Raw genomic sequence first — 262511 nt, forward strand, 5'->3', positions numbered from 1 at the left:
ATTTTTTATTAAGCCCCCTTTACTGTGATACACCCGGGGGAAAATCCACTGCAAAAACACCCCCAGAAATCATCTAACTTCAAAATACCCTCAACACACTGTGTTGTAAAACAGGGTGGTGGCAGTATTGTGCTGTGGGGATTCTTTAGGGAAAAAAGGAATGCCTAAAAGCTGATGTTCAGACTATCCAATCTGACTTAGACATTCAATTGGCAACAATTGAATATCTAATGAAAGTGGGTAGAGACAAAACCTCGGAGGTTTGCAGCAGTAATTGCAAGCAAGGTAGTTTACAAAGGAAAACAAATGTATGCCTCACTTTTCAGATTTTTATATGTATAAAATAAAAAGTTACATTTTTCTTGAACTTCACAATTATCCTTTGCTTTGTGTTGATTGATCACCAAACATTCAATTAATATTCAGTGACGTTTGTGGCTTCACAATGTGTGAGAACACTTTTGCCCACCTTTTGAAAGGCACTAAAATTATTCCCATTAAAGATGCACACAGAGAAATGAAGAAGGGTGTAAAACAGAACGAGAACCAATGAACTTAGAACTGAGCAACACAGCTAAATCACAAGGAGGATGAAGATTCTTTACCAGTTCTGTTTGAGTTGACTGATGATCAGGTCAGAAGAAGGGATTTATTTCTAGCGCCTGAGCCAGGGTGCTCCCAGCGGAGTCGTCAGCCTCTTGGAAACAACAGCAACCTTTTTATGAATGTGTTCGTGTCCTGAAGGAGGAAAGGTGTTCAGGGGACGTAATCTGCATCAGAAACAAAAACACATGGGGATCCACACATTTATAATAGAAAATGTGTTTTCTTATTTGTCCTAACTTCAGAATGTCTTCATTTTTCTCACATCCGGAAGGCTTCATGTCGTCACCAGTGAAAAGAGACATTTCAAAACTTGCAGATTTAGATAGGGAGTTATATATAAGGTGATACCTTCAGAATACGTCTCCTGCTGCTACAGGATCATATGCCCCATCCACAGGATCACTTAGGTTACCCTGGAGCTGCGCCACTAATCCCCTGAATTAAACTACAGGAGGCAGATTGTCCCCTTCAGGCTTTAATCTTATGGTCACTTTACGTAAACTCACCTCAGAGGGAAGGAGATGAGCGGTTACAGCATCAGCTGCACCCTAAGCGCGCCTTTTCCCAGAAACCATCTATAACATCCGCTTTCTCTTAGTTTCCAACATCCGATTTGAAGTCAGCAGCTAATCCGCTCTGAAACTCTTTATTCTGCAGCAGTGTAGCAGTTTCGATGAAAACCTACTCTCCTGTGCTGCTTCTCTGCATGGTGACAACCTGCACCAGCTTCTCTTACTCTTATCTGTTGCATTACTTGCTCATCAACTGGTTGGAGCGCCGTCTATTCTGCAGTTTGAAAACTGAGATTTGACCATTATTACTGGACATGAAGAAAGCAGTTACACATGTTTTAATGTCCCTTGAACTTTTTCATATTTTGTAACATCCCAGGCACATTTTTTTATGTATTTTATTGGGATTTAACATAGTAGATCAAGATGAAGTGGTGCATAATTTTTTATATTTTTTTACAAACAGAAACCTGCTCAGACCTAGTTTACTGCCGCAGCATGATGCTTCCACTACCATGTTTCATTGTGGGGATGGTGTATTCAGAATGGTGTGTCATCTGGGCCTAAAATGCATTCTGAACATCAGCTCCCTCTATTAAGAAGATTAATCCTTTCCTCATTTTGTAACATTTTAAATATGCATTGCGCAACTCATGCTGAGCACATTAAGACCATCTGTCTCGCTGTAAGATATTTGACGCTTTAATCCAATGTCAAGCTCAACTGTAAATCCTTAGAAAGCATAGGAGGACGACAAAATGAAAAGCCTTTCAAATGCTCTGTTATATATGTGTTTCCACATTATATTCATTTGTTTTTTGAAGGGGTTCAGGGTCTGTAAAGGAGGAAAAACTTGTGACCCACTTGATCCTTCAGATGAGGTACACAAAATGATTTGCAAAAAGGCATCCAACCTTCAACTTAAATCCAAAGATTTAAGTTGTATTTATTCGTATTTGTTCTTTCAATTATGTGGTCAGGCTTCACTCCTTGTCGTGCTGTTTCACTTTTAGCTCCCTGACTTCATGTTTTTCTCCATTTTAACCACTTCTCTGATCTTCTTGATCAGCCCAGTCTTCCTGGTTTAACACCTTGATGCAGGACCTCCTCCTAAGTCAGAGTGGCACTTTCACCAATGCAGCGTTGACAGTAAATGAAGAATCAAGAAGGCTTACTGTCATTATGAAGACATAATGTAATTTTTGTTGAGACACTCGGCTCAGAATGCACATATAGGACACAGACAAACATTTTAAACACTTCAGAGGAGACAAAAAACACCTTAAGTCCTAAGGAAATTCTTAAAGGGAAGAAAACACCCTGAGATGAAAATTTGAAAAAAAATAATTATAGCACTTATAGCAGCTAAAACACAAACAATACTTAAAGCAATAATTTTAGTATGATATTATTATAATACGAAATATGTGCATGGAAATATAGTTTGATGTATTTACATAAAGTGCAACTCATGCCAGAGCAGTCATGAATAAATGAAACAAGAAGAATTGAAACCCGGTTTTTCTTTTTTCCACTGAGATGCACACTCACCAGCTGGCTCTGAATAAACATTTTTACACACAAAGGAAACTTGGTTCAGTGACTCATCATGAAAATAAACCCTGGCAACCTGGCCTATATTAAAAACAGGTTGAACCTGTTATCTGATATATATATTTTTTTTATAACTTTATTGTTATATAGCTTTTTAAGTGATGAACTATACAGGAAAGAAATAGAGAGAAAAACAAAAAAGAGTACAGTATATGGCCCACACAACACATTTAAAAGTAGGTTCAAAAAATAGGTTCAACTTTTGGCAAATCAAAATCTCCAGGTAAGTCAGTAAAGATCGAAGTGTCCTTGACATATGAGTAATATGAATGCGTTCCCCAAAATGATGAAACCCATTTTCGAAGAGTTATCCACTCAAAGTGTATCTACAATGCAGCTGTCCGTTAAACGATGGAATGGGTTTTCTAAATCTTGTGCAAGGTCAGATCATTGCCATTAAAGGAGTGAGACATCCCACACATGCCCTTCTACTCCATCCTTCTGTCACAGAGTCAGCAGCACCTTAACATCTAGTTTCAGACATTACACATACTCTGTTATACTGCTCCCGTGTTCAATATAACTTTCCAATTTCTTCCAGCATTTCTTAACTGTTCCATTTTAAGGTTCAAGGAAAATGTTAAGTTCTCCATTTTATGTACAGGGGTTGGACAATGAACTGAAACACCTGTCATGTTAGTGTGGGAGGTTTCATGGCTAAATTGGACCAGCCTGGTAGCCAGTCTTCATTGATTGCACATTGCACCAGCAAGAGCAGAGTGTGAAGGTTCAATTAGCAGGGTAAGAGCACAGTTTTGCTCAAAATATTGAAATGCACACAACATTATGGGTGACATACCAGAGTTCAAAAGAGGATAAATTGTTGGTGTACGTCTTGCTGGTGCATCTGTGACCAAGACAACAAGTCTTTGTGATGTATCAAGAGCCACGGTATCCAGGGTAATGTCAGCATACCACCAAGAAGGACGAACCACATCCAACAGGATTAACTGTGGACGCAAGAGGAAGCTGTCTGAAAGGGATGTTCGGGTGCTAACCCGGATTGTATCCAAAAAACATAAAACCACGGCTGCCCAAATCACGGCAGAATTAAATGTGCACCTCAACTCTCCTGTTTCCACCAGAACTGTCCGTCAGGAGCTCCACAGGGTCAATATACACGGCCGGGCTGCTATAGCCAAATCTTTGGTCACTCATGCCAATGCCAAACGTCGGTTTCAATGGTGCAAGGAGCGCAAATCTTGGGCTGTGGACAATGTGAAACATGTATTGTTCTCTGATGAGTCCACCTTTACTGTTTTCCCCACATCCAGGAGAGTTATGGTGTGGAGAAGCCTCAAAGAAGCGTACCACCCAGACTGTTGCATGTCCATAGTGAAGCATGGGGGTGGATCAGTGATGGTTTGGGCTGCCATATCACGGCATTCTCTTGGCCCAATACTTGTGTTAGATGGACGCGTCACTGCCATGGACTACCGAACCATTCTTGAGGACCTTGTGCATCCAATGGTTCAAACATTGTATCCTGAAGGCGGTGCCGTGTATCAGGATGACAATGCACCAATACACACAGCAAGACTGGTGAAAGATTGGTTTGATGAACATGAAAGTGAAGTTGAACATCTCCCATGGCCTGCACAGTCACCAGATCTAAATATTATTGAGTCACTTTGGGGTGTTTTGGAGGAGCGAGTCAGGAAACGTTTTCCTCCACCAGTATCACGTAGTGACCTGGGCACTATCCTGCAAGAAGAATAGCTTAAAATCCCTCTGACCACTGTGCAGGACTTGTATATGTCATTCCCAAGACGAATTGATGCTGTATTGGCCGCAAAAGGAGGCCCTACACCATACTAATAAATTATTGTGGTCTACAACCAGGTGTTTCACTTTCATTGTCCAAATATTATTTAAATATCGGTTGCTGTAGGAAATGCATACAGGAACACAGGAATATAAGTAGATAGTACTAAAATCGTATTTCAATGCAAAACGTATCACAGTTTTGCTTTTCTGTGGTGTTTGGTTGCTTTGGTCTGCATTTCCCCATTGATCTTGTTCTGCACAGGTAAAATGGGGAAAAACATTACCTTTGCTGACACCAACGTCCTCTTTTGCCGCCATATCCGGAAGTCTCGTGCTACCTGATATTTCGTGTGCAAACATATGAAACCATGTTGATTATCTGGTTTACACCAGCTGCATTCCAGTGCTTTTAAAGTTGAACACTTAGTTTACTACACCGGCATTGTGTAATGGCAATTAAAATTTCCCAGCATCTCTTTCTACAACTACCTTTATCTGCTGACATTTCATGTTTGATTGAGAACTTTAATACTGAGGACTAAGAACAGGCTCCTCTCTCCCTCTATGTTGTTTTGTTTCAGCATGGAGATGGCTGCCTACAACTGAACAAAGTAAACCACGAGAGGCTGTAAGAAAAAGCATCTATTGTTTTTTAGAAAATGTAAAATGCCTGAGATCAAATGTGAACCTCAGTCTCTAGAAAGGAGACTCACTGATAAAAACATTAGGTCTTTTAATGGCAGAAAATAACAAGGTTTACCTTTGCAGTGGCGCTCTCTAGTGTTATAGTCTGGAATAGCTGCATTCAGTTTTTGAATAACCTTAATATTACAAAGATTTACTGCCACGCAAATCCCTTGAGGACCTTTGAATAATATTGTTGATGAGGACTGATGAATCTGAACTTTCTGTAGATGGTCTTAAAGCCTCGACCTTTCAGCTTAGGTGGACGGCCATTTGTTGGTAGGTTTGCAGTTGTTCTATTTTCATATGGTGGATTAAAAAGTGCTCAGTAAATTGTTCAAAGCAAGGGACATTGGCTTATATCCCAACACTGCTTTAAACATCTCCACAACTTTCTTCCTGACCTGTCTGCTGTGTTCCTTGTTCTCCCTGATGCTGTTTGTTCACTATTAAAGCTCAGACGCCTTGACTGGACATCTGGATGGATTACATTATACACAGGTGGGCTAATTGAGTGACTTCTGTTGGTAATTGGTTGTATCAAATTTTATTTAGCCATGTCAGAGTAAAAAGGGTGAATACAAAAAAAAAAACCTTTCAGATTTTCTCTGTAAATTGATTTTTTAAAACCACCATGTATTATTTGTTTCCACTTTACAATTACTTTCCACTTCTTTGTGCTGGCCTATCACATGAAATCTGACTAAAACTACATTGAATTTTGCAATTGTAACGTGACCAAACGTGAAAAGGTTTAAGAGATATGAACAGTTTTGCAAGGCAGAATATCTGAAATTAAGTAACAGAAGTGATGCGCCATTAGTGGAATTAGTTTAGTCACAAGTTGCTTTATCATCCATTTCATTTTAATCAGTTGGCTTGTTGAAGCACGCACAAAATTAAAATATGCAGTGTCAACCCAGTGGCCTCCTCAGGACTGGAGTTGAGGACCAGTACACCAGTATAAAGGTGTAAATTTTGCCAGTTTCTGGCAATAATATGCACAGCTGTTACTGTATCTGCTGTTGAAAGTTGCAGGTCTTTACAATGATCCAAAGATACAGTTTCTTCTTTGTTACTATATTATTCCTCTGATGTGTTGCATCATGTTGTCCTTAAAGATTTCACAACCTAAAAATGTACATAATATTTAAACATGTGATCGATCCTTTATCTTGTCAATTTGGTGTGTAAATTATAAACATTATTAACCACCAGGGGGCGATTTTGTCCTTTGTCTAAACTGAGCTTGAAAAGAAAAGTTTTTATTTATTTTTATTTAATTATTATTTTGGGCACATAAAATAGAACATTTCCTTCAGCAACTAGTAAGAGATACTAGATACCAAGGTTCAGCACTCTCACATGCTGCCCTCAACTATATCCAAATTACCGTCTACCAAGAAATTCAAGTTCATCTGCAATATCACAAGAAAAAAATTTGTTCAGTCTGATTTGTGATCAGAGCTTTAAATTCACTACTTTGTAGTAACATATATATGTGATTGCTATATAAAATTAGAGGAAGACTTTAAAAACATATTAGATTTCAACTTGAAAAGAAAATCAGGCTGGATATCCATACTGATTTGGAATAGGTAATATGTTTTAATGATGCCACATCATTAGATGACAATGAAAATTATCAATTCACAGAGGGTTTATTCTAAAGTAACCAAGAAATTTAAACTGAAATTTTAATCTGTCTGAAGCATGCTAGTCCAGTTTGCTCAAAAGTCATTGCACGACTGAAAATGGGAGTCAGTCGTTCATATGGCCTCCACATACTTCTATGCATGCCTGACAACATGGTGTTTATGAGATGATGGATGATGATCCTCCCAGATCCTGATCAGGGCATCATTGAGTTCCTGGACAGTCTGGGGTGCAACGTGATGCTGTTGGATTGACCTAAACATGATGTCTCAGAGATGTTCTATTGGATTTAGGTCTGGGGAGCATAAAGGTCAGTCAGTGCTATCAATTCCTTCATCCTCCAGGAACTGTCTGTATACTTTTGTCACATGAGGCCGGGCATTTTTAAGCAAAGGGAGAAACCCAGGACCCAGTGCACCAGTGAAGGGTCTAACAATGGGTCTATGTATTTCATCTTGATATCTAATGGCAGTCAGGGTGTCATCGTTTATCCTCTTGAGGTCTGTGCGTCTCTCCATGGATATGCTTGCTGAACAACGTTGCTGGTAGCATAACTTTCACTGCAGCTTATCAAGCCTCTTTCAAGTCTGTCGCATGAGCTCTCGCCTGCTCTCATCTGTGAAACCGGTCATGCAGAGCAGGTGAGTCTTTAGAGCACAGGAGTCAAACTCCAGTCAAAGGACCAGCAACGGATGTCAGAAGAGATCTGTCTCAGTAAAGTTTGTAGAAGGAATCCTATTGAACAAGGTACAGCGACTTCAACTCCACCAACAAAGTTGATCAAGAATGATCGTCCTACAGCTCCTTATTCCCCCAGCAGTCAGATGGGTGTAATTGCAGATAGATAGCCACATCCTTCTGCAGAGACCCTCTGTTCAGGAGAGAACTCACACATGCACAAACACCAGGATCATGACAATAGCTGCTATTAACCCACTGTTATTTAAGTTTGATTTAAGTTTCTGTTTTTTGCAGGGTTTTTCTTTGTTTGTGTGTTTGTGAATTCATCATCTGGCCATACAGTCTGTGTTTACCAGATGCTAGCAGCTCAACTGCAGATCATCTAAATTAATCACATTGTTCCTCAGACTGCTGCTGGAAAGCAGAGAGCTGCAACTCAATAAGTAACTTGTATCAAGTTTTATCAGAGGCAATGTTTTTTCAGCATTAGCGGCCACTCTGGAGCAGGTTCATAGATCATCCCGAGTGTCCCTGAATATAAAGTTTACCTTATTCAGAAACCTGCATGAATGTGGTAGTGTTCTGATTTCAGGTTGTATTTTCTGACATTTGTCCTGAACAACTCATCTACTCTGACTTTCCAGTGCTGATTTGTTTGAGTAAATAGCTCCATTAATTTGATATAACAGAAGGATGAATATTGAGGCCTCCTCTGGCCTGTTAGTGTGTGATATCACTGAAGGAACGTTAGTTGTTTCAGTCACTATTAAGACACACATTACTGATAAAATACCTTCTCAAGTTGTCATCATCCATGGGTTTTTGTCACTTTGGTTTTGTATTTGGTTCATGTCTGGCTGTTGTTATTTTTGGTTTCTTTTACTTCCAGTGTTCCACAGCTCACACCTATGTGATTGTTATTGCCTTCTTATGTTGTGTTCCTTGTAAACTGGTTTTAGAGTCCTACCTTAGTTTCAGTATTTATAGATTTTAGTTTAGCTATGTCCTGTAAAATGCCTCTGTGTTCACATCTCATATCCACGTTATTCCTCTGTTCTGATGCGACCCATCACTTCCCCGGCATCTAAAAGCGGTCAGTTTCATTTCCTCCTTGTCTGATCGTTCTGATATCAATTACCTGCTATGCCTGTTGCCTATCCTCCTGTTGTTTCTTCTGGGTTGCCAATGGCCTTCTTTTCCCAACATGTATTGGCTCAATACAACATAAATCCACCAAGGACAGGGTGAGGACTGGTCATTGGTTGAGTCAAAGCCCAGATCTTGATACCATTGAAGAAGTCCATCAAACGTCTTACAGCTGAATGTGAGGACTGGTAGATGGCTATAAAAAGGGTCTCACTGAACTTCAGTGTCTGTTAGGTGGTGGGGAGTCATAACCTTTCCTAATTTTGAAATCACATTTTGTTTATATCTCTTGTTTAGTGAGTAAAACAAAAAAAATGTTTTGGCATTTACCTGTAATTAAGTTACTTTCTTTTTTAGAGATAAATTAAAAAATGTGACACCTATATGTATATGTATTTTGTTTAAACAAATTAATATTTCATAGTGTCCTAATTCTTTCACATGACTAACTTTTCTTGAATGATTCAGTGAAAGATCCAAAGTCATTTCAAGATCTCTAATACATATTTTGATTCTTATGGTTCCTGTGTGCAATGTGTTGAGTCAGAGCTGTATACCTTTTGCTTTAGGGACAAAACTCATCTGGGGCAATTAGGAAACTACGAAATGAGATAAAATTACCCACACATTTTGAAATAAAGGCCTGTCTGGGGAATAGTACATGGACAGGTAAGACACTTAGTGGTCCATGTGTCATCTCAGGTGAGTAAAAGATTGAGGAATTTTCTGTGGAAGCATATGTTTGATATTTCTACCAGGCAATAAATTAGTCATCATTACTCATCATTAATCACCATTACAGGTTCTTATTGTTTGTAATTAACTTTAGCTCTGTAAAGAAGGCTGTGTTTCAGTTTGTCGCTTTGTCAGCAAGTTGACTGATGACTTCTTAGAAGGGAAACTGTACCAGAGGTAAGACATGGCCTAAATGCTCAAATTTGAAATGAAGTCTTGATCTAGAATAATTATTTAATGAGTGTTGGTTAAAGTATCCCATTTCAGATTGTACTGGTTATAAGTGGCTTGATCTCCTTTGCAAGGCCTAGCGTGACTGAAAAATAAATAACTTTTATGATTGCCAGACTTGGCTGTAGAAATCACTTCATGAATCCCTTCTGGAATGGAATAAAAAAACAAAACAAAATCAAATCTCCATGAGTAGTTTTGAACTCATAATAGATGTAGAAATCTGTAATAACCCAGAAATCATTGATGAATGCAATAAAATCTTCCTTATCCTTGCTGGTGCAGTCATATTCCATAAATTAGAATATGCGTTCAGATGAGGCTCATTTGTCAGATTAAAAGTACGTTTAGAAAATAACAACCTTTTAGTTTTTTTTTGGGAATGCCAGCAACCTAGCCACAAAGCACCAAGCTACGTAAAAGAACAGAGCGAGGTCAGAGAATGCTGAGACGAAGAGTGCTCAGCAGTGGCCTTCAGATTTGCTCATGGAATGGGTCTCCATGGCTGAACAGCTGCGTCCAAGTCTTACATCACCCAGTACAATGTATATTGTCAGATGTAGTGATGTAAAACATGTTACCACTTGACTCTAGAGGAGTGGAGATATGTTCTCGGGAGTGGCAAATCATTTATCTCTGTCTGGCAATCCAATGGACGAGTCTAGGTTTGGTAGCTGCCAGGAGAGCATCATTTGCAGGATTGTGCCAACTGTAACGTTTGATGCAGAGGCGGTTCTGGTATGAGACTGTTTTTCAGGAGTTGGGCTCATCCCCCTTAGTTAAGGAGATAGAAACTTAACGCATCTTTGTAGCAAAACATTTTAGGGAACTTCATGATCCCAACCTTGTAGGAACAGTTTAGCAATAGCTACTTCCTGTTTCAACACCAGTGCACAAAGCAAGGTCCATATGATATGGCAGAACTTTACTGCTCTGACCACAACCCAATAGAACACTTTTGAAATGAATTAAAACAGAGACCATTAGCAAGGCTTTTTGGTCCAACATCAGTGTCTGACCTCACAAATACCCTTAGCCAATAATGGTCGGAAATTTCCATAAACACTCTCCTAAACTTTGTGGAACACCTTCTCAGTGAGTTGAAGCTGTTTGTACCACCATAATCATAAACCCTATGGATTGGGAAAAATGTCACTCTACTTCAGAATCAGAATCAGCTTTATTCTAAGTTTGTGCACACAAACAAGGAATATGACTTCAGTTCCACTTTGCTCTCAATTAAGACATGTTAAATATAAACATAAAAAGGAAAATAAAAATAAAAACACTACTGGTCAAAAGTTTTAGAATGCTTTTCTTTATGTTTATGACTTTTTACATAGATTCTTTTTTTTTTTTAAAGATATTTTTTCAGCACTAGTGGCCTTTATTTTTCCATTTTTGGACAGTAGGTAGACAGGAAAGAGGGGGAGACATTTGGTAAATGTTGCCGGGTCCGGGACTTGAACCCGGGACAGCCGCCATTCGAGGACTGTAGCCTCTGTATATGGTCACACGCTTTCACCCCTACACCACCAGCGCCGCCCATTGTATGTAGTTTCTCACTGAAGCCATCAAAACAGTGAATGAACACATATGCAGTTATGTAGCAAACCAAAAATTGTAAAATAACTTTAAACATGTTATGTTTTAGATCTCTTAAAGTAGCCGCCCTTTGCAGTGATGACTGAAATATTAAAATGTGGCTGTTTCTCAATGAACTTCTGAGAAGTTCTTTCAAGACTCTTTGGAAAACCATTTCAGGTGACCACCCCATGAAGCTCTTGGAAAGAAGGCCAAGAGAGCAAAGCAGTGATCAAAGCAAAGGGTGGCTATTTTGTAAAAATCAAAAATGTAAAAATGTTTAGAGTTATTTCACACTTTTTGTTTACTACATAATTCCATGTGTGTTCATTCACAGTTTTGTTGTCTCTGGTGAGAATCTAAAATTTAAATAGTCATGAAAATAAAGAGACCTATTAAGTGAAAAAAGCATTGTAAAACTTTTGACTGGTAGTGTATTTTTTGTAAATATGTATATATATACACTGGTATATACAGTGTTTTTACAAAGGAGCAAGAAAAGGTTGAATTAGTGGAAATATGCGTAGAATGGGTCTGGTCACCCTGTTAAGTGTTCAGACAGCGTGGGGAAAGAAACTCTCTGTGGCGGCTTATTTTTGCAAAAAAAAAGTGTGAAATAAGTGTGTGAAGGTAGACGAGCTCATTCTTTGGCAAAGTACTAGTGTCAGTACCAGGAAAAGGCACAAGCAAATTGTAAACACTTTTTTTCAGGTTATATGAAATATATACTGGAATATAATGTTGAAGAAAGCTAATCTTGTTCCAAACTCATTTAAGGGTGTTAAACGTCCTACATTTGATGTTTTATATTTAGCAAAGCAGACTTTTAGTTGCTAAGTTTGTGTTCCATCAAGTCCTCTTTTCCATCCCTGTTCTTACCTTTGCATTTGGTTTCATTATTGAATAAGTGTCCACAATATTACATCATTGGGTTTAATTGGGAATCTATGACACAAAGAAAAACTGGCCTGAATTTGCAAATGGTGGGAAATCTGAGGTGTTGTAGCTGGGAAATGAGACGGGTACTACTGGAGCCAGTCTGTCATTCCAGGTGAGTATAAGACAAAGCTGACAATGCTGCTTAATAACAATTATTGTTTGTCTTCATTCAAAGACCAAGTTTAGCTTGAGAGCAGTTTCAGCATCTATAGGCAAGAAAATCACATAGATATGACATTCTCTATTGTTGGTTGGACTATGTTAAAAATGGCATTAATAAAGTAAAATGTATGTGGTTTATTTTCTCTTTTCTTATGTTTTACAAAAAAAATCTTTCATTTGAAAAAAATGCCACAATTTACATAGTATACATAGTTGAGTAGTATGTAGGTCTTCAGGGTAATGCAGTTGGTAGCACTGTTTCCATGCAGTAAGAATGTCCTATGTTCAAATCTTGGACCGGGGTTCTGCATGTGTCATGCCAGCTAATGTCTGAGTTTTGAGTTTGTGTTTTTGTTTGTTATACCTGGTCTGGTCCTTAGGTTACCCTTCGTCGAGTTAATTTATTTCACTCCCTGCACTCTAACCACACCTGTTCCTAGTTCCCCTGATTACCTGGTCCCTCTATTCGTTGGTTCATCCTGCTTTCCCTGTTTGTATTTAAGCTCTTTAGTTTCCATTGTTCCCTGCTGGTTCCTTGTTGTGCTAGTTCTGTCTTGCTGTTGAGTCGTGTCTGATGTTCGGGTCATGCAACCCTGCTGTCCGGACTCCGTATGAGCAAGAATTAAAACTTGACTTACCTCCATTCCGCTGGCTCCTAGCATCCTTCTCTGCACTTTGGTCTTACCACAAACTGCACATCATGACAGCATGTTCCCTTCATGTGTGTTCTCTTTGGACCTCTGGCTTCATCCCACAGTCTAAAAACATGACTGTTAGGTCAACTGATTACTCTAAATTGCCCTTAGGTGTGAATGTGTGTGCGTGTGCATGGTTGTCTGTCCTTTGTGTCTCTGTGTTGCCCTGTGATGGACTGGTGACCTCTCCAGGGTGTACTCCATTGCTTAACTTGAAATTTATTAGCATTAAGGAACTTGGTAAAATCCAATTGCTGCCCTGTGGCAAGGATGTAAAATAACGGAAAATTGCATGTTGCCGTGAGGAAGTTCTATTTGTTCTTCTATACCCCTATTAGGGGTATAAAATTACAAATATAGTGAATTTAGATAAGATGACCTGGAAGCAGTTATGAACAATACTTGCCAGGAGAAAAGAAGACAGGATTGGGATGAGAGCCAGAATCAGGAGGAGGATGGGGGTATTGAGGTTGAAAGTACACAGACAGGTGTCTCTAGTAGGCTACAGTAGATGGAAACAGAAGATAGTTGGGCAGTGGGATTTCCACTCTGTTCCTCCTTTAAGGTAATGCAGAATGAGACTGAATTTATTCACACAGAGGAGATTTTAGCCGTGCAGTTCTGTTTTCCATATGGTTTACATTTTTTAGCGTATTTTTCCACTGTGCTACTGATGGGGGATGTGGCTTCAACAATAAAACTGTTATTGAATTGTTAGCTTTTAGGAGTTATGCTGAAATTTATTGTATTAGCTTGTGTTCACTTATCTTGTCTGGAAAGATCTAAAGTAAATAGGATCTTCAATCTGAGACATTCCCTGATGTTTCAGAAGTAATATCTTGTCAGTGTCTTGTTAATAATGGGCAATCAGCCTCTCCAACCTTTATTGAAAGAGTGTCCTATTTTAGATCAAGCTAGAGGAGTTTTAATGAATCTTGTTTTTATTCTACATTTTAAGTCCTTCCAGATCATTTTGGTAATGTATCCTTCTTTACATGTTTCTACACAGCAGTCTTGATCAAAAAAATGGTACTCATCTCCAACTGTCAGGATCTGTCTGTGTGTTCTTTCCTGTAGTTTTTTTTTCCAGCAGGTTCAGTTGGAGGGTGTAGCTGCGTGCTGCCTCTCACACCTGTGAGCCATTAGGCTCATTATGGCAGCCTTTTAAGGAGAGGGTTGCTGAGCATTCGACGCCTGAGTGTCGTCCTTTGTGGTACCTCAAGCCCAGTATCCTGTCTCTGACTTGTAAATCCTCTGAGATATTGTTGTAATTTAAGCTCTGTTCCTTCTTTAAGGTGCCTCCCTGGATCCTTCTGGTGGTTCCTGTGTAACCTGATCTCGTTCACCTCCTGAGTTTCCCCGTTCGGATTACAGGCTCGCTGCCACCGGGTTCTAGACACTCAGTCACCTAAACCTGTCCGCCCTCCAACGAACTGCTTACCTCTGGAAAACACAGAACTGACCAAGAAATCCAAGAACTGACCTCCCCTCCCGGACTCCTATTTCCGCCTGCAACAGTAAGCCTTCATCACTCAAACTTCCCCTCCATACTCAGAAACTTTGCTCACCGTTTTGCTTTCCCTCCTCAGTGGATGTACCGCCGGAGCCGTACCAGAAATTCTCATTCATGTCATATCCCTTCTGAATAAATATCTTAAGCTTCTTTTGTCTCCTGAAAGTTTCTGCATGTGGGTCAAGAAGCTCAGTAAAACAATGACACCAACTTCCATTTCTTATGGGTGTGTGTGTGTCTTCCTCCTCTAATTGCAGGATGTGACCATGTGTGTCCTCACAGCTGGAGCTCATCACGCCCAGTCAGGAAGAGTTTAAAGAGGAGCAGATTCCCTGAGGCAGATGCCAGATAGTTTTGCTCATATGAGTGGTATTTAGGCCTATCTAATCTCAGCTTCTACCTTTCCTAGAAGTTCCTATGTTTACCTTTTTGTTCTCACTCAGGAAAACAGAGTCCCAGTTCATGTTCCGTTCCTGGATCTCGGCCAGTGCTCGGCCTCCTTGTTCTTAGTTTGCTGGAGAACTCGCCAACAAAGTCTTTGAAATGTATTTTTTGGTCTTTTAATATTGCTATATATGTTTTTATTGTAAAAAGTTCCATTTAGTTTGTTTTTACATTTAAGATGGCATGTATGTTGAAACTATTGACAGTTTTACACACCTTTATGAAATATATTATATTTAGACAAAAATACATTTACTTGTGCACCTTTGTGTTATGTTACAATGTTGCCTCTGGGCCACAAACTCCAAAAGCTTCAATAACATTTCTCAGTTAATGTGTTTTTAGAGATAAAAACACTTCTTTTTTTTCTAACTGGCATCATATTATATTCTATAGAGAGTTAGGGTTTAAAAATGTCTAAAAGAAAACATTTGAAAAAAATGGAACAATGAAGGAAAAAAAGAAAGATGTGATTTGATTTTTTTTCATTGGACTGTTTCCCATCTTGTCTGTTTCCTTGTTGAGAGAACAGATTAGGTTCCTTGCTAATGATCCACCTCCAGTTTCTCCATCAGCCCCCAGCCACTGTCTCTTGTTATGAAGCTTCAGTAATTTTGGACCCTCACTCCAGCCTGAATGTACAAGCCAAGGGGCCCCAACAAGTAGGAAACCAGCGCTCAGGGCCGGAGGGAGGATTTCCTTTTCAGTGAGTCTGGCTGGTAAGTGTGTCACCAGACTGGAAGCCGATCCTGTGAAAAGCAGGTGGACTGTTTTTAAAGCCACCAAAGGAGCATGAATGATGTGTCTTCCTTCACACACTCAAAGGTAAAGAGAGTCAATCCCCTGCCTGCAGAAGTGTTGTCTGCCTCTTGACAGACAACACCTCTGGAGGACTTTATCTGAGATCTGCCGATTAATCTTCTCAAATTGGATTCACTACATGGAGTATATCAGTACAACAAAAAGAGATTTATTTCACAAAACACCCCTAGGGTGATAACAAAAATGAAGCGACACTGACCTTTTAAATTGACTGAATTCATTGTGACAAGGTGTGTTGTTGCAAGGCACTATTGACTAACACCTAGCTTGTTATCACCAATCGCCTGGAGTAGGAAAAACCTGTTACTCATTCTTGTAATGAAGTTACAGAAAAACTCTCTAGGTTTAAATGCAAAAATAGATCAGCATATGAGGTAATGAACCAAATCTTTAACAATGAGTTTAGTTTTTTTGTTTAAAACTTGACATTGATTCATTCCTGTCAAGGTGACTTGGTGGTAGGGGTTGGTCCTGTAAGCCATCGTTCAAATCCCAACTCTCTGTCTCAGTCTTTTTGTCCTTGGGCAAGACACTTCACCCACCTTGGTTGCTGATGGTGGTCACAGGGCTCGGTGGTGCCAACTGTATGGCAGCCTCACTTCTGTCAGTCTGTCCAAGGGCAGATGTGGCTACATTGTAGCTCACCACTGTCCGTGTATGAATGGGTGAATGACTGATTCTAGTGTAAAGCATTTTGGGCTCTCTGGGGACTTGATGAAGTGCTATAAAAGTGCGGGCCATTTACCATTCCAAGCTTATAATATGCATGGGCTGGCATGAGATTCTCACTCCATGATGACATTAAGTGGAAATGGCACAGTTTCAAAGTATGGTAGTATTTAATGTAATTTTAAAACTAAAATATTCGACATGATCTAAATGATAGCAGTTTACACTTGCTCATAGTAAGGAATATGTTGTCCTTCTCAGTGGTGGATCTTTCTTAAATGGGGCCCTGGTCAAACCCCTTCTTGTGCAAGCAACAACAGTCTAAGGTGATCACAATGCCAGAAAAAGCATGAAAATATTTTTTTGTATGTATGTACCATTGAACTTGTAGATGCAAGGCAGTAAAGCAACTTAAGACAGTAGCAGTGCAGATGCCAGTCCCTGTGGCCATTAACAGGACATGTAAAGCAGTAATAGAAAATGTGTTTGGGCTACAACTGAGCACTTGGAAAAAGCAAAACTACCCTACCCTGAGGGCTGGCAAAACCACCACTGGTTTCACCTTATTCTTTGAACCTATGATGCTTTGGATGAATTTTTTTGTGGCTTTATGACTGGCATTCTTGCAAAGAAACAAATGGCCATAAAACGTGGAAATACTGGTCCTTCTCAAAATATTAGCATATTGTGATAAAGTTCATTATTTTCCATAATGTCATGATGAAAATTTAACATTCATATATTTTAGATTCATTGCACACTAACTGAAATATTTCAAGTCTTTTATTGTCTTAATACGGATGATTGTGGCATACAGCTCATGAAAACCCAAAATTCCTATCTCACAAAATTAGCATATTTCATCCGACCAATAAAAGAAAAGTGTTTTTAATACAAAAAACGTCAACCTTCAAATAATCATGTACAGTTATGCACTCAATACTTGGTTGGGAATCCTTTTGCAGAAATGACTGCTTCAATGTGGCGTGGCATGGAGGCAATCAGCCTGTGGCACTGCTGAGGTCTTATGGAGGCCCAGGATGCTTCGATAGCAGCCTTTAGCTCATCCAGAGTGTTGGGTCTTGAGTCTCTCAACGTTCTCTTCACAATATCCCACAGATTCTCTATGGGGTTCAGGTCAGGAGAGTTGGCAGGCCAATTGAGCACAGTGATACCATGGTCAGTAAACCATTTACCAGTGGTTTTGGCACTGTGAGCAGGTGCCAGGTCGTGCTGAAAAATGAAATCTTCATCTCCATAAAGCTTTTCAGCAGATGGAAGCATGAAGTGCTCCAAAATCTCCTGATAGCTAGCTGCATTGACCCTGCCCTTGATAAAACACAGTGGACCAACACCAGCAGCTGACACGGCACCCCAGACCATCGCTAACTGTGGGTACTTGACACTGGACTTTTGGCATTTCCTTCTCCCCAGTCTTCCTCCAGACTCTGGCACCTTGATTTCCGAATGACATGCAGAATTTGCTTTCATCCGAAAAAAGTACTTTGGACCACTGAGCAACAGTCCAGTGCTGTTTCTCTGTAGCCCAGGTCGGGCGCTTCTGCCGCTGTTTCTGGTTCAAAAGTGGCTTGACCTGGGGAATGCGGCACCTGTAGCCCATTTCCTGCACACGCCTGTGCACGGTGGCTCTGGATGTTTCTACTCCAGACTCAGTCCACTGCTTCCGCAGGTCCCCCAAGGTCTGGAATCGGCCCTTCTCCACAATCTTCCTCAGGGTCCGGTCACCTCTTCTCGTTGTGCAGCGTTTTCTGTCACACTTTTTCCTTCCCACAGACTTCCCACTGAGGTGCCTTGATACAGCACTCTGGGAACAGCCTATTGGTTCAGAAATGTCTTTCTGTGTCTTACCCTCTTGCTTGAGGGTGTCAATAGTGGCCTTCTGGACAGCAGTCAGGTCGGCAGTCTTACCCATGATTGGGGTTTTGAGTGATGAACCAGGCTGGGAGTTTTAAAGGCCTCAGGAATCTTTTGCAGGTGTTTAGAGTTAACTCGTTGATTCAGATGATTAGGTTCATAGCTCGTTTAGAGACCCTTTTAATGATATGCTAATTTTGTGAGATAGGAATTTTGGGTTTTTGTGAGCTGTATGCCAAAATCATCCGTATTAAGACAATAAAAGACCTGAAATATTTCAGTTAGTGTGCAATGAATCTAAAATATATGAATGTTAAATTTTCATCATGACATTATGGAAAATAATGAACTTTATCACAATATGCAAATTTTTTGAGAAGGACCTGTATTAGCCTCCATTTATCAATCTATTGCCTGCTAATCTTTGCAGGGTCACAGGGCGACTGGTTCAACAGCCATTGGGTGAGAGGGAGGGTGCACCCTGGACAGGTCACCTGTTCCTCACAGGGTAACACAGAGTCATAAAGGACAGACACACACACACACACACACACACACTTCTAAAGGCAATTTAGTGTAAATAAGTATTTTAACTTGTACTATATTTTTTAACAGTGGAAGGAACCTTCATGGAGGAAGATCAGAAGAAACTGCATATGACAGTTTTGAATACTACCACATCTAACTCCATTAACTTTATTGCTACGTACAGAGAACAGAGGTACAAATCCAAAGCATTTTGAGATCGTTCAGACATTTGCTATGTTTTTAAATTGCTGAGAGCACATTAATTTTGTAGTTGCATATTTCTAAGAGACAATTTTCAGTTGTTAATTTGGTCAGGGACAAAGTCATTCACTGATGAATTATTACTGAGCATAAAAAATAACTACATTAACGGTTATCCTTAAAACTAAAATCAGATCTGGGCCAGTATTCACAAAGATCCTCAGAGTCCTCTCAGAGAGCTTCTATTTTAGCCTATAAATTCCTGGCAAAAACTCCTAGCTTCAGCGTGATTCAACTCGCTGCTGAGAGCATCTGAGCTAGAAGACGGCAGAGATTCCTATCTTAGTGAGGTGAGGCTGACCCCGTTGCTAGGTGTGATGCTGTATTCTAAGAGCTGTGCGGTCCTAGTAATCAAAATGATCTATATCATATTATCTATATCATATTAAATAATTTAAAATTAATAATAAAATTCAGCATTTATTATGATCTGCTTCTTATATAATGAGGCTCATTTTGGTAAAATGACCAAAACAAAACTGAAAACAAAAGATGGAGAAAACCGAACTGAACAGAGGAGCGGAGCCTGCTGGTGGAGGAGAAGAGAGGAGTGTTAAAAAGTAGATTGGTCCTGGGATCATGGTGGGAACAAAAAGGCATTCCTAAGCAGATAAATGCGCCGTTCCCTCTGCTTTCAGCACCAGCCTGCATTGCGAGCAGCTCTGGTTCCTGTTGTGATTACAAGCTAGAGAGGAGATAGCAGCACACATGAGAACTTCTCCACAGATAGGAAATGTAGATGACCACTTTTTTATTTATATATATATGTAAACATTTAAATAATTTTGTAAGATAGTGTTTGTAATTTTGTTCACTTTTATTCATGATTATTTTTATTTTTTATTAATCCTTCCTAATATTACCTTACTATAGGTGCCCCTTTAATCTGTCCTGCTGCTTAAACTACTTACATTCCCCTTAGGGGGATGATAAGGTTTATATTAATAATGTTTATGTGCTCATTTACTTGACTATTAAGGGGGTGGATCCCTACGCGGTCGAGGCGATAGCGTTTTATTAATTAATTGTTGGGAGAATATCTCTCCTTTCTCCTGGTCTTTCCACAATCTTCTATTCTCAAGACACTCTTAAGCTCACTGAAACTCCTCCTCACTATTTTTTATATTTCCTCACGTTAGGAGCTCTCTGAAGGCCTAAGATGCTTCATAAATAACTTTCATCTTACCGAGAGGAAATTCTATGAAAAATCTTAGACTTCAAGGAAGTTTAAGATTTTTTTTAGAATGACATCACTAGGAGCTACTTTTAGTCCCAGGGTTCTTTATTAATAGGGTCCCTGATCTGCTCTCAGCAGGTCTGTGAAGCCTTAACAGAAGCCAACATTTCTTCTCTGGAGGACGATTACAGCCAACCACAGTGAGGATTATCCTCTATGGCCTTTTTGTTGACAAAGGGACCAAGCAAACAGTTTTCAGTGGTTGCTCTAAATATAGATACCACATTCAACTTGATTTCTTGTCTGTTTGTAACCGATGGAAAATAATAAATGGACTACAAGGATAACCCCTTTTTGATTTTGTTGCATGTTAAGGCCACAAGCTATGCTCTGATTGTTACGTTCTGAGTTTGGATCGGACCAAAGTGCAGACAAGAGCTGGGCAGCTGCATGTTGTAAAAAGTCTTCAGTATTTATTCCAGAGGTTTTTACAAAAAACATAGCAAAAATCACTGCCGGTACTAACAAGAGTCGAGACCAAAACTTACATAAGTATTCTCTGCAGGAACGTAGCAAAACAGAATCAGGGGTAGTAACGGAGAGGAACCAGCAAAGCACAATGAAACAAAACCAACTAATATAAAGAGGGAGACAAAGGCAGGTAATCAAAGGAACTAAGAACAGGTGTGACAAGGAGGCAGGAAGGCAGAAGGAACAGGTGAAACAAATACAAAAACTGAGAAAGGGCGACGTGACTGAAAAACAATAAAGAGAAACTTGGCCGTGGCCCCCTCTAGCCAAGACCTACAGCATGCTCTGGGGCGGTTCGCAGCCGAGTGTGAAGCAGCTGGGAGGAAGATCAGCTCCTCCAAGTCCGAGGCCATGGTTCTTGACCGGAAAAGGGTGGTTGTCCTCTTCAGGTTGGAGGGGAGTTCCTCCCTCAAGTGGAGGAGTTTAAGTATCTCGGGGTCTTGTTCACAAGTGAGGGAAGAATGGAGCGGGAGATCGACAGACGGATCGGTGCGGCAGTAATGGGGGCGCTGTGCCGGTCCGTTGTGGTGAAGAGAGAGCTGAGCTGAAAGCAAAGCTCTCAATTTACCGGTCGGTCTACGTTCCTACCCTCACCTATGGCCATGAACTTTGGGTCATGACTGAAAGAACGAGATCCCGGATATAAGCGGCGAAATGTGCTTCCTCCGTAGGGTGGCCGGGCACTCCCTTAGAGATAGGGTGAGGAGCTCGGCCATCCGGGAAGGACTCGGAATAGAGCCGCTGCTCCTCCACATCGAGAGGAGCCAGTTGAGGTGGCTCGGGCATCTATACCAGATGCCTAGTGGACGCCTTCCTCGGGAGGTGTTCCAGGCACGTCCCACCGGGAGGAGGCTCAGGGGACGGCACTGGAGGGACTATGTCTTTCGGCTGGCCTGGGAACGCCTTGGGCTCCCCCCGGAGGAGCTGGAGGAGGTGTCTGGGGAGAGGGACGTCTGGGCGTCTCTGCTGAGTCTGCTGCCCCCGCGACCCGGTCCCGGATAAGCGGAAGATGACGAGTACGAGTACATACCAAGCAAACCCATAAACAAAGATAAATAATCAAATGAAGCATAAGAAAAGTAGAATAACCATGAACTAAAGTAAACAGGGAAACTTGAGGGAACTTAGGAACACCAACAACAACCTAAGAACAAACAAAGAACCCTTAAAGAGAACTTGATAACAAAAGTAAACAAAACTAACTGAATTGACAGGAAAGGAAACAGAACGAGAGAACCAGAATATGTACAAACAAAACATAAACGATAACTAAAGCTAACCTATAAGGAAGAGCTGGAAAGAGAACAAATGTAACATCAAATTGACTGGAGAAATAAACAAAAGTGCTGAGGCCAAAGAATAAAGATACCTAACTGAAAAGCAGAGTCCAAAGCCAAACAGAGTCCAAAATGTCAAACCCTGACACTGATTATAGATACAGCAACAGAAAGAACAATAATTTGTCACATCCAAGCTTCACATCCACATGTCCTTAAATGTGTGTTCATGAAAACAGACGAAAAAGAAGAAATTTAGCTATATTGGAGAGCAGGTACTTCAGCGTCAAGATGTGCTTCCCCAACTGTTCCTGCTGCGCTGTCAGGCAACCGCGGACATGTTCATTGTCTTCTCTTTAAAAGTACTTTAAACCGTAAAACAGTAAGGCAGAAACATGTTTGTGGTTTTAATACCAGAACTTTTTAGAAGCCTGGTATGCAGTTAAACCCAAACCTATTCAAACCACTGTCAGATTTAGATCAGATTTATTTTTCATTCGCCCAGGAATTTCAGATCTGTAAGAAAATGACGTAGGCATCTCTCAAAACATAATAAAATAATGTTCAGCTGCATCTTTTTTAAATAACAAAATTATCTGCTTTTATTTATATTTAATCAAAAATTGTCATTTTGGCAGCATAGTAAAGTCCTTGACTTTATTTAGCCCCCAAATATACTTTGAAATCTTACCTTGTTTAACCCAGACATCCTGTCAAACTTTAGCCTGAACAAAAACATTAAAAGTCAGCCTTGGTTATCCTATATGATCTACCTTAGCAGCTTTTCAACCAATTCAGGAATACGTAGACATATTTATGTTGACATCTTTCACTTTTCAACTGCATTTTCACATTGTTTAGACAAAAGGCAATTTTATCTTTTCTATTTCTTTTTAACAGAATGTTTCTTGGGAAGAAGAGGAGGTTGTTTAGGTTTACCCCTAAGAATATAAGAAATACAAGTATTGTGTCACATCAGAGAACAATATATGTGGCCTTCAAACGAGAATGTCTTGCCAAAAGACTCACTTATGCAAGAAATGTCCTTCTGGTATGACTCCTGATCACTGATGAACAGAAGCCAAACTAGACTAAAAGGGGAAAAGGAACCATATGAATAATTTCCCTGAAAAAATGTCCCTGAGTTTTCTTTGTATAAATCTTTTTTCAACCTGCTTGATACTCGCCTCACTCTCAGGTCTTGTTGTGGAAAATCGCCCTAGACTTATGAGGATATCTCTGGTCATAATGGTGTTCAGAGTCACCAGGAATTTGTAAGAGTACTTCCTGACCACCTCCTTTGGATGTATTCCCAGGCTACACAACCATTACCAAGTGGTCATGGTTTAACAGCAGCTGTAGTGTAGAGAAACCAACTTTGATGGAAACGGTAAAGCCTGTGTTAAACTCTAACAGTTTGTTTAATCATCCATCCATCCATCCATCCATCCATCCATCCACTCTGTGCTCAGCTGTTACTACTTTTTGACTGTGGTATTTATATTTGGAGTGGAGAACGACCCTATAATCACCACATATAATGTAATTCAACAGTTCTCCAGACATTCCAGTTAGATTTTTAAAATGTCAACCTCATGGTGGCAGTAGCCAAACATCCCAATAGAGAAAAATATTTCTGGATTCATAGTTCCTCTGATGTTCTGATCTAGTGCCTGAAGCAAAATGCCTGTTATATGACTATAACTGACAACCACAGCCCAAAGGCAACACATCAGAGATGTTACAGAAACATTCCTGAGAGATATTCCTGTAATGTGGCATTGTATATGAACATAAATAAATCTATTGCTGACACCTCAGACAACAGTAGCAATTAAACACACAATTCAGCACAGCTGTTTTTGTCAATGATTTCACTGTTTGATGCCAGTGCTGGTTGGATAATGATTGAAGGATTTGGTGAAGTGGGTCAGTTTTGGCTGAAACTTAAAGGGCTATGTCTGGTGTTGGAGACTTAAGGTAAACACCTGGTTCTAGTTCTGCGCTGTCAACTGTGCTGCTACTGTACCATATTTGGTCAGTTCTTCTGTCCAATAACTTGAGGTAGTTGAGGTAGTTATCAAAACAATTTATGAATGCATATTCCACACTTATATGAAAGCTATTTAATAAATCAGGGGTTTTGAATCATAAAATATGCTGCATTGCATCCCTCATGTAAACTATTTCTGGTTCTGACTTATCTTAACAATACATTTAATTCATTCTTTCTTTCTTTTTTTCAATACAATAGGTATATAAATTAGGAAATGTTGAGAAATATAGCCTTACAGTACAATAATTGGAGTCAGGGGCAAAGGCAAACTGAGACCCATCTTAGGCTCATCAGGCCAGCAGGGGCCCCCCAAGAGCGCTGGAGATCTCACAACAGAATATAGAAAAAACGTCTAGTCAATTTAACAAAGAATGAGCCTACTTTTGAGTAGTTCTGACAGTGTTTGAAAAACTCTTTTGAAAGAATTCAAGATTATGTCAAAGATAACTTCAAACTGTATCTGACATTTAATGAATTTACTGAAATAATTAGATAAATCTTCTTTGATCATCTTCGGGGGTTATGTTCAAGATTTGTCATGGCTGCTCCTTGTTTCTTTGCTGCAGTAGACATCTTATGGCTACTTGCAATGCTTTTGAGACTATTTCTACCAAATATGTATGATTTTCTGTAGTTGCTTGTAAGCCCAATCTCTTAAAAAAAAACAAAAAACAATACCTGTAATGGGGCCAATTTAGTGAATTGAATGTTGATCCTGCAGTTATATATCATGTGTACAAACAAGGTGCAAACAATCAAGCTTGGATCATTTAGGAGCTTGTGTTGCTGTGAGTCTCTTTAGTCCATTCAACCATCAAGCTCTGAGCTTTGGTAGAAATTCTCTCAAAAAAATATCTTGGTGTTCATGTAACACTTGCACATAATAGATTCCTCTGAAATTGAATGCTTTATAGCCTGCCAACGTATGTTACAACTGAAACAATATATTGTCAAATGCAGTCTAGATTCCTTAAAAACAGCCCTTTGGTTTAGTGTTGAATTAGTAAGAGATACCACCTACAGTGTCATTAGCTAGCCACAGTGCATGGCCATATCTTCTTACACTACCTGTGGTCTCCAAACTTTGTCATTTGGGCCAACAATGTAAAGTCAAATGTACCAGCAGGCCAAAAAAAAATATATAACTTTTTTTTAAACTAAAACCACAAAAAATTATATTGTGATTGTGAATATTTCTGAGCTTTTCAACAATAAACTACGAATGCAATATGTTTCTTAAACAAATCAAGAACAAATGTTCTTGTAGAAAAGGATGTAGAAACTAATGAGTTTTGCATGTTTCGCATGTTTGCCTTATTGAAAAAAATGCTTCCTCTTTTAAAATTCTTTTGGGCTCGATTGAACAGGATTTGACTCTTCTTTTCAAGTTTAATAAATTGTCTAATAGTAGATTTGCACCAAAGTATGTTTGAGTAAAACTCACTGGATAGCTGTGGTCCTACCTACTATGAAATTAAAGCAAATGCAAAAAGCTCGGTAACTGAAATACAAATATTTTTTATCTAACATTTTCCATTGTATGACAATTTTAATATCTCAAACAATTTTATTTAACAATAATAAAAAATAAAAGTCCCCATCTGCATTAAGCACCTGTTCTGGTCAAATTTGTGTTATTCTTGGAATGCAGTTGGGGGCCACACAAAATCAGTCCAGTGGGCCACAAATGGCCCCTGGGCCGCACTTTGGACACCCCTAGCCTACCCTGACACTGCTGACACAGGGAGGCCCCCACTCCTTATTGCCTGGACATGCAAATAGGCAATACAAAAGAAAATCTGTTTAGAGTGCAGGTGGCATAACCTTTCCTGTTGGTTTTGTTTTTCTCTGGAGCAATGCCCCCCTCCCTGACAGGATGGCACCCAGGGCAATGAGCCTCATTATTTCTATATATATATGTATATATATGTATACACACACAGCTAAGAAGCTACTGGCCACACCTCTTACCCAGGTGACTGAGTGACTGAGTGACACGGGCTCTTATCAGATCCAACGTATTCGTTCTGAGCAGAGAACCAAACGAAATCCAGAGTAAAGAGGCCATTCTGCGCTTGACAACAATTACGTACTGCAACTGGAGGGTTGTCCCCGATCACACCCATCCACCCACCCACACGTATCACATAAATCTTCTACCCTGTGCCGTGCGTGGACGGGCGTCGCGAGAGCCGAGACTGTAGTGTCAGCGGTCGTGGAAGTGAAAGAAAAAAAAGCAGAGAGCAGAGCGAGAGGAGCAGCAGCAGCAGCAGGAGGAAGAGGAGGACACGAACAGGACTACAACACATACAAAGAGAGAAAACAGAAGCTGGATGATTTCTGCAGCAGATCTGGAACGCTGAGCTTTTCCACCGGAGAGGCGACGTGGTGCGGGTCGTTCATCGGGATAATCGTTTTTTTTTCTCCCCCCTCTGCGGTGAAATTAGCCAGAGCTTGAGGTCCGGAGGCGCAGGCTCGCCTACTCTTCCTCGTCAGAAAAGAGGAAGGTTTACGGAGCCGCGGACTGAAGGCGCAGCGAAGGAGGTAAGGCTTCGTTTTCACGTAGCTTCACGGTGTGTTTGTGCTGTCAGTGAAACGGAATGTCAAAACGTCCTGCAGTCTGCGTGCTGTCACTGTCAGTCGGTCCATCGGCTGCAGCCTCCTCCTCTCCACTGAGATCCAGCAGCAGGATGTTTGACGCCAATATAGACTTGGATCGAGGTGGTCAGTAGAAACCCAGGTCTTCAGGGCTCGCCTCCACCACCACCGAATGGAGAAATGTCATGCTGTTTGCTTACATAATGCGTAAATTACAGATGTTGCAGTGTGTGTGTGTGTGTGTGTGTGTGTGTGTGTGTGCGCTGGAGCCCGATGCAGTGGAGCTGCAGCTGTAATCTGCCATAGATCTGTGATGCTGACATCCTGTGGAGCTCGATCCATTCAGGGCCAGTCCTGCTGGCTTCATTGTCGCAGTGAGATCTGAATGATTATGTGCGCTGCTGGCGGCGTAAAGGCTGCAGAGCTTTGTTTATGTGCCGCTTACTTCCCTTTTTGCAGGGCTGAGAGCTGGGACCAAGCCCCCCCCCCCAGCCCCTATATGTGCTGCTCCCATCAGCCTGCTGCTGAGTGATGAGGCCTGGAAGCTTTTTATAGTTGGACGCAAGGACGTTCGGATGCACCTCTTTTAAAGGAGAGCTAGTATACTGACGTGGAAGAGGCTGAGCAGACTGTAGAGCTGCTGAGGACAGCTACTGACAAACAACCTCCTATCAAAACTGCTACAGCTTCATATTTAGCTACCTTCATCAGCCAATGAATTGGTTCAAATAGAATCAGCAAACAAGCTGATAATAGAGAAGCATTAAACTCAGGCATAAACGCTTTGCAAAATAAGTTAATAAATCTGAGTAAATATCAGCAATGTTTATGGGTTTGAAATATGCTGTGCAGCAAGAGATAATCTGGCCCTCAAAGTCTGTTGGAAACAGAACAAAATTGACAAAAGTAAAGATTTGAGTGAGTTTGACAAGAGCCAGATTTTGATGGATTAGACCACAGGGTCAGAACATCTCCAAAACTGCTGCTCTTATGTGGTGTTCCTGGTCTGCACTGGTCAGCATCTAGCAAGGAGGGAACAGCAACAAGGACACTGGCTGCCATGATTTGCAGATGCATGTGAGGAGCAAAGACTGGACCTTGTGGTCTGATTCAAGAGGCAAACCACTGTTGCAAAAATACCTGAAAAAGTTGATTCTGGTTCTGAGAGAACGGCTTTGAAATACAGAGTGAATCACAGTTCATTGCATATAGGCCTGCATACATAACTGCAGACCAGTCAGGGTGGAAACAGTATTCCTTGTGGTTCGGTCTTTTTCAGGAGGATAAGGCGCCTGCCAGAAAGCAAAAATGCTTCAGGAATAGTTTGGGGAGGGACGTTTGAGGTTTTGACTTGGTCTCCATATTCCCCAGATCACAATCCTATCGAGCATCTGTGGGGTGTGCTGGACAAACAAGTCTGATCCTTAGAAGCCCTACCTTGCAGCCTACAGGACTTAAAGGATATGCCTCCAATATCTTGATGCCTGAGGGGTCTAGTGGAGTCCATACCTTAATGGGTCAGGACTGCTGTGGCAGCAAAAGGGCGAACAACACATTATTAGGGAGGTGGTCATAATGCTATGCCTCATCTGTGTATAAGCAAACTTCTTCATAAATAACACAGAGAGCAGTTGCTGTAAAACAGAATTTTATTATTCTAAAAGCTGAAATGGTTACCGTTTATACTGGCTGCAGCATCTTATATAAGCATAGCTTGGCTAGCACACATGTAGCATTCACTAAAACAAATAAAGATCCTTAACCTTAACTTAAGTTGCTAAAACACTGGAGGATGAAAGTAACTTTGACTCCTCTTCACTCAATAGCAGCCTTAACACCAAAGCATTTTGTTGTCAGGGTGACATGATGGGACTTGCTATTGATATGTGATTACTGATCAGAAAAAGATGTTTCAGTTTCTCTCGGCCAGTCGCCAGTCCAGGATGATCAAGCTGAAAAATGATGGATTCAGGTCAACAGCCACTTTCCCGTTGCATCTCTACACCAAAGTAATGTAAGACATGGAACAGAAGAACCAGAATATCTGACCATTTCAGGGAAATCTAATCATATGGTAAAGTTTACACTTGCAAGCCAACCTCTCAATTAAATGGACGTTGCTATCTAAGCTTTGAGTTTAGATCTCAAATAATGATTCTTAGAAACAATTTTGCATATCAAAACAGGCTTACATTACCTCATTCCAGATCAGATAACCAGTGCCCCTGATTTCACTGTCCATGAGTCTGCAAATCTAAGTGGTCTTCTCCATCAGCCCTGTGGTGGTTTGCATGAAATTCCACATAGACGGTGCTTTCAGGCAACAAGATAAAGCTTTTGCATGCTTGTTATTTTCATATTCTGAGACCGTCAACTGGTTTTCACCACTTTTGCGATCCGCACTCAAGTTGTCTGTCTTATTCTCGGTCACTGGTGAATTCCAGTGTTGCGACGTCAACTTGCTGACATTAACATTTCATTCAGGTTATTATGTAAGTGGCAAAGCCCTTGAGAATGGAGCTGAAAACATTGCTGTGACAACTCCAGCTGCCCAAGCGAGTGCACTTGTGAGCATGAAGGAGATGCTCAAATGCAGCTCAAAGCTGCTTGGTTTTAGCTGGACAGGGGTGGTATATCTACTGTGATTACTGAGTCCAGTCACAGGCAGTAATAATACAACCGTGGCAATCAGAATTAGGGTTAAGGGAAATGAAAGGGACATTTTAATGCTCAGCTTCTCTTCTGTTGAGATTGCTCAAATTAAGGTATATCCAGTGAGCAGCACTTGTGTGGACAACAATCCCTTCTTGGTGTCAGAGGTCAGAGAGGAATGCGTAGACTGGTTTGAGATGTTAGAAAAGCGGGTGGGAGTGAAATGCTGCGGGGGATATTTTCTTGGCACACATTGGGCCACTTGGTACCAAGTGAGCATAATTTAAAACCAACAACCTACCCGACTATTGCTGTTAACCACGTCCATCTCTTTATAACCACTGTCTACCCAGCTTCTGATAACTACTTCCTGCAGGATAATGAACAATGTTACAAAGTTCAGATAATCTTAGACTGGTTTCTTCAACGTGGCAGAAACGTTTTCTGTACTCCAGTGGTCTCAATCGTCACCACCACATAATCCAGTAGAACACATTTGTAATGTGGCATAATGGGAGATGTGCATCACAGATATAAATAAACCAAATGTTTGATTCTGTCATATCAATATGGCTCAACATCTCCTAATGTCCCAGATTTGACACTGTAATTTTCGGGCTAAACCCTAAGAGGTGGGATTTTGACCCAAATGCCCTTGTCTGTGTCTTACATTTCTGACTACATTTCTTTTTTGCTTATTTCTTCGAAGTGTTGTGACTCAAGGAAGCAGTCAAGATAAGGAAAACACCCGATACCTCTGTCTCAGTGACAAATGAGGCAAACTCCCCATCGAGCCTTCAGTCTAAACTGCTGAGCAGAATTTGTACTCAGCTCTATTTCACTTCTAGTCACCACCTTGAGAAAATGTTTGTTGCATGAAACTGGTTGCTTCTTTATTGATCCAAGTGTCCTTGCCTTCACATCCAGTCTTTGTTGCTTGAACCTGCTGCTGCTACATCCATTTCTTCATGTAAGGGAACACCACCGGCATGAGGTCAGTGCTTCACATACCATGTCCGGTGGCAATGTGCTTCCTAAGCAGGTGTATTTATAGAGCCTTCCACAGTGGCGGTGGTCTCGGCGCGTGTTTTTGAGATCTTAAATAGCATCCGTCTTTGTCCCATTGCTGACGAGAAGACAGGGACACGCCAGCACAGTCATCGGGTTACCATTGTTAATGCTGAAGTTAGTCAGAGGATTGTCAGAACTGTCAGATATATTTTCCCCAAAAGGATCAAAATGCTTTTTTGGGACTGTTTGGTTTTGGCAAACCTTCAGCTTTCGGAATGTCTAGTGTTGGAAAATCACCATCAATACCTCACATTTCCTAGCGTGTGCTATATTTAAAAAAAAGAAATTACTCAGGTTTCACATGTTGCAGTGTTGATCTGTAGTTTTTAATGTATTTCAATGCTACATTCATTATTTCTACCCATTGACCTCCAGCTGTCATTATCTGCAGTGAGAAATTTGTCATAACCCTATTCAACTGACAAAGACCCAGCTTGTGTTTCTTGAGGAATCTGTGTGGTGTTGATGCTTATGACAAAGAAGACGTATTTTAAAGCTGCAGTGGCTTCTGGACATATGAAAGGTGTCAGTGGAGATGTTTGGCTTCTTTTCTTGTTCTTTGATGATTTGTTAGAAAATGCCAGCTGCACATCCATGCAAACTTAACAGGGTTTGCCTCTACTCTGTGAGTTTTTAAAACTTGTAAAAGAGACCCTGATTGTTTCCCTGATACGGTTTTCTGCTTTTTGTAGAGTATTTGTAGAGTAGCGCAAGGATAAAAAGCTGATATTAGCTCCAGAATAATTAGGCTATGTGCTTTGGTAGCCAGCCTGCCATCAGTTGCCTAGCAGATATGCTGCTCTTATCTTGCCAACAGTAGTTTTAGTACAGCATTACCTTAACAAGGGTGACGGTGACATTCCTTTGACTAAAGTTACTACTCTAGAGTGTGAAATATAGAGGGTGAGTTGGTTTCCCATCTGCTGCCTGTTGCCTAGTGACAAGTTGACCTTTTTAAAGTTTAACTTGTACAAAGTGATTTGTAGCAAATTCACTTATGCACTTAAAGGCCTCAGTTACATATGGTAAAGCTTCCATAGAAACATTTTGTTTGAGACTTCCTTTAATATTTATGCCAAAAGCTCTTTCTTTCTAAGTTTGTGAAATAAAGTGCCTGAGAAATTCAGGTTTGTGTGGCTGTAGAAAACATTTGTGTTTATGATTTACTTTTGTGCATTTGTGAACATCTGGTTATAGACACTGAGGAGAAATCTTGTTGTAAAACTCATCTGCCCTCTGCATGGGGCTGTTGAGTTACAAGTGCAGTTTTGGGCGCAATCTTTACACCTAAAAGTGATCGGACAGTGACTAACCAAATTGGGCAAATTAGAAGAGATGATTAAAGTCTCTGGTAAATGAAGTTTGTATAAGTTTTATTCCCATTGTGCTCATCTAGAAATGACATCAGCTCAGAAAAATAACTTGTTAGTCTTTACATGTTGTTTAAAGGAGACCACTGAACCGAAAAAATATTGAAAACAAAAAGACAGAAGTTCTTTTTTGATACTACAACAGAGTTCCCTCACTCTAACATGTATTACAGGTGCAGGTTATTACCATGGTGGCAGACATCCTTTTGATTCCAACAAGGCTCAGTTTGCGACGCAGCGCTGCTGTTTTTCTTTTAGCTGTTCAAAGCAGGGCCCTCTGTGAATTTCTGAATCTATTATCACCTTTCACAAGTCTTTAATGTCTCCATTTAACCACGTACCATGGCTGTATCTGCTTTAGGCACCATTTACAAAGTTATCCGCTTGTGCAAATAAGCAGGCTTGATTTATTAATGGGCTTATTTTGACACACAGAATTGGAGCTGTTGATGGTGTTTCTTGCAACAGGCAGGCAGCTGGGGATGGCTTGGATCAGTCTCCTGGCATTGCCCAGGGGAAGCATAACAGCGCTCTCCAATAATCTGTTGGACTGGTGTTAGATTAGGAGACGGGATACGATGCAGACAGGAAAACGACATAATTAAGTGGAAGCGTGTAGGAAAGGAGACATGCTGCGGGGTCCCATCAGATCAACCAGCCAATGGTCAGGCACCTTTCTGTAGCTTCGGACAGAACCTCCAGGTTATTTTTCCCTACCCTTTCAACACTGAAAAATCAACCACACAGCTGACATTGCTCGTCTGCTTCCGTTAAACACCCCACAGTCCTGTGCTGCATGACTATCCCTGTCACATGCCCAGACAAATGCCACATGGCCAACCCCCTTCACTCCTAAAACGCGCACACAAATGGCAACAAAATTGGACCTAAACGTCAGTTATTAATATCAACCGATATGTCAAAAAAATGACTAACATCGGCTCATACCGATGTTAATGCAGATATATCGTGCAGCCCCATAAGAAATAGGCAAAATAAGTGGGGTTTCCTCTTTTAATTTTTTTTCTCCAACATAAACATTTTCATCAATCAAATTTGGAAGTAAAATATCAATAAAGGTTTCCATCGATTATTTTAACCTAAAATATTTTAATTTGTGACGATTTGTTTTTTTTGTGGAATATTTTGATCGGGAGGCAAACCAAAACCACTGTGCCACTTACTATGTATATTACAATAAACATCTTGACATGTTTTTTCTTTTGCATGTGCAAAAAAACTCTAGCTTTGCTTGGTCCAGAACTTACATCCTAAAGCTAGTCTTTACTTTAGTGGGGTTTACCACTACTATATTTCACTCTCTACAGGTGGAGTTCCAGTTGTCAGTCCATCACAGCAGCTGTTCCCACGAAGGTTTAAAAAAAAAAAAGTTTGGCATTTAAAATGTAATTATCTTAAAAATGCAGCTAAATCCGGGCTTGTGTAATGGCATTGTATACATTAGATTGGGTCAGTACAGTATGTGTGGGTACCACTGTGAATTGGTTTCAACTATAATTATGAACAGCATAAAAAAACTATTTTTCAAGCTTTTCTGCTGTGAATGATCATTAATTTTTTATACCTAGAGCAGCAGTGTCGTCACATTGTGTGTCCCTGTAAAAGATTGTTTTAGACTGTATGTGTTTTGGGTGGAACTCAGTATAAATGGATCTGAATCTGTTACTAAATTTAATATTTTGGATTAAAACTAAATTAACAGAATTGGATTTGAATTGGACCTATTTGTCTTCTAAAGAACCTTGCAATGATTTTTTTCTATTGTAAATAGGCACAAATCAAATACATTGAATTTATTTTCATTACACTGTTTTTAAACCATCTGTGTAAACACTTTTTGAAACCCTAAGCTTGGACTGAGTGTGTTTTTTCGTGTTTTTTTGACTGCATCGGTTGGTTTCCGAGCAAAACAGAGATGGGAAACAGGAAGAATTCACCTTGGTTAATTTATGGATTTACTACGGAGTAGTAAGTGAGAAGTTTTTACTGCCACAAACCTGACAAAATATCCACAAACAAAGACTGAGTAAGAAACTTTAAACGTTCCCATTTGTCCATCAGCCCATTTGACTGAGCAAATAGTTGCCATTTCATGGTCACAATCCTGGCTGAGGGCTGACATGCCAGAAATCACTGTTCTTACTCCAGCGTGGTATGCAGACACCAAATCCAGATCCAAGTTTTGCATTTAACATTGAATCTTTATTTTTTATTTTTTTATAACAGGATACATATGCTTTTTACTTTCTAACCGGGGTTTTTGTTGCTCTGCAAACCTACAACTCAACACTTGTGATAGATTTAACACATTTTGAAAAACAAGAACTGCTTAAACCAATCAAAAATTATGTAAGGACTGAGGTAATAACATTGTAATCAAAAGAATTTGCATGGACTCAAATTCAGAGGTGATGGAGCTGCTGTATACGTTAGAGTCCTGGATGGACAACAAGCCATCTGATGCTGCGTTTTACAGAATGGAGAAGAGACTGCAACAAGTAGTGTAGATTACATTTGTAATTTAAACAGTACTGCTAATGGGTTTTGTACATCAATATATTGCTTGTTAATAAAGTGTCATTTTTTTTACTTGCTAATTGTAATCCATGATGTTTCACAATTAGTTCTAAATGTTTATTTTAATTTGTTCTTTCAGTTTGCATTAAAACAGATAATTAGAAACTGGTCTGTTCATTTGAAACAACATGGTGAAAATTGTCAAAACTGTTCAATACAGAAAAACAATGTTGTGATGATTTTTTTGTCCATGTCGCCCTGCTTTATAAGAAAGTCTGCTAAAGTCAGAGTTTCACCTTAAAAAGTCAAGGGCCTTTGAGCAACACAGAGTCCAGTCTCCAGCACAGTGGCCAAAAAGTCAAAATTTGCAGGTATGAATGATTTATTAGCACTTCTGATGGTCAGTGGTATATGTGAAAATGCTCCTTTGGTGTTTGAATACATATAAAATGGAGAGAAAAACATTTCTGTAATAGTTAGTGGTTCCCACTTGTTTTCCGGCCTGTACCTACAAGTACTGCAGCAGATGTCCTTTCCAGATCCAAGCACCAAGTTCTTAGACCAATTGAACACAGCGTAGAACCTGATAACCTGCAAGAAATTCAGAACAGATGAAACCAGGCGTTGACATCAGAATGACTCTAGGGCAAAATGTATTATTTAGACTATAAACGTATTGTTTGGAAATTATGCAGAAGATGAATGCATTCAACATGCGGCCTTGATAATTGACCTTGCATGAAAAACTGCTACCGTGCAAAGCTGCTGTAGGTCAAAGCTGAGTGTTGGTCTGTGATCTGTGTGACGACGACAGGCAGTTGGAGTCAGAATACTAGCTTTTGCTTTTGTTTCCTGTGCCAAATAATCCCAACAAGTTTGGTCAAAGCCCTTATGATAATTTGATTGTACATCCTTCTTGACTCATCACACAGCTTTTTACCAGTGATTAACAGCAGGATTTACGATAAGTGGTCGAGATGATGGCCAAAAAAGACAAAAAGACCCTTATTGTATTTCACTGGAGTTCCCCCTCACTCTTTCCAGTTTTTCTCCTTCTGCTTGTCCACTTCTGGGTGGTTTATAAAGAAAGGTCCCATCCACATGATCCACATGACCCCTATCTAAGCATTAGTGAGCAGTAATCTTCCCTGTTAAAGTGTCTTTGATCAGTACCCAGAATCCCTAAAAGCCTCTAGGTCACTGGGTTACAGCTGCCTTCACTCTTCAGACTACTCACCAAAGTCAAGCAGAGAAGCTTTCCGTGCAGTGATCAGTGAGAAAGCAGTTAAAGCCTTTCATTTATCTACTCAACACAAATTTTTAAAGAAACTTTCTCTTCATTAGACTTGGGCAGCTGAACAGAACTAGTGGCCAAACCATAACAATCTGTCACAGCTGGATGCTGGTTTAGGGAACCCACAGAAAACAATTGCAGGTTGCAGACATATATTGTACAAACCTTTCAGCTTCTCAAAATGTGATGATGCTGCAGTCAGCTGTATCTCCTGTTGGCCAGTTAGAAACCAGTCCAGAGGTCTGAACGTCCACTGAACACTGCTGAGTTTGTTCAGGTGGTGAATTAGCCCTCAGTCTGCTGATGCTTGTGTTGTTTGTCTCACTATGTTAGCGGCAGATTGATGGAGCCGTTGCTCAGGTTGACAGATCTAGCTCAGCAGTCCGCTCTACTATAAAGCCAACCATGCTTCTCTCTGTGTGAACTGCCAGCAAGGGTAAACCAACTGTAAGAAACACTCTTGTTCCTCTGCAGTTAGCACTGCACATGGAGGAATCTGGATCCAGTCGATAATCTCACATCTATTGAGTTCATGGTTCACTTCATAAACTTTTTTAGCAGACTTTTACTTTTTAGTTTTTTTTGCAGCACTTTATTTTTTCATTTTTCAGACAGCACGTAGACAGTAAAGGGGGGCAAAGAGAGAGGGAGGCATTCGGCAAAGGTCACCCGGGCTCCGCTTGTTTTTTTGTGTTAGATTTAGGGATGCCTCAGTCAAACGAACTATCTATGATTTGAAAATATGTTCCCTAGCCACCCTGCTGTAAGCCATCGTCAGCACTTTATATTGGGAGCAGAGGCAAAGTCACACTGTGTGGGTAAGAGAAAAATTGCTGAAAAAACAGGGTTTTACTCTTATATTAAAACGAGGATAGAATTATTATGGATTTGTTAAACTCCTTTTAGCATCTTATATAGCATCTTTAGCATATTATATTAGTAATTAGCATGGCTTATCTCTAATATAACAACAGTGTCTGTGTGTATTTGATTTGGAGTTGAGATCCTTACTTTAATAAGTTAATGGTTCAAGGGGATAAACGGAAGCAACTTTAGCCTTGCTGTTATCTGCTAAAGCTCTTTCCTCTCTCTCCAAAAAAAAAACACGAAGCCAGTTTTTACATGTCGTAGAAAATACTTTGAAATGGCGTCTTACATCTCTGTACCTCCTTTAAAGTCCTTTCTAAACATCTCACTTATTAGTGAAAATAGCTCATTTTGAGTCATCTTTCACCAGTAAAATCAGCCACAAAGAAATTTGTTGTCAGCAAAACCTGATAATGCTTAGGTATGGTACATTCACGGACCAGAAAAAGAACCGATTCTTGGGTTTACCACAAGTAGCTGAACATGGTCAATCAAGCTGAAAATCGATTCCTGTCACCAGCCGATCTCTAAGTGCATCTTCACCTGAAGAACTGTTGTTTCACTTACTGTAAGTATCCCTCCTCTTAGAGCTTAAATGCTCTTTTAATAAGTGCTTTTCAGGGATGAGTTGGTTTAAAAACATTCTCCTGTATGGGCTGAGAGTCGTGGCCAAATGACGTCCTGCTGAAGAGTGCTGGCAGCACCTAAAGGAATTTGAATACTTTAACAGTGCGACAGGCAGGCGAGGTGAGCATGTGACCTACAGTCCGCCACCGCTCTGATGCAGTATGCTGTTGGCTGTGTGTGTGTGTTTGTGTGAGACAATAGCGGCTAGAACAAAGCAGTCTGCAACCAGAGGACTTGGGTGTGGCACGTTTAGCTTGATCAAGCGCCAGACGAAATCCGATCATCCATCTTAACCTTTAGGATGTTTTAGAAAGCGTTGCAGCATAACTGGCCATAGGTACCAGTCAAGGACGGTCTGTCAGGTTATTGATCTCTTTAATTTTGGAAATTTAAGGCTTTCTGTGTTTTTATCACCAGAACTTCTGTTTGGAATATTAGCAAATATTTTCTTCCAAATAAATGCTTCTTTATACCTTTTTAAAGCTTTTCTGTCCCAGATTACATTTCAGTCACAGTTTCTTGCCTCTCTGCTCTCCTTCCAGCGACTATAAAAGCTTTGTCATTCTGCCAAGGTTGTCTGAAAGTTGCTCTGTCCTGCAGTCTGTCCTACTTTTGGGTGTAACTCTGAACTGGGACACCACAATATGAATATAGCAGGTAGGGGTTGGTTGTTTCTGAAGCTCAAAGTCAAATAATGAGTAGGCCAGGCAATGTAGCTTGCAGGACATTCCCTGCAACAGCGGCTGAGTGCAGAGCAACAATGAAAACACTGATGTCATTCTTTTATATTTTGAGGTGAAGAATAAATCTTTGAAGTCTGTTTCATGTCAAAAGACTTTGCAGTTGTTGGGAATTCATTGGCCATTTTTCTATCTGTTGCTAACATTTGTCTTTGGTGACCTGATTGTTCTGGGATGTCGGTAAGTAAAGCTGTGAATGTCCCTGCCAGAGCGACCTGTGCTGCTTGTCTTCCCCTCTCTTCACCCTATTTTCTGTCTGCCTACTTTTAAAAAAATGAAAAAATGAAGGCAACTAATGCTTAAAAAAAGAAAAAAAAAAGTTTCAAAGCGGAATGGTTTGTCCAGATCGCCTGCAGATGTGGAACACCTTCTGCACTGGATCCGTAGCCTGATTGCTGTTTGTCCTAGCCCATGCTTGAGGACCACCCCCTAATCTCGTGACTTCCCTTAAGGAGCAGTTTTCACCTGGACATCTGTTGGTATCCTTGTTGACATGAATATCGTTCTGTTGTCTATGTGTGAATGGGTTTTCTTTTTACAGTAGCTAAGTGTTTATTCAGGTTGCTTTTAGTACATTGAAACCACTTTGGCTACTAACCCTACTGTAAAATATTCTCACTTAACACTTGAATTTAAGCTTTCATGCAGTAGCTTATGTCACATGTTCACCTACTTACAGTTCCTAAGATCTTATTCATATTTGTGGAGAAATTGGCTGATAGTTGTTATGCTGTTTACATGGTTAAATAATTTTTGTATTTAACATGGAAACTGATCTCTGAAGAGTAGCAGCTAATTTAATGGGTATTTACTTTTTTGTTTTAAGATCTGTGTTGTAAACCTGCAAACAAATCTGGGTCAGTCTGGACCCAATTAATTTGGTAATCACATAGTTCAGGTAAATAAACTGAAACCTCAGTAGGGCTTTTGTGTTCCTGTTTGTTACTTTGTGGCTTGGTACTTTCTTTATGTGTTTCTTTGTTGGTTTGTTCTGTTTTTGTTATTTTAGGAGGGGTTGGGGGTTGCATGTAGAACAGTAGTGTCCAAACGTGGGGCAAAATCATCAAGTCCAAAAGACTCGTAACCAAAAAGATATAATAATACAAAAAATAAACCAAGATCATAAAAAATTATAACATAGTGATTTTTTTTTCCTGCACAACAAAAACCTAAGCATGCAGTTTTTTAAACTAATGAAATAATCAGATTTGTTTTGTGTAAATCATTCTAGATTAAACCTAAAAAGCATTTTGCTTGTTTACCTTATAAAAAGAAAGTCATCCAGATTGCTAATTCTTTTGGGCTGAATAGAAAAACAAAAACTCTGTTATCCGCATTAGGCATTTGGATTCGGGTCCCTCGCCCTTTAAAAACCCTTGATGTATTTAGCCAAGTTCAATACATTTATTATAATCACAATTTCTTTTGTGTAAAAGTACACTTTGCCCTAATTAAAAATAAAAAGTTAAAATCACCATCAACCACCTGTACTGCGGGCCACGTTTGTGTCACTCTTTAGCTGCCATTGGGATGGCTGCACAAAAGCAGTCCAGGAGTCTCAAATGGCCCCCGGGCTGCACTGTGGACACCCTTGATGTAGAGCATGTAGCTAAGATCTGATCATTTGGGACAGATATTACTGTCAGGTGTGAACACTCACACTTATAGCTGTCCACTTGTAGCTGACATGTCAATTCCCATGTTTCGGCCATGTCTGAACAGGGCCATTGACTCTAGATAGGATTAGCTGTGTTGAAAATTGGGAACCATGCTACTTGTACAGTTTTTTTTTAAACCTATAAGAGCCCACAGGTAAAAGATGTTTATTTTTCTTTCCAAACCTACAAAACAGTTTTACTTGGAAATTTGTAAACAAAAATGTCTAGTTTACCTCCCAATCATGTAATTGTGGTATACTACAGACCAATTTACAAACTTACGCTGCAGTAAAAACAATAAGGTGTTCCGCTTTTAGACGAAGGAGGTCCGAACCTTCAAGGAGAGGGATGTGGCATTTTGATGTGTGACCAATCATTACAAATCTGCACCTATACTACAGGTACGGATTTTCCCTCCTGGTCACTTGGCTTAGAGTACAGTGAGACTGCATGAACTTTGTAGCTTTGCTCTCACTTGCTGTTTGGTTCGGTTAAGACTCCAAAATGACATGATTGTGTTTTATTGAATTACTGAAAACTAGATGTTGTTAACAGTGTCTGGTTACTAGAATTGGACACGGGTGGAATAGCTATCTATTTGGATTTCTGCAAAATCTCTAAATTGTTTATTGGTAAAAACTATGTATGTTGGAAGATATTGAAGGAGCTTATAGAGGCTGTCTTTTACCTTTTCTATTTAAACTACATGTCTCATTGTATCACTTTTGTCCTGTTGGACTCACACAAAGAACCGCAGGCGTCGTGTTTTCACCATCGTCCATTTCACATTTTCACATTTTTCTTAAAGTAATATTTGTGTGTTTTTAATATAAATAATTTGGCTGTCATCTGGGAGGGGGATGTGAAAAGCTTGGTCGTTTATCCTCCTCCTCCTCCTCACTCAGCTGCAGACCATGTGCTCGTGTAGGCTTATGGTCCCTGTGACAACCTAACCTCTTCAACCTTCCCTGTCAGGCAGCAGTTGCTAGGAGGCAGACTCACTTACTCGTTCCCAAGTAAGAGCAGTTAGTTGGCAACAAAAACGAGCTCTGCTGATGAGCCTCACAGAGATGTTCCTGTGTTTGTTAACCTAAAAGCGGCGTCAGGTAAGATGCATTTCTGCCTTCATCTCATATCTTTGGCATTCCAAACGCTTTAATTCATTAAAAATGAGCCTACTGCTGAGGTGCGTGCTGTTGCTTCAGTGAGATGTCTTCACATTGTCCCGAGGAAATGTGGCATCTCTATCTGGGTCATCATTGTTTTTTTCTTGTCTTTTTGTGCAGTGTAAATATCTGGATATAGTTTATCAAAATTGTGTACTTGTTGTTTTCTTTTGTAATTTTGCACTGTTCACAATGTATCTGTGCCAGCTCAGTAGATTGATCCAATAGGAAACACAATATTAGTGTTGTAGCTGAAGTTGGCATTTCTTAACGACAGAGGTAGGTGAAGATGGATGATGGGACGTGTAGTCCATCCAGTCCACTTTACAGCTGTGTCTTTTATGAAAAGCTCTCAGGCAGCGGACGCTCTGCAGGATAATGAGCAGAGCCAAGTAGCTCCACTACAGACTCATCCAGAACAACAAAGAGAGCTGCCGAAGGAGCGCCCCCTCATTGGCTGGGGACGAATGAAGGCAGGCGAGCGATTGGCTTGTGGTTGCGGAGTAGCTGCAATGTGACTGGCTGTTGTCACGGCGAAACAAAAGTCCCAGCAGAGAGATGGCGTGGATGTGTAATTGCGTACAAAGTGGGTGGAGGGGTAGGTATGTTACAGTGGCAGTACAGCGTGTGTGTTGTAGATTGAAAAAGCTTGAGTCATATTGAGCACTGTTGGGTTTCATTTAGTTGGAGCAGGGTGCGAAAGCTGGCCTGCTGTGGCTACATGAGTGTAAATGAAGTTGTTGGTACACACATGCACACACATGCATGCACACACACACACACACATACATGGACACACAACCACTAAGAACAGATATTCATGATCATGTCTCATCCCTTTTGGCGTTCAGCAGAAATAATTTGTTTGGAATAAAGTACTAATACCTAATTTCAGTCCTGCTCGTTCTGATGTTGAACTCTTACGTTGACTCATGTCTTTATGCATTCTTTATTTGCTAAAGCGACAGCCTGTTTGCTTCATTGCTAAATATTAGATTATCTTCTACTTTAGTAGTTATTAGAGGTACAGCAACACATTCAGCTCACAAGACAAGGCAATATTGGTTCATGAGAAATTAATATCAGTATTATAAAATGGACCTGATGCTCCACCTAATATAGGGTCAACTAGGCTTTTTCTTCTTTAGAGACTTCCTGTCCCTGCCTGATTCTTTCCAGGGTTGTTTACCTCTTGTATACCTCTGCTTCTGATGGCTCCTACACTTTGATAAACTGTTTGCAAGGTAATAAAACCAATGCCATGTTGTTCAGATAGCTTGCGTTCTCTCATTAAAGATACTTTTAAATGTTTTTATCTGGCTAGCGGCTGTAGTTTAGCCATGGCGGCGTGGCTGTTTTCACCTTTCGCCATTATTCTTTTGAACAGTTGGTGTCGCTGTGGAGAAAATATAGCAAGTGGGTTCTTGATGATGTATGATATTCGTTGCCATTTTTGTAACCCCAGCATACCTTCTTTCCAAGTTACCACCTTATCCTGCTGTACTCCGTTATAATGTTCCCAATTTTAAATGTTGCATTCAGAACTTTGGGTCTTCATGTGAGTGGGCATTTGGGTTCTGGTATGAGATCTTCGAGTTCTTGCTTTACCATGACATAGTAACTTTTCCATGCCTGATTACGAGTGTTTCACCCTCCGAGCCTTAAAGGATCATTTGTCTTGTCACATCATTTGAAACAAATTTTAGTCCCAGCTTTTTAAATGTTAATGCAGTGGTGTAAAACCATCCCTTTGTTGCTATAGATGTGCCTGTTACCTGTGTACGTGGGGTGTTGCCCTTGTTTCTCTTTTAAGAACGCATGAGGTAATGCAGCCAAAGCCTGACACACCTGTCCAGAATAATGTGTCTCTGTGAAGTCTTCTCCTCCCCAGGCTTTACACTGAGATACGAGAGAGCCTGGATATGTTCATCAGAGAAGGAATAATTTAAATTTCCTGACCCCTTCTGTCCCTTTGCGTGCCCGCTGACAGCTGATTAGGTTCTGCAGCCACAGAAAGGAGGCAGAGCATCTGCTGCTGGTGAGAAAACAATCAGCAAGTGGCACAGTGGCCTCTAACTGGATTTGGTGGCTGGATGGGGGGGCAGACCCAAGGAGGGCAGCCAACGTGAAAGGGGGGGTGGGGAGACTGTGTCTGTGCTGCTTGTCTGGATTGCCTTGTGTGTGTGTGTGTGTTTGTGATTAGACATGCCTTTTGTTTTCATGATATTTGGTGAAGGGATAAAATCTTTAACGCGCCTGAATGTTCATTAGCCTGATAGATATCTGTAAAAGGTGACTGTCCTTTAACCGTTATACCCTAAAACAGTTTATATTTTGACTACCTTGCATCTCTATTGCACTCCTTCATAAAAGTATTTCTACGGCTGGAGCTTTTAATATTTTGTCTTGTTTTATCCACTGACCTTAATGTTTTTATTGGCAATTTATGCAAAAGACCAGCACAGAGATTGATCTAATTTATTTACAAATAAAAACCGGAGGCTTGCAAAAACATTCAGCCCTCTTTAATATGAAAGCCCTCAATAAAATCTAGTGCAACCAGTTGCACCATTCCATGTGTGTGTAGTTTGTTTTTGTTTTTTTTTTTATCAGAAAAAGCAGCTAAGAGGCCTATGGCAACTCTAGAGGAGCTGTGGAGATTCACAGCTTAGGTGGAAGAATCTGTTGACTGAAGGACTATCAGTCAGGGTCTCTCCAAACCTGGCCTTTGTAGAAGAGTATCAAGAAGAACTGTTGAGAGAAAGTCATCAAAATCTTGTTTACAATTTGCCACAAGCCATGAAGCCAACCTCTGAACACAACATCCCCACATGGAAACATGGTGAGTGGCTGCATTATGCTGAGGAAATACTTCTGTTTTGCAGGGATTGCAGTTATTATTGCAAATAAATTGAAATTCAGGCTATGCTTTCCTAATTTGTCTTTAAAAAAATGTTGAAAATTACGTTACATTGCACTTCCATTTAACAGTCATACACACTTTGTGTTGGTCTGTCACACATAATCTCCAAGGTACTGTATTCAAAACCAATTGTATTAGAGGTAAATTGCTGATGTAACTGTCATAAAAAGGAAGTGGTGCAATTGTAAGGAATCTAAAGATGAAACTGACTACTTGCAGAGTTTTTGTTGATGCCTCTGAGATGTTTGCAGTTGTGTGTGTGTGTATGTGTTTTTACCGAGCAGTGTGTGTAATGTCAATTTGAACATAATCACCAGTTTGCAAAGGTAAAAACTGATCTTGATGGTCTGCTGCAGGTTTGATGTTTTCTTTAGCAGCTCTCCCAGCTGCCTAAGATGACGCACTATGTGCTCTATTTACCTGAATTGTGTGTTTGTGTGTGTGTGAGTTTGTCTGTGGTCAGAGTTTGTGGTAGAGCTTAAAAGGAAGTTTAAAGAGCTTAGCATCTCTGTTACTACTGCTACTTTCCAGAGGTAGGTGCGGAAAATAAACCCACTCAGAAGGGGCAAACAGGTGAATATTTAGCCGACCACATCTGATTGTCTATTTTCTAAAGCTGTGTCTCTGGTTGTTGGAGGAGCATGCAGTAAAGCGGATGCAGTGGATACGATGGCACCTTTTCGCCATGTCTCTGCTGCATCGCTCGGTAAAACAGACTTGCTCTCAATTTCATACCCCATGCAAACATCATGTATTGATGAGGGTGTTATTATAGGAGAATTACCTGTGTCTTTTGTACTAGTCATCTTAACATGTTTGCATTAAACCGGACAGAATGTAGTCACCTCTCTGCTAAAGCACGGCTGTGAAAGCTGTAATGATGACGGTGGTGTGTGTGTCCGTCTCTTGTTTCTTGTCTCGTGCCTTCAGGCTTATCCTCTTTGGGAGATGCGTTCGGCCTAGTGGAGACATTCTTGGTACTAAATGAAGTGTACCTAATCCAGTGTCATTGATATCTCCACCAACGCACACACAAACATAGACACTCAAACAGCGCTCCTGTCCTCCCTCGGGGCCTGTGCGTAGACTGGTGCACATTTCTAGAGGTCTTTAAAATGTCATCATGCATGCATCTAAATATTAAAAGTCTTGGTCAGTAGACAACGTTTAGGATAAAAAAAACCTAAAGGAAAACATCGATTGAGTTGTTTGGAAGGTCGACTTCAGCCTGGATCCTGAGCTGAGAGTTTCACAGTTTCTGTTACGGAGATATAATCGTTGGAGGATTCAGCTCTTTCTGTTTGATGGTCTTATCTAATCTGTGCAGGATTGGACTCGGAGGGCAGAGAGGATGACTGAGCCAGGACTGTTGCCATGGTAACATGCAGACCAGGGATAATCATTGGAAATCTGCTTTCAGGAAAAGAAAATTGTGTTGGAAGTGTTTCCCAGTAAAAGAAAATTTAATTTTTGTGGTTGAGACTTGATGCTGTAGTGCTAGATCTCTACATTGTTTATAATGGTACAAATATTCTTAATGTGACTCTAAAGAAGCTTTTTTTAAATTTGGGAAATACCCTTTTTTCTAAAACTGAGAAAACACAAAGGAAAACTTTATTTATTAGTTTGGAGAATGGAAGAAGTCCAAATTACTGACTGTGGGCGTTGAACCAGATATTTGTGGCTTCCTCATCTAGGTTTTAATCTAAATCTACCAATGTAAATCTTGTTTTTGCAGTGTTTCAATAACTGTAACTGTTAACACTAATCTTGTTAAGGTGAGATCCTAGACCCTAATCGAAGCTTTCTTCACGCTTCCTTTTGTGTTCCCTCCTTAGCCTCCGAGGTTACATCAGAGGGCCATCTCTGCAGTCATTTCCTGGGTACATCACTCAGTTTTCAGTAAGAAACCCTAATGCCAAAGGTCTGATGGCATCAGATGATGTAAATGTCGCTTGGCCACAAAGAGGGAGAAATGTTAGGAGTTTGGCCTCTGGTGATATACTCTAAGTGAAGGTTAGACATTTGCAGACACTTTCAGTTTGATACTGTTCTTGCTTTGAGGTGCGTTTCATTAGTATTACAAACTGTTTTGTATTGTGATGGTGTCCAACTTAACTCACTTACCTATGATGTTCAGGACATTGCAGTCCTGTTTGTTTGGACAGAGAGCTATACTTTGTCCTAGCAGGGTTTTTTTTTTTTGCAGCTTGACTGACCTACTCCACCACAGGTAAACTCGGTGGAGGAAGTTACCACAATGTTCTGTCAAAGCATCCCCAGAAACATTCCTAATCTGATTTTTTTGTTTCTAAAAATATATCTGGTTTGACACATAGCTATATTTTTCAATAAACTCACGTATTGCTTCTCCAGATAATGTTTTAATGCAGTAAAATTGGCTAAAATACTAGACTAAGGTTATCCTGTTTTTATATGACCAACTGATAAACATCGTGGGAGGATGAAAAAAACGTAGCATTTTTCTTTGAATGACTCCAGATTTGCTGCTTTCATTAAAGTTTGTCTCTCACATGGACCAGCTGTCTGAAGATATCTGAGCACAGCTCACAGAGCAGGCGATGTGCCACAAACTAAAGGCAGCTACAAGTACCAGTATGGCCATGATTTTCATTGTGGGTTCAACTGGGTTATAACAGATTGTAAGGGGAAAACCCAGAGGCCCTAGATCAACAAAATCATGTGCACAATCCATAATACAGCTGTGTATACACTGCAAATCATGCTGTCTAACATTGCTTCTTGTAAACCCCAAAACAACTGAACCAAGGAGTTTCAGTTTTAACGGGTTTTCAATTAATTGAAATGCCTTGTTAGAATGTGAATATGTCGAAACAGGGGAGTGGTGGGTGCAGTCTGTGTCCTGGGGAAAAGCTTTTCAGGATCACTGGTCTGTCTGTTTGCCACATGATTAGTTCTAACTCTGTTACTCTTGTTCCAAGTATCTCTTTGTGACTCTCTGAGTTGATTTTTTTGTGTGTGTGTTTATGTTAAAAAAGCCTTTTAGGATGAAATGTAAAGGTTAGTAATTTGCAGAATATTGAGACTTCATGTTGATCGTTGTCCTCTGTTGGACTTGCCCTCTGCAGAACAGCTTAGATCTGCAGACGTTTCTAAGATCCTCGTGCCATAATGGAGAATTAATCAAGCCTTCAGAGCTGTTTATCTATTTTCACTTTACTTGAATCTGTTCCTGACATTTGTCTTCTCTGCTTGTTTCCATCCACGTCTGCATGACCTGCTCGGTGCACTGCGCTATCTCAGGAAAGAACCCAGCCTCTCTCGGTTCAGGCTCTCAGGTTTCTAGGGATTTAATGTTCAGTGCACAGGAACACAGTGATGTTTAAGTAGAGGCTGTGCGATCCTTGTGCTACTCTGCATGTGTTAACATACCGAAGGATGTGTAATGATTGAGGAGGAAAAAGCGACACTTGCAGCTCTGCAGCTGAAATCCCTAAGGTGGAAGTGAAAGTGACCACACTGTGGTGTTTCACCCTTTGTCTCCTACGGTTTCATATTTCGCCATAATAAAAAGAGGACCTAGAAATCATCTTCTGCTTTCTCTAATTGGAGGGTCATTTCCTCTTGGATTTCAGGCTGAAAGGGAGCCATGCTAATGTGGCTAACTGAAAATGAGAAGTGAGATAAACTTCCACTACAAAGAGAGAAATGACAAGCACAAAAATGATGTGAGCAGCCCATTGGAGCCCACTTATTGTCTCAAAATATGTTGGATTTGTTTGTTTGGGTCAGCTTATGCAGCAGTGGAGGAAACAATACAGGTATCCCTGAAAGGTCTCAGAAACTGATGCACAACTTAACCATGTGCAATGATTAGCCAAATGGAACACCTCATTCTCCTAGGATTGTTTTAAGGGTGGTCACTGAACCTACTGTTGCCTGGTGTTTGTCTCCTGGACAGTGTTAAGACTCCATGCTGAGATTTATTCCACCTGGAGAGTTTACAGGCCTGTGAGCAGGGTTGGTCAAAGCTCCACCATCTTGTGGAGGTTCAGGGAAGGTGAGTGAGGGTCCGGACATTTTATCCCTGAAATGTTTGGGACCCCACCCTCTTTCCCTCCTTTTACAAACATGAACTCTGCCTTAGGGTTAATTAAGGTCCAGACAACAATAATGTTAAACACAGGATGTAGGAATTCCTCCAGTCTCTGGACGTAGTTCTTTCACCAGACATACAGTACAGACCAAACGTTTGGACACACCTTCTCATTCAAAGATTTTTCTTTATTTTCATGACTATGAATATTGTAGCTTCACACTGAAGGCATCAAAACTATGAATTAACACATGTGGAATTATATACTGAACAAAAAAGTGTGAAACAACTGAAAATATGTCTTATATTCTAGGTTCTTCAAAGTAGCCACCTTTTACTTTGATTACTGCTCTGCACACTCTTGGTATTCTGTTGATGAGCTTCAAGAGGTAGTCACCTGAAATGGTTTTCCAACAGTCTTGAAGGAGTTCCCAGAGATGCTTAGCATTTGTTGGCCCTTTTGCCTTCACTCTGCAGTCCAGCTCACCCCAAACCATCTCGATTGGGTTCAGGTCCGGTGACTGTGGAGGCCAGGTCATCTGGCGCAGCACCCCATCACTCTCCTTCTTGGTCAAATAGCCCTTACACAGCCTGGAGGTGTGTTTGGGGTCATTGTCCTGTTGAAAAATAAATGATGGTCCAACTAAACGCAAACCGGATGGAATAGCATGCCGCTGCAAGATGCTGTGGTAGCCATGCTGGTTCAGTATGACTTCAATTTTGAATAAATCCCCAACAGTGTCACCAGCAAAGCACCATCACACCATCACACCTCCTCCTCCATGCTTCACGGTGGGAACCAGGCATGTAGAGTCCATCCGTTCACCTCTTCTGCGCCGCACAAAGACACGGTGGTTGGAACCAAAGATCTCAAACTTGGACTCATCAGACCAAAGCACAGATTTCCACTGGTCTAATGTCCATTCCTTGTGTTCTTCAGCCCAAACAAGTCTCTTCTGCTTGTTGCGTGTCCTCAGCAGTGGTTTCCTAGTAGCTATTTTACCATGAAGGCCTGATTCACACAGTCTCCTCTTAACAGTTGTTCTAGAGATGTGTTTGCTGCTAGAACTCTGTGTGGCATTGACCTGTTCTCTAATCTGAGCTGCTGTTAACCTGCGATTTCTGAGGCTGGTGACTCGGATGAACTTATCGTCCGCAGCAGAGGTGACTCTTGGTCTTCCTTTCCTGGGGCGGTCCTCATGTGAGCCAGTTTCTTTGTAGCGCTTGATGGTTTTTGCGACTGCACTTGGGGACACTTTCAAAGTTTTTCCAATTGTTCAGACTGACTGACCTTCATTCTTAAAGTAATGATGGCCACTTGTTTTTCTTTACTTAGCTGCTTTTTTCTTGCCATAATACAAATTCTAACAGTCTATTCAGTAGGACTATCAGCTGTGTACTGTATCCACCTCCTGCACAACACAACTGATGGTCCCAACCCCATTTATAAGGCTTGAAATCCCACTTATTAAACCTGACAGGGCACACCTGTGAAGTGAAAACCATTTCAGGTGACTACCTCTTGAAGCTCATCAACAGAATACCAAGAGTGTGTGGAGCAGTAATCAAAGCAAAAGGTGGCTACTTTGAAGAACCTAGAATATAAGACATATTTTCAGTTGTTTCATACTTTTTTGTTCAGTATATAATTCCACATGTTAATTCATAGTTTTGATGCCTTCAGTGTGTAGCTACAATATTCATAGTCATGAAAATAAAGAAAACTCTCTGAATGAGAAGGTGTGTCCAAACCTTTGGTCTGTACTGTATATTGACTTTGTAAACGTTCAGGATTTCTTAACTGGAGCCGTGGTTTGCAGATTGGTGCAATTTGTTTTGTGTTGATCCTTGATCGCTGTGAGAGCATGACTGTTCTTCTTCAGGGCAGATGAACGACTTTACTCCTCCATCACGCTCGAAACTCATGATCCATTTTGAGAGGAATCAGCCCCAGAGCTTGTATTTATCTGTTGCATCTCTGTAAGTCTTCAATGGCCCTGCATCTCACAACCTCCCTATGACTTTGTCTTACACACCAGCATGTCAGTTTCCAAGATTTTTCTCTTTATTGGATTATTTGGATTTTTCTTAAGTGTGCTTAGTAAAGTTATAGCATTTTAGCTGATTTAGCTGCAAAATTCAATTTTGGTCTCTCCTGACATGCACCCTCTTCCACGTTTGCTGTGTCTTATATGGTTTGTGTCAGACTCCAAATGTGACTTGTCATAGCGTTCTTTCATCAACGTCTTTCTTTGTTCCAGTCTTTCATAAAGACAGATTTGGGCAGTGCATGAGTAATAGGTGTCGTGTCATTGCAATTCCTCCAGAGTTACCTTGGCTGTCTTCGCTGTTTCTCTTTTAAAGCTCTCTCTGCTCAGCCTGTCAGTTTAGGTGGTACAGCTGGTGGGTTTGCAGCCATTCTGTACATGTTCCATTTTTGGATGATGAGTCAAACAGTTCTCGATGCTGACTGCTGCAAGATCCAGCTCTTCTCATCATTGTTTGACTACTTCTGCAACTTTATTAGTTTAGCATGCTTTGTTGAAAAACAAAATTAAGCTTTGCCCCTTCTACTGGATGGATAATTATAACCAGTCTTAACCTTCTTGGGTTCATTAGTGATAAAACCAATAATAGCATTGAACATTTAGGGGGAAGTTTGTAGCTCTGAAACGAGACAGGTCCTTTTATAGCACTTCCATGGATGTTAATTTATTATTTTCAAATGAGCACTGCATGAAATACAACATCCCTTTTAGTTATAGTCAAATTCTAGCCGCCTCATTGTTTAAAAGACATTCAACAAGTTGTTTCGTCCTTCGTTTCCTTTAGCGGCCTTGTGCAGTTTGTCAGATAATCTGTGTCATCTTTCAACCCAACCTTATTGAATCATCTTTTCATTTCAAAGTCATTTTGCACTAGCTATAACCACTTAAATTTATTTTTACACATCAACAAACCTACATGCACGTGTGTGCACATTCTGACCAACCCTTGCATTAGACGATGACCTAATTTGTTGTAAGGCGTGGCGGGAGGTTGACCTGGAGCCGTAATGGCAGCCCTGCAGAGTGGAAGCGTTCAGGCCGAACAATTGCTTCACTCGCCGTGTTGTATGCTGCATGTGCACTCAGGCCTGACGTACTCCGGTTTTAAAGAAATAACTCTGCAGACGTCACAAACGTCCGGATTGCAAGGGTTGCATTCTACGACCATGTCATGACACGCTCCGTTCTTTGCTGTCCATGCTGATATTACTGTAAAGCAAAGGAAGGGAAAATAATGTCGTTTGTTGTAGTTTCTTTGGTCAGTCATATTAAAACATCATGAAGTCAGTAGTAAAGAGAAAAATCCAGTTTTCTTTTACTTGTAAATTATCTCCTTATGATTTTAGCTGTTTATGGGAAATTAGAAGTTATGTGAGCATCGATTTATTGGAAAATACAAAAATATGGACACCAAATGTGCACATCCGTCAGACTTTTATTGATTGTGGTTTGGCAGATGCGGGGCCATGCATAGAGTTGCAAAGCAAACGGGAAGTAGGGTTGAAAAGGGGAGAATCAATGTGGATGATGGAGCTATTAGTGACGTTGTGACCCTGATGAAGTTAAATGGGTTTTTGTTGCATTGCTTGAAAAGTGGGACTGTCGATTTCTGCACATCTGATGGTGTATTTTGTGTTCCTTTTACATGTCCGCTGTTTGTGTGTACCTCCTGTTCCTTGCTGCATTAATAAATTATATTTTGTCCGCAGTTCTTTTTTAGTTCTTTTTTTTAGTTTTTTACCAGATACTTTGGTGCAGCTGAACCTGTGCAAGAGCATTTCTAGTTCTGGTGCTTGTCTAAAACTAATCTGCAATAATGCCAACACTCTCAGGGGGTCTTGTTGTCCTCTCTAAAACTATATTGTCAGGTGGTGTGGAATGTGCCATTTCTCACAAGAACATCATCCTCTGACTTCAAGAGTGTTTTTGTTGGTGCAAGCTGTTCCTGTTTCGGTATGGTGTTTTCACTCCTTAGAAGACGTTTAGAGTTTTGAGCATCCGACCAGGCCGTTATAGATTTGGTGAGTGGAAAACTGACCCATTTTTGGTAAGCAGAAAATTATGCTATTTCTTTCTCTAAATCCAATATTGCTTTAAATATTGACTGTGAGTCAAAGAAGATTTCAAGAAGCGGGACTTATAATCAGTCATATGGTGTCAAAGAAATCATGCAAGGATCCTAACAACAATTTATTGTTAAATCTCGAGTAGAACAACAGTTGCCTTTTCCAAGAATCAATAGTGGTTTCTCATGTTCCCATGTTTCTCAGTATCTTTCTGTTGGTCATGTTAGCACTGAATCTGAAGTTGGCTCTTTCTCTTTGCTCACACACACAGGCTCAGATCAATAACATCTCACTGCTCATCTTCAGAGTCCTCTGTGTCTCCTGAGGATTGGTTAGCTGCATCCTAGGAAAAAAAACAATCAGCAAATACTAACCAAAATGTTTCCGTTTACAATTCAGTAACAATATGAGTGCTGCTTTAACGGCTTCTCGATCTAAATCTGCTCATGCAAATCACATGAAGGGAATAAGAGATGGAAATGCAAAGACATATCACATTTAATTCAAATTCAAAAATTATCGTTCTACTAATGGATTCCACTTAGCCTGTAACTATGGCAACAGAGATGCTCAGTTGATTTCTGGTTGCACTGAGCAGGAGGAGAGGGGTGTGTGTTTTCAATCAATATCTGTGCTGGATAGTTCAGATGCTCCTGTAATCAAAGTGCGTGTGTGTGTGCGTGTGGGTATGCGCAGGCGTGTGGGCGCACGTGTGTGTTGTGCCAGAGTGGCAGTGAAAAGGGTTGAAGTGATGTCAACCCTCTGGAGTAGTGGGGATGACGTCAGTGCAAAGGGTGGAGGTGCCGCAACCCTCACACACACACACACACACACACAGATCTTTGGGGATTTCCTCTTTATGGGTACACTGTTTTGCATTTGGTGATTTTTGTGATTATTTTTGAAGGTAATAAAGTCCAGAAACTCTGCTTCATATCTAGAGATGGTCAGTTAGCCAGTTTTTTCCTGATTGGCTAGGATCGGTGACGAGGTAAAACACAGAAAAATCTGTTTATCCCTATGTTCCTCAAACCATTGTCAGCAGATCCAAGGTTTACAGACTGGCCACAACACTCTCATCATCCTATTTGTTACATTTATTTCTTGAATAAAAACTAAAGTAATACCGATTTTGTATCTACTACAGTCTAGAGTCGTGTGTGAAACTATTGGCATCATCCAGTAAAAGCCAGATCGGTGAATTTCTGTAATTATTCCAAGACAAATGTTAGTTGCCCTTTTCCTCTCCTGTAAGATTTCTTTATGTTGGCTGTGATGATAGTGAGACTATTTAGCTAACTCAGTGCCTGTAAAAATGGCGTTTTTTAAAACCCAAGCGTCATGCTTGTACCTGGTACAACTGTGTGAGTAGCATTCACATGAATTTATCCTCTCCAGTGTCTACAATAAATTGTGTAAACGTAACTTGGTACTTTCTAAAGTTCTAGAGAAACGTGGCCCCAAAATTTGAAAGCTGGCAAAAAAAAAATGTACCTCAAATGATCTTGTATGGACGGTCTGAATTTGACATTCCCCAGAAAGTGGTTCTTGATTGTTTATCTGACTTAATGTTTATGTGGAGAAAATACAAAAAAAGAACTTGTTGAATCCTTGTCTTTTTTAAACACCACTCAAGCCAATATTTAATTTGTGTGCCTCAGCCGGTCAGGGAAAATGTTATGTCATGTGAGATTGTTGCTTTTTTCCCCCATTTTTAGTTACATAAAAGCAAAAATAAATGCTATGTTGATGTTTCAAGTTCTGACTGAAATCTTCACTCAGGCTACTGGGTTCATACTCCAGACCAAAGGGTGGCGATAACGTGCATTTTTTTCTACTGAAAACAAAATAAGAAAATAAGTCGTTATGATTTCTCATCAGGACGACACAATTTTCGACACAGTTTTTTCCCCTCAAAATGAGCGTCATTATTTTCCTTCCTCACTTGGTGGTTTGACTCACGTGCTTCCTGTCTTTGGGGAGCTTTACTTTATCAGTCAGTGTCACAGAAATCTGGGCTGCATGGGATTGTCGGATAGAAAACCCATTGGAACCGATGTCAAGCAGGCTTTCTGGTGAAGCTAACTGGAAACCATGATGTGGACGTTGGTCTTTACACTATTCCCCCCCCCCCTCTTCTTGTTCTCATCTTCTTCTACCGGTTTCTATTTATCTCAACGGTTTAGATGTAGCAACAGTGCTGACTACAAGCTGGCGAGGAGGGAGCAGTATGCTGGGAGGAAAGGAAGTCTTGAATTGTCAAGAAATTGATTTTGTTCCAAAAGACGATGTTATTGTGGCTGGACAGAGATCCTTTTTGGAACGAGATGCAAAAAACTAAAGACCATCCAGTCCTGAATGTGTGTGTTTTTTTTTTCCCCTCTGCATTTTTTTTGCAAAAACATGCATCTTACACATACCTTTGCCTGCTGGACTCTATGACTTGACACTTTGTGTGTACACGGCTTTTTGGCAGAAGTTTGTGTCAGTATGGGTGCAGTTCGTGTGAGCTGTGGTGCCCCGCTGGAATTCAGACACACACACACACACACACACACACACACACACACACACACGTGTAGACACAAGGAATTTATTATAGAGCTTGTCCATTTTAACTTTTGAAGGAAACTTGGCTAAATTCTTTCTTATTCAGTCGGGTCTGAAGGCTTAATCTTTAGGTCTAGCTCTTTAAGGTGGGGTGACAAACAGTAGATATTGCTGACTTTCTCAGTTTGGCTTCCACTGATGCCTTCAACGTAAAGTTGGCATTAAGCTTCCGTTGTCTGCTCTGCAGGGGCAAAAATGAAGACTTGAGATGTAGATTTATGTTTAAAACACACTGACAGGGTCTAGAAAGAGGGAGAAGAAATAATTGGGGGAAGAACTTTCCAACATTCCAGCATAGGAAATGCTTCTCCTGTCAAATGCTGCACAATGACTCGCTCTAACTGGCGTTCTGAGGCTTTGGGTTAAATGCAAAGGGGCACATCAGCTGCCGGTGCAAAAAAGAGGAGAACAATGCCGCAGATTTGTTTCCTCCGTCCGACATTTACCTCAAACTGTGGGGGGAATCTGAAATGGTCGCTCTGTGGTAGCACAAACACATTCCTGACCTTCAAAATGTCACAGTTTCAGGAACTGAGAACGAGAATCATTTTTAGCATGACAAGAATGAATCTGTTGCTATTTACAGCAGACTGGAAAATGTGTTGCACGGCCTGTTTACTGGGCCTTGCAAAAGTTTTCACACCCCTTAAATTTTTAACTTTTTGTGATGCTACAACCAAAAACTGCATTATTATTTAAAAACTCAACACAAACATGGCTTATGGGAAACCTTGAAATCAGCCTTTTCATGCCATAACTGGGAAGGGAAAGGTAAACGATTACCTGGTGTGTATTTCTATTTAGTCTCCCTGAGTCAACGCTTTATAGAAACACGTTTTGCTGCAGCTGCAAGTTCAGTCAGATTCGATAAAAAGCTTCTGTCAACATTAGTTTTAAAGTCTTGCTACAGATTCTCAATTGGATTTATGCATAGACTTTGACTGGGCCATTTTAATATATGAATATGCATTGTTCAAAACCAGGGATCTCCAGGGTGTGGCTCTTTCGGCTCTTCAGTGACAACTAAATAATTTTTAGAATGATTTAGAAATCAGCAGTGTTTTTAAATATAAAGGTAATAACAATGATAGGTTTTCTATGGATTGTGATGCAATATCTATGTAGAAGTTCTGCTAGAGGAGCAAGGAATACTTTTTCTTTTTAATCTATTGTTTTTGCAACGTTCAAATAAAAAGAAATTAATTCTCTTTTTGCAGGCTCTGTTTTCTTTGATTGAAAATAAGAGACTTATGTAAATTTACCTTTCTTGTTTATTGTTTTCCTTATTTTATGGGTCATTTAGGTTTTGGTACTCTAGACAAAGTTTCTTCAGTAAGAGCAAAATTAAAAATGGTTCTTGGGATTGGAAAGGCTTCAGTGCCCTGATCAAAACCTCTCAGTTGTAGCTCTGGCTGCATGTTTAAAGTTTTACTTTTCCTCCCCTATTCTTCCGCAGGCTGTAAAAGGTTTTCTTCCAGGATAGTTCTTCATTTACCTGCATCCAGCTTACTATCAACTCTAACCATCTTGCCTGTCTCTGCTTAAAAGTATTCCCACAGCATGATGCTCTCATCACCATTTTTCACCAGATTTTCCTTGTAGGCCAGCCAGCAAATTCAAACATTTGTTCTTTTCTGACCAGAGCTGCTTATTTCTCATGTTTGCTGGATCCCCTCCATGGCTTGTGGCAAATGTATTTCTCTCTGCTGTATTTTAAATAGGTTCAGAAGTCTGATCTCATATTTTTAAAGAAGGAATTAATCCAAACTTAGAGGGATATCCTACTCAAAATTCAGCATCCATGACAGATTTGCATTTCTGGGTCAAGGTGTGTGTGGAGGCAGAAAAGTGTCTTTTTGTACAGTACATTTATCACTCAAGGTGTAAAGTAACAATGTAGTTCCAGTTCTACCACTTGAACCATGCTTAGTGTAGCACACACATTACCGCCGTCAGCTCTGAGCATTCAGAAGACGGCACACCCCCTGGCTGTAATGAATGTGTGCGTATATATAATTGCGTGTGTGTTTGAAGAATCCAGAAATGCTGAGGTTTGGTGTTTACCGCTGTTTTGCTGGTGAGAACAGACTGTGAGAGAGGAGGTGGGTGTCCCTGTTTGCCTGCCAGACCCAGGACATGCAGGACAAGTTGAGTTTCTCATGTGCATTTAATATCTTGGACACATGCCTGCTGTCCCTGGCAGATTATTTTGACTTTTTTTTTTAAAGGTGCCGACTCCTGTTTTGTGTTTTGTTTCATTAGCTGTTTGCTTCAGTAGGATTGCAAAATTCCAGTTTGTAATTGTCCTTTGCAAAGGAATGGTCTGGGGATTTATTTGGTTTAGAGATGAGGTACTGCTGGAATCTGTCTGCAGCAGTGTAGCTCTGATCAGATGCTTTATGAAGGCAAATCTTTGTTTTGCATGGTTAAAGACGAATGCACGAATTTAATTCAACATGGAGATGGCTGTGAGTGAGCTTTTTAGTATATATTATTTAATATGCAAAAATAATTGATGCTTTCAATTTAAATGCAACAATGCAAATAAAATTGCACCTTTATGAAAGTAAACCATTATATTTTATTATATAGGACCTATTTTAAAGTGGGTTCCCCATTTTCTCACGATATAGCATTACTACTCTCTCACCTCTGTAGTCACCCTCTAAAGATCACCTGGGCCCAGTGTGAGGCGTCTCTTGGCCAGCTGAGATACACTGTCTATGTGTTCTCAGCAAACAGTTGGGAGGGAATCTCTCAACATAAGCCGAAGAGAAAAGTTCACCTTTAGTCTGCAGGTAAAATAGCTATAAATGTTAAGGGGTTAAGAAATTAACTCAGTTACAGTAAAATTAAACAACACAACATACAGCTTTGCTGTGGAATTCCCCTTTTGCCTCTATCTCTGTATCTCTCCAACCCCCACCTCTCGACCTGTCAATCAGCTGCAGAGACGTTGGCCCAATCTCCTATCTACTGTATTGCAGATGAGCTACTGCGCGTTTACAACTTATAATGAAAGTCTATGGACAAAGACTTCCACGGCCTCAGAGTGGAAATACGTCACCAATCAGACAACATCCATGAACGAAACAAATGTTTACTCATTATTAACTATAAAATGTTTATCTTACACATCTAAAAATATATGCATTTTATTTCAGTGCCTTCTATTGGCCAGCCACCACTAGAAATCAGTTGGATTTTTGTTTGTCACACTACTGAGTATTGTGTCTTCTGACATCTTTGATACAAATCACCTTTCAGCACATTTATAACTATAGGATACGCAATTTGAATTTTAATTACCCCATCATGATGCAGCAGAACACAGTGAATTACACTCCATCGATCCTAGATGATCTCCTATTTAGAATAGAAGCACATTAGAAACAGCACACATACTCAGAAGACATGACAGGATATGATATTCCACAGGATCTTCTTCATTTTCTTACAATTTCACACATGCAATATAACTTTTTGAATATTTCAGCAACCATGGCAAGATAGGAAACGCAGTGACGGAAGCTTTGGCAAGGGTCGGCGTTTTTTGGGTCTAAATTTCAATGGTCTGACAACAACATACCTGCTTGTAAGGGAGTGGAATATGTAGTAGCCGGCTGAACAGCAGTGCACATTAACAGGTGAGGAAGGGGCAGCCCTGTACTTCCATGTGCTATATATAAACTCAACCTTTTTACATCCCTGTTGTATCATGATAGTGGTAAACAGTCCATGCTTAGCCAGGCTGCTCCTTCCAAATTAAACTTGTTCTTACAGTGTATTGTAGACTGGATATTTCTCCAACAGCTCTGGCATCCTCTATTTTAAAGGCTCTCTGATGGCTCTTATTGCCACTTAGAAACAAATAAATGAGTGTTTTATTACTGTGATTCAGCTCCTAATGGATATTTGCAACCACGTTGCAGAATAATGCATCATTAAGGAGATGGCATTGTGGTTTTCTGGCACAATGATGGAAAAGTTTGACGCAAAACTCTTTAAAAGGACAGCAGACAGGCTGTTTTATGCTGTCTACGTAGGATAAGTTTGGGCATCTCTCTCGTTAGCCTTGAACTTTTCTCTCTCTTGCTTTCACAGGCAGTACCCCTTTTTATAAATTGTAGTCAGTGTTAGAAAATAGTTCTATTTTCTGACTTCTTTACTTTTCTTCCACCTGACTGACATCTGTAAATATCCGAGACCAAGAGCTGAACCTGTCTACCAGTCAGCTAATTCGCATTCCCCTTATTAAGATCTCCTCTGAGCTTTAATTTTCACCTCACTTTAAAAGGATGAGCTCATTGTGTCACAACGTTAGCTTAAAGCCTTACCTCAACGCACTGTTAGCACTTTAAAATTGACTGTCAAAACAAAGCGATACAGACACTTTGCATCCCACACCCTCGTCTCTTCTCCTTCTGTCTCGTTCATACCTGGCCTACATCCATTCACAGTTGAATCCATCATTGTCAAAACTTTCTCTGCAATACATTCTGGAATGAGGCATTATTATTACAATCATCTGCATTATTTTGCACCTATGATAGCCATGCAGTTTATTTCAGAAATCTTTATGGACTTCCCAAAACATTAACATTGGAATTGCATTTTTTCTTGACCGAATAATGTTGTTGAAGAGTTTTTCTTTAGGTGGGGGGTTCCATATGTTCACTAGAAGACTTTGGCAAACCAGAACATAAGCACACATGCCTTCGGTTTTTGTTTATATAAATTACATAACACCAGACATAACAAAATTTACTAGAGAATAAATCAGTATACCAATAGTAAAAACTCAATAGTAAAAACATAGTTGCACATATTGTCTAAACACCACCGACTCACCAACTTGTTATACAGATAAAAATACCCATACACACCAATGTGTGCATCTGTCTGTAATGCCTTACTCCAGAAACTCAATCAAACATGTGGTGACTAGAAGAAAATGTTTCCTTTTTATCGTATCTCTGACATTTATCTACAGTAGAGACCAAAAGTTTGGACACACCTTCTCATTCAAAGAGTTTTCTTTATTTTCATGACTATGAATATTGTAGCTTCACACTGAAGGCATCAAAACTATGAATTAACACATGTGGAATTATATACTGAACAAAAAAGTGTGAAACAACTGAAAATATGTCTTATATTCTAGGTTCTTCAAAGTAGCCACCTTTTGCTTTGATTACTGCTCCACACACTCTTGGTATTCTGTTGATGAACTTCAAGAGGTAGTCACCTGAAATGGTTTTCACTTCACAGGTGTACCCTGTCAGGTTTAATAAGTGGGATTTCAAGCCTTATAAATGGGGTTGGGACCATCAGTTGTGTTGTGCAGGAGGTGGATACAGTACACAGCTGATAGTCCTACTGAATAGACTGTTAGAATTTGTATTATGGCAAGAAAAAAGCAGCTAAGTAAAGAAAAACGAGTGGCCATCATTACTTTAAGAAATGAAGGTCAGTCAGTCCGAACAATTGGGAAAACTTTGAAAGTGTCCCCAAGTGCAGTCGCAAAAACCAAGCGCTACAAAGAAACTGGCTCACATGAGGACCGCCCCAGGAATGGAAGACCAAGAGTCACCTCTGCTGCGGACGATAAGTTCATCCGAGTCACCAGCCTCAGAAATTGCAGGTTAACAGCAGCTCAGATTAGAGAACAGGTCAATGCCACACAGAGTTCTAGCAGCAGACACATCTCTAGAACAACTGTTAAGAGGAGACTGTGTGAATCAGGCCTTCATGGTAAAATAGCTGCTAGGAAACCACTGCTGAGGACAGGCAACAAGCAGAAGAGACTTGTTTGGGCTGAAGAACACAAGGAATGGACATTAGACCAGTGGAAATCTGTGCTTTGGTCTGATGAGTCCAAGTTTGAGATCTTTGGTTCCAACCACCGTGTCTTTGTGCGGCGCAGAAGAGGTGAACGGATGGACTCTACATGCCTGGTTCCCACCGTGAAGCATGGAGGGGTAGGTGTGATGGTTTGGGGGTGCTTTGCTGGTGACACTGTTGGGGATTTATTCAAAATTGAAGGCATACTGAACCAGCATGGCTACCACAGCATCTTGCAGCAGCATGCTATTCCATCCGGTTTGCGTTTAGTTGGACCATCATTTATTTTTCAACAGGACAATGACCCCAAACACACCTCCAGGCTGTGTAAGGGCTATTTGACCAAGAAGGAGAGTGATGGGGTGCTGCGCCAGATGACCTGGCCTCCACAGTCACCAGACCTAAACCCAATCGAGATGGTTTGGGGTGAGCTGGACTGCAGAGTGAAGGCAAAAGGGCCAACAAGTACTAAGCATTTCTGGGAACTCCTTCAAGACTGTTGGAAAACCATTTCAGGTGACTACCTCTTGAAGCTCATCAACAGAATGCCAGGAGTGTGCGGAGCTGTAATAAAAGCAAAAGGTGGCTACTTTGAAGAACCTAGAATATAAGACATATTTTCAGTTGTTTCACACTTTTTTGTTCAGTATATAATTCCACATGTGTTAATTCATAGTTTTGATGCCTTCAGTGTGAAGCTACAATATTCATAGTCATGAAAATAAAGGAAACTCTTTGAATGAGAAGGTGTGTCCAAACTTTTGGTTTGTACTGTATTTCTTCACTAAGAAGTGCATGGCAGATTACTGTTAGCACTTACTCACTGCCAACCACAGCTGTTTCACCACCGTATGTGTCTGTCATCCATTTTTATCAGGAAAACAGCATCATTTGCTTTCAGCAGCTGGTGACAGGAAGACATGAGACCAGCAGTCATAAGGAGCAGTTTTCCAGCATAATGACTCGCTTGGTTAGAGTGATGGCAGAACTCAGCAAGACCTCAGAAATCTGAAGAGGAACCAAATGAAGAGGCTGGAGCAGCTTACCTCTGGAACTGAACAGTTAAAATGCTGTTCGGGATATAAATATTATATAAATTATCTCATTTAATTGAGCCCCCAAAATCTCACCCCTTATATTGTAGGAGGACATCAATTTGTAGGATGTAGAAGTAATTCCAAGTTCCCTGTTTACATCTCACTTTCTAACTTTAAATGGGGTTAGAAAAACTGCTCACCTACATATGGTCTGCCTCCGATTTACAGCAAAGGTTTTACTGACTTTCTGGCAAAAAAGATTTTGTTCTAAAGTAGTGATTAAATAGCTTTAAATTCACAGTATATGAAATGTAGATCAAAATGAAATATAACAGTTATAAAATTCTTGATTTTAATTTTACAACTTTAGAATTTATAGGTGGAATTTTACTAAATCTGATCATTTTAATTTGGATTGTCTTGTTTGTTAACATAGTGCACTTGTACCATTTTTAAAGTCAACCACTCGAGCCATCTTTAGCAGGTATGGGCTTACATGATGAAGCCGGCGTAAAGGAAGATGGCTCTGTTCGGATAGGTCACTTCACACCTACTCACCATCTTGACTCTGATTACCCCCCTTAGGCGCTCAATAACTTAACTCAATAGCAACTCAATAGCAGCAGGTCAAGCGACCTTTCCGCATTAACCGTTGCATGTCTTGTCAAAGATCTTTTTGTTGCCATTCAACAGGACACATACAACAGCCTTACTTCGACTTTTCCACGGTGCCCAAACCAGCCCCCCCCCCCCCCCCCCCCGTTTTTCTTTCATTTTACTGTAATTACAATGATACTAAATGTGTAATCTAAACATGTTCAGGCAAAAACTGCTAAAGTATAAATGACAGAACGTATTCTACAAGAAAGCCGTTGATTTGTAAAGTCCGCTTTTGATGGTTCGTGCAGGGTTGCCAAATCTCACTCTTATTAGTGTGACGCTGACACTTTTTCTCTCCTTCTGACACTTTCAATTTGCCTGGGCAAATCTCACCCCATATTACAGAAACACTTTTTTATTCACAGCTGTCTGCCATCGGTCATTCTAAACACAAGGGCAGTTTTAAGCAGCTCTTTGTTTTATAGGCAGGTCTCTCCACCAATAAATTCATATATCTGAAACTACGGGAGGGACCGAGGCCTCTGCAGCTGCAAACTGGGAACAGAAATAGCAGTTGGCTAATAGCTATGCTTATTAGCTTTACATAGCTAATTAAACATGATGAACACTGTTTTTTATTTTAACTGGTAATTACTATTACTTTGATCAGAAGCCTTATTTTTATTTGATCTATATTTAAATATGTGTTTTATTGTGCAAACTCCACATTTTCCCATCACAGTCACCTTGATGTTAGCTTTTTTTTTTATCAGTTTGATTTTAAAAACCTTTAAATTGATTAGTCCATTCTATTAGCATGGGTTATAATTACAATAGCTAAACTGGAAGCCTTTGGTATTTACTGTTTAGTAAAAAGAAAGAAAAGAAATCTAGATCTGCACTAAAGGAAATCTCCACGCAGTTCAACTGCTGACCCTATTACCCTTTCTCCCTCGAAACTCTATTTTCATAGCTCATTAGCGCCCCAAAGAGTGATTGCGTTTGTTATTTTGAGCCTTGTTCTCTTCTAACATCGATCTTTCTCTGCTCAGCTGTCTGTTTCAGCCTTCACATTTTACCTCTTTTTTTTTCCCATCTCTCCATCCCAGTCTGGTGGTGGTGGGCTGCTGCAGACTGCTGTAGATGGTCATGATTACTCCAGACATCAGGAGGGGGAGGAGGGTCTGTCTGGAGCACTCAAAGGGCAACTGGATGCCTCATCCTTTCCTTTTGCACTCTTTCTTTCTTGCTTTCTTACTTTCTTTTTCTTTCTTTCTAGAACTGCCAAGTACTGTCTATTTAGATGACAATTATTGAAATAGCCAACTGTTCATTAACACTTTAAAGGAAGAAAAAATCTGAGAGAGAAATAGTTGGAATGAAATAGTTTAGACAGAGACTAATGCTATTGCCGCCTTCTTAGAGCAAATAGTTGCATCAAAACAATGAAATGAAGCATGTGCTTATGATTTTTTCCAAGCATAAAGTGCTGGCTAGATCTAATGGAGCACCTTGTAAAGATGTGTAGAAAGCCTTGAAATATATTCATGTTTTATTGCTTTACCATGTCACACCAACAGAAGTAGCAGTATAGTAGGAGATAACTGAGGCATGCCAAATGGACAACAACTAATGGTCTACTGTAGCGTTCCACAAGGTTGGAGCATACCAAGAAAGGAATCTTTGACTGTTCCTCTTTGCATAATCTCTCCAGATGAGCCAGTCCTGTTATGCTCACTTGCCGCACATACCTCTTCTTGCACGTCTTTAACAATAAAATCACTGTAAATATTAGTGACACTGAAAAGTTTGATGTGTCTCTCTGTAGCCAGCCGACCAACACTTTCCTCCCACTCTGTTCACCAGAGTGACATTATGAGCAGTTCAGTCAGTGTAACTGGACTGTATGTCTGAGTGTGTGAGAAAAAGAGTGACAGAATAAAGTGCTGTTTCACCTATCAGTGGGGAAGAAGGGAATTAAACCATTGTCCCCTAATTACAGCATCTCTTGTGTTGAAGGTGGCAGATGTTAATCTTGGCACACTTTTACAGCCCCTGGATTATTGCATGGATGTACAGGTCCTTCTCAAAATATTAGCATATTGTGATAAAGTTCATTATTTTCCATAATGTCATGATGAAAATTTAACATTCATATATTTTAGATTCATTGCACACTAACTGAAATATTTCAGGTCTTTTATTGTCTTAATACGGATGATTTTGGCATACAGCTCATGAAAACCCAAAATTCCTATCTCACAAAATTAGCATATTTCATCCCACCAATAAAAAAAAGTGTTTTTAATACAAAAAACATCAACCTTCAAATAATCATGTACAGTTATGCACTCAATACTTGGTCGGGAATCCTTTTGCAGAAATGACTGCTTCAGTGCGGCGTGGCATGGAGGCAATCAGCCTGTGGCACTGCTGAGGTCTTATGGAGGCCCAGGATGCTTCGATAGCGGCCTTTAGCTCATCCAGAGTGTTGGGTCTTGAGTCTCTCAACGTTCTCTTCACAATATCCCACAGATTCTCTATGGGGTTCAGGTCAGGAGAGTTGGCAGGCCAATTGAGCACAGTGATACCATGGTCAGTAAACCATTTACCAGTGGTTTTGGCACTGTGAGCAGGTGCCAGGTCGTGCTGAAAAATGAAATCTTCATCTCCATAAAGCTTTTCAGCAGATGGAAGCATGAAGTGCTCCAAAATCTCCTGATAGCTAGCTGCATTGACCCTGCCCTTGATAAAACACAGTGGACCAACACCAGCAGCTGACACGGCACCCCAGACCATCACTGACTGTGGGTACTTGACACTGGACTTCTGGCATTTTGGCATTTCCTTCTCCCCAGTCTTCCTCCAGACTCTGGCACCTTGATTTCCGAATGACATGCAGAATTTGCTTTCTTCCGAAAAAAGTACTTTGGACCACTGAGCAACAGTCCAGTGCTGCTTCTCTGTAGCCCAGGTCAGGCGCTTCTGCCGCTGTTTCTGGTTCAAAAGTGGCTTGACCTGGGGAATGCGGCACCCGTAGCCCATTTCCTGCACACGCCTGTGCACGGTGGCTCTGGATGTTTCTACTCCAGACTCAGTCCACTGCTTCCGCAGGTCCCCCAAGGTCTGGAATCGGCCCTTCTCCACAATCTTCCTCAGGGTCCGGTCACCTCTTCTCGTTGTGCAGCGTTTTCTGCCACACTTTTTCCTTCCCACAGACTTCCCACTGAGGTGCCTTGATACAGCACTCTGGGAACAGCGTATTCGTTCAGAAATGTCTTTCTGTGTCTTACCCTCTTGCTTGAGGGTGTCAATAGTGGCCTTCTGGACAGCAGTCAGGTCCACAGTCTTACCCATGATTGGGGTTTTGAGTGATGAACCAGGCTGGGAGTTTTAAAGGCCTCAGGAATCTTTTGCAGGTGTTTAGAGTTAACTCGTTGATTCAGATGATTAGGTTCATAGCTCGTTTAGAGACCCTTTTAATGATATGCTAATTTTGTGCATAACTGTACATGATTATTTGAAGGTTGACGTTTTTTGTATTAAAAACACTTTTCTTTTATTAGTCGGATGAAATATGCTAATTTTGTGCATAACTGTACATGATTATTTGAAGGTTGACGTTTTTTGTATTAAAAACACTTTTCTTTTATTGGTCGGATGAAATATGCTAATTTTGTGAGATATTAATTTTGGGTTTTCATGAGCTGTATGCCAAAATCATCCGTATTAAGACAATAAAAGACCTGAAATATTTCAGTTAGTGTGCAATGAATCTAAAATATATGAATGTTAAATTTTCATCATGACATTATGGAAAATAATGAACTTTATCACAATATGCTAATATTTTGAGAAGGACCTGTATATACACACCACACACACACACACTGCTGGTGAGTCCATGAGTCTGATAAAATGTGGTCATTAACCTTTAAATTCATTTAACGGCTACTGCTTCTGGTTGTTTTGAATAGCTATCAGCTCTCTGTCTTTGTCTCTGTCCCGTGCATCTCTTGTGCGGTGTTAGTGATAGTAGTTTCCTTTACTATAGGAAACAAAATGCCCATTCAGTCGGCCTGCTCTGTAGCAGGATTCATGAAAATGCTATGACATTACTGACTGTGTTGTGACTCAAAGTAATGGAAAAGCTGAAAAGCTGTCAGGATTTGTATGGGTGTATGACAAGCCTGCCTTTGTTCTCTTGTTTGTAGCGTGATTGAGACAAGTTTAACTATTTCGGTGAATATTAGATTTGAAAAATCAACAAAATCTATTAATGAATTAAATCAAGCATTAATTCAATTCAATTCAGTTTATTTATATAGCGCCAATTCACAACACATGTCGTCTCAAGGTTCTTCACAACAGTCAGGTTCATACATTCCAATTAATCGTAATCATTGAACAGTTCAGTCAGATTCAGTTTTTTATTCAAATTGGATAAAAAGTTTTTCTGTCTAAGGAAACCCAGCAGATTGCATCCAGTCAGTGACTTGCAGCATTCACTCCTCCTGGATGAGCATGTAGAGACAGTGGACAGTCACTGGTGTTGACTTTGCAGCAATCCCTCATACTGAGCATGCATGTAGCGACAGTGGAGAGGAAAAACTCCCTTTTAACAGGAAGAAACCTCCAGCAGAACCAGAACCAGGCTCAGTGTGAGCGGCCATCTGCCACGACTGACTGGAGGTTTGAGAGAACAGAGCAGAGACACAAAGAGAACAAAGAAGCACTGATCCAGGAGTACTTTCTATGGGAAGGAAAAGTAAATGTTAATGGATGTAGCTCCTTTAGTCGTTTCATCTAGAAAGAAAGAACAGATAAACTCTGAGCCAGTTTTCAAGGTTAGAGTCTGAAAGAGAGAACATAGAGTTAGTCACAGTAGAAGCTCAGTCAGTAGCTATGTCTAGGAGAGAAAGGGTTAAATACTGAAAGACAGGGCTATGTGGATCATTGGTGGCAGATCAGCATTACTGTTATTAATCAGCATAATGTAAACACACCATTGATTATACTGAACAAAAAACACACAAAGACAAAACCTTGTTGCTACACTAGTTCTGCTGTATTACTACAGATTACAGACATTTTCAGACTAGGATAGAACATTACAAAACATGATCTAAACTCATTAAAATTAAAGGTCTCTCAGTAACCTATAGAATGTTTTTTATTGGCCTATTCTGAAATCCAACCCATCTGAAACATTTAACACCAACACCACCACTACAGGAAGAACTAAATGCCTTACTGTTGTCCAAAATTGGACTGTTCTTCTGCTCATCTGTTCCCAATTTGCCTGTCTCTCAGCTGACGTAGAAATTTCTTCACAAACATCACAAATTTAGCATAAATGGTGCTCTGAGACCGGAAGGCTGTCTGTGTTGGCTTTGTGGTTAGATTTTATGGTGGTTCCACAAAAATAGATAAATGCAACGAAGTTTAGGCCTACAATGCAAACAAAAATATTTTTATCGCAATCAAATCTTTGATTAGTCCTCTCTGACCCGGTCAGGTAAGGCTTCTTGATAGATTCTCTGGTTCTGTTTGAGAGCAAACACGGCTGTTTATTGGGCATCCATGACTTTCGGGGAGATGTCAGGAGGAACTGAACAGGCATAGATAAAAAAACTTTATTTGCACTTAAAAAAAAGACATATATTTGCTTCATATTTTTATGGTCTCGGAATACATTAAAAGTTATTTTGACTGAATCTATGGTACAGCATGAGCATTTTAAAAAGAACTGAAGAAAAGCAGGTCTTGTAGGTGAAAGGTTAAATGTGATTTATTTGCCTGCATTACCTTATACTTCCTTTTTTTAACCTTGTTCTATTTCTCCTTCTTTTCCCCATCTGTCTTCTCTAGTTGGGATGTCCTGAGTCAATCCTCCGGTCCCAGAGAGCAGTTTGCCGATGGGACCTGCTGCTCCACCATGAGCTTACAAGATGGCGGCTGCAGCTACGCCAGCAGCGCCAATCTGGCCACCATTACAGGCAGCATGCGGCGTCGCCTGGAGGACCAGGAGTTTTCCCTGCGCGTCTATCCGGGCTCACTGGCTGAGGGTACAATTTACTGCCCCGTCAGTGCCCGCAAAAACACCACCGCTGCTGAAGCCATCGAGTGCCTCATTGAGCGGTTGCACCTGGATCGCACCAAATGCTATGTGTTGGCTGAGGTAAAGGAGTTTGGCGGGGAGGAATGGATCCTCAACCCTGGGGACTGCCCAGTTCAGCGCATGATGCTGTGGCCAAGAACGGCCCTGGAGAATCGCAGTGGCTTGGGCAGCGGTGAAGACTATCGCTTTCTGCTGCGAGAGAAAAATCTAGATGGATCTATTCATTATGGTGGCAGCTTGCAGATGTGGCTGCGGGTGACCGAGGAACGGCGGCGGATGGTGGAACGGGGTTTCCTACCTCAGCCTGCAGGGAACGATCCGCCATCTGATCTGTGCGCTCTTCCAGAGCTGACGGAGCGCGCCCTTCTGGAAAGCCTGCGCGCTCGTTTCAGGCAGGAGAAGATCTACACTTACGTTGGGAGTATTCTTATTGTGATTAACCCTTTCCAATTCTTGCCCATCTATAATCCTAAATACGTCAAACTATACGACAACCATACGCTTGGAAAGCTAGAGCCGCACATCTATGCTGTGGCAGACGTGGCATACCATGCTATGTTGCAGCGACGGAAAAACCAGTGCATCGTGATTTCTGGCGAAAGTGGATCGGGGAAAACTCAGAGCACCAACTTCCTTATTCATCACCTGACAGCTCTAAGCCAAAAGGGTTTTGCCAGTGGTGTGGAGCAGATTATCCTGGGAGCAGGACCAGTTTTAGAGGTAAGGATCTTAATCTAAACATCTGCATGACCAAATCAATCATTGTTTCTCCCAGGTTTGTTCTCAAGAAATCTATCATTTTATGGCAGTATTTGTTATCTGTCTAGATTACTTTTTTTTTTTTGCTGCTTATTCTTTGGTTCTTTTTCATTGTTCATAATTTCACCTTTCGTCACTGTTTGAACTAACTTTAAAGTGGTAACTGCTGCATATGCCTTACTGATAACAGTGTCACCAAATTTAAAGTAACATTTAAACCATTGGTGTCCAATTTCCTTGCTTGAGGGCCTGTGTCTTGAATATTTTAGCAAGGTGCTTCCTCCAGCACTGCTGATTTAAATGTCTGCATTACTTCACTATTTCTTCAAAGTCTGCACAGGCCTGGTAATAACCCATAAATTTGATTCAGGTGCTCTGAACCAGAAAAACATCTGAAACATGCAGGAAATAGGTCCTCAAAGACGGAAATTAGAAATCACTGGGGGTGTAATGATGCATCCAACTTCATAGATGAAAGGATACACAATATTAGTTTCACAAGAACTAGACGAGATATTAGCAATATTTTTGACAAATGGAAGTAAGTTTTGTGTGTTTTTAAATAATTTGTATATAATGTAAAATATATCCATAACTTGCATTTTGTTTTTCCCTAATTCTAAGTTGCTCCTCCTGCAATTTAATTCTATGTCAGGTGTTCTCTATAGGTGTAACGAGCTTTGACCGCCCAATCACATCACAGCAGGTTGTTAGCACAACGGAACTGACATCTCCAAAAACGTTGGAGGAATTTCGTAATTAAGCCATATCTTGATAAACCAAGCAGATATTTCAAGTTTACACAGCTACATTCTCGCCTAAAACTTCAAGCGACAATAATTCGTAGGATAGGGTGGGCATTACTCACTAGGCAATTGAGGCTATACTGCCCTCTGCAGTCCCCTTAGTGAACTGTATGTGATATATAGTGCTTACCACTGAGACTGAAATATTCAGCCAGTTAGCATTGTTGGTTAAATTTTTTTAAAACGATGCTTCGATGCAGGAAATTTTGCGTCAAAGTTTAATTGTTGCAGCCCAAATACATCGATTTGTGGAAAGAAAAAGAAATTCTGAAAGAAATCTTATGAGAAGTCAGTGCTTTTTTTAGCTCATGTGACCAGGCATGGCATGGATTATAGAAATGTCTGGTCAAAACTGAAATGCCTTTATAGTAAAACCTACAGTTGGCCCCAGCTTTACCACATATAACTGGTTTATTTATATTACATGACCTAGAAATGCTTTCCAGATTCTGCATTGAGAAAAAAACAAAACAAATGGTATGCTCCCTAATCCCCTCAGGATTATAAATCAACAATGGATTATGGATTATGGATTTTCATTTGGAATTTCATGTTTTGGTGAAGGTCTGTTGAAGGACTAAATGTTCTCTTCATCCCAGCGGCTGTGAGTCTTTGTGGACCTCCTACGTACAGCTATATCCCTCTGCAGCTGTCAGGGTGTATGGTCATGTCATGTCAACATAACTTGACATGACATGTTGGCACCATGTGCATCCTATGTGAAGGCTACAGTTTTATTTGCCTCATATAGAGATGTATAAATTGGATGAATGAAATATACATTTCTGAGAGGAACCTCTTGCACAATAACAGATGGTTTGTTTTACACAAGTGTGAAATAAGCTGTCAGAAGTTAAATGCCAGGGGTGACAGACAGAGAGGCTTGTTTTGATAAAAGCACAGATACAGGAACATTACAGTACTCTCTGAGGAACTGGGCTCTGCTTAGACACTTGTGGAGAGCTGTGGGTGGGAGCATGACTGTGTCCCATGTAATCACGTCTCCATCAATCACCTGTCTGACCAAGGTGTGAAAAGCAAGGTGCACTGGGGAAGAGTTACATGCCTAAAAAACGGCAAAGGGAGGTTTTGTGACACTGCAATTTATTTCTGGTTGTAGTTTGGTAATATGACCCTATCGGGGCACCTAATACAAAAAATCAATCTACATCCTCCTAAAAGAAGTGTTTGCACTTTCTAGTTTAGAGATAAAGGAAATTGGTTTTTGTGTCTTCGAGCTTTTCTGTAAGGACACCATGGCTAGTTTAGACTTGTCTATGAAACTATGTCTGAGTCACTTAGAATAAAAATAAAACAAATCCAATTTTCAGAGCTTCAAAAACTGTGAGATGATGATAGGTCAGATTCAGAGAGTATAAAAATAATCAAAGAGCCTGACACAGCACTGTTTGTCAGTTTTTGTTAAGCAGCCTAATTTAAGTGTCAGTCTGTAATAAAAATTTACAGTGCCTTTTAAATTTTTTCACAGCCAGGTATACTGAGCAGCAGAGAGACTGAGAGAAAGGTTTAAATGCAAAGAAATTAGCGACCACTAAAGTAGGAGTAGAGTCTAGCTATATTTCAGTGATATGGGAAATGGCAAATGTTAAACAACTCTGAACTTTAGGAACCATAAATATATAAAAATGATGCTTACCAACACAGAAACCATTAATAATTGCTAAATTAGGTCAAAAATTAAGACTCAGAGTGACACTAAATGAAGAGTCATTTGGGAGCGCTCCAGGGGAGCTGTGCCAAAAGAGCAAAATTTTCGAAAAGAACTGGACCTCCCATCACTACTTGAAGGAGAACTGCAGCAAAAACTGGCATCTTGAACTCATCTTGGACCAGCTTTCCATTAAAAACCAATAGCCACCATTTACATTCCAACCAGTTGTCTTGAAGGCATATCACAGACGTAAAAGTGTGAAGTTTCTCTGATGTCTAGTGGGGCTTTAACTAGACTCGTGTGGTTTAGTTAAATGAGACCAAGACTGCTTTTTGCATCTCTTCATGTGGGGTTAGAATGAAACAAGGAATAAACATAAAGAAAACCTCCTGACGCCCACTGTTGGGTATGGCGGAACATGTGGTATGCTGTGGGCTTTTTCTCTTCCAAAGGCCCTGGGAATCTTGAGCACATGACATCACAGACACATTGAACCACCAGAAAGGTTTAATTTAAAATTGTGTCGTCTTTGCCATATAACTGAAAATAGGTCTTTCAGCTTGAATGCTCCAAGTTAAATGTATGCTCATTGTGTAGTCAAAGCAGCCCTGACCAGTCATGACAAGGGCTAGGAAAAAGATCATCTGAGGATGTTTAATACCAAGAGGTAAGTACAGATGCTTCTGGCTCTTCGGTTTATAAATAAGGATCCCCGTGGATTTGTCTTATTTCCTGAACATGTTATGAGATTTCATTAGACAGGTATGTGGCTAATTGGAAGGCAGGTTTTAGAGGTTTTTAATATTTAACTGTGCTGTTTCGTGCTGTAACCATTCAAAAATAAATGGGAAGGATGGAACTCGCATAAATCCACAATCCCCTGTGTAAAACAGCTGCGTGCAGAGATAAATACGAGGTGGTGTGAATGTCTAGGAGCCCAACATGGTTCTCGAAGAATCGTATAACTGGGGTAAACAAATGACATTTAGCACAAGCACATGACTGGTGAAGTGAACCAGCTGAATTCTCGGATTTCCGCAAGTTGTAATGGCAATTGCTGAATCGTGCTTCGGTCAGATGCTGCTGCTCCGCCGAAGCTCTGTGGGAGTTTGCTTCTCAGCCTGAGGCAATCAGGCTGAAAATATGAGGTCACCAAGCCTTATTAAATCCAATTCAAATGAATCCATGATGAAGTAATAAAACTCTGGGCACTTTGGTAGCTCCAATATGGAGAATAATAGTTTTAGCTTCTTTCAGTTGAACAGTTTAAAGCTACTGTATGTGATACAGATCTCAATATAATTTTTTATACGGCTATCAAACTATTTATGTTGTGTATACAGGTCCTTCTCAAAATATTAGCATATTGTGATAAAGTTCATTATTTTCCATAATGTAACGATGAAAATTTAACATTCATATATTTTAGATTCATTGCACACTAACTGAAATATTTCAGGTCTTTTATTGTCTTAATACGGATGATTTTGGCATACAGCTCATGAAAACCCAAAATTCCTATCTCACAAAATTAGCATATCATTAAAAGGGTCTCTAAACGAGCTATGGACCTAATCATCTGAATCAGAATCAGAATCAGAATCAGAAAAGCTTTATTGCCAAGTACGTTTTTGGACATACAAGGAATTTGTTTTGGCGTAGTCGGTGCAATACAATACAAATTAAACAGTACAAACATATCTACAATATAATATAAATATAAGTGCACAGTTTTAAGTGAGTGAGAGTAAATATAGAGCAGTATAAGATGCAAGAGCAATACAACAGTGCAGGTGATCATTGTGCAAGTATGGCAGTGCAAGTAAGCAGGAGTCCAAGCTGAGCGTTAATGTAACGCATAGAGTTACAGGTTACAGGTGTCCTGTCAGCAAAAAAAGGGGGGGTGTGGGGGAAAGGGGGAATGTCAGGGTGGTTTCCGGGCTTTGTTAACCAGGCTGGTGGCAGATGGGAAAAAACTGTTCTTGTGGCGTGAGGTTTTGGTCTGGATGGACCGCAGCCTCCTGCCAGAGGGGAGAGTCTCAAAGAGTCTGTGACCGGGGTGGGAGGGATCAGCCAGAATCTTCCCTGCCCGCTTCAGGGTCCTGGAGGTGTACAGTTCCTGGAGCGACAGTAGACTGCAGCCAATCACCTTCTCAGCAGACCGAATGACACGCTGCAGCCTGCCCTTATCCTTGGCTGTAGCAGCGGCGTACCAGATGGTGATGGAGGAGGTGAGGATGGACTCAATGATGGCTGTGTAGAAGTGCACCATCATAGTCTTTGGCAGGTTGAATTTCTTCAGCTGCCGCAGGAAGAACATCCTCTGCTGGGCTTTCTTGATGAGGGAGCTGATGTTTGGCTCCCACTTGAGATCCTGGGAGATGATGGTTCCCAGGAAGCGGAAAGATTCCACAGTGTCAATTGTGGAGTCACAGAGGGTGATGGGGGCAGGTGGGGCTGGGTTCTGCCTGAAGTTCACAACCATCTCCACTGTCTTTAGAGCGTTGAGCTCAAGGTTGTTCTGGCTGCACCAGTCCAACAGATGGTCCACCTCCCATCTGTATGCGGACTCGTCACCATCAGAGATGAGTCCGATCAGGGTGGTGTCGTCCGCAAACTTCAGAAGCTTGACAGACTGGTGACTGGAGGTGCAGCTGTTGGTGTACAGGGAGAAGAGCAGAGGAGAGAGAACACAGCCTTGGGGGGAACCGGTGCTGATGGTCAGGGAGTCAGAGACGTGCTTCCCCAGCCTCACGCGCTGCTTCCTGTCAGACAGGAAGTCAGTGATCCACCTGCAGGTGGAGTCGGGCACACTCAGCTGGGAGAGCTTCTCTGAATCAACGAGTTAACTCTAAACACCTGCAAAAGATTCCTGAGGCCTTTAAAACTCCCAGCCTGGTTCATCACTCAAAACCCCAATCATGGGTAAGACTGCCGACCTGACTGCTGTCCAGAAGGCCACTATTGACACCCTCAAGCAAGAGGGTAAGACACAGAAAGAAATTTCTGAATGAATAGGCTGTTCCCAGAGTGCTGTATCAAGGCACCTCAGTGGGAAGTCTGTGGGAAGGAAAAAGTGTGGCAGAAAACGCTGCACAACGAGAAGAGTTGACCGGACCCTGAGGAAGATTGTGGAGAAGGGCCGATTCCAGACCTTGGGGGACCTGAGGAAGCAGTGGACTGAGTCTGGAGTAGAAACATCCAGAGCCACCGTGCACAGGCGTGTGCAGGAAATGGGCTACAGGTGCCGCATTCCCCAGGTCAAGCCACTTTTGAACCAGAAACAGCGGCAGAAACGCCTGACCTGGGCTACAGAGAAGCAGCACTGGACTGTTGCTCAGTGGTCCAAAGTACTTTTTTCAGATGAAAGCAAATTCTGCATGTCATTCGGAAATCAAGGTGCCAGAGTATGGAGGAAGACTGGGGAGAAGGAAATGCCAAAATGCCAGAAGTCCAGTGTCAAGTACCCACAGTCAGTGATGGTCTGGGGTGCCGTGTCAGCTGCTGGTGTTGGTCCACTGTGTTTTATCAAGGGCAGGGTCAATGCAGCTAGCTATCAGGAGATTTTGGAGCACTTCATGCTTCCATCTGCTGAAAAGCTTTATGGAGATGAAGATTTCATTTTTCAGCACAACCTGGCACCTGCTCACAGTGCCAAAACCACTGGTAAATGGTTTACTGACCATGGTATCACTGTGCTCAATTGGCCTGCCAACTCTCCTGACCTGAACCCCATAGAGAATCTGTGGGATATTGTGAAGAGAACGTTGAGAGACTCAAGACCCAACACTCTGGATGAGCTAAAGGCCGCTATCGAAGCATCCTGGGCCTCCATAAGACCTCAGCAGTGCCACAGGCTGATTGCCTCCATGCCACGCCGCATTGAAGCAGTCATTTCTGCAAAAGGATTCCCGACCAAGTATTGAGTGCATAACTGTACATGATTATTTGAAGGTTGACGTTTTTTGTATTAAAAACACTTTTCTTTTATTGGTCGGATGAAATATGCTAATTTTGTGAGATAGGAATTTTGGGTTTTCATGAGCTGTATGCCAAAATCATCCGTATTAAGACAATAAAAGACCTGAAATATTTCAGTTAGTGTGCAATGAATCTAAAATATATGAATGTTAAATTTTCATCATTACATTATGGAAAATAATGAACTTTATCACAATATGCTAATATTTTGAGAAGGACCTGTATAACTGCATTTACCATACATGTTACCTAATTTTTCAGATCAGTTATAGACTTTGCTGCAGACTAAAGGAGCATCTTCTTGGAGCTTTGCTGAGCAAACAAATGGATAAGCTCATCTGAACAAACCCACAGGGTGTAAAGTAATTTTTCAGTAGTTGAAAATGGTAGCAGATGTTAAGACAGACATTTTAACCGTTCTTTTATCAGGAAAGGGGTCTCTGTAGAAAAAGAAAACATATTTCAGGAGGAAGTATGTCTCACTGGCAGCAGAGGCTGTGGTCGGGCTCTGGGTTGGGAACATTTGTATAGGAGCCTGTAAACTCAGATAAGTCATTCTTTTCGGTTTCACTTTAGAAGCTTACTGCCAAATGGATAAATCGCGGGAGGGAGGTGGATCCAGCACATGAGTGAAATATTATTTTTTTCAACCATGCACTTTAGAAATGCCTTTTAAATCAGAGCTTGCACGCCTTCCTTGTTGGATTGACATAATTAAAAAGTGAATTAAGTGGCACCAAGGGGTGCGCTGTTAGGCATCCAGTTAGGACTACTTTTCTCTGTTCAAAGCCTTAAAATTAATATTTCTTCATGTTCAAAGGGAAATAAAACCAGAAAAAAACAGGTCTTTGGAGAATGTGAATGGAAGGAAATTTAACCATTGTATGTATTGGGAATTTATTGCTTTTAGCTGTAGGTTGCAAATATGATGCAGAACTCTTCTTTAAACTTACAGTCTTTTCCTCTCTGCAATTTGGCTTTGGTGTTTTCAGCCTGCCTTAGTCCATCTAATTTAATCTCAGTATAAATCCAACAGTTCTGTGAAGACCTTAGACATTCATTAGAGAACATTAATGAACAAACAGCATCATGAAGACCAAGGAACGCACCAGACAGGTTAGGGGGAAAGTTGTGGAGAAGTTTAAGGCAGGGTTGGGTTATAAAACAATTTCCCAAGCTTGAGCATTTCATGGAGCACTGTGTGAGCATTAATCAGAGAAGCAGAACTCTGAACATACAGGGGTTGGACAATGAAACTGAAACAGCTGTCATTTTAGTGTGGGAGGTTTCATGGCTAAATTGGACCAGCCTGGTAGCCAGTCTTCATTGATTGCACATTGCACCAGTAAGAGCAGAGTGTGAAGGTTCAATTAGCAGGGTAAGAGCACAGTTTTGCTCAAAATATTGAAATGCACACAACATTATGGGTGACATACCAGAGTTCAAAAGAGGACAAACTGTTGGTGCACGTCTTGCTGGCGCATCTGTGACCAAGACAGCAAGTCTTTGTGATGTATCAAGAGCCACGGTATCCAGGGTAATGTCAGCATACCACCAAGAAGGATGAACCACATCCAACAGGATTAACTGTGGACGCAAGAGGAAGCTGTCTGAAAGGGATGTTCGGGTGCTAACCTGGATTGTATCTAAAAAACATAAAACCACGGCTGCCCAAATCACGGCAGTGTTGTGATTATTAATCTGAGAATATTATTTAATATTAATATTTTATCAAATAATATTTCGGTCTGTTAAGGGTTGTCCTGTGAATACCAGCCCAGTAAGGCGATGGTATTAGAATCATAATCAGAATCAGCTTTATTGCTAAGTTCGTACATACAAACAAGGAATTTGACTCCGGTACACTTTGCTCTTTTGTTCTGTTTTTGCATTACAGAATATACAAATTTACAATTTACAATGTACAATATACACATATCTAATAGAACAGAATAGGACAAAATAGAAAGGTGTGAGACGAGCTCTGACATTATTGAACAGCTTAAACTCTGCACATATATGGAATGAATTCACACAATTTCTTAAAATACAAGAATTTATTAACAAAAGTAAGTCAACTCAAAGTCAAACATATTTCAATCAACAAACTCTTTACTTTGCTAAAACAATCCAACTAAACTACCAAGCAGAATTAAAGAATAATGAAGACTAATGAACTATGTACAATATTAACAAGTTGATTAAAGATGATTGAAAATTATGACCAAAAGAGTGATGCAACATTACCATGAAATGTTTATGTTTGAGAACCAAGGATTATCTTGAAGAATCTGGAAATGAAGTTAAGTTTGTCTTGGCAACTTAGGCAATAATCAGCAAACCTTTAGACAACCATTCACAATGAAAGATCAGATAAAATATTATTTTAATGAAATTATATTTTAAATAATGATCTGCTGAATAAAACCAACCTTCTGGATGACCATTTCTCAACGGTGTTTAATTAGCTTCCTTCATTTATTCAAATAACATTTGAAGAAAAATTATTAAGGGGATATTTTGGAAACGAGCCAAATCTTTCTGGAGAAATGGGCTTAATGGTGTTTACTTAGTTATCAAATTTAGTAAATGATGTTTAGGGACTAAACAACCTTTCTGTTAAATACTCTTTAGTAGCAAGCACGTGTTCTTACCGGTTAGCAGTTGAGTTAACAAAGAAGCAGATAACAGCACCAGAAACAAACACATACCTTTAAAATACATTGGTTAATATAAGGGTTAAATGCATAAGCGCGGACGGCGCGTTATGAGCAATCTTCTGTGTTTAAAATCACCCTTCAAGTAAAGTTTGACTAAACAAACAGGGCACTTGTGCTGCAGATAGCCTGCTAACACTAAGATAGCCGAGTTTCACAAAAACAAATTTCATAAATGAAAATGTTCAGATTATTTCATCCTAACTGTTAATCTGCCCAAACCTAACCTCTGACCATGGTGAGGAAATGTTGTCCAAGGGGCGATGAAGTTTGAAGAAGGTATCCACAGTGAACAAAGGGTTAGCTTCCCGTTAACTTCCTCAGCTTCTCACGATCAGAAGGTGCGTTCATTCTGTGAACAAAAGGGTTAGCTCCGGAGCTGCCCGTCCTGTCCGCTGCGGTCTCTGCTGTCTTCCTTCCGGGCTGGGAGACCACGTCTTTGCAGGGACTTCTCTCGAACACCGTTTGCGTCTGCGGGGGCTCGGAGAGACAGTCAAGCAATGCTTGTACCTTAATTACCCCCGTTCATGAATGAAAATACCGGATACACAGACAGTATTTCATTGCATATGTTCGATGATCGTATGACATCCTTGGATCCAGTTGAAGAGTTAAAGGATAAATGGACTGAACTTATATAGCGTTTTTCCAGTCATACAGACCGCTCAAAGCGCTTTACACTAGAGCCACATTCACCCAATCGCACTCACTAACGTTCACACATTCATACACCGATATGCAGATCGGTAGGCAACTTGAGGTTAAGTGCCTTGCCCAGGGGCACATCGACATATGGCAGGAGGAACCTGGAATCGAACCCACAACCTTCTGATTGCAAGACGACTACTCTTCCTACTGAGCCACAGTCGCCTATCAGCACGCTTTCCTCCCCTATCCGGTCCCTCTGGACGGCCGTGTGGAAGAGGGCGGATGTAGCAACAGCTGTGTTTTTATCTGGGTAGTGACGTCACAGGAAGTCCGCAGATATCCCGTTTCCTGGCTGTGCCGGAAGAAGGTTAATGCACTTTATTTTGAAAGTTCAGAAAAGTCCGTACCGGAGTTTAATGTTGAAATCCATGGCTGTGGGTCCCAACAGCAGAATTAAATGTGCACCTCAACTCTCCTGTTTCCACCAGAACTGTCCGTCGGGAGCTCCACAGGGTCAATATACACGGCCGGGCTGCGATAGCCAAACCTTTGGTCACTCATGCCAATGCCATATGTCGGTTTCAATGGTGCAAGGAGCTCAAATCTTGGGCTGTGGACAATGTGAAACATGTATTGTTCTCTGATGAGTCCACCTTTACTGTTTTCCCCACATCCGGGAGAGTTACGGTGTGGAGAAGCCCCAAAGAAGCGTACCACCCAGACTGTTGCATGCCCAGAGTGAAGCATGGGGGTGGATCAGTGATGGTTTGGGCTGCCATATCATGGCATTCCCTTGGCCCAATACTTGTGCTAGATGGGCGCGTCACTGCCAAGGACTACCGAACCATTCTTGAGGACCATGTGCATCCAATGGTTCAAACATTGTATCCTGAAGGCGGTGCCGTGTATCAGGATGACAATGCACCAATACACACAGCAAGACTGGTGAAAGATTGGTTTGATGAACATGAAAGTGAAGTTGAACATCTCCCATGGCCTGCACAGTCACCATATCTAAATATTATTGAACCACTTTGTGGTGTTTTGGGGGAGCGAGTCAGGAAACGTTTTCCTCCACCAGTATCACGTAGTGACCTGGCCACTATCCTGCAAGAAGAATGGCTTAAAATCCCTCTGACCACTGTGCAGGACTTGTATATGTCATTCCCAAGACAAATTGTTGCTGTATTGGCTGCAAAAGGAGGCCCTACACCATACTAATAAATTATTGTGGTCTAAAACCAGGTGTTTCAGTTTCATTGTCCAACCCCTGTACCATCTCAATGGAAATGGGTGATGGGAGCATCATGCTATGTGGGTGTTTTTCTTTTGCAGGAATAGAGAAGCTGGTCAGAGTTATTTGGCAGGTGGGTGGAACACAGGATCATACTCAGAGGAACATTGTTAGAGGCTGCAGATAACTAGAGACTGGGACGGAGGTTCCAGTAGGACCATGACCCTAAAAATACAACCACAGCTATAATAGAATTTTGAATAACAACCCATATTCATGGGTTAAAATGGTCCCGTCAAAGTCTAGAACTGAATCAAATTTAAAATCCATGGTGAGACCTGCAAGCGGATGTCCACAGACACTCCTAATCCAATCTGACTGTGTTTGAGGTATTTTGTAAAGAATAATGGGCAAACATTTCAGTCTCTAGATGTGCAAAGCTGGTAGAAACAAAGCCCAAATGGTGTGCAACTGTCATTGTTGTGAAATGTGATTGTACAGAGAAATGACTCAGAAATGGCCATGTATTGTTTTCTTTCCACTTCACAGTTCTGTGCTGCTTTATGTTGATTAGCTACATAAAATCTTAACAAAAAAAGTTAGTAGCTGTAAACATGAAAAAGTATAAGGGTGTGAATACTTTAGCAAGGCACTGTGTTCTGAGAAACAGTACATTTTAGTGTCACTACTTTGGCTTGTATACACAGCCACATACCTCATAACTTTCCATCTGGCGAAAGCGACCTGATTGTGCACCTTTGCTAAAGATCCAGTTCACTGCTGGATGGAAACACTCTCTTGATATGTCTGTCTCTATCAAGGACAGAGTTGCGTGTGTGTGTGTGTATGCATGTCCACGTATGTAGTTTTAAAGAGACGCCTCACTATCTTTACCTTTAGCTGAGTGTGCGCTGCTATGCTCACAGATACCCACTGTTCTAATTAGCCTCTGCTCCAGGCTGCTGCAGGGTTCAGTGTGATGACCTTTAGCTGCGGTGCAGCAGCCCCAACACGTCTCAGAAATGCAGCAGTGCACCCATTCTGCTTACTGTCTCTATTACATTATGGCAGTGGTATCATCTAACCTTTCTCAAAATGCTCTAATCACACTTTCATAATTTCTTGTCGTGTAAAAGCCTTTAATATCCCGCTGCAAATAGCTAGAGACTGCAGTCATGTGTGAGCTGAGTTGAGAGCAAGGCGACACAGATATGAGCGTGCAGCAGGGTAGGGCTCATGGGAAGTCACCTGGCAGACTGTTGGGAAGGACTTGGCTTCCTTGCCCATTTGTGTCTGGCAGGCAAGGGATGTCGGATCAGATCCCTGAACAATAAAGCCAAATGGGTTTCATACAGTTAAATTGTTATAAATTTTATCCTACAGAACTTGAACCGTCGTACCCTGATTCAGAAAAAAATCCTTGCTTAAACAGCAGTGATCTACATACAGAAATTTCATAACATTGTCAAACTGAAGCCAGAGATGGGACTTGGGCACAGTAACTGCGTTTTGGATCACTTGCACTGCCCTATGAGATGCACTGATCAGATATTAAACAACATTAGTTACAATAAACCTATTAACTGGAATTTACATTTGGGATCGGGATTTTCTTGTTCAAGATCAAGTAATTTAAGATTAGGCATATTCTCATACCAATTACATTTGGATAAGTCATTAACTACGTACAGCTAAGCCCAAAATTATTCATGCCCTTGGCAGATTAATCTTCATCCAACCACGTTTGTTTCTGATTGAAAATGACGCACTTGTCTCCCACAAGATAAGACGATGTGTCAGTTTAGAAAAAAGTGTTTATTTACATTTTAACAAAAAAAAAAAAATTTATGTCGTAAATCATTTCTAACCCTCTCAATAATCAATGAAAAGACTTCATTGGCATTACATCTCACTGGCTCTTGTTTTGTTGACAAGCTTTTTGCACGCCTCCACTGGTAGGCCTCCTTGCCATCACCCTAATCTTTAGCTCCCTCCACAGTGTCTCTATTGGATTCATGTTGTTAAAATGGCTGAGCTTCTCCAAAACGGTTATATTACTTCCAGTTAGAGGAAACAAATCAAAATTAAAACATTGCATCAACCCTAAATCTGCCAGGTGTATGAATAATTTAAGGCTCAACCATATATGCCTTAAGAGTCAGTGACTTCAAACTACAGTAAAATGAAACACGACATTTCAAAGGTCCCGACCAGAGTTTCTTCAAGTCAGTCTTTCTTACATAATTTAACTTGGTTAAGAAACTTGCTAGCTCACTCTTAATTAGAAAGTCTACAATCTTTCATAAACTCACGTGTTGCTCCTACAAACAATGTTTTCCAAGCTGAGCTGTTTGCTAGGCTAACATTAGCACATTTTTTTCCCTATTTTGATGACACTTGTTAATATATTAACTTGTAACATATTTTGGTGCAGTTCCAGTTAATGGTGTAGCAGATCTTATGGAAAAGGTTTTCCTGCTTTATAAACTTTGCACTTTGCTTTAACCCTTGTAATCGTTATTGCTGAGTGTTTCAGCTCCTCTCGGCGCATATCTCTCTCCTATTCTGAGAGCCGTCTTGGGATATTTAAACACATATTAGAGCACATCACATGATGCAAACAGATAGGTAGGTGCAGCAGCCAGCCTCTTTTTAACTGGATTAGGATAGATTGTTGGGAATAAGCCACATTTGTTAGATCAACCAAATTATGTACAAAATACAGTTTTGCAAGCAACGTACACAGCATAGGCTGTGATTGTTAAATAGTAGCTCACAGAATCATTGGACAGACAGAATTTTATCAGTGACTGATATTGGAATTGTGGAATTTTATCAGGGCACACCTAAAGATTAGCAAATAATAGATTATAGAAATATCAGAATTATCAAAACAAGAGGCTTTGATAAAACTTAAAATAAAGAAAATTAAGACTTACAACCAGCTGGAGCACAAAGGGCATGACTGGTAACTGAGAATTGTTATGTAGTCCCAGGCAGTGATGAAGCAACTCTAAGAACGTACCTTTCAAATGATGCTAATCTTGGAAATTGTGGTATTCAAGACTATTTTTTGCTTCTGTGCATTGGCGTAAATATTAATGCATAATTTAATTGCATTAAAGCTTTTTTTTCAGTTGCAGTGACCACATAAAATCAAAAGAAAGAAACGCATGACATTTTTATATTGTAGCTATAACCCATTAAACCGAAGAATACGTCTAATCTGTGGCTAAGAAGTTATTAAAGATTTTTAAAGGGAACTTTCCTAACAAGTGTGCACCCATACCTTAAACTTCCTGAAGCCCAACTGAGGGTTTTTGACTGTTTTCATCTGTGAGGTGCTGTATCTTTACACAGACAGACTAAAGGCTCCTCAGGGGCATCAGGGGTCAGATTAAAGCCGGTCTTTGTTGAATCTGTGTGGTTAGCGGTCTTTCTTAATGTAGCCGTAGCCAAAGAGACACCGCTTCACCAGATGGTTCCCATCCAGATGGCTCCCCTTGCTCTCTACCAAGCCCTCAGGGACAGGAGCTGTGTCCTGTGCCTGATGGATGACTCTAGGTAGTACTGCAGCACTCTGCTAATAGAAAAAATTTGTTCAAAGAAGAGGGTATCATTAGGGGTAAGTTTGAAAGGGCTCCAGAGGCTGGCTACCACTATTCAGGAACCACCAAGGCTGGGATCGAAGACTGCTACTCACTTTTAAAGCTCTAAATCCCGCATAGCCTGGGCATATGGACACAGTTACTGTGGAGAAAGAGGTGCATGGTTGCTGAGGGTGAACCCACTGAACCCGAAAGGCCAGATGAAAACCATAATACCTGTGAGGAGGTCTGCAGAGGATGCCTGCGTGTTACGGCACCTTCGCTGAAGGCATGCATTTATTGCAGGGGGAGTTGCATCTGCTCGCTCTTGAATGAGGGCACTACTGCTCTGGTTTCCACTGCTCAACATGTATCATTATGTGTGTTTGTGTGTGTGTGGGTTTACAGAGGAGAGGTGCCTGTCAGAACATGTTAGTGGCCAGTTCTCCAGCCAGCAGTCCAACACGAGACTTTTACCCATGACTGAGTTTGCCCTTAGTTTTTAAACTGCAATGAGACATTGAAAAGCTCTCAGCTATCAAGCCAGGGCGTTGCATGCTGGTTTTATTGCTCATCATTTCATTTACAATGACTGGTCACATTTGCTTCAACTCATCCTACGCATTTAATGGAGTTTTAAGGAATATTGGACTGAAGGTACTCCTGTTTTTTAATGTAACCAAACACACTAGGCATTTTAAGCTCAGTCTTACTTATTTGTAAAAGTTAACACCTTTATCGTCATAATTAAAGATGCACAGAGGAATCTGATGTGTTTGATAAAGCACAAATATGTAAGAATCAGTTTAAAAAGAAACTGCATTTTCTACAACATGTTAGCATGCCATTCAGACTGCAAGAGAGTGATAGAGAGAGCAAGACTTTCAGCAGTAAATAGGAAGGATGAATGGAGTAGAGCTCAGATCCTCAGTTCTTTGTTCTTGTAGCTTTACAATCTTTGTCTGACATGGAACAAGCTGGATTAAGAAAAATCCAGGTCCGAGCTTTATAAAAACTGCATATCAGAAATCGGTCTTAAAATTCTGACTAGTGAATCATACTGTTAATGCTTCCCTCTGGTTTTTTCTACAACTAGGTGGAGATGCAATTATTCAATTTAATTCCTGCACTTACTGTGGCAATACCAGAAGGATTCAGTCTTCAAGACAAAGAAGAATTTCTTTACTTAAGAGGTTTGTGCCTTAGCTGGATGAGTGTTGCCCAATCAGTTAGTCCACCTCACCCACATTTGTTCTTGTTGGCACCTCTGTCCCTGTAATCGGTGTCCTGTTGGCTCCAAACACTTTGCAATGTACTCCTTAAAATCTGTTTACAGGATTCTTCCCTTATGTTGTCTTTCCCTGGAGCGTTCCCACTCTCCTTTCCCAGGAAGCTCAGCCTGGTGTGCATTTATCCCTGCAGACAGATTCACTGTGTTCACACATGCCGTCTGGCCGTATAGTTGACCTAGCCTGGTTTTCTGTTTTTTGCTCAGTTTAGTCCTTCTCCTGATGCTGCTTGTATGTTTGAAGTGCCCTGCCTAAAAAAGGTCTGCCTCTGTAGTATTTTTCACATTTTTCCAACATGTAGTGCCCACCAGGATGCCCACTTGTAAAAGTAAAGTCCTTTTGCTGCCCTAGTACTCCAAACTACTGCACATTGCAGTGGTAATTCAGTGTGAGCAGGCTGTATTAGAGGAGTTTCTTTCCCTCCCTTCTCTCTCTCGAGGACTCTCCTCATCTCCTCCCAGCAGATTTAGTGAAAGGTTCAGGACAGGAAATTGATAGAACAAATGGGTCTGATTCAATTTGAGCCTGTTTGCGTGGTGTCACAGCAATCAGACAAGATTATGGCCATGAGGAATCTTATCTGGACAAAAGACCATCTGGGGTCATGGAGGCAGTTGCAGTTGAGAAAACTGGTGTTCGTGGTCTTGAACATTTGAAACTGTTAACTAGGCTTCTCCATTGAACTGGCTCAAATCAAAAAGCCTTTGCCTCCTTTAATCTGTGTTCCTTTTCAACATTGTTGTTTTAGAGATTGTCATTAAATTATTTATTTCTGGAACGTTTCTGGAAATATCCCGTTTTCAGATACACTTGAGCGAGCTTGTTTTTCAGTTCTTCTCTTTGTGCCCTGCGGTTTAGCTTCAGTCTTTGAAAAGTTATTTTGAATCCTGTAAGGAAAACAAATTCTGCCTTTGTTTGGAAGTTTATGGAGAAGGTTCACCTCGAACAAATTGGCAGCCCTGGTGCATAACAACACGGGATAAACTTCAAGAGCAATGGCGCACAGTCAGGTTTGCATGACACCAGGAGGTCAAATCAGGGTCAATTCTCTTACAGTTTCCATAATTACAGTGCTGGGCACACTTGGTTTAGTGCTATTAAAGATGTTCAAATGTCTTAAAATAGGATCATCCCACTTCCTCTACTATGTTCTCTTCAAGTTACCCCACTAATCTACGACGGGATGTAGGTCTGAGGATTGAAATGGATTATTATCTTATTGAAAGACCTAATAATGACCCATTTTTCTCTTTTCTTTACAGCTTTTTTCTTAAAAAAGCTCATGATGCTATACATGCTAGCAAAGTTCCAGAAGCATACTGAAGAGAAACAGGTCCACATCATCACTGATCCTCCACCATGCCTAACAATTTTGGGATTTTATAATGTTGAGGGCCCCTAATGAAATCCTATTTTGCTCTTAACGATTTAATTGTATGATGGCTTAAACAAGTCTCAGCTGAGAAGACTACCTTGTCTCTCAAAAGGAACTCAAACTAAAATAGCTCAAAGCAACTTCCCTTCGGTAGATATTATTATTGGACTTCTTACAGTTGACAGTGATGAAAACAAATGACTGTAAATCACCGGTTGTCAAAGAAGGAAACTTCCTCATACCGGGTAAGAACTTGGCGCATGTTCAGTATAAAACATCCTGCAGCAGTCAGCTTCATTTCCTGCCCAAAAACTTGAGTACACAAGCAAAACTTCAAAGGTTTCTGATGTCATATTTTTACTCAGGAGAAACAGGAAGTCAACAATAAATAATTAGAAGTATCCAGAAAACTGATAAATCAAAAAAAGTAGAATAGAACAAAAAGATACATGAGGTATTGCTATTTTAAATTAATTGTGGGTACCCACAATCTGTGCAGCTACTGATATATAACATTACTTTATATTAAGGCTTTTTACACATATTTACCAGGACTGCCAATAAACCTGGTTGACAGCGTAGCAAACATGTTTTAACAGATTCCACGGTGGTGTGATGGGGTATATAATACCATCAGTCTGTTGCATTACTCATCAGGATAAACCGTCATTACATTAGTCTCAGGGTTTGTCTTGCATTTTTTTTTTCTGTTTTCTTCTAGTCTGGAGCCTGTGAGCTTTGGATCGCAGACTGTTTATTCCTACTAGCTAAGTTTGGGATGTGTTTGTGGAAGATTTAGGTCAGTGGGTGAGCAGCTCTGATCTTAATTCTAACACAAGCAACCCATTTTTTTTTAGTCAGTCTCTTATGAGCGTAAAGAGAAGTCTGTTTACTCTGGGCGTTTATGCTTTGCTAATTTGTGCTGAACACTAAATGACCTGCTGTAAAATAGTTTTGTTTTTTTTTATCAGAGGACACATTTAAATAAAACTTGACAAATGGAGCAAATAACCAGTAAAGAGACTACTGCAGTCACTGTGCTACGATCCAGAATTTTCTCTCCGCTTCGCTTTTGACTCAGCCGGTGTCCAAACTGACCTACAGTAGCTCCAGCATGACATCATCTGTGGTTTAAATAAATAAATAATAAATAAATAATAATGGTTTGTGTGCAGCTGGCAGTCAGTAGCATTTGTCTTTGTGAAGAGTGCTGGATTAAAAATTTTCAGACAACAGCGCTCCTAATCGGGTCTCCTGAAGCTCTCAGAAAAACATAGCTTCTACACTCGAAGCACCCGAGCATGAAGCCTCCTCCGTCAGGTTGCAACAGGTTCTTCTCTCCCAAACAAGCAAACGAAGCGCCGTCACTCTGGCCTGGCTGGCTGTGGAAAACAGAGCGGGAATACTGCGGAGCAATGAGAGACTGATGGGATGAATGGTGCAGATGTGCCATTGTGAGTGTCCCATGGTGTGTTTGAGTGGGTGGGAGAATGAAAAGGTGAGGAGTGGCTTGTGGAAGTTTGAACATGTTCCCAATGGAGCGGCTGTTTCCATGCAGATCCTGACAGATGACAGGGATTGTATGTTCCTTGTATTGGTGCTCTGTACATATAAAACATGCACAGGGGCCACCTGACTGTCGAATGTATATCTGGTTCAGCCTGGGTCTAAGGTCTGGCCCAATTCGCAAAATGAAAAACGTTTAGCTTACCTATAATGTTTTTACTAATGTAATGGTATATGAAGTATACAATGCACGTAGGGGTTGTAGAGTGACACAAATGTTTGTATTTCTTTAACATGATTCTGTTGTATATGACACAACTATAAGAATAATTCACTTAGATCAGATTTATGCAAAGATTCAATATTGTGTGTCCTTCTGTAAAGCTCCTGCAATTCCTTCTGGCATCCTGGGTATCAATCTGTGCCCAATTGGGAACGACAGTGTCCCATTCTTGCTTTATTGTTGTTGATTACAATTTCTTAGCTTTGGTTTATCCTAATTCTTTTTAAGAACTGATACATTCTCTGTGATGGTAATGTCTGTAATTGTTCACTTAGCCACATGTCCAAAATGTCAATCTTCTGATCTTTGAGCCACTTCATCCTTTTTGCCTGCTGACATGGTGCTCCATCAAGCCAGAAAGTACGCTGATCAACACCAAACTGTGTTGTTGATTGAGGCTGCTTTTGGGGGACATTTTGAATCCAGTCTTTACCCGTGTGCAGAAGTGTGAGTGTGACCCTCGATTTGGATAAGAAGCAATCAGGTCAACCAATACAGGATTTTCTGTTGCCGATTTGATTTTTTAAAATTCAGGGTGGACAATTGGCAATATTTTAAGCTGTTACAGTTTATTTAATTTTGCCTGTATGGTTCTTTTTCTTTTGTTATTGACAGTGTTTTTGAATATTTGTATTAGGCTGAAGTGAGCTGGTTGAAGCTTATTTTTTCTTTTGTAATTCTATTTATCAAATGATGGAGACATTATGATGGCCACCAGTTATTGCGAGCAAAGCTTTTGCTATCTAAGAGATGTCCTCCCTATGAAGCTTAAGATTATGTAAATTTTCCCCCTAAAAATAACAACTTATGTTTAAGTATAAATATAAATTGTTCTGAAAATGAACCATAAGATGTTTCACTGTTTTTCACTGGTCGTCATGACGGTTTTCAGATGTTGGCACACTTTTCCTGGCAGACGAAGATTAAAAAGAAAACAGTATACAGGTCCTTCTCAAAATATTAGCATATTGTGATAAAGTTCATTATTTTTCATAATGTAATGATGAAAATTTAACATTCATATATTTTAGATTCATTGCACACTAACTGAAATATTTCAGGTCTTTTATTGTCTTAATACGGATGATTTTGGCATACAGCTCATGAAAACCCAAAATTACTATCTCACAAAATTAGCATATTTCATCCGACCGATAAAAGAAAAGTGTTTTTAATACAAAAAACGTCAACCCTCAAATAATCATGTACAGTTATGCACTCAATACTTGGTCGGGAATCCTTTTGCAGAAATGACTGCTTCAATGCGGCGTGGCATGGAGGCAATCAGCCTGTGGCACTGCTGAGGTCTTATGGAGGCCCAGGATGCTTCGATAGCGGCCTTTAGCTCATCCAGAGTGTTGGGTCTTGAGTCTCTCAACGTTCTCTTCACAATATCCCACAGATTCTCTATGGGGTTCAGGTCAGGAGAGTTGGCAGGCCAATTGAGCACAGTGATACCATGGTCAGTAAACCATTTACCAGTGGTTTTGGCACTGTGAGCAGGTGCCAGGTCGTGCTGAAAAATGAAATCTTCATCTCCATAAAGCTTTTCAGCAGATGGAAGCATGAAGTGCTCCAAAATCTCCTGATAGCTAGCTGCATTGACCCTGCCCTTGATAAAACACAGTGGACCAACACCAGCAGCTGACACGGCACCCCAGACCATCACTGACTGTGGGTACTTGACACTGAACTTCTGGCATTTTGGCATTTCCTTCTCCCCAGTCTTCCTCCAGACTCTGGCACCTTGATTTCTGAATGACATGCAGAATTTGCTTTCATCTGAAAAAAGTACTTTGGACCACTGAGCAACAGTCCAGTGCTGCTTCTCTGTAGCCCAGGTCAGGCGCTTCTGCCGCTGTTTCTGGTTCAAAAGTGGCTTGACCTGGGGAATGCGGCACCTGTAGCCCATTTCCTGCACACGCCTGTGCACGGTGGCTCTGGATGTTTCTACTCCAGACTCAGTCCACTGCTTCTGCAGGTCCCCCAAGGTCTGGAATCGGCCCTTCTCCACAATCTTCCTCAGGGTCCGGTCACCTCTTCTCGTTGTACAGCGTTTTCTGCCACACTTTTTCCTTCCCACAGACTTCCCACTGAGGTGCCTTGATACAGCACTCTGGGAACAGCCTATTCGTTCAGAAATGCCTTTCTGTGTCTTACCCTCTTGCTTGAGGGTGTCAATAGTGGCCTTCTGGACAGCAGTCAGGTCGGCAGTCTTACCCATGATTGGGGTTTTGAGTGATGAACCAGGCTGGGAGTTTTAAAGGCCTCAGGAATCTTTTGCAGGTGTTTAGAGTTAACTCGTTGATTCAGATGATTAGGTTCATAGCTCGTTTAGAGACCCTTTTAATGATATGCTAATTTTGTGAGATAGGAATTTTGGGTTTTCATGAGCTGTATGCCAAAATCATCCATATTAAGACAATAAAAGACCTGAAATATTTCAGTTAGTGTGCAATGAATCTAAAATATATGAATGTTACATTTTCATCATGACATTATGGAAAATAATGAACTTTATCACAATATGCTAATATTTTGAGAAGGACCTGTACAGCAGGACCTAATTGCTTAACTAATTAATCATAATAAATTAGAATTACTATCTTTTTGTAATTAATATAACTCTGATCATTGCTGTGAAGTTTGCCAGACAAATTTTGTCACACTTATAACCATTACATCTTGAAAGTGTCTTTAATGTCCTTGAATGACCCTAAAGTATTTCAGAGCACGTAGTTTTCCACTGGGCTGACAGTATGCTATATTAGTAAACCCAGAGTTGGCCCAGCAGGGCAGCAACTTACTGCTATGTTAAGGTGGACACTCTTTCAATCTCAGCTTCTATAAGACATTTCACTGAATTCATGATTATTGTATTTTTGAGAGTTTGATGCAACACATTAACTAAAGCATTGCTGCTATGTTAAACGTGGTGCAATGACCTAATGGTGATTAAAGCTTAATTTAATTGCCAAGAACATATTCTGTTTGCTGAATGTTGCTTGTTTGGTTATATATGCTTGTAATGTGGATTGTGTTTATATTCAGTTTTCAGTCAATCACACCAACATAAGTGTAAAAAGGGCCCAAAATAAAGCCCTGTGGAAACTTGGCAACAGATTTAAATAAATTACTGCATGAATAGGTTTGAAACTGTCTTACCGTTAGGAAAATACATCCTTTATGCCTACTAGGTATTGTTCTCCACAGTGATGCCTACTGCTTTAAGAGGAATAGGAAGGAGTGTAGTGCTTGACAAGATACAAACAGTAATTCTGCCATGCTCAATGCACCACCCAGCTGTTTATTTACCTATGCACTAGTACATTCTGACAATAGACTGTTCATTTTTTTGTATGATAAAATCCCAATAAAAACAAGAACAGTTGTTGTTACTTTCATTATACTCACAATATTATGCCACCGGAACTACCAGTTCTTCCTGCCACTGCCACAAATTGAGCTCGACCCTGCTGCAATTCAATCAATTTCTCGGCACGTTTGCAATGTAATGCAATGGAGACGTGCACAGCGCCCCCTACCGAACAAGATGGGTAGCTCAGTCAGCAGGGAGCTGAGGAAGAGCGGCTGCTGACGTCACTCTGCTGCACCCGCCGCTCGGAACGCTTTTTCGTTTTCGAGTTCTGGGCAGTACTTTGCGGGCAGACCACCAAAATGAAAAAGCAATGTCTTTTTTTTTTTTCATTTTAATTTAGTGAAGGAATGTGCAGTCTTGAAGAAGAAAATTAAAATGCAAATAGGATGATTGATTACTAATTTTATTTATGGGTCAAATAATGCAGCCACATTCTTAAAATGAAAAAGCATTTCTGAAAATTTTTCATTTGAAATATGGTAACGATTTGCTTCCATACTGTAGTGTGTTTGGTGTGAAAATGAGTTTGATTTTTGCAAAAAGGGGAAAAAAAAAAACATGAAAAAAATGTAAACAAAATTAAGCAAAGGGAAAGAAAGAAAGGAGAGGAAAAAATTGAAAAAATTATTGTTTGTTGCCTTCTTAATTTCCAAAAATGAGTTAAATTAAAAATGTATTAGAAAACCCTTATTTGGCCCGAGTTACGTGCAGTAATAAGACACCCACATAGCCCCTCTCTGCGAACCGTGATACCACTGTACTGCAGTAAATACATAGGAAAGCCTGTTGGCATTACATTGAATACCCCTCATCTGCTACCCTGCTAAAGTCATTCAGTAACTTGGGAATGAAGGCTTCCAGTTTATAAAATTCTGTGTGGTGTACGGCCATCATGACCCGGTTCTGCTGTATCACTGCAGCCACTTGCTGTGGTTTCTAACAGCCCTGCAGAGCAGAGATGAAAGCGCTTTGATGCAGTGCCGTGACTCCCTGCCTTCATCCTTCCCACCCGTTTGCAGCACAAGCAGCGAGGGGGGAGGATAGGAAAGCTGGGGCAGAGTGAAGATGGAGGGAGATGAGAGAAAAATCCAAGTTTGAATAATAGAGAGCGAGAAAGGCAATTTTAATCAATTGCCCCAGTTTTAGGGGTTTCAGTGAAATTGAGAAGAGCCTCTTTGCACAGATAGATTTTACTTCTCCTGAGTGCTATCTTTGCATTCTTTAGGCTGGTAGTAGTAGCTTTTTGTCGTAGGCGAAACAATCTCCCTTCCATCAAAATTTGACCTTCTCCTTGTAAACAAGCAGCATGTGTGTGTCTGAGAGTCCTTAAAACCTCCAACTTCCATAAAGATCCTTTTTAAAGAGTTCATTAAGTGGTTCTACTGAATTTTAAGCTGTTCATCACTTCCTGCTTGTGAATACGAAAGAAGTTGCCTTTTATTGCAACGAATGAGGCGCTCCACAGGGAAGAGGTCAAGAAAAATGGCAAAGCAGGTTGAAGAGCTCAGCTATCAGCCGTCCAAAGCTGATCAGAAACACTGCTCTGAATTTTCTTAATTTCCAGAGGTACACTCTTCAACCTCAAGCATATCACTCTGCTAGTTTAGCATGTAAAGACTGACTTGAGATAAGGCGTTGCGTGGTGTAGCGGTGGACGAGACGCCCCAGTTAAAGATGCTATGGTCCTTAACGCAGCCACCCCGGGTTTGATTCCCGACCTTGAAACCTTTGCTGTATGTCTCCTCCCTTCTCTCTGTGCCCATTTCCTGTCTGGTTGCTGTCAATTAAGGCCACTAGTGCAAAAAAGCCTTTTAAAAAACAAAAAAAAAGATTGACTTGAGATGCGATGCTGTTATCATCATACCATCTTGTCATGGATGTTCCGCAGTGGTTAGCAAGTACAGGCAGGAGTTTTTCACTTTATAATAGAACATAGTTTTACACCAAGAAGCACGTAAGGTTTTGTTTTTATCCATCTGGGATTCATCTCTTATTATGCCGTGTTAAAATGCACCAATCTAAGATATTCACACCAATGCTCTAAACAGCCGATTCCAACTTAATCTAAATCCGACTTTTCTTTAAGAACTGTAAACAACAACAAAATACTTTTTGTGTGGATAAATTTAAACTTGAACTGTCTTGTAACAGTTTTATACCATTTCTTTACTGACTACCAATAGACTGATATTAATTAAATTATTTTGTATTGCCATATCACAACATGTTCTTTTTTTGCCTACAGGATCCATAAAATTAAATAACAGTGATGTCTTACTCATATTTGCTTAAATATGTTAGATTGTTGAATCATTAATTCATTTATTTTGACTATACAGGAGCATTAAAAGTGTTTTTTTATGTTCTCTGAAACTGGAAATGGCACACTTTTAGTGATGTTCACTCAGCAACAGCTTCCACGCTGAAGAGTGTCATTAGTGCGACCTGGCAGGTATTACTGAACACCAGCTGATCTCTCAGTGGATCTTTGCTCCATGCGTGTTGTGAGTCCATCTGGTGATGCAGATTTTAATTGTGACTTTGGCACAGAGCGCAGTCTGCAGTATTTATATTTCTGTTTTTATTGCGGAGACAAAAATCAACAACACTGGATTAGGAAAGAAGACATCTGTAGAGGAGAGCTAAATGGCTTAAAAGACAGTCAAGTTTATGAGAAGGCAAGATGGAGGTAACAATGAAGGTTCCCAAAATAAACAAAGGAAAAAGACAGAAAGCGCGACATACTATTTGGAAGTGAGAAGCTGAGAAGGATGAATGGCCTCTCAGTTCTAATTTTCAGATGGATAAAAAGGAAATAGAGCAGTCTTACAGGATGTCAAGTGTCTCTCGCTTTATGTGGCTTCACCTCCTGCAGATATTTCCTTCCCCCCCGACAGACACAGATAAGACAGGAAATGCCTTTTATTGAATTAGTTTACCAAATCCACAGTTCATACAGAGAACTAATTCAACTTTCCCCACTCCTTCCTGCCTTGACTGGTGAATAAAACGGCTTCATTGAGGAGCAAAATGATGGGCCGATAATCCCATAGGACCGACTGTTTTTATCTCCCACCCTGACAATCAGTGACTCTGCTAAAGCTGGACACATTAGTTCTCCAACACTGTGTACATCTGTTAAAAAATCTTTTAAAACTACCTCCTCCTTTAGCTGGCACTGACTTTAAATTTGTCTCTCTACTTACAACTCAAGTAAAATTGTATTGTTTTTTTCTAAATATCTTAATAGCTGAAAGTATTGATTGATTAATTAAGTATCACAGTCACAATAACAACAAATAAATCTGAGTAAACAGTATGTCCTTTTATTTTGGTTGCATCAATCTGATAATTGTGCTTTTTTATTTGAACTAAAATCAGTTAGATCACATCGTAGATATTTGTTTTAAATACTTGTGACAACACCATTGTGCTATGATTTCAGTTTTCCTTTTGATTATAGGATGGCTCTGAAGAACGTGAAGACCATGATTAACTGACTTATTTGTGTCATTGTCCATTTGTCTAAGCCTGCCTCACAAACATGAAATCCTAGGGGCTCCTGCAGCCAGCTGATGGGATGTACTCAGCAGCAGATGGGGGAGGGGCCGCAATGCGTTACCATATGCATACAGCCACAGAAATCTCTGGTCATGTCGAACCTTTCTCTGAGATCTCATTTAAAGGGCTTTAAACCTTTGGAACTGCAGGACAATTAGATCACCAGTAATCAGAATTTTGCCATCTCTATCTATTGACCGCTACATATGTCTTGTGAACGTAGACATTTCTCCCTATTTAATCCAAATGAGAAAATGGGTTTAAAGGTAATCTGATGAAACCCAAAGTGCTCTTATTGGAAACCTTGTGCCCATGCAGTTTGTACTTCAACCAGTTTAAACATGGCGGGGTTCAATCACACATGTGTGTTTATGGCTAAAATACATCAATATTTAATTGTTTAACTGGCATGTACACAGAGCATAACACTTGTTGTTTTCTTGTCATTTCAAAAAGCCTTGTATTTTGTTTGCAACCAGAAGTATTAGCCCATTTGAGCAGTATTTACTTTCATCAGTCCTGTTTAACTACGCCCACTGGGATTGCAAGGGTGGAACAAAAGTGCTACTGAACTTCCCTATTACTGAATTTATGTGGAAAACTGATTCTGCCAGGACTAACAAAGCTGTATGAAGCCACAGATCCAAATGCAGTTCTGTGCCGGTCGACTTTAATCGCATCACCTGCAACCACAGAGACATAAATGTAAACCTGAGCATGTGTCTGGTGTGAAAGTCTCGTGCTGAATAGAGAAGATACAGTGCTGCCGCAACTAAAGGTGGCAGACCACAGAGCCGTAAGAATGCAATCTTTGCTCTGTTTCTCTATAGAAAAATAGAAGGATTTGGATTTTGTATCTCATAACTAAGATCTTATTTTATAAATTAGAGAGGGCGGTGCTATTTTTATGTTAAAGGCCTGTGTTCAGAGGTTTACCTGAAAGAGAGGAAACATTCTCAGAATTGTCTGAAATATTAAGTAAATGCTTAAGTAAATATTTAATATAATTGTGGTGGGTTGGTAAGCGTTTGTTTTTTTTGTTTTTTTACTTGCACAATTTGCACTGGCATGCACACTAACATACAAAACTGATGGAAGAAGGATTAAATTGACAGTTCCTCCCTCTACTTACATCTACAGTTCAACCAGGAAAAGATGGTAATAATTCCTCTTCAGGACTCAAGCCTGTTGTGAGTTATTTATTGAACCGGCCCATGTTAGGAAAACCACTGAAGGGATGTAGCAGCCAGCCAGCATGTAATTGATGTTTTGAAAAATAACAGCGTAATTCATTTGTCACATATAAGCTCAATAAATCTTGGACTGCATTGTGGTCCATTTTCTCTGTTTTAGGTGATTTCCTTGAATGATGGCTGTTTGAAAAACTGCAGTTATAAATCGATAGTAAAGCATCAAGGGCTCATTTCATGAGGAATTTGTTGTTAACAGCATAACAAAAAAGAAAGAAGTAGAAAGGCTTTCATCTTCGTTTTGGACTAATGAATGCTGTGTGGTTCTAGATAAAAAACAAATGTGATGGAAATTAGTCTCTAAACCTGAGAGGCTCTCTAAGCAAACCTGGATGAAGTTCGGTGGAGCCCGACAATATCTCGGATTGCGGTCATTATTGTATCAATTTTCATTGTATCAATTTTTGCAATATAGCAATTACAAAGGACTGCTTGGATGCTATATTATTTTAGGTGCCATGCATTAAAATTCTGTTCTCCAATAACATATTTGACTGTTTGGGTGAACTTTCACTGCCCTATATCAAAACACCTGATCTAGATGTTTGTGACAAAGATTGGAAAATACTCGGTAATAGTGTTGGATCCACAGCGATCATAGGAAAGAGAGTAGTGAGTAAAATAGGGGTTGATTGCAAATAATCTCCTCTTTGCATTGTGTAACAATAATGTCACCACGCCATGTCTGCCTAATATTGTGCAGCCCTAAAGTTGGGATCATCTAAGGGTTTTGTCAAAACATACTGATCCTAAAGAGAAAAACCTAAACTGACACAGATAATAGACCCATTGACATTATCCGTTCTCTCCGAGTGGGTTTCTGACACAAAGAGAGTCCAACAGTGTTAAATATCACAATGATCCCCTCAGGAGAGAGCTGCAGTGGTGACGTGGAACGTCACGCTCTAACTTAATTTGTGGCCAGCTTATTTTGACCACAGGCCTGAATCTAACAGAATCTAATTCCAAACCCAAAGGGAACAGCTTTACCCAGACAGTCCATCGCTATAGAGCAGTAGAGATGAAAAATGGAAGTGGCTTCATTACGAAATTTTGTGACCCTCTTGTTAGTTCTCTGGTTGGTCCGTGTGTTAAGACGTTGAAATGAAAGAAACATCTAACTCGCACGTTATCTTCTTCACCATAAATGGCTGCTGTCTCCAGTGTGCAGGGCCACATCTGGATCTTATTGACTCCAGAACAGACTGAGCACACAGACCCCATACAAACCCCCACCCTCTGCAGCGGACTGTCAACAGGCTCACCACTACTGTCAGTGTGGAGATGTGGAGGGAAGAAAGAGATTAGGAGAGAAAAAAAGTCAGAGTGGAGAGAACGGCCTCACAGAAATCCAAGGAAGCATAAGCAGTAGGGAAAAAAGCTGAGGAGTGGGTCGAGCTAAAATGTTGTGCGGGTCTCTCAATTTAAATACTGCTCAAATGAAATGTAAGGAGTTGTACAACAAATGCTTTTCGGTAGAGCTGCACAATATATCTGATTGCAGTCATCATTGCAATACAAGTGTTTGCAATATCCCAATCACAGGGGACTGCTTGTACACAATATCTGGTGGGACTGTTAGACTGTCACACTCTTACTGATTATATATTCAGGCAGTTGGATGCACTCAATGAGCAAATCTTCTGTTTCTGCTTTATTGGCACACTTTAATGTTTCAGATTATAAAAGTAATTTTTTTCTTCAGACTGAGATAACCACAGTAAAATGACTGCTGACCCAAAAGAACATAAATTTCCGTCTCACGTTTCAAAATGTAAAACTCAGCTGGATGGAAGCCTGCAGAGGCACACAGACAGATACAGGTCTGCATTTAATTGATTCTAATGAAATGTTTATTACCCCACTACCTATTCACAACTGGCTCTAAAACAGCATGTGTGTGTGTGTGTGTGTGTGTGTTTGTGCATGTGTGTGTGTGTGTAGACCACGTCTCATAAATCCCAAAGCTTTGTTGTCTGTGTCTCTAGAACAAGGCCTCAAAATAAAACAAAAACTGGGAGATGTAGACCTTTCCACAACCCCCTTCCGTTTTGCTTTTATTCTGCGCTCTAACACACCACAGCTCCTCCATTTTTGGCAAATCTGGACAGGAGCTGGGAGTGTGTGTTTGCAGCTGGCGGTGGGCCCATAACGCAGTGCAGCGTGACTGACCGAGAGCGCAGCTCGGCCTGCAAGGTGGTGTGGGAAAATCCCACGACTCGGTGTGTTGAAATGTTATTCCCTCGAGAGCTGGACTGCTGTGTGAAAGTGTGTATGGTGCATTGAGATGATTAATTTGGGTCAGATTAGTGGGAGTATGTGTGTAGTGTGTTTATATATTTGACTTTTGTAATGCTCTATGGAGTTACATCTGCAATTCTAATGCAAATGGTTCATGTTGGGCCTTTTAATGTTTTGGTTTACCTATTATCTTCTAATTTACCTGCATTTTGGCCCAAGTAACAAAGCAAGAAAATGAACAGAAGATGTATAACTTAGTAACTATTTAATTGAAATATCAGTTAAACAAAGGATTTTGGGTTGATATTCTGTCTTGCTGTTTTAAAATAAAACATGCATAGCATTTGGAGTCTGTTCAGTTATGTGTAGATGAGGAAGTGCAGAGGAGCGGTGGAAGGTCAAATATTTCCCCAAATGTTTAAATTCCACTTTTAACAAGATTACGGTGCTATGAAAAAGTTATTTTCCCTTTTAGAGATTTTTTAGTTTCACTTTATTGTCCCACTTGACTGTTTGAGTTTATTAAAGTAATTCTGTTCTCAGACCAAGATAACCTGAGTAATTAAAAAAAGCAGCTTTCAAATGATGGTTTCATTCATTAAAGGGAAAAAAGTCCCAGGCCTGAGAACCCACAGACCTGTAGATTCAAGAAAGCACCTAAACAGAACCTGTCTGGCAACATGAAGTAGGTTATACAATCTCAAAAACAACACACCGTGCCCTGATTTGAAGTAAATTTAAGAAAAGATGCTAAACAAAGCCATTGACATTTAACAGTCTGGAAAGAGTTACAAAATAATTTCTAAGCCATTTGGACTCCTGTGAACCACAGTGAGAGCCATTATCCACAGAAAACATAGAAAAGTGGTTAACCTACCAATGAGTGACCGGTCTTCCAACATACCTCTAAGAAAGCATTAAGGACTGATCCTAGAGGTCACAAATGAACCCAGAACAACATCTAAAGTACTGCAGACCTGACCTGCACCAGTTAAAACCAGTCTTCAAAATATAACAATAAGAAAGAGAGTTTAGGCAAACTCAGAGCGTTCCAAGGCCAAAAACCACTGCTGATTAAAAAGAACACAAAGGCCCGCCTGACATTTGCCCCAAAACATGGTAGTGTGATGGTCTGGGGTTGCTTTCCTGCTTCAGGATCTGGATGACTTGCATGGAGCCAAGAATTATGCTCTCTACCAGAAAACCCTGAAGAAAAAGATTCAACCATCAGTTCTTGACCTTAAGCATAAGCACAGTTAGATTAAATGAACGTTTTGGAGCAGCCAAGTCCAAATCTCGAATTAAATCCTACTGAGATACTGTGGCATGATCTAACAGGCCACTCATGCTCAGAAAGCCTGCAATGTGGCTTCTTTAAAAATATTTTGCAAAGACTGGTTCAAAATCCCTCCACAGAGATGTGAATGACTCTTGGGCAGTTTCTGCAAACGTTTGATGGCAGTTGTGGTTCACAAGGGTGGCACAACCGCGTTCTAGATTAGGTGGCAATTACTCTTTCACATGGGGCAAGTTGGTGAGGTTAGTTTTAAATGAAATCATTATACTGGAACCTGCTGACTGTATTCACTTAGGTTTGTTTAGTCTGAAATTCAAATTTGCTTGATGATCCAAAATATTAAAGTGTGTAAAGCAAAAACAGAAATCTGCGAGGCATCGTTGTAAATGTTTTTTGTGACTTTCAAATGTGTGTAATCAAGATCATTTTATTTTCTATTGTGTTATTCGCTACAGAAAGAACCAGCAATACTGCCTGACGATGTGAACTTGCTGTGTTGTCAGACTTTTTATTATAGAGATCTCTAGCAAAGGTGCAGCTTTTTAGAACTTACTGCCTCAACAATTTTACAATTTATTGTATTGCTGATCCAGAACACTGAACATAAACTACTCTGGTTAGGTTAGGAGTTCAGCGTGGTGATTTTACTCAAAGCCAACTTCATGGTGCAAAAAAGATATCTGGTTACACCTTTTGATCTTGTTACAAGCAGCATCTGTTTCAGGGCTCATTCTGTATCTTTACTGCTGACTGTTGAATAAAAGCAAAAAACAACAACATTGTAGACAAACTGAAACATGTATTTCCTCAGGTTTTATGAAAATAATTTTTAGCTCTTGAACTCTTTTTACATTTTGTTAGACTACATTTTTTTTGTAGTCTAACAAAAAAGGAGGTCCCCTCCTTGGCGGTTCAAGGAGGGCGGTTTATGGACAGGATGAGATCCGCCCTGAGTACCTCAAGTCTTTGGATGTTGTGGGGCTGTCATGGTTGACATGCCTCTTCAACATTGCATGGCAGTCGGGGACAGTGCCTTTGGATTGGCAGACTGGGGTGGTGGTCCCCCTACATAAGAAGGGTGACTGGAGGGTGTGTTCCAACTACAGGGGGATCACACTCCTCAGCCTCCCTGGTAAGGCCTACGCCAGGGTATTGGAGAGGAGAGTCCGGCCGATAGTCGAACCTCGGCTTCAGGAGGAGCAGTGTGGTTTTCGTCCCGGCCGTGAAACACTGGACCAGCTCTATACCCTCTACAGGGTGCTCGAGGGTTCATGGGAGTTTGCCCAACCGGTTTTGTGGACCTGGAGAAGGCATTCAACTGTGTCCCTCATGATGCCCTGTGGGGGGAGTTTGGAGCAGGAGTTTGGTTCGCATTGCCGGCACTACGTCAGACCTGTTCCCGGTGCATGTTGGACTCCCGCAGGGCTGCCCTTTGTCACCGGTCCTGTTCATAACTTTTATGGACAGGATTTCACTGTCAGCATGCACTGGGGCGGTTCACAGCCGAGTGTGAAGCGGCTGGGATGAAGATAAGCTCCTCCAAGTCCGAGGCCATGGTTCTCGACCAAAAAAAAGGGTGGCTTGTCCTCTTCAGGTTGGAGGGGAGTTCCTGCCTCAAGTGGAGGAGTTTAAGTATCTCGGGGTCTTGTTCACAAGTGAGGAAAAAATGGAGCGGGAGATCGACAGACGGATCGGTGTGGCTGCCACAATAATGGGGGCGCTCAATTTACCGGTCGGTCTACGTTCCTACCCTCACCTATGGCCATGAACTTTGGGTCATGACCGAAAGAACGAGATCCTGGATACAAGCGGCGGAAATGAGCTTCCTCCGTAGGGTGGCCGGGCTCTCCCTTAGAGATAGGGTGAGGAGCTTGGCCATCCGGGAGGGGCTCGGAGTAGAGCCGCTGGTCCTCCACATCGAGAGGAGCCAGTTGAGGTGGCTCGGGCATCTATACCGGATGGCTCTTGGACGCCTTCCTCGGGAGGTGTTCCAGGCACATCCCACCAGGAGGAGGCCCAGGGGACGGCCCAGGACACGCTGGAGGGACTATGTCTCTCGGCTGGCCTGGGAACGCCTTGGGCTCCCCCCGGAGGAGCTGGAGGAGGTGTCTGGGGAGAGGGACGTCTGGGCGTCTCTGCTGAGTCTGCTGCCCCCGCGACCCGGTCCCGGATAAAGCGGAAGACGACGAGTACGAGTACAATTACGACCTATTTTGTGTTGGTCTCTATAAATCCCTGAAAAAGCAAATTTGTAGCAACGTCGCACAATATTAAGCAGTTAAATGGGTGTGAAAACTTTTGCAAGGCACTGTGCTTAAAGTGATTTACATTGTAGGCTGTCCAGATGCATTTGTGGACCATAAGTTTACTGACCTCTGAGTTGGTTACTTGGAGACACACTATCAGGTCAATGAAGGCAGCACATCATAGCCAATTTGACTCTTCATTCTCCATTTTCTTGGAAAATCATCTACTGAATCAGCGTTTCTAAGAAGCAGAAGCGTTGAGAGATAATAAGTTGATGAGCACAGAGGAAAATTCAAGTTTTTCAGACAGGGTTTATCCTGCTTCTTTGGTATTTCACTCTTCTGAGTTCAAATTAACAACCACAGCTTGTATGTTTGTGCTACCAATTTTACTTAATATGCAGCAAAAAATTCTCAATGCAGATAGTGTTTTCAGAGGAACTCTGACGTCTTCCATAAAACATATAGTTAATGGTCTTGTTCACAATTGGTTCATAAAGAGAGCTTTTAGAAGTTAAAATGGACAGTTTGTGGGGATAAAATGAAATTTTGAAATGAACTATCAAAGTTGTTCCAGTATGCATGCATTGAAGCCAGCTTCCTGTTTGCTGGCTCCAACATACGTTCAGCATTTCAACACTGTACTAAGCTGATTTAACTCCTTACATTTTTGCTGTTGCATTACTTGGCAGAAACGGCGTATACGGAGAGGGACTTCAGCCTCTGAGAAGTGCAATACTGTGCAAAAAGCATTCTAGCTGACATACATTACTTTCTCTAAATCAGTGTGGGAAAAAAATTTAACAATATTAAATCCTAATAAAAGACACAAAACAGTCACTCATTCCCACAGTTTTTTGGTGTTCATTAATGCTGTCTGAGCACCTGCAGAGCCCAGAGCTGAGTGTGTGCAGCTTAAGTAAGACTATCAAGTTAGCGTTACCCATCTCTCTTCTGATGCCTGTGGTGACAGAAAAGGACCAGACGGTCCAGTCCACATTAGCGGAAACACGCGCTCCTGAAGCCAGCATGTAAAACTCCCTGGTGATTCAAACCTCACCACATACCAATTTGTAGAGTCACTGGAATACACAGCTGGTGCTGAAACCATAAATGCTTCTTGCACCTGCTGAAAGGGTTATCTGATAGAGTTGATGTACAGGTCCTTCTCAAAAAATTAGCATATTGTGATAAAGTTCATTATTTTCCATAATGTCATGATGAAAATTTAACATTCATATATTTTAGATTCATTGCACACTAACTGAAATATTTCAGGTCTTTTATTGTCTTAATACGGATGATTTTGGCATACAGCTCATGAAAACCCAAAATTCCTATCTCACAAAATTAGCATATCATTAAAAGGGTCTCTAAACGAGCTATGAACCTAATCATCTGAATCAACGAGTTAACTCTAAACACCTGCAAAAGATTCCTGAGGCCTTTAAAACTCCCAGCCTGGTTCATCACTCAAAACCCCAATCATGGGTAAGACTGCCGACCTGACTGCTGTCCAGAAGGCCACTATTGACACCCTCAAGCAAGAGGGTAAGACACAGAAAGAAATTTCTGAACGAATAGGCTGTTCCCAGAGTGCTGTATCAAGGCACCTCAGTGGGAAGTCTGTGGGAAAGAAAAAGTGTGGCAGAAAACGCTGCACGAGAAGAGGTGACCGGACCCTGAGGAAGATTGTGGAGAAGGGCCGATTCCAGACCTTGGGGGACCTGCGGAAGCAGTGGACTGAGTCTGGAGTAGAAACATCCAGAGCCACCGTGCACAGGCGTGTGCAGGAAATGGGCTACAGGTGCCGCATTCCCCAGGTCAAGCCACTTTTGAACCAGAAACAGCAGCAGAAGCGCCTGACCTGGGCTACAGAGAAGCAGCACTGGACTGTTGCTCAGTGGTCCAAAGTACTTTTTTCGGATGAAAGCAAATTCTGCATGTCTTTCGGAAATCAAGGTGCCAGAGTCTGGAGGAAGACTGGGGAGAAGGAAATGCCAAAATGCCAGAAGTCCAGTGTCAAGTACCCACAGTCAGTGATGGTCTGGGGTGCCGTGTCAGCTGCTGGTGTTGGTCCACTGTGTTTTATCAAGGGCAGGGTCAATGCAGCTAGCTATCAGGAGATTTTGGAGCACTTCATGCTTCCATCTGCTGAAAAGCTTTATGGAGATGAAGATTTCATTTTTCAGCACGACCTGGCACCTGCTCACAGTGCCAAAACCACTGGTAAATGGTTTACTGACCATGGTATCACTGTGCTCAATTGGCCTGCCAACTCTCCTGACCTGAACCCCATAGAGAATCTGTGGGATATTGTGAAGAGAACGTTGAGAGACTCAAGACCCAACACTCTGGATGAGCTAAAGGCCGCTATCGAAGCATCCTGGGCCTCCATAAGACCTCAGCAGTGCCACAGGCTGATTGCCTCCATGCCACGCCGCATTGAAGCAGTCATTTCTGCCAAAGGATTCCCGACCAAGTATTGAGTGCATAACTGTACATGATTATTTGAAGGTTGATGTTTTTTGTATTAAAAACACTTTTCTTTTATTGGTTGGATGAAATATGCTAATTTTGTGAGATACGAATTTTGGGTTTTCATGAGCTGTATGACAAAATCATCCGTATTAAGACAATAAAAGACCTGAAATATTTCAGTTAGTGTGCAATGAATCTAAAATATATGAATGTTAAATGTTCATCATTACATTATGGAAAATAATGAACTTTATCACAATATGCACATTTTTTGAGAAGGACCTGTAGATAGTGATGCTGCTGACAGTGATTTCTGCTCAGTAGAAAACCTACTGTACAGGAGTTGGACAATGAAACTGAAACAGCTGTCATTTTAGTGTGGGAGGTTTCATGGCTAAATTGGACCAGCCTGGTAGCCAGTCTTCATTGATTGCACATTGCACCAGTAAGAGCAGAGTGTGAAGGTTCAATTAGCAGGGTAAGAGCACAGTTTTGCTCAAAATATTGAAATGCACACAACATTATGGGTGACATACCAGAGTTCAAAAGAGGACACATTGTTGGTGCACGTCTTGCTGGCGCATCTGTGACCAAGACAGCAAGTCTTTGTGATGTATCAAGAGCCACGGTATCCAGGGTAATGTCAGCATATCACCAAGAAGAACGAACCACATCCAACAGGATTAACTGTGGACGCAAGAGGAAGCTGTCTGAAAGGGATGTTCGGGTGCTAACCCGGATTGTGTCCAAAAAACATAAAACCATGGCTGCCCAAATCATGGCAGAATTAAATGTGCACCTCAACTGTCCTGTTTCCACCAGAACTGTCCGTCAGGAGCTCCACAGGGTCAATATACACGGCCGGGCTGCTATAGCCAAACCTTTGGTCACTCATGCCAATGACAAATGTTGGTTTCAATGGTGCAAGGAGCGCAAATCTTGGGCTGTGGACAATGTGAAACATGTATTGTTCTCTGATGAGTCCATCTTTACTGTTTTCCCCACATCTGGGAGAGTTACGGTGTGGAGAAGCCCCAAAGAAGCGTACCACCCAGACTGTTGCATGCCCAGAGTGAAGCATGGGGGTGGATCAGTGATGGTTTGGGCTGCCATATCATGGCATTCTCTTGGCCCAATACTTGTGCTAGATGGGCGCGTCACTGCCAAGGACTACTGAACCATTCTTAAGGACCATGTGCATCCAATGGTTCAAACATTGTATCCTGAAGGCGGTGCCGTGTATCAGGATGACAATGCACCAATACACACAGCAAGACTGGTGAAAGATTGGTTTGATGAACATGAAAGTGAAGTTGAACATCTCCCATGGCCTGCACAGTCACCAGATCTAAATATTATTGAGCCACTTTGGGGTGTTTTGGAGGAGCGAGTCAGGAAACGTTTTCCTCCACCAGTATCACATAGTGACCTGGCCACTATCCTGCAAGAAGAATGGCTTAAAATCCCTCTGACCACTGTGCAGGACTTGTATATGTCATTCCCAAGATGAATTGATGCTGTATTGGCTGCAAAAGGAGGCCCTACACCATACTAATAAATTATTGTGGTCTAAAACGAGGTGTTTCAGTTTCATCGTCCAACCTCTGTATGTCAGAGGGGCTGACATCTAGAAGGAAATAATGCAAATTAAGTTTTTCTTAACTCTGTTTACATTTTAGGCAATTTTTACTTTAAGAAATTTTAAAATGACAAGTAGTTAGGCTTATTTTTACTGGTTGGTTTCATGGCATTGACCTAGCTTTAAGCACAGTCCTTAAATTTTTTATATAGTTAAGTTTGGGACTATCGCATCAATAAAATGTTAGCCTGTTCTATCCGTTTCCAAACAGCTTTTGTTAAATGTTTGTGATCTTGGTAGCTTTTCATTTAAGGTTAGGTGGAAGAATTTGGAGGTTGTTCTTCACCTATATTATTGTGGAATAAAGAGTCAGGCCTTTAAAGAACCCTGTAACAGGTATTTAGCATGGTGGTGGAAGGATCATGCTGCGAGGCTCTTTCTCTGATGGAGTTACTGCTGCATACACCGTTCCTCAGCTGTTTCACACTAGAAGAAAAATCCATCCGGAATTATGCCAGAACTTTGTTGATAGCTACACAGTGTTTGGTCATTTAACCCAATGTTACCACGATGCATGTATACATCTGACCCTGTCTGTATTATTTTGACCCTGTGTGTTTTAGTGAAAGCCAACCTTGTCCACCCATTTATTGTTTTAAAAACTTCTCAGTTGTACATTTTGTTCTGATTCCATACTGGAAAAACATTGTTTTAAACGCATGACTAAAAGCTTAAAATTAATATGACTTTGAAGGCCATGATAGGCTATGAGAGAAACAGTAAATACACATCATGGTCAGGTACTTGCATATTGTTCTTTAGGCTTAACGATTCATTGCGAATGGTTAATGCATGTAACCTTTGATGGGCATCTTTAAAAAAGAACTCCTTCCAATATTTTTCTAATTTAGCCTGCTTCTTACATACTGACATCCTTTGTTGCTCTACTTCTCTCCACGAAGTGATCGTTGTTTTAGTAAAGCCCACTCTAATGCAAAAGCATACTATTAGAATACGGCAATTTACAGGCATATGGGTGGCATCCTTTCGTGGATCCATGAGCCAATATCAGCATGCTGTTTGGTTTTAAGCTAACTTGTGGTTAAATTAGGCAATAAATACTGGGCACTCTTTCAGCTGGACAGTACTGAGCTCACAGAGCAGGATTTTTATGTCCAGCACAAGTCATTAGGCCCTGACGTTAAGTGCTCATGCTTACCACATGAAGCCCACCTCTTATGCAGCGTGTTACCTAATGGCATGCTAAAAAGCTTTCTCAGCCGCTAAGTAAAAGCACATGTAGAATCCTGAAGAAACCAGTTCTGCAGAAAGCTGAAACCAAACAGGGTTAGATTTTGTTGTTGATTAAACTTGGTATGATGATATTGTAGTGGATTAAAGTCATGCTTGGCATGCAGGAAACAGAAGATCCATTCTTTATTTGTGATCGGCATTAAATGGCTGTGAAGGATGGATCTAGATGCATGTAAGCCTCAGAAGAGAAGTCAGGTTTAAAAGCATTAGATTGTACAATGTAATTCCAAAATTTGCATAAAACACTGGTGGTTCAAACATACCATCCAGTGGTGTTTTTTTTTCTTTAACACATGCGGACGGCTTTCCAATAAAGGATTTCACAAATCCTAAGATTTTAAAAAGCACACTGAAAAAAAAAAAACTTGCAAATTCTGCTTTGTGTTTTGCGTAATTTGGTCCATGACATCATGGGAGCCACAACAATTTAGCTGATCAGCTGGGATTGTTGAACATCATTGTGGATGAGCAACTTTCCACAGATATTGGATTAGATTCTGAGTTGTTCCTCAGCCTTACAGCCAGAGATTTGACTCAAACAACCCCAAAGCCATGATGCTGCCAAGTGGAAGCAGATGGTGATGATGACCATAATCATTTTCAGAATATCAACTGGTACAAATCTGTTTGCATTCATGTTTGAACCATGTAAAGATGCCAGTTGAGAAGTTGCCAACAGAATTCATGAAATTTACCAAATGATTTGAGAATAAAGTGGATATTTTTGTGTAAATACTGTGGTATTTACACAGAAATATGGTACATGGTGGTGTTTTTACTGGTGGTTATTATCCTAAGTCTTATACCAGCCAACTGCATAGTTCTGGGTTTACAGAACTTCAGTTAACACTGCATGTCAAGAGCAACGTAGTGCAAATTGAGAGAGAACTTGAGCTGAGTTCATGCCCCTCTCTTTGCACAGCGGGTTTGTTTGTTACATTTTTATCACTAGAAATGACAGACCTCTTCATAAGCACCTGTTATGCTGAGCGTTTCCAAATCTGACTCCATACCTAGAGGTCATGCTTGGCAACCCACCACCCCACATTCCTGCTCTGTTTTTCCCAGCATACCCTGAAGTCTAACTACACCTGCTATCATGGAATGTGCTGTGATATCATCTCACTACATGCCAATGTGGAAGAAGTGAAGGAAAGCAAACATCCATGGCAACATAAGGACAGCACTCGCTGGAAAGTCACACATTTGTTCTGAAAAGTCTGTCATCTGGAACAGCCATTCCTGTGGCTCCAGATGCTGATCAACAGGACACGTGGAGAATGGATAAAATAGTGGAGTGGATGGGCCCAAAGTGAGCAAGTTAATGTCAGATATAACATCCACCCAATAATTGTACTAAGTGCTATTTTAGTTATCCGTTCTGATTCAGCAACAACCGACATATTAAATAAAGTTGCAATGTAATGTCATGCAGCATTCCGTTTGCTTCGAAAGTCGGCACTCCAGTCTGGAATCACCCATCCATGTTCCAGTAAGAAGCTGGAATACCTGTGGGATTTCCTAACTCAATGAAGCTAACTACACTTAAGAAGACAAGCTGTAACAATGTATTTTACACTGTTATGTTTATGTTTCCTTGTTAAACAGGGCTGTGTTAATGATTTTTGAACAGTTTATTTCAGCATCACTTGCTTTACTTCATCTGCACAGCAGCCATAGTGGATTTGAGGTTGTTGTTGCATGGGGACCTCCAACTTTCCAAGGTACAATTCCGACCTCAGGGGGCAATCCAACTGATTCTTTTTTTCTTGATTTGGAAATTGCAGATTTTGACTTCAGGGTACAAATGGACTCAACTGCTTACCACCTAATGTGCTTTTGACGGGTACATTTGTTTACATAAAACTGCTAACAGTTTTCATAAAGATTAAATGTACTCGTACACATACTCGTCGTCTTCCGCTTATCCGGGACCGGGTCGCGGGGTCAGCAGACTCAGCAGAGACGCCCAGACACCTCCTCCAGCTTCTCCTGGTGGAGCCCAAGGCGTTCCCAGGCCAGCCGAGAGACATAGTCCCTCCAGCGTGTCCTGGGCCGTCCCCTGAGCCTCCTTCCGGTGGGACGTGTCTGGAACACCTCCCGAGGAAGGCGTCCAGGAGGCATCCAGTATACAGGTCCTTCTCAAAATATTAGCATATTGTGATAAAGTTCATTATTTTCCATAATGTCATGATGAAAATTTAACATTCATATATTTAGATTCATTGCACACTAACTGAAATATTTCAGGTCTTTTATTGTCTTAATACGGATGATTTTGGCATACAGCTCATGAAAACCCAAAATTACTATCTCACAAAATTAGCATATTTCATCCGACCAATAAAAGAAAAGTGTTTTTAATACAAAAAACGTCAACCTTCAAATAATCATGTACAGTTATGCACTCAATACTTGGTCAGGAATCCTTTTGCAGAAATGACTGCTTCAATGCGGCGTGGCATGGAGGCAATCAGCCTGTGGCACTGCTGAGGTCTTATGGAGGCCCAGGATGCTTCGATGGCGGCCTTTAGCTCATCCAGAGTGTTGGGTCTTGAGTCTCTCAACGTTCTCTTCACAATATCCCACAGATTCTCTATGGGGTTCAGGTCAGGAGAGTTGGCAGGCCAATTGAGCACAGTGATACCATGGTCAGTAAACCATTTACCAGTGGTTTTGGCACTGTGAGCAGGTGCCAGGTCGTGCTGAAAAATGAAATCTTCATCTCCATAAAGCTTTTCAGCAGATGGAAGCATGAAGTGCTCCAAAATCTCCTGATAGCTAGCTGCATTGACCCTGCCCTTGATAAAACACAGTGGACCAACACCAGCAGCTGACACGGCACCCCAGACCATCACTGACTGTGGGTACTTGACACTGGACTTCTGGCATTTTGGCATTTCCTTCTCCCCAGTCTTCCTCCAGACTCTGGCACCTTGATTTCCGAATGACATGCAGAATTTGCTTTCATCCGAAAAAAGTACTTTGGACCACTGAGCAACAGTCCAGTGCTGCTTCTCTGTAGCCCAGGTCAGGCGCTTCTGCTGTTTCTGGTTCAAAAGTGGCTTGACCTGGGGAATGCGGCACCTGTAGCCCATTTCCTGCACACGCCTGTGCACGGTGGCTCTGGATGTTTCTACTCCAGACTCAGTCCACTGCTTCTGCAGGTCCCCCAAGGTCTGGAATCGGCCCTTCTCCACAATCTTCCTCAGGGTCCGGTCACCTCTTCTCGTTGTGCAGCGTTTTCTGCCACACTTTTTCCTTCCCACAGACTTCCCACTGAGGTGCCTTGATACAGAACTCTGGGAACAGCCTATTTGTTCAGAAATTTCTTTCTGTGACTTACCCTCTTGCTTGAGGGTGTCAATAGTGGCCTTCTGGACAGCAGTCAGGTCGGCAGTCTTACCCATGATTGGGGTTTTGAGTGATGAACCAGGCTGGGAGTTTTAAAGGCCTCAGGAATCTTTTGCAGGTGTTTAGAGTTAACTCGTTGATTCAGATGATTAGGTTCATAGCTCGTTTAGAGACCCTTTTAATGATATGCTAATTTTGTGAGATAGGAATTTTGGGTTTTCATGAGCTGTATGCCAAAATCATCCGTATTAAGATAATAAAAGACCTGAAATATTTCAGTTAGTGTGCAATGAATCTAAAATATATGAATGTTAAATTTTCATCATGACATTATGGAAAATAAGGAACTTAATCACAATATGCTAATATTTTGAGAAGGACCTGTAGACCGTAAAAAGTGACAGTGCTTAGATCTCTCATTTTTTCGGACAGTAAGCTGACTAGAAAGGGATGGAGAGAGGGGGAAGACATGCAGCAAAGGTCACCTGGGCCAGGAGTAGAACCCGCAACTGGCTGTGTTGAGGACTGGAGCGTCCGAACATGGGCCATGCGCTCTTCCCCAGCTCCACCATCACATCCTGGCAGTGCTTAGTGACGCTAAATTGGTTTTGAATAGGGAAAAGCAACATTTCGACATGTCAGGTTTTGACCTGCCAGTCACCGATCAGAACTGATTGAGAGAAATCTGATGAGAAATGCAGACTTTTTTTTCTTACTGAATAAAAGATGAATGGGGAGAACCATATGTTGTGTTTTGTGTTGAACAAATAGAACTCCTATGTCCTTATATACAGGGGTTGGACAATGAAAGTGAAACACCTGTCATTTTAGTGTGGGAGGTTTCATGGCTAAATTGGACCAGCCTGGTAGCCAGTCTTCATTGATTGCACATTGCACCAGTAAGAGCAGAGTGTGAAGGTTCAATTAGCAGGGTAAGAGCACAGTTTTGCTCAAAATATTGAAATGCACACAACATTATGGGTGACATACCAGAGTTCAAAAGAGGACAAATTGTTGGTGCACGTCTTGCTGGCGCATCTGTGACCAAGACAGCAAGTCTTTGTGATGTATCAAGAGCCACGGTATCCAGGGTAATGTCAGCATACCACCAAGAAGGACGAACCACATCCAACAGGATTAACTGTGGACGCAAGAGGAAGCTGTCTGAAAGGGATGTTCGGGTGCTAACCTGGATTGTATCCAAAAAACATAAAACCACGGCTGCCCAAATCACGGCAGAATTAAATGTGCACCTCAACTCTCCTGTTTCCACCAGAACTGTCCGTCAGGAGGTCCACAGGGTCAATATACACGGCCGGGCTGTTATAGCCAAACCTTTGGTCACTCATGCCAATGCCAAACGTTGGTTTCAATGGTGCAAGGAGCGCAAATCTTGGGCTGTGGACAATGTGAAACATGTATTGTTCTCTGATGAGTCCACCTTTACTGTTTTCCCCACATCTGGGAGAGTTACGGTGTGGAGAAGCCCCAAAGGAGCGTACCACCCAGACTGTTGCATGCCCAGAGTGAAGCATGGGGGTGGATCAGTGATGGTTTGGGCTGCCACATCATGGCATTCCCTTGGCCCAATACTTGTGCTAGATGGGCACATCACTGCCAAGGAGTACCAAACCATTCTTGAGGACCATGTGCATCTAATGGTTCAAACATTGTATCCTGAAGGCGGTGCCGTGTATCAGGATGACAATGCACCAATACACACAGCAAGACTGGTGAAAGATTGGTTTGATGAACATGAAAGTGAAGTTGAACATTGCCCATGGCCTGCACAGTCACCAGATCTAAATATTATTGAGCCACTTTGGGGTGTTTTGGAGGAGCGAGTCAGGAAACGTTTTCCTCCACCAGTATCACGTAGTGACCTGGCCACTATCCTGCAAGAAGAATGGCTTAAAATCCCTCTGACCACTGTGCAGGACTTGTAGATGTCATTCCCAAGATGAATTGACGCTCTATTGGCTGCAAAAGGAGGCCCTACACCATACTAATAAATTATTGTGGTCTAAAACGAGGTGTTTCAGTTTCATTGTCCAACCCCTGTATATAGCATGAGCGTGTCATTGCAGAAACTAAATATAGCTAGGAATGTAACACCCCCAAGGTTTCCTCACTAATTGTGTGTCTTTATTTGTATACCACTTATCTACGCCTGGGGCAGGCAAACGCTGAGCAGCGGAAAGTATTGACCCAGCGGATTAATATGGGTCAATGTAGAGTAAGCTGTCACAACATCTTTGTTTAGCCATAATCCCTTGAACACGTTTTTCAGTGAATTTCTGAAAAATCTTCAGTTCAACTTCACTTGTTCTCATTTGCTGCGATTAAAAGGTTTTTATTGTGCTGTGAATGATTTTCTTGTTTTTTTTCATGAACGCCAGCAATTAAGCTGTCAGAGGTTAAGCTTTGTGTGTCTATCTAATCCATATAAACAGTTTCCCTTTGCAGCTGACTGCAGTCATGCTATAGCTGTTAAATGAGGCAGCAGATGTTCTTATTGTTTCCTTGCAAGACTATTAAATACACAGTACAAGTCTATGTAAGTAAAGCTTTTTATTGCCTGTGCTATATAATCCATGCATGGAGCCTGACTTGTCTAAAGACAGGATGGCTGTTCTGCTGTGCAATGAGCTACATGCAAAGTGTTGGGTTGTTAGCTTGGTTAGCAAATAATGGATAGCTCATTCATTTCAGCAACTCTATTGAAGTAAAACACAATATATAGATTAATTACACACATACTTATGTTTTCTAGCCTTTATTTCTGTTAATTCTGAGGAGTGTTCTGGTTACAGCTAATGAAAACACAACATTTTAGATATTACATCAAAAACATTTTTCAAACAGAAATGTAGCCTTAATGAAAAGTATCTTTAATACCTGCTTAAAGGTTGTTATTTTCGGAAGGTCCTTTTAATCTGAGGAACGAGCCCCATTGGATTAGTATTCTATTTAATTGAATATGACTGTTTACATTTTGACATTCTTCTCCCTATAGAGTAACAATCTAATATTAGCTGGTTATTTGCTCAGGTAGTCAATTTTGCAGTTTGTGGTTTAACTGAAATAAGCATAACTTTCAGACAGTAAAGATGTTAAACACCTTCTGTTACAAGCGGTCTCGCATATCACATTTTAGTTTTCACTATGATGCTCTAAAAAAAGGACGGAAATGTGATAAATATTAATATTGAAGCCAATTTTAGCCAATTCTTTGAAAAACATCTTAACATGCTGATAAAAAGGCCTGTTTTCCATCTGGGCCCTCTGTCCTCTAACACAGTAAAGCCTTTACCACTGCTCGCTTCCTGTGAGGATGTTGACCTGGGGTTTCTGCAGCTGTGGAGGAAACAACAGGCTAACGTAACGTGACAGCTTGGAAGAGCCCACAGGGCCAGACCAGTGCAAAAGCTGCATACATTAGGATGATGTTGGTGTGAAGTTTAAATGCAAATATTAGGACACATCCTCATTTTCTTTACACGATAAAGCCTTCAGGTCAGCCTATCTGTGTGATACGCTGACCTACGCTACATAGGAGCTGTAATGAATTGTTTTTAACACGTGGAAATGCTTATGTTTGGATTCTTTTTAAATAAAATTTTATTTTAAACATCAAAAAATTAACTATTCATTCTTTTAAGGGTAAGTCTTCTATGGAAAAAATGTAATGCACCCCTCAGGCATTGCCTGTTCCTGATTGTTTAGTCAAGTCAAGGGAGCAAACACAAATCTCACTTTCTTTGGAAGAGGTTTAATTTATGTTTGCAAGTTTCTACATGTCATATACATATAATACTTAAGCTCGACAATCTACTTTTAAAGTGGTGCCATCTGCAGTTTCTGGGCTGTACAATAAGTTTTATACACTACTTTAACCACAGAAAATAACACGGTTAAAGAGAGAAGATGCCATCATTTCACACATTTTCTTTTTAGTTGTCTTAGCCCGTAGCTCTGGGTAGTTATATTCCTTTCCATCCCTGAAGGTGATAGACATGTAAATAATGTAGTGATATGTAATGGCTTGCAATGACACAGATGAATGTTTGCCAGAGAAAACTATGGCTTCAATGTGATTCTGGTACAACACATCCAAAACGTAGGAAGTGCAGTAAAGAGCTATGGTTACAGTAACGTAACGGGGAAGCACACGTTTGTTTTTTTAATGACACTTTGCTGCACCATTTGATACATGGAGAAGGACAGTGAGAAGGACATTAGTACTGCCAAGATTTGTAGTTTTTTGTGTTTTCCACAAGCTAATTAATTTATTTGCTACTCAGTTGTTTGTGTTTTTTATAAATCCTGGTTCTGTTGACCCAATTATTACCAAACAGAAGATGACCAGGTCATTGCATTTATTATGAAACAATAAATTGAATTATTACTGTTCCTTTTTACTAACTGTCCTTTAGGTTCTGGAGGTTTTTATCAGAACAAATCCTCAAAAATAAAATCAAGATGTGGCCTTGTAGGGTAACACAAACATATTTTATGAGTTGATACCTCTGGAAAGCATTTTAAGTCAGTGTTTAGCATTTAATCCATCTTGTAATTTGACAACTCTGTGGTTAGGTTGGTGACATTTCTGCTGACATTGGTACTTTTTAAGTGTTGGATCACAAGGTTTGGAGTTTATGGTAAAAATAACTACTGTTAAGGTAAATGTATCACTATGGATTTTTTCTTTTTTAATTGAAGGCTCATTGTCAGGGAGCATGCTGCTCGGTTGTCCAGTGGTTTGTCCTGTTGCCTAGCAGCAAAGAGTTTGTCCACGCTTGTGCATTTCTGTGTGGAGCACTAGTGCATGGTTTGGTTTTCTCAGGATACTCTGTTGACCCTCTGATGGACTACTGATCTATCCGCCTCTTACCCATTGGCTTCTGGAGATAGGAATAAGCAGGTCTAGGCGATGGATGGATGCTCAGAGAAAACACAAGTTTTAAAATAATCCCTTTTGGTTTGGAACAGAAAATGGACAGCAATTTCTTTTGCTAAAACCTAATATTAACTATGTTTCTTTTGTCAGGGGTAATCATGCTTTTAAAGGTCCTTGGAATAAACTTGGCAAACAATGAGTTTTTTAAGAATGACAGAACACATCAAAGTCCCGATCTCCAAACTCCTAAATGTGCAGAGCCAGAATGCTTCTGAGCCCTGATATCACATGCCCGTGCCTGCACACACATGCAGAGTCCATCACGGTTTGTGTTTTTCTGTGCTGTGGTCACAGCAAGCGTTGACCACAAAGCTCAGTTCAACTCGAACTCCTCCAGGCACTGCTCACCTCTTCATTATTCTCATTCAGACTCACAGAGAATGCACACAGACAAACACCATGCAGCACACGTGCATAACGGAGCACTCATATTAAAGATGCATGTTGGTATGTAGGGGCACACACAAAGTCACCAGTGGTTTGATCAATTTAGGAAGTGGATTTTCCCCTGAAACTCAAAACACAAAATATTTAGCCACAGAAGGGCTTCTATATCTAGTTTAGATTTACATTTTAGATAGAGGGAATCAGTCTACTCTGTCTATCTCAGTTGCTCTTGATGGCCCTATGTTTGTGGTTGTTTTTGTCTATTTGAGGTCAGCCTGGGCAGGTATGACATTCTGATTAAAAAAAGAAAAACATATATAAGAACCTCGAAGCTTTACGATCTCACAGTATTTCCACAAAATTAGTGACATGATCTTATTGCTTTTATAAAAAAAGAGAAATAATTAATTATTTAATATTTTCTGACTGCTGAATTTGTCTTCTTTATAAGAGAGGGACAGGTTACCCCCGTTCAGCCAGATGAACAGTATCATGCAGCAACAGGTAAAGGAGGAGGCTGTGAGCTTTATTTTGCAGATATGCATTTTTACTTGCATGTCAAGGCGGCTATTACTAGATGTTCTCATTGACAAAAATGATACAGCAGTACAAAAAATATTCCCTCTGTGTTATAGGGAAGATGCATCAGCCTCAGGACATGAAATGTCAGTCAGTCAGTCATTTTCTGTACCGCTTATTCCATAGTGGGTCGCAGGGGAGCTGGTGCCTATCTCCAGCAGTCTATGGGCGAGAGGCGGGGTACACCCTGGACAGGTCACCAGTCCATCGCAGGGCAACACATGAAACAACCATGCACACACTCATTCATACAATTTAGAGAGACCAATTAACCTAACAGGCATGTCTTTGGACTGTGGGAGGAAACCGGAGTACCCAGTGAGAACCCACGCATGCATGGGGAGAACATGCAAACTCCATGCAGAAAGACCCCTGGATGGGAATCGAACCCAGGACCTTCTTGCTGCAAGGCAACAGTGCTACCAACTGCGCCACCGTGCAGCCCGACATGAAATATCTAAAAAAAAAAAAAATTTCTGCAAGAATTTCTAGAATATGAAAAAGTAAATGAAAAATGTTTCAGTTTGTTATAAATAAAGTTATAAATACTCTGAAAAGAAAAATCTTAACTTGAAAACCAATTGGCGCTGTGCATACAGTAATTTTGGAAACCCAGAGGGAAACACTAGGAATTTCAAATATTTACACATTTAGTACAAGAAATATTAATTTTATAGATATTTTACTTTAGTATCATGCAGCAACAGGTAAAGGAGGAGGCAGAAATGTGGTACTCTATTCTCCATACAGACAGAAAACTTCAGCTGCTTTGCTGCTTTCCCGGCATCTCATTAAATGGAGTTTAAACTAGTGATAAACGATACATCTGCATCGGTATAAGCTAATGTTAGTACATTTTTTAACAAATTGTTATTGGCCCCACTAGTAAAACGGGCTCAATATTAATAAACAATGTTTATTTCCATCTTGTTGTCATTTGTGTATGTGTTTCAGGAGGGGGAGGGGATTGGCCGTGTGGTGTTTCTCTGGGCATGTGACAGTTAAAGTGATGCAGCACAGGATTGTGGGTGGGGTGTTTAACTGAAGCAGAGAAGCAATGTCAGTGGCTGTTTTTTCTCAGTGTTGAAAGAGTAGAGAAATGCATATAATATGTAGAACATTGGTAAATATTAGTTATCGGTCAAATATCGGTATCTTCCAAATGTTCATATCGGTGCATCCCTACATTAAACCAGAGAAACAATGTGGCAGAAAACCTTGGCGTTTTTGAAACAGCAGCTTTTGGTGTACCTAGATGATGGTAACTTGCCCGTCCCTGGTTTCTTTCCTACATACATTGACAGGTTATCTGTGCATTCAAGTCTGATGGAGGGTTGTTTGATAAAAGAATGACTGGCTTTTAGGGAAACAGCCTCACTGTTTTCTTGTTTCTGTCTCATGTTGGCCATTTTGTCCCTTTAAGTGAACTGAATATGTGTCAGGTTGTGTTTCTCCAGGAGTTTTTTATTAATTTAGATCAAAGCTGGATTCAGTAGCAGTATTTTGCGTTTATTAATAGTGTTATTACAGAGCTGTAATAGCTGTAGTAGCCATGGTTGTCTATCTGATGTCCACTTCTCTCTGTCTTTCTACTGCTTCTTATTTAGTCAGATAACCACATGCTTTGTACTGCTGCACCTTGTGTGTGTGTACGTTGACAATAAAGATTTATCTTTATCACAGATTCACACAATTCATCTTCACTGGTGAAGATGAATTGTATTGCCCCCCCCTTGTGGAGACCCCTTTCATACCTGAAGATATTTTTTCCTCACCATTTTTTTTCTGCCTCTGTTTCCTCTTCTCTTTCTTCTTGTCATGATCTCTTCTCTTTCTATCTAACCAAGTCACCCCAGCGGGCCCCATCGTGCTCCTAATGAGAACACGAATAAGCCCCCCACGGGGCCTCTAATAATGAGCCCCCTTCTGTAAGTCTGCATTGCAGCAGAAATGCACACGGGCTCCCATAAGTAACAACTGTGTCTGTTTTCATCCCTGCTCCATTTGCCTTCACAGGAATTTGGCAGTTTAGCTCATGGATGGGCTGTTTGAGTGTGAGCCTGACTGAATATGTATGTGTGTGTGTGCGCTCAGGCCCCTTCCAGCGCCTCCTGACCTCTGATAGAGTACAGTGATTAGTATCCTTTCCCTCCTGTCCTGACACATTTTTTTCTCACTTCGTTTTCTAGTAAATCTGCAGAATTCCTGATTTTGAGGACTGACATATCTCAGTATCACAGTTTAAAGATAATTTATCTTGTTTCTCGTATTGGTTGAGTGTAACAAGAACAGTGCTGGTACCTGGAGCTCGTTACCTGTATTATATAAAGTACTTTTTTATTTCTCTGCAGGCGTTTGGGAATGCCAAGACAGCTCACAACAACAACTCCAGCCGCTTTGGGAAGTTCATCCAGGTCAACTACCAGGAGAGTGGGACCGTCAGGGGGTAAGAGTGAAAAAACACATGTACAAAAACCCTAATGCATTTCATTGGGATTTTGTGTGATTGACCAACACAAACCAGTGCATGATTATAAGGTCGAGAGAGATGCATGGTTTTCATTTTTTTTAAATAAAAATCTGGAAAGTGTGGCCTGCATTTTGTGTCCGACACAACAAACGTGAAAGAACGTGCTTTGCTCTGCTCAGATGAATAAGATCAGATGCAAAACCCGATGTGTGTCTGAAAACTAATGCTGCATATCACCCCTAACACACAATTACCATAGCCTCTTTCACAATAATTCTGTCATTTAAACGCAAAGACAAGTTGAGACAGACAGGCAAACCCCGTCTAATAATCCTGTTGTTGGCTGAGTAAATGCTTTAAATTTAAATTATTGCTCTCACCTTCCTACTTTTCTTGTCTGAATTGATTTTTGAGTGTTGTTTACTCTCGCTGGTCACACAGACCATGTCATCACTACATCCCTCTCACACCGCCAGACCTGCTTTCCCGTTCACAAATCAGCTGAGGCTTGGCGAGTCAGGGGCATACAGGGCAGACCTTTCGGATTATTTCACAAAACGCTAAAAGGCGCCTTCATCCTGCCCCTGAAGTGTTTGTGCAAGGGACTTTTGTGGGTTAACAGAATCAGAATTATGATCAGCGTGCTGCCCATCTTTCTTTGAAAGTATAACTCCATTTAAAGGCTTAGGATAAACTGTTTTGCAATTGTGGGTAACAGCTTGTGTTGACCATTGTAAAAAATATGTAATAAACTTGTAACAACTGTACCTTAGACTTTCCCTATCTCCTGCTTTTATGGATCAGTACTAATGATCGCAGTACGGACACACCTGGCATCTGTAAACAATGTTGATCTGTTCTTTCATCAACAGCTGAATTTCTCATCAGATGATCAGCAGCTTTATCCAAAGTCTCTGTTAACCATGTTTTTGTTTATATTCAGTGCGTATGTGGAGAAGTATCTGTTGGAGAAATCCCGCCTGGTGTACCAGGAGCACAATGAGAGGTGAGCGAATTCAACATCCCTCCTCTTTTTTTAATCAAGTTCAGATCATCAGTTAACACGTTGGACCTTTACCCACTTTTCTGACTAGTTTTTGTGAGCACTGAGCTTTATTTTGCAGATATGCATTTTTACTTGCATGTCAAGGCAGCTATTACTAGATGTTCTCACTGACAAAAATGATACAGCAGTACAAAAAATATTCCCTCTGTGTTATAGGGAAGATGCATCAGCCTCAGGACATGAAATGTCAGTCAGTCAGTCATTTTCTGTACCGCTTATTCCATAGTGGGTCGCAGGGAAGCTGGTGCCTATCTCCAGCAGTCTATGGGCGAGAGGCGGGGTACACCCTGGACAGGTCGCCAGTCCATCGCAGGGCAACACACGAAACAACCACGCACACACTCATTCATACAATTTAGAGAGACCAATTAACCTAACAGGCATGTCTTTGGACTGTGGGAGGAAACCGGAGTACCCGGTGAGAACCCACGCATGCATGGGGAGAACATGCAAACTCCATGCAGAAAGACCCCTGGATGGGAATTGAACCCAAGACCTTCTTGCTGCAAGGCAACAATGCTACCAACTGCGCCACCGTGCAGCCCGACATGAAATATCTAAAAAAAAAAAAAAAAAAAGTTCTGCAAGAATTTCTATAATATGAAAAAGTAAATGAAAAACGTTTCAGTTTGTTATAAATAAAGTTATAAATACTCTGAAAAGAAAAATCTTAACTTGAAAACCAATTGGCGCTGTGCATACAGTAATTTTGGAAACCCAGAGGGAAACACTAGGAATTTCAAATATTTACACATTTAGTACAAGAAATATTAATTTTATAGATATTTTACTTTAGTATCAGCTACACTGCTCTTAATATTTTGTCCCTCAGTTTAAAAAAACAAATCTTAGGCCTTTGGGATGCCAGTCACAAAAACTGGAATACCTATTTGGCACCAGTAGGCAACGAGAGTGGTGTCACTGACCAAGAAGACTGTGAGCATGGCTGCACTAGTGTGAAGATTTGAAAAGTTGTAACTTGTTCTTTTGACATAGTTTACCCTTTAGTTTCAGTCATGATTCTTTTTCTGCTGACATTTGAAGAAAAAAAGCAAGTATTTGTGGAACTTTTTAAAAATCTCTGAGCTATGTTTGCAAGTAGATGAGAGACTAATTAAGAGGAAAAAAAAACGTTTTTGTTAAATCTCTGTTAGCATAAGTGAAACAACAGAATACTGTATTTCTATTCTTTTTAATGGTTTTTCATTTACTTTGGTCAACACTCAAACATAAACTTGCCTTGGTGTAAATCACTCACCTCCTACGCTGTGAGCACATACACACCTAGACTCCACCAGTGCTCGCATCCCTAAAGTAATTTTTCTTTCAAGTAACACAATGACACAACCTCTGCATCACCTGTTTCTCTCAGCTGTCCAGAAATAAAAAATTAAAGTAAGATGTCCTTTGGGAAATTTAGTTTCATGTCCGTGTTTCAGTACCGGTCAACAAATCCCTATAACCCGATTAAGCTAGTTTCTTTTTCACCCTGATGACAGGCCCCGGTAGCCACGTTGATAGGGTAGAAACTGGAGACGGGACCTCCCAGACTTCTCAGACCTGTAACAGAGAGGTGGTGGGGAAGCAAGCAATTTGATGATAAACTGCAAACTGTCTTAAATCTTCAGTTTATGACAGGTTGCCTCTGAGTGACCCCAGTGTACAGAAAAAAAAAATACCCAGGAGGATAGCATCAGAGTGAAGGCTAAGCTCTAGGGCTGCTGTCAGAAACTGGTCCAAGTACATCATAATATTTAAAGATAACGATTATGTCTACAGTCAGCACATCAGCATATACAGGTCCTTCTCAAAATATTAACATATTGTGATAAAGTTCATTATTTTCCATAATGTCATGATGAAAATTTAACATTCATATATTTTAGATTCATTGCACACTAACTGAAATATTTTAGGTCTTTTATTGTCTTAATACGGATGATTTTGGCATACAGCTCATGAAAACCCAAAATTCCTATCTCACAAAATTAGCATATTTCATCCGACCAATAAAAGAAAAGTGTTTTTAATACAAAAAACGTCAACCTTCAAATAATCATGTACAGTTATGCACTCAATACTTGGTCAGGAATCCTTTTGCAGAAATGACTGCTTCAATGCGGCGTGGCATGGAGGCAATCAGCCTGTGGCACTGCTGAGGTCTTATGGAGGCCCAGGATGCTTCGATAGCGGCCTTTAGCTCATCCAGAGTGTTGGGTCTTGAGTCTCTCAACGTTCTCTTCACAATATCCCACAGATTCTCTATGGGGTTCAGGTCAGGAGAGTTGGCAGGCCAATTGAGCACAGTGATACCATGGTCAGTAAACCATTTACCAGTGGTTTTGGCACTGTGAGCAGGTGCCAGGTCGTGCTGAAAAATGAAATCTTCATCTCCATAAAGCTTTTCAGCAGATGGAAGCATGAAGTGCTCCAAAATCTCCTGATAGCTAGCTGCAATGACCCTGCCCTTGATAAAACACAGTGGACCAACACCAGCAGCTGACACGGCACCCCAGACCATCACTGACTGTGGGTACTTGACACTGGACTTCTGGCATTTTGGCATTTCCTTCTCCCCAGTCTTCCTCCAGACTCTGGCACCTTGATTTCTGAATGACATGCAGAATTTGCTTTCATCCGAAAAAAGTACTTTGGACCACTGAGCAACAGTCCAGTGCTGCTTCTCTGTAGCCCAGGTCAGGCGCTTCTGCCGCTGTTTCTGGTTCAAAAGTGGCTTGACTTGGGGAATGCGGCACCTGTAGCCCATTTCCTGCACACGCCTGTGCACGGTGGCTCTGGATGTTTCTACTCCAGACTCAGTCCACTGCTTCCGCAGGTCCCCCAAGGTCTGGAATCGGCCCTTCTCCACAATCTTCCTCAGGGTCCGGTCACCTCTTCTCGTTGTGCAGCGTTTCCTGCCACACTTTTTCCTTCCCACAGACTTCCCACTGAGGTGCCTTGATACAGCACTCTGGGAACAGCCTATTTGTTCAGAAATGTCTTTCTGTGTCTTACCCTCTTGCTTGAGGGTGTCAATAGTGGCCTTCTGGACAGCAGTCAGGTCGGCAGTCTTACCCATGATTGGGGTTTTGAGTGATGAACCAGGCTGGGAGTTTTAAAGGCCTCAGGAATCTTTTGCAGGTGTTTAGAGTTAACTCGTTGATTCAGATGATTAGGTTCATAGCTCGTTTAGAGACCCTTTTAATGATATGCTAATTTTGTGAGATAGGAATTTTGGGTTTTCATGAGCTGTATGCCAAAATCCTCCGTATTAAGACAATAAAAGACCTGAAATATTTCAGTTAGTGTGCAATGAATCTAAAATATATGAATGTTAAATTTTCATCATGACATTATGGAAAATAATGAACTTTATCACAATATGCTAATATTTTGAGAAGGACCTGTACATTATTGAAAATATGGATAAACTGGCTGTAGAGAAAGAATTTTTACTAGTAAACAAAAATAAATATTGATGGCAAGAACTATGGGAGCCATATTGTGGAATGTGAATCTAAGGCCAAGTCTGCTAAGATTTAAATAAGCATGAACAGTGCTGTGAAAAAGTGATTTCCCCCCCTTGCAGAATTGTTTTTCTGACAATTTTTATATCTGACAGAAGTAATCTAAGTAGATAAAAAAACTATCATGTGTTTGTGATAAATGACAATAACCTTTTTAACATTGCTGTATTTGCAACCACCCTTCTTTGCAGAATTGTTTTAATGTAGTCACAAGTCCGGACTGTTATTTATTTACATTTACATTTATTTTACTGTCCTTTTGTTTCTTAGACACTGATATATTTTCCTCTCTAATGTAAATGACCAGCATCACCGCCTCATTTGCTCTCCTATTGGCTGAGGTTAAGCCTCTAGGAAGTAGCAGCTGAGCCTTATTAAGGCTGCATGGTTCTGAAAAGGAGCCTGTATTTAGTTTCAACGTTTAATGCTGATCAGCACTTTATTTTAAAGAGATGGTTCATTCTTCATCTTTTTTTTAATTAGATGCGTATGAAGTGGTTTTTAGTAGTTACCAAGGTGATGGGAAAGAAAGAAGGATACATTTTAAAGAGTTTAGCTAGCAACTTCCCAGGACAGCTCCCATTTCTGCTGTCAAAAACACTTTATCTATTGTAAGTTAAGATACTGTTTACTCACACCAACAAAACAGCTGAACTGTCATTTTACATAAAGGACATAGCTTTACATGCAGATTTTACCCACTTGAATCCAAAGCAGAATAATGTGGTGATCTTTTAGCTGTATATACACTAAGTTATACACTTTCATTTGAGACCAGCTTCAACAATTACAGATATAAAGGTCACTTTTATTTTAGTATTTTACTGCTGCTAGTATCTTTATAGATTTCTACGTTTAAGGGTACTGGTGCATCTTGTATGCCATTTTGTGTGTTTCTTGATCACTACCCCAGGATCACCTAAGAAAAAACTAGAACCTTCCCTATCTCAAGGAACGAGATAGGGAAGATGCAGGTGTAAAATATGCTTCTTAGTCTGAAGCTTAGGTTTCTTTTATGTCTTTCGTGAGTTTTAGAACTTCTCATCACTTCACTGAACATGAACCATCATTCTGCAGTGACGTGAATCTCAAACCCGCTGTAATAGAATTACATCTTAGTACACTCATTACTACACTCAGTGGCTCATTACCTCCAACCTGCACACTCTGCACACTTGTTTGATTTGACATGTGATACTGCAAAGTCAAAAAGTGTAACTGATACATGACATGTTGCAGGTTAATTTGCAAGAAAAGAATGGAGGATTTCCCCCACTACTCTAAATCTTACCGCTGCTAATTTATTTTAAAAATCATCAGCGTAACAAGTCATTTTAATGTAATGTTCTCCAACCTTTGTGTGCCTGCAGGAACTATCATGTGTTTTACTACCTGCTGGCTGGAGCCAGTGAAGACGAGAGGAAGGCTTTCCACCTGCTCAAACCAGAGGAATACCACTACCTTAACCAGGTCAGCCCTGAACAAACTTACAAAAACACATCACAAAATACGCAAGAAAGAATATCAAGGAGCACGTTCATATTAATGAAGCTTAGATGATTTATACAACAGTCATAAAAATGTTGAAAATTAAACTGAGCAAACTTTCTTTCTGCTGTCTCCTGTTTACTCATTTATCAAAACTGGAGCATGTCTCATCACCCACAAGTCCTGGTTTCCAGCCTCCCATAACTGAGTCTGTGTGTGTGTGTGTGTGTGTGTGTGTGTGTGCGCTCGCCCGTATTTGTGTGTGTGTTCATACATACATTCTTGCGCATGTGCCCGAAGCTTACATACGTGTTCACATTTTGCGGTACATCTGTGCATGATGTCAGCTGATGCGTGGGGATTTATAACCCCCACCCCCTACAGTACAGCATCACACTGAGGAGGCAACAAATAGATGAAAACAGTTTTCTTCTCTGTTTATGTCCCTCTGTTTCTTTAAAAACATATTTTGTCCCCCTCAGTTCTCCTTTAATCCCCACAACAACAACACCCCCCCCTTCTCTACGCATTCACGCAGCCCTGTTTCCATGGCGACTGCAAAACTGTGAAGTCAGTCTGGTACGGATTTGGTTGTGTGTAGAGTGTGCCAGAAGTCACATGGTTTTGCAAGCTCACTGTTCACAAAACCAACCTATAAGGCGTAAAATAAATTTTCATACTGAGTGCTCTCCCCTCTGAGATAGCTGTCTGTTTGTGTGGGCACGTGTTCCTCACTGCTAGATTAAATTGAGTCAGTTTAGTGAATTACAAATAATCTAGTTGTAATCCGACCCAAGCACCTTTTGTACCTCATTAGCTAGAGCATGTTAACTCACAGATACTCTGTGAAATGATAGACATATCGTCCTTGATATGTAGTTAAAAGCTCCAATTTCTCAATGCATTGTGGTGAATTTTACTCCAGAGATAGACAATTGAGATAACAGTAGTGATAATCAGTGTTTTTATTCGCTGTGTTAAAAATGGAGATGCGGCGATCAGAGAGTTTTGAGGCCGATTATAATTTACCAACTTTGTGCAACTCTAACAGATCCTATTTCTCTTTTGGAACTGACAATACACAAAAAAAAACCCACTTCTGTATTTAATTTCTGGATAAACTGAATATCAGACTGTAAGAACAATAAAACGATTATTGTAACATAAAACAATGACTTCTCATAAATAGTCCAAAGTTTCAGTGAAAGAGAGCAGTTGGTGTTACATAGCTCTGCACTGATACAGGTTTTTAATGATGTTTCAAAAAACAAAAACAAAATGATTCCAGTGACTTATTTAAATTTAAACTCTTAGCAGTTAGAATGATTAGCATAGTTAGCAATGCTAACAGCAGTCTGCGTTTGTATTCGACGGACATTTAATCAATCTTTTCCTTAACTTCAAGAGTTCCCAAGGCCATAAATATTTCCTAAACCAGCATCATCCAACATAGCTCTTCTAACATGATAAAATGGAGCAACTTTTATGTAAAAGGTTCAGCTACTGTTGTTTGCTGAAGTCTCATCCACTAAAAAGTAGTAGCTTAAAGAAAAAGCCTGTATTTTTCTAATAAAGATAGAATTGATTTTCAATAATTCTGACTTCATTTTTTCACACTCACTGATACTGAAAATACAAAACTTTAGGTGTTTTCGCTCAGTCACAGTACTAACACTGAAGAGTGTTGCCACAGGCATAGTACTTCCACTAAACTGAAAAAAGACTGAACTTTTAGTTTCCAATCAAGCACAATATCAGCAGATTCGGGTCCCCAGCTGATTTCTCAGTCTATCCTCAGCGGAGTTGACCAACGTGTTACACCTGTGCACAGATATTCCACCCCTGGATAATTTGGCAACATTCCACAGTTTCTCTGCTTTTCTTGGTTTTGCCTCAGAAACAGCATTTTTGATGTCGCCCCACAAGTTTTCAATCAGATTGGTCAGATCCAAGGGACTGGGCTGACCAAGCCATAACTTTGATTTTGTTGGAGAAATCCCCATGTCGTGATGTTTGAACCACCATACTTCACTATCATCAGAGTATATTGTGGTTTCATCTTGGTGTTTGTGGGTCGTCTGACAAACTGCTTTCAGGTATTGGACCCAAAAAGAACAATCCTACTATCATCAGTCCACAAAATGTTTCTCCGTTTCTTTTTAGGCCAGTTGATGTGTTCTTTGGCAAATGTTATCCTCTTCGGCACGTCATTTTTTTAACAGTGAATATGATGCCCATGATGAGTGTTTGTAAACGTCTGGCAGAAACTGTGTGCACTGCACTGTAAGTAGTAGGAAATGAGCCTGTCCCTCTCCATCAGTCCTGATGTAATTATTGCTGCTCTAGGAATGTTTGTCTGTCTGTCTGAGACGTTCAATCATTTTTTTTTTCTTGATACAATTACATTTTTCTTTAAATAATATTTTGTAGCATTTGTTAGTATTTTGCTTTTGTTTTAACCCGCTTTCCTTACTTCCAGATGACAAAGAGACCACACAAACTCCCCTGGAACAATTGCTATGAGAGTGAGCTGGTCAGTATGCTGCCAGTTTGTTTGTGTATGTCTGTGTTCATGGGTGTGTCATGCTTCAGTAGGAGTTTGGTGCCAGTCCTGGTCTTGGTGTCTCCTGGCTGTCCACACCCGCCTGCTTTCAGTGATTCAGACTGAAGTTAGAAGCAACCTGGCCTTGGCGCTGTTGAATGTGCTCTATGAGCCTATAAGATGTTTGAAAGGATACCTTATAATGTAGTCATGTTGTTGGGTCCAAAGGAACATAAAGAGACATCAGTGTCCCTGTTGGTTAGAGATGCACCGATCCGAATTTGTGGTTGATTTCCGATCTCTGTTTTTTGTAAAGCTTTGACATGCTAATAACAAATTTAGCCAATTTTGAAGAACTGTGGTCTGAGAGGATATAAGAACAAGATCACATTTTTTCTAGCTTTTCTGACATAAGAGATTAATCATTATTTATTAGGAGCAAAGATGATGAATGAGCAATTGATGATTAGTATGTTTAGCGCAGTTAGTATTACTTAAAAATATTGTAGTCAATGTAGATTTTTAGCTTAAGTGTGCGATTTCTAGAAGAACATGTCTCAATCCAGCATGAGGTAGAAAGCTCAGAAGAATAAAAGACCTTTCCTTGTTCAGCCTTCCAGTTATCCTCAGTAGTCTTGCTCTCTTGCCAACCACAGACATGATATGGAAAAGAGTTTTTATTTGGAAAAAATAGCTTACATCACTTTACTGTGTTGAACTTAATTTAGAACACCACACTGATGCTGAAAAAAGCTAACAGTGAGTCTTCCTTCCTCAGTAACTGCTCCTCACCAAAGAGTGTGGATGGTAGCATGACTTGGTAGCTCTTAGTGTGAATATGGTTTGTTTACTGATCGGAAATGTATTGGGGTTTTTCCCTGCCCTGTCACAATCAAGGCCGATCATGCTGAAGATCATCTATTTCATTCACCAGCTGATTTCACGGTGCATCTCTACTATAATGAATTAAAATGTAAATTAAAAGGAATCCCTTCAAACAAAGCATTTGGATGACTCACTGCTGGTCAATGATGCCATAGCTAGAAACTGCCATCTTTATAGGGAAGCTTCAGGCACCAAACTTTAACACTTGATACTATTAAACAAAAGGAGCATTGATTTTATGAGCTCTCTCTGAACACCAACAGACAAATAAAGTAAAAGCACTGAGGGAAATGGTTGTGCACTAAGTAGGCAAAACTGACTAAACAAGACACCGTATTATAATTGAAACTCTTTAAAATTACAATTTGATGCAGATATTTAGACAGATAAAGTTTGAAATGGCTTCTGTTTAGATGATGACATTACGGTCATAACATGATTGATCTGCAAGTCCAGAAACTTCCCTACAATTTGTGTGGTCTTGGGCCATTCTGTGTGTGTGTTTTCATCAATCAGCCAGTCTTTGCCACTATCCTGTGAGCCTCAAGATGAAGTGTGTAATGTTTGGTCAGTGGGATTTGTTGTGTGTGTTTAAGGGATTTGGTATCACCTAATAGGAGATTATGTTCGTCCAACTGTGCGGGTGAACAAACACATGAGCCATGAGAAATGGTCCGTACAAATATGACTCCCGATTTCACCACATTTCATTCTTGACTTTGGCGTTGCATCTGCTGTTTTGAAACTGCTCTTTTATCCAAGGCTTTACCCAATCCCAAAAAGAATAACTTGAATATTAAAATGTAATGAAGTTCTCTTTAAAGTGGGCTCCAAGAAAGCTGTCGTCAGCTCAAAATGAAACTAGTTACAGACTTTACATTGTGTCAGGACATTTCCTACTGCAAAACAGCCATTTATGTTTCTCAATCACTGATGTAGAATATTCTCCACCTCACATTCGAGCTGGAGGGAGGAAATTCAGCAGTTGTTTGGCATAATGGAAGACACACTGAGCATGTTTTGCTCCGAGAGTGGTTAGAGAAGTTTCTGTGAAAGCACTTTTCCCTTTGAATCAGGATTTTTCTATAATGTATTGTAGTGTTACATAATGCTGACCATATTTTAATAGAATGTTACCATGAACACACTCCTTGTGTTTTTTACAGTGCTAATTCAATCAGCACGATCTACTTTTAAAAGAACGAGCAGTTTTGCTTTCAAAAGTGAAAATAACTGTCTCAATTACAGAGTTCATTGATGAATGGAGTGATTTCATCTGACAGTATAACAAGGTCGTTGAGCAAAAATCCAAATCATTATCCTTCTTGACATATAAAAACATTCAACCTTGCATGGCTCAATGCAAAACAACATCTCAGCCTTCGTACTCGTACTTGTCGTCTTCCGCTTTATCCGGGACCGGGTCGCGGGGGCAGCAGACTCAGCAGAGATGCCCAGACGTCCCTCTCCCCAGACACCTCCTCCAGCTCCTCCAGGGGGAGCCCAAGGCGTTCCCAGGCCAGCCGAGAGGCATAGTCCCTCCAGCGTGTCCTGGGCCGTCCCCTGGGCCTCCTCCCGGTGGGACGTGCCTGGAACACCTCCCGAGGAAGGCGTCCAGAAGTCATCCGGTATAGATGCCCGAGCCACCTCAACTGGCTCCTCCCGATGTGGAGGAGCAGCGGCTCTACTCCGAGCTCCTCCTGGATGGCCGAGCTCCTCACCCTATCTCTAAGGGAGTGCCCGGCCACCCTACGGAGGAAGCTCATTTCAGCCGCTTGTATCTGGGATCTCGTTCTTTCGGTCAAGACCCAAAGTTCATGGCCATAGGTGAGGGTAGGAACGTAGACCGACCGGTAAATTGAGAGCTTTGCTTTTCGGCTCAGCTCTCTCTTCACCACAACGGACCGGCACAGTGCCCCCATTACTGCGGCAGCTGCACCGATCCGTCTGTCGATCTCCCACTCCATTCTTCCCTCACTCGTGAACAAGACCCCGAGATACTTAAACTCCTCCACTTGAGACAGGAACTCCCCACCAACCTGAAGAGGACAAGCCACCCTTTTCCGGTCAAGAACCATGGCCTTGGATTTGGAGGAGCTGATCTTCATCCCAGCTGCTTCACACTCGGCTGCTAACCGCCCCAGTGCGTGCTGTAGGTCTTGGCTAGAGGGGGCCAGCAAGACCACGTCATCTGCAAAAAGAAGAGACGAAGTCCTCTGGTCCCCAAACCAGACCCCCTCTGGCCCTTGGCTGCGTCTAGAAATCTTGTCCATAAAAGTTATGAACAGGACCGGTGACAAAGGGCAGTCCTGCCGGAGTCCAACATGCACCGGGAACAGTTCCGACTTAGTGCCGGCAATGCAGACTAAACTCCTGCTCCACTTGTACAAAGATCGGATGGCCCCTAGTAAAGGGCCCCCGATTCCATACTCCTGGAGCACCCCCCACAGGGCATCACGAGGGACACAGTCAAATGCCTTCTCCAGGTCCACAAAACACATGTGGACCGGTTGGGCAAACTCCCATGAACCCTCGAGTACCCTGTAGAGGGTATAGAGCTGGTCCAGTGTTCCACGGCTGGGACGAAAACCACACTGCTCCTCTCCGGACTCTCCTCTCCAATACCCTGGCGTAGGCCTTACCAGGTAGGCTGAGGAGTGTGATCCCCCTATAGTTGGAACACATCCTTCTGATATTTAACTATAAATTAAGTATGTACCTGGTATAGTACTTTAATCTTGCCCAAAAGTGCAGGGCCAAAACTGTAAAATTTAAGAACTGCTGGGTAAAAACACAACTCAATTTGGCTTAATATGCTAACCCAGCTCTGTCAGGTATGGATCCAACCAGGTGTGGGTATATTTATTATTACTTAGCACAACAGAGCTGGGTAATGCATTTGACCTAGCAAACTGAATTAGTTTTTTTCTTGAAAGTATGGGTTAAATTGGCTAATGTGTAATGTTAAGGCTTCCAGAGACTTGGTTGCAAACAATGCAGAACCTGGATTACTAAACAACTAGTATTTAGATATAAATTAACTCTTTTCAGATCCTTACAGGGTCACGGGGCAGCTGGCTTCCATGCTAATCTGTCAATAGGTGAGGAGGGGGATACACATTGGACAGGTCGCATCACAGGGCAACACAGAGACACACAGGACAACCAACCATGCATGCACACACTCCTACATAAGGTCAATCTAGAGTAATAAATTAACCTAACTCATATTTTTGGACTGTGGGAGGAAGATGGAGTACCTGGTGAGAACCCACGTGTGCACAAGGAGGACATGCAAACTACATGCAGGAAGACCCCAAGCTGGGATTCGATTTCTTTTTATTTGACTTCTTTTTAACCCTATTACCATTCAATACATTGAAGCCTTATTTCTGTAGTTACCCTCTTTAACAAAGTCATGTTATTAATACATGCACCTCAGTCTTAGTCAGAACACAGTGGAATAAGCTTCTATCTCTGTTGCTTCTATTCCATCTCTCTACAAACTTCCCATCAAGCTGTTTGTTGTTTCTTTTCCTCATTCTGTCTGGGACCCCCGCTGTTCATGGAGATGATGTCATCGTTTTTTACAGAAGTCCCTATAAAGACCTGCAGAGAAAGTTTGTCAGACTCAGACCACCTGTCTGATCATCTGACAACCCCCCTCCCCCCAAAGGCCCTATTTAACCTCTGACCTGTCCCACTGGTGAGCGTTTGCAGAATCCACTGCATGGAGCTGGCCAGCTCCTTGAACAGCTACAGGCGTACAAAAAATTTGACAGATCTGAAAGTAAAAATAGAAAATAAACATTCAGGAATTAAACAAAAAAAGGTAGTTTTGCCCAAAGATCCCAAAGACTAAACATTTTGTGTTTGTTTGCAAAACAGACGGGTGTTTGGTGGCTGCGGTAACTCAGGACTGTTTGAGCGTCTCTGGCCTGGTGGTGTGGAATGTCTGGTTGATGCGTTGGCATGCTGTGTTTGCCACAAAACAGATTTGGTTCTTTAACTAATCGGTAGCCTAATCATAAGTAACATCATTAGTAACATCTACACTGCCTGATAAAAGTCTTCATATCCCTTGATCGTTCTCACATTGTTGCAACCATAAACGTCAGTGTTTTTAATGGGATTTTATGGATTGGATCAACACAAAATCATGCGTAAATGTGAAGTAGAATGAAACTGATACATGATTTTTAAAATGGTTTGCAAATAATAGTCTGATTATAGTGGTGTGCATATGTATACACCCCCTTTATAATGATACCCCTTAATAATCAATTGTTTCAGAAGTCATTTCATTACTAAACAGTCTACTTGTGTATAATTTAGTCTTAGTATAAATCCAGCTGTTCTATGAAGACCACAGAGGTTTGTTAGAGGACATTAGTGAACAAACTGCATCATGAAGACCAGTACAAGGAGAAAGTTCTGGAGAAATTGAAATCAGGGTTTGGTTATAAAACAACATTTTAAACTTGTAGTTATCTTGGAAGCATGGATAGGATTTGGCCCAAATTCAAACATACCAAAACAGGGCTGAGGGTAAGAAGGGCATTAATAAGAGAAGCAGCCTAGAGGCTCATGGTTACTCTGGAGGAGCCGTGGGGGTTGACAGCTCAAATGAGGGAACACTGGTCATGAGAGACCAAAACTGAAGCTTTTTAGCATATGTGCTAAGTGCTCTTTGACAGAAAACCAATGCTGTGAGGAGGCTTTTGTTTTTTTAGTAGGAAAAGGGAAACTGGTAAGCATTGATAGGTGGATGGATGGAGCAACACAGGACAATCCTGGAAGAAAACCTGTGTGAGGCTGCAAAAGACTAGAGACCAGGACACAGGTCCACTTCCCAGCAGGACAAAGATGCTAATCATAGAGCCAGAGCTACAATGCCATTTTCAGATCCAATTGGGCGTTTGTGGCAAGACCTGAAAACTGACGTTAACAGGTGTTCTCCATCCAAGAGAGATATACTGTTCGGCCTTAACTGCAGCCAACAGTGGTGTTACAATGTATTGACTCGGGGGATGAATACAAATGCACAGCAAACTTACCAGACTTTGTTTTGATGAAAACTTATTAAACCATGTTTTATTTTCCTTGCACTTTACCAGAAATCACTACTTTGTGTTGCTCTATCACATACAATCCCAATCAAATGTACATACTGTCTGGAAATGTAATATGAAAAAATGTGAAAAAGTTTGAGGGGTGTGAATATTGTGGCAGAACACTGTGGATGATGTAGACCTGATGTTCATACCTGTTGACATGATCTCAGTTTGATCCATTAATAAGCAGTGAATGAGCAGTAAATTGGGCTCCTTGCCTTAAACTTGCAACACAAATGTTGTAACTGACATTAAAGTGCACCATACTTTCATTTATAAAAAACCAGAATAACAGACTCTGTCTTTTTGTTTAACTCAAGAATCTCTTGTATTTTTCAGCCTCTTTTTTTTAACCCCAAATAGCTAAAGTTTTGGTTTTCAACCAAAGTATTCCCTTGAGGCTGCCAAAAATGATCTCTGTATTTTCTCAACTTCCATCAATGTATCACATTGTGCCGTTTTGGGGGCTGAGGTCGAAAATAACCGGCAGCTATAAAACTAATCTTTCCTGGGTTCTGCTGTAGCACCAGAAGCCTCAGCAGTCCTTTGTTGCAATTGGAGAAGCTAACCAGAGAACATTCCCGAGTTGTTATAGGCCAAAGGACAACAATGGAGAGGGAGCGTGTTGGGGAGTAAAGTGTAGAAAAGGCCCTTCCCGAGTGTGGATTATAGGTTCCTGTATCTTCCATCGCCGGCCGGTTGCTGTGGTATGTGCTAATTACAGCCTGAGAGAGGCTCGCTGTTGTGAGCAGAGAGAAGCTGGCCGAGCAGAGTGCCTGAATAGACGCACTGTATAAGGACACTTCCTGAATTCTTACACCACCCAGTCAACATTATTTAGTGATGGCACCACTCCTCCATCTCAACCTTAGTAACAAAGACTGTATAATAAAGAGAGTCTCATGATTGCCCGGGGAATGTGCTCGTGTTCACCATCCAGGGTTTCCCCCTCTGTGGAGCTGTGGCTTGCTGCTCCTCTGCTGAAATGAACTATGGAAATTACATGTTTTGCTTGACATCATGACATGCTGGTTCAGCCATGTGCTGTCAGGCTCCACAGTCTGATCGATTCATTGCTGATAGTAGTAAATGTTAAACAGGATTGCTTGTCTAACACTACCGGTGTTGATTTTTGTCTTTTTCTGCCTCTGCTCTTCTGTCTTTCCATTGTCTCGACACCAGCAGGACTGTTTCACTGTAGAGGGAGAAGACCTGAAGCATGACTTCGAACGGCTGCAGCTGGCCATGGAGATGGTCGGATTCCTACCTGCCACACGCAAACAGTAAGACAGCCCAGACAGAGATGAAGTGTAACCTTGACCCTGCAGCCTGTTAGAATAATAAATCAACCTGTAAACCTCCTGCATGCTTGTGTCACTTTATTTATGGCCTCCCCTCGGCATAAGCTGATAACTCAGCAGACTGGTGGCTGGGAAGGATCTGCACATGAAAGCGATAACAAAAGGCGTATTTCTTGTCAGGATTTTCTCCCTGCTGTCTGCCATCCTGCACCTGGGGAACATCCGTTACAAGAAGAAGACCTACAGGGATGACTCCATCGACATCTGTAACCCGGAGGTGCTGCCCATCGTCTCCGAGCTGCTGGAGGTGAGCTAACTTATGTTCAGCAAAAACATTACTTCATGACATCAGAAAGTCCAGAAAAGATGTTTCTAAAACATTCGAGATGCACAAGACATTTAACACCCCATAGTGTTGGTAGCATTCAGTTAACTGAAAAGGTTTTACCTCTGCCTTGCTGCTTGAATGTGATTTCACCACTTAAAGTTTAGTAAAATTAAAAAAGAAGGCTGATCAGAGCTTGTGTAGACAGCAGAGATGAGGAGGTACTTCAGGTTCCGAAGAGCCATCCAACCATCATGAGCTTTCACCAAAAGCTGTTTGTGTTCAGGATATTTTCAGACGCTACTGCAAGACGTGTGGTCTATCACAGCGAACATCTAGCGGATCTTGGTGTTGCCTTGTTTAAAAGATCAGGTGTTTATTTAAGTTTTTAAAAGGTCATGTTTTTCTGTGCTTTGCAGAAGTAAATTACAGATTACTTTAAAAGAAAGTTATTTCTCTTTAAGTCAAAACCTGTGTTGAATTTCTCCACCTTTTGTCTTGTTACATCTATGAACTACAATCTGTTTTATTAGGATCTCATAGGATAAACCACACACAATGTACTGCATAATTGTGAAGTGGAAGGAAATTAACATATGGTGTTCAAAAACGAAAGAAGGAAACATGTGCTGTGTGTATCTATTCACCCCTCTGATTTATTCATTTGTAGAGTCGTCCTTGGGATCTCACAGCTGCAAGTGTTTTTGCCTATATGGGCATCTAGAGACTGAATTTTTTTGCCTATTTCTATTTGCAAAACAGTTTAAGATGAGTCAGACTGGAAGGAGAGCATCTGAGAATATCAGTTTTTACATTTTGCCAAATATTGTCGACTGGATTTATGTTTGGACTTTGATTAGGCCATTCTAACACAAAATTGGTGTCAATCTCACCTCTTCCATTGTAGCTCTGTCTGTACGTTTAGGGTATTTTTCCAAGTGGAAGGTGAACATCGGCCCAGGTCCCAAGTCTTTTGCAACCTCTAACAGGTTTTCTTCCAGGTTTACTTAGCTCCAACCATCTTCCATCAGTGCTGAACAATGCTAAAGAAAAGCAGCCCCAGAGCATCATGCTGCCACCACCATGTGTAACCACTGACATATGTTCAGGGTGATGTGCAGTATTAGTTTTCTACCAAACATAGCATTTTGCATATATGACAAAAATATTCAGTTTTAGTCTCTAGTGATCTTCTTCCACATATTTGATGTGTCCCTTATGTGGCAAACTGCAAACAGGACTTCTTATGGTTTCTTGTTGCCATTCTTCAATATAGGCAACAATGTGTGGAGTGCACCACAAATCTTGGCAGTCAGCAATGTCTCTGACTTGAGCTGTGGATCTCTACAGGTCCTCCAGAGTTACCAAGAGCCTCATGGCTGCCTCTCTTAGTAAAGCTCTCCCTGCCCACCCTGGCAGTTTAGGTGGCAGACATGTCTTGGCAGGTTTTCAGTTGTCCCATACCCTGGACTGAACAGTGCATTTTAAGATGTTCAAAGCTTGGGTGTTTGTTTTATAACCTAGCCCTGCTTGAACATTAAAATTATTGGCTACATTAACTTAAAATATCAAAGATGTCTGGCGAAAAATATTCTGGTACTTGCAGTTATTCATCACATACCTACTAATTGCTTTATATTCACTTTCAGTTGCCACAAACAGATAACGGAAAGTCCCAAAGTGCCGGACCAAAATCAGACTGTGTTTAAAGGGGAAACCCACTGTAACTGGTTAGCTTAGCTCATTTTAGCAGATAGAGCGGTATGTAAGCAGAGCTCTGCTGCTCCAAAAATTACAAAAGCACATTTTAAATCTTAATCTTAATGAAGTTTAGAGGTCCAATTTCTCGCTTAAAAACATCTTAAAACTATGACAAATTAATGGTATAAAAATGATAACTTTCTACAATCCACTCCATTACCGCTGCTAGTGGCATAATTCCTTGCTGCACAAAACCCCTTGAACAATCCCAGGGAGACCTACCCCATACCAAGACCTCTTACCTGTGAAAATAAAGCCCTGGGAAAGTGAAATTACCTGGGTAAATTTGCATCGTAAAGTGCCCTGGGCTTTCAACAAGCAATAGAAAAGGAGGTAAAGTAAGGGGGCCCCGAATACAAATGCTTGGCACACTTTCTACATTTTCATTTCACCTTACATCATTTTCTTTCTATTTTGCTATTGTGAAACACTGCTTTGAGTTTATCAGTTACATTGAATCCCATTAAAATACTTTAAAGCTCATGGTTGTAATGGGACAAACAGTTTAAATACTGTTATAGAGCATGACATTCTTGGCAAAGAACAACCAGCTCTTCTGATTTCAAAGCATAATCATTTTCTTAGCATGAGATTTTTTTTCTACTTAACAAAGTTCATGTGAAGTTCCCTTTTTCTCTCACCTCATAGTTTGATTGTAGAAGTAAAACTAACTCTGACTATTAAAAGGTTTTAGTCCTGCTGTATCTAATAAAGTCTGAGGTCTGTTCCTCTTTTTCTCTACTTGATTTATCCACTACCTTGCATCCCCTAATTTCTTTTTGTCTCCATTTTCTTTGACAAATCGCAACACAAATCACAAACATGAGGGGCTGAGTTTCAGTTTAGTAACCATGTGAAGCTCTTTTCATGAGCTAATCAGTCTGCTGTGAAGGTTTAGTCTGCTGCAAACCTGTTATCTGTCCACAGGACGGAAAAAACAGCTCCTGCCCTGGCCCAGTGGGCCACTCAGTGTTTACAAGTCTATGTGGCGGCAGAGACACTGAGATCAGACTGCACACAGACACACACATGCAGAGACTCTTCAGTGTGCACAAGGGGCCACCTCAGAAATTCACATACTGCTCTGATTTACGTTTAGATCGAGTGATGCTGTCACCTTCCAGTCCCTGTCACAAACTGCAGCCATTAGGCAGACGAACCTAATGTTTAAGCCACAAACAAAGCAACGTCCCAAGTGTGCCAGAGACTCCTGTCAACATCACCGCAGGGATGTTATGACTCTGGAGAGCATGCCAGGGTTCCCCCCCAGCACCCAGACTGGATTCTCTGACCCCCTCCTGAGATCCAGAGTGGCACTGACGTAAGCCAAGCCACATGTCGGGCAGATGCTCAGCAGTCAGTGTTTCAATTTCTAGCTTATTTAGATGTCTGTTAGACTGCAAGAAAGCAAGGACTGCATGTCCCTCAAGACATGTGGAGCTCACTTCAAGCAACAATCAAGAAGATAACGTTTATAGATGCGGTATAAATCCTTAGAGTTGGGAGGGATCTATTTTCAGGTGTTTTGGCAATAGTGGCTTTTATTCCTTAGTAGCTGGACAAGAAGTTGGGCAGAGAGAGAAGGGGAAGACATGCATAGAAAGGCTTTGGGCTGGGGATTGAACCCGGGACAGCTGTGTCGAGGACTTCAGCCTTGGCATATGGTGCTCCTGCTCTACCACTGATTCACATGATGTCCCGAGATGACGCCCAGAGAGGGGTGTTTTTAAGGCAATGTTTGCCTGCAGTTTAGCACAAGTTCTGTTGAGATCCAGCTCTGCAGAAATGAAATTTTGTGTCATCAATTATAGCGAAGTTTCTCAAGGTTACATTTAACATTCCCTACAACAACATAAATGTAAAGGTTTCAGATATTTTGCATTAAAAGATATCTTGCTTTTAAATGTCTGTCTCTACAGTGATTACAGTTATTGGATTTGATTGCGATGACAATAGAAGGAAGCGTTAATTAAGACTTATTGCAAAACTCATCGGTCTTTTTAGCTATTTCTCACTGTCAGTTTCACAAATATATATTCTGCTCTACAATAATAAAACTCATTGCAAACACCAATTAGTTTAGTGTTGTTGTATCAATAGATGGCATTTCTTTTCTGTTGCTGTGATTTTTGTTTGTCACAGTAACATTGGAACTGTATTTTTAGCTCAGAATATTCTTGGTAAAAGGTTCCTTTTCATAAAATTACCCAAAAGTAAAACCCAATGCCAACAAGGAGGAAGGATCCTGAAAAGAAACAGCTTTTTTTCTTTAAAGATATTTTTTCTAAATGTATGTTTGGGCGGTTATTGATTTGATCAGCTTGTAGAGTGCTAGTTCTATTTTTTTCCAAAAAATCTTTAATTGCGGTCAAATTTAGGTACATATTTTCTTGGATAATTTGTTCTACATCATGTGGGTTTGGATTATGCTTTTTCAGCAAAACCAATTTTGGGTTATTTGGAGGTCTGAGCAGCCAATTCTGTCTTTCTTTCTCTGGACTATAAGACATGCAAACTGTCATGTGTAATGTTTACTTTAATTGAACAAGCAGACAGTCAGGACATTAACAATCTGCCATAATTGATGGAACTATGGTCCAAACTACACCAAGTCCACCTATGAATGGTTAAAAAAGTGGCCTAATAAAAATAAATTGGCCAATGTGGCTGAATTAAAACAGTTCTGCAACAAAAGCCAAATTCTCCAAAGTGCAAGTTATCAGAAATGCTCAGTGGCAGCTGTTGCCACCAAAGGTAGCACAACCAGGTAAAAGTAAGGATTGATGGAAACAGAACTGACTGGGACTTCCTGTTTCCTGTGGAGATGTATCAGGAAGAGGAAGTGTGGCACGTAGTGGCTGATGGATGGCTGTCATACTAGATCTGAGGTTTGAAGTTGACTGATTGGCAAAAGAGTTTCAGTGCAGACTAAAAATCAGGCCAGTGAAATTTAACATATGTTAAACATAAGGTCGCTCTAATTCAAATCTCATTCAGGGGCTTCAAATAGTTTTGGAGTGAATTGAAACAGAACTGCTGACCCCAAACCTGCTCCTGCAAAACTCCGGAGTGTTTGGCTATAAGAGCGGTAATGATGGCAGAACAGTAAGCCTGTTACCAAGCAACAAATACAGGGAAACGTAGCGCCTAAAGACCAATCACCAGGCTGCAGAATAGGCTTTGATCCTAGTCGAGGGATTACCAGGGAGTGTGAAATGAAGTCTGATTACACCACCCCCAGTGATCTACTCACCATACACATGCGCACACACACACAAACACAGTCCTCCAGCTGTCCTCAACCCACTACTGTTTATATCAAAGCCTTACACCAAAATGGACCCATAATGGTGTTAACTATATTATTAACAAGCTCAGCTTTGTACATGAAGTCATCAGGCAGTCGCTCAGAGATGTGTCCACACAAATGTGTAGAGGGTAAGCAGCAGCAGCAGCAACAGCTGTTGAGCCCACTCCCATAATCCCTGTAGACAGAGATGCGTGGGGTGACATCTGCTGCTCCCGGTGTGGCCCTGTCACCAGGGGTTCGGCCGAGGCCAAGTTTGCTGCAGGCCCTCTACAGTTGTCCTATGTGCACACAGCGCTCAGAGGCTAATCTTGATCAGCTGCGTTAGATGGAAGCTGTAGGGCTTGGGTTTGGAGCTTCAGAAAAACGGGGGGTAAGGGTCACGGTGATGACTGATGGAAAAGGAATTGTCCTTTGTTGTGCCAGGCGCATTTTGATATCAAAATCAACATGAGGGAGACATGTGACAGCCTAAAACTAAATGAAAATTACTATTTTGCCTACTGACAGCCAGCATTGTCAACATATGATTAAAAACTCTCAACTTTGGAAAAAGATAGATAAGATGTGTGTATTGTGAGTTTTTAGACCATAAGTTGTAAATTGGAAAAAAATCATACATTTAAAAAAATCTAAATAAAAAAAATGTATGAGGTAATTTGTATTCAGGCCCCTGTTCTCTGCTGCTCATAAAAAACAACATAAATAATTAGTAAACGGAGTCAACCTGCATGTGACGGAATCCCAGGATAAATACAGCTGCTCTGTAAAGGCCAGGCCAGTGAATATAGTTGTGGAGAATGTGGAACAAGGTTATGTTCTAAAACAGTAAACCAAGCTTTGAACATTTGATGAAGGACTGAACAATCCATTATCTGAAAAGGGAAAGAATGTGAAACAGCTGCAAGCCTAGAAAAACATGGCCATCTACCTAAACTGAAACACTGACCAAGGAGAGCATTTAACAGAGCAGCACCCAAGAGATTCAAGGTAAGTTCGTAGGAGCTGCAGAGATCCACAGCTCAGATAGAAGAATCTGTTGACATGATTATTAATCGTGCACACTGCAAATATGGCCAGTATGGAACTGTATCGAGAAGAAGCCATTGTGGAAAAAAAAGCCGTAAGAAATCCCGCTGGCATATTGTCACACGCCATGTAAGGGACATGGTAAATATGTTGCAGAAGATGAACCCGCCATCCTCAAGGTGTAACATGTTGACCGCATCATCATGCGGTGGGGATGATTTTCTTCAGCACAGACAGGGAAACTGAATTGGAGCAATTGCAGGCCAATCATGGGAGAAACAATTTTCCACCTTCCAGCAGGTCAACAACTTTCATCAAACAGCCAGAAGCTGCAATGGCTTAGCTTGGGGTTGAGCTGCTCCAGTCATTAAGGGCCACTGGCTTCTTTACTTCTAGATTTTATCAAAGCATATTCATCTGTTAAAATGGCTCAGTCAAAGCACAGGCTCAAATCCTGTTTAGAAGCTTGAATATTAATGTGAATAATACTGTTCAGAGATGATTTATTTCCATTTCTTTTGCAGGTGAAAGAGGAAATGCTGCTTGAAGCCTTGACAACCAGGAAGACGGTCACTGTCGGAGAGAGGCTCATCGTGCCCTACAAACTAGCAGAGGTGACTCTTCTGTGATTGCACCAGCATCCCATTAAAACATTCCACATCTTAAACCTTACCTCCAAAACCTGAAAGACATTCAAAACGAGAAGATTTCTATATATTTACATCTTTTAAAGTAACAGTAAAAAGTGCCTTTTTGGTGTGCAGGCATTTTTTGGCACAATCCTAAAAGATTTTAGTCCTTTGTGAATTAAAATATTTTGTTATAATCTGTGGGCCAGCTGCAAGGGAGATGATTAGTTTGTGTGTGAAAGCCTTGGAGCTTGTCTGAGGAGTTTGTTGTGGCATTCCCCCTACCCCCTGCCACTTCTCAGTCTCTTTGATGGGGGTCTCTTCCTCTGCAACTTCCTGTTTCCTGAGGAGTAAAGCAGCAGTGGTGTTCCTTAACACCAGTCCATGCAGCCCTGTGGAGCTACAGTCTGTAGGGTTATTATACCTCCTGGGTGCCTCGGTTGACCCATATAGGTTCTGGTAAAAAGTATCTTAGTGAACCTGAATATTATCTTTCAGCTGTCCCTGTTTATCCCTTTGCTTCTAAAGGGTTTAGGACAGATTTTGTCAAAGAACTGATTTTGTGGTTGCGCCAGTGGGCTCTTTTGTCTAGGGAAGGAAACATTACATGTAGATTGCCTGTTAGCCATACCAGCATCAATTTAGCTCAACAATAGTTTCCCTACCATCACACACACACACACACACCTCACTCCAGTCATGTGCTCTTTTCTTAGGAATGTGCAACCTCCACTGGAATATACAGCACAGAAGCCAGAAACCAGATTCTTGTTCAGTCTGTTTGTCTCTGTCTCCTTCGCATTCGGTCGCACACAAATTCACTTTTTCCAAAGCAGCGCGTAGCAGATCCTCAGACGATGTGATCAGCAATCTAACCTTGTGTACATTGTGTGTGCGTTGCCGCAGTGATGAACCTCTGCCCCGAGCCCTCTGTTTTCAGAAACATTGTCATGGTAGAGGTGTTCATATCGAGAAGGCAAAGCAAGGTGTACAGAACAACTTTAACAGAGCGAGACAGACAAGCAAAGTTCGAAAACTACGACTCTGAACAGTGGTCTGTTATGTATTTTTGACTGCTGCTCACATTCTTTGGCAACCCTAGGAAAGAAGGGTAATAAGGCCTGCTATAAAATATTTTATGGCAGTAACAAAATGTAGTAAATTCCAAAATCCTTTTAATGTTAGGTTTTGTTTTTAGTAGAATTGTTTTTCACGTTAGCGGCACATTTATTGGCACTCCTTTTGAAATGTAAATGAAGCTATTTTTAAATGTATAATTTGCTTTTTTATGAGATTGGAGTCTCTGGGAATTTCTGATTAGTAGTATGTGACATTTCTGTTTCCCTGGGGTATAGATAGGATGGAACACAGAGGCCAATTTCATTTAGCCAGCCGCAGCTGGGCTGGATGGGGAACCACATTTATCTTGTCAACATGCTTAGCGAGGATAATGGTGAGGGGGGTAAAAAAAAAAAAAACAGTAGCAAAGAATGATAGCTTAGGGTCTCCAAGTCTCCACGACAACTATTGGATGCTCTTTACATGCCAACAGGTTGTTTGGGAGGCATGCCAGGAAAATGCCTTTCTTGTCATACCATTGCATGGAGTTTGCTCTACTCTACTGGGATTTTAACTGTACCGATGTGCTGTGGTCAGTTGAGACTAAGATCAAGCTTTTTAGCAACAAACACTCTAGGTGAGGTTTGGTATTAAGCATCGGATGAATATGTGAACAAAAACACATTGTGTCCACTGTTTAATATGGTGGAAGATCAATGATGCTCTGGGCCTGTTTCTTCTTAAAGGCCTATACTCCAGTTACCGGAAAATAAGTCTTTACTCGGTCTTTCAACAGGATAATAATCCATAAGATATTGCCAAATTCACACAGAAATGGTTCAGTGGGACTTAAAATCATAACTTCTCTATGGACATCTCAGTCCACAGGCCTGGATCCTATAGGAAACGTGTGGGCTGAGCTGAGGAGAGAATATGAAAGCAATCAGGATGATCTAGAGAGAGTGTGCAAAGAGGAAACTACATGTATTTGTGGATAATACGGTTATTGTGTTTAAAATCCCCAATAAATGGAAAGAGGCTGACTGCCACGAATCTGTACAGATAACACAAAAAAATACAGAGCCAAGTCTGGAACCGGGTTCAAATGTTTTTACATTTAAGGTTTGTTATGCCTCTTAAGATCTAACATACAAACTGGTCCTATCTAAGAGATTAAACTCATTCCGGGAGCAGCGAAAGTACAATTTTCCCCGATGTGACCGAAGGCCGTGGGAGCGAGTAGAGGCCACCTGTGGAATCCGTAACACGCCTGTTTTTACACAAAGGAAATGTGGGGGAAAAAGGAACCTGGCAAATGTTGCGGTCTCTTCTGAGAAATAATTTCTTCCTACTTGGATAAGAATGTTTGAGAAAGTGTGTTAGGCAGCTGGCCCATCCACCCACATTTGTCTCAAGGAGATTTGGATGAGGTGTCTCGGTTTGTGAGCAGATGAACCTCAGCACAGCTCTGCATTTCCCGAACTTTAGCCAAGAAGCTCTAAAATGACTGAAAAGATCAGATGGTCTGTTGTTGACTCAGGAGTTTTATGTTTCAAAATGTCCTGGGTTCTATCCCACAGTAATGTACAGTGTGCTCAACATTTACCAGTGTTCCACAAATGTTCTTCAACTTCAAATAAATGCATCTTTACTCTAGATGCAAAACTTCAGGCTAAAATGATTATCATAGTTTTCTAACAGTAAACTCTGGAGATCATTTGGTTCACCACCCTTATAATCCTGATCACTTTTGTAGGGTGGGAAGATGGACCTAGCTTCTCATTCAGCCTTGTTTTTCAGTTTAAGTTGTTTAAAACTGTTTTATTATGGTTCTGAGTGTAAATAGGGGCAAGTTTAGTCGAGTTGCTTTTTTCTTGTGTCACGGGATGTTGTTACACTCCTGGTAGACTATAACTGAACTGCAGAGGGCAAAATGCAGTGTAGTCACTTTGACAACTAATTGCTAACTGTATGGCTGCAAAAAATGACTCTAGAATAAAAACCTGTTTAGTTGTGAGATTGTTTCATATTCTGCATACCTGAATATCTCAACAGATGTTCCTCAGAGGCAGTGCAGTAGTTGTCCTGCAAAGAGGTTTCTCTAAACTATCACTGACGGGCCAAAGTACACAGCAGTTAATCTGATGTACACTTTACAGTGACTTTGTGGATGCATTAAAATGCACGTGATAGTGATGTCAGTGCAAGATAAGCTTTCAAGGAGGCTCACTGACCATATTAGAGTTCCTGTAAAGAAAAGAAGGTGATTACAACCACAGGCTTTTTTTCATAGCTTCCTGCCTCTTCCTGTGCGCCTTACTCTAGGTTCCTCCTTCATATTTTTACCTGCAAAGAGCTTAAGGTCTGTAAGAAGTGCATGAGTGGGCAGTTAATTTAGAGCAAATGCTGTGAAAACAAGATAATAGAGACATTTTGTGCTTTGGTTTGTAAAATTGGCGATTGATAGAATTCATAGAATAGATTACAAGAGCACATGATTAGGTTTTTGCTCCAAGCATATTTACACACCCTCCTACATGCCTAAAGTTATCAGACAATCAATGATCATGAGTAGGGTTGAAAAAACTAAACTAAACTTGGTTTAACCTTTTCACTGGGGTTAAACAATGGTGTGTGGCACTGGAACCAAAATCATACAAAAGGCAGCCTAGAATGCAGGTGAATGTTGCCGAACGGTAACCATGTCCTGTGTGTATCGACAAACTTAGCCATCAATGCCTAACATAATAGGCACCTGAGACAGAAATAGCGATCGCAGTGTCGAGTAGCATGGAGACCAAAAAAATCTGCATTTTGTTTTTAGTTTAAAAGCAATCTCTGGTGAGCCCACTCTCTGTAATTTACCACAGTGGTTGCTTGTGACCAAACTGTCTGATCTCCACAAAGCAAAGCGATGTTTCCTGAATATTCGGCCTTTGCAGCAAAAGTCTCAATATGTTTTTTATGCTGCAAATTAGCAGCAACACATCTCTTCATATTTCCATTAGAAGTCTTTGTTTTTAAATTGTCTTCAACCATGGAGGGTGGCAAGATTCAAGCTGGGACTGTCATGGACATGACATCACCATCCATATATAGAAGTACTTCCTGTTTTTAGCAGACATGACTTAAAAGACTCTTTTTGTTTCAAAAAAGTGGGTTTTAAATATATGAATCCTTTTTTAAATAACAATGAAAAGGTTGGTTGAGAGTTATGTTTCATTTTTTACACAATTTTAGGTTTTCTGATGGACTGTCAGCATGGTTGACCTTTATTGCATTTATGATATATGAAGGGCAACAAAAATCACAAGCTTTGCATAATTTAGAACAAGTTTAAGCTTGAAAAAGTCTGACTTGGATATCACCAAGTATTCATTTTAGAGGTCATGATTGCATGATTTGTACTGCATAACATCTGTAAAGATAAAGCAAGCATTTTGAAGCATTCAGTTGGAGCCCAAATAATGTAACTAATTGTTTCATTTTTCCTGTTTAATAACAGAACTAGATAATTGTGCATTTTGAGTGTGCATTCAAGCTCTTACTCAAAGACGTTTCACATTGTTTTGAAGCCTGATAGTGAGAGCATAAAGCTACCCACAGAATGCCAAGCAGACCGTTAAATGTTTGCAAATTGACACACATAGTGATATGGCTATTGACATAAACAAGAGGTACTTAAATGCTAATTGAAAACATGGTGATTGTGGCGAAACGCACACAAACCATCCTGCAGCGAGGAAGCTTTCAGGCCACGTGCAGCGGCAACTCATGCTGGTGCTTAACACCACCTTCAAACAGAGGAGAAAGAAGGAGGTGGAAACATAGAGACAAATGGCTTCCCCTCCCAGAGACATATAATTACAAATACCACCAGGAGCTGGTTTACCAGCCACAACTGCTGCAGTTTACAGTCGCCTCTTACAGAGTTCTATTTTCTGTTCTGTACATTTCTTAGGTGGCCCTCTAGCAAAATGTTTAGACCTGTTTGTTTGCAGCCTTGTTACTTCCTAGTTCTAAGATGTTCCTATTGTGTTGAATAATTAAATTACGTAGCAGAACACAGAGACAGTACATGCTCAGTAAGCATGCCAGATCCGATCTACCAACCCTGGAGTCCCACTATGGAATTTAAAATGTGCTTCTTTCAAAGTATTAAATAATTTATAATGATCTTGCATAACTGTTGGTTTCTAGACATCACAGACCTTTCTGCTAAAAATATCTGAAGCAATCAATAATGCATGAGTGAAGAGACGGCTTTTAAAATTTCAGTTTTACTTCATCATGACAGCTGGCTGCTCTTGGCCTCAGCGGGCTGAGTTTCTGTGAGTCATTCAAAATTGGTGTGCCTCCACTGTTTTATTAATGTTATTGAAGAAATGTATTTGTTAAAAGAGCAGTCTTGATTTTTCTCCTCCACATCGAGAGGAGCCAGTTGAGGTGGCTCGGGCATCTATACCGTATGTCTCCTGGACACCTTCCTCAGGAGGTGTTCCAGGCACGTCCCACCGGGAGGAGGCCCAGGGGACGGCCCAGGACACGCTGGAGGGACAATGTCTCTCGGCTGGCCTGGGAACGCCTTGGGCTCCCCCCGGAGGAGCTGGAGGAGGTGTCTGGGGAGAGGGACGTCTGGGTGTCACTACTGAGTCTGCTGACCCGGTCCCGGATAAAGCGGAAGACGACGAGTACGAGTTGTTTTTTATTTTTAAACAACACATTTTACAACCATGCATGTAAATCTGAACAAAACAGGCCTTAGAATTGGTCCTTGAGGGGCACCATATTTAACTCGTCCTAGTGCTAATGCTAACCACAGAATGATTTATGCTATATGCTATGCAGATAATATAGCATAGTTTTATAGCATAGGTTTACAAATTTATATACAATCTTATGTCAAGGTTTAGAAATGAGCACTGCTAGCTTTCTCATATCTGTAAAGTTTTGGTAAATAAAGAATGTATCTTTCATTTTAGTTATGACTCAGTATTTTATATAATCTTAGATTATACCGGGGCGGTGGCACAGGAGTAAAACACACGACCCATATTCTGAGGCTTCAGTTGTTGCGAGTCCATTGGGGGTTCAACTCCCAGCCCAGGTAACCTTTGCTGCATTTCTCCCCCCTCTCTCCACCCCTAAGGGATGGGATAAATGCAGAGTACGATTTCTCCATTGTGGGATCAATAAAGTTTATATTATTATTATTACTAATATTATTATTAATTGCATAAACTGTAATCATATATATTTTTAGATTTCCTGTTGCATTACTTGTCTTGTTACTTGGGGAATCACCAGCATTGTTTTACCTGGAAATATTTTACCTTTCAGAAAATCAGACTAAGCTTTCATGTTTTAATTAGATTTAGTATTTTAACAAATGTTGGCTCTTTTTTGCATGAAATAAACAGTGTTGCTTTTTTTTTTTTACTGTGTTTAATGGGGAACATGTAAATCAAGAAAAAAGTAAATGTGCCAGAGTTAGCCAAAAGGCTTTTTTACTACCCATTAAATAATGGCCACTGGTATTGATGTGCACTTGATATGGCTTCTTTTTTCTCAAACTGGTCTTTCCATCTTTCAGTCCCATTAGATGACTCAGCTGCTGTAGACCTTTTTTCTGCCCTCCTTCCACAGCTAATACGCCGCAGATTCACTTCCAAAGAAGAGAGAAAACAATAGTGGTTGGAACTGATACATTTCTTTCCTTCTTCAACGCTATGAACAGTAACTAGTATAGGACTACTGTTTGGGCTCAGTCCCTGAAGAAAATTTGCACAGTTCAGTATAAAATGACAATGTGTTTTCTTGGTTGCACAGCTGGCCTGTGTGTCATTAATAGCAGCACAGTAACACTGTGGAAACTTACCTCCCAAAAGGGATGAAAAGGTTAGTCAATTCATCATGTAAAAAAACATTACATTCAAGTGACAATGGTTTGTGGTGGCTGTGGGAACTGGGATGGTATGTCTGGAGTTGGGTAGCCGGGTAAACCCCTGTTCAATGCTACTGCAAAAAATGTTCTCATTTATTAACCTCTGAAGCCCCAAGATGTTTTTGTGAAGTTTGGGATCAAAATAAAATGCCCAACTCTTAACTGAGTTCCTAATAATCCATATATTAATAATTGTGTTTTTCAAATGCGAGTGATAGTTTGCTGCTGGTTGAGTAAATCCTGGGTGGATTGTGACAATATTCTTTGGAATCTGTGAGATGTCTCCTTTCAGCAGACATGCTGGTTGTGTGTGTAGAAGCCATGTGGTGGACAGCTGAGATCGAGTTTTGCAGTGATGCTATTTTGTGGAGTTAGATTACTTTCTGATACAACTGGTTGTAGTTTTAACTGTGTTTGGTGTTCGTAGAAATGGTTTACATTAGCTTTTAGCAAAGATTCTAACGTTTCTGTGGATACTACACATGCCTATGTTTAACTAAGGGAACTTGTGGTATTGAAAGAGGAACTATAAATTAAATTCTTCCTCGAGTACTGGGGGTAGGGACTTAAGTGGGTAAGGAAGGGCATATTCTCTTCCTGCAGTTTTACAGATGTCTTATTGTATCTAACATTAACCCTAAAGGACTGCATATTACATCTGAAAGTCATTGCTTTTTAATCTGATATTTAGAACTCCAAATCTTTCAAGCAAAACTGATTTCATGTATTCTGTTTGATCACATTTAATGCTAAGCAATGCTTATGTTTGAATCTATTTTTAGGCCAACACAGTGAGAGACTCGATGGCCAAGTCTCTGTACAGCGCCCTCTTTGACTGGATTGTGTTCAGGACAAACCACGCCCTGCTCAACAACAAGGACCTGGAGGACAACTCAAAGGTAGGGTCATAAACACACTCGTTCAGGCATAAAGACGTCTTCTGATGTTATATGGATAGATGCCAACAGTATCGGACTTGTAACAAAGTTCTCAGAAAGTGAAACCATGAAGTTACCTTTTCACTCACTTTAATGCAGATTAAGTGCTTCTGATTATTCACTGGCACGTGAATATTTGATGCAGGAAACAGAGATAAACCCACTGGACTTTTACTGTGAACCTTATGAAGCTGGCAACACATGACCAAAACAGTACTTCCAATGCGTATTGTATCATTTGTGTGCTTTTTCATATGATAAAACACAAGTTGGCATGTTATGGGTGAAAATACATCTAAACTATATCTAAGTGGTCCATAGATATCTAGGCTAAAACAGAAAGTTGTTTACCAGAACACCAAATCAAGATGGGTTTTAATCTAGATTGAAGGCATAAGAAAAACTAAGTGGAATTAATTGGGCTCAAACTCAGGACCTCTCATCTGCTAACACAATATCTTTACCAGATGAGCTACTTGTCAACAGATCTTTTTTACAAATGCAAATTAATCTCCACTCATGAGCTGCCTCTGAGATGTCTGGTGAACAACTGTTGTCATCACTGGTGAGAAACAGTGTCGTCTGTGTACATCCAGGTCAGCTTGGATGTTTTGTTTCCCCCCACCAGTGCAGCTCACACGTGTAAATTTGTCTTTTTGTAAATGTTCTTTTTTATGTAAAGATTTTTTTTTTGCTGCAATTTTTTCTGAAAGTAAGCAGACAGGAAGCGGGGCGGAAAGAGGGGGAAGACATGCAGTACAGGTCACTGAGGTCGGGACAGCTGCGTTGACGATTGAAGCCTTCATAAATGGGTCATGCACACAACCGCTATGCCATGCGCTGCGCCCGTATTTACCAGTATTTTTTAAAATTCAAATGAACAATCTTTTTCCATAAATTCATTTTATTACTGCAATATCACAACTGATATAAAAGATGGAATTAGTTAATTTAGATGAAGCTGTCTCGTCAGTTTATGCTTTCTGCCAGTATTTCACAACAGTTTTTGTGTCGTAGCTTTTCAGACCGGGGTATTGTGCTTGGTCTAAACCAAGACCGAATCAGCGCTATGTACTCAACATTACCTCGTGTCTTAAATGAGATCTTTGTGTAGCTTTAGGGTTGAAATCAGATCAATTGCTCAGTGGGATTCAGTAAATTATTTGTTAAATAAATTGTACATATACTCTAAACTTATTTCAAAAGGTTCTGAAAACTAATTTCTTTGAAAGTTACCGAAATGTAGTTCAGAGTTTCGGATTTAAAAACAGATTTACAATTTTAGGCAGTTCATAAACACTTTACTAGGGCATAGCTGTTGAAAGGACCTGATTATACCACTTGTGTAAAGGAGAGCCATATTTTGTGCTGTAAAATGAGTCTTATACATTGTTGGAGAAGCATTTAGACGTACCACCAGCCTGGCCCCATCCCCTTGTGTATTGTTATATTGTTCTGGTCTTTCATCATCCTCTTTGGTATGTGAGTGTGTCGGATTGGCAGCTGGCAAAATGTGTCCAATGGGAATGTCTACCAAATTTGAAACTCTGTGTGTGTGTGCGTGTGTGTGTGTGTGCGCGCGTGTGTGTGTGTGTGTGTGTGTGTGTGTGTGTGTGTGTGTGTGTGTGTGTGTGTGTGCATTCATCAGTCTGTGCCAGGAGCATTTGGGCAGATGGCATCAAGTTCCCCTCAGCTCATTTTACTCCCTACAGTCGTCTCATGTCCCAGTGTACTGTGTATTTGTGTGGGTGGGTGTGCCTGCCTGCCTCATCCCTGACATCATGTGCGTGTGTGTGTGTGTTTATCTGGGCCCAGTGAGGTTGCTCTTTGTGTCAAGGTCATTGTTCTCATGCTGTTTATATGTTCCACCTGTGTTCTTGTGTGTTCTCTGCTTAAAGCAAACTGGCCTTCAGAGAGAAATAAAACATAGACAGACAGAATTAAAGTAAGTGAAATGAAATTGGAAAGAGCTTATGTAGTCCATTTCATAATTAAAGGCATTCTCCAAGTGACTGCCTCCCAGTGGTATGAATCTAACTGACATCCAGAGAGCAAACTGGAGAGCTGGGGCTATAAAAAAAGAAACACACTATTAAAACATATCCAAATAAAAATGGACCAGAGGATCATAAAGTACCATACGTTTTTCTGATGTTTACAGTGTTGCTGGAGCGTCATTTTTTAATATTGGATTTTTCTACCACATTTCCAGTTAAAGCAGACGTTACAAGCTGGAACATGTATGATTTGTTTGTGTTTTCCTCCAGATCCTCTCCATAGGAGTGCTGGACATCTTTGGCTTTGAGGACTACGAGAACAACAGCTTTGAGCAGTTCTGCATTAACTTTGCTAACGAGCGACTCCAACACTACTTCAACCAACACATCTTCAAGCTGGAACAGGTAGAGGATTAGCTTTCCTATTTTATTAGCTCTTTTTGGTCTACTTTCCTTTAATTACTTTATTTTATCTTTTCTTGCTGTTCCTTATTTTCTATCTTTCTTGTTTGACTTTGGTTTCCTATACTTGTTTTTCCCTTCTTTTCTTCATTTTCCTCGTTGTTTTCTTTTCTTTTGATTAGTTTTTGATTTTCCTAAATATTACTTTTATTGTGTATCTGTCTCTATGCTGTTTGCCCCCCTAGCACCATGATATGCACTGTCAGTTGATGCATTGCTATCACATCACTGTACTGTTAGGGTTAGGGTCAGAAATGCTTTTGTGTTTGTGATAAATTAGGCGGGTGGACTAAAGGACCGACCCCCTTTCTTGTCTCCTTTTCAAAGAAAAGGTCTCTGGATCTGGGCCTCATGTGTCCCTCTTGTTAAAATGAATGACTTCCTGAATAGCGAGAAGCTCTGAATCCACTGCGGTGCAATCAGAAACAGATATGAGCACCTTCGAACTTACTTTGATGAGTGAAGTCAGGGTAGGTGTCCTTCTGGTGGCACAGTGATAAAACAGGGTAAGCCAAGGTGACAGAGGAAGAATAACTCAACAGTAATCTATGGGAAAAAGGAAGCTGTTGTTCTGTTGACATAAAATAGTGTCTGCTCCTGTTGTCATCTGTGCTTTCCTGAAAGCATGTGCTAGCATTGCTATGCGAGCAAAAGAAAAGCTCCTAAGCAAACATCTTCCTGTTCTTAGTAGTAAAACTAATCCTGTTTGATATCTTCCAAGTTCTGAGTTGAATATCCTTTCAATTGGCGCCACAGTTCTGACCTTACAACTTTAAATATGCAGCAACGTTAGATTAGCAGCCTTAAAGGTGAAAAGTTCAAGTTGAAAGGGTGGCAGGTTGTTACTGCTCCACAGTCAAGCAGAGCATTTGTCCCACTCTAACAGTCTGGTCTTTATGGAAGAGTGGAAAAAAGGAAAGCCATGGGAGCAAAAGCCATATAAAGCCCTTTTTACAGTTTTCCACAAGCCATTTAAGAAATGCAGCAAACAAATGAAAGAAGGTGCTACGGTCAGAGTAGACCATAACTGATATTTTAAGCCTGCATACATAAGATTGTATGCCTGATGGAAACTGACACTGTACCCTGATTCAATTCAATTCAATTCAGTTTTATTTTTATAGGCCAATTCACAACACGTCGTCTCAAGGCTCTTCACAACAGTCAGGTTCATACATTCCAATTAATCCTAACAATTGAACAGTGCAGTCGGAGTTAGCTTTTTATTCAAATTGGATAAAAAGTTTTTCTATCTAAGGAAACCCAGCAGATTGCATCCAGTCAGTGACTTGCAGCATTCACTCCTCCTGGATGAGCATGATCACACCGTCCCCATGGGAGCTTCCGCTTCAGCAGGACAACAACCCTGAACATACAGCTACAATGAAATGGTGTAGAGAAATGTACAGGGGTTGGACACTGCACATGGTCCTCAAGAATGGTTCGGTAGTCCTTGGCAGTGACTATCTAGCACAAGTATTGGGCCAAGGGAATGCCATGATATGGCAGCCCAAACCATCACTGATCCACCCCCATGCTTCACTCTGGGCATGCAACAGTCTGGGTGGTACGCTTCTTTGGGGCTTCTCCACACCGTAACTCTCCCGGATGTTGGGAAAACAGTAAAGGTGGACTCATCAGAGAACAATACATGTTTCACATTGTCCACAGCCAAGATTTGTGCTCCTTGCACCATTGAAACCGACGTTTGGCATTGGCATGAGTGACCAAAGGTTTGGCTATAGCAGCCCGGCCGTGTATATTGACCTGTGGAGCTCCAGACGGACAGTTCTGGTGGAAACAGGAGAGTTGAGGTGCACATTTAATTCTGCCATGATTTGGGCAGCCGTGGTTTTATGCTTTTTGGATACAATCCAGGTTAGCACCCGAACATCCCTTTCAGACAGCTTCCTCTTGCGTCCACAGTTAATCCTGTTGGATGTGGTTCGTCCTTCTTGGTAGTATGCTGACATTACCCTGGATACCGTGGCTCTTGATACATCACAAAGACTTGCTGTCTTGGTCACAGATGCACCAGCAAGACGTGCACCAACAATTTGTCCTCTTTTGAACTCTGGTATGTCACCCATAATGTTGTGTGCATTTCAATATTTTGAGCAAAACTGTGCTCTTACCCTGCTAATTGAACCTTCACACTCTGCTCTTACTGGTGCAATGTGCAATCAATGAAGACTGGCTACCAGGCTGGTCCAATTTAGCCATGAAACCTCCCACACTAAAATGACAGGTGTTTCACTTTCATTGTCCAAGCCCTGTATGTTCACATGTTAAAATAGCCCAGTTAAAGTCCAGACTTATGTCTAACTGAGCATCCATGACAAGACTTGAAAACTGTGTTCACAGATGTTCTCCATATAGTCTGACAAAACTGGATTTGTTTTGGAAAGAAAAATGGACCAAGATTTCAGATGTGCAAGCCTCTACTTTGGCTTGCAGCTGTAATTGCAGCGAAAGGTGGTTCTACAAATTAACTCAGGGCACCAAATATAATTACACATCACACTTTCAGATTTTAATTTGTAAAAATAAATTTAAAATCATGAATCTTTTTCGATCCACTACACAAATACTGTATGTTATCCTTTAGTGAGTCTATCACATAAAATCCCAAATAAATGCACTGTATTACGTGGTTGTATGGTGACAAAACGTGAAAGATTTGCAAGGAACTGTAAGTTTTATATTTCTGTCTGTGTGCTTATTAAGTGCCCATTTAGTATCACTTAATATACTTAATATGTGTGCGTGAGTTGTTCAGAAGCACGTCTGATTGTTGATCAGCTGGACTGTATCTCTGAAGCTGACAGATCGTGAAACTGATGTGCTCTGACAAGTTGCTGTTAGCTAAATCCTGAGTGGGAAGTAGCAAAAAGAGCAGTAAATGAGCATGTAAACTGTCATTGTAGATCACAAACTGCCAATCTGTGCGTGCTGATGGCATGTTTGTCTGTTTCTGACTGTTGGCCCTTCGGCACCACAAGCATCTGTGCTCACACATATACGTAAACAGCAACGTTATGGAGTTTCAGCCAATCTGGTTAGGCTAGAATAAATGAGTTAATTAGAAATAATTAATAGTTTGCTCTACTGCATTCTTTATATTTGTAACAGTAACTGTGCTGTATGTTTTGATCTGAGGCAGCACATGAGCCCTTGTTTTATGTATTTTCAGTTATGTTACATACCGCATGCAAAGCAGAAACCAAGTATTACCTGTTCTGCATTAAAAATGTTGTTCTGTTGCTCTGTGACGCTTCCTGATGATTATCTGCTTTTAATGTACCTTTCACATAACGGTTGATTCCTCTTGCTACATTCAGATAATAAGTGTCAAAGTGCTGCAGAAACACTTGGTGTCACAAGATGGTGCCCAGTATTGTTTCAGCAGAGTTCATCGCTGGAAGGGGTGGGGTGACTCCAAACCTTTGGCCAGCTGCTGTTGGTGATGTTACTTTACAGGATGACAGTTGAGACAGAGTGGTGCTCAGGACTGAGACGGGATGGTCTAGCCTTCTTATCAAGCAGGCCCAGATCTCAAGTGATTTGTGTTTGTTTAAATAAAGTTGTGCTTATGTCATCTGGTCAGGAATGAACCCACACCTTAATCTGGTGGGTTGAATGGCTCCAGCAGCTGCCACCTGTGGTTCAAGTGGAGCCTGTTGACAATGGTTGAATTTTTCTGGGTTCTGATTTTCATAAACCTAACTATTGGAGATTTGCCATATCCAGTTGATGGGTTAAGGTTTTCTTAGATTATTTTCTGTTTGTCAGACACTTTAGTCGGTTGCAACAGAGATGGTGCTGTGAAACAGATAAAACTGAACCTCAGAACCTGTAATCAGCCTGTCTGCAGACCCCTTGCTGTTTCTTTGTTTATTCTTTTTTTGATTGGCAGGTTTACTGAATGCATTGAGGTGGCAATGCTAAACATCTGCGGTCGCCACACAGCCTGGAGCGGCCCGAAGTGCTGCCTGCAGCTTTTATTAATTTTGGGATTTTATTCAACAATTGCAGTGTACCCACATTTTATAACGCCACAAGAATAAATTTCAATGTACTTTATTGGGATTTTGAGAGATAGAGCACCACAATATAAAGTAAAATTGTGAAGTAAAAGAAAGTTATTTTTACCGATGTAAATCTTAAACGTATGACTTGCTTGTCTGTCTGGTATGTCTCTACCAGCCTTGCATGTCTAGAAACACAAATGTTTACCAATTCCTTTTTGAGGAATTGTCATTGTTCTGCTGAAAGGGGAACCTCTGCCCCAGTCTGAAGTCTTTGCAGGAGAAAAGCATCTGTTCATTTTCTTTCATAAATAGTGTTTTGCTTACAAGCCAAAAATGTTTGTTTTACGCTGATCAAATCAGAGAACCCTCTTCCACATGGTTGCTTTGTCCCGTATATCTGGGCCTCTCATGGCTTTCTTTCATCAGTGCATTTTTTTCCCATCTGCTATAAAGTCCGGAGTTGTAGAGTGTACAACAATCGGGCTGTCAATAGATTCTTTAACCTGAGCCACAGCTCCTCCAGAGTTACCACGAGCTTTTTGGGTGCCTTTCTTATTAAAGTTCTCTTTGGCCATCCTGTAAGTTTAGGTGGGCGGGGATGTCTTGATAGGTCCTCCGTTGTGCCATACTTTCCATTTTAGGATGATGCATTGAACAGTGCTCTGTGTAATGTTCAAAGCATGGGATAGTGTTTTATCACTTAATGTGTTTGGTTTTTGGGCTTCATGATGTTTGTTCACTTATGTTCTCTAACAAACCACTGAGGTCTTCACTGAACATCTTGATTTGTTCAGAAAAATTACTCACAGGTGGACTATTTATGACGAAGGTAACGGCTCAAGTCAACTGGTTGTAATGGATTTGTTGAGGAGTAATAAAAATCTTAAAAATCATAAAATCATAAAAATCTTAAAAACATGCTCTTTTACTTCTGCGATGCTTCTCTGTTTAAATAAATCCCAATTAAAAACATTGAGGTGTGTGGGTAACATGGCCATATTTGAAAAACTTTTATGGAAGTTCAAACCTTTCAAGGGTCAGTAGAAGCTTTATATGGATAGCTTTTGCATTCAGTCTCCCACAGTTGGGATTTGTTGTGCTGATTTGTAGCTGTCTCAAGAACATCTTCTGTTAACAAAGTGTCCGTAATATATTTAGTGGGAAATATTTGCTTTCTTTCAGCATGCTCTCCTGATTCGGGAAAAACGATTTTGAGGATCCATCTAGGATATTTTTCCTTCTTCTCCTCCCTCTGGGCCCAGCACCCCTCCAGCCAAATGGTTTTCCTTATCAGCAGTGAGTGTTTACTTTTGGAACAGCAGCCAAAGTTAACAGCACCTGACCAACCTTGGCGCTCGGCTGGATGGAAGGGGGGGTGTCGGGAGCCTCCGGCCCCATGTTTACACTCGACATGCCAATCAGGGCCTGATTACTTTTCTTTATTTTGGTGATATATCAGTTTTAAAAAAACACATGTTGGCTGCCTCCTAAGGCAAATACAGTGTTGTGTTTAACTTGTGAGATATCACACTGAAATACGAACCATGTGGGTGTTAGCTGCTTCTGACAGAGGCTCCTGCTGCCCAGTTTATGCAATAATGAGCATATCTTTGGGAGTTTTCTAGTGTTTTTCAACACCTTGCTAACTTTTCAGTCTAATAATTAATAAGAGAACAGTTTGTGCAGCTCCTATAAACCTTCGAAGAACCTAAATAGAGCGTTTTTCAGCACCACCGTATTCCTTTGAACTTATTTGCCTTTTCTTTAGTTTTCCTGTAGCCAGACCATCCCACTGTTCCCACCTTTTCTCCAGTCTGCCCAGGGAAAACACACTTCTGTCATAATGAAATAGGCTGGCATTAACAGAGATAATGAAAAGATGAAGAGATCAGACACAAGCCCACTCGACCTTCCTCAGCTCCACACCAGGATGTTGAGCCAAGCGCAATTCATCCCATCTGAGAGCTGCACTGTGTTACGCAGCATAGAACACATCCACAAAGCCAACTAATGGATGGAGGGATGGCTGTAAATCCAAACCCTGACCAACCTCATTGACCACAACACAACTCCCTGCTTTCTTCAGCGCAGCGGGAGGTTAAAGGGATTTTTTATTACTTGCAGATTGGATTTGCTCTAGGATTTCTGTGCCCATTTTAACGGCTGTCATGTCCATTAAGTCTCTCTGTTCAGAACGTGTTGCAGACATTTTGATTGCACATCTAATTCATTCCATATTTTTAAGGAACAGGCAGAGCAATGTGCTGAATACATAAATAGATAACAGATAGTGATGATAGGTTATCATTTACAGCTCAATCTTGGTTTCATGTTTGTATTTTACAATAATCTGGATAAACTCTGTCTTTTCTCTCTGTTGGCGGCTGATATCCTGTTTCGCTGAATTCACCCTGAACCAGAGATTCTAGACCTGCTAGGTGTCTACATAAAGTTATTTCTTCACGTTTGGTGCAAGTAGAGGAGTGCAAGGATCCTGTATCATCAGATGCCACAGCTAGATAACTCATCCAGCTTGTCATAATCACCATCAGTCCATCTGTTAGTACCAATTTGTAAACATTTATAAAAAAGACCATATTTAAAATGGTCTCTGCACAGGATGGTGTAGAAGATACTTAGCTGTGGTTGATTTTGGCTGTTTACAATCCTCTAAACAATAATATAGGCTTCAGTAGGGATGCACACAGAATATTGCACAATTGCCAATCTCCAGTTTCTATAAACCTCTGACCTGCTGAAACAATTGATACTAATGCTAATTTCTCTGTCTAGAAGATATAGGACAAAAAAGAAAAAACATTCTCAATTTTTTTTTCTAGCCTTCTCACTTTGAGCAACCATTATCAGGGATAATGTTGACCAATGTGTCACTTTCTCCAAAACTGGGTTTCACTATGTGGAAAGAAAGACTGAGTTGGCATTTAAAACTATCTTTAGCACTCTATTTTCGCACTGTTAGTCACCTTGAGTATTCCATAAGGAAAATAGATCTTTCTCTGGCATTTCAGGAAGGCTGTCGTCCAGTAAGTTCTATATAACAGAGGTAGATACCTCCAAAGAATAAAACGGAGCGACTTTGCTGTATTATAGCCTTCTTGTTAGCTGCTGAAAGTCTCGCTCTCACACAGCTGTCAAAAATAGATTATTCTGTGCATCTATAGGCTCCAGTTAAAGATATGGAATTTTTTTACAATCAGGAACTTTGGTGGTGGCAGGTGGAGCAGCAGTTCTGGAGGTCCCTGCATCATCTAAGCTTTCCCACTTTTTAACTGAATACATCTACCTGGTCAAATAGTTTTCTCTCTCTTCAGGAAAAAGGAAGCCAATTTTTCTTGCTGCCAAATTAACCAGAAACCCATGCGAGATAGTTACAACAACTGCAGCTGTACAGATTACAAGTAAACACTGCTTTATCTGCATATTTAGATGTTCCACGTTTACTTTAGCCTTTGTTTTGAGAAGCCCTGAGATTCAGACAGAAAATGCTGTTTGTGTTTTCTTTTGAGGATAATGGTTGGAAATTTGTCCAGCGGCTGCTATTCTCCATCTGCTCTGTTCTTCCATTGACCATTTGTTCTTCTGTGGTTGTCTGTGGATCAGTATTTTTGTTTTCATCAGACTTCCGGTTTTTGTGACCTGCTTCATTGAGTTTATCTCAGCGGAGTGAAGTAAAACCCACTCTTGAGTTTGAAAAGGCTAAGAAAGAACATGGTTAAAAATAAGCAGCTTGTTTGAGCTGCATCCTCTACGCAGTAAAAGATGACACTCAACATTCTCTGTGAGCAACCACCAGACCATGGTTCCTTTTTTATTTCTGCAAGTCTTTGTTAAAATTCATTGTGCATATTCTGAGTTTGGTAAGGGCAGGTTAGTTTTGAAAAGGTTATGATTTCAAAACTGCAAAAAAAAAAAAAAGAAAATCGTGTGTTTGACTCTCAGATGTCAAGAGTAAGATGTTTTTGAAGGGCTTTATTCAGACCTGGAAGGAATATTAGAATGAGAACTGTGGGGAACAATATTAAAGTTTATATGTGACAAACTCCCAGGGAACCTTGCTAGTATTCAGGGGGGAAACAGTTCAGGACAAAGGTTTTACACATACTGTCGTATTCATAGTTCTGGGCACCAGCTGTTTCCCTGCTTTTCAAAGGTCCATTTACCTTCCAGCCGCATCTCGACACAGGACAGCTCTACTTCTGTCGACCACTGAGGTCTCTTTTACAGATGACGGCAATGTGGTCTCCTGTGCTCCGGATTGGGATGTCCTTTGCTTTGGATTTATATCTGGGTTGTTAAGAAGAAGAGAGTGCTCCAAACTCACATCCAGGACACGAAAGACAACATTGAAGTCCAGCAAAGGTTTACTCTAACAAGACAAAGCCACAAACGCACATCCAACAGACTGTCCAGGTCCTGGTCAGCCACTTGGATCCTGTTTCTTATTTGAATGGAGTCTTTATTTTGAGCCCCTCAAATAATCATAAAACAAAGTTTCTCATGGGAGACCGACCTGCGCACTGTGACGCTAAACCACTGTGAGCTAAAGCATGAAAAGAAATTACAAATTCAAATGTTCTTCCTATGTGATGCTGGAGAGTTTCAGATGTGAGACTATCATGAATATTTCCTACACAAGTTATTACACAGAATAAAAGCAGTCATCAGTCAGTCATCTTCTATACCACTTCTTCCACAGTGGGTCGCAGGGAAGCTGGTGTCTATCTCCAGCAGTCTATGGACGGGAGGCGGAGTTCACCCTGGACAGGTCGCCAGTCCATCGGAGGGCAATAAATGAAAGCATAAAAGAATAAAATAAAACAATAAAAGCAGATCTGCACTTAATAAATGTATTAAAAATTCAGCATTATATGATTATTAGAAATATCAGCATTTGTTTTGAAATAATCAAGTCTATATTTTCTGCAGATGGATTGATGATACATCAGTTTTGTTATTTTGAATCTATTGAGACTTAATCATAAACTTTAGCTGCTCAGCCAAAGTAGAATAACAAAAAGCTTAAAAATCCAAATAAAAGATCAGTTCAAGCCTGTGATGTTTTAAATGCAGCCGTTCGGTGCTCGTTGGGCTTATTGGAAGTTGGTAATAAAATGCCAGTCATTCTGCTGTTGACTCGAAGCGTAACTGAACCACCATCTCTGCATGCCACACATACAGGCTTATAGCTCTGCAGGTCTCTGTCGGCCGGGTCGGCCTGTTTACATTAGTGTGCTGCATGCTCCGCAATAAAACGGATGCATGTGTTTATCTCTTCATCAGCATGCCTGCAGTTATTTCTCTCTCTCTCTCTTGGAATCAACACATGTGTAGAAGGAGCGTCTACCAGACACAACAAATTTTGCCGGCTGAATTCTTTAAGGCATCGCAGAGCTTTCACCTTGATGTGGTTTAAAAAAAGCACACGCATGCAGCTTTTTTATGGTTCTGTTTTTACTGAGCATGATCTACTGCAATCTCTATAAAAAACAAACTAACAGAAAAAACTCCATATATTCTGAACAGTCAGTTATTCATTAAGAGATAAAAAAAACAAAAACGGGCAGATGCGTCTCATATGTAAGAGCGGGTCTTTAAATATACCCCTGCTGTTTCAGTTTAATTATTAGGTGGCACATGTTGCGGATGATTGTCATAGTTTCTTTTACTCCCCTAAAACCGGTTCAGCTCGTATTTCAAGCTGAAACAAACTCTCACACAAGGTCATATCTGCGTCTGTTCTGTTCCTGTGTAAGCTTGTTTTTTTTTTCAGACTGCAGCACTGATTAGTTATTCTTCCTTGTGAGCTGAATAGTGTAATCTCTGCATTCCTGAAGAGACAGAAATACCCCAAGAAAATGCACTGCTGAATGCACTGAGCAGGTTCATGTTTTGCTGCATTTATTTTCTCCCTGCATGCAAGCTGGATGATGTACTATAGTACAATCTATAATTATTTGTAAAAAATGTACACAAAAACCTACACAGAAAAGATCAAAGAAACCATGTCCTGATGTCACTTAAAAATGTCCAGCTAACTGAGGGGTCCTGGGATAAACATCACCCTTGCTCAGCTTTCTTTTCTTCTTCTTAACATTTGAATTAATTCAATTCAATTCAGTTTATTTATATAGCGCCAATTCACATGTCGTCTCAATGTTCTTCACAACAGTCAGATTCATACATTCTAATTAATCCTAATCATTGAACAGTTCAGTCAGATTCAGTTATTTATTCAAATTGTATAAAAAGTTTTTCTATCTAAGGAAACCCAGCAGATTGCATCCAGTCAGTGACTTGCAGCATTCACTCCTGGATGAGCATGTAGAGACAGTGGACAGTCACTGGCGTTGACTTTGCAGCAATCCCTCATACTGAGCATGCATGTAGCGACAGTGGAGAGGAAAAACTCCCTTTTAACAGGAAGAAACCTCCAGCAGAACCAGAACCAGGCTCAGTGTGAGCGGCCATCTGCCACGACCGACTGGAGGTTTGAGAGAACAGAGCAGAGACACAAAGAGAACAAAGAAGCACTGATCCAGGAGTACTTTCTACGGGAAGGAAAAGTAAATGTTAATGGATGTAGCTCCTTTAGTCGTTTCATCTAGAAAGAAAGAACAGATAAACTCTGAGCCAGTTTTCAAGGTTAGAGTCTGAAAGAGAGAACATAGAGTTAGTTACAGTAGAAGCTCAGTCAGTAGCCATGTCTAGGAGAGAGAAAGGGTTAAACACTGAAAGACAGGGCCATGTGGATCATCTGTAGAAGGTGAGCATTAAGTTGTTGCCAGCAGAAGCTTGGACGATGCCCCTCTCCAGAAAGGTGTCACAGGTAGACACAGAGCCAGGCCAGGTGTAGCTTCTAGGAAGAGAAAAGAGAGAACAAAGTTAAAAGCTGAAATAACAGCAAATAATGCAAAATTGGAGAGTAGTGTGAGAATGTAGCGAAGAGGGTGAAAGTGGTCATTATGTCCTCCAGCAGTCTAAGCCTATAGCAGCATAACTACAGAGATAGTTTCAGTTCAGATTATTTAGTTAAACGGCGCTTATTTACAACAATGTCGTCTCAAGGAACCTCACAAAGGGTCCCACTGATGGTCATTGTTATACTAAAAACCACAACGATTGGGATACCTCTCTCTGTCAGACTGATTATAACCTCCAGTAAACCTGCAGTCTGAGAACAAAGTGCTCTGTTAGGAACATATGGACCAATCAGATCTCTGATGTATGATGGAGCTAGATCATTAAGGGCTTTATATGTGAGGAGGAGAATTTTAAATTCTATTTTGGATTTAACAGGATGCCAATGAAGGGAAGCTAAAGTAGGAGAAATATGATCTCTCTTTTTAATTTTCATCAGAACTCTTGCTGCAGCATTTTGAATCAGCTGAAGGCTTTTAACTGCATTTTGTGGACATCCTGATAGTAAAGAATTACAATAGTCCAGCCTTGAAGTAACAAATGCATGGACTAGTTTTTCAGCGTCACTCCTGGACAGGATGTTTCTAATTTTGGCAATGTTCCGGAGGTGAAAGAAGGAAATCCTAGAAACCTGTTTAATATGGGATTTAAATAACATGTCCTGGTCAAAAATAACACCAAGGTTTTTTACTTTATTATCAGAGGTCAATTTAATGCCATCCAGGTTAAGTGATTAACTAAGCAGTTTCTTTTTTAAAGACTACGGTCCAAAGACGACAACTTCTGTCTTGTCTGAATTTAGAAGCAGAAAATTTAACGTCATCCAAGTTTTTATATCTTCAAGACATGCCTGTAGTCTATCTAACTGGTTGGGCTCATCAGGATTTATGGATAAATAAAGCTGAGTATCATCAGCGTAACAGTGAAAATTTATTCTATGCTGCCTGATAATTTGACCTATTGGAAGCATATATATAGTAAAGAAAATTGGCCCAAGTACTGAACCCTGTGGTACTCCACAATTAACCCTGGAGTTTAAAGATGATTTATCATTTACATGAACAAACTGGAATCTGTCAGACAGATAAGATTTAAACCAACCTAGCGCTGTTCCCCTGATCCCTACAGCATATTCCAGCCTTTCTAAGATAATATTATAGTCGACTGGATCAAATTAGTGAATTGGTGTTCTGTCTGTAGAGATTGGCAAATTTAGCCAAATAGCCATTTTCTTTTAGCCATGTCCGTGTTTATGAAGAAAACTCAAACACATCTGCCTTTCTTCAGTGACATGTTCACATGTCTTTCCCTCTGTGTAGAGTGTCTATTCGAAATGGGCCAGTGTGTCATATCTAGGTATGTGCTGGTATGAGATTTTCACTCTATAACTTTGAGTGACAATGCTACTGCCTCAGGGTCACCCTGTGGCACCAGTGGTTTTAGTAAAAAAAACAACAAAACACAATTCTTTAGTTGTACTTTTCACATTACTATTATTTGGGCCACTTTCAATGTTTAAGATCAATAATTTGTGTATAAAAGGACAAAGAACAAATTTTACTCCAATTAAAGGTTTGATTTTTCTACACTTTTCAGTGTGAGTTAGTGCAATTGCTATAGAACATTAATTCATTTTAAGTTTTTCATTCTGGGTGCAGTGTGATTGGCAGCTTTCTGAGGATGCTGTTAGATTTAAAAATGAGCAAATAGATGTTTTGTCTTTTCCATTTATCATCCTGAAACTAGTTCCTTCCTCATCTCGCTGCCGCTGATTATTTTGAGTTTGCCTGGTCTTGGTTTCTATCAGCCGTCCACTAGTGTGCTGCAGGAGCAAGTATTGTTTACATGCCTTTCTCAAATGTGCCTGAACACCATCCTCACTTGCAGAGGGGAATGTAACACACACACCCAGCCCTCACATTTTCTTCTACTTCAGATTCAAGCTGAAAGAGTCGGTGTCTCTCTTCTCCCCTTGGGACAATATCAGGACATGAGCTGGTCTCGAGAGGCAAATGGCTCTCTGAGGGTGCTTTCACTGATGGTCAATATGCTGCAGGGCCTTTTAATGGTTCTGATTCGGGTTAATAAGTGCAGTGAAATCTTTTTTTTCTGGGTTTTTGGTTTGATACCATAGAAAGAATGTACGGATATAAAATGCTCTGACAAATGTTACCCACTGTTAGTCAGTCTCACAGGCTAATCTCTGAAATCTGCTTTAATAAATAGTTTAACCATGAAAGAACCCCATACAACCTGGAGAATTGTCTTTAATATCTCCATAGTGACAAAGTAATGGCATCGTCAGGATTATATTAGGTTAATCAGGGCTGCTTTAATCTTCATCACTGAAACGTCCCCTCTGTGTTTTTATTGATGGAGGTTGTTTGTGTTTTTTTGCAGGAGGAGTACCGGGCAGAGGGCATCTTGTGGCACAACATCGACTACATAGACAACAGTGGCTGCCTGAACCTCATAAGCAAGAAACCCACAGCTCTGTTCCACCTGCTGGACGAGGAGTGCAAGTACGTCTTAACTGTCGAGTCGGACAGTCTCTCTTACAGCCACTGTAAAAACAGAGGGTTCTCAGTATCAGGGTATAATTAACAAGAACTGGGGATAGGCAGCGGGCATGGCTTCGTTTAGTTACCCCCCACACCCATCCCCCGCCACTGCATGGGTAACTGGGTATAGACGGCAGACAGATGGTCATTATTAGGTGATACAATTATTTAAATCAAACTTCATATGTACAAAAACACAAAACAGAATCTTATCTTCTTTAGTATCTCTGTGTGAAACCATAAGTAAACCCATGATTGTTTAGCTTGTTGGACCAACTTTAGCAGCAACAATTTTATTTTCTGTATGAGTTTATCAGTCTCATCATATGATCAGATTGAGGTCTGGACTCTGACTGGACCATATTCATCCATTCTATCTTTGTTTTGTTTCTGTTAATGTCCTGTTGGAAAGCTACAGCTGTTAGAAAGATGGCCCACATTTCTCTAAAATGCTTTGTAGAGACAACATGGTGTAGTTTATGACTGGAAGGTCCTGAGGTGTTGTGGCTGCAAAACAAGCCCAAATGATCAACCCACCACCACTGCGCTTGACAGTGGATGTGAGGTGTGGTGCTGATATGCTGTGTTTATAGCCACTAAACATCTCTACAGGTTCACATCTGTCCAAAGAACATCATTCCAGAATTCTGGTGGTTCATTCAGGTGCAGCTTTGCATACCCTAATTGTTGTGTCCTAAATGCTAACATTTTATATCCTAAATGAGGCATGTAGATCCTCAGATGAAGCTTTGGGAGTTTTGCAGTTTCTCTGAGAAATGCACAGTTTGGTCAGGGGATGCATTTAGTGGGACGTCCACTCCTGGGAAGATCGCCAACTGTTTTACATGTTTCTCAGAAGAATGATGGACTTTGGATAGTAGTGCAGTAGTTGCTTATCTGAGGTCCTTGCTGGTCTTTTCGTTGTGTGTTAATACACACCTACATGCTTCAAACCTGTAAAGTGCCAAAACTCCTACTTTTTTAAAGGTGGTCTGGCTCAGTTAATCAGTGCATTTAATTAGCAGCAACTGGCTGCTACATTTACTCCTAAATAACATGAAAGGAGGAAGGGTTTACTTGGTTTTTCACACATAGCTTTTTCTTTTGGCTTCATCATAATTTAATGAATAAATGACATGTGGGTCTGTTCTGTGTTTGTGTTCACTTGAGGTTAACCTTTAATAGTTTTAGTTATTTGATAAAGACAAGATCCTTTTGATTATGTCCTGATATGTCGGGCCTACAATTAAATCAGGGTGTGCTTTCTTTTTCCCATAGCTGTACACATGATCTTGCACAACTGTGAATTGGAAAATAAATCAGGCAAATAAAACATCTGGCATGTGGATTTGTATTCAGCCCTCTGATTACAGCTGGAGGTCTTTTGTTAGAAGACTATACCAGTTTCTAAAGTCTAGAGAGAGAAATTGTTGACAATTCTTTGCAAAATGGCTCGAGCTCAGTGGATGGAGAGCATCATATTTAAAGTCCTGCCACCGATTCTCTTGCTGTATGTTCAGGGTTGTTGTCCTGTCGGAAGGTGAACTTTCAGCCCCAGTCTCTTCCAGGATTTCTCTATATGTAGCTCCAACCAGTCCTCCCATCAAATCTGACCAGCCTTCCTTTCCCTGCTCAGGAAAAGCATTCCCACAGCAAGATGCTGCCACTACCACCACCATGTTTCTCAGTGGGAGGTGATGTGTTCAGGGTGATGAGCAGTGTTTTGCTGACACACATACCATTTTGAAAGTGGGCCTAAAGGCCTCATTTTGCTCTCATCTTAGAAGAATGAATCTTCACTGATGGTTGTTCTCTTGGGGCTTATTGCTGTGAGTCTGTTTAATTCTCTTCATGCTAGCCTGTTAGTTTAGGTGGGCAACCATGGCTTGGTAGGTTTGCAGCTATATCATACTCCTTCCATGATCAGATGATAGATTAGACCGTTATCAGTGAGATGTTCAAAGCTTTGGATATTGTTTTGTAACCTAACCCTGCTTTAAATGTCTCCACAACTTGTCATAACCTGTCTTCTGTTTTCCTTGGTCTTCATGATGCTGTTTCTTCACTAATGTTCTCTAACAAACCGCTGAGGCTTTCATAGAACAGCTGGAGATTATGCTAAGATTAAGTTATACATAAATGGCTGAATACATGGATCTGACGCACTTTTCATGTTCTTGGTAAAAGACAAACAAAAGAACAACAAAGGAAAACTGTTCATCTTTTTCCTAGTACTTCCCAATTATTTGCTACATTGTGTTTGGCTGCCACATAAAATCCCCCAAAAATGCATTAATGTTTGCAGTACAAAGTGTTAAAATGTTCAGTGGGTGTGAATACTTAGTGTAGCTGCATTGTTTGGATCTAACAATGCCCTGAACAGAACAAATGCTCTATAGATGCTGTGAATGGATTTCTCTTCCTGTGTTTGAAACGAGGGAGTTGTTTTTGGAGAATTTGGGTCGACATTGAGATCCATGCTCAACTCCCACCCCCCCCAAGCCCCCCTCTACCAGTGGATGAAGCTTCATGCTAACTGATTACAGAGAAAGAGGGGAAGACGCTTAGAGATCTCATCATTCACAGTTAGTGAAACTAGCGGGGGCTCCAGGGCCTCTTGAGAGATGGATTAAGTTACCACGGTGTAGGAGGACTGATGGGGGCGGGTTCCTCTCTACAGCAATAGCATCGGACTTTACGACCCTTGAGGATATTTTTTAACCTGGAGTGTTTTTACGAGGTTAAGGGAGGAGAGGTTTAGATGATATGAAATGTCCCCTGGAATGTTGATCCGGCCAGCAAAGGTTAGTGGCAGATGGGTAAAATGTCCATGAATCAAAGGTGAAACCACCAAAGAAGAATGTGCAAGGGGAGCCACAGGAACTGGTTAGATTTGGCCCACAATGGTGAGTTTGTGAGGGAATAATTTCCCTGAGGGTTTGAGGAATTAAGTTTTCTGAATCTACATTATGTATTCCTTTTTTGATTCAAGCAAGCTCCCCTTGAAATCTGCAGGCCGTAATGTTCAGCGGGTCAAAAATAAATGTAACATGAAGCTAAGGAAGCATTAAATGTAAGAAGAGGTTGGATGTGCTACTGTATGTCGCTTCCACTTTAAAATGGATGACATGCAACAATGAATTAAAAATCAGAGTACCATTTTGTTTGCTGTCTGTTCCAGTTGTTTGATGCTCTAAAGTCTAACGATGAGATTTATCCATGTTACACCACAGAGATTACACATAAAAACTGGCTGTCTAGTTTCCCGCAGGCCTCCAATCAAACCTTGCTGGACAAGTTCAAGCGTCAGCATGAAGGAAACAGCTACATCGAGTTCCCTGCCGTCATGGAGCCCGCCTTCATCATCAGACACTACGCCGGGAAAGTCAAGTATGGAGTCAAGGTGAGTTGCCATCAGCTGCTTGTGCACAGGGCTGTCCACATTTATTGGCATCCCTGGTAAAGAAGGATCAAAAGCCACAAAATAAATAAACTCAAAGTTTTATGTTTTTGGCTCTTTAGCTTGTCACATAGCTTTTCTTATAGGCTTTAGGTCTGGGGAATGAGGTGAAAAGAAAGAAGGTTGATTTTGTGTCTGCTGAAGCATTTCTGTTTTGATTTGTCATATGTTTTGGATCATTATCCAGCTTAATGACCCAGTGACGACCCATTTTTAGTTTTATGGCAGAGGCCACCAGATCTTTATTTCACATCTTCTATTATTTCATCACAATGCTTTGGAAAGGCTCCCAGGGTCTTTAAAAGAGTCCACATCATCACAGATCCTCTACTATACTTAACACTGGGCATAGAATAGAATGGCACTTTATTAATCCTTTATAGGCCCTTCTCTATATTCTATGCTTTTGTTTGCCAGAACCCACCTGGAGTGTTTTATATCATCTGACCAAAGAACATGGTTTTAGTTAAAGTCCCAGAGTAAGGTTTAGCAAGCTCCAATCGTTTAATGTTTGTAATGGTGGGGCAGAAAAGACTTTTCCTTCATACATACCCAGGATGCCGTAAAACCGTTGTCATGGAGACTTGATCAGAATCAGAATCAGAATCAGAAAAGCTTTATTGCCAAGTACGTTTTTGGACATACAAGGAATTTGTTTTGGCGTAGTCGGTGCAATACAGTACAAATTAAACAGTATAAACATATCTACAATATAATATAAATATAAGTGCACAGTTTTAAGTGAGTGAGAGTAAATATAGAGCAGTATAAGATGCAAGAGCAATACAACAGTGCAGGTGATCATTGTGCAAGTATGGCAGTGCAAGTAAGCAGGAGTCCAAGCTGAGCGTTAATGTAACGCATAGAGTTACAGGTTACAGGTGTCCTGTCAGCAAAAAAAGGGGGGGTGTGGGGGAAAGGGGGAATGTCAGGGTGGTTTCCGGGCTTTGTTAACCAGGCTGGTGGCAGATGGGAAAAAACTGTTCTTGTGGCGTGAGGTTTTGGTCCGGATGGACCGCAGCCTCCTGCCAGAGGGGAGAGTCTCAAAGAGTCTGTGACCGGGGTGGGAGGGATCAGCCAGAATCTTCCCTGCCCGCTTCAGGGTCCTGGAGGTGTACAGTTCCTGGAGCGACAGTAGACTGCAGCCAATCACCTTCTCAGCAGACCGAATGACACGCTGCAGCCTGCCCTTATCCTTGGCTGTAGCAGCGGCGTACCAGATGGTGATGGAGGAGGTGAGGATGGACTCAATGATGGCTGTGTAGAAGTGCACCATCATAGTCTTTGGCAGGTTGAATTTCTTCAGCTGCCGCAGGAAGAACATCCTCTGCTGGGCTTTCTTGATGAGGGAGCTGATGTTTGGCTCCCACTTGAGATCCTGGGAGATGATGGTTCCCAGGAAGCGGAAAGATTCCACAGTGTCAATTGTGGAGTCACAGAGGGTGATGGGGGCAGGTGGGGCTGGGTTCTGCCTGAAGTTCACAACCATCTCCACTGTCTTTAGAGCGTTGAGCTCAAGGCTGTTCTGGCTGCACCAGTCCAACAGATGGTCCACTTCCCATCTGTATGCGGACTCGTCACCATCAGAGATGAGTCCGATCAGGGTGGTGTCGTCCGCAAACTTCAGAAGCTTGACAGACTGGTGACTGGAGGTGCAGCTGTTGGTGTACAGGGAGAAGAGCAGAGGAGAGAGAACACAGCCTTGGGGGGAACCGGTGCTGATGGTCAGGGAGTCAGAGACGTGCTTCCCCAGCCTCACGCGCTGCTTCCTGTCAGACAGGAAGTCAGTGATCCACCTGCAGGTGGAGTCGGGCACACTCAGCTGGGAGAGCTTCTCCTGGAGCAGAGCTGGGACGATGGTGTTGAAGGCAGAGCTGAAATCCACAAACAGGATCCTGGCATAGGTTCCTGTGGAGTCCAGGTGCCGGAGGATGAAGTGAAGGGCTAGGTTGACTGCATCATCTACAGACCTGTTGGCTCTGTAGGCAAACTGCAGGGGGTCCAGGAGGGGGTCGGTGATGTCTTTTAGGTGTGAGAGCACAAGGCGCTCAAAGGACTTCATCACCACAGAGGTCAGGGCGACGGGTCTGAAGTCATTAAGCCCTGTGGTCCTTGGCTTCTTGGGAACAGGGACGATGGTGGAGGACTTGAAGCAGGCTGGCACATGACATGTCTCCAGTGAGGTGTTAAAAATGTCTGTGAAGACTGGAGACAGCTGATCAGCGCAGTGCTTCAGGCTGGCTGGTGAGACAGAATCCGGACCAGCAGCTTTCCGGGGGTTCTGTCTCCTGAAGAGTTTGTTGACGTCCCTCTCCTGGATGGAAAGAGCCGTCCTCGGCGTGGGTAGGGGGCTGGTGGGGGTTGGAGGTGCCAAGGCCCCTCTTGAGGTTGGGGAGGTGGGGGTGGTGGATTGTGGCTGCAGCTGTTGGGGGGCGTCGTGGGAGATGGTTGCAGGACTGTCCCTTTGTCTTTCAAAGCGGCAGTAGAACTCGTTCAGGTCGTTGGCGAGGCGTCGGTCGTTGATGGAGTGGGGGGCTTTCGGCTTGTAGTTGGTGATTTGCTTGAGCCCTTTCCAGACAGACGCAGAGTCGTTGGCTGAGAACTGGATTTGGAGCTTCTCAGAGTACAGTCGTTTGGCCTCTTTCACTGCCTTGCCAAACTTGTACTTGGCCTCTCTGTATATGTCTTTGTCCCCACTCCTGAAGGCCTCTTCCTTATCCAGTCTTAACCTTCTGAGTTTAGCTGTGAACCAGGGTTTGTCGTTGTTGTAACTCACCCTGGTGCATGATGGTACACAGCTGTCCTCACAGAAGCTGATGTAGGAAGTCCCAGCCTCTGTGTACTCGTCCAGACTGTTGGTAGTAGTCCTGAACACATCCCAGTCTGTACAGCCTAAACACGCCTGGAGATTCTCCACAGCCTCACTGCTCCACTTCCTTGTCGTCCTCACAACAGGTTTGCAGAGCTTTAGTTTCTGCCTGTATGCAGGAATCAGGTGGACCATGATGTGGTCGGATTGGCCCAGTGCAGCACGTGGGACGGCGTGATAAGCGTCTCTGATGGTGGTGTAACAGTGATCCAGAATGTTGTCCTCTCTGGTCGGACATTTTATAAACTGTCTATATTTGGGGAGTTCATGGGTGAGATTACCTTTGTTAAAGTCACCAACGACGATAACTAAGGAGTCCGGGTTGGTCCGCTCCACACTCAGTATCTGGTCGGCGAGCATGCGCTGTGCGACCTGCACGTTAGCTTGCGGTGGGATGTAAACACCGACCAGGATGAACGAAGCGAACTCACAGGGGGAATAGAAAGGCTTACAGTTTATGATGAAGGCTTCCAGGTCTGGAGAACAGTGCTGCTGAATCACTGTCACGTCGTTGCACCAACCACTGTTGAGGTAAAAACAGATTCCTCCACCTTTCGCTTTGCCGGAGAGTTCCGTGTCTCTGTCCGCTCTGTAGAGCTGGAATCCTGCCAGCTGCAGCGCAGAGTCCGGTATTAATCCACACAGCCACGTCTCCGTGAAGCACAAAACTGCCGATGAATAAAAGTCCCTGTTTTTCCCCAACAACAGTTGTAGTTCCTCCATTTTGTTGGGAAGTGAGCGCACGTTAGAGAGAAATATTCCAGGTAACGGTGTTCGTAGTCCACGCTGGCGAAGACGTACCAGCACCCCAGCCCGTTTCCCTCTCTTCTGGCGTTTCACCGCGTGAACAAAGGTGAGCGCACCTTTGACCAGAATGTCCAAATATTCCAGAGCAGTAGGTAGAAATGTTGGAAATAACTCCTCTGGTGTAGTAGCCCTGATGTTCATGAGTTCTTCTCTGGTGAGAGAGCTCCGGGTACCATCACAGAAGACCGTTTTAAAGCAAAAAACTAAACAAAACAATGCGCACCAACACGCCGAGGCGACCATCTGCGGCGCCATCTTGTTGTTGATGTATTCACTACACCAGTAGGTCACTTTTTGCAGCAGGTCACTAACAGTGAGCTCTCAATATTTTTTTTTTTTACCTCCCTTACCATCATCCTCACTCTGCATGGTGGCAACATAAGCCTGGGTTCAGTCTTGTTCAGCCCCATTTTCAGTGTTTCAAGCTGTTTACCTATTACTCTGGTTGCAAATATGGGCTGTTGTTTTTGTAGCAATTCTCTAACTGATATAGATCAGCGGAGAGCTACCTTTTATATAAATGGCAGTTTCTTGTATCTTTCCCATTTTGAAGGGAAGCTAAGATAAATAGGGCTCCGAATCATATCGTATCTGTGTCACATATAGACCTCAGGGAATTAAATGTTCCTAGAAAATAGCATGTGAACCAGTGTGTAATTCGTTATGGTTTGTCTAACGCTGCAAAGACGAATGGATGAGTTTGTGACCATTTGTCCTGTGTCAAAATTTTCCGCTGCTTTCAGGTTTGGGAAGTCTCTCCTAGGAAAACACTTCGTGATTAGATGCAGCCAGGAATTTAGAATCTTGGCTGTTAAGTGAGAGAGCTGCTTCTATTGTTTATCTGGATAACTGATTCAATAAGTAGTATTTAAATTATTAGAAATTACAAAAAGATGTTTGAAGAATCAATGAATATGCCACTATTTGACATACTAGCAGCCTAATGAATGAAGTTCACCTTATGATACCCGAAGCCTCTAACAATATAGCCATTAGATGAAAGTGCAGAAAGCAGCATCACTTCTACTTGTTGCTCTGTCGACCGGCTTTTGTGGGCAGATCTAATTCTCAGTCTCAGTCCAGCTGTGTGCTGATGAGAAGCACATGTGCTGGAGTGTTGTTTGACTGTATGACATAAATCTACAGCTGATTATCACTGCTGTGGAAAAGTATCTCATGTCTGCCGAGAGCCGTGAAGTGAAATGAATGTGACGAACTTCCATCACAGGAGGAGAGGATAGGGGTTTGTAATTCCTACCCGTGTTATCATACAGGGAGGGTTCCCCTTGACTTTTTTTTACATTTTGTAAGAATTCCCAATGCGCGATGCTACCACCACCCTTTTTCTCTGTGGGGGCAGTGTTAGTTTTCCACCACACGAAACGTTTGCATATTGGCGAAAATGGGTATTATAGTCTCATCTGACCACAGCGTCCTCTTCTGAGTATCTGTAGTATATCTGTAATGAGCTGGACATGCTAAATATTAAACAGAGACTTGTGAAAGTTAACTGAATTGTTTACATGTTGTCAAGTTTTCATTAAATTGTTGTTGGGATAAACAAGTATTCATGTTAAAAGATAGTTAGGCATGCTGTGAAAAAATATTTTGAACCCTAACAAAGATAGCACAATTTGAAAATGTGAAACTATTCATTTAACTCTACAATTCTCTTCCTGTAATTACGGGGTAACAGCAGCAAAACCTTGGACCATGAGTAGTTCAAACTCTAGCAAACTGTGCTGCTAAATGTTTTTCCACTGCTTAACAAACACTTGGGTATGATCCTTAGGCTGCATGGTTTTATGTTAACTTTCACAGCAAAACATGCGTTCCAGGTGTTGAAGATACAGACTGAATCATTTGCTGCAGTGTTGCTAATGTGTTCATGTGAAGTCCCTAAAGTCGGCTACATGTTGCTCTTTTATTCAGGACTTCAGGGAGAAGAACACTGACCACATGAGGCCCGACATCGTTGCCTTGCTGAAGAGCAGCAGGAAGGCCTTCATCTGCAGCCTGATGGGGATTGACCCTGTGGCAACCTTCCGCTGGGCCGTGCTGCGGGCCTACTTCAGAGCCATTGTAGCTTTCAGAGAGGCTGGCCGCAGACACATTCACAAAAAAACCGGTGAGGCACAGTTGACCGTCGAGCCCCAAAAAGTCGTTACATGAAGGAACTAGAGTTTTGATAACAAAGGGACTCAGTTCAGCATTTGAGTTAATTATAGGGATGTCTTGATACAATCCGAGTCCTGATCAATGCATTCGTTATGTATTATATCGAACCCTCACTAAATTCAGCTTCTGATCCCTGTCTTTGGTGTCCTGTCTATGATTTTATTTTTTGTGTTTTAGGCAACGATGCAGCGGTCCCTTGCCCTGTAGTCAAAACTGTTGACAGCTTTAGCTTCATTCATCACCCGGTTCACCAGAGGAGCCTTGAGATCCTTCAGAGATGTAAAGATGAAAAATACAGTAAGTAAATGGACAAAACTCCAACTTTTTCAACAGTTTTGGCAAAAGATGAAATCAAAATTGCATAAAAAGCTGAGTTCCTCTGCCCAGCTGCACCTGAGTATCAGTTAGGTTTTTAGATATTTCTGTGTGTTTTTTCATGTTTTTTGTTTTCATGTATTGCTAAGCAAACTTCCCGAAGATTTGCATATGAATGTAATTCACATGAAAAAGAACAAGACAATTCTGTGGGATCTTTTTATCTTAACATTCAGCATTTGATTTTAAATGTCAACTGTCTGACTGCAGGCTTAAAAAATCTAACATAATCTAAATATAGATTTTAGAGATTAAATGAATACTCTTTACAAAGCTTGTGTTACAATAGCTGTATTTGACTTTGTCTTAAATTCTGTCTGCTAAATATTTCTTTTATCTTGCAAGAATAAAAAAAGATCTTCCTGTCAATGGGAATGCAATCCAGAGGCATTCACTAACAGTTTAAGTCAGTCTGAAAATTCAAATCGAAGCTACGCTGGAAGAATGTTGAGAAAAATCGATTTTTTTTATTGTCTTTAGTCTCTCATTATGCCGGATTTATCAACAGCAGTTAATAGGAAATCACAATCTGAACCCCTCTGAGCTCTGGATGCATTGACTCACCTCTGAACAAAACTCGCTACCAGTAATGCCCCCATGCACGAGTGATCACACAGATGTCACAGGCTCTCTGAGCCGGCAGAGGTTAATAACACGCACAGATGTTCTGGTTATGCTCTGTCATTCGTTTTACTATATCTGGGTTTAGCTTCAGAAGACTGTCTAAAGACTAAGCCATGAATGTAACCTATTCCACTGCTTTATGTGCAACACCACAATTTAAGACCCAGCGTAAAACAAGAGGAGAAATTGATTTAATTGTGGATTAAATGAAGAAATAGATATGTCACTGCTCTTCTGCATTGGTGGAGTTAATTTAATTTGGTTGGTTTTATGAAATAGACCTGGCTTTTAGTCAAAGTCTATTCATTTTCAACATGGTTGAGGTCAGGGCCATTCCAGAATCTGAATGCTAGCCTGCTTTATCCATTCTAAAACCAGTTTGAATGTGTGTTTGTGATTATTGTCAGGTCAAAGTGATTGTCTCATGCCTTGGTGGACTCAGCGTTATAATAGCTAAACATCCTAATTCATTAGTTTGTTGTTTTTTTTTTTCTGAGGGTGACGCTTTGGGTCGGATTGTTGAAATTTGGTCACAAGTTTATCCCAAACACACATTAACACTGGTCACAGAATGGATAAAGCAGGCTAGCATTAAGCTTCTGGAAGGGCCTGGTCCTCAACCCTGTTGAAAATTTGTGGAGTATGCATAAAAGCCAAGTCCATCCAAACACACAAAATAACTCTACAACATCTAACAAGTGGTCAAGAATCCTGACAGAAATATGCCAGGAGGTTCTTAGCAGCTGAATTAGAGGTGCAACTTATGAAGGGACATTTAAACAAATAAAAGTGGAGGCTGTATGTAGATAGGAAGTGTACACAAGACAGTATGTGTAATGCTGACCACTTGTGGATGAGAGGAAAGCAACAATAAATACAAATTTAATGCAACTGATTCTTATTTATATAAATCCTTAAACTTGTCGAGTTGTTTGATCATTCCATCCTGAACAAAAACAGTTCAAAGAAATTGTTAAAACCATCTGTGATCTCTCTAAATCTAGGTATCGCTCGGAAAAATCCTCGAACACCTTTGTCAGATCTCCAAGGCACCAATGCCCTGAATGAGAAGGCCAGCTGGTCAGTACAGTAGACCACAGAAGATTTGAAATCCTTTCTTGAATAATTAACAATACACACCGAATCAATGCCATGCCTTCACTGTGCTCCCTCTACATGTTTCTGTGTAGGGATGGCTATGGAATTGGATGTAACAGTCGCAGCTTGCGATCGAGTCGCGTCTCTTCATCAGGAAACCTTGCCCTGGAGGAAGAGGGGATCTTCCTGAACTCAGGCAGCAGCAAGCTCCTAGAGAGAGCTCAGGGTATTCTATTGTAAGTAACAACGCACTTAACTAACATCACAGAATTCCTCTTAAATAAACATTATTCAGCAGTTTGGATCTGCTTATTAAAGCTCTGCATCTCTTGTTTAGGAGAAACAAAAACTGCAAAAGCAAACCAACCCTTCCCAAGGTAAGAAGACACTTATCTGACAACATTACAATGGTTGCAGGGATCCATTAAACACTGTTTTACAAAGCTTTATATGATTCCTGCTTTTGTCTGTGCAGCACTTGTTGGATGTGAAGTCTCTGCGCTACCTGAGCAGCGTGACGCTCCACGACCGCATCACCAAGTCGCTGCTCCACCTGCACAAGAAAAAGAAACCGCCCAGCATCAGTGCTCAGTTCCAGGTCAGTGCCGCTGCCGCTCTCTGCTGGAAGGACTAATATACTACAACAACATGAGCGGATGGATGGATGGATGGATGGATGGATGCATGCAGGGATAAATGGAGCGATGGAGCGATGGATGGATGGATGGATGCATGCAGGGATAAATGGAGCGATGGATGGATGGATGGATGGATGGATGGATGGATGGATGCATGCAGGAATAAATGGAGCGATGGAAGGATGGATGGATGCATGCAGGGATAAATGGAGCGATGGATGGATGGATGCAGGGATGGGTGGATGGATGGATGGATGCAGGGATAAATGGAGCGATGGATGGATGCAGGGATAAATGGAGCGATGGATGGATGCAGGGATAAATGGAGCGATGGATGGATGAATGGATGGATGGATGGATGGATGGATGGATGGATGGATGCAGGGATAAATGGAGCGATGGATGGATGGATGGATGCAGGGATAAATGGAGCGATGGATGGATGCACGGATAAATGGAGTGATGGATGGATGGATGCAGGGATAAATGGAGCGATGGAAGGATGGATGGATGCATGCAGGGATAAATGGAGCGATGGAAAGATGGATGGATGCAGGGATAAATGGAGCGATGGATGGATGGATGGATGGATGGATGGATGGATGCATGCAGAGATAAATGGAGCGATGGATGGATGGATGCAGGGATAAATGGAGCGATGGATGGATGGATGGATGCAGGGATAAATGGAGTGATGGATGGATGAATGGATGGATGGATGGATGGATGGATGCATGCAGAGATAAATGGAGCGAATGGATGGATGGATGGATGCAGGGATAAATGGAGTGATGGATGGATGGATGCAGGGATAAATGGAGCGATGGAAGGATGGATGGATGCATGCAGGGATAAATGGAGCGATGGATGGATGCACGGATAAATGGAGTGATGGATGGATGGATGCAGGGATAAATGGAGCGATGGAAGGATGGATGGATGCATGCAGGGATAAATGGAGCGATGGATGGATGCACGGATAAATGGAGTGATGGATGGATGGATGCAGGGATAAATGGAGCGATGGATGGATGGATGCAGGGATAAATGGAGTGATGGATGGATGGATGCAGGGATAAATGGAGCGATGGAAGGATGGATGGATGCATGCAGGGATAAATGGAGCGATGGATGGATGCACGGATAAATGGAGTGATGGATGGATGGATGCAGGGATAAATGGAGCGATGGATGGATGCACGGATAAATGGAGTGATGGATGGATGCAGGGATAAATGGAGCGATGGAAGGATGGATGGATGCATGCAGGGATAAATGGAGCGATGGAAGGATGGATGGATGCATGCAGGGATAAATGGAGCGATGGAAGGATGGATGGATGCATGCAGGGATAAATGGAGCGATGGAAGGATGGATGGATGCATGCAGGGATAAATGGAGCGATGGAAAGATGGATGGATGGATGCAGGGATAAATGGAGCGATGGAAGGATGGATGGATGCATGCAGGGATAAATGGAGCGATGGAAAGATGGATGGATGCAGGGACAAATGGAGCGATGGATGGATGGATGGATGGATGCATGCAGAGATAAATGGAGCGATGGATGGATGGATGGATGCAGGGATGGATGGATGGATGGATGGATGGATGGATGGATGCAGGGATAAATGGAGCGATGGATGGATGGATGGATGCAGGGATAAATGGAGCGATGGATGGATGCAGGGATAAATGGAGCGATGGATGGATGGATGGATGGATGCATGCAGAGATAAATGGAGCGATGGATGGATGGATGGATGGATGCAGGGATAAATGGAGCGATGGATGGATGGATGGATGGATGGATGCATGCAGGAATAAATGGAGCGATGGATGGATGGATGGATGCAGGGATAAATGGAGCGATGGATGGATGGATGGATGGATGCATGCAGGGATAAATGGAGCGATGGATGACTGGATGCAGGGATAAATGGAGCGATGGAAGGATGAATGGATGGATGGATGGATGCATGCAGGGATAAATAGAGCGATGGATGAATGGATGGATGGATGCAGGGATAAATGGAGCGATGGATGGATGGATGGATGCATGCAGGGATAAATGGAGCGATGGATGAATGGATGGATGGATGCATGCAGGGATAAATGGAGCGATGGATGACTGGATGCAGGGATAAATGGAGCGATGGAAGGATGAATGGATGGATGGATGGATGCATGCAGGGATAAATAGAGCGATGGATGAATGGATGGATGGATGCAGGGATAAATAGAGCGATGGATGGATGGATGGATGCATGCAGGGATAAATGGAGCGATGGATGAATGGATGGATGGATGCATGCAGGGATAAATGGAGCGATGGATGACTGGATGCAGGGATAAATGGAGCGATGGAAGGATGAATGGATGGATGGATGGATGCATGCAGGGATAAATAGAGCGATGGATGGATGGATGGATGGATGGATGCAGGGATAAATGGAGCGATGGATGGATGGATGCATGCATGCAGGGATAAATGGAGCGATGGAAGGATGAATGGATGGATGGATGGATGCAGGGATAAATGGAGCGATGGATGGATGGATGGATGGATGGATGGATGCAGGGATAAATGGAGCGATGGATGGATGGATGGATGGATGGATGCATGCAGGGATAAATGGAGCGATGGATGGATGGATGGATGGATGGATGGATGGATGGATGGATGGATGCATGCATGCAGGGATAAATGGAGCAATGGAAGGATGGATGGATGGATGGATGCATGCAGGGATAGATGGAGCGATGGATGGATGGATGGATGGATGCATGCAGGGATAAATGGAGCGATGGAAGGATGAATGGATGGATGGATGGATGCAGGGATAAATGGAGCGATGGAAGGATGAATGGATGGATGGATGGATGCATGCATGCAGGGATAAAAGGAGCGATGGATGGATGGATGGATGGATGGATGGATGGATGCATGCATGCAGGGATAAATGGAGCGATGGAAGGATGAATGGATGGATGGATGGATGCAGGGATAAATGGAGCGATGGATGGATGGATGGATGGATGCAGGGATAAATGGAGAGATGGATGGATGGATGGATGGATGCATGCAGGGATAAATAGAGCGATGGATGGATGGATGGATGGATGGATGCAGGGATAAATGGAGCAATGGATGGATGGATGCATGCATGCAGGCATAAATGGAGCGATGGAAGGATGAATGGATGGATGGATGGATGCAGGGATAAATGGAGCGATGGATGGATGGATGGATGGATGCAGGGATAAATGGAGCGATGGATGGATGGATGGATGGATGCATGCAGGGATAAATAGAGCGATGGATGGATGGATGGATGGATGCATGCAGGGATAAATAGAGCGATGGATGGATGGATGGATGGATGCAGGGATAAATGGAGCGATGGATGGATGGATGCATGCATGCAGGGATAAATGGAGCGATGGATGGATGGATGGATGGATGGATGGATGGATGGATGGATGGATGGATGGATGCATGCATGCAGGGATAAATGGAGCAATGGAAGGATGGATGGATGGATGGATGCATGCAGGGATAGATGGAGCGATGGATGGATGGATGGATGGATGCATGCAGGGATAAATGGAGCGATGGAAGGATGAATGGATGGATGGATGGATGCAGGGATAAATGGAGCGATGGAAGGATGAATGGATGGATGGATGGATGCATGCATGCAGGGATAAATGGAGCGATGGATGGATGGATGGATGGATGGATGGATGGATGCATGCATGCAGGGATAAATGGAGCGATGGAAGGATGAATGGATGGATGGATGGATGCAGGGATAAATGGAGCGATGGATGGATGGATGGATGGATGCAGGGATAAATGGAGAGATGGATGGATGGATGGATGGATGCATGCAGGGATAAATAGAGCGATGGATGGATGGATGGATGGATGGATGCAGGGATAAATGGAGCAATGGATGGATGGATGCATGCATGCAGGGATAAATGGAGCGATGGAAGGATGAATGGATGGATGGATGGATGCAGGGATAAATGGAGCGATGGATGGATGGATGGATGGATGCAGGGATAAATGGAGCGATGGATGGATGGATGGATGGATGCATGCAGGGATAAATAGAGCGATGGATGGATGGATGGATGGATGCATGCAGGGATAAATAGAGCGATGGATGGATGGATGGATGGATGCAGGGATAAATGGAGCGATGGATGGATGGATGGATGGATGCAGGGATAAATGGAGCGATGGATGGATGGATGCATGCATGCAGGGATAAATGGAGCGATGGAAGGATGAATGGATGGATGGATGGATGCAGGGATAAATGGAGCGATGGATGGATGGATGGATGGATGCATGCAGGGATAAATAGAGCGATGGATGGATGGATGCAGGGATAAATGGAGCGATGGATGGATGGATGCATGCATGCAGGGATAAATGGAGCGATGGAAGGATGAATGGATGGATGGATGGATGCAGGGATAAATGGAGCGATGGATGGATGGATGGATGCATGCAGGGATAAATAGAGCGATGGATGGATGGATGCAGGGATAAATGGAGCGATGGATGGATGGATGTGAATTCACTGAGCTATTGTTCTGTGTCCAGGCTTCACTCAATAAGCTGATGGAGACTCTTGATCAGTCGGAGCCGTACTTCGTCAAGTGCATCCGCTCCAACGCTGACAAGGTATTTCCTACAGCTCAATTATCATAAATAAGTCATCATAAAACAGTCCTTATGTTTCCTTTTTACCTCATTCATCTGTTTTTGTCCCTCAGCTCCCGCTGCGTTTCAACGACACTCTGGTGCTCAGACAGCTGAGGTACACAGGAATGCTTGAAACAGTCCGGATCCGACAGTCAGGATACAGCATCAAGTACACCTTCCAGGTAATCCTCTCCTGCTGTGAATCTGAACATGTATTCTTTATACTACACAATAAGCAGTCACTTTTTTACATGAACTATTTTTGTCATTCAGGAGTTTGTACGTCACTTTCATGTGCTGCTGCCTCGGGGAACAAGCCCCACCAAGTCGGGCATCAGAGAGTTCTTCAGACGGATTCACCTGCTTCCTGCTGGGTACCAAGTGGGCCACACAATGGTGCGTGTTCTGAAAAACACCTTCCATGTTCTCCTACGATCTCCACTTGATTGAACTTTTTCTTCTGCTGCGTTGTTAGGTGTTCCTGCGGGAGGCGGAGCGTCAGCGTCTTCAGACCCTCCTCCACCAGGAAGTGCTGCGGCGGATCGTCATGCTGCAGCGCCGCTTCAGGGCCGTCCTGGAGAGGAAGCACTTTGTCAGCATGAGACAAGCAGCGCATGTCATCCAGGTGAGATGATGTGATGGTTCGTTCCCTGGGTCCACATGCATGTTTCCTTGCTCTCCTTATGGAGTTAGCAGCATCAACATTCCTGACTATTCTCCACCTAGCTTTCTCAAGCCTGTTGTGCTTTTTTTTTGGTCAAGACCTTTTAAACCCTAACGGGCTGCACGGTGGCGCAGTTGGTAGCACTGTTGCCTTGCAGCAAGAAGGTCCTGGGTTCAATTCCCGGCCTGGGGTCTTTCTGCATGGAGTTTGCATGTTCTCCCCGTGCATGCGTGGGTTCTCACCGGGTACTCCGGCTTCCTCCCACAGTCCAAAGACATGCCTGTTAGGTTAATTGGTAACTCTAAATTGCCCTTAGGTCTATGAATGAGTGTGTTGCCCTGTGATGGACTGGCCACCTGTACAGGGTGACCCCGTCTCTCGCCCATAGACTGCTGGAGATAGGCACCAGCTTCCCCGCGACCCACTATGGAATAAGTGGTAGAAAATGACTGACTGACTGACCTTTTAAACATTAACCCATGAAGGTTGTTCTCCAAAAATACTCTGGATGGTCATTAATTACTTTCAGATCATCAAAAAGATGAAATTACTCTAATTTAGATGGAAATATTTTCCTCTTTTACTTAAATTTAAAGCGATTTCTCTATCTCCTTGTTGATCTCCGCAGCGATGGTGGCGATCGTGTCTCCTCAGGCAGTCTAGCATTGACTCGAGCATTGAGGAGGAGGCGGCTGTGTGTCTACAGGCGGTGTGGAGGGGATACACGCAGCGCAGGAGGTTCCTGCAGTGGAGGGCCTCTGCCATCACCATACAGAGGAGCTGGAGGAGCTGCTGCCATCGTCGCAGGATTCAGGCGGCTGTGGTCATTCAAACGGCCTGGAGACGGGTCAGGGAGAAGAACCGGTTCTGTAGAGCACGCAGCTCTGTGACGCAGCTCCAGGCGATGGGCCAAGGATACTTGGCTCGAGTCAGGTGGGTGAAGTTTAGCATTAGGCCGTTAGGTTGGATGGGAAGTTGGAGGACATAATAAGTTACTTTTTAAAAATTATCTGTTATTTTCTTTTTTTTTTTTTCTTTTCTTGTTTTTACCGTGTCCTGTCCGGCAGAGTATTGCTCAGAATTGTTGTCTGAGTGCCAAGAAATTGCCCAATAGATTTACTTTCACAGGCGGAGCATCACAGCTAATGCTTTAAAGCTCTGCTTGATATTTATAAAAGACACTTTATTATAAACTTCTTTGGGAAAATTTCAATTGTTACGGACACAGAGACTGAAATGAAAAGGAAAAATTAAGCTCAAAAAAGAGAGAGATGGGAGAAAAGGAGGAAAGAGTGGAGGAGAGAAAGAAGGATAAAGAGAATACAAGATTACACCCTGCCTGCTTATACAGGTCCACAGGGTCAATATACAGGTACTTCTCAAAATATTAGCATATTGTGATAAAGTTCATTATTTTCCATAATGTCATGATGAAAATTTAACATTCATATATTTTAGATTCATTGCACACTAACTGAAATATTTCAGGTCTTTTATTGTCTTAATACGGATGATTTTGACATACAGCTCATGAAAACCCAAAATTCCTATCTCACAAAATTAGCATATCATTAAAAGGGTCTCTAAACGAGCTATGAACCTAATCATCTGAATCAACGAGTTAACTCTAAACACCTGCAAAAGATTCCTGAGGCCTTTAAAACTCCCAGCCTGGTTCATCACTCAAAACCCCAATCATGGGTAAGACTGCAGACCTGACTGCTGTCCAGAAGGCCACTATTGACACCCTCAAGCAAGAGGGTAAGACACAGAAAGAAATTTCTGAACGAATAGGCTGTTCCCAGAGTGCTGTATCAAGGCACCTCAGTGGGAAGTCTGTGGGAAGGAAAAAGTGTGGCAGAAAACGCTGCACAACGAGAAGAGGTGACCGGACCCTGAGGAAGGTTGTGGAGAAGGGCCGATTCCAGACCTTGGGGGACCTGCGGAAGCAGTGGACTGAGTCTGGAGTAGAAACATCCAGAGCCACCGTGCACAGGCGTGTGCAGGAAATGGGCTACAGGTGCCGCATTCCCCAGACCTGGGCTACAGAGAAGCAGCACTGGACTGTTGCTCAGTGGTCCAAAGTACTTTTTTCGGATGAAAGCAAATTCTGCATGTCATTCTGAAATCAAGGTGCCAGAGTCTGGAGGAAGACTGGGGAGAAGGAAATGCCAAAATGCCAGAAGTCCAGTGTCAAGTACCCACAGTCAGTGATGGTCTGGGGTGCCGTGTCAGCTGCTGGTGTTGGTCCACTGTGTTTTATCAAGGGCAGGGTCAATGCAGCTAGCTATCAGGAGATTTTGGAGCACTTCATGCTTCCATCTGCTGAAAAGCTTTATGGAGATGAAGATTTCATTTTTCAGCACAACCTGGCACCTGCTCACAGTGCCAAAACCACTGGTAAATGGTTTACTGACCATGGTATCACTGTGCTCAATTGGCCTGCCAACTCTCCTGACCTGAACCCCATAGAGAATCTGTGGGATATTGTGAAGAGAACGTTGAGAGACTCAAGACCCAACACTCTGGATGAGCTAAAGGCCGCTATCGAAGCATCCTGGGCCTCCATAAGACCTCAGCAGTGCCACAGGCTGATTGCCTCCATGCCACGCCGCATTGAAGCAGTCATTTCTGCAAAAGGATTCCTGACCAAGTATTGAGTGCATAACTGTACATGATTATTTGAAGGTTGACGTTTTTTGTATTAAAAACACTTTTCTTTTATTGGTCGGATGAAATATGCTAATTTTGTGAGATAGGAATTTTGGGTTTTCATGAGCTGTATGCCACAATCATCCATATTAAGACAATAAAATACCTAAAATATTTCAGTTAGTGTGCAATGAATCTAAATATATGAATGTTAAATTTTCATCATGACATTATGGAAAATAATGAACTTTATCACAATATGCTAATATTTTGAGAAGAACCTGTACACCTGCAGCTGTTTTTTTTTTTTTTTTTAACAAAATAGTACACGGTAATTCTGAATGTAAAATGTACTTAGTGAGAGGTGCAGCCCAAAATAGAACATCTGTGTATCTGTCAACACCTGAAGCTTAACACCTGTGAGTATTTGTGTGGACGCGCTTTTGTATACAAGGTTTCTCCAAAAAAATATGCAATAGCGAGTGTGAGGACCCACAGGCCTGCCCCATGGTCCCTGGACGGACACTGAGGAGATCCGAGCCACAGACATCTAAAGGCCCCCCAAAGCACAAGAACCCCAGGAGAACCACCGCCGGGACTACCGCAACCCCCCGGAGAAGAGCAGTGAAGAGTTCCAGGGGAACCACCCAGCAGCGACAGTGCAGAAGCCCCAGGGGGCCGCAGCGACGAGTCCACAGGCCCCGCCGGCAGCCGTCCACGCCCGAGCAGATCCAGCCATGGACCCAAAGGCCCAAGACCCCGGGACACACCTCCCCCCAAGCAGAGGTCCGACAGAGCCCAGAGTGCCAGGCCCCGGCAAGCAGCCACCGGGAGTGAGCCAGCCCACACCAAAGCACCCGGCCGCGGACACCGAGAAGTACACCAGTGGGCAGAGACTCCAACCACCAGCAGGCGGTGTGGCGGGGAGGAAGCTGATCTGTTGCAAAAAAACAAACAAAACAAAAAAAACAGGCCACACGCAGTCACAATCACCCACTCCCACCCTCATGCATACACATAAAATCACTCACACCCAACATAAGGATAACAACAATGGATGTCATACACTCACTCACACTCCCCATGCATACTCTATACTCCCAGGTCCAGGCGCCTGTACCCCCTCAGGGCAACCAGCCCCCGGACCCAGGAGGTAGTCCCCTTCCCTCCTGGGGCAGAGGCAGGCAGACAGCGCCGGTACTGCCCAGACCTGGGTGACCCCGGCCCAGGTCCCGCCCCCCTGCCCCAAACACATCCCCCCGAACCCAAACGGCACAAATCCCCACCCCCACAGGGGCACACCCCCACAGGTGAACTCCATGGCTGAGAAGCCAATGAAGCCACACCCACACAGGGCAAGTTGCACAAACAGCCCCGCTCTAAGAACCCCCGCCGCACCCCGCTCCCCCACCACACAGCGCGCCGCAACGGCAAGGCAAGAGCCCTGCGCAGCGCCACCCCCGCCCACCGGCGCAACAGGGCAGACCCCACCCAGCACCGCACCCACAACCGGACCCCCTACCCCACACCATGATGGGACAAACTCATCCACCCAGAGGAAAAAATTATCTGTTATTTTTGAAATTATGATAAAAAAAACTAGAACTGGGCACACAAGTTTGAATTTATTGTGGATTTTACTATATTACTATATTACTATATCCTCAGCCTCCCTGGTAAGGCCTACGCCAGGGTATTGGAGAGGAGAGTCCGACCAATAGTCGAACCTCGGCTTCAGGAGGAACAGTGTGGTTTTCGTCCCAGCCGTGGAACACTGGACCAGCTCTATACCCTCTACAGGGTGCTCGAGTGTTCATGGGAGTTTGCCCAACCGGTTCACATGTGTTTTGTGGACCTGGAGAAGGCATTCGACTGTGTCCCTCGTGATGCCCTGTGGGGGGTGCTCCAGGAGTATGGAATCGGGGGCCCTTTATTAGGGGCCATCCGGTCCCTGTACGAGCGGAGCAGGAGTTTGGTCCGCATTGCCGGCACTAAGTTGGACCTGTTCCCGGTGCATGTTGGACTCCAGCAGGGCTGCCCTTTGTCACCGGTCCTGTTCATAACTTTTATGGACAGGATTTCTAGACGCAGCCAAGGGCCGGAGGGGGTCTGGTTTGGGGACCAGTGGATTTCGTCTCTTCTTTTTGCAAATGACGTGGTCCTGCTGGCCCCCTCTAGCCAAGACCTACAGCATGCACTGTGGCGGTTCGCAGCCGAGTGTGAAGCGGCTGGGATGAGGATCAGCTCCTCCAAGTCCAAGGCCATGGTACTCGACCGGAAAAGGGTGGCTTGTCCTCTTCAGGTTGGAGGGGAGTTCCTGCCTCAAGTGGAGGAGTTTAAGTATCTCGGGGTCTTGTTCACGAGTGAGGGAAGAATGGAGCGGGAGATCGACAGACGGATCGGTGCAGCTGCCACAGTAATGGGGGCGCTGTGCCGGTCCATTGTGGTGAAGAGAGAGCTGAGCCGAAAAGCAAAGCTCTCAATTTACTGGTCGGTCTACGTTCCTACCCTCACCTATGGCCATGAACTTTGGGTCATGACCGAAAGAACGAGATCACGGATACAAGCGGCTGAAATGAGCTTCCTCCGTAGGGTGGCCGGGCACTCCCTTAGAGATAGGGTGAGGAGCTCGGCCATCCGGGAGGGGCTCGGAGTAGAGCCGCTGCTCCTCCACATTGAGAGGAGCCAGTTGAGGTGGCTCGGGCATCTATACCGGATGCCTCCTGGACGCCTTCCTCGGGAGGTGTTCCAGGCACGTCCCACCGGGAGGAGGCCCAGGGGACGGCCCAGGACACGCTGGAGGGACTATGTCTCTCGGCTGGCCTGGGAACGCCTTGGGTTCCCCCTGGAGGAGCTGGAGGAGGTGTCTGGAGAGAGGGACGTCTGGGCGTCTCTGCTGAGTCTGCTGCCCCCGCGACCCGGTCCTGGATAAGCGGAAGACGACGAACGAACGAACTATATTACTATCCCAATATATTTGGTGTATGTCTTCTAGAACTTTGCAGGGAAACTACACACTTTTTGCAGCAAACCACAAGTTTCCAGCATTATTCTAGCCTGAGCAGGAATGGCTAGAGCAGGTTAACTTTAAGCTTCTGGAATGGTCCAGAAAACCCTGTTAAAAATGTGTCAGTTATACTTAAAAGTCCATTCTTTGCCAAGATATTCTACCTCTTTAGAAAGGAGGATTAATCAAACAGTCAGCCAGAACTATGCCAAATAACAAGTAGTTTATGTGCAGCTTGCTACAAGACATTTTTTCCAAATACTAGTGTAAATGTTTGATTCTGTATGAATAACTTAACCATGTATGGGTGACATCCAGAGATGTTTTGCTGCCCCAAAGTGGCCCAAATAAGTATTGTTTAGGCTTCAGAGTTCTGAGAGCTCTGAAAAGGGATGTTCTTGACACAAGTTTTTTTTAAACTGTCTCCAGATTTAAACGCCTAAAGGAGCAGAGGGAAACACTCAACACACGGGTGCCAAGACCTGGGACAGAGATGGATGCTGGGAATTTGGAGGACTTTGTCTCATCTGGATTAGATTCTTCTGTTGGTGTAGACTCCTCTGAGGAAACTGATCTGACCAAGACAGAACGAGAGGAGGACTCTGAGCAATCTAGATACATAGACGAGACGAGCCATAAGAACCGGTCAAAGCGAGAGAGCAGGCGCATGAGAGAGCTGGAGCAGGCTCAGTTCAGCTTGGAGCTCCTCAAAGTCCGAACCACCAGCATGGGGTGTTCTCTCCCAGAAGATGTGGTCACCGACAGCAGTCTCGCTCAGGTGGATGACCATCATCACAGACTTTCACCGCAGGGATCCCCAACTAGTCACGGCAGTTTTGAGATGCTCAGCGTGGACGAAATGGAGACAGAAGGCTCGGGCAGGTTTGCTTCCCAGCTGACAGGATCTCATGAACAACCCCAGACTCTGGAAATTCTCAGAGATTCAAACCACAACGAGAAACCTGTGAAGGAGTTGTTAACCAGGTCAGAGGAACCACGGGCAAAGTTTTACATTACTTCTGATCAAAGTCCAGTTAATAGACCTAATCCTGGAAGCCTTGGCAGAACCCATAAAGACAGAAAGGAGTCTGTTTCCCGAAGGCCTGTTGTAGTCTTGATCAGTATGCAGAAAGAGAGCCCTGTGGAGGAGAGAGAGCTGCTGGCAGCTCACGCCTTAGAAGATGCTTCTCAAACAGGATCATTTGGCTCCAGTATGACACCCAATGAAGACATAAGGCAAGCAACACACAAAGTGCAACCCAGTGGACTCTTTCCCCAGGCAAAAAGAGATGTAGTTGTGGTGGAAAAGGTGTCAAAGCTTCCAACTCCAGAGCTACGTGGAGAGAATCCAGAAGAACCAGCACTTTGTTCCTCAAAGGTGGATATCCAGATCGGCCCGCAGCCAAAGTCCAGTGTTTCCACTGTTCTCCCAGGTAAGCAGGCCAGCCCAATACTGGATACCAAACCCACAAAGGCCCAGAAGAAAAGCTCCACTCAGACTGTGATCGTGAACATGGTGGAGAAACCTTCCAGCACTGTGTTTTCTCCACCCAGACGCAAGCTGCCTTTCTCTAAGTGAGTAAAGTTTAGCACTGTACAGCATGCACCACTACTAAAAGTATTTATACTCCTTGAACTTTTGTAAATTTTGTCACTTTACTACCATAACTTTAACTATGTTAGGATTTAATGTGAAGTAGTGCATATTTTGTGTGGTTTAAGAAAGGTACGTATAATTTTTGAACATTTGACAAAAATCTAAAAGGTTTGACATGCATAGGTATTCAGCCACTTTATTCTCATACCCCTAACAAAATCCACCAGTCAACGGCCTTTAAGAGTCATTTAATTAGGGAATATTTGTGGTTGTACCAAATGTTTAAAGGCAATAATGGGTAAGAATATTTTTGCAAGGCAATATAAATCTGGTTTCTCTCTTTTGTAATGGGAGTGTAGCTGAAAAACGAAAAACCTCATGGACACACATAGGTACTTGTTCAGCATTAGGTCCGGGGTTTTAAAGATTGGGTTCAGAAAATAAACAGAGTAGGGACTTTGCACTATGCTGGAATAAAATATAATGTTCGGTATGATGGAAGAAGAGATTTATCCCAGATCTACAGTTTGGAAGGAAAGTCTTTTGTTTTTTAAGGTCTAGACCTGGGGTCAGCAGCCTTTATAAGAGCCATGTTTGCCTTGGCCCAGCTAAAGAAAAAGCATGACCCTTCAAAATAAAATTGCTTATTTTTTGCAATATCTACTATATGGATTTGTTTTTATTTTTATATTAAAGAAGATTAATTTTATTTTGGGGTTTGGGGTTTAAAACATAGAAAATCATACATGAATACATTTTCTTTAATGGAATGAAATAGAGAATAACGTCTTAAAGACAAAAAATTACTTCTCAAAAAATATTCTTTACACTATTATTGTAGAAAAACTACCTACCTTTACATTTTTAAACATTAAATCATTTTTGGCCAAAGTTATTGAAGCCACTGTGGAGGGTCTAAAGAGCCATGGTTTAAGTGATAAAACAAGACAATATATCTGCCAGTGGTTGAAGTAACAACACTAGTCTTTGTGTCCAACCTTCTGAAACATGGCTGTTTGTTGCAGGTCGGATAAGGATTTGGTGAACCAGGAGAGATCTCTCTCTCTTTCTATGCACAGAGATGACTCTAAATCTGCTGGATCCAGAAACAGAGAGGTGAGAAACGTGGGTCAACATCCAGCTTGCTAAATGTATCACTTGCATGCACATAGTTCGATTTTTTTTTTTACCTTATAAAAGGCATATCATGTTTCATTGGAGATTTTCCAGTGTTATCAGCCACATTAGTTACCTTCAAACACACACGCCCATACAGAGTGTTGATCTGTTACTGTGGTTACCTGGTAGCAGGTGGGGCGCCCCGGCCCCAAAAAGAAAGCTCGAATGTCCCGGACACGCTCCGACTTCCTCACCCGCTGTAACTCGGAGGGGGCCACCCAGTCAGATGACGACGATGAATACTACATTCCCGCACACTCCTGCACGCTACCCCCCTCCTTGTCTCCCCCACAAGCCCACCCTGACACCGACTGTCACAGTGACTCTGAGATGGTAAAACACTTGGGGTCCCTCGACCTCCAAACGAGATTCCTGTCCACTTTGCTCCCTCGCCTCCTTCCACCCTTTTTCTTTTCCTTGGGTGGATTTGACCACATGTGGCGATGGGGTTGAAGCTAATTTAACAATGCTAACCCCACTTTCAGCACCACCTTCAGCACAAATAGGTGCACTAATTTATATACATTATATTTCCAGTCACCGGTGAGGGTGAAGAAGTCATTTACCTTCTGCAATGCATGGTTCCAGAGTTGTCTCCAGACATCACAGCCTTCCTCATCTCACCTCTTCTACTTCATTAGAGGGATACACCAACAATAAGGGGATCAATCAACTGCTTTCTTTTAATTTGGCTGATACAATGTGGTGAAATTATCTAGATGTCAATTTGTTTTATCTTTTAGTTAGAAAATGTTTAAGTTGGAAATTAGGTTGTTAGAAAGGAAGGGAAAAGTCAGAGTTTAAGTGTATCCCTGCTGTACTTTTTTCACTGCGAAGGCTGTTTGTGTCTTGTGAAAGATTGCAGTGTCAGGCATTGTCCTCTCATATTCTGGCCTGCTGCAATGGACCTGTCCTGTCAATACATCAGCATGGATCACATGTTGCACTGCATGGCAACCACCTCTCCTGCATGCTAAAAACTGAGAAAACTTCAAGCAAAGCATTTTCTCACTGATAAATTAATCTCCTAACTTTCTGTCACTCTCACTTTTAGTGCATTATTGTTGATGTCTTATATCAGTAGATGCAACTTCTTCACATTTTCTCATGTTTTAACCACAAACTCTAATGTATTTCATTGAGATTCCATGTGATACACCAATACAAAGTAGTGCAGAATTGTGATGCGCAATGATGAGAAATTAAATTTCACTTTTCTTTTTCAAATAAAAATGCTAAAGCTGGGTTGTGGATAAGTTTTCAGGCCCCTTTACTCTGATACCCCCAAAATCCAGTGCAACCAAATCCTACACAAGTCACCTAATTAGTAAATAATGCAATTTAATTTACAAACAGCTGTTCTGTGAAGGTCTCAGAGGTTTGTTAGAGAACATTAGTGAACAAACAGCATCATGAAGACAAGGGAACACAACAGGCAGGTCAGAGAGAAAGTTTAAAGCAGGGTTAGGTTATCCACCTTTGAGCATCTCACAGAGCCCTACTCAATCCATACAGAGTATGGCACAACAGTAAACCAACAAAGAAATGGCTAGTGACCTGGAGTCTCATGTACGAAGTGCACAAAAATCTTGCGGCGCAATCTTTTACACACAACTTGGCATGTACAAAAATGAATGTTGCGTGAAAGTGTGCGTAAATCTACGCAAACGTTTCACCTGCCGTGAAAATGTGCGGAAACCACGACAATAATAAACTACAGAAAACTAAAACTCACCTGAATCCACTGAAAGATGACTCCATTCAGCTTTGTTTAATTCATGGAGCATCAAACCTGATGTTTTTTCATGAGTTTGAGCTTTTATGGTTTAACCAGAGCGATGAAACTGAATCACACGTCTCATCATACAATAACGTAACACATCTCAGAAAATGACGGAAACAACCTCGGTCGGATGTAAACTGTGAAACTTCCTCTGTTTCTGTCACCTGTAGATGGAAATGATCTTCAGTCTGAGCGCTGAGGAGCATAAAATGCATGTGAACCATCTAAGGGACACTTTCACTCTCACCGAAAAAGGAAACGGTGTCGGATCACCAGATTAATCCCAAACACGTCAGGTGTGATGATTCCTAAGGTGGACAAGCTGGAGACAACCACACCTGTCCATTAATATCTGCGTAAAGTTGTGCGTAATTGTGGAACGATGGGAGCTTTGTCTCAGTTGGAGGACATTTTTTTGCGTTTTTTCAGAGAACGTTTGATCTGCTGGCACATGATGATGCAGGGCGTATTAGCTGATTTAGATTCCCCAGGGCAATTATTTTGGAGTTCTGCACGTGAGAAACCAGGAGTAACCGTGCGTCTCCGGTTCCAGTTCTCACTGTGCTGTGGTCCTTTCAACCGGAGCTTCTCAGAGGGAGCCGACTAACAAGTTGGGAATTTAACAGTCATACCTGAGCTGGGCCATGCCAACTATATGGGTCGGCCTCATTCGTATGTTGCTCTGATATAGAAAGTTCCCCTAAACTGTGGCTCTCAGCGAGGAGCCGATTTCTGAATGTCATCAGAGCTATAGACTGCACTCATACTGCTATAAGGGCCCCAGCTCTAGGCGAAAAATTTTTTCAGTATATGTGCAACCTATTTGTGATGCGCAAATGCAGTGGCACGATGGCCTCTTCAACTCATGATTCCTTTATACTATCAAAATAATTCTAATATAATAGTTTTGTTGGAAACCTCCATGCACGATGGCTGGCTACTAGGTAATTTTTTATTACTTTTTTTTATGTGACATCCTGAATGGTTTTAAAGGTTTAAAGTTCTTCACACAGTGTGTGTGACAGTCTTCCTAATAAAAATAAAGGAGGCATATTTACCCCATTGAGCTAGGATTGAGCTTAGTGCAGCAGCTAGACAGCGCCATTTGGTTTAGAACTAAAACAGGTACAAGCCGACAAACCTTTGATTTTCAGTCAGGTTTGAGGCGCCGATGTCATTCAAATAGGTGTTTGTTTGCTGTACGTGACTACAGATATCCCTCATGGTCTGTAGACAAAGTCTCTCTTGTTTTTTCGGCTAAGGGAACCAGTTCTTTGACTTTCACAGCACCGTTGCCATGGTTATTTGGACACGTGTTGGGTGACTTCTGGCTATTTATACTCCTTTGCATATGTATTTAGGGGCGGGGACCACGCGGTTTAAGCGCCACATGCAGCTACGCAGAATTTGCTGCAAATATGGATGTATGAAGGCTACATGTGCGGGGACATGTCTACGCACAGTTCCGTACATCTGAATTTGTTTGTGCGCAGCAAGTTTTAGAATTTCTCCCTAACGCAAACTTTTAGTATGAAAGCTGCGCAGTCTTTCGTACATGAGGCTCCTCATCCTGTAGGCAGGGCAAGGAGGGAATTCATTAAAGAAGCAGCTGGAGAGTTGTGTGGTGTAGCGGTAGAGCGGCCATCCTATTTAAAGAGGCTATAGTCCTCAAAGTAGCCATCCTGAGTTCGATTCTTGACCTTGAGACCTTTACTGCATGTCTTCCCCCCTTTTCTTTTTGCCCGTTTCCTGCCTGCTAACTGTCAATAAAGGCCAGTACTGGCAAAACCTAAAAAATGTAGCCAAGAGGCCCAGGGTAACTCTGGAATAGTTGCAGATGGCCACGGCTCAGGTGGGAGAATCTGTCAGCAAGCCAACTCTGGAGGAGTTGTTAGAACACAGCCATTGTTGAAAGAAAACCATATGAAGTCTCATACAATGTGCCCCGAGCCATTACACCATTACATTACACCGCATGTGGAAGAAGGTTCTCTTTCAAATTAGACCAAAATCGAACTTTTTGGCCAACACACAACATGCTATGTGTGGCTGGGGATAGGGCAGATGATTGCAGTTGATGGAAAATGGGTCAAGCTAAATACGCAGCAGTCTTAGAGGAAAACATCTTGTGGGTTTCAAAAGACTAGAGACTGTGTAAGAGGCTCACCTTCCAGCAGGACAACGATGCTAAACATACACCCTGAGAGCTGTATTGACTCAGGGGGCCTGAATACTAATACACAACAAACACCAATACGTTATTTACTTTCGACTTCATCGTTATGCACTACTTTGTGTTGGTCTCATTCTCATCTAAAATAAAATCCCGATATAATGCACCGATTTTAGTGGCAGTGACGTGACAGAAAACATGTTCCTAGAGAGTCTCAGTAACGTTGTCTGCTAAAGCATCCTGGATGACTTCTGGCACCTTCCAGAGCTTCATCAACTGACAAAGGGAAGGTTTATTGTGTTTTCTAACCTCTTTTACTCTGCTATGCAGTCTCATAAAGAGCAGAAGAAGATCCATAAGACCATGTCATCAGGAGACTTGGGCAAAGTGGAGATCCTTAGGAAATCCTCCAGTCAGGATGGAAGGTAGGATCTTCAGTATCTTTTTTTATTACATATGCAGTAAAAAAACATGACTTTCAACATGACGTTGTGACCATTTCTTGTGGATAATTGACTTTAATTTCAGCCGGATGAGAGGTAAGATGCGATTCTGGAGCATGACGAAACACAGCGAAAAAAAACTGTCAAGGGGGAAACAATCCAGCAGAAGTGAAGCTGGTGAGATCCATGGTAATGGAAGGGAAAAAGTCACAATTTTTATAAACACACATAGTAAATCTTAAGTTAACTAATGACAAATTTTCCCATCTTTGGTCTTCTAGAAAGTAAGTCTCCTCTTCAGGGTCTGGACTTGGAAGTGGTTCCTTCTCGGGAAATGCGGGACACCAAGGAGAACAAGGAGCCCTCTCCAAAGATGAAGCGGCGCCGCAGCTTAAAAATTAGCAACATTGCTCTGGAACCTGCCCAGTGGCAGAACGACTCGCTGCACATTCTTACCTCGGCCCACGACTACCGCTCCATGAACGAATTTCTCATGAAGAAGGTCATTATTAATTACACTCACATGCCATCTGAAATAGTATATAAATGAGTAAATATCAGATGGTGGAAATCAAGGCAGCCCATAATAATGTGCGAGCCAAGTAGTGTTACCCCCTCCTTGTGTGCGAAAAGCTGAAGCAGTAGCCTACTGTTTAATGACTGAGTAATGTGAAAACAGCGCTGGATAACCAGTCTAAATGTATGTTAAAGTTTGCAGATGGTTACTTCAGAGACCCAGTATTAAAAATCTGAAGCCATAGAATATCTTTGCTGGAATGAGACACCCCGACAAGGTGAGAGGGGAAAAAAAACAGCTAAACATATGTGTTGCTATGGCAGCAGTTTTTCAATGAAGAAAGTGTTTCCGGTTTTTTCTTGTTGCCTTTTGGTGCACACTGAAAGGATATATTTAAAAATGAAATGTCCACTAAAATCCAGTGACTGTAAAGAGTGGCACAGAGAGAAGTTGAACACTTTTGGATATAGAACCACATGCCAGAAACCCTGTTCTGTAAAATATAGAAGTAAGTTAGTTTTCCTAGCATAGTTGCAGGATTTAGAAAAACATGAAAGGTAAAACCGCTGGTTTTCTTTCCATAAGACATCTTGACATCTGGATTCTAGATGCAGTTAGAAATTGCAGTGCATTATCATAATATTAATCTGACCTCTACGGGTTTCGTCTGTAAGCAAAAGTTATTGGAAATGAAATAAAACTTTCCTTTAAGTGTCAGATATCTGCACAGGGTAAAAAATAGTGCTTAATTAAATTACAAAGCTTCTAATTATTTAGATTTTTTTAATGCCATCCCACCTGTATTTTATATATATAGTTTGAAAACAGAATTGAAATTGTTTTCCAGCTTTCCTACCCTTAAATTTTGTTAACTAATTATATGAAAAGCAGAGGCTACACACAATTTTGAGAGAAACAGATGTGTGTAAAACACACATTTTTTACTATTATTTTAAAACAAAGACCAAAGGATTGATCTCACAATTTAAACTTTCGTTAGCATTTTAGAAATTTGCTGTACTTTGTTTGACCTTCCTGGTATCCACTTTAACCCTTGCTCTCTTTCTCTTTCGCAGCCTGAATAACCCGCAAACATGTCTCAAAATGTTTTAGTTTCAATTTTCCCTTTAAAAAGCTGCTTACATCTCCGTGCTTCCTCTTACAAAATTTTAAATACCTCATTGATACTAATAATCGCAAACCTTGAGTCTCCTTCCCTCAATAACTGTATTCACACTTAGGAATGTTGTTACTGTAGGCAGGTAAAGCTTCATTGACTGGAAAAGTTCAAATGTTTGAGTATCTGACCAGCTAGGCACCAGTCAGGGCTGATCAACCTGAAAATTAGCTACTTCTGGTCACAGGTGATGATCCTTACAATACCAAGACTCGGAAGCTTCCTTCTCCAAAGTGAAGCAAGGCGTTTTGGAAAGGGGAGCAAGTTTTGACTGGTATAGTTAAAGTCACGTGACATATTGATACTTTGAAGCTTTTGGTGCAGAATCTTTTCTAAATGTTGCTATATTTCCTGCAATCACCTGGTGGCACCTAAGTTTAAAAGTGATTTAGGTTTCGAGATTCGTATCGGCACAAAGTACCAGAACGCTTCTCAACCTTCTCGTAGCTTGTGGACACACCAGCTGATCATTAGTCACCAACATGGCTGCCAGTTGTCTACCAGGCCTTTCAGGAAGGAGAACAGGAAAAAAACTTGCCTTTAAAATAAAAGCCCGCATTTGAAGGAGTCGAATCAAAAGCTATAGCAGAGGTCATTTATTTGGTGAAGGGTATTTTGAAGGGTTATTTACCCTCCCACCAAATTATTCCTATTAGACGGGTGAAAGCTTTAAGCAGCGAACAGCCATGTTGCATCATTGTGCCCATTTCCAGTTAAAGAAATCCCAAAAATATTCTTGACTCAAAGCAAGTTTGCTTCCACAGATTGCTGACTTGGACTCAGAAGACAGTGAAAAGGACACCATGGTAGATGTTGTCTTCAAGAAAGCACTGAAGGAGTTCAGGATCAACATCTTCAACTCATACTCCACTGCTCTTGCTGTAAGTCTTCGCCACACTCCTTTTTTGTTTTATTTGACATTTTTTGTGATCATCAAATACTGACAGATACTGCCAAGTATTTTTTGTTTTCTGAATCCATTGTTCCTTATTTTACCTCCATCAGATGGATGATGGGAGGAGTATCCGCTACAAGGACCTGCACGCACTGTTTGAGCACATCCTGGAAAAGACCATGCGTCTGGAGCAGAGGGACTGGAGTGAGTCGCCTGTGAAGGTGTGGGTCAACACCTTCAAGGTCTTCCTGGATGAATTCATGACGGAGTACAAATCCATGGAGGGGACTATTGGAAGGGTATGAAAGATGAAAACCAAATGGTTAAAATTTATTCAAGCTAACTGGATTTGAATTTATTTATTCAACAAATGCTGGGCTGAAAGTTTAAGAGACGCAAAACATGCACGAGGTAACCTGTTTTTTCTATCTCCTGTCAGACTCTAAAGCGTGAGCGCAAAAAATCCAGAAAGAAGGAAACTGACATTGTGAGTTTAAAGTCCTCCGATATACAGTACCTTGCAAAAAGTATTCATACCCCTCATGCTATTTCACTTTTAGTCACGCAACAGTATATTTTATTGAGGAATTTGTGTGACAGAACACAAAGTGGTGTTAAACTGTGAAGTGGAAGGAAAGTGAGAGATGGTTTTAAAAGATATTTCCTCCAAAAAATCGACAATTATACTTAAATACAATCCAGTGTAACCAGTTGCCTTCAAATGACCGAAAATGAATAAATAAAATCAATCTTTGTAAAATTTCATCTAAGTTTAAGTACAATTGTTGCAAGAAACTCATAAGAAGTCCTATTGTTTGGAATAGCCCTGTATGGTTGTGTAAAGACAAGACTGAAAACTTAAGAAAACTGGTGTTATAAGAAATGTCAAGTCTACAGTAGAGCTTTGAGGCATTCAGGAATATCACAAACAAAAAGTCCTTTTAAGCTCTCATTAACAACCTTAAGGTGTACTTTACAGGAGTGCTGGTTTAGCTGGCGGGTAGGACTCTGATATTGTGTCCATGGTTCTTAGAACCCTCACGGTCTGAGTTGTACTGTGAAACATAAAAGCTTTACCACAGATGAAATGTGCTCTTCCTTTCACGAACGTCTCTCTGTTGTTCTGAATTGCTTTTTGGCTCTTAACTGACCATCCCCTGTAAATTCCATGTTGACACTATTCCACGTGTAATTTCAAATTTAATCACAGTTAAGAAAAAAAAGAAGTCCTATATGCAGTTTGCTGCAAGCCATGTAGGGGAAACAGTAAACCCATGGAAGAAGGTGCTCTGGTCGCCTGCATGTAAAAGGCCATTTACTTTAAACATACAGCTACAATGGAATGGTTTAGATCACAGCATAAGAATAGCCCAGTCAAAGTTTAGCCTTAAATCTAGGTAAAAATATGTGACAAATCTTGAAAATGAATGTTTGGGTATGATCGTCATCCAATCTCCCTGACCTTGTGATTCTAAACAGGGCTGAAATCAAATGTGCGCTTTGATTTTTAATAGTAAAAACTGTATAACTTTTTCTTCCACTTCACAGTCATGCACTGTGTAGGTCTTTTTTATAATAAAACACATTGAGGTTTGAGGTTCTAGTGTAACAAAATGTTCTGGGTGTTTGAATACTTTTACAAGGCAATTTACAGGGCTTGGACAATGAAAGTGAAACAGCTGTCATTTTAGTGTGGGAGGTTTCATGGCTAAATTGGACCAGCCTGGTAACCAGTCTTCATTGATTGCACATTGCACCAGTAAGAGCAGAGTGTGAAGGTTCAATTAGCAGGGTAAGAGCACAGTTTTGCTCAAAATATTGAAATGCACACAACATTATGGGTGACATACCAGAGTTCAAAAGAGGACAAATTGTTGGTGCACGTCTTGCTGGCGCATCTGTGACCAAGACAGCAAGTCTTTGTGATGTATCAAGAGCCACGGTATCCAGGGTAATGTCAGCATACCACCAAGAAGGACGAACCACATCCAACAGGATTAACTGTGGACACAAGAGGAAGCTGTCTGAAAGGGATGTTCGGGTGCTAACCTGGATTGTATCCAAAAAACATAAAACCACGGCTGACCAAATCACGGCAGAATTAAATCTGCACCTCAACTCTCCTGTTTCCACCAGAACTGTCCGTCTGGAGCTCCACAGGGTCAATATACAGGTCCTTCTCAAAATATTAGCATATTGTGATAAAGTTCATTGTTTTCCATAATGTCATGATGAAAATTTAACATTCATATATTTTAGATTCATTGCACACTAACTGAAATATTTCAGGTCTTTTATTGTCTTAATACGGATGATTTTGGCATACAGCTCATGAAAACCCAAAATTACTATCTCACAAAATTAGCATATCATTAAAAGGGTCTCTAAACGAGCTATGAACCTAATCATCTGAATCAACGAGTTAACTCTAAACACCTGCAAAAGATTCCTGAGGCCTTTAAAACTCCCAGCCTGGTTCATCACTCAAAACCCCAATCATGGGTAAGACTGCCGACCTGACTGCTGTCCAGAAGGCCACTATTGACACCCTCAAGCAAGAGGGTAAGACACAGAAAGACATTTCTGAACAAATAGGCTGTTCCCAGAGTGCTGTATCAAGGCACCTAAGTGGGAAGTCTGTGGGAAGGAAAAAGTGTGGCAGAAAACGCTGCACAACGAGAAGAGGTGACCGGACCCTGAGGAAGATTGTGGAGAAGGGCCGATTCCAGACCTTGGGGGACCTGCAGAAGCAGTGGACTGAGTCTGGAGTAGAAACATCCAGAGCCACCGTGCACAGGCGTGTGCAGGAAATGGGCTACAGGTGCCGCATTCCCCAGGTCAAGCCACTTTTGAACCAGAAACAGCGGCAGAAGCGCCTGACCTGGGCTACAGAGAAGCAGCACTGGACTGTTGCTCAGTGGTCCAAAGTACTTTTTTCGGATGAAAGCAAATTCTGCATGTCATTCGGAAATCAAGGTGCCAGAGTCTGGAGGAAGACTGGGGAGAAGGAAATGCCAAAATGCTAGAAGTCCAGTGTCAAGTACCCACAGTCAGTGATGGTCTGGGGTGCCGTGTCAGCTGCTGGTGTTGGTCCACTGTGTTTTATCAAGGGCAGGGTCAATGCAGCTAGCTCTCAGGAGATTTTGGAGCACTTCATGCTTCCATCTGCTGAAAAGCTTTATGGAGATGAAGATTTCATTTTTCAGCACGACCTGGCACCTGCTCACAGTGCCAAAACCACTGGTAAATGGTTTACTGACCATGGTATCACTGTGCTCAATTGGCCTGCCAACTCTCCTGACCTGAACCCCATAGAGAATCTGTGGGATATTGTGAAGAGAACGTTGAGAGACTCAAGACCCAACACTCTGGATGAGCTAAAGGCCGCTATCGAAGCATCCTGGGCCTCCATAAGACCTCAGCAGTGCCACAGGCTGATTGCCTCCATGCCACGCCGCATTGAAGCAGTCATTTCTGCAAAAGGATTCCTGACCAAGTATTGAGTGCATAACTGTATATGATTATTTGAAGGTTGACGTTTTTTGTATTAAAAACACTTTTCTTTTATTGGTCGGATGAAATATGCTAATTTTGTGAGATAGGAATTTTGGGTTTTCATGAGCTGTATGCCAAAATCATCTGTATTAAGACAATAAAAGACCTGAAATATTTCAGTTAGTGTGCAATGAATCTAAAATATATGAATGTTAAATTTTCATCATGACATTATGGAAAATAATTAACTTTATCACAATATGCTAATATTTTGAGAAGGACCTGTACACGGCCAGGCTGCTATAGCCAAACCTTTGGTCACTCATGCCAATGCCAAACGTCGGTTTCAATGGTGCAAGGAGCGCAAATCTTGGGCTGTGGACAATGTGAAACATGTATTGTTCTCTGATGAGTCCACCTTTACTGTTTTCCCAACATTCGGGAGAGTTACGGTGTGGAGAAGCCCCAAAGAAGCGTACCACCCAGACTGTTGCATGCCCAGAGTGAAGCATGGGGGTGGATCAGTGATGGTTTGGGCTGCCATATCATGGCATTCCCTTGGCCCAATACTTGCGCTAGATGGGCGCGTCACTGCCAAGGACTACCGAACCATTCTTGAGGACCATGTGCATCCAATGGTTCAAACATTGTCTGACCACTGTGCAGGACTTGTATATGTCATTCCCAAGACGAATTGATGCTGTATTGGCCGCAAAAGGAGGCCCTACACCATACTAATAAATTATTGTGGTCTAAAACCAGGTGTTTCAGTTTCATTGTCCAACCCCTGTAGTTTAAAACTAATCCTCGAAAGATGTTGTTCATTTGTTTGAGCTGACTGATGGGTGTGCTGCCCCCTGCAGGTGGAGGAACATAATGGCCACATCTTTAAGTCCACTCAGTATAGCATCCCTACTTACTGCGAGTACTGCTCCTCCCTCATCTGGATGATGGACCGAGCCTGCGTCTGCAAATGTAAGGATCCAAAACTAAACATTCAGAAAATATCACTGGAAAATATGATCAGTTGACCCAAATATGATATTCAATTAAAGAACATGAAATAAAGAATGCAGAACTGGAACAATATCGTGTTCTAGTCTTTCCCAGAATTTCACATCATTGTGTGTAGTTTCTGGTTCCACCCTGGCACACTCCAACACACTCCCAGTACACACGGTGTCCCACTGAATACACTTTCCGTATGCTTTCCTGAGTGTCATCAAAATTCAATTACACCTCCCTCTCCCTTCATAAATCTGTCTTCTATCTAGTTACAAAGCTTTCCTTGCAGCGGTGCAGAGAGCCGACTCTCTGGACACCTTGAAGCTTCACACTAGTCTTTGATTGTTACAGTGGGCTGATGTTGTTGCTCTGCCGTTTTTAGGAGAAGCAGGCTGATGGTTGTCTGTTTTTGTCTGCAGTGTGCCGCTACGCCTGCCACAGAAAGTGCTGCTCCAAGATGACCACCAAGTGCAGTAAAAAGGTGCGTTTTAACCAGATCTTCTTCTTGTTTCGGGATGCAGCAGTATTTGATTGCGAAGCAGAATGTTTAAATCTAAGCATGATGATTTATTGCATTTTCTTGCACCATTAAGGCAAATTAAAAGATGAAAATACTGATAGAATTTTCTTTCTTTCTATTCCTTTCTTCAGGTATCAAAGGACTTTACACCCTGAGAGTCACTTCTAAATTCAAAACACAGGAAAAAAAAGTCACCGCTGCAAAAAACTCTAGCAGAGCATTTTCAATCTGCTATTCTTCTCTGTCCTGATCTTATTCAGTGCTTTGGAAAAATATTCATACCCCTTAAATCCTTCATATATTATTAACAATAAAGTTCAGTGTGTTTTAATAGGATTTAATGTGATAGACCAATACAAGGTAGCGCATAACTGTGAATTAGAAGTAAAAGGAATTTTACTAAAACAAACCTATGAAATGTGATGTGCATTTGCACTCAGCACTCTGAGTCAATACTTTGCAGGACCATATTTTGCTGCAGTGCACTTGAACATCTAGAGATGGAAAAATAGCCTAACTTCAATCAAACTGGATGGCGAGCATCTGTAAACATCACCTTTCAAGTCTTGCCACAGATTCTTAATTTGATTTAAGTGTGGATATTTACTAGGGCATTTTAACAGACAAATATACTTCGGTCTAAACCATTTCATTGTAGTACAGGCTGTATGTTTAGGGCAGTTTTCCTGCTGGAAGGTGGCTCTTCGTCCCAGTCTATAGTGTCTTTTGCAGCAGGTTTTGTTCCAGGATTATATGTGCTTAGCTCTATTTATTTACACACCAACTCTGACCAGCTTCACTGTCCCTGCTTCAAAACAGCATCCCCACAACATGGCACTACCTCCATCGTGTTTTATCTTGGTAATGCTATATTCAGGGTGATGTGGAGGTTTAGTTTATTTGCCACATGTGGCACTTTGCATATAGACCCCAATGTTTTGCTTCGTCTCATGTGACCAGAGCACCTTACTCCATATGTTTAGAAGCCTTTCCAGAACCAATGCATTTATTCTGAGAGTACGTTTCACTTAGATAGTCTATTTACAAATTACGAGACTTCTTAATACATTTGGTTGAATTGCATTTTATTTAGGGGTATCAAAGTAAAGGAGGCTGAATTAAAATGCATGGACACTCTTCAGATTTTTGTTGGAAAACATTCTGAAGGAATTAATCATTTTTCCCAATAAAGCACATTGAAGTTGTGATTGTTATGTAAAGAAAATTGACAAAATCAATAAATATAAATAATTTCTCGTGGCAGGGTAGTTGTCAGCAACTCTAGATAGTAACTTTGTTTAGGAATGTGCAGATTGTGTTTTTGCTAAATATTACCTGAGGTATCATACATAAACCTGTCTATTGGGATTTGTCTTGTAATGTAACAAAAACTGAAGCAGTAAAAAAGTTGATCTGTTTCTTACATTCAGGAATAGTTGCTGAAACCAAACGAAATGCCCCAGCCTTGAGTCTCATTTGTTCTGTTTTGGCTGCCATTTTTGTCCCGTGTGTTCTTCTGTTAAAGTACGACCCGGAGCTGTCGTCCCGTCAGTTTGGGGTGGAGTTGTCCCGTCTGACCAGCGAGGAGCGCGCCGTTCCCCAGCTGGTGGAGAAACTCATCAATTACATTGAGATGCACGGCCTCTACACGGAGGGAATCTACAGGAAGTCGGGCTCCACCAATAAGATCAAAGAACTCCGACAAGGCCTGGACACAGGTCAGACATTTGCAATATTCTGAACTGATATCCTTTTTTATTTATTACGTCTTTAATACATAAAAACAGTGTTTTCTAAATATTATCATATTTGCAAAACGACGGAACAGTCAGCCAACCCAAACCTTTGCTACGTTTCTGTACGTCTATTGATAATGTAATTTTTTTGAGTGTCATTATTGTTGGATGGTTTTTTACATCAGGCAGAGAAGCTGGGTAACATTGTACACTGTGTCTGTTTTAAGTAAATGTTAAAAACGCACCGATCATAGATTTTGTGGCACAATAATGATTTTCTAAATCTGTGACCTGCTGACATTGATTTGAACCAAGTCCATTTTAAGAAAAATGAATAACAAAAGTCTTTTTTTCTAATATTAGAATAAATGGGGCCATCTTAAAATCATCTATTTGTGGTAAATGTAAACAATGACGTAAACAGCCCAAAGTTAGGTTGGCTTGTATCTGCGTCACTGAAAGAGAGCAGTCAGTACTAAACAGCTCTGTACTTCACCAGGATGTTGTAAATATTTCAGAACAAAGACCAAGCAATTACAGAGATTACATTTTAAGCTATCTTCCGCATCTTGTATTAGTGAAAAAGCATGACTAGCATGGTTCATATTACTAACTGAAAATATTCTTCATGTGTATTCTCTGTAGTGTACGTCTTCTCTTAGGATGCCCACATTCACACATCCAGCACGTTCTGTGACAGATTCACTCTTTAAAAGGATAAAACAGATCAACCTTTCTCATTAACTTTTATACATTAAGCTTTTTGTTATAAGCTGACCTGTAACCCCTGTTGAAGCTATTGCTATGGTTTTTGTTCTTCCTCTTACTTCTTTTTACAACATATCACTAATACTAAAAGTGGCAAGTTTAGTCGTCGTCCTGCAGAAACAACTCCCTCAGCAAACCGTATTGTCAGTGCAACCTGTTAGTGGGTAAAAATGAGCCATTCACTGATCAGAAAAAAAGATCTTATTTCTAGCTTTCAAAATCCCTAATCCAGGTTGGTCAAACATAAAATCTGCCAATTCTTGTCATCAACAAATTTTTCTGTGCATTTCTGATTCCTACCTGATTCCTGACTATTTTCTCAAAGCAGTGGCGGATGCTGGTCTTTCAAGGAGGGGAAGCTCAATTTCAAAATCGCTGATTCGCTCATTTCGCTGTTAATCAAAAAGGGATTCAGCCTCAGACAGATCATCCAATCGTCATGCAGAAGTTGAGCGTCCGATGGGCGGAACAAAGCCCAGCATTTTTGCTTCACTATTGAACTCAGAGTTTAAAGCACTATGAAGCTGCGGGAATGAGTGAGAGGAAAGCTGCGTCGTTACCAGTGATAAGAAGCTGATTCTGAACAAAAGTTGAACGCGTTGTAGCGTATATTTAGTCAATGACATGAACACTGGCTCAAAATCTTTTAGAGCTTAAGAACTCCCTGTTAATAATTACAATTACTAAGGTCAGCTCTGTTTAATACGCAATGCACTGGTCATCGTTTGCAGTCAAAGGAATCAGAGGTCATGTATCCAAACTTCTCTTTTTGTTGTAGATGTGAGCAGCGTGATTCTGGATGACTACAACATCCATGTCATTGCCAGCGTACTCAAGCAGTGGCTTCGGGACCTGCCCAGCCCGCTCATGACCTTTGAACTATACGAAGAGTTCCTCAGAGCCATGGGTAAGCTCTTTATTTCAGTTTTTCCTGCCTAAAGGCTCAGCCTGCAGCTGTTGGTTTACCTTCAGTAGTTAACAGGGTTCAGACAGTCTGGATAAGTATTGGAGAAAATATTTTTCAGGTCCGGATAAAATATCTGTATGTTCAGACTTTATTCCCTGTCCTATTTTGTCATCCATCCATCCATCCATCCATCCATCCATCCATCCATCCATCCATCCATCCAAAACTGTACAAATATCTGCCACAAATTCATAAATTTTTGTATTAATAGCTTAACATTAGCTGAAAAAAGACAGAGACCTCTGTCTCAGGAACCTGGTTTAGGTTCTGTGGCCTCAGATTGTGTGTCGGTCATCTGTTTTCAGGCCAGCCAGACAAGCGGGAAGTGATCCGAGGCGTATACTCTGTAATCGACCAGCTCAGCAGAACACACCTCAGCACATTGGAGCGTCTGATCTTCCATCTGGTCAGGTGTGTGATGTTAGAAAGATCAGCCTCAGCGCAAAAGTCTCAGAATTCGATAGTTCATGAGGCAAAAACACAGTGTGAAAAAACTGTAACTCTGTATTTCATGTACTGCAACGTCTTTGCTGCATTTCCTCTGTGGGATTTGGGATTAAAATAATGCTACTGTGTTTGCACTGCAGGATTGCCCTACAGGAGGAGACGAACAGGATGTCCGCCAACGCACTAGCCATCGTCTTTGCTCCCTGCATCCTTCGTTGTCCTGACACCATCGACCCACTGCAGAGTGTCCAAGATATCAGCAAAACTACAGCGTATGTCTCACTCTAGCTCCAAACAATCCTCTGTGTTCACAAACACCTACAAGCAAATGTAGCTACGTTGCAAGAAACCCGTTTCTTTTTTCCAAATGGATTGCTACTCAAACTAACTTTCAGGATTAGTCTAAACTAATAAAAGACTGAATCCCATTAGTCTGAATTAGCGTAGCTTCTAAAGTGCAGGAACCTCAGTGGAAGATGTCCATTAGATTGAGAGTCGGTTCCAAGAGGTGGATCTGTGTTGTTCATCGTGTTTACTGGTAGTGAAAATCACTTTGTTTGTAATGTCCATTTGCTACAATTTTATTTGTTTGTTTTTTTCATTTCTCTTCTCCTCTGTTGGAAGTATGATTATTGATTGATTAATCCTTATCAATAATTATAATTAAAAATCATAATTTGACTAAATTAATTTCTTAACCAAAATCCTCATTTATGAATCGAGACCAGAGATGTCTTCTGGTGTTGTAATTGTGGCTCAACGCCTTTGATAATTACAACCGTTAAATACTCAGTAATAATTAATAACTATTACCGGAGATGTCGCTGTTTAATCGACAGTTTCTGCCAAAATGTGTGGAACTTTTAACCTTATCTTGACTGACGAATCACTCTTACACAAAATAAACACAAAACGCCTTCTGTTACCATCTATGTGAACATTTATTAAATCACAGCCCTGATACAATCCGTTCTTCTGATTTAATAATCTTCACCTAATCAAACACGCAAAGTTCTACACAAAAGGTGTAAAATATCTAAACAAAATAAAGCAAACAGCAGTATGGGATCAAACCAGCAGTTATAGAAAAATGATAATATGACAAAGGGATGTGGTGGTGAGGGGCGGTTGGGAGCAGAGCTCAAACTGCAACTCAGTCATAAAACGTCCCCCAACTCTGTGAGGTGAGCAGACAAAGAGTTATAAAACTTTTGACGGCAAGCTATTAGGCAGTAAAATTGAAGACAAAGAAAATGGTGAATTTCACCATGAGGTTATTTTAACAGTCCAGTCTCACAGCGTACCTGCGCTGACTCTCAGGTGGTAAATAACCCCACAAAACACACACAAAGCTGGGGAGCGCAGCGGCTTCCAGACATCCAACACGGCACGTCAAAGTTTCAATAAAAAGGTTACATGCACATATCATTCAGGACACATTAGATTAAATAGCGAATCTCATCGCACTAAAACCTCCTCTACCCTGCTCAGACTTTCTAAGAAAGAAAGAAATAATAAAAGGATGTGTTTTACTTTGTTGAAGTCTTCCTTCTGAGGGGGGTTGAGAGAGAGTGGGGTGGAAGTTGGAAGTTACTGTGCGTCCACAGTTTACTTCAGGAAAAACGGTCAATCTTTGTCCTCTGGCCTCCTTGGCGAAAGGGAAAATATGATCTGACCGTCAAAGTCGACTAGGACAAAACAAGGTGGCGATTCGTCTCCTCGAAACTCTGTGTTTTTAGTTACGTGTTAAACTCACGTCTTCGATCGGCAAAGTGAAATTTCTGGCCTTCTTATTCCAGAAACCTCAGTTATGAACTGTTCGTTGGCCAACGAAGGAGAATAAATGAAATCCACTCAGGACACTTCTCCAGGTGATGCTTCAGATGTTGGTAACCGGACCCGGTCTCCAGCTGAAGGCGAGTTTTCAAAATGGAGGCCTCCCTATATAGCGTCTTGTGACGTCAGACTTGGGACACCCCGTCATATCAGCCATAGTGTCCGATGGGATTTGTAGGAACGGACTGTCCTGGATACAAAATGGCCGACAACGCCAGGAGGCCTGGTGGCGTCCAGCAACGTGCAAATGGTCCAAGATTCAGCCAACAAATGGTCCAACACCTCCATCACATTTGACCTTTTTGACCTAACTTTAGCTGAATGAATCTGCTGCAGTGCAAGTGAATATTGAATATTTGTCCTTTTCTGACTTGACTTCATTTTTATCTGTAGGTGCGTGGAGCTGATCATCAACGAGCAGATGAGAAAGTACAAAGCTCGTCTGAAGGACATCAGCAGCCTGGAGTTTGCAGAGAGCAAAGCCAAGAGCAGACTGACCCAGATCAGGAGGTCCCTGGTAAGATCGGCCTGAGTTTCAGACCTGTTGAGATGAAACCTGTGATATAAATGATCATTATGCGCGATCATGGAGGTGTATGCTGTTTTCTGGACTTGTCCCCCACCCATCATTAAAACAAAAGCAAGGTTCTGCTCCATGAGCAGCTGGCATGGGATACCTACTAAGCCATGGCAGGAGTTCATTTACATCTTCATCCAGTTTTTGTTAAATATGCCTTTATATATGGACAAATGATATCAGTCTTAAGATCTGACAATCCTGCTGGGATCCTGCAGAGGGAAACACTGCAAGGAGCACATTGTGGGATTATAGTGCCTTGCAAAGTCTTCATGCCCCTTGAAATTTTTCATTTTGTCAGCACAAAGTTGTGCAAATTTGTGAAATGGAAGTAAAAGGATATAGGCTTTTTAAATTTTTGCCGAGAAATATTGGAAAAGTATGTTTGTATGTAGCCCCCTTAACTCTGATACCATTAATAAAATCCAGTTGCCTAATTAAAAACTAGAGTCCGTCTGTGTGTAGTTTAATCTCAGTATAAACCCAGCTCTTCTGTGAAGAGAACATTAGTGAACAAACAGCATCATGAAGACCAAGGATCACAGGTCAAGTTTAATGCAGGGCTACGTTCTAAAACAATATCCCACTTTACAGAGCTCCATTCAATCCATCATCTGAAAAATAGTATGGAACAACTATAGACCTCCAAACAAATGGCAGGTTGGCAAGAAGACAATAAATCAGAAAAATAGCCAAGAAATCAATGGTACCACTGGAAGAGCAGCAAAGATTCAATGCTCAGGTGGGAGAATCTTTTGATAAGGCAGCTAGTAGACCTGGGCGATATATCGAGATTTTAAAACTATCGCGATTTTTTTCAAAAGAGTTATGAGATGAGAGTATATCGTTTATATCAAAATGGTTTACATTGCATATTAATTATTCTTTTAGATCCGCCAATTCTTCTGTCTCCTTCCTCATTTGTCTGTGTCGAACTTCCCAAAAAGTTCGAGCACTACACATCTTTTCCACCATTTGAAACCGCACCATAAAAACGAATACGAAGAGTGTGTTAAACTGCGTGCTGCAGCTCAGACTATGAAGTTTTCCCAGCCTCCTGCACCGAAACAAACCACGTTACAAAACTCATACACCCGTGCTGTGCTTTATGAGAGAAAAAGTGACAAGTGGCGCGAGATTACTACAGCTGTGTTTTTTGTTTTGTTAGGATGGAAAAGAGCATAAGACCACATTTTATTTGAGGAAGATTATTATTTTAATATTTGCCAGTAGATTGTTTTTGGGCCATTTCTTATGTACACCTACACCTGTCTAATAATGTGTCTGCATCTGGGACAAAACTTTGACTCAGAAGTATACTAAAATATATAAAAAATTATTTTGAGATACATATCATATTTCGCCATTTAGCTTAAAATTATTGAGATATTATTTTTGGTTCATATCGCCCAGCCCTAGCAGCTAGTAGAGGTAGCAAATCTGGTCTTTATGAAAGAGAGGCAAGAAGAAAGCTGTTGTTGAAGTAAAGACATGAGAGGCCCTGTTAAACGTTTTCCACAAGAAATGCAGAGGACAGAGCAGTCTCTGGAAAAAGTTGCTTTTTTCAGATGAGACCAAAGGTCAACTTTTTGGCTTATGTGAAAAACGGTATGTACTGCGCATCACCCAGAAGACAGCATCCCCACTGTAAAATCATTACAGTGCCGGTATTTTGCTGTGGGGAAGCTTTGCCTCTGCAAGGACAGGGAAACTGGTCAAAGTTAATTGGAAGATGAAGGGAGCTAAATACAGAAAAATAAGGTAAGAAAACCTGTCTGAGGCTGCAAAATACTTGAGACTGGGGCAGAGGTTCACCTTACAGCAGGACAAAGACTGTAAGCAATACATCCAAGCTCCAATGGAATGGTTTAGATCAAAGTAGTATGTAGGAATGGGCCCGTCAAAGTCTAGGCCTAAATCCTACTGAGAATCTGAGGCAAGACTTTAAAATTCTTGTTCACAGATGCACTCCGTCCTATCCATCCATCTGACAGAGCCTGAGCAGTTTTGCACAGAAATATGGGTAAAAATGTTTGTGTCTAGACGTGCTAAGCTGGTGGAGACATGCTCCAAAGGACTCCTAGCTGTAATTTCAGCAAACTATTTTCACTCACGGGGCCTAATTATAATAATACATTAAGAAAAAATTAAACCATGTGTCATTTTCCTTCCACTTCACAACACTTCACTGCTTTATGTTGTTCTATTGTATACATCGGATGGTTGTGATGTGACAAATTTTGAGCAAGTTAAAGGGTTGTTAATATTTTCCTTAGAAATCGAGGCATATTCCCAGTAAATGGTTGATTTTTCTTAAAAGTTTGTTTAGATTTTAGCTGTAAAGATGTATGATTTAAAAATCTACCATCCAAGAGGCATGCAAGGTAAAACGTAGCAGGAAGTGGCTCTGACTGACACTGTTGCACATCATGGAGTATTACATATGCCCCAATGTTTCCAAAAGAAATTAAATTTACCTCTGCACCAAGATTAGATTTTATTTGTTTTTCTTTGACCTTCAAATCTTAGTTAAACCGAAAGTCTACCTTTCTTCGTACCCTTTTTTTTGACCAAACCTATTCTGATGTGATTAACTTCAGCGATCCCTAACCCTGATCTGTCCTTCCTCCCTTCCTCCCTGCCCCTCCTTCCAGAAACCTGTACTAATTGCTATTAGGTTTATGAGCATTACCCGCACTGCCACCCCGGTATGTATGCCCCGCTCACCACCAGTCCTGTCCTGTCAGTCTATTCGCTCCCATACTGTCTGTGACATCTATTAACAGCACTCACTGTGCTTGTCTGTGAGCTGGTCTCTGTTAGATGGCTGATTCTTTGTTTCGATTGTTTTGTTTTACCTATCTTTAGGTTGACACGTGTTATTTCGCAACCCATTACTCCAAGATAATATTATCGAGTGACCTTAAACAGTGTGGCTAAACTGAACTTCTATTAGACTGCCCTCAGTGGCCACTTAAACCTACGGTTGTTGGAATAGTTGCAGCTGAAGGCAACTAGCTATACAACCTTATAACAACCAGCCTTTAATAGAAGCTAATGTAGTGAATCTGGCTGATCTAAATTGAACATTATTGTGACGGGAATAAATTTGACTGTATTTGACTGCATTTGCATTAAACTTCTCGTGTTAAAATGCTGTTTGATTCATATGAGTTTACAGTAGAAAAAGGCATGGGTCATATTCAGACTTATTTAAATGAATGAATAAACACTTTCTTTCCCCTTTCAAACACCATCATTGCACAGGATAGTTTATAGTAAGACTATACTGAAAATGTACTTCCTAAAATTCATGTTTGCTTTAGATTTTGCCTTTCGTGGCTTTAAGTGCTCAAATTTACTGGTAACTTTAAAACTCCTCATTTAGGATGTGCAAATTAAATGCAAATTAGCTCCTTGTTTGTTAGCAGCACTCAACAGGCAGTATCTGCTCACACTCTTCAGTCTCCTTTTTGACTTCATTATGAGAGCTTATGGTTTAAATCAAGAGCTTAAGCTGATTCCGAACTCTAAGTTGGACCAAGCAGGTAAACCAGTGGAGTTGAGAAGACCTCACTGGAAAAAATTAAAACGGATCTAAGAAAGATAATGTAACCATTTTTCACCAGCGTTACAACTAAACCTACCTTTTGACTCCCTTTAATTGTAATTTTCTATTCCGTGTTAAATGAGAAAAAATAACTTTTTTTACAATAGAAAGGGAAATCAGTTGTTTTTGAAGCCAGCAATTAGCTGTCAGTTGTTTTTACCCTTGTAAGTCAGTTCTGCAGTAGTTTTTATGGTATGTTTGAAACTCCACAAGGTTCAAACCTTTTTAATTTTCCTTACTGTAGACTTTCAGAATGACCATAGTTCCCTTCCTTAGAGTTATCACATGTGCAATGCTACTATTATGTTGACAGATTGTGCAACATCTTCCATAACTGAAACCCCTGGTAAAGATGTGTAAAAATCCCTAAAATCAATCTTGCCATAGCATAATTCATCACGGACATTTTTCTGAATGATCTGGAATTTAATTTGAGCATTTATTCAGCTAAGGGAAAAAAAAACCTACTTATGATCCTGGAAATGAAACGAAGGATGAATATGTGGAAAATCACCTCGTGGCCACTGTTAAATATTGTGGAGGATCTGTGTGACTGTGGTCCTGTTTCTCTTCCGAAGGGCCTGTCACCCTTGTTGGAATTCACAGCATCATAAACTCTTTAAATTATCAGGAGATCCCCCTGATATGATCTTCCTCCATACAGGACCGTAGCCATGAGGTATTTTTAACATATATTAATTCGATCTTTTACACTTGACCCACCCACCTTTTGTTGCCCTAATCTTAGACTCATCTAATCAAAGCTCATGACTCCCAGTAAAATCCCACTAAAGCCCAGCAAACCCCACATATCTATGTTAGGGATAGGCCTGAATTGTTTTCCCCAACATACGCAAATTAAACTTGAATTTTTCTTTATACCTTTTATGATTCCAATCAGTCTAACAAGGTTTTCAGTGCTTTTGAATGAGAAATAGGCCCACAGCATCACATATTCTCTACCATACTGTGGGCATGAGGTGCATTTTTACATTTTCCCCCTTTGTACTTAATTTAGAGGTCGGATAATTCTTCTTTAAGTGTGAGACCATGCTTATGCAGTAACATCTGTTATTTTGCGGCTGTACTCATCTTTACCAGGGATGGTATTAATTCTTACAAGCTGATGTGTCTAAGTAGCTAACATTAGCCGCTACAAACTAGCTATGGTATACATTAGCTTATAGTTGAATTGGTTTGCAGAAAAATGAATAACAAATGTTCGAGCAATAAGTCTTGAATACATAAAATCAGACCATGTATTTTTAATCAAACTGTTAGGTAACCTTTGGACCTCATCTAGTTTTTGGAAGCATTGTCAAACTGACTTGAAAGATCCTGATAAATCAGCAGAGTCTGAAGATTGTTTACGGTGGTGCTGCGGGCTGCTCTATTATATTCCTGAAACCAAGTCTACTATTGACTGCAGCTGGATGTTGAAGTTGAGAAAAACAACAGTGCTTTTAAAATAGTTAACTTGTTCTCGTGCCATGCAGCTGTGTGTGTTTGCTGTGTATGCTCAGAGAGCATTAGTCTGACTGGGTAGCTCCACTGATCGCTCTGCTTTCTGTTTCTGCTGCACAATGTGTTAAAATGCAGCCTAGCACAGCTACATTTAAGGTAATTCCTACGTGTGTGTTTGTGTTCATTATGAAGTGCTTTTCTGTGTGCTGCAGCAGAGCTCATAGATTTTAGCTGTGATGGTGTAAAGTGTGGTTAGTGTTTCTGTATTGTCAGCATGTGGTCAAGCTGAGTATAGAGCAACCGTCTCCTCTGCTTTATTACCGTCGCCATCAACAATTACCTGCCTGGTTCAGCTCCACGTTGACGCCGTTTCACTCTGTGTTTTTTGTGTCTGTCTGACCTTACAGAACAGAGTTCATGTTCGACAAAGCAGCTCCCACATCCCCTCGCCTCCTCTGAGCCCTAAATCAGAAGGGGAAAGTGTAGGAGGAGCTGGAGGAGGAGCTGGAGGAGAGGATGCAGGAGAAACCGGGCTCAATGAGCAACAACAGCTGGCGATGCAGCAGGAGGAGCGAATCCTCACAGAGCAAATTGAGAGTCTACAGAAAGAGAAGTACGCTGTCAAGCTTAAGACATTTCAGATCTTATGTTGGATCGTTTTTTCCTGATAAGCTTACCGGGTCTGTCTGGAACATAAGAAGCTTTACATGTTTGAGTTTTCAGCCTTAATAAGGTGAAACTGAAAAAGCCAACATTTTACTGTTTGTGTGCTGTTAGGGAAGAGCTGACGTATGAGATGTTGATCTTGGAGCCGCGTGCCTCCGACGATGAAACACCTGAATCAGAGGCTTCCATCGGCACAGCAGACAGCTCTGAAAACATCACCATGGAAACAGAAGGAGCTACATCTGACCCCTCTGGTACATGTGTTATATACGCCACTGTGGCTAAAAGCTCTTGAATTTCCATTAAGAGTGCGACTGCAGTAGGTACTTACTCTGACTGTACACCTCCAGCACACATTTAGCAGATTTGCCAGCTGTAGAAGTAAGTTAAACTTTATTGTCAATTAAAGTTTACCAAAAAAACTAAAATAAACAATTCTGTTAAGTGCTATGCACTTTTTTTATTGAAAGAATAAGTAAATGTGAGTAAGACTTCTTTTAAAAAGGATAGAAAGAATTCCCAGAATTTTCCCAGAAGCTACTGAAGTATGAATGCAGATCAAGATGCAGGATTTAGCCCTGTGGCGACCCTTTAGGGGAAATGTTTCACAGGTGAAAGGCAAGAGTTGTAAGCCTCGCCCCTTTCATTCTGCAATTGCTGCAATATGAGCTGAAAGCTCACATGCCCTGTGATCCGGTTGGTTCGCCACATGTGACTGTAAAAAACAAGCAGGAGTAACATATAAATGCTGTATTTGACTGAAGACAACAAAATCGAATATCTGTAACTATAAGCACATCATGACATTGTTCAGCTCTATGTTTGTTTTACTAATTTCTGCCACTGTTCTCTACTCCTCAGAACGCCGGACATACCGATCGAGAAAGTCTGAGGCAAAGACCAGACGAACTCTTCATCGTCAGCCAGACTCTCAGGACTCCGTCGACTCCACCTCAACCCTCTCCTCGTCCTATCACCCCTCCTCCTCCTTTTCCTCAATTGCCTCCGGTTCCTCGTCTCCTCACTACCGCTTTCGTTCGTCCTCCTCCGGGCCCCTGCTCACTTCTTGCGGACTAGGGGCCCCATTGGCGGAACCAGAGGATGGCCAAAGAACTGGAAAGACTCGCCTCAGGCTCAGGCTGAGCCGTAGCTCGCCGCGCGACTCCTCAGGAGGCCATCAAAGCGAGCCGGACTTCAGCTCAGGGCCACAGCAGTTGGTTCTGTACAACAATAATGAATTCATGGTGTGAGTAAAAATGAGGGTGAGGCAGACTAGCCCCTGTCGGTTTCTGAAGGGAAAAGGAGGAGATTGCAGGTTAGAAAGGAGCTCCTCCTCTGTGCCTATCCCTGTCATCCTCTGACCCAATCAAGGCAGAAAGATTTGGGAATAAGAAAAGACTGGAAATACAACACGGAGGAACACCACAGCAGATGTTCAAGGAAAGTGGACTGATTATTTCCATGAACAGCAGAAAGCTGGAGCAATGTGAACAGAGGAGAGGTCAGTACTTTTTGGCCCCTGCAGGTGTACCAGGGGTCACTTAACTGAACATTGAGAATAATGAGGGAAAGGGACGATATGAGGGGGTTAGATAAAAAAAAAAAAAAAGAAGTCCTCCAAAGCCAAATCTCATAATGCCCCATCAATATTTTTCAGCATGTGGGCAGGTGGGTAAAGCCACCAAGAAGAAATGTAGCCATACTGACTGAACTGGTGGACTAGTCGTCCGGAACCAGCACCAAGCTAAGTGAGCTTTTCATGACGTTTACACAGGACACACCATCCAAGAGGCTGCATGCTTTTCCATTACACCTGTCTTTACATCAGTTAGAACAGACTGTCAAAACTGTATTATTATTATTAATTATTATTATTATGTTACAGAGGACGTAAGTGTACATAGAGAGTCCAGTGCTGCTCCTGCGTTGTTCATTGTCGATCTGTTTCCTGTTTTTGTAAAGTGTCAGAAATTCAGGTTCCACTTTTGTTTCTGCTCTGATTCATCTTGCTTCATGGCCAATTTTTCCTTCTCGAACCATGACCAGGCGAAGAGGCGACATTCTGTCAAACATCACTAGAGCTCGCCCCGTGGCGTTGGTTGGTCATGTTTTTGTACCTGCCTTTTTTTCTGCACAGGTTTAATTCAGAAACTTCAGTGTTACTGTGTCAGGACTTGAATTGTTTTTTATTGTACAATGTTGCTGTATTATAGGTGTTTATTGATATCAGAGATGTCATGTTTTTGTTAATATTGGTTTGTGTTGATGAAAGCCATTTTTCTCCCTTATTTTGGTTTTCTATTACATCTCCTTCACTTCTGTGCATATGTAGCCTGCCCTACTCACTCATTTATACACTAGGATTTCTCTCAGAAATAGGCCTCCTGTCAGAGTGAAAAATAGCTGTACAAGTTACACTAAAAAGGGGGGTTTATTGAGGTGTATTCCCTTGCACTTACCAAAACATTTAATTGTACATTATCTCCTCTGAGCCACACAAAATACTCTGCTCCTCCTCTTCTTGCTCTTTCTCACCATACCTGTAGCTCTTCTGTACTCTTTTCTCCAGGTTTTTGCTGTGAAAAGTAGCATTTAATCTGCCTGTTAACCAAAACAAGTAGCAACTAACCCACACAGTCTGTATGCTTACTCCTAATCTGTCCATAGCACATGTGTGATGTTGGTTCTGTACTTCGGAGCAAGCTTTGCTCTCATCTCACTACACAATCAGTGTTATTCAGCTACTGACAGTCTCAGTAATGCAGTGCCTTGCGAAAGCCTTCCCACCCTTTAAACATTTTTCACATTTTCTCAGCTTTCAACCACAGACTTTCATATATTTCATCAGGATTTTATGTGATGGACCAGCACAAAGTACTGCATATTTGTAAAGTGGAGGGAAAATGATATATGGTTTTTAAAATGTTTTACAAAAAAAAAGTCTTGTTGAACTGGTTGGATGGAACATTTTTTTAAGTAATGCCACAGATTCTGAGAGACTGGTTCTTGCCTGTTCTCAAGTCTTTTGTAGCTTCTGACAGGTTCTCTTCTAGGACTTACCTGTGCACCCCTCCAAATATCTTCCCATCAGGGCTGACCGGCTTCCCACAGCACGGTGCTGCCTCTACCATATCTGACAGTGGGGACGGATCAGGGTGGTGTAACGTTTTAGCTTTCCCCCCACACACATAGCATTTTGTATGCATGTCATGCAAAATGTCATCTGACCAGAGCACCTTCTGCCACATGCTTGTTGCGTTCCCCAACATGGCTTGTGGCAAACTGCGAGTGGGACCACTTAAGGCTTTTTTGTTACGCTTAAAAATACTGATATCTGGACTGCAAGGGTAACAGTTGTCCTGACAAGAGATCTTCCCACCCGAGCTGTGGATTTCCGCAACTCCTCCAAAGTTACCATGTGTTTTGTTTTGGCTGCTTTTCTGATTTTCTTTCTTTTTTTTTTCCCAGGGCTTTCCGTTTAGGCGTACAGCCATGTGGGCAATTGGTTGCACAAGTTTTTATTGAGGGGCATCAGAATAAAAGGGGTTAAATGCAAATGCACGCCACATTTTATAGATTTTTGTTTGTGGAAGTTTTTAATGACCATGTATCTTTTTCCTTTCCCTTTATTATTATGTACAACTTTGTGTTGATTCATGGCATGAAATCCACATAAAACACATTAAAGTATGTGTTGGTAAGTGTGTGAAAATCTTAAAAAGTGTGAATACTTTAGCAAGGCACTGTAAGTGTGTTTGATTTTGTCTTGAATCATGTTATAAACTAAACTGTAAACTTGTAAAGATAAAAAAAAAAAAGAGGCTAATCTGCTTCTGGAAGTGAGCTGAAAGAACTAAGTGCTCCTTGGTCAGTTATCTTCACAGTAATATTTGTGGTGTGTTTCCATATGACATTCTGGAACAAAAACAAAGAAAAAGGATAAAAAAAAGAGTGAAAAGTGAATGTAACTGTCACTGGAAGGCATGCCTCGCTTTCAGTCGTTTTTGTTCATCTTTTATACACAGTGTATGTACTATTTATGATCATGGCATTGAAATGTACATTAGGTGAAAATAACCAGTTATAGAAGGATATATTATCCTTTCATTACCGATTTATTAATCATGGCAACATTTTTTTCTGCAGGCCACACCCGGTTCTGTCTGTTTTGGGTTTTGTTGCGCAGGGAAACTGACAAAAAGAAGTGTTGCAAAATAAGTGGACATAGTTAAGTATGTATAAGGAGCAATTTGTGTTATACTTCTTTTTTTAATGGTCAAAACATGTCTATGGTTGTAGGGAGAAAAAAAACTATGGGGTAATATTTCATCTGCTTATTAAAAAAAAGTTAAATGCTGCCAATCACAAGTGAGTTGCATGATGTTCTGTGTGACAAATTGTGCAGCCAATTGCATTAATCAGTTTGAAATGAACACTTGCTGCTAATGGAGTCTATTGTTAGCTCAGACACTGCACTGAAAATCTCTTCCTTTATCTAAGCATTGATTCCTGCATCAGCGTCCTCCGGCTTTATCATCAATTATTCATCTAACAGTTGACCGCTAACTAACATCTGTATGTGTATCTAATCATACACGCTTTTTGTTATTTATGGCGTCATTATCACTGTGACATGTATTAATTTGTGTGTGTGTAGATTGACCAGTATAAAACATTTTGAAATTGATGATGTCACAGCCACTCTAACCCATGTCGCCACACTCAGGTCTGTCATAGTTACTGTCCTATTTAAAGTCTTTTTTTTTTCTAAATGGCTGAAGACATTTCCAAAAATGGAATTTATTTTTATGAAGGACAAATACAAATACTGTTTTTATTAGATATGCAAAACGAAAAAAACAACACCAAATATGTTATATGTAATCATTATTTCTAAATACAAAATATAGTTAAAGACACTTGAAGAAATAATTTAAATTTAGTGTGGGCTTAAATTCCTAGGCTATCCCCTCCTTTGCCGCCACAGAAATAAAGATTTATATACAGGTCCTTCTCAAAATATTAGCATATTGTGATAAAGTTCATTATTTTCCATAATGTCATGATGAAAATTTAACATTCATATATTTTAGATTCATTGCACACTAACTGAAATATTTCAGGTCTTTTATTGTCTTAATACGGATGATTTTGGCATACAGCTCATGAAAACCCACAATTCCTATCTCACAAAATTGGCATATTTCATCCGACCAATAAAAGAAAAGTGTTTTTAATACAAAAAACATCAACCTTCAAATAATCATGTACAGTTATGCACTCAATACTTGGTCGGGAATCCTTTGGCAGAAATGACTGCTTCAATGCGGCGTGGCATGGAGGCAATCAGCCTGTGGCACTGCTGAGGTCTTATGGAGGCCCAGGATGCTTCGATAGCGGCCTTTAGCTCATCCAGAGTGTTGGGTCTTGAGTCTCTCAACGTTCTCTTCACAATATCCCACAGATTCTCTATGGGGTTCAGGTCAGGAGAGTTGGCAGGCCAATTGAGCACAGTGATACCATGGTCAGTAAACCATTTACCAGTGGTTTTGGCACTGTGAGCAGGTGCCAGGTCGTGCTGAAAAATGAAATCTTCATCTCCATAAAGCTTTTCAGCAGATGGAAGCATGAAGTGCTCCAAAATCTCCTGATAGCTAGTTGCATTGACCCTGCCCTTGATAAAACACAGTGGACCAACACCAGCAGCTGACACGGCACCCCAGACCATCACTGACTGTGGGTACTTGACACTGGACTTCTGGCATTTTGGCATTTCCTTCTCCCCAGTCTTCCTCCAGACTCTGGCACCTTGATTTCTGAATGACATGCAGAATTTGCTTTCATCCGAAAAAAGTACTTTGGACCACTGAGCAACAGTCCAGTGCTGCTTCTCTGTAGCCCAGGACTGGGGAATGCGGCACCTGTAGCCCATTTCCTGCACACACCTGTACACGGTGGCTCTGGATGTTTCTACTCCAGACTCAGTCCACTGCTTCCGCAGGTCCCCCAAGGTCTGGAATCGGCCCTTCTCCAAAATCTTCCTCAGGGTCCGGTCACCTCTTCTCGTTGTGCAGCGTTTTCTGCCACACTTTTTCCTTCCCACAGAGTTCCCACTGAGGTGCCTTGATACAGCACTCTGGGAACAGCCTATTCGTTCAGAAATGTCTTTCTGTGTCTTACCCTCTTGCTTGAGGGTGTCAATAGTGGCCTTCTGGACAGCAGTCAGGTCGGCAGTCTTACCCATGATTGGGGTTTTGAGTGATGAACCAGGCTGGGAGTTTTAAAGGCCTCAGGAATCTTTTGCAGGTATTTAGAGTTAACTCGTTGATTCAGATGATTAGGTTCATAGCTCGTTTAGAGACCCTTTTAATGATATGCTAATTTTGTGAGATAGGAATTTTGGGTTTTCATGAGCTGTATGCCAAAATCATCCGTATTAAGACAATAAAAGACCTGAAATATTTCAGTTAGTGTGCAATAAATCTAAAATATATGAATGTTAAATTTTCATCATGACATTATGGAAAATAATGAACTTTATCACAATATGCTAATATTTTGAGAAGGACCTGTATTTGACCATTCATTTTTGGCGAAAACTACATTTCTGTGTAGGTCTCCAAAACCCAAACTGTGTTTAAAAGAATCTGCAGTCAGATTCACTGAGGAGTAGCCCAGTTCAGGTATGACCCAAGTTTTTCTGCTCATCTCAATAGAAGGTTGTCTTGATGACAAAAACAAAAGCATGGAAAGTGTTGTTTTTGAACAGCAATTTCGTAAATGTCTAACTGTATTTTTGAAATGTCTGTTCAGTGAAGAATAATCAATGTTAGGTTCCCCTGTCTTCAAGCTGCAAAGCTGATGCTAGTTGATGTGTTGTCAGAAGCAAACAGCCAGTCTGGTAAACTTATGTTGCTTATAAATTGATTGTATTTTGTATAGAATAATGTCACAAATTTTACCAGTCTGGGTAGATCCAGGCGAGGCAGCATTGGAAGTAACTGTAGAACCTGATCTGTGTTCTTGTTTTGATTCAGTTGAGCTTTCTGAGTTATCAAAAATATCAGCTTCATCTAAACCTGTAACTTTTATGTTAGAAGGAAGTGTTCCCTCTGATTACCAACCTCATTCTAAATTTGATTAATCTATCCTTAGTAAATGGATCAGAACCACAGGCTTTTAAGGTAGCTGTAATTAAACCTTTACTTCAGAAACCTTCGCTTGATCGAGATGACTTAAAAAATTACAGACCTATATCCAATCTTCCATTCTTATCTAAAATTCTTGATAAAATAGTTGCTAATCAAGTGTGTGAGACTTTGGGGAGTCGAGGTATTCACAGAACTTTTATTGTCATACCAGCTCAGATTTACATGTTGAGGTATGACATTCAGACTCGGTTAAGAAATTTAATACCTAAGTAAAACATACAAAGCTAAATATAGCAATAAAAAGGACAAATATAGCAATAGAGTAAAAATATATATAGCGAAGAGCAAAAACAATATACACAGTTAAATAGTGAAGCTGAAATTAGCTCCGCAAAGTACTAAATACAGATGTAAAAGCATGAGGTGGTGCTTGATATTCCATCTAGTGAGTAAAATATTGCACCTTTGGTGGGTAAAGTGTTTAGTGCAGCTCAGTGTGTAATGAGAAAGTCTACAGATTGCTGCTCAAGTTCAGCAGTCTGACAGCTTCAGGGTAGAGCCTGTTTCTCAGCCTGGTGGTGCTCCTCAGCCGCCTGCTTGAGGGGAGGGGCTGAAACAGTCTGTGTGCGGTTGGGATGGAGTCCTTCATGATGCGGAGGGCCCTCCCCCTGCGTCGTGATGTGTTAAGGTCCGAGGTGCAACCTTTACCACCCTCTGCAGAGCCTTGCTCAGCAGCACTGCAGCTGCCATGCCACACTGTGATGCAGGTGCAGAGGACGCTCTCCACCGCTCAGTGGTAGAAGTTCCTCAGGACTGAGCTCCCAAGTCCAGCATTCTGCAGTTTCGTGTTTACACAGTAATGATCTCTTTGAAGAGTTTGTCAGGTTTCAGAGCTCATCATAGCACTGAAACAGATCTGCTGAAAGTCACTAATGATATTCTTATGGCCTCAGATAATGGACTTAATAAATCTTATCTGTCTGACGGATTCCAGTTTGTTCATGTAAATGATAAATCATCTTTAAACTCCAGGGTTAATTGTGGAGTACCACAGGGTTCAGTACTTGGGCCAATTCTCTTGACTATATATATGCTTCCAATAGGTCAAATAATCAGGCAGCATAGGATAAATTTTCACTGTTACGCTGATGATACTCAGCTTTACTTATCCATAAATCCTGATGAGCCCAACCAGTTAGATAGACTACAAGCATGTTTTGAAGATATATAAACTTGGATGAAATTTTCTGCTTCTAAATTCAGACAAGACAGAAGTTGTCATCTTTGGATCGGAGTCTTTAAAAAAGAAACTGCTTAGTCAATCACTTAACCTGGATGGCATTAAATTGACCTCCAGTAATAAAGTAAAAAACCTTGGTGTTAACTTTGACTAGGACATGTCATTTAAATCTCATATTAAACAGGTTTCTAGGATTTCCTTCTTTCATCTCTGGAACATTGCCAAAATTAGAAATATCCTGTCCAGGAGTGACGCTGAAAAACTAGTCCATGCATTTGTTACTTCAAGGCTGGACTATTGTAACTCTTTACTATCAGGATGTCCACAAAATGCAGTTAAAAGCCTTCAGCTGATTCAAAATGCTGCAGCAAGAGTTCTGATAAAAATTAAAAAGAGAAATCATATTTCTCCTATTTTAGCTTCCCTTCATTGGCTCCCTGTTAAATCCAGAATAGAATTTAAAATTCTCCTCCTCACATATAAAGCCCTTAATGATCTAGCTCCATCATACATCAGAGATCTGATTGGTCCATATGTTCCTAACAGAGCACTTTGTTCTCAGACTGCAGGTTTACTGGTGGTTCCTAGAGTCTCTAGAAGTAGAATGGGAGGCAGATCCTTTAGTTATCAGGCTCCTCTCCTGTGGAACCAGCTCCCAGTTTTAGTCCGTGAGGCAGACACCCTGTCTACTTTTAAGGCTAGGCTTAAAACTTTCCTTTTTGATAAAGCTTATAGTTAGAGTGGCTTAGGTTATCCTGGGCTATCTCTGTAGTTATGCTGCTATAGGCTTAGGCTGCTGGATGACATGATGATTACTTTCCCTCACTCTGCTGCATTCTCATACTGCTCTCCAATTTGTATAATTTGCTGGTATTTCAACTTTTAACTTTATATTTTCTCTATGTTTTTTATCCTGATAGAAGCTTCATCTGGCCTGGCTCTGCTTTTAGTTATGGCACCTTCCTGGAGAGGAGTATTAACTGAGCTGCTGCTGCCAACAACTTAATATTGTCCTTTTATGTCTCTCTTAGACATAGCTACTGGCTGAGCTTCTGCTGTGAAACATTGTATGTGCTCTCTTTAGTCCCATAGACTTGAAAACTGGCTTAGAGTTTATTTGCATAGTTGTCTTTCTCTCCTAGATGAAGTCAGTTTAGGAGCTACTACTGCCATTAACTTTTGACTTTTCTTTAACATAGAAAGTACTCCTGGATCAGTGCTTCTTTGTTCTCTTTGTGTCTCTGCTCTGTTCTCTCAAACCCCCAGTCGGTCGTGGCAGATGGCCGCTCACACTGAGCCTGGTTCTGGTTCTGCTGGAGGTTTCTTCCTGTTAAAAGGGAGTTTTTCCTCTCCACTGTCGCTACATGCATGCTCAGTATGAGGGATTGCTGCAAAGTCAACACCAGTGACTGTCCACTGTCTCTACATGCTCATCCAGGAGGAGTGAATGCTGCAAGTCACTGACTGGATGCAATCTGCTGGGTTTCCTTAGATAGAAAAACGTTTTATCCAATTTGAATAAATTACTGAACTTAACTACATTGTTTGAGAACTAGGATCAATTGGAATGTATAGCTTGACTTGAAATCTCTTTTTTCACTTCTTTTTTTAAATTGTAGAGTGGCTGAGATGACGTACTGTCAATTGGTGCTTTATAAGTGAATTGAGTTGAATTCAACTAGTATTTAAAATCCACTTATTAAAAAAAAAAAATTTCTAATTCTTCCATATTAAAACAAAAAAACAAGCAGGAAGTGGTCTGTAATTGCTTGCTAGCAGGTTTCACGTTAGAATTAGTACTGTCAATGACATTTCTCAACCTCTCTTTTGACGGTCCTTCACTTTAGTAGGTGAATATATATAATATATATAATCAAACTTGCCATTCGCTGCTTGATATCATATGATGAATGACAACAAATTTGACTAAAAACATTTTTATGAATTCTAAACGGTTAGAATGTCTTAACAAATGAAAGTTTCGGGTGCTGCTGGAGTTTATCTATTATTGTGTATTATGTTTAAAAACTAATATTACTTAATATAATTCATCATTTAAACGTATTTAATGTTCCCTCCAGGAGCGATTGAACCGTAACATTTATTTATTCATTTCATTGACCTTTACCATAAATAGTTTATTCTGTGCGGTCCATAAAATGACTCTTTCTGGTCTCGGAGCCGAAATGAAACTGAACGAAGAGCGGCGAAACTTCCCAGTTGAGTTCTGTTGTTCAGCACCTACGACCTGTTGTGACAGGTGACTTTTGACCGAGGACTCACACACACCTCTGCATGACGTGACGATGCGTGGGAGAGAAACGATACTAACTTCATCTGTTTCTCTTCATCTAAACTGAAAGTGGCGCTCAGATTTGGTCTGTTTCCAGTTATGCTGTAATAAGTGAGGTTCTTTTCCCCAACCGGTTTCACATCTGTCTCACTGCTCAGCTGAAGAAGAACCAACCCGGATAAGGTGAGCTCAACTAGGGTTCATTTTTTCGTTTATTCAATGTTGTTTCACATGGTTTTTAATGTAACTATTTCTGCCTTCCAGATGGCTGATAACGAAATCATCGTTTTCTTTGACCTGGAGACCACTGGATTGGGTAATCTACTCCACACATTCATATTCAATCTATATTCAATCAACAGCTGCATATCACAAATCACACACTGGCTTTTAATAACTACTAATTAGTATATCCGTAATCAGTGCTCTTACAACATATTCTATTAAAATTTTATTATTATTAAATCACATATTTATAATTTATTTGCCTTGTTGTTACTTTTATAAATTGCACAAGGTTTTGGCCGCTGTGAGTAATAAAACATACCCCAGTATATTTAATCAACGACTTTAAAGAAAAATGTATGATATAATCTATAATGGAAAGTGCTTATTTAAAAGAGAGAGCCAACAACTCTTTCTCCTTCTGCTAAATGATTAAACTATATTGAGCGTTATAGTTCTCATATTATCGAGAGACTTGTACTGATGGTTGAGTACTACTTATGAGTTAACAAGACAGGCATATAATGGCAATACCAGCCAGCATCAACCACTGTTTTTAAGGTGTCAGTCAGTTCACCAGCTTGTAGTTGCATACTTTTTTGTTTAATGAAGGAGGGCCGTCTATTGTGGAACGTCACGTTCTCCTATGCGTCCATTTTTACTTGTCAGGGGGGAAGTTTGATATCCACATAGACAAACAATGATTTTAAGTAGGTTCCTGTATTCAGTTCATAGTCTACTGTATGAAAAGTTGGTTACATGACTCTAAAAGATAATATTTACCAGAAGGGGATCAGAAATATTTTGGTTCCCTCAGGAATCATAAACTGTAATATCTTTTGAGTCAACTGGAACCAAACCAGACGCAGAACCAAAACAATTGGGAATAGAATGTAGTTTCAGATCATAAACAATTGAATTAGATTTGTGCAAATTAAACTGAATAAACTGATACACTTGAAGTGCATGGGTACAAAATGAGTTGCTAGTTGATATAAATGGAGGCATCATATTTGTTATTTGCCTCTTAACTACATGTAGATTGAAGGATAATCTGCAAGGGGTTCATGACAGTCAGAATGGAAATATTTTCAAGCTGCCTAATTTGTTGTTCATGTAAGCAAGAGAAAAGTGTAGGAGCCTTCATCAAGCTGAGCAGCAATGTGCAGCCATTTGTGGTAGTAGTAGAACTGCTGTTCTTTTGCTGCGATAACTCTTTTAAACTTGAAAGCCTTAAATTCTTGATACCGGTTAACCAGCCTATGTCTTACAGTGCTCACGTTAATATTCATTTATTTGAGAGATTGCATTCAGTTGTTTTGTTCTTAGTTATTACTTGCATGCCGCTTCAAACCGGTTTTCCAAGTAGATGAAGTTTAGAGGTTTGCTCTGAGCGCGGTCTAAAGTGGAGTGGGAAGAAACCGAGGCCCTTTTATTGTGCTGTTGTGTTCCAATGGGTGAACGTAAAAATGCAGATCGCTTTATGAGTCCAGCATGAGCTGTGCCTTTCAGGTGGAATATCTGTTTCTGATCCCTCCCAGTTAGACCTCTGTCTCCTCCAGATCTGTACCAGAGAGAAATGGTGGATTTAAATCTGGTTGCTTAGTCAGAGCAGGGCAAAACAACAAAGTCACACTACAAAGAGTCGGAATGCTTACCCTCCTTATCATCACAGATGCTACTTATCCTCTCAGTTGTGCAGGAATGTGGAGGAATGACAAACCATTTCTACAAAAAGTTCCCATCATTAGAAATATTATGTAACAGGATACGGAGAATTAGTCATCATCCACAGTGAGTCAACCATATGTGAGTACTTTGTTTATGATTAGCACATGTTGCTTGCTTCACATAGGGACAAACCTCACATACAGACTCTAAAGAGCTTCCTAAAATGGCCGCTTATTTGTGGTATTCATTCACAGACAAATCGGCAGGTCTCAGACCATACATCTATGTGATGGTGCTAAAGTTGGAGTCACCAGATTCACATTTTGATATAATGACATATTCACACACACTCAGACTCACAGAGACAGTTAGCCCTTAAGCAACACAGAGGCTAAAACCACAGGCAGATTTTGCCTTTGTGTGTGTTTGTGGGTGGGTGGTGAAAATGACTTGGTTTGTGCAGTCGGTACCATCCCAACATTTGGCAGGACATGAAACATTTAAGTGTGGCACTCAGGCTAACAGAGAGCCACCTTCCTGGAGTCTTCCCAGTTCGTTACAGAACATAGAGTAACAACAAGTACTGTTCTCAGTAGAAAGAGTCTCGTGTACAGCGCACCGGAACAACCAAGGTTCGCGTTTCTTTACTTATTTGATGCATATTCTACCCTCACCCTGACACTTACACTTTTCTGTTTATTGTTAGACAGTCTGAAAGCAAAAGGTCAAATTTGCATCAGTGTGAAGTGAAAAATGTGTCTCTCAAGATGAATTAAAATCTATAGTTTCTGTTCTTCAAAGTTCTTGTTTGCCACTTCCTCATTGCCTTTGTCACTCATGGTCTCTGTGATATGGCCTAAGTCATTACAGCTGTCATGCAACGCTAGAGCACAACTCATGTATGATATCCTGTCTGATCATGTCAGAAACCACAAGTATTTATGTTGCTTAATCTTCGAGGACAATCTTCATAGATTTGCACCTTTCATTGCTCGCCTTAAAATACTGCTATGAAAAAGGAGTCAAGGAACTATTGTTTTTTACATCTGCATATCACTCATTCACCTCAGTGAGATCTGCAATACAAATCAGGCCTGTGTCCATGTTTACACAATGTCCTTGATTTCACATTAAAATGTGGAACGCCTACATACCCATGTAGGACCAATCCTGCATAGTTAAGAGTAAATGCATATATAAATAAATTGCTTGATAATTAACTACTCACCCAATAAATAGTTTAACAGATAAATGAATAAACCATTAAATGCAACAAAATAAAAAACTGAAGATTTATTCAATATTTGATCAATAAATCACACAAATAGATATTTCTATTTCAGGCATGAGCCTTTATATTATCTTTGCTCTTATTTTCATTTTGCATTTTAACATCTTTCTATTCAAGATGTTAATTTGTTGTTATGTTATTTTTCTTAGCCCTTTTCTTTTCATATTTATTCCCTCACAAATAATGTTTTCTTCCCTAAACAATGTTTATTTTTTAGATTCATATTTACATATATTTTCTCCTCTTTAACTTAATCTAAACAGAAGTCCTACTTAGAAAACAGACCGCTTAACTTTAAAAGGTGTATTAATATGGTTATCTATACACTGGATGTATTTTCCAGATGCTACTCGTACTCATACGCGTCGTCTTCTGCTTTATCCGGGACCGGGTCGCGGGGGCAGCAGACTCAGCAGAGACGCCCAGACGTCCCTCTCCCCAGACACCTCCTCCAGCTCCTCCAGGGGGAGCCCAAGGCGTTCCCAGGCCAGCCAAGAGAAATAGTCCCTCCAGCGTGTCCTGGGCCGTCCCCTGGGCCTCCTCCCGGTGGGACGTGCCTGGAACACCTCCCGAGGAAGGCGTCCAGGAGGCATCCAGTATAGATGCCCGAGCCACCTCAACTGGCTCCTCTCGATGTGGAGGAGCAGCAGCTCTACTCCGAGTCCCTCCCGGATGGCCGAGCTCCTCACCCTATCTCTAAGGGAGAGCCCGGCCACCCTACGGAGGAAGCTCATTTCAGCCGCTTGTATCCGGGATCTCATTCTTTCGGTCATGACCCAAAGTTCATGGCCACAGGTGAGGGTAGGAACGTAGACCGACCGGTAAATTGAGAGCTTTGCTTTTCGACTCAGCTCTCTCTTCACCACAACGGACCGGCACAGCGCCCCCATTACTGCGGCAGCCGCACCGATCCGTCTGTCGATCTCCCGCTCCATTCTTCCCTCACTCCTGAACAAGACCCCGAGATACTTAAACTCCTTCACTTGAGGGAGGAACTCCCCTCCAACCTAAAGAGGACAAGCCACCCTTTTTCAGTCGAGAACCATGGCCTCGGACTTGGAGGAGCTGATCTTCCTCCCAGCCGCTTCACACTCCGACTTAGTACTGACAACGTGGACCAAACTCCTGCTCCACTCGTACAGAGACCGGATGGCCCCTAATAAAGGGCCCCTGACTCCGTACCCCCCACAGGGCACCATGAGGGACACAAAACCCATGTGGTAGGGCAAACTCCCATGAACCATCAAGTACCCTGCAGAGGGTGTAGAGCTGGTCCAGTGTTCCACAGCTGGGACGAAAACCACACTGCTCCTACTGAAGCTGAGGGATAGGCCTTACTAGGGAGGCTGAAGAGTGTAATCCCCCTATAGTTACACCCTCCAGTCCCCTGTCGGACAGTTTGCTAGAATCGCTTTGAAGCCAACAGGTAGTCCTTCTCCATGGCCTCACCAAACTCCTCCCAGGCCCGAGTTTTTGCCTCTGCCACAGCGCGGGACATGGCACGCTTGGCATCACGGTACCCGACAGCATCCCTTACTGCTGGTGTCCACCACTGGGTTCGGGGATTGTAGCTGCGACTGGCACTGCAGACCTTATGGCCACTGCTACGGGCAGCAGCATCGACAATAGATGCATAGAACATGGTCCACTCGGACTCTATGACTCAGTCCTCCCCAGAATCTGGTCAAAGCTCTCCCGGAGGTGGGAGTTGAATACATCCCTGGCCGAGGGCTCCACCAGATGTTCACGGCAGACCCTCACTATGCACTTGGGTCTACCAATTCTGTCCAGCTTTCTCCTCTTCCAGCAAATCCAACTCACCCCCAGGTGGTGATCAGTGGACAGCTGAGCCCCTCTCTTCACCTGAGTGTCCAAAACATGAGGCCGAAGGTCTGAAGACAGGACAACAAGGTTGATCATCGACCTCCTCCCTAGGGTGTCTTGGTGCCAAGTGCACTGTTGAACACCCTTATGCTTGAACATGGTCTTCATTAAAGACAATCCGTGACTACCAAAGAAGTCCAATATCGAAACATTACTCAGATTCAGATCAGGGAGGCCATTCCTCCCAGTTACACCTCTCCAGATGTCACTGTCGTTTCCCAAGTGACCCAGCAGAATAACGGATTTCCTGTGAGGGGCACTATGCAGCACCCCTGACAGGGATGCCAAGAAGGCTGGGTAATCCACACTACCTCTCGGCCCATAGGCCGAAATGACTGTCAGAGAGCTGTCCCTGACCCGAAGGCGCAGAGATGCAACGCTCTCATCCACTGCGGTAAACCCCATCACGAGACTGCTGAGCTTGGGTGCAACAAGCAAACCCACCCCAGCTCGCCGCCTCTCCCCACGGGCAACTCCAGTGTAGAAAAGAGTCCAGCCTCTCTTGAGAAGCTGGATTCTAGAGCCCACGCTGTGCATGGAGGAGAGCTCGACTATTTCTAGTTGATATCTCTCCACCTCCCACACAAGCTCAGGCTCCTTCCCACCCAACGCAGTGAAATTCCACATCTCTAGAGCCAGCCTAGACATCCGGAGATTGGGCCGTCGAGGTCTCCACCTTCGTCCGCGGCCCGATCCTCTTTGCACCAGTCCCTCATGGTTCCCCTTGCAGGTGGTGGGCCCACTGGGGGATGGCCTCGCTTCTCTCCTTTGGGTTTCTCGGCCGGGTCCCGCAAGGAGAAACCTGACCACCAAACGCTCTCCAACGAGTGCCGACCCCAGGCCTGGCTCCAGTGTGGGACCCCGGCTCGGCTGTACCGGGCAACGTCACGTGCCTCGATTTTTTGGTCCTCATGAAGGCGTCTTGATGTTATTTTTGAAAAGTTTATATTTTGATATCTTCAGGAATTTTTAGAAATGTTTCAAAATGCTAATTTAACGTTGATGGTTAAAAAAATGCTTTATCTTGTTAGAGGGGGAAAACAGTCCATCTTAGAAGCATACTTTTTATTTGAAGGGGTGCCTGTAATAGTGAATCCCGTAAAAGTTAGTTCTCCTGCAAACTGAAGTGTTCTCTCAGACAATCAACACGATACAGTTAATAATTCTGATTTACTGCACAATTTATTGCTAACAGCCCTATATATTGCAAACTGTGCTATCTACTACCAAATCCACAAGGTACATTAAGTCAACACCAAAAACATGACAGAATGAGCTGCTGCTACCGGCTACTTATCAAAACCAGGCAGGCATAATTAAGCTACCTGCTTCCAAAAGGCTTGACCAATAGGAGTGAAGCTTTACCAATGAGACTGTTCCAATACAATCCAGAGACGAACGAATGTTGATTAATAATAAATAAATAGATGAGCCCATCCGTTGGGGAAGAAAATACTATAGGAGAAAAAACATCTATCTTTATGAAATAAATGACAAAAAATCAATAAAAAAGAAAAACAATTATGAAGAATTTATTTTTGCCTGGTTAAGAAAAATTATTTTTACACCATGTATTATGAATTAAAAGATGTACTTTGATAATAACAATTGACTAATTGATTGCACAATCGAGTCCAGGCTTCTTTTTAGTAGGAATAAGCAGTGGACTGGGGACAACAAGGGACGACTGTTCTCTGCCAATGGCACAATGAAGGTCGGACCCTTTGTTAAGCAGCAGCTCCTCTAGCGCGTGCTTAACAAACAGCATGGCTGCCGAAGCACGAGGGAAGGTAGCGATACCTCCGCTGCCTGTCACCGCATACAGAGCTATACAGCCTAAACGGAGAAAAACAGGTGAAGATAAAAGGGACCTGAAGCGCAAAAGTGTCCAACGAAGAAACAAATCTCGTGTAAATATTGGCACATCGTACTCCAGGCTTTTCTTATTAGCAGTTTATAGCTGTGTACTACTTTCTGCTTTAGTAACATTCTATCTGTGAATGTTAAATACGTGAAATTGTGCAAACGCGTTAGCCTGCCAAGTTTTATTTTCTATGAACCCGCCGCCAACCCCTTTTTTAATTATCTTTCATAAACGAGCACGAGCTTGAGGCGCGTGTTTAGTCTCGTACATGTCGACTGGGAGGAGACCAGGAAGTAGAGAGGGAGGGTTTTTCATGGGGAAAAATGGTTGGGGGCGGGGCTTACACCTCAAACTAAACTCTTCTTCTCACTCATGGTTCAAATTTGTGCAGGTTAGAGATAGTTCCTTTAAGAAAGAAACATGTTTGTAAATGTTTTTTGTGCAGAAATAAATATGAAAGTAATAAAAGGACTGGAAAAAATGAAATATTTATCATATCAACAAAAATCAATGACAATAGGATCACAGAGATAAATTATAACAAAGATTAAAGATTAAAATTAAAATATTGGTCTATGTGTGGTTTATTGATCATTTATTGAATAAATCCCTTTTTTATTTTATCACATCTAATGATACATTAATTCATTTGTTAAACTATTTATTAGGCGAGTCCGTAATTTATCAATCTATTTATGGCAGGATTGGTTCTCCATACATTTTGATGTAATTTGTTACTGTTTTATGTGATTGACCCACTCAAGTGGTGCTTATATGCAAAATGGAAGGAAAAATATTGCTTACAAACAAACCTTTGAAAAGTGTGATGTGCATTTGTATTCAGAATCCAAACTTTGTAAGACTTTAATCCAAAGCAGTCCAAACAAGCTCTCGCTGCATGATTATGGGTTTTGTCCTGCTGGAAGGTGAAGCATCCCACAACATGATGCTGCCACCACCATGTTTCACAGTTTAGGTTGTTGTGTAATGTTAAGTTTTCTCCACACAGAGCATTGTACATTTGGGCTTAAAAGTTCCACTTTGCTGATTCGCCCTTAACTTCTTCCTCTGCGTGCTTGTTGTGTTCCCTACATGGCTCGTGGTAAACAGTGACCTTAAACAGGTCATTCATGCTAAGAAACTCTCAAATGTTGCTAAAATAAAACAATTCTGCAAAGGAAAATGGACCACAATTTCTCCACAGTGATCTAAAAGACACATGACTAGTTCTTGCAAATGCTGGATGGCAAGCGTTGCTGCAGAGGGATACACAGCCAGTTATTAGATTTAGGGGGCAATTACTTTTACCATAAGTTTATTTCCTTAATAAAGGAACTATATATTCAAATATATTGGCAACAACTTAATGCTCACCTTCTACAGATGATCCACATAGCCCTGTCTTTCAGTATTTAACCCTTTCTCTCCTAGACATGGCTACTGACTGAGCTTCTACTGTAACTAACTCTATGTGCTCTCTTTCAGACTCTAACCTTGAAAACTGGATCAGAGTTTATCTGTTCTTTCTTTCTAGATGAAACGACTAAAGGAGCTACATCCATTAACATTTACTTTTCCTTCCCATAGAAAGTACTCCTGGATCAGTGCTTCTTTGTTCTCTTTGTGTCTCTGCTCTGTTCTCTCAAACCCCCAGTCGGTCGTGGCAGATGGCCGCTCACACTGAGCCTGGTTCTGGTTCTGCTGGAGGTTTCTTCCTGTTAAAAGGGAGTTTTTCCTCTCCACTGTCGCTACATGCATGCTCAGTATGAGGGATTGCTGCAAAGTCAACACCAGTGACTGTCCACTGTCTCTACATGCTCATCCAGGAGGAGTGAATGCTGCAAGTCACTGACTGGATGCAATCTGCTGGGTTTCCTTAGATAGAAAAACGTTTTATCCAATTTGAATAAATAACTGAATCTGACTGAACTGTTCAATGGTTACGATTAATAGGAATGTATGAACCTGACTGTTGTGAAGAACCTTGAGACGACATGTGTTGTGAATTGGTGCTATATAAATAAACTGAATAGAATTGAATATGTATTTGCATATTTTCACTGTTATAATCTGGAGTATTTTAGGCCACATGTCAAATCTTTGCTTCATTCAGATACTTCGGTGTGTGATATCATTCAACTGGCTGCTGTCTGCGGGGAGAGGGTCTTCAATAAATACACTTTGCCTCGCCGTGTCCCGAACCGGAGTGCCACCGCTGTCACAGGCTTCACAGTGACTCCTGACGGCCTGTTTCTTCATGGAGATCCAGTGAAAACCATCCCTCTTGACGAGCTTCTCACCACCTTCATCACCTTTCTGCGCACCTTCCGATGCCCCATAGTGCTGGCTGCCCATAATGCAAGGCGTTTTGACGAACCTGTGCTCTCCAGAGTGCTGCGGCAATGTTCCCTGCAGCAGGAGTTCCAGCAGGTGGTGTCGGGCTTCCTGGATACTTTCTTGCTGAGCAAGAATCTCTACCAGCGCCTGGCCAGCTATTCTCAGGAGTCTTTAGTCTGGCACTTTCTTGGAAGGTCCTACAATGCTCATAATGCAGTGGAGGATGCCAGGATGCTGCAAGAGCTGTACCAGGTGTGGTCCCCTAATAGAAACTCTGTCTTGACATTTACTTATAGAGCAAACTAGCAGAATGTTTAATAAGAGAAAATGATAATAATTTAGCCTGAAAAATAATTAATCTGTCAACAAAAACAAACATTTCCATGTGAGGATAATTGTTTTTTAGGTGATTTTTGTCATCATGTTCATCCTAATGAATAGAAATATTAAATCACAAAGTAAGAAGATGATGGTTAAATTGCATTTCTTTTGATCAAAGAATGATAAAGCATGTTATACCCATTCCTTAATTCATTTAGTGTTGTAGCTCTGAGCTTTGTTGAAAGTGTCAGTTTCTGTGATCAGTGGTTTAGTTTCTTTGTGTGACACTAAAATGTATTTTACTGTACATTGCAAATGTGTCTTATTTGCCCTAAATAATAGAAACCACACAGGGAAACCTTCATACTTGCTGTTATTTTATGTGTATATTGGAAATTTGCCTTACCTTGTAAAAGAAAATAACATAAAATGTTTCAAACATAAATATTGAATCTATCTGTATGTGTTTATATATGCATCATGATAAAAAAAATAGCTCTTTAAACTCTGGGCTTTTACATACTTTGTAAGTATCTTGGGTCTTTTTGGGCTGTACACATTTGGCTTGACTCGCTTTAATGAAAAACCGACATGGTGGAATCTGTGGTGTTTTGATTTGAAGTTAGATTTAAATCATTTATGATGTAGATGTCATCAGCTTGGCTTTTGGGCTGATTTCCTTTCATTTTGTTTAATTTCCTTCCCTCCTTCTTTTCTCAAGATGCGTGTATTTTGTAAAACTCAGGACATATGTGGCAAGCGTTTACGATTATTAATCTGTGTGCAAACAGTGCACTCCAGTGGTAATATTGGGACACTGCAAGGCATTTAAAAACGTCCAGTTAACAAATAGAATTAAAAAGAAAGTCCCACCATCATGCATAATTCAAACACGAGTGACTCTAAAATTTTTGAAAATATTTTAAACAATGCAAACAAATATCATCTTTGTTTTTATGGAAAAAAGAAACCATATAGTTTTTTTCTGATTGTTTAATGTCGAGATACTCTAGATACATTTTAAAAACAAATCATCTGTATTGTAAGCTGGAAAACTACTAATAAAAATCTTAATAAATTCAATTATTTTTCACGGAAACAAAAGAGACAACCATGAAAACTTGTGGTAAATAATATATATCTTCCTCACCTCAAAATGTCATTCTGCAGAATAAAGTGAAAACTAGAACATGCTTTTTCAACCAAAAATTAATTCTTTTGAAGAATTAAAAATGACTAAATAAAGCATTATTACAAAAATATACATTCGGGTAACAGATTGGGGGGCGGGGCAAGGCTAGTAAATGTGATAAAGACGTAATAACGACATGACATAAATTCATTTTTAGAACGAAAACCGTCACGTGGCTAGAGAGACTGCGTCGGAATGTGACGTAACTCGGTGCCGACGTCACATAGGCTTATCTGCCTTTGATTTTGTGACGACACAAGGGGCCATATAACTGTGTAGAAGGGAAGAACTTTGTCTTTCAACGTGAAACTGGTCGGATCCTCATATCTCCTCGTCTATCCAGGTAAAGAATCTCTCATTGAGATTGAACATATTTTAATATTTTGAAATCTTCTGTTGTCATCCAGTGTCCTGAGGAGGTCCAATATTTATATAATATATAAACGATCACTTGGGATTTAACTGTTAAAAGTTACAATGTGGAACCCTTGTATCTACGTCAGTGCGAGTAACCCTGAAAATACTCAATTTTATGTTAAACCAACTCAAGAAGTTGTGGAACAATTATATTGGTCCCAAAAAGAAGAAAAAAAGACAATAGGGAGTAGAATAAGTAGTTTCTTTAGGAACACAATGCCCAAATTGTTTTGTATGGTGATACCATCATCTACGGAAGTTGAAGAAATTGTGGGACGACCCACATATAGTTCTTTTGAGTTGTTTTTAGAGAGTGATATTCCAAATAAGAAGCAGATGGATTTACCTGAGGCATTGCAGCAAGTTTTCCAGTTACCAAATGCGGTCGAGGTAGACCTTTCAGATGACCCTATTGAAGATGTTTCAAATGAGAGCAAGGTAGAAATATTTTCACCGAATCCGGGTGAAGCAGGTGACATGTTGACTGATTTTTCTGAAGGAATAAATTTATTTGTGGATAGCATAGACTTCCAGCAGGATCATGAGTCTGAGGAAAGTCCTTCAGGTTTGAGGCCGGAGGACATGCCAGAAACAGACACAGAGTCACTGGGATCATTGTTTGATACAGATTATGCAGTATTAGAAAGAGATAAAGAGTCTGTACTTCGAATGACTGAAGGTGTAATTAAGTTGGCTTTCAAAAAATCTGTGATAAAATGTCATCTGAAGACACTTGAAACCATGAAACTTTACTATTTTAAGAAACTCTGGAAGGCACTTGAGACGCAGAGTTTTTCCATCACCCCACAGAAGGAAAAGAATGTCAAGAGGATTTTTAAAAGATTAACTAAAAAAATAAGTTGCGAGCTTCCAGATTTGTTCTTTCTTTTGGCTATATGTGACCAATTTACACAGGACACCCTTGTCGAGTGTTTTCAAAACCACTTACGTCCGCATACAGAAAAACCTACCTTCTGGAATAGATGTTGCTCGTGGTTTAAGGAAAAGTTCACCAGGTCTAAGACAGAGTCTTCAAGCAGCAGCATGGAATCAGGGGATTCATTATCCAAAAAAGAGATGTTGGATGAGACCATGGAGAATTCAAGGAGCTTGCCTGAGGAGTGCATTTGGGAAAGCGTTGTCCGTCATTTGGGAAAGCGTTGTCCACTGCTATTTTAGAGGATCTTTACAAAAACTTTTCCAAAAGGCAGTTGTTATCTCTGATTGATCTAGACATACCACGAGTGGACAAGGTGGTGGTATCCTGTGTGATAAAACATCTCACAAATCTAAAGGATAAATGGACTGAACTTATATAGCACCTTTCCAGTCATACAGACCACTCAAAGCACTTTACACTAGAGCCACATTCACCCAATCACACTCACTAACGCTCACACATTCATACACCGATACTCAGATCGGTAGGCAACTTGAGGTTAAGTGCCTTGCCCAGGGGCACATTGACAGCAGCAGGAAGCTGGAATCAAACCCACAACCTTCTGATTGCAAGACAACTACTCTTCCTACGTCGCCTCAAACACAACATCAAACAGAACCTGTTTTGAAATCGTCTGTTGTCATCCAGTGTCCTGAAGAGTTTCGCATGATAAAATGACGAACCTACATCAGTGATTGATTTTATTTTAATTTAGCTTGATTTTAGCTTGGTCTGGTTTCTCTCTGGGTGCTCCAGCTTTCTCCAAAAAGCATTTTAGATCAGTCAGACCCTCTTTGTAGTAAACTACTAATTGATGTTTGTCTTTTTAGCCCTAGTGACTACTTCAGGCCCAGCCCGTGTGGCACTACAATTAGGAGGTTAAAGAAAATGGATGGCTATGTTACAGGTTTCTCTGACATCCATCAATCAACTGAGCAAAATTGCCATAATTAGAACTTTCCTGTCCAGTAGTCATGTAAAGAAACAAGTCCATGGATATGTTATTTAATGACTGGACTATTTTACCTATTCATTATCAGAACGTCCCCAAAAGAACCATTAAAGACCCATTAAAAAGTCTCCAGTTTATTTAAATCCAATTATGTTTAAATTGGGGCTGCACGGTGGCGCAGTTGGTAGCACTGTTGCCTTGCAGCAAGAAGGTCCTGTGTTTGATTCCCAGCCAGGAGTCTTTCTGCATGGAGTTTGCATGTTCTCCCCGTGCATGCGTGGGTTCTCACCGGGTACTCTGGCTTCCTCCCACAGTCCAAAGACATGCTTGTTAGGTTAATTGGTCACTCTAAATTGCCCTTAGGTGTGTGAATGAGTGTGTGTATGGTTGTTTGTGTGTTGCCCTGCGATGGACTGGCGACCTGTCCAGGGTGTACCCCGCCTCTCGCCCATAGACTGCTGGAGATAGGCACCAGCTCCCCTGCGACCCACTATGGAATAAGCGGTAGAAAATGACTGACTGATGTTTAAATTAAGCTATACTTCTTCAATTTTAGCTTCTGTTCACTGGCTAAGTGTTAAATCTAGGATATTTTGTACATATGAAGTCAATCCAATTTATAACTAACCGCAAGAGAATTTAAGTACACCCTTTCATCAAACTTTTTGACGGGTGGGACTTCCGGTGAAATGAGGAGGTATGCAGAAAACATTTCATCTCTGAATGAGGAGTTTCAGCAGCGTTTCAGGGATTTTGCAGTTATTGAAAAGAAGACAAGCTCCTCTGCTTTAGCCTCTAACTGTCTCTTGATATCAGATGAAATTTCTTCAATCCTCCGCACCACAGCGCTACGACCCAGGCTAACATTGGCAAAGTCTTACTTTTTCTCAGGACAAATTCTCTCCACCATTTGCATCACGCAGCCTTTAATAAATTCACCGTCAGTGAAAGGTTTGCCGTGCTTGGCAATTAGCATTGCCACCTCGTAACTCTCCTTTGTAGAATTTTCTTTTGATTCACGGGCTCTTGTGAAAAAACTCTGCTGTGCTATCAAAGCAGCTTCCAGTTGCTTCAGTTTTTCGGTGCGTTCTTTCGCAGTTAGCTTGTCGTAGTTAACATGTTTCGTCTGGTAGTGCCTCTTGATATTAAATTATTTGAAAACAGCCACAGTCTTCAGGCAAATTAGGCAGACACAGTTGTTTCGAATGTCAGGAAAAAGTATTCTGATTTCCACTTTTCCTTGAAACGGTGGCCCTCTTTGTCAACTGTCCTCTTTTTCGTACTAGTTGCCATTTTCGAAATGGGTTAAAAATATTCTCATACTCAAGCGCGAATATGCTGTTAGCTCAATGGTCACAGAGCAGGACAGGGGATAGGAAGTTTACCGTAACGTTTCATTAAAAAGTGCCCTGTTATTGATTTTCCAGTGGCAATTTTCTGACAATTTCTTTACTCTCACAGTAATACGGGACATAGTGTGTCCCTTGTCAGCTCAATAGAGAACGGGTGCTTTTGTTTCTAAATACAGGACGATTCTGTTTTTCAAGGTCAACTAGTTATGAGAGTGCAGCCACAGGTCTACTGCTGGCCTATGGTGAAATATAAAATTGCTTTTTCGTATGTGCGTATGATTGATTCTGGGAAACTGTGCTGGCGGGCCACATATTATTGATTGTATGACAGGATGCTACGGGCCGGTGGAAATTTAGGATGCGGGCCAGATTTGGCCCAGGGGCCGGACTTTGGGCATGCCTGGTCTAGGTAGTTTAAAAGGTCCAAGAAAATTTAGCCACGGGAAACACAAAATGTTCAGGAAGCCATAATTAAATCTGCAAACCCACAATAAATAGTTGTCCATCCAACAGGATTAACTGTGGATGCAAGAGGAAGCTGTCTGAAAGGGATGTTCGGGTGCTAACCCGGATTGTATCCAAAAAACATAAAACCACGGCTGCCCAAATCACGGCAGAATTAAATGTGCACCTCAACTCTCCTGTTTCCACCAGAACTGTCTGTCAGGAGCTCCACAGGGTCAATATACACGGCCGGCCTGCTATAGCCAAACCTTTGGTCACTCATGCCAATGCCAAACGTCGGTTTCAATGGTGCAAGGAGCGCAAATCTTGGGCTGTGGACAATGTGAAACATGTATTGTTCTCTGATGAGTCCACCTTTACTGTTTTCCCCACATCTGGGAGAGTTACGGTGTGGAGAAGCCCCAAAGAAGTGTACCACCCAGACTGTTGCATACCCAGAGTGAAGCATGGGGGTGGATCAGTGATGGTTTGGGCTACCATATCATGGCATTCCCTTGGCCCAATACTTGTGCTAGATGGGCGCGTCACTGCCAAGGACTACCGAACCATTCTTGAGGACCATGTGCATCCAATGGTTCAAACATTGTATCCTGAAGGCGGTGCCGTGTATCAGGATGACAATGCACCAATATACACAGCAAGACTGGTGAAAGATTGGTTTGATGAACATGAAAGTGAAGTTGAACATCTCCCATGGCCTGCACAGTCACCAGATCTAAATATTATTGAGCCACTTTGGGGTGTTTTGGAGGAGCGAGTCAGGAAACGTTTTCCTCCACCAGTATCACGTAGTGACCTGGCCACTATCCTGCAAGAAGAATGGCTTAAAATCCCTCTGACCACTGTGCAGGACTTGTATATGTCATTCCCAAGACGAATTGATGCTGTATTGGCCGCAAAAGGAGGCCCTACACCATACTAATAAATTATTGTGGTCTAAAACCAGGTGTTTCAGTTTCATTGTCCAACCCCTGTACGTTTAAAGACTTTTCATAAAAGTTCCTCCTAAAAGTTCCGGATGACTGGAACTCCCAAATTTGTATAAATACCTGGCACATATATTACAATATATCTTTGGAAAAATCAATCAGATTGTATGTCAGATATTCCATTTATTAGTCCTTTAATTAAGCAGAGTAAGTGGAGTCTATTAATTTGGTGACTTCTGAAGGCATTTGGTTGCACTGGATTTTTATTTGGGAGTGTTAGAGTAAAGGGGTAAATTCAAATGAGAATAGAACAGATTGAAGTTTGTGATTGTAATGTGACAAAATGTGAAAAATTTAACTTCATGTGCTAGAATGGCCCAGTCAAAGTCCAGGCCTAACTCCATTTGAGAATCTGTGGCAACATTTGAAAAAAGTATGTTCACAAACTCTGTATCCAGTCTGACAGAACTTGGGTTATTGTGAAATAAGATGTGCTACAGCTGGCAGACATGCCCAGCGAAACATGGCTCTACAAAGTTCTGACCTAGAGGTTCTGAATATACGTGCATTCATCATTTTTCAAATCTTCATTTGTACAATTTTTTGAAAGTTAATCACTTTCCTTCCACTTCACAATAATTCCCTACCTAGTGTTTTCCTAAAACCCAAATTTGTGGTTGTGACACGTCAGTGGGCATAAAAAACCCAAATATGGAGCCTAATGTTCTGTAGCATTCCAAGACTTTATTAAACCACTTTTCACATTCATATTTTCTGCATTCTCATACAATAAAGCAACAAAACCCCCAAAATTCTAAGCTGTATCTGGATTTGAGACATTTTTCCACACAGCTAGCTCAAACAGAAACATTGCACAGTCCTCGATCTACAGTGTTCAAAACAGAGAGGCGTCGTCAGACAAGATCAGTAACAAGTGGTGTTTAAACTCAAAAACACAGCAACATTAAACGCTGATGAAACTATGATGTCACAACTGCAGAACGTGACAAGATGGTAGGAGACAAATAAAAACACTGTGAGGTACTTCCATCCTTTTGTCCAATTTCAGCAGCAACAAAGACCAGACACACGAGAGCAGCTAAGTAGAGATACGCTTAAAGAGAAACCTGCAGGAAAACACAGCAGGTAGGCTTTATTCACTCATCAGGTAGGCAGAGTGACAACACTAATGTTTAAATGTTGGTTTACAAGGGTGAAATTGGCCTTCATAATGAGCTGAATTCACTGTGACCCTGTCCTGAAGCAGTAGTAGAGGGACGTTGGACCGTCCAGTAACAACCCAGGAATCACAGGCCAACATGTTGAAAAGTCACCACGAATGAGCGTACGATGGAGACATTCCCCTCATTCATAGAAACATCCGGATCTTATAAACAGCATTACTTCATTGTCTTGAAGGAAATTCATCTAAGGATTTTCAACCATTTGAATTTGCAGAATCGTCTACATTTCCCATGACCTGAAAATGAGACTCTCTCATAACAACTTGGTCAGAGTGATCTTACATGTAGAAGCTCAGGTTGTTCCTACCTCCCCTGGTTTTTCTTCAGCTTACAAGTTGACTGCCTTTCTATGCTTGAGACAAAATTTACTTTCTTGAGATAACATTAATATTATTAGGTATAAATGGGTGATAATTGTGTGTTATCAAGTGCAGTCCTTCAATACTGCTGATTATAATAGTGGTGCATTGATCAGCGAGGGAGAACCCAACCTGAATAGCTCAAAATACTGAGATTATAAACTGTTATTTCAAGATAAAAAGCTCAGGAGCTTTTTATCTTGAAATAATGAGTGAATTAAACTGTTATAAGATTAAAAACTCAAGGTTTCATTGTCGAGATAAACGTATAACAAGGGAAGATGAGATAAAAGTAACCAAGGGTATTCTTACAATTAGAAAAAAAAATGTAAAGTGTTATAATAGGTTGCATCCTTGTTATATGGAGCTAATAATTAAACTGTTATAATAAAGAATATTAAACTAGTTTTTCAAGATAAATGATACCATTATCTGGACATAATGAGACGAATGAACCGTTATAAGAAAGGGTCAACATGTTATGACGATGAAAGTGTCAAAACAAGCCGAAGCTCTTATCCTTGTAGAACCAGAAAACCAAAGTGTAACTCCTTTAAAACGAGCCAGACATTTTCACGACGCTCCAACATACTGAACCTATGATGAAACAAGATGAAGATGTTATCTCCAGATGAGATGAAAATCATGTCCTGAAAATACGTTTAAGTGCGTGACATTCTGGTTTTACAAAAAGACTTGAGCACAACTTTGGAGCTTCTAAGGCTTGGAACATAATGACACTAAATCCCAAACACATTAGACTTAGACAGAAGAGTCTGGAAAAATCTGGACTTTTGAAAACATGAAGCAACCCAGAATGGGAGGTATTCAAAGACTGATCAACATGTAAAAGCTGCCCCCCCGCCCCATGCATGCGGCACTTTGTTTTACAAGAAGGGTAGTTATGAATTTTGCTAAACAAGACGTTAAAATTCTCCAGCATGCCTGATTTCATACAGCTGGGCCCCGTCTTGTCAACTGCTCTTTGCCATTTGTCATATTCATCTCCGTTCAAATGTTAGGAAATGTCCAAAATGTACGCATGCAGTGTTAATGATCAAAAACAACTGGCAGGTTGAAAACAGAAGGTGTGACGGTTCTAAATTCAGCCTAAACAGGAATCTCATTGTTATTTAACTACATCATTTAGACTGTCACCACGGTAATAAAATAGGACCAGATTTGAAGGCTTATAGATAAGGTTAAAATGACCTCCACCAGTGATCCCAGGGGAAGACAGATGCTGGCTTTTAAAGCAGACGTGCTTTCTCCTCAACATGGTGATTGTAGTGCTACACAGGACCAGTAGGTGGTGCACTGCATGAGTGTTAATCTTCCCTAACGCAGCAAAGATCTTAATAAAACACCTGATGATAAATTGCTGCTTTTCTCTCACTGGTTCGGCACTTTATTTAGTTTGACCTTTGTTGGAGAAAATTATGCTAAAACATATTTAGAAAGAGAGGTTGTTCTGGAGCTTTTAATCTCAGCACACCAAGAACTAGATGCTGTGGCCTGATTTAATATCAAGGTTTTTGTTTTATATATAGTTTGCATTAAGCTCAAAAATGGGAACTAAAAGGATTTGGAAACATTTAAAAACCTCACAATGACTACTTTATTAGAAATCTTTAAATGGTTAAAGTCATTTAGGTGATTTTACCTAAGGGGTTAAATGTCCAGCACCAATACAGAACCTGGATGTACATAGTTTCCTATTTATAAGTTATACTGTAACTACTAGAGTTAAAGAAAGGGTTAAAACTGATTATTACCCTGTAGGATGAGCCCGGATTTGTAAGAAAGACTGTTATAATCCAAGCAGTCTGCTGGGTGTTTAGGGTTAAAAAAGAGCAACAGACACTGTTTCAAAAACTGGATCAGAAAACCTTTCCATTTTAACACCACCTACCAAGTAGTGCACATCAGTAGTCAGGCCCAATTCATAATGAGGAACTTCCTACGTCAAACCACAGAAACACAGGTAGCTTTGGGTGCTTGGTAACAGCTACAGGAGGCTGCAGGCTCGAAACAGGGTCATGCCTGACTGTGAGGTGACGTGCAGAGAGATGCTCTCATTGGCCGAGACAAACAGGACGCTCCCCCGTCTCATTGTGACGTCGGAGAAAGCAGCGGCAGAGGTTGCTGTGGCGTCACCTTCGATGACCAGCAGGATGCTGGCACTGTCAACTGAAGCTACCGTGTACTCCTTCACCGAGGCCGGGACCTGCAGATGGACAGAAACGCTACTATGAAGGGATAGTTATTGTGTCTTGTTAAAAGGATACATGCCGTTATTTTTCATTAATAAAAACCTGAAAGGTGCTGTGCAGTTGTCTGAGTAAGGAGAATTGGGGCTCTACTACTGTGGCCAAAAAACAAGGCAAGCCAAATCAGCCTCGCTGTCCATGGGTCCTGCACAGTTTTCCCCCTGCTGCCCTGAGACAGTGTCCCTATGCCGCCTCCAAGCTGCTCAACGTGTTGGTAATGCATAATGCTCACCTCCACAGGTCAAAACACCAACGTTAATGAACTTGTATTAAACCAAACAACGCTAAGCAGGGCATCAAGAGCCAAGAAAACTAAATCTATTTGTTTCAACTGCGTAACTACAAAGAAATATGTTAACTCAAATTCATATTTCACCCCTGGTTTAGCGTAAAACCTATTGATTTGTAATAGTGGTCCAGTCAAAGTCTGGACCAAAATCCAACTGAGAATCTCTGCCAAAACCTATGTTCAAGTTAACAACTGTTAAAATCTTTCCTTTCACTTCGAAATGAACTCAAGTCAAGTCAAGTCTATTTATATAGCGCTTTTCAGCAACAAGGCACTCAAAGTACCAATTTGTTCAGATCTACCTCATGAAATCCAAATAAATTGCATTGGGCTTTGTTGTTGTAACGTCACAAAATGTCTGAACGTTGGCAGGGCCTGCACTCGGTGATACGGAAGAAGATGAGCAAACTTTTGTTTTCCAGACCTATGTTTGTTGGGTGACCTATTCCATAGGACGTGTTTCAGCAAACCGGGCCTGGTAATCTTCCCAGAATTCACAACAGTCATTTTTTCATGTGCTTCTGAATCAGAACATTTGGAAAGATGGAGGGTTTCAGCTTCATGTAGGGTCATCAAAGACATAAACCCAGGTAGTAACCCTGAGACAACAGGAATAATAACACAAGCTTCCTACCTGTATCTTCATGACTGTGAAGTCTGGCACTGGGGGGTCGTACAGGGTTACACAGGGGTCTGCGGGGTCCTGGACACACAGGAAGATTTTGGAGGAGGCAGACGCAGGCTTGTAGTTCAACATCTCACACAGTGTGTTTACGTCGATGTATTTACGTGTCAGGCCAGCTCTGACCGTGTTGTCTGAGCAGGCCATGCACTCGATGCAGTCTAGAGGTAGAAAGAAACAGGAAACAGAGCAAGTTACCAATAATTGTAGGCAGTCAAACTTCCCTTCAGCTGAAACAACAATTCCAAATAGTCCTACATGAACTCCTAACATTTAGAGCACATCTGTGATGAACAAGTAGATGCCGAACAATAAAGCTGACATAAACGCATCATCAACATGTCTAATAGCTGCACTCTGTTGTGATTCACTTAATCAGCTGTAAACAAAAGCAAACTGAGCTCACGTCCATTAGCATTAAGGGGTTTGCATCCAAGAAATCATTCAAAAGAAATGGTTTTAATAAGTGCTTGGACAGCTAACCCGAAATGTTTTTTTATGCAATGCCTCACAAAAGTATTCACACCCCTGTTAGACATTTTGTGACGTTGCAACCTCAAACTTCTGTGTTAGTTCACTGGAACGTTGACCAACACACGATAGCATAAGCTTGTGAAGTAGGAGGAAAAAGATGCATAGGTTTCAACGTTTTCTTACAAAAACTATGGTCTACATTTGTATTCAACTGCCTTTTGTTGCTCTGAGGGAGCTGCAGGGATCCACAGCTCAGGTAAGACAATTAGTTTTTAATGGTCTACATGTAAGCCTAGGTATGGCAGAAAACTAACACTGACACCTCACCCTGAGTATGCTCTGTACCGTTAAAGGCTGCTAAAGATTTGAGAGTGGGGTGGGGGTTCACCGTCCAGCAGGACACAATAGAATGGTTTAGAGCAAACCCAACACAGGCCTTACAATGGCCTAGTCAAAGTCCAGACCAAAATCTATTTGATAATGTGTGGCAAGACATACTGATGTAAACAGGTTGTTTTGCAAATAGGCACAAATTCCAGCCTGTAGATGTGCAAAGCAGGAAGAGACTTAACCCAAGAGACTTTCAGGTGTAACTGAAGCAAAAGGTTGTTCTACAAAGTTATGACTCAGGCTGACAACAAATGCGTGACGCAGTTTTCAGACTTATCTGTAAAACAAATGTTGAAAACTCCATATCATTTTCCTTCCACTTCACAATTTTGAGCAACTGTGTGTTGGTCCACAGAAAGTCCCAATAAAATACCAGAAAAGATCCTCCTGACCTCCGTAGATGTAAGCGTGAGGCTCATTGGCTCCCAGGAACATGGCCTGGCCTGGCTCCAGGACCATATAATTCAGGAAGTATATGGAGAAGCAGCCGATGTCTCCGGGGTACTGGGAGTGGAGGCGGAGCAGCAGATCACCGTTGCTGCTTGATGTGTCCTTCCCTGCTGCGCCTGTGGACACACAGACATGTTCATAAGGTTTCTGCTTCTACGTGCAATTAATAGCACTGCTACACTCAACAGGTTAGTTAGTGATTCCCTGATCATTGCCAACTTGTCTGAAATGATTTCTTTTGATAAATCTTTCTATGCCCTTCAGTGCAGAACCTTCCTGAGGGACATTCACCATGTGTAAAGAGTAAACAGTGCTCAACGCTACACCTCCAGACTCATGTAGTGTTTTGACACTGAAACAGAGACCCATTCATTATTACAAATGACTTTTAAACGGCTTGCAGGTTCATTCATTTTCTCTGGAGTTCTGCTGATTACTGTGTTCGTTTAGCCTCCTCACCTTCCTGTGTGACCCTTTTTACCAGCTCGTTCAGTTCATCCACAAACACCTTCTTTTCACAGCTCATCATCTTTGAAAAGCACTTCTTCAGAGCCTGGCTGGTCCGAACCTCGTCTCCGATGCTGCTCCGTAGGTCTTCTGCTGCATCGCGACCAACAAGAGCGTGGAACTCTGGAACAGCTGAAAGATAAACAGACATTCACCACACGTGCAACATTTACATCATCTGTTGACCCTGCAGTGTCTTTGGGGGCGTACCTTGAAGGAAGCCCAGGATCTCCTCCACTGGTCTAAAGCCGCAAAGTCCCTGGAAGCGTGTGAGAGCAATTGCCATTTCTGGCTTGTGGTTGTTGTCTGGATAGTGCTCTGGAAACTTAGCATTTAGAGTGGCAGCTAGCTCCTAAATAAAAAAATTAGAAAAGGAAGAAGTGTAAAAAGCACATAGATGTCCCTCAGTTCAATTCACACAGGGATGAAATGAATATCATGTTTAAACAAAGAGCAGGAACACCATCCAGTACTGTGAGGCATGAGCATGCCATCCTGAAAGCTGAAGTGGAAGAACGTGACAAAATCGTGAAGAACATCTGAAAAGCGCGTCTGTTTTCAGCCTCTCTGAGTCGATGCACAACCATCTTTTGCTGCAATGACAGCTGCAAGTCTTGTGAGGTTTGTCTCTACCAGCTCTGCACTTATAAAGACTGAATGTTGTGGTCCCTTCTTTTTGCAAAACAGCTTAAGCTCGATCAGATTGGAAGGAGAGCAATTGTGAACAGAAATGTTCCAGTCTTGCTACAGATTCTTAATCAGATGTGGACTGATGCCTCCACCACAATGTTTCCCAGTGGGGATGGTTTATCCAGGGTGTTTGTGTTGCACCACATTTTGTGTTTTTGGAGCTAGCTAGATAAACTAAATTGAACTGAATTGTGTCCTCATACTATGATGGCACAATCTGCTTTCTTTCAACAGTTCCTCCATCCTCCGTTCCTCTATAAATGGCAGAAAAGTGGCGTTCAGTACTAATAGTTGTTCTAGGAACAGATTTTCCTGCTGGAGCTTCCAAACCCTAACCTTCCACAGCTCTTCCAAAGTAACCATGGGCCTCTTGGTTGCTTCTCTGATTAATGTTCTCCTTGCCAGGATTGTCAGGCAAGCAGACAACTATTTATTGTGGGTTTGCAGATTTAATTATGGCTTCCTGAACATTTTGTGTTTCCCGTGGCTAAATTTTCTTGGACCTTTTAAACTACCTAGACCAGGCATGCCCAAAGTCCGGCCCCTGGGCCAAATCTGGCCCGCATCCTAAATTTCCACCGGCCCGTAGCATCCTGTCATACAATCAATAATATGTGGCCCGCCAGCACAGTTTCCCAGAATCAATCATACGCACATACGAAAAAGCAATTTTATATTTCACCATAGGCCAGCAGTAGACCTGTGGCTGCACTCTCATAACTAGTTGACCTTGAAAAACAGAATCGTCCTGTATTTAGAAACAAAAGCACCCGTTCTCTATTGAGCTGACAAGGGACACACTATGTCCCGTATTACTGTGAGAGTAAAGAAATTGTCAGAAAATTGCCACTGGAAAATCAATAACAGGGCACTTTTTAATGAAACGTTACGGTAAACTTCCTATCCCCTGTCCTGCTCTGTGACCATTGAGCTAACAGCATATTCGCGCTTGAGTATGAGAATATTTTTAACCCATTTCGAAAATGGCAACTAGTACGAAAAAGAGGACAGTTGACAAAGAGGGCCACCGTTTCAAGGAAAAGTGGAAATCAGAATACTTTTTCCTGACATTCGAAACAACTGTGTCTGCCTAATTTGCCTGAAGACTGTGGCTGTTTTCAAATAATTTAATATCAAGAGGCACTACCAGACGAAACATGTTAACTACGACAAGCTAACTGCGAAAGAACGCACCGAAAAACTGAAGCAACTGGAAGCTGCTTTGATAGCACAGCAGAGTTTTTTCACAAGAGCCCGTGAATCAAAAGAAAATTCTACAAAGGAGAGTTACGAGGTGGCAATGCTAATTGCCAAGCACGGCAAACCTTTCACTGACGGTGAATTTATTAAAGGCTGCGTGATGCAAATGGTGGAGAGAATTTGTCCTGAGAAAAAGTAAGACTTTGCCAATGTTAGCCTGGGTCGTAGCGCTGTGGTGCGGAGGATTGAAGAAATTTCATCTGATATCAAGAGACAGTTAGAGGCTAAAGCAGAGGAGCTTGTCTTCTTTTCGTTAGCCTGCGGCGAGAGCACGGATGTGTCTGACACAGCTCAGTTACTGATTTTTTTGAGAGGAGTGTACAATGAAATGAACGTGAGTGAAGAGCTTCTTGACCTTCAGAGGCTTAAGGACCAAACGAGAGGAATAGATTTCTTCGCTTCTGTTTGTTCCATTGTAAATGACATGAAACTACAATGGAATAAAATCACTGGGATTATTACGGATGGCGCACCTGCCATGGTTGGTGAACAAAGTGGTCTATCAACGCTAGTCTGCAAAAAAGTCAGCGAAGAAGGAGGCAACGCTATAGAACTCCACAGTATTATTCACCAACAAGTTCTGTGTGCCAAACATCTGAAATATGATCACGTTATGAAACCCGTGATAAGGGCAATTAATTTTATTCGCTCCAGAGCCCTGTGCCAGTTTTGGCAGTTTCTCCTCGACAACCACACTGAACATCTCACAATGTTATCACAATGACATAAGATGGCTCAGTCGGGGATCTGCAATGCAGCGATTCTACTCCCTCAGAAAGGAGATTGGACAGTTCCTGGCCCAAAAGGGACAACCGATGCCGGAAATCTCTGATCCTGTTTGGCTGGCTGATTTTGAATTTTTGGTTGACATAACACAACATCTGAATGTGCTGAACACAAGCCTTCAGTGGCAAAATGCAGTGGTTAGCCAACTGTATCCCTACAATAAAGCTTTTGGGGCAAAGCTGCTACTTTTCCAAAGGCACCTGACACAAACGCAGTCCAATACCGCACATTTCCCATCACTGCAGGAAATTATGACCAGTTTTCCAGAGAACAATTTCTGTGCGCAAATGAGGAGGTATGCAGAAAACATTTCATCTCTGAATGAGGAGTTTCAGCAGCGTTTCAGGGATTTTGCAGTTATTGAAAAGGAGATCACACTTTTTTCCTCCCCTTTTTCCGTGGATCCTAATGAGGCTACAGACCACCTGCAACTGGAGCTCATTGAGCTGCAGTGTGACGTGGAGAGTCACAATCACTACCAACAACTCCCTCTCGGCAATGTTTACCGCCAGTTGGACAAAGACAGGTTCCAAGAGATTCGGACATTTGCGAAGAAAATGCTGAGTTTATTTAGGTCGACATACTTGTGCGAGAAGATGTTTTCAGTCATGAACATTAACAAGAGCAGCGTGAGGACAAGACTAAGTGGCTCTTGCTTGCGTGACATCTTGCGCATCAAAACCACTGCTTTTGATCCAGACCTGGCCTGTTTACTGCAGTCGAAACACCAATATCACCCTTCTCATTAATGCAGGTATTTTTTTTTTTTCTGAGGAGAATAAACTGTAAAGTCTCTGTGAATTGCTTTTTTGTGACGATCAGACCACAATTTTGTCACATTTCTTCTATCTGATTTGACTGTACTATTTTTCAAAATGTACTGGGATGTGATTTGTTAAAACAAAATCAATACATGTAATAAAAAGTTCAGTCAACTTTTATAAAATTGTTCATTTGTAGTTTAATTTATTATTGTTTTAACCTTTAACTATCCTGGTAATGCAATTGACAACAGATTCTCATTTGCAATATCGTCCTATCTGCAGACAGCAAAGTGATATAGTTACATATTTACATATTCATTTACAATGGTAATGGTTCGAGGAATGTCAGGCCATACATTTTCATCTGACCAAATCTGGCCCTCTTTGCAAAACGTTTGGGCACCCCTGGTCGAGACTGTTGTGTGCATTTTCACTAAAATGGGCCATTTATGTAGACTGCATTCCCTGAAGCTGAGCAGCTTCTGATCCTGCAGGAATGTTGCTGCAATCAGGGGACACATGATTCTTCAGCAGAGTCCAGAACGTGAATAAAACAGTGAAATCAAATCAAAACTGCAATAATCTCAGACAGTTGCATAGCATTTCTGGTTTAAAAGCCACAAACTGTCACTCTAATTGATATGAAAACGTACCAGTGGATGTATGGATCCCAAATCCAGCAAGGAAAAAAAACCAGAGCTCCAATAGGGAATACAATCGGATATCTAAAGACATCATTTTTTATAATTTCATAGCAGTTAAGGGCTGAATCTGAATGAAAACCAGTTTTAACACAGAAGAGGTTTGTAATAATCCATAGATCTTTAACAATTAAAGCCTGTGAGATCCATCCCAGAGGAACAATAACTGCATACATAGAGCAGCAGCAGCTGCACCTTACAATCCTGGGCACTTGTTATCGCTACAACCTGTATTTCAGAACATAAATGCTAAAAAGATTTAAAATCTTGTAAAAAGGCTTTGACAGGAGAGTTACTCTCTCCGTCTCTGTGGAGAGTCAATGTTTCCTTTTAATAAATATTTCTACTAACAGAAGTTTTTTCCCGTTTTTGAATGAAAACTCAGTAAAAATACTGGTATTCAGCACGAGTGGCTGGGTTTAAACGTCGTGTTTGGAAACAAAAATACAGAAGTCCGGTTGGGTAATTTAAAAGTTAACTGAAAATTTGTCTGGGTAGATTTCTACTCGATCTTGTCTGACATGGCCCATGTTCCAGCAGCGAAAACGCAGTGGAGAGAAAAAAAACTACCTCAGAAACCTACTCTGGTTCCTGAAAAGGTTTCTGTAGTGGAACGCACCTCATCACACCTCCAAGGCCTTCACAGAAAAGCTCCATTGGTGGTAAGGTGAAATTACACACAGGTGGATTTTCTTTACCAATCAAGTGACGTCTGAAAGCAAGTGGCGGAACAGGATTTTCTTCAGGATATCAAGAGTTAAGAGGGCTGAATAAAAATGCTGTATCACATCATATACAGTAGCTTGTAAAAGTATTCATACCCCTTGAACATTTCCACATATCTTCACATTTCAACCACAAACATAAATATATTTTATTGGAATTTTATGTGAAAGACCAACACAAAGTGGTATACAATTGCAAAGTGGAATGAAAATTATACATGTTTTATTTTCTTTTTTTTATAAATTAGAAACTGAAAAGGTTATTGTGCAAAAGTATTCAGCCCCCTGAGCCAATACTTTGTGGAACAACCTTTTGCTGCAATTACAGTTGCAAGTCTTTTAGGGTACGTCTCTACCAGCTTTGCAGATCTAGTGACTGAAATTTTTGAACTTCGCAACACAACTCAAGCTCAGTCAGATTAGATGGAGAGCGTTTATGAACAGCAGTTTTCAGATCTTGCCACAGATTCTCGATTGGGTTTAGGTCTGGACTTTGACTGGGCCATTCTAACACATTAATATGTTTTGTTTTAAACCATTCCATTGTAGCCCAGGCTTCATGTTTAGGGTCATTGTCCTGCTGGAAGGTCAACCTCTGCCTCAGTCTTAAGTCTTTTGCAGACTCCAACAGGTTTTCTACCAAGATTGCAGTTCATCCAGAGTCACCATGGGCGTCTTGGCTGGATCTCTGATCAGTGCTCTCCTTGTTCGGCTGATGATGGATTGAACAGAGCTCCGTTAGATGTTCTAAGCTTGGGAAATTTTTTTATAGCCTAAACCTGCTTTAAACTTCTCCACAACTTTATCCCTGACCTGTCTGGTTGTTCCTTGGACTTCATGATGCTGTTTGCCCCCAATGTTCTCTTGAGGTCATCAAAGAGCAGCTGTATTTGTACTGAGATTAGATGACACACAGGTGGACTCTATTTAGTCATTAGCAATCATCAGGCAACTTCTGAAGGCATTTGGTTGCACTCAGAGTAAAGGGCGCTGAATACTTTTGCACATCACACTTTTCAGCTTTTTATTTGTAAAAAACGTTTTAAATTATGTATAATTTTCCTTCTACTTCGCAATTATATACCACATTGTGTTGGTCTTTCACATTAAATTCCAATACAATATATTTATGCTTGTGGTTGTAATGTGACACTATGTGGAGAAGTTCAAGGGGTATGAATACTTTTACAAACCACTGTATACTCATAGGCTAAAACGCGTTGGCTCAAGGAGCAGCTTCTTTCTCCTTCTGTGCCTCTATAGATCTGGTGGTGGAGAGATTCTCTAGTACAGATGAAAACGGTGGAGCGACTTGCTCCAAGACCTGCTGACTGAAGCTCATCAGGATACAGTTGTCTGAAGGACACAGAGAGTCCTGCCCTGTTCACTAAGGCAGCAGATATTGTCTTGAGTTATTGTCCAGTATGTATGTCTTAGCTGACTTGTAGCCAAGTCTTCCCCATCTTACGATGTAACAAGACTGGCTCCTTAAAGGTTTCACACATGAACTCACTCATATGTATTTTGTCATATTTAACAAACAAAAAAAACTGCACACGATTAAGTCATTGAGTTTCATTTTGGGAGGTTTTTGAACCAAAGCATTACTTTACCAACATTTTTGAAAGGCTTCAAAACACAAATTACATCTTATTTAACAGATTCCTTTGTTTATACATTTCATTATAGTCTATGACAGGTGTTAAAACTTAGTTTAAAGCTTAGTTTACTAATACCTCATGAAATACTGAACATATTGTGCATTCTGTGTTTGCTGAACTCCTGAAATCCTTATGGTCTGAATTTTATCAGCTCTGTTTAAACACAGAGGTCGGAGTGACACAAGAGACTTTTCAGCAAACTGTAGATTGGAAAAGGATAACACAGTCCATGCTAAATTAATCTTAGTTCAGCCTGTGCACTCACCTTGTTGGGGTGGGCCTGTATGGACAAAGCTGTGTTGACGGACAGGACTTTGAAGAGGAAGGGCAGCTGACCCTGGAAGGCGTCCTTCACCTTGGCGCCCAAACAGGCGGGGTAGTGAGCGATCCACTGCCCCAGGGTGGTCTGTGCAATCCTGTTGTCCTTAATCTGAGCGTCGCCTTTGGGGTGGGCACCCATCCACAGCTGTAGCGGACATAGACATTGGACAGTTTTTTTAACTGTACTGCTGTTAGTGGGTGCAAAAAAAGGGATTAGTGGTTAAAAGTGGTTTTTATTTCCTATTACATTTTTTGAAGGGTTAGCATCAGCACCTATTTCAGAAAGAAAATGCCAATAAATTAAATGGAACTTCAAAAATGCTAAATGGTGCATTTTGAAATGACTGAATCCTATCAAGATAACTCGGGTGGTAACTCAGACAGAATGCCATTTGTAATTCTGTACATTTTCTTACGTTAAAACCACAACCTCAATGTATTTTACTGGGATTTTATGTGACAGACCAACACAAAGTGGTGCAGAATCATCATACGAAGAAAAATTATCTTACATTTTTTTAAATAAAAAATGGAAAAGTGTAGCATGGGAATCTATCAACTCATTTGTTTTTATCTATGGTCTGCATGAAATATTCAATGTATGGTAGAAAACTAACCACGCATAGCTACCATCCCAGGGAGAAAAATGGCTGTAGCATGGTGGCAGCATCATGCTGTGGTGATACTTTTCTTCACCAGGAACAGGGAGGCTGATTGGGGTTGATAGGAAGATGGATGAAGCTAAATACATGACAATCCTGGCAGAAAAAGCTGTTAGGCAGCAAAAGACCTAAGACTGCTGCAGATGTACAAATTCACAGTTCAATTCAAAATCTGTGTTAGGACTTGAAAATCCGTGTTTATGGATGCTCTCCATACAATCGGACTGAGCTTGAGCTATTTTGCAAATTTCAAACCCTAAATGAGCAAAGCTGCTAGAGACATACCCTGAGAAATTTGCTGCAAAAGGTAGTTTAACAAAGGGCTGACTCATAGGGGCTGAATACAAATGCACACCCCACAGGGTTTTATTTTCAAGCCATTCCTGCATCAAAAGGACGCTCAACGTTGCGTTGGTCTAGCACATAAAATCCCAATAAAACACATTAAAGTTTGTAGTTGTAGCATGAAAAGGATCCAGGGATGTGAATACTGTTGTAAGGCAGTCTAACTGGACCCAAAAGGAGACTGACTCTCAATGAGACATTTAGGACAAACAGTGTAAACTTGTGTAATCTGTTCCTACCATGACACTCTTTTGAAGCTCTGCCTTTGGAAGGCCATTATGCCACATAATGTGGGTTTCTCTGTTATTTTAGACACAACGAGAATAACTATTCCCACCTAATATCTACTCTACTAACTCTGTAGACAGCCATGAAAACTAACCTGAACATGAACAATGTGGTCTGTAGAATGTAGAAATGTCACCACATGAACTAATGACCTTGATAACACAGCCTGAAGAGCACTGGTAGCTAAATAAAGACCTCTGAAAGCCGCAGGCACAGACAGCTGTTCTGCCAGCACACTGAAGAACAACAAAGTGTTGGTGCCAAATTGCAAGTTATATTCCTCACATTAAAAAGAAAACCTGTTTTCCATCTGCTAACATGGCTATGAATTAATATCCGTCTTCTTTTTCACATAAAACGCTTGCACTATTTTCATGTTAAAAGATTTCTTCATTTATTAAAGCCCTTCCTACAACGTCCCCGGAGCTTACCTCTGCATAGGGTTTATCCACCTCTATGACAACGAGGGGGTCTCCGCCAACCACCAGTTTGGCCACCTCACTGTCCAGTCCAATCTTTCCCCAAGCATAATTTTGCACTGCACAGGTCAGGGGAAACACTGAGGAGAAACATTTATTTTAAAAAAACACTTAAAATTAATATGCATAGTTTTTTCTATTATCTATGCAGTAGAACTGCATATACCGCAATATTTGGTGGGATATTATATTTCCAATATATTACTGGCATGGAAATGATATATTTGATGGGCTGGATAGACTTTCATAGCCCTAAATATTCACACCTGGTGTATGTTTTTAATGGCCGAGGTGCTAAATATCTTAACGACTGGCCGAGTATGGAGTTAAATTTGTCTCAATATTATTCAATCAAACAAAAAACTAATCTCAATCAAAAAATATTAAGTTGTGATCAAAACTTTCAGAGTTTTTTCTCACAAAGAGAAAAAAGTTATTTGCAAAACATAAACTTTTATTTGCGCATGTCAAAAATCTTTGGTTACGAGTCTCGCTCTTTTGGTTTTGACGCTCTCTGTTTTTGGTTGAACTCAAAGAATTTTGAGTTCTGAAAACATGAACATCCTGGGCGGGGCCTAAAGACGAACGATGTAAGACGTTTCCCTATTGGTTAGCGCTGACTAAAGCAGCAGACTCTGATCCCCTCCACCTCTGAACTTCTGCTCGAACTGCAGGGTTTGCAGCGTCGCTTCAGTGAGGAGACATCAACTCTACAGAAGAAAACTGAGCCGACAGTCAGAAATACGTGGTGACGTCAGCTGACACCAGCTCTCTCTTAAAGATTAGCGTCACGCATACAAGGCGTATTATATATACTACACTTGGAGTAGTTGTGTATTTCTCCAGAAACCTACAGTGAAATTATGAAATACTAATTCTGGTTATAATATAGATGACCCTCTAATATAATCTGAAGAGATTGTGTTGTCACCTCTCATAGTTTTAGAGAAATAAATTCCTGAAAGTGGGACAAATGCATATAATGGTTGAGCATTTTGAGGTATTTTGACAAGATATTTCTCCAAAACTGTACAGTAAAATATTAAATATTTATTCTTTTACATAAAACATGAATGTGAAAGTTGTAAAAATGTAATTAATATAAATGTTCTGTAGGTTACTTTTCTGTTTTTCTGTCTTATTTTCTCAACCGTTGCCAGGATCGGGTTCTTTCTGCTGCATTAATGCATCTTGTATGGGCGGAGCTAATCTTTAAGAGAGAGCTGGTGTCGGCTGACGTCACCACGTATTTCTGACTGTCGGCTCAGTTTTCTTCTGTACAGTTGATGTCTCCTCACTGAAGCGACGCTGCAAACCCTGCAGTTGGACCAGAAGTTCAGAGGAGGAGGGGATCAGAGTCTGCTGCTTTAGTCAGCGCTAACCAATAGGGAAACGTCTTACAGCGTTCGTCTTTAGGTCCCGCCCAGGATGTTCATGTTTTCAGAACTCAAAATTCGTTGAGTTCAACCAAAAACAGAGACCGTCAAAACCAAGAGAGCGAGACTCGTAACCAAAGATTTTTGACATGCGCAAATAAAAGTTTATGTTTTGCAAATAACTTTTTTCTCTTCGTGAGAAAAAACTCTGAAAGTTTTGATCACAACTTAATATTTTTTTGATTGAGATTAGTTTTTTTTTATTGAATATTATTTTTTTGATTGAATATTATTTTTTTGATTGAATATTATTTTTTTGATTGAGATTAGTTTTTTTTATTGAATATTATTTTTTTGATTGAATATTATTTTTTTGATTGAGATTAGTTTTTTTTATTGAATATTATTTTTTTTATTGAATATTATTTTTTTGATTGAATATTATTTTTTTGATTGAATATTATTTTTTTGATTGAATATTATTTTTTTGATTGAATATTATTTTTTTGATTGAGATTAGTTTTTTTTTATTGAATATTATTTTTTTGATTGAGATTAGTTTTTTTTATTGAATATTATTTTTTTGATTGAATATTATTTTTTTGATTGAGATTAGTTTTTTTTGATTGAATATAATTTTTTTGATTGAGATTAGTTTTTTTTGATTGAATATTATTTTTTTGATTGAGATTAGTTTTTTTTATTGAATATTATTTTTTTTATTGAATATTATTTTTTTGATTGAATATTATTTTTTTGATTGAATATTATTTTTTTGATTGAGATTAGTTTTTTTTGATTGAATTTTATTTTTTTGATTGAGATTAGTTTTTTTTGATTGAATAATATTGAGACAAATTTAACTCCATAGCTGTTCATGTTTCCAGAACTCAAAATTCGTTGAGTTCAACCAAAAACAGAGAGCGTCAAAACTAAAAAAGCGAGACTCGTAACCAAAGATTTTTGACATGCGCAAATAAAAGTTTATGATTTGCAAATAACTTTTTTCTCTTTGTGAGAAAAAATGAGTCATTTTAATCAAAAAAAGTTTTATCAAACAATTTTTTTTCTCCCCAAAATAAAATATTCCATTAAAAAAAAATTATCATTACAACTCTGAAAGTTTTGATCACAACGTAATATTTTTTGATTGAGATTAGTTTTTTGTTTGATTGAATAATATTGAGACAAATTTAACTCCATAGCCGAGTCATTGTGATGAAGGCACACAAGGAAAGAGTGAATATGAGGGACAATAATAATTCATATCATCATTGCAACATTCAGCTTAATTTGATGTTTTCCTCAGTTGGTGCCGCCCTAATATATGGGTCATAATTATTTATTGAGGTATGTATTTAAACATTTTAAGTATTCTACTCTAACATAAATCTATCTGATTGCCTATCTTAGATTTCCCCAAAAACACTACGTTTGCTTTAGGTTCCTAGAATCTTGTACATTTCCGGTCAGTTCATCTTTTTTTAAACTTACTTTCGCCATTGATTTTGTCAAGTTTTCAACCTCTGAAACCCAATTTGTGTTGTACTTAATTCAGTTTGATTGTACACATTAAAAACAACCTATACTAATTCAACCCCACAGTAATGGCTTTGAGAATCAATTCAATTCAATTCAGTTTATTTATATCGAGCCAGTTCACAACACATGTCGTCTCAAGGTTCTTCACAACAGTCAGGTTCATACATTCCAGTTAATTGTAACCATTGAACAGTTCAGTCAGATTCAGTTATTTATTCAAATTGGATAAAAGGTTTTTCTATCTAAGGAAACCCAGCAGATTGCATCCAGTCAGTGACTTGCAGCATTCACTCCTCCTGGATGAGCATGTAGAGACAGTGGACAGTCACTGGCGTTGACTTTGCAGCAATCCCTCATACTGAGCATGCATGTAGTGACAGTGGAGAGGAAAAACTCCCTTTTAACAGGAAGAAACCTCCAGCAGAACCAGAACCAGGCTCAGTGTGAGCGGCCATCTGCCACGACCGACTGGGGGTTTGAGAGAACAGAGCAGAGACACAAAGAGAACAAAGAAGCACTGATCCAGGAGTACTTTCTATGGGAAGGAAAAGTAAATGTTAATGGATGTAGCTCCTTTAGTTGTTTCACCTAGAAAGAAAGAACAGATAAACTCTGAGACAGTTTTCAAGGTTAGAGTCTGAAAGAGAGAACATAGAGTTAGTTACAGTAGAAGCTCAGTCAGTAGCCATGTCTAGGAGAGAGAAAGGGTTAAACACTAAAAGACAGGGCTATGTGGATCATCGGTAGAAGGTGAGCATTAAGTTGTTGCCAGCAGAAGCTTGGACGATGCCCCTCTCCAGAAAGGTGTCACAGGTAGACACAGAGTCAGGCCAGGTGTAGCTTCTAGGAAGAGAATCACGTGGCAACAACGTTTTAGTGCCTCAATAATTAAAAACGTGGCCTGAAATCCACGTTTTTACGGCTATAAACACAAATTTAGATGTTTTCATTGCGTTAAACAAAGGGACTGATTCAACCCGACAGCAGTGTCTTCATACATGGAGTTTCTACCCAGCGAGCAGGTTTCAGATTTAAGCCGCGTTTCTCTCGCTTTCAGCTAAATGTCCCTTAACACCTGCTTTAAAACCCGGAGCCGTGATAGATGTATTATTTTTGCTGAGGTGTTACCGCAGCAGTTCTGCCTGCCTCCGTAAATCCCAAAACGATTAATTTAACTAAAAGATGAACGCTAAATAACGCAACCCGCAATAAATATTGCGTGGTGTAAAAATGGCCGAAAACAACCAGCAACCTCAATAAATATCTATAAAACAGATGATTTGAATGAGGAAAATCCACCTCACCTCTCACTTCCTCCATGACAGCGACGTCGACTGGCAGGACGTCACTGACGTCACCTCTCACTTCCTCCATGACAGCGACGTCGACTGGCAGGACGTCACTGACGTCACCTCTCAATGCATGGCTTCGCAGCCTTTTATTGATCAAATATTAGGAAAATAAAAGAAGAAAATGGGTAAATTTAGTGTGTTAAAGTGTATGATCAGTAAGTGTTTTCAACATTGAATTTAAGCTAATCACCTTTGTGTTAAAGAGACAACTGTAGTACCAGTTGTAAATATTTTAATAATGTAAAGTTAGGTTCTTCTTAATTAGGTCATGTACAAACGGAGAGAGAAACAGCTTATAAACTCTGAAACTCCGTCATGGCTTTTGGAAGGTGGACCCCATCTGGTTTTTGCTAGATCCTTTCTTCAGGCACCAATGGAGAAAAGGGAGACTTTGAACAGTTGTGTTCATCTTTAACAAAGGGTTCACCCAGTTCACATTAATGTGTTTCTAACACATGATTATCATGTTTACTTAAAGGTTAAAAAA

The 262511-nt window shown here is 41.2% G+C and overlaps 3 protein-coding genes and 1 long non-coding RNA gene across 8 annotated transcripts; 3 read left to right on the forward strand and 1 right to left on the reverse strand.

The window, feature by feature from the left end:
- Positions 1-14224: 14224 nt before the first annotated feature.
- Positions 14225-14675, forward strand: LOC124880407. The gene is made up of 2 exons (XR_007041326.1): positions 14225-14529; positions 14602-14675. It is a non-coding gene; the product is annotated as an uncharacterized LOC124880407 (long non-coding RNA).
- An 11002-nt stretch (positions 14676-25677) lies between these two features.
- Positions 25678-220251, forward strand: LOC124880401 (unconventional myosin-IXAa-like). Its single transcript, XM_047385494.1, has 43 exons — positions 25678-26709; positions 67824-68793; positions 118910-119004; positions 119972-120034; positions 124992-125091; positions 127589-127642; positions 134836-134933; positions 135132-135258; positions 141898-141987; positions 149788-149904; positions 152211-152345; positions 165773-165894; positions 169195-169336; positions 175002-175197; positions 175425-175544; positions 177251-177326; positions 177437-177580; positions 177682-177721; positions 177820-177942; positions 182604-182684; positions 182777-182887; positions 182979-183101; positions 183181-183330; positions 183998-184302; positions 189458-190603; positions 191651-191741; positions 191934-192137; positions 196091-196185; positions 196289-196392; positions 196485-196705; positions 198662-198778; positions 198903-199091; positions 199232-199279; positions 203151-203262; positions 203712-203773; positions 205338-205530; positions 207095-207223; positions 207589-207694; positions 207871-208002; positions 209960-210083; positions 215625-215830; positions 215995-216137; positions 216745-220251. Exons 2-43 carry the CDS (start codon positions 67891-67893, stop codon positions 217131-217133), a joined length of 7326 nt encoding a protein of 2441 aa, XP_047241450.1. The 5' UTR covers positions 25678-26709; positions 67824-67890; the 3' UTR covers positions 217134-220251.
- Positions 220252-225694: 5443 nt separating this feature from the next.
- On the forward strand, positions 225695-236605 carry LOC124861010 (DNA polymerase III PolC-type-like). Of its 2 annotated transcripts, XM_047354647.1 has the most exons (4): positions 225695-226534; positions 226638-226750; positions 226832-226883; positions 235616-236605. In XM_047354647.1, the coding sequence occupies exons 3-4, from the start codon at positions 226832-226834 to the stop codon at positions 236143-236145; spliced, it is 582 nt and encodes a 193-aa protein (XP_047210603.1). In that variant the 5' UTR covers positions 225695-226534; positions 226638-226750; the 3' UTR covers positions 236146-236605. The 2 variants fall into 2 exon arrangements, with proteins under 2 accessions (XP_047210603.1, XP_047210598.1); XM_047354642.1 differs by having other exon boundaries at positions 225695-226750.
- Positions 236606-243131: 6526 nt separating this feature from the next.
- mpi (mannose phosphate isomerase) lies at positions 243132-262078 on the reverse strand. 4 transcript variants are annotated; one of them, XM_047345914.1, is made up of 9 exons: positions 261977-262078; positions 257707-257834; positions 255925-256125; positions 249283-249424; positions 249025-249204; positions 248508-248681; positions 247378-247412; positions 247204-247272; positions 243132-246237 (listed from the first exon to the last, which is right to left on the reverse strand). In XM_047345914.1, the coding sequence occupies exons 1-9, from the start codon at positions 262044-262046 to the stop codon at positions 246019-246021; spliced, it is 1218 nt and encodes a 405-aa protein (XP_047201870.1). In that variant the 5' UTR covers positions 262047-262078; the 3' UTR covers positions 243132-246018. The 4 variants fall into 4 exon arrangements, with proteins under 4 accessions (XP_047201870.1, XP_047201854.1, XP_047201863.1 ...); XM_047345920.1 differs by having other exon boundaries at positions 246054-246237; positions 247359-247412; XM_047345898.1 differs by having other exon boundaries at positions 247204-247412.
- Between the last annotated feature and the right edge of the window lie 433 nt (positions 262079-262511).

The sequence above is a fragment of the Girardinichthys multiradiatus genome, chromosome 2 (assembly GCF_021462225.1).
Source record: "Girardinichthys multiradiatus isolate DD_20200921_A chromosome 2, DD_fGirMul_XY1, whole genome shotgun sequence".
NCBI lineage: Eukaryota > Metazoa > Chordata > Actinopteri > Cyprinodontiformes > Goodeidae > Girardinichthys > Girardinichthys multiradiatus.

Bases quoted from the DNA above. Each gene is read 5' to 3' on its own strand.
- LOC124880401 (XM_047385494.1), top strand. From the start codon at position 67,891: ATGAGCTTACAAGATGGCGGCTGCAGCTACGCCAGCAGCGCCAATCTG. The intron at 169,337-175,001 runs GTGAGTTGCCAT...TCTTTTATTCAG, and splicing joins AAGTCAAGTATGGAGTCAAG to GACTTCAGGGAGAAGAACAC. The intron at 177,943-182,603 runs GTCAGTGCCGCT...TTCTGTGTCCAG, and splicing joins GCATCAGTGCTCAGTTCCAG to GCTTCACTCAATAAGCTGAT.
- LOC124861010 (XM_047354642.1), top strand. From the start codon at position 226,832: ATGGCTGATAACGAAATCATCGTTTTCTTTGACCTGGAGACCACTGGA. The intron at 226,884-235,615 runs GTAATCTACTCC...TGCTTCATTCAG, and splicing joins CCTGGAGACCACTGGATTGG to ATACTTCGGTGTGTGATATC.
- mpi (XM_047345898.1), bottom strand. From the start codon at position 262,046: ATGGAGGAAGTGAGAGGTGACGTCAGTGACGTCCTGCCAGTCGACGTC. The intron at 249,425-255,924 runs GTGAGTGCACAG...TTTTTTATTTAG, and splicing joins TACAGGCCCACCCCAACAAG to GAGCTAGCTGCCACTCTAAA. The intron at 247,413-248,507 runs GTCAGGAGGATC...TTCTACCTCTAG, and splicing joins TCACGCTTACATCTACGGAG to ACTGCATCGAGTGCATGGCC.